General features: G+C 43.9%; 6 protein-coding genes and 2 long non-coding RNA genes across 26 annotated transcripts; 7 read left to right on the top strand and 1 right to left on the bottom strand.

The window, feature by feature from the left end:
* Positions 1 to 19,007: 19,007 nt before the first annotated feature.
* On the top strand, positions 19,008 to 28,132 carry LOC134473932 (uncharacterized). The gene is made up of 5 exons (XR_010044435.1): positions 19,008 to 19,082; positions 19,890 to 19,985; positions 23,362 to 23,505; positions 26,151 to 26,294; positions 26,939 to 28,132. It is a non-coding gene; the product is annotated as an uncharacterized LOC134473932 (long non-coding RNA).
* Positions 28,133 to 71,953: 43,821 nt separating this feature from the next.
* Positions 71,954 to 172,379, top strand: Atp2b4 (ATPase plasma membrane Ca2+ transporting 4). Of its 4 annotated transcripts, none has more exons than XM_063239934.1 (22): positions 71,954 to 72,382; positions 117,318 to 117,961; positions 136,688 to 136,885; positions 137,478 to 137,735; positions 138,232 to 138,357; positions 138,952 to 139,077; positions 140,194 to 140,229; positions 141,735 to 141,896; positions 144,466 to 144,680; positions 145,018 to 145,260; positions 145,909 to 146,150; positions 147,110 to 147,341; positions 148,244 to 148,423; positions 148,895 to 148,982; positions 149,586 to 149,692; positions 154,915 to 155,106; positions 155,545 to 155,758; positions 156,943 to 157,154; positions 158,075 to 158,182; positions 158,974 to 159,150; positions 162,441 to 162,548; positions 167,674 to 172,379. In XM_063239934.1, exons 2-22 carry the CDS (start codon positions 117,769 to 117,771, stop codon positions 167,986 to 167,988), a joined length of 3,732 nt encoding a protein of 1,243 aa, XP_063096004.1. In that variant the 5' UTR covers positions 71,954 to 72,382; positions 117,318 to 117,768; the 3' UTR covers positions 167,989 to 172,379. The 4 variants fall into 4 exon arrangements, with proteins under 4 accessions (XP_063096004.1, XP_063096003.1, XP_063096001.1 ...); XM_063239933.1 differs by having other exon boundaries at positions 71,955 to 72,382; positions 162,441 to 162,621; positions 167,674 to 167,819; XM_063239931.1 differs by lacking the exon at positions 162,441 to 162,548 and having other exon boundaries at positions 71,955 to 72,382.
* Positions 96,477 to 103,451, bottom strand: LOC111758252 (uncharacterized). Its single transcript, XR_010044476.1, has 3 exons — positions 103,220 to 103,451; positions 101,550 to 102,263; positions 96,477 to 101,441 (listed from the first exon to the last, which is right to left on the bottom strand). It is a non-coding gene; the product is annotated as an uncharacterized LOC111758252 (long non-coding RNA).
* An 8,829-nt stretch (positions 172,380 to 181,208) lies between the features above and the next one.
* Lax1 (lymphocyte transmembrane adaptor 1) lies at positions 181,209 to 196,806 on the top strand. 4 transcript variants are annotated; one of them, XM_063239935.1, is made up of 6 exons: positions 181,209 to 181,998; positions 182,335 to 182,524; positions 185,575 to 185,684; positions 186,262 to 186,372; positions 186,943 to 187,022; positions 190,324 to 192,984. In XM_063239935.1, the coding sequence occupies exons 2-6, from the start codon at positions 182,439 to 182,441 to the stop codon at positions 191,128 to 191,130; spliced, it is 1,194 nt and encodes a 397-aa protein (XP_063096005.1). In that variant the 5' UTR covers positions 181,209 to 181,998; positions 182,335 to 182,438; the 3' UTR covers positions 191,131 to 192,984. The 4 variants fall into 4 exon arrangements, 3 of the variants coding, with proteins under 3 accessions (XP_063096005.1, XP_013013274.1, XP_013013276.1); XR_010044475.1 differs by adding an exon at positions 195,892 to 196,806 and having other exon boundaries at positions 181,210 to 182,524; positions 190,324 to 192,684; XM_013157820.3 differs by having other exon boundaries at positions 181,210 to 181,998; positions 182,338 to 182,524.
* Positions 196,807 to 210,860: 14,054 nt separating this feature from the next.
* Positions 210,861 to 251,355, top strand: Zc3h11a (zinc finger CCCH-type containing 11A). 8 transcript variants are annotated; one of them, XM_063239942.1, is made up of 19 exons: positions 210,861 to 211,014; positions 216,849 to 216,902; positions 218,213 to 218,272; positions 223,753 to 223,955; positions 225,575 to 225,694; positions 229,067 to 229,190; positions 230,600 to 230,803; positions 231,125 to 231,241; positions 231,576 to 231,656; positions 232,758 to 232,868; positions 233,767 to 233,829; positions 234,989 to 235,087; positions 236,549 to 236,617; positions 242,728 to 243,231; positions 243,457 to 243,536; positions 244,898 to 245,228; positions 245,752 to 245,918; positions 246,644 to 246,711; positions 247,256 to 251,355. In XM_063239942.1, the coding sequence occupies exons 4-19, from the start codon at positions 223,902 to 223,904 to the stop codon at positions 247,512 to 247,514; spliced, it is 2,451 nt and encodes an 816-aa protein (XP_063096012.1). In that variant the 5' UTR covers positions 210,861 to 211,014; positions 216,849 to 216,902; positions 218,213 to 218,272; positions 223,753 to 223,901; the 3' UTR covers positions 247,515 to 251,355. The 8 variants fall into 8 exon arrangements, with proteins under 8 accessions (XP_063096012.1, XP_063096014.1, XP_063096016.1 ...); XM_063239944.1 differs by having other exon boundaries at positions 210,866 to 210,995; XM_063239946.1 differs by having other exon boundaries at positions 210,866 to 210,995; positions 216,849 to 216,913.
* On the top strand, positions 210,870 to 215,871 carry Zbed6 (zinc finger BED-type containing 6). Of its 2 annotated transcripts, none has more exons than XM_063239941.1 (2): positions 210,870 to 210,995; positions 211,622 to 215,871. In XM_063239941.1, the coding sequence occupies exon 2, from the start codon at positions 212,660 to 212,662 to the stop codon at positions 215,597 to 215,599; it is 2,940 nt and encodes a 979-aa protein (XP_063096011.1). In that variant the 5' UTR covers positions 210,870 to 210,995; positions 211,622 to 212,659; the 3' UTR covers positions 215,600 to 215,871. The 2 variants fall into 2 exon arrangements, with proteins under 2 accessions (XP_063096011.1, XP_003474727.1); XM_003474679.5 differs by having other exon boundaries at positions 210,880 to 211,014.
* Positions 217,363 to 217,618, top strand: LOC134473968 (uncharacterized). The gene has a single exon (XM_063239948.1). It carries the CDS (start codon positions 217,363 to 217,365, stop codon positions 217,459 to 217,461), a length of 99 nt encoding a protein of 32 aa, XP_063096018.1. The 3' UTR covers positions 217,462 to 217,618.
* Positions 251,356 to 258,269: 6,914 nt separating the features above from the next.
* On the top strand, positions 258,270 to 265,413 carry Snrpe (small nuclear ribonucleoprotein polypeptide E). Of its 5 annotated transcripts, XM_063240246.1 has the most exons (6): positions 258,270 to 258,421; positions 258,852 to 258,882; positions 259,608 to 259,672; positions 260,316 to 260,378; positions 261,292 to 261,370; positions 264,935 to 265,413. In XM_063240246.1, exons 1-6 carry the CDS (start codon positions 258,368 to 258,370, stop codon positions 264,988 to 264,990), a joined length of 348 nt encoding a protein of 115 aa, XP_063096316.1. In that variant the 5' UTR covers positions 258,270 to 258,367; the 3' UTR covers positions 264,991 to 265,413. The 5 variants fall into 5 exon arrangements, with proteins under 5 accessions (XP_063096316.1, XP_013013544.1, XP_063096317.1 ...); XM_013158090.3 differs by lacking the exon at positions 259,608 to 259,672 and having other exon boundaries at positions 258,273 to 258,421; positions 258,852 to 258,878; XM_063240247.1 differs by lacking the exon at positions 259,608 to 259,672 and having other exon boundaries at positions 258,296 to 258,421; positions 258,847 to 258,882.
* Positions 265,414 to 286,038: the final 20,625 nt, after the last annotated feature.

Genomic DNA, 286,038 nt, shown 5'->3' with positions numbered 1-286,038 from the left:
CTCCTAGACTTGATCTCTAATTGTATTCTTTTACCTATTAAAGCCTGTCTTTCCAACTTATCACAAATACTGGTCTAGTTGCCCCTATTGCTTTCTGGTTCTCTGTCACATAGAGCATTGTTTTCTCATATTTGAGAAACATGTACTGTTTTCTCATATTTGAGTCCATGTACTGTTTTTCATGTTAATTATATTTCCTATAATCTCGGTGGACCCTACCTCCTGATCTACTCTATGTGTGGTTCTTTTTTTTTTTAATTTAGTGTATCAAGGCCATCTATATTAGAGATTATAACCAACCTTCTCTGCCTCATTTCTGTTATGCTCTTTTTTTACCATCAGTCATCTGCTTGTCTTCTTCATTCTGTTTTCTGCTCCATTCATTGAGGCCTGTCTGCCACTGTTCCTGGAATCCTAGTAACTTTTCTCTCTCTCTAGAATGCCCTGCAGTATTCTTGCTAGAGTTGATTGGTGGCTGCAAATTCCCCCAGTTCCTCTTTATCTTGGAAGCATCTTGTTTCTCCATTAATTTCTAGAGACAGATTTTCAGGGTATATCAATCTGGGATGGAGTTTCAGGGTTTGGAATATTTTGCTCCAAGCTCTTCTTGACTTGATGGTTTGTGTCAAGAAGTCTGCCGTGATTCTGATGGGCCTTCCTTTATAGATGATCTGTTTCTTGTCTCTAACAGTTTTTAATATTCTGTTCTTATATTGAATTTCTGGGATCCTGATTATTATATGCCTAGGTGTGGCTCTATTTCCTAGGTGTGGCTCTATTTTGGTTGTAGATGGCTGGAGTGCTGTATGCCTCATACATCTGCATATCATTTCCTTTTCCTGTGTTTGGGAAGTTTTCCTTAATTATTTCTGTGAATAGCCTTTATAGTTCCTTTGTTTGTACCCCTGATTCTTCATTCACATTCTTTATTCTCAAGTTATAGATCCTCTTGTCTTCTAGCCTTTGTATTGTTACTGCTTGTTTCCTTGTTATTTTTTAAAAGTTTTTCCTTTCATAATCCCACATTGCAAACCTATCCTCCAGTTTGGATAATCTATCCTTAGTTTTTTTTTTTTTTTTTTTTCCTGGTACCGGGGATCGAACTCATGACTGCCTGCTTGCAAGGCAGGCACTTATGCCGCTGAGCTAAATCCCCAGCCCCTATCCTTAGTTTCTTTCAAGCAGTTTTACCATCTTTCCATAGAGTTTTTAATTTCCTGGTAATCTCTTTGAATCTGTTTCATGTATTCTATATTTTCTTTACATTCTTCATCAAATGATTCTCTCCTTTGTTTGAGTTCCTCCCTTCTTCTGTCTGTGTCTTCTAGAGGGGTGCTTAGCATCTCTTTTATTAATCTTCTTGTATCTTGTTTTATTTGGCCAAATATTTCCCTTTTGAACTCATCTATGAGGTCCTGAAGATATCTCTTTATGTCCACTGGTGCTGTGTCTGATATTGCATGTTTGCTGTCCTCATTCTCCTTTATATTTACCTGTCCTGGGTCAATGTTCTCAGGGTTTGGACCTGCAGACTTTTTGTTGTTGCTTCCTCTTTCCATCTTTTTTGTTTCTTCCAGGAGGCCCTAGTTTCTTTCTTTGTTTGTTACAATTCTTCTGAAGCACCCTGGGTAGGTGACCCTTCCCACTGCAGTATGCTAGTGAGTTGCAATCAGGGGCAGCGTATGCCGGTCCCTCCCCTCTGGGTCAATCAACATGTTGAGGCCTTCACTGAGTTAGTTGACACCACCGTAGGGAATTGATTTTGGATAACCTATTGGGTCTCAGTCAGGTAACATGACCCAAGCCAATCTCACTCCACCAATCCCATTCAGGAAGGGAACAACTGACTGAAGTCACTGCTGCCCCTTGCTCCTGCCAGTCCTTCCCAGTCCCAGAATGTTGTCTATTGGAGCCCCCTTCTCTGTGCAATGGTTTATTCCCGTCACTCACCACAGGTTGATGCAGGTTCCCTGCTAGCTCAGCTCTCTGTTCCACTTGCCAGCCCCCGACTTCAGTGTGACTGTTTCCAGTGAGTTGAAGTGGCAGGATTTTAGATGGCTCGGTAAATCATCACTGCTCAGGTTTGGGTGCTACAACGGGAGCGCTGAACCTTAGCTGTTCCAATAGTAGCACCAGGACTATATGTTTGATTGGTTCTTCTCATCTTAGTTTCTTCTTGGGATGAGAGAATTCATCTCCGTCTGTTTGGCACTCCCCATGCTGTATTATGTTGAATTCTAAGTTGACTATTATTTATTTGTCTTTTTGAGCCAGGGTCTCGCTATGCAGTTTAGGCTGGCCGTGAGCTCCCTTTGTAGGCCAGGCTAGTCTCAAACTCCTAACAATCCTCCTTTGGCTTTCTGAATGTTAGGATTGCAGGGAAGGACCACCACACCCAACTCTACTTTGGTTCCTTGAACTCCCATTTTCTCTTTTGTAACACAGCAGAGCACCCTCAGTAGGGCTGGGACTAGTGTTAAACTGATTTATATAGTTAGGTAAATGCACAAGAATAGGTCCATCTTCAATGCAAGGTGAAGCCTTTTGGGCTGGCTGTTTAGATTCCAAGATGACTTTCTTTGTACAAATCATGCTGACAATGTAAAGTCAATGATTTCTTCAAACTGGAGTAAGAATTTTAAAATTCTTAAAAAGAAATACCACTAGAAAAAGTTTTAGATGTTTATGGCATAGTGTCCAATATTTTATCATTCTCTCCCTCTGTCTTAGTTTGTTTTACTCATCACTGAGACAAAATACCTGATGCCCAAAGTTAGGGAAGGAAAGGTTTATTTCTTACAGTTCTTAGAGGTTTCAGTCCATACTCAGCTGGCTCCAAGGCAGGGTGGCGTGGTGGGCCACAGTTCATGGCAGCCACAAACTGCAAGGCTTGAACAGGTGAGAGAGATACACCTTCCTCCTGCCATTACATCATATCCTGGCTCCACCGCCAATCCAATCAGAGCACTAGACAATGAACCAATCACAAACGCATAATTGCATGAGGCTTGGGGACCACTGACATAAACCAAGCCACCCTCTCACTTAATTTCATGGCAATTTTAAGGGACTCAGCTTTACAGATATCTTCAAAGCCTCCAATCTAGTTGTACTAGTTAAGGAAACACTACTTGCTGTAACAATCAAGCCCCCAAATATATAATGGTTCAAGAACTGTAGAAGTTTCTTATGTCATGTGATACATAAAGGCCAAAACATTATTTCCTGTTGATTGGCTGTCCTCTAAACATGCCTCGGGGGGTTCAGATTCCTTCCTTTTTTGGCTCTGAAGTCTTCCCCATGTGGCTACCAAGGTATTGCTTTGGATGCTTCCCATGAAAGTGAGAGGAAAGAACAGGCAGAAAGCTAAAACACCTCAGCCTGGATGTGAGGTGCACCACTTCCACCACACTCCATTGGTGAGAAGAGGAAGCATACGCCCATCCACTGCAAAGGGCTGCGGGAAATGCAGTCCAGCTGTGTGTCCCGGAAGTAGGTGAACCAGCTTTTAGCTGTTAGCCAATCTGTGTGTCCACTTTCATAGAACAGTTCACTTTATTTTTGCATTCATGTTTCATTGATTTTTATCAGTACCAAGATTAAGAAACTCTGATTTATGTAACACATGACTACCTTACATAATTATAACAAAAAGAACATTTAAGAAACAAAAGTAGCTTGGTAAGTGTCTTAGTTACTTTTTTCTTTGTTGAGACAAAATACTCAGCACACATGACTAAGTGGAGAAGAGGTTTATTTTGGCTCATGTTTTAGACCATAGTCTGCTGGCTCCAAGGCAGGATGGCAGGGCAGAGATGATGACAGAAAACAGGTATTCATGGTAGTGGAAAAGAAATATGCTATAATCCCAGTATTTGGGAGACTGAGGCAAGAAGATTGCCATAAATTTGGAGTCAGCCTTTACTACATAATGAGACCCTGTCTTAGTTACTTTTCTCTCATTGCTGAAACCAAATACCCAAAGCATTAAGTAAGGGAGAAAAGGTTTATTTAACTCACAGTTTGTAAAGGTTTCAGTCCATAATTGCCTGGCTCTGCAGCAGGGTGGCACATGGCAGAGGGGTTCATAGCAGTGGAGACATTGAAAGTAATGAGAGAGAGAGAGAGAGAGAGAGAGAAAGAGAGAAAGAGAGATGCCGGGGATTTAGCTCAGTGGCCTAAGCACCTGCCAGGCAAGCACAAGGTTGTGAGTTCAATCCCCTGTTTAAAAAAAAAAAAAAAAACTAAAGAGAGAGAGAGAGCTTTTTGTCCTTTGTATTCTATGAAGGCTACCTGCACTAGGGCAGGTGTAGCACTCATACCCTTAATCCCAGCACTAGACTGTGAATCAATCCCAAACTGTAAATTCAGCCACCTCTGAAAGCCACCCCTCCTCCCGTGACTGCATGAGGCTTTGGGAGGACATTTAGACACAAACTGTAACAGATCCTGTCTTAAAAAGAAGAAGAAGAAGAAAAAGAAAAAGAAAAGAAACAGAGAGAGAAGGAAGGAGTGAAAGGGGGCTTATACCCTTTCCAGGCCACTGACCACACGCCCCTTCTTACCAGGCCCCAACTCTTAACACAAAACCAAGGGTAGCATCCCCAGAATCCAACCACGTTCCATAAGACAGAAACCATAACAGTAAGCACAGCAGTATTGATGAGCAAGGCAGATGTGTACAAGCATCCTAGAGTGTTCAGTTTTTAGTATTTCCTGTGCCAGGGCATCATCACTCTGAGTGTTCTACAGAGAAAACCGAACATCACTTGAGTTAATGAGTTGTTTTAGTGATGACCAACTGAGAGACTTTCTACCTCACCGAGTTGCTGAGATTATCAGTGAGATAGCCCTGTAAGTGCTTTGATTACCTTATACTGCCAGTCAATCTCAAGACTATCAACAATCGGCAGTGGCTAATTCTTGGTTGTGGGGTGATAGTCTGTGCATTGTAGGACACAGAGCAGCATCCCTGCCCTTGCTTACTGGATGCCGGCAGCAGCAAACACTTGGACAACAAAGTGTCCCTGGACGTGGCCAGATCTCTTCTGGGAGTGAATCATGCAGAGTTGTGATCTGTTGCTTTCTATGGTGCCAGGCACCTGCAGGTAACTTACATCTGGGCTCCTTGCTCCTCCGCACTCCCTGGATTCCTCCGCCTGCGCCACTCCACCATGAATGCACAAAAGCTACAACCCTTTGACCTCAAGAGTGAGAAAGTTAATATACTGACCTCATGTGGTGTTTGCCACTTTTCTAATTGTTTGTATATGAGTGCTAGAAAATAAGGTTGCCCCCTGAGACTTAAAATACTGGAACTCACGCACAGTAAATGTGGGAATAAACTGAGACATTCTCTGGAAAGTGTGACTGAAGACTTTGGAAATAATTTAGACTCCAACAATAGCAAACCAGGTTTAATTTCAGAAAGGTAAAGTCTGTTGAGTATGAATTTAATCATTTTATCCTATTAAAGGAAAACCATGTGACAAGTAGGGATGATCTAGCTTTGTTTTTGTTTTTGTTTTTGTTTGTTCCTGTAAACTACTAAAAGAAATATCTGGATTCCAGGAATAGTTGTGAAAACCCAAAATATATATGGTACCCATACATTATTTTTAATTGTACTGTGTTTTCTGATAGGATAAATTTCCAGAAATCAAAATAAAATGTAACGGACACTACACGCTGCTTTCCAAGACCTTGGTGTTCATTGTATTTCCACTTCCATCAAGGATGTATTTCCCATAAATCAGACACACAGTAGACATCATATTGTACCACTACTGTGAGAAGCTGAAAAAAATATATATATATAATAGTTAAAATAATTACAGTACTGATTCCTCTGAGTTCATTGAAGAGAAAGGTTTGTACTAGTATTGTTCATACAATTAAATGTATATATCTTATTTAAAAAACCTTTATTTTGAATCCTGACTCTGTCATCTCAAAGCTATTTATTACTTTTCCCAGGGCTGGGCCATCTCTAGCCCAGAGAAGACTCCCTTAAGGGTAGTTAAAGAAAAATAAAATTAATTGTTTTTCAGAACAAAAAAAGAGAGAGAATACATTTCCCTTAAGCCTTAAAGACACATTATTTTTCATTTTAACTTTAACTGGTGTGATGGGTACAGAATAGTAAATTGGTCTTATTTTAGTTTGCTTCTAACTCATTTGTTATAAATTACCTTTTACAGTAAGTGTTTTTCTTTTTAACTTGTAGGAACTTTTATGTATGTTGCCAATAGCAATCTATTCTCTATCTTATATGCTCCAAATATTTTCTCTAGTTTACTGCACATCTTCTGCTTTCTTCTATGATGCCTTTCTTCAAAGAGAAGTTCAACGTTTCCATAGCATCAAATCTGATCATCTTTCTTCTGTGGCCTCTAAGATTTATGACTTGGTTAACTGTTCCTGCTATAGTTTATACTGTTCCCAGGCCATTCTTATTTTTTAGTTTTAAGGCAGGGTCTCGCTGAGTCACTGTTCCCCACCCTGGGCTTAAACGTGCTGTCACCCTACCTCAGCCTCCTAGAGTGCTGGGATTACAGGCATCTACCACTCTACCTTGCTAATGTTATTTTCTTTTTTCCTCTTCTTTTCATTCCTTTTTTCTTTTATGTTCCTTTTTTCTATTTGTGTGTGTGTCTCTGTGTTTGTTTTAAGGGTATCAAACCCTAAACCCAGGAGTGCTCTATGGTCTCCAATTGCATTCTTTGTTTTTTGAGAGAAGGTCTCGCCATGTAGTTCAGACTGGTCTTGAACCCACTATGAAGCTTAGGCCGGCCTTGAACTCATAATGATCCTCCTGTCTCATCCTCCTGAGTGCTGGGATCCCAAATGTGCACCACCACACCTGGCTCTCCAGTTGTATTTTTGTACCTGCTAAGCAATCTGTTCCTATCCCTTTCCCCCCTGCCCTTCCCAGCCTCTGGTAACCACTGTTCTACTGCACTAGACCAGCTTTTTAACTTTCCCTTAGACTGTGCATATAAGTCAGAACAAGTGAGAACTCGTGGCGTTTATTTTTTGTGCCTGGCTTATTTCACTTAAAGCGACATCCTGCAGCTCATCCTTGTCAATGCAAGTAACAGAATTTCATTTGTTAAAGGCTGAACAGTGCTTTGTTACATATGTATCACAGTCTCTTCATCTTCTCATCCGCTGGTGAAGACTTGGTCTGATTCTGTATCATGGCTACTGTGACTAATGCTACTATAAACTTGGGCATGCAGGGATCTCCTCAACATATGGATTTCCTTTCCTTTGGCTGTAGGTGCAGGAACAGAATGATGGGATCCTAAAACCATACTATTTTAATTACTGAAGCTTTACGGTATATTTTGAGGTCCTCTATCATTATTCTTCTCTTTACTTCTTGCATGTTTTCTACATCAAACTTTAAAGTTAGACATTGTATTTCACACTGCAAAAGATTAATTGATACCCAGCTTCCAGGGCACAGCTGTTGACTTCTGCCTGAGCCTGGCAGCTGTAGGAAAGGTAAGATTCTTTGCCATGTATATTTGAGTGGAGCACAAAGGCATGTTCTTTTTCCAGAAATTTTGTGGGCTGCCTGTCAATTCTGTTCTAAGGAATTCTCTTGGTTATAAGAAATAACTTGTAGTTTGGAAATAATAAAATTAGTCTAGGGTGATCCCTTCAGCAAGGTCTCTGTTGCTTAGCAATGACTGAGGCTACACCCAAATTGTCGTTTTATTTTTTAGTCTATTGCAGGGGCAAAAACCCAAACTGGGCTTTCTTTCTCGTGTTTGCTTTCAGGCTTGACACCCACACTGCTCTATCTCCCTGTCCTGTACAGTGGACTGGGCCTCACTTTGTTAGCAGGGTGTGCAGGGAGAGCTGCTGGGGACACTGTCCCCACTCATCAGCTGTGCACATAATTGCACATTACTTCAAGTCACAGAAAGGGCGTGCAGAGAATTCAACTGTTGTAATTTGGCAAAATGAATTAATGCTTTCCTGATACAGCCCCGCACAGCTCAGAATACTGATACTGGCAAGGCAGAAAGGGTGTCTCACCACATAACTGCTCTGTATGCCTCCCCCTGGGGCCACCCAGATGAGGCCCTTTCTCTTTCTTGTCGCACTCAACCCAAGGCTGGAGGGAACGATCAGCACAGCCAACTTAGCTGGTGCTTCATAGCTGTACATCCCTCCAAAGTGTGGGCTCGGTGAGTCAGGTCATGTGTGGGTTCCAGAAGGCTAAAGGGTCTGCGCACTGAAGGCCACTGGTAAGCATTCCCACAAGGGGGGAATCCACTCCACATCCCACCTCAGCCTGACCCTGCATGCTACCCCAGCCTCACAGCCCATCACACATTTTCTGTCAATCCTGACTCTAAACCCTTTTCCTTACAATATTCTTTCTTGATCAGTACTGGAGATTAAACACAGAGCCCTCACACTGAGCTATATCCCCAGCTTTTCATCTTTTGAGACACGGTCTTACTAAATAGCCCACACTGGTCTCAATTTGCAGTCCTCCTGCCTCAGCCTTCCAAGCAACTAGGATTACAGGTCTGCAGCTCCACACACAGCTTCCTTACACTATTTTATGTTTTAGTGCAGCAAAACTCTCTAAATGTGGTGTTTTATAAGATGGAGTCAAAGGTCCAGGCTACCACCACTTGAGGACCAACATTTTGGAGACAAGTGTTGATAGTAAGAAATCATAGAGATAGAAGAGGCAACTCCTCCAGGGCCCAGCTTCTCAAGTTGGGAGCAGGGCAGGCTAGAAAGGATTTTTAGTGAGGAAGGAAGAGGAGACGGAGCCTGCTGTCTGCACCAGCAAACATATATGCCTTATTTCAACTTCCTGCAGCTAGTTAGGTGTGTAGTATTCTAAACATTCAGGGGAGGACCTCCTCAGATTGCCTTTTCAAGTGAGTTTGGAGTGCTGGGTCAAAGGAAGGGGACCATGAAGGGTTAGGAAAGGAATATGAAAGTAATCCTGCTGAGGAAGCCTCCAGAAGGGATGTCCTATTAGGTGACAAAAGTGATGCAAGTGTGAAGGTATGGCACAGATACACAAGGTTGTGCTAAGCTAGTCTTTGTATATTCTATCTGCAGTGGAAGCCTTTGGGGTTCACTATGGTAAAGAATCATTTGATTGCAAGAAATAGATTTCCTTTGAGCTTGTTTAGTAAAAGAGGGATTTGCTGAACGATTATGGAGGTGTTTCATAGCAGAGAAAACAGGAAAGACAATGGAGCTGAGAGGGAGGGAACTGATAGCCTCTCTGCACCTGTCTCCTGTCTGGCTTTCCAGCAGATATTCCCCAGCCCGTTTTGTCCATGCACCTGAGCAAAGTGTCCTAGACCTGATGTCACAGTAAAAGGTGGGATAAGTCTGATTGACTGCAGAGCACCGCACCACAGAGACTAAAATGTGCTCCCAGGGGACTGTGTGTCTCAGAGCCTGGCTTGTCATCAGCTGAGACACATATTGAAATGCATAGTCCAAGCTGGGCATGGTGACATACAACTGAAGGCTAAGGCAGGAAGACTATGAGCTCACCCTGGGTTACATAGCGAGTTCAAGGCCAGCCCAGACTACATAGCAAGACCCTGAGTCAGAAGAGGGAAAAGTCACCCATCCAGCTGAAGATCTCCTAAACGAGTCCCTAGAATGCCACAGGGCATTATGCCTGTCAGCAGGCTCCTTGGTCCTCGCCATGAGATACCACATGGTAATGACTGGAAACCTCCATCCTAAAACATGAAGCTTAGGCTCCTTGGAAGGAGCCACCAATGCTCAGTCTCACAGCAACTGAAGAGTGCAGTGAAAATGCAGGTGCCACTTCCCAGAAGCACATGCACAGAGGCGACGTGTCCAACTGCAGGCCTCACTGATGCCCCGAAGCTCTTCTGCAGGCCCTGACTGGGACCTGCTGCACTGGAGAATACAGACTGTGAAACGGCTTGAGGCTAGGCTGATACAAACAGCTTTGGGAAGTGGACCAGTCATGCTGTCAGCAGATGGGTCTCAGAAGGTCCCCCAAAGCGAAGATGGAGACCTCAACTATACCAACCAGGTTTGTGACTCTTGTCACAGATAACCAATTTCAGGATACATCATGGGGAGATGCAGGCAGATTTATTAGGCAGTCAGAAAGTAAGGGAAAACAGGAAAGGATTCCAGCTTAATGGCTAAAGAGACTCACTCTGGCACAAATGTTCAGACTGGCCTTCTCACAAAACAGCAAGGCCAGCCTCTGCGGGTCAGCTGAGATGGGCCGGAGGCCAGGGAATCGATAACTCGGTCCTGGCGTCATCCTTCAGGAGGAAGCTGTATGGTTTCAGGGGCCACTCGGTTCCAGGAAATAATTGTTCCTGCCAGGAGGGGTGATCTCCTCAGAGTCACCCGCAAAGCTGCTGCCTATGCTTTTCCTGGAGTCCAAAGGGACTGTGGAGGCTTGGAGCCTTCACTACAGGGGGTCTGGAACTGGACATTGTGAAAACTGATAATGGGATGTCCCCCAAAGCTCTGAACATTATTTGTTTCAGTGTTCTTATCTTAATGTCCTCAGTCTTGAATGGAATGAGACAAAGTAGGCAAATTTAGGTCTAGCAAACCTTGTAATATAGATATCCCTTAGGGGATTAACATGCTTGCATGCAGAGCTGAGCAGGAATCTGACCCAAAGTTTTAAGGTAATATGGAAGACAAAAAGCCGGATATGATGTTACATACTTGTAATCTTCGTACTCAGGATGCTGAGGAAGGAGGATGATAAATTTGAGGTCAGTGTGAGTTCATAGTGTGTTTAAGGACATCCTGGACCACATAATGAGAATTTGTCTCAAAAAGAAAAAAAAAGTGAAAGAAAGAAAAAAGAATGAAGGAAATGGAGAGATTTAAAAATTGAGTGCCCTTGGTTCCTTTCTCCCTACCTTTATTTCTTTTATCCTACGTCAATATACTTTCAGATTCTAAAGTCAGAAAAGTTTTGGTCTGATCGCAGCTCAGCCACTACTAGCTGTGTGACATCAGTCAAGTTGCTTCATCTCATTGTGACTCAGTTTCTTTATCTGTTTCATGGGAAGAATAACATCTCCTAATAGGATGTAAAGAATCTTTTTTTTTTTTTTTTTGTCTTTTTTTAAGACAGGGTCTCGATATGCAATTCAGGCTGGCCTTGAGCTCACTTTGTAGCCCAGATTGATCTCGAACTCGCAACGATTCTCCTGCCTCAGCCTCCCGAGTGCTGGGATTACAGGCATGAGCCACCACACCGGCTGGATATAAAGAATTTTAAAAGAAATAATGTATCTGAAGTCGTTGGCATAATAATCATCATGCGGTTCATAATAAAAAAGTGATATTGATTTTATTTTCAGGTCAACAAGCCAGCAAATGATCAATTTAGCCTTCCAAAGAACGAAGATTAGAAGACTCACTGAGTCACAGTGGGATCCCCATGGGAATGTGAGGGGTGACAGCCTTTCATTCACAGTGAGGCCGTAGACTCTACTGTGCCAGAAACTCCCATGCAGATGTGATGGGCACCATGGAAACAAATCCAGTGGAGACAGAAACACGATAAGAAAAAATGTAGGAAGAGTCTGAAGTCTTCAGATGGAGCCCTGGGATGCACCGGCAGGCAGGCGGCTCACTACCAAAAAACGGCTCAGCAGGCCCTCCGCCTTCCTCTTCACATTTTGCCAGAGACAATACTCCCTTCAATGTTGCAAAGCCTTAGTTTGCTTTTTGTGTTTTCCCTCTCTGTAATTGAGTGTTAGGCCATCCTTTTGTATTAGCAAATTGGCCTCTAAATTGTGAAAACGCAAACAAATTCTCCCAGTTCCAAGATTCTCCTTCAACTCCAATGGTTGACACAAGTAATTTAGACCCAAGCAAGTTCCTCGAGCAGTCAGAGGTAGGAGATCATTCTCCCACCAGCAGAGAGGGAGAACTGACTCCCTGCCCCATCTGGGACATGGGCCACCTCTCTTCAGGGACACGCGGCACTCGCTGGCCCATTTCCTTTTGACGGGCCAGCACTCCAGCTGAAAGCTGACTCCTGCTTTTCCCGCACAGGGTAAGCCTTGCCAGCAGGTTCCGGCCTCTGGTATTTCCCGGTTTTAAGCCTACAGAGCCAGGGTGATGGTGCTTGGAGAGCGCAGTGCAGGCAGGACAGGCAGTGATGACAGAGACCCCCAGTCTGGAGTTCCGTGAGCTCCACTGAGCCAGGGCCCTTCCTTCCCATCACCCAGAGCTGTACTAACCTCTTCAGAAAGACCCAGCTGGACTCACTCCGATTCCAGTCTCCTCTATCTAGAAAGAAATCAGAACACGATTCCTTTCTGGACAGAGCACAGAGGGCACCTTTTAAAACCGGTTGTTTCAGCAACCACGACTCTGATCTCCTTTCCCAAAACACATAACACAGGCACAGCCTTGCCCCTCATTCAGGTGGAAATGGGCAGGAGATGTCCCGAAGTTCAGTGAACTGGTGAGAACTGCCCTTGGCAACCCGTGCGCTTCTGTCAAGAAATGAATTAAGTTCAATGTTCATTCCACAGCTGCTCACCAAGCCCACAGAGTCATCACTAATTGATTTAAAATATAAGTGAGTGCCCACTCGATGCCAGTGGCTGGATGAGGTCCTGAGGAAGCCAAGGTGCTCACTCTTCGGGAAGAAAGGAACAGAAGGGCTCCCCTCAGCACACTGAAGTAAGGGTTACCACTTGTATTAATTTTGTTTCAATCCTTGAGAAAAAAAACTTGATAGCTCACAGGAGATAAGAAAGCATAAATAATGAAAACAGGGCAAAGGCTCAGAGGTCTCAAGAACAAGTGAGACTGGAGACTTGAATTCAGAACTGTCTCCCTTCTCCTCTCTGCTTCTGCTTATCCCTCTAATTCATTCTTCAGTAAAGATGAATCCTGCCAAGCATGGTGGTAGACACCATCATCCCAGCGCCCTAGGAGGCTGAGGCAGGAAAATGGTAAATTCAGGATCAGGCTGGGTAATTTTTTAAATTTTTTTTAAAGATAGTAAAATACAACAAAACAAGACAGAACAAAGCCAATCAAGACAATGCAGTGAAACTGGTACAGAACTTCAGAGCAGGATACTGAGCTAACAATAACAGCTACCATAGTATATCTTACTATCTTCACAATAGTTGTCCATTCAATCAGGTATAGCAAAATCAAACCGAAAACAGGACACTATAAAACCAATCAAAACAGAATCTTGAAGAGAGCAAAACAATCAGAACAAAGCAAAGCAGTGATAACAATACTGGCCTTCAAAGACAAGATAGAAGGAGATCCCCCTTATTTGCTACATTGCACACTGTCATCCTCCCAAGAGATGCTCAGACCACTAGCCCCAGCCTGGGTATTTTAACATCTTAGTGAGATTCTATTTCAAAATGAAAAATAAAAAAGGAATATAGTTCAGAGTGAAGACCCAAGGTTCAATCCCGGGTACCACAAAGAAGAAGAAAAGGAGGAGCCATGAACTCGGGGTGAGGGATAAGGAGGAGCAGATCAAAGGACAATGAGTACTTACAGGTCAAGCCCAAGGATGGGGCAACATTTTCTTCCCTAAGTAGAGTTGCCAGGTGCAGTGTAGCATATGTGGCTGTTGCATGGGACTGAATACTTAATATAATATTAATATAAGAGTAAAAAATAATTGATCTGTGTTCATCTGAAATTCAGATGTGACTAGGATCTTGAGTTTTTATTTACTAAATCTGACACTAAAGATAAGGGGAACAGGTCTGGCTCCTGGATGGCAGAATAGCTAAATTCTCCAGTTAGGTTCCTTGGGTGTAACCCCTCAGAAATTAACTAGGACTCACTTAAGTGACAACAGGATAATTAGCAGGAGGCTGCCTCCAAAGACAATATGCAGATCCTATACTGTACCTGGCAACCCTACCCAGGGAGGAAGCCCTTCTTTAGGAGGAGCGGATTGTTTATTAGACGGTTGACCCAAAGGCACCAGACATAATTCATACCAACTAATCCAATGCACTGCACTAGGGTGTTTATTCCAACAGGAAAGAGAATAATAAAGAATGGAAAGGAGGTTAGGGCAGCCATGCTGGAGAGAACAGGACTCCAGGCCACACACTTCATGCAAATGACGTACAATTTCCTACCTGTTAGCAGTAGAAAATTCAACAACATGTAATGAAGTACAAGACAGAGTGGCAGCACTTGAGGAATAACTTTGAACGTTCCATAATATTTGTTTGTTTGTTGGGTGGTACGGGAGATTAAATACAAGGCCTTTCCCCAGCTTTCCTCTTCCTTATTTTTTAAAAAAAAATTTGACACAGGGCCTGACTGAGCTGCCCAGGCTGGCCTGGATCTTGCAGTCTGACTACATCAGCCTCCCAAGATGCCCAACTTACTAATTCTATGGGTCCTACTCAGACTTCCAAGTAGTAAGAGCCCAAAGGTCAAGACACCAGTCCAAACTGCTCTCCTTTTTGTTTGGTTTTGGTTTTGGTGCTAGAGATGAAACCCAGGGCCTTGTGCACAGCAGGCAAGTGCTCTGTCCCCAAGCAGCATCCCCAGCCCACTGCCATCCATCTTGTTGCCTGAGCTACCACATCGAGATACTAGGAGAGATCCTATGGTTTGTTTTTGATCACAGGCCTAATATTTGGAAAGGACAGACACTAATTCCCATGGAATAGGCAGTAGGCATCTCCCTGAGGGGAAGCAAGATGCCGTAAATACTAAAGGCTGCAGGATGCTTGTGGAGGCACAGCGAGCAGACACCCATTCTGCTGAGGTCGCATGCTCCATCCTTGCCCTGTGGTTCTGCAGACCAGGGAAGGAATGCTGCACGACTGGAGACTCATCAAATCACTGAGCAGACCCCAGGCTGGTGGTTCTCTGTCTCGATGCCATGATATCCAGGCCAACTGCACTCAGGTATGAGGATGAAGAAGAGATGTTACCAATAATGGAACACTTGTGGACAAAACCAAATTTTAGAGAGTAAATTGGAGCAAATCCAAGACAATGTCCTCGGTAAGGTCACTCTTGCTTCCTTACGTTGCAGTTGGCATTCGTAAGTGGGAAGAAAGAAGGGGGGCTGAGCTGGTGTGTGGCTTGTTACAGAGCATCTGCTGCCATGGCCACCAGCAAGTGACCACCATGCCTGTCATGCACTGCACTGCTATACTTTTATTGTAGCCAGAGTTCACAAGGGAATAGAGTTGATACAGGACACATAATTTATAGGATTATTTTATAATACTCACCCCAAGAGTCAAATGCAAAAGAGTACAGGAGATCAGTTCATACACTAGAGACCCAAACAATCCTGCTGAGGGCCTGAATCTCACAGCAATGTCCTGCATGAGTCCAGCTGGAAGCCTAGAGCCCATGACAACGCCTCATGCAAGTCTGTATCAAGGATCTGTGATGAGAAGGCCCAAAGGTCAGTGGTAGAAGTTAGAAAATCTACGCCAATGGGATGAAGGATCTGTGACAGCAGCTGAGGGGTCTGCACTGGAGCAGGAAATGATGCTCAGTTTAAGGACAAGAATTCTCCTGAAAAGAACCCCAGCCATCCTCAGTGACAGCAAGGACATGAGCTCCTCTGATGATAACAGCTGAGCTCACATCAGGAAAACCAGCATGACAGGCTTCTCCAGGAGAATCAACAGCTCACCACCTTCCCCTCCATTCCCCCTTTTATGCTGTTGGCAACAGTCCTTAGTTGGGCCCTCTACACCCAGCACATGCTGATTCAGTTCAGCGGGGTGTTACAAAATGACCCTTAGTTAATCAACCACAATCTTTCTGAAGAATCAAATACATGTGCTGTGTCTTAACCTGAGCAGGTTGATAGATGTGGACTGTCTTCCTGTGTACATCATCATCATCTGGTATGTGGCAGAGACAATGAGGGTCTTGAGGACAGGGGCCAGAACTGGCTTTGGTTGAGGACAGTGAGGAGAAAGGACATGGATCTGGGAAGCAGGACAGCCTCCTGCTCACCAGCACTTTAGCTTGTGGTGAAGGGCAACTTCGGTGCCACCACACATGAAGCACTCAGAACAGTCCTGACATACTGAGGACCAGCTTAGTGCAGTACAGAGCAGGCAATAATTAATATCAATAAATTGGCACAAAAATAAATTGAGAGTCTGTTCTAGTCCTGCATGACTCCTGCCAAGACCCCTGGCTGGCTTGAGGACAGATTAATCTTTAAGCCAGCAGCCAGAGTTGAGATTACCAAAGAGTCTGTGAAGTTCTGGTACCTTAAAGCGAGATAACAAGGCAACCCAGGATGGCCTCCTGAAAATTCCAGCTCAGTGGTCTAGTTACCAGGTAGCCGGATTATTATTAACTGAGATCTGTTCCTGTGTGCTTCTCCAAAAATGCAATGCACCTCAATTTTTAAACCTAAACCAAGTCGGCAGCTCCCCTCTACCCCGTCACTTCCTGCAGCCCACCAGCACACCCCTCAATCGTGCTACTCACCTAATATAGGCCAAGGACATCGTTCCTAGTGGTCCTAGCCCAACTTGGGCTTTAACCATCCTGGTGTCCCTTGTAACCAAAACATATCTGTTGTCTTTTATTCTGTCGTTGTACCCATGAGTAGGAGACCAGTGGTCTCAGGCCAGGACCCTCATACTGACACACAGTGAGATCTCTGTAACTGTTGGCTGTTCTTTGTTCTATTAAGATACACATTCAGGTGTTGTACCAAAGGCCATAATAATAGTGACTTAAACGAGAGAAAGTTTTCCTCGTTTTATTTGTATTTCCTCTCAGTAATGGGCCTTGTAGAAGCAGCCCAAAATTAACTTAGACACTTTCCTAGCACCAGAGGCCCAGAATCACCCTATCTTGAACTTTTCTATCACCAACGTGTGGCTTCCATCTTGAGGCCTAGGATGATTGTTTTGGCTCCTGCCCTTACAGGAGCAGTCTAGCTAGTGAGGAGAAAAAGCTGGGTAGAGCAATAGGCCTCCCCCATGGGTACCGCCCAAAAAGGGGCACACATCCCCTCATTCTCATTGGCTGAAAAGCCCAGCTATAGTTGCATGGGAAGCTGGGAAATGTAGTCTTAAGTGAGGAGCCATGTGTCTGCCTGAGGCTGAGTTTTAGGCTGAGTTAAAGGAAAAGACCAGATGTTCATCTAGGGACCATAATCATCTCTGCCATGCTGTTGCTGTCATTTCCCTGCGTGCAAAGCCAAGAGAGCAACTTCCTGCCAGTTCTCTAAAGGTAGCCCAGAAACTCGGCACAGCCTGCAGCAACCAGAAGATCACGGACAGAACCCCAGTGGGGGAGGAATCTGCCAGCAGCCTCCGTTTCTTTTTCCTCTTCCCAGATCAGGTTTTGGTCGCTGAGATTTGACCTCTTTCTTCACAACCATCCCACACACACATACCCTCTCTGGCCCCAAGTCCAGATGACTCCTCTGCAGACTCCTTTCTTCCATTCTCCTGTATGTGTAGCTTTTAGGCCAGATCCTTGGCTCCACCAATCTCAAGAAAATCCAGGTTCTTAAAATAGCAACACAGACTGGGATGCGTGGCCACCACTCCTTAGAAAGAGACATCCTCTGCTGGGCCTGTAGTGCACACCTTTAATTCCAGCACTCAGAAGCTGCAGCAGGAGGTTTGAAAGCTCAAGCCTAACCTGGCCAATTTAGCAATTTAGCAAGACTCTGGCTTTTTGTTGTTGTTTTGTCTTTTGTGTGTGTGTGTGTGTGTGCCGGAGTTCAAACTCATGACCTTGCACTTATCAAGCAAGTGCTTGAGCCGCTGAGCTAAATCCTCAGCACCCTCTCCAACACATTTTTTTTTTTCTTTTTTGGATTTTTGAGACAGGGTCTCCCTATGCCATTCAGGGTGGTGTTGGGCTTACTTTGTAGCCCAGGCTGACCTCAAACTTGTAACAATCCTCCTGCCTCAGCCTCCCAAGTGCTGGGGTTACAGGAGTGCAATACCACACTTGGCTGAGACCCTGTTTTAATTAAAGAAAAAAAAAAACAGGATAGTGTTGCACACCTATAATCCCAGCTTTTGGGAGGCTGAGGCTGGAGGATCACTGTGAGTGCAAAGCCATTTTGGGCTACATAGTGAGTTCAAGGCCAGCCTAAGGTATATAATGAGATCCTATCTCAACACTGCCCCACCACACACCCTACCCCCATCAATCAATAAAAAAAAAAAATGAAAAACCAAAAATATCTTAGTACAAACGCTGTGGGTTCATTCCCCGGTATTCGAGAGCAAATCACCTTCAGTCCCTAACATGTGAGTGCTGGGAATCAGCCACAAGCTCCAGGAATCAGTCAGTACAGTGCAGAGCAGGGTCTCCGCTTCACAGCTACATGTCTGCTTCCTCTACAACCAGGGAACAGGAGGAACAGGAAGAGGAAGCAGTGAGCTTGGCCCCAGCATCCTCTGCAAAGCAGCAGCCCTGCCAGAACAAGGCTCTTTAAACTGGGTATAGAAGCGAACCCTGCAGTCCCAGCACTCTGGGAGGCTGAGGCCTAACAACTTAGTAGGACCTTCACTCAAAATGAAAAATTAAAAGGGTGGGGCTATAGCTCAGTGTGAAGGCCTTCCGTTCAATCCTCAGTAGTAAGAAAAGCAAAAAGTAAAGGAGGAAAAGTCATGTCCCTTTAGCCTGCTTTAGCTCATGTCACTTGCACGCATCCCTTGCATGGCTACCCGGCACCCAGGCTTTCGTGCCTCTCTCATAAAGCTCCCTGGCACTGTCAGGGCGACACCTGCTGCAGAACCTGCCTCCCACATGGCTGGCAGAGGCTAGTCAAGTCCCGGTAAGCTCTCCAGAGCCATGCCTACTTAATAGCCCTCCAAAAGAGGAACGCTAGCTAACAATCCTGTTCTGCTTTGACAAGCTGACCCTGCTTTTTCCAGTCAAGGGCAGGCTGAGGCCAAATTTTCCATCTGGGGAGAGGTGGAGGGGGGCAGCCCACAATGCCTCTCGGGTTTGAATTAGTCTGTGCCTTAAGCAAGAGCAGATGCAGCCGGGTCCCCGGGTCCCCGGGTTGGACCCAAGACAGAGCTAAGGGAGCCAGGCGGGAGGTAAGGCAGAAAGAAGAACACATCTCTTTTTAATGAGAAACAGATTGGAGAGGGGGGTAAAAATGAGAATTATAGAGGAATGAAACTCCCGCAGTGCCTCAGAGCAGCTGGACTCCTGCCCAGCACAACCTCCCACAAAGTCCTGCCTGCCACCTCCCGGGTCTCACCTCCTGCCTGCCCCAGGGTTGCATCTAGGCCTGCAACCCACCAAATCATGCAGTCCTGGGGCTCAAGGTCAGCAGCAGGGGGAGGAGGAGAGCTAGAAGCTAGAAGCCTCAGACTTAGTAACTCAGGGATGGGCCTGGGATCCCCGTCTGCAAGGGATTTACATGTATTTGCCTAAGTTATGCATCAGTGCAGACTCACTGCCTATATTTAGTTGTAATGAAATAACTTCATCCTTTTAAACACTGAGACGGGAGTATTTTGAGGTAGCCAAAGGTTACCTCTTCATGTATCATGCATGCAAAGCTGTGTGGAGGATTACACAAAAACACAAGCAATCCTACAACCACACAGAATCCGGAGAAAATTCTCGCCTTTCCCACTACTGGTGGAGCTTTCTCTCCTTGTAAAACCAGGAAATGAGACCTCTGGCCACTTTATAAGGTGAGAAAATGCCCTCTTTGTCCCCAGTAATTACATCTTAAGTCCACTATATTTGCCTTTAAGAGAAACACTGGCTTCAATATTGGAAGAAAGAAAACCAAGCGAGGAACTAAATGAGAATCAGGAATTGAATCTGAGGTGGGGGGAGAATAGCAAAGAAAAGCTGTGTCTCCTTTCTCTTTTCTGGTCCCTTCACAGAGCTTTGGTGTTGTCTACAAGCGGGGGTGGGCCCTCTGGGTGCCAGACACCACTGCTGGGTGCGAGGATCCCGACAGGAGTAGGACCTCAGAGCAGGTACATGAACTGATCCTGTCCATCAGAAAAGACAGAGCCGTGTACGGAGCTGTGGGAATTCGAGGAGCCCTTGGCCCCCAGAGTGGGGGTGGGAACTCAATGACTATTTCCAGAAGAGAGACTCAGATGTGCAGCATCTTAAAGGATGAGTAAGAGGTGGAGGAGGGAGGGGGAGGGGCCCAGGGTGCCGAGGCAGAGGGAGCCCCCAGAGCAGGCACAGAAGCTTAAGATATCAAGGTAGAGACGAGTCTGGTCATCGGGCATGGGCGGGCCAGCACGGGCCAGCAGCCCAGGAGAGCCTTGGGGGTCTGCCAAGACCTCGCCCATTATCCCAGAAGCACTTTTAAGGCAAAGGGAGGTTTGGTCAACTAAATGTGGGTGTTTCTAGCCATTTTGGGTGGGAGCTGCTGCAGACCTCTGAGCTAGGGCACTGTCGACGAAGGGGAGAGACCCAGTGAGTGGGTGGGTATGGATGGAAAGTGGAAGGGGAAGGAAAGAGAAACAGAGGGGTTCAGGCCACCCTGTCTTGATAACTGTCACAGACACCATTTGCACTCTTGGAGAGATCTGAAAGCCGGTAAGGAGAAGGTTCTGGGGAAACAGAACAAGAGCAGAATCATATATTTTTTTAATGGTCAAATAAGAGTAAGGGGACCCCTCAGGCTGAGAAGCCACCTTATTGGCAACTGGCAGCTTCATCCAGCTGCTTTTAAATTTAGGAAGCATCCTGTAGCTGCTTAAGGGTTTTAATTCAATTCAACAAACGCTTATTGAACAGTTACTCCACATAGGGAAAAGGAAACACAGAACTCTAGCAATTATTGAGTACTTCAATTGTATTAGCAGAGTGTTAAGTGCATTTCCATGTAATCTCAGTCCCAGCCCCAGGCCTGAGAGGATAAGTCATTTACCTCCAGGGGCCTGGGAGGTCAAGTAATTTATCCAAGCTTAGGTGCTAAGTAAAGGGAAGTGTCGAGATGCAAACCCAGAAATAACAGGGCTCCTTCTCAAAGACACATTATTCCTGAAATGAACCCAGGGGGTCGAAAGTGACTGATACCGCAAACTATTTTAAGACCAGAAAGGGAATGCATTGAAGCCATGAGTCAGCTGGCTCCAGGCACAGCTAGATCCAGGAGCTCCAAGGGGGCTGTCAACTCTCACACTTGCTCATAAATGCGTAAATTCATCTCTTTTCCCTTTATGTTCATCTTGGCTCATGCCAAGGCCACAGAGCTTGACTGGTTTAGAATCATATAGCCTGGGTTCAAATCCTGGCTCTACCCACTTAGGGGGAGGATTCTTGGTGAATTATTTCCCGGTATTCCTGCTTCCTTAACCATGAAATAGTTAGAGTACAACATGTCTGCTCTTCTCTCTCTCTCTCTCTCTCTCTCTCTCTCTCTCTCTCTTTCCCTATTTAGTACTGGAGAATAAACTCTTTAAAGCCTGATCTACACTCCCAGTTTCTCCTTTTCAAAATTTTATTTTGAAATGGGGATTTTGGTAAATTTCCCAGACTGGTCTCAAACTTGCAATCCTCCTGCCTCATCCTCTGAAAAGCTGAGATTACAGCTTGTGCCGCCTTGCCCAGTTCTATCTCTTCTTCTTTTGAGATAGGACTCATTCTCTCCTAGAGCAAAGAACCTCCTCCCCTGACCTAGAGAGATGACCACAAACCAGTTCAAGTTACATCATCCTCATGGCTTGCAAACTCAAATGTAAGGTCAACTCTGCCCATAGATGCAGCCAGTCTTAAAGCAGACCCTGACTCAGTTCTGGTTTTTGTTTTTGTTTCTTTTTTTTTTTTTTTTTTTTTTTTTGCCATCTCTGGTGCCAGGGGGTAGAGTTTTCTCATCCACCAGCCTTGTCTGCTATACTGTGCAACTCTGCAGAGGTGGAGACAGGGCCCCGTTGTTCACAGCCCCTCTTGGATGACAGAGAAGAAGGAGGACTCCATACAAGATGGAATGCTGTGAAGATAAAATGATGATGCTCCTATGCTAGGAGTGGGGATGAAAGGATGTGACAGAAATGAGCGAGGCACAGCCTCCTCTCCATGAAAACCATCAAAGTAGAGACAATGAAGCCTGACTCAAGGGACCAGAAGTCAGAGATCTGACTGCTAAGAGTCTGCGACTTTGAGGAAAGAAGAGGTGAATCAGTACAAGTCGAATGGGGGAGGCAGTGTTATAACTGGCCTGTGGCATGAGGGCAGGAGGAGTCCTGTGCTGACTCTTGGGGACGGGGCCCGAGCAGCACAAACATGTGTGATAGGGGAGAGGGCACCTGGTTTGACAGCATAGGATCTAAAAATAAATCTAGCAAGCAAGGTTGGAGCCAAGCAACAGCAGGCTGAGGTCAAAAATTGTTAGAGCAAGAGCCCTGAAAAGAAATAGCTTCAAGAGGATACTGAATTACCAAGATTGTGATCAAAGGGCATGCAGGGTGGCCCAGGCTGGGAGTCAGGTCTGAGGTCATGCAGTCTTGGAGTTAGGAGCATCATCATCTGGGTTGGGAAGAACCAACATCAGCAAATGGCCAGATGCCAAGGATTTTTAAAGGAGAATTTTAATCCTTGATCCTGAAATCCCTCTGAGGTTTCTACATGACTCAGGTGAACTACAGTTCATCTAAACCGGGAAAAGTTGGCTTTCTGGAAGTAACCTTATATCCATGATAAACATGAAGCCATTCGTTTATTCATTCTTGCATTTAGCATTTGTTGAGTTTTGTTGCGTCAGGCCCTAAGACACAAATGCAACTTCATCTTTGTCCTCTGGGAGCTTTCTGTCTGCCTGTTTGTATCTGATAGTCACTGTGATAATCAGCTTTCTGTTGCTATGACAAAATAGCTGAGCTAAACAAATTCTAGGGGAAAGGCATTTATTTTGATTTGTGGTTTTAGAGATCACTTTTAGGCCTATGGAAAGGCAGGACATCATAGTGGGAGCATGTGGTATAGTAAATTACCAGTCTCCTGGTACCAGGATGCAGAGAAGGAAGAGGGAGCTAGGGTTCTTCTCTCTCCTCTCAAAGCCACAACCCCTGGGGCTGGGAATTTAGCTCAGCGGCATAAGTGCCTGCCTTGCAAGCAGGTAGTCGTGAGTTCGATCCCTGGTACCAGTAAAAAGAAAAAATATTTTTTAAAAAAGCCACAACCCCAACAACCTAACTTCCTTCCACCAAACCCCACTTCCTGACGGTTCCTCTGCCTCTAACAGCAACAAGGGAACCAAGCTTTCAGCACATGACCTTTGGAGGGCACTCAGGATCCAAGATCAGTCTCACGATGCATCCTTATGCTTGGTTCCTCACTGGACTGGGCATCTCAATCAATAAACGTTCTTGGATGATTAACTGTATCTCTTCTCAGCTTCCACTTGGATTGACAGACTTTAATGAAATCATTCAACTTTAAGCCCTGCATTAAGAATAGTCCAGAAGTCGTGCTGAGGAGTGAAGAGGACGCTGAGCCCTCTTCATCAGAGCGGCAGCAGCTGCTGTTGGAAAGCACTAGGTGAGAGCTGGTTCTGGGGGCTGGGGTACAGCATTTGCCCATCATGTGGGGCCTTGGGCTCCTTTCCCAGCACCCAAAAAGAAAGAGAGAGGGAAAGAATAGCAGAGAGCTGGTGCTGTTAGATGGAGAGGGAGGAGCTTTTCCAGAATTAAGTTCATGTTAGAAAAGGGTCCAAATGACTCTGTCAGGGGTGAGGCAGGACAACTGGGTGTGGATTCTGGAAGAGGAATGACCATGCTTGCACCAGGAATTCAGCAGTAGGGACTAGAAGAGGGTTTGTGCCTGCAATAGAGGAGTGTGGAGGCTGCAGGCCAGCAGCCAGGGAAAGGAGATAGGGGAGGGGACAAGACCAAGCTGGAAGACTGTATAACAACACGCCTGGGAGGATAAAGACAGCTAGGAGTCCTTCTGCCACTGGTACACTGAGAAGTAGGACCTTCTGCAACACCCGGAAATCTGGGCTGGCCTGCGAGTGCTTTAGCCAGTAGAATATAGCAGAAGTGATGGTCAGCCAGTTCTAACCCTTCCTGTTGGAATGGTGGCTTCCTCCTGGGGCTCCTGAAGCCCTGAGTAGGTCTGTCTTCAACCCTGATCACCTCTCATCCTAACCAGCCCCTCAGCACTGAGCCTCTAGCATCTCTTGGGGCTGAGCCCAGATCCCAGCACTGATATGCTCTCCCTCTCCCACTTCCTGGCCTCCCAGAGCCACTGACCTTTGCTGCCAGGTCAGGTTTCTCCTTCCCAGACCTCTCCCAGCAATGATTTTTCCTGCATCCTGACTGAGTTCCGCCAGTCCTGGCCTTGCTCCTGGTACCCATCTGACTTCCTTGGGGGTAATCTGAATGCATAAGTCCGTATCATTCTCTAAGCACCTTCACCCCTCTTGAATAGGTATCTTCAGGTGGGCAATGCAGTCCCCTGGGTTGGTCCTGATGCTTGTGTTTGTGAGGCGACAGTGGCTCACACACCTGCTCTACATCTGCTCTCCAATCTAGATGACCGTGAATAATGCGCCCTTGAATTCCAGACATTGTCCCAGTTACACTGCAGTCCTGCAATCTGCTTTTGATCATTCTTCGTTATCCCTCCCCACCCTCCCGCAGTTCTGGCGATTGATCCCATGGGCCTCACACTGGACTGTATCTTCCTTTCTATTTTCAGACACAGTCTTGCTAAATTGCGCAGGCTGAGCTGTAATTTGCAATCCTCGTGCCTCAGCCTCCTGGAGTTTTGGAATTACAGGCACATGCCACAGGGTCCAGCTCCCTCTTTCTGCTGGGAAGATATTCTAGATCTTCCTAGGAAAGCTCTACTCCATCTCTGGGAATCTATGTCTTCGATGATGAACATTCTGGAAATAGGAAAAACCAGACTGTATCAGGGAAGACCAAAAACAGGGAAAAGTAGAGCCTCACCTAGGTGGGTGCCCGGCCTCATCTTCCCCTGTACCCTCACCTTCTCCTGAAGAAGCAGCTGACCCAGCGAGCTCTCAGATGGCATAACTCAGTCTTGATCTTCCCAAGTTCCAACCATCAACAAGAAGCCACCAAACCTTCTTACTGCACATGAAGGGAAACCAAGGTTAGGGCTTGGTGGCTTATACCTGTAATCCCAGCACTCTGGAGGCTGAGGCTGAAGGATCATTGCAAGTTTGAGACCAGCCTGGGCAACAAAGCAAGATCAAGGCCAGCCTGAACTCCATGGCAGCACCCTGTCTCAAAAAACTACATACACACACAACCTAGTTATACAGTACTCCTCAATCTCTGAACTTTCAGGTTACTTTGCTGTTTTATTTGGCTTGGTTTTGGTTTTGGAAACAGGGTCTCTCGACAGAGTCCAGGTTGGTCTTGAACTCACGATCCTTCCTCAACCTCCTGAGCGCTCAATGGCAGGTACACAGCAGCATACCTGGCTTGGATTAAGGGTACTATTTTCACCTGTCAGGAAAGGTCATGAACCATGTTTTAGAAAGTCTACAGTGAGGTTGAGGATAAATAGATCAGAGACTGTGAGCTCAGTCAAGATGCATAGGACACCGCGAATCTTGGCCTCGGGAAATTTGCATTCCAGTGGAAAAGTAGATGTCAGTTAGGTCTATTAAAAAGAGTGTGCGAAATGCCAGCTATGGATAAGATGTGCATTAGGACCTGAGAAGAATACAAGTGTGAGTAGAACATGGTCTCACATTTCACTTAGGATGCAGCAGGAAGGACAAGGCAGGGGCAAGTGAAGGGGTAACCAGCAGATAAAAGTCAGAGTTTAATGCTCCACGCATGATACAGGAAGCAAGTTCTGGGAGAGGTTGAGAGGACCTGGGATGCATCTATGCACCCTGTGGCCTGCATCCCTGTTCGAGCCACAGCCCACAGACCACAGATGTGTGCAAGAAGCTCCTCACCTCTCTGGGAGATGGAAGCAGCTAGGAATGGCTAGTACTGAGGCACATGCGTGCGATGGAGCGCCATGCTATAAAAAGCCTACATAGCAACACAAATGGGTCCTGAACAACTGCCACCGAGTGAACAAAGAAATGGTGAGAATCAGCATACACAGTTACGTGAATTAAGAATACACACTTGTGAATCATGCATCTCTGGCAATGGTCTCGTGACAAGAACACACATATATATCTCTGTCTGCAGGTGGGCAGCAGCCTGAAAGGACACATGTTTAAGGCACTGAAGTGAGTGGCTGTGATGAGGGGCAAATAGGAGCAAGTGTGGAGAAGGAAGATGAAAATCACCTAAAATAGAGCACAAGCCTGACCCAGAACAGTGACAAGCAATGTGAGTAGCTCTGCATGCCCCAGGGACAGAGCGGAAGTTAATTAAGAAAGGGAAGGGGTCTTTCCCTCTATGGAGAGGCCTGGGGCAGGGAACTCTGATGTGTAGTTAATTCCACCCCATGCTTCCTCTACAAGCCTCATTTCCAACACCTGTCACTTCCTGATTCTGGGGACAATCAGGGTCCCCCACCCCCATGGGGGTGCCCAGTAACAGTCACTGGGGCTCCCTTATGGAGCAAATCCATGCATTGCCTCAACGTGGGGGCTCCTGCTCCTCACCCTGTGGTCACCCCTCTTTTCACCTTACATCTCCAGGGTCCCTTAATCTCATCAGTAACTAAGGAGAAAAGGTGGCTGTCCAACTAGGTGCTTGCAAACACTCACCAACTGAGATGAGACAAACCTGAGTTCAAATCCAACCTCCAGCAGCTTACTGTTTGATAGTCAGCAAATACTAATCTCTCCATGCTTTATTTCTCCAATCAATAAAGCAAATAATTACCCTTACTTCACAGTGGTGTGCTAAGTATTAAATTAGATAATATACAAAGTTCATTGCTCAGAACCCAGCCCAAAATAATAGTAATTTGTAATAATAATAGTAATAACTAATAGTAATTATAATTTTTTTCTTCTTTCCTGCAGTGCTGGGCATCAAACCCAGGGCCTCGTTTACGTGAGGCAGTGCTCTACCATTGAGCTATGGCCCCAAGCCCTAGCTCTGAGAAGGATCCAGCTGGGGTCTGGATCTTACTGCCACAAAGCTACTGATCCTTGGCATGTCCCCAGCCTCTGATTCTCTCTGTCCCCCAAGCCCTGCTCCTGGCCCAGTGTTTTTGCCCATTTGGCGCTCTGCTTGGGCAGGATTGGCTCTTACCAGCAGACCCCAAGCCCTTTCCTTAGCAGTCCCACAGATGGGGTGAGAACTGCTCAACCCTCCAATTACAACATTCCCTGCCCCTCTGCCTGAATGCTATCCTCTTGTTCTAAAGAAGAAGCCCTAACCTGGGCATGGTGTGGCCCATCTGTAATCCCAGCACTCTGGAAAGCCAGAATAGGAGGATTGCAAGTTCAAGCCCAGCCTGGGCAACTTAGCAATTTAGCAAAACCCTGTCTCCAAATTAAATAAAAATAAAAGTGGCTAGAGATGTAGCTTAGTGCCAAGCCCCTAGTCCACTCCCCAGTACTCTGGGGGAAAAAAAAAAAGGCAAGGGCTGAAAGGAAGGAGGGACCCTAATCATTCAATGCTGACATCTTTTCTCTTCAAAATACCAAGAAAAGATGAACACAGAAGGGTGGGGTGTGCCGTGTAAATTCAACTTTTCCCTCCTGGGGCCCTCCTTGTGATAGGAGCACGAAAGCAATTCATCACAGTAATGGTTGCTGATTCCTCTGCATTACGGTGACTGATAGCCAGGCTGCCTGCACCTTGTCTTCCCAGCATTCACTAAAGAGTAATCCTGCAGTTTGTGGAGGGCAGGGATGGCCAAGGGCTATGAGGCAAGGAAAGAGTCACAGCTAAGCTTGTGTATGGTTGGAGGGGCAGACAGAGGTACACAGACTAACAGCTGAGACAGTTCCTAGAGAAAACACAAAGTTGCGCATTTAGGTGAACTGCTTCATCCTGGCTTGCTGAATGCCTCCGACACACCCTTTCCAAGCAAAAGGGCAGACAGGATCATTGCAGGCTGAATGCTGAACCCTGGGAAGTCACCAACCTCAAAGACAGACCCAGAGGAGGGACATGGAGTGATGGCAGACCTTGTAAAGGTCTTTTTACCCCTAACCCACTAAGCGTGGAATTAAGGGACATAGCGGGTTAAACAACATCTCCCAAAATCCATGCACAGTGGGAGCCTCAGACTATGACTTCATTTGGAAATAAGGTGGCCTTTGCAGGTATGATTAAAGATCTCAAGAAGAAATCACCCTGGATTTGGGGTAGGCTCTAAACCCAAACATCCGTGTGCCTAGAAGAAGAGAGGAGAACGTCGTGTAAAGACAAAGGAGTAGATGGGATGGGTGCATCTACAAGCCAAGGAGTGTTGGGGACAGCAGCACCTCCAGAAGCTACAGAAGAGGGGGAGGGTGATTAAAGAGATGGGGAGGGTGACTGATTCTCCCTTTGAGCTTCCAAAACCCCCAACCCTGCCAACAGCTTGATTTTTGATTTCTCCAGACCTGTGAGAGAACACATTTCCATTATTATAAACTCCACATGTGTAGTATATTGTTACAGCAGCCCCAGGAAAATCATACAAGATGGCTGGGGAGAAAGGTTCCAGAAGTATCCTGTCTCCTTGGGCCCAAAGCATCTTGATCATGTTTCCTAGCTACATGGCTGCTATAGTTTGGATCCAGAATGTGTGTGAATGTGTGCCAAGATTCCCATGTGCTCAGAGTTGGGGCTTTGGAGAGCTATTGGATGGTAGGGTGCTGTACTTAGCTATAGACTGGTCCACTGATGAGCTCGGCTCAGAGGGCCACTGGGAGGTGCTGGGTGGTGTGAGCTGGAAGGGTGCATCTCTCTCTCCATTAGATGTCAGGAAATGTAAATTTTATGCATATCTAGAATGGTGAAAACTTTAAAACATGCAACTAATACTAAAATATTTTCAACTAACAAAAACCAAGTGACATACCTTGTCCTTTTGTCTTGAGTAAGCTGAAATTTCCTCCCTTCTTTCTCTCTCTGCTTCCTGGCTCCCATGATGGGAGCAACTTTCTCTGCCAGGCACTTTTACCAGGACATTTCTGGCTTGGAGCCAGCCAACCATAGTCTGAAATGTGAACCAAATAAGCGTCTCCTCCTTTAAATTGTGGCTATCAGGTGTTTCATCCCAGTGACAAGAAAATGACTAAGACAAACTTTGATGTCTCTAGATCCTCCCAGGACAGCATCTTCAGAAAGTACAGATTTTATTATGTAGCACTCCAGCTGCAGCTCCATACCCACCCAGCACAGAAAAATCACCTCAGACTTCCCTCTGTTCCCTCAGGATCTGGGCCTCCCCAGAGTCTATCAGATGAAGCCCAGAAGTGACCCTCGCCCATAGACCCCTCTCTGCCTTGCTAGGACCCACTCTGCTCATCAGAGCCACTGACCACAGAAGCCATCCAATTTCTCTGGCAGCATAGCACCAGATTGAGAGAGAGGGGTCACACTAGTGGGGGGGAGGGCGGCTCAGCACTCAAAATAGGAACCTCAGAAGACCCCCATCATGGTGTGGCCCCATCATGACTTCTCACTTACAGAGAAGCCATCTTTGCAATCATTGTGCCCATTTTTCTCCCCAGGGTATCTGGGGAGAATCCCCTTCTTTTAAATGGAGTAAATACGCCTATGTGAGGTTTGGAAAAATATTCCAGACGAGACAAGTGAATGAAAAGAAAAGGAGACAGACAGACATCACAAACCTGAAGTCAGTCTTTCATGAACTATTCCCAGCTCCCTCTTCCCCACTCCTCTTCCCTCTTCCAGATATTTTGTCCTCATCACAAGTGGTTCAAAGCCACCTACTGCAGCATCATAGATTTATCCATCCTCTGTGCTGCCTTGTCCTCAGATTGGACCTACGACCCTCAAGATTCAGTGTCTCTGATCCCTCGATTGCCAGGAGGGGCAGGTGGCTGACAGAGGCCTCAGTTTGCTGCCTGGAACAGAGGTAACTGAGGGTGGCAGGAGATCCTGGGCAGGAAAAGTGGGTGATAGCACATTGAAAAGGAGCTTGCAGAGTGAAACTGATGAATTAGAGACAAATGGACTCTCCCTACATCCAGTCATGGCACACTGGGGAGGGTGCTGGGGAGGAAACAGTGACCATCCTTGGAATCCTTGGTTTCCTGGAAGCACAAAGCCAAAGAGATCTTGTCCAGCACACCTAGGAGGTACGAGCTGGCAGGCTGGACTGAGAAAGGAGGATTGGACTCAGGAAGCTAAGGCACCAGAAGGCTTCTTGCAAATCTTCTGTCCCATTGTCCCTCCCCAGACACTGTTTGTCAGGCTCTGCCTTCCAGTATTTGGTTTGGGAATGTGGCCACCAGAAGCATGGCTATCTCTTCCCCATCACAGCTGGACAGAGCTTGGGCCAGGCTGGAATTCCAGCCTCCCTACTCTCAACAGCACCCTGATCTTCACTTGAGCCAGCCTCTAGACTGACTGGCTGGGTGGGCTGCAGAGATAGGTGGTCCTACAGCCACTGGCTCTCTTTCCTGCCTTGAACTTGCTCCCAGAATGCACTGCTGCTCCAACAAGAAGGGGTGATTCTGAGGACCCAGCAAGGACCCTTGCTGGCTGTCTGGCTTATGCCAAGGGCTGGCAGTGTGGCCGTCGCTGAAGTGTAGTTGCAGGGCTACGCAGTTTTGGTCTGTTTGCTTCTGAAACCTGATTCTTAAGTAGAAGAATTCTAAAGACAAGGCACAGAGGGACAGGGATCAGGACTCAGTGGATCCAGAGGCCTGCACTTTGAAAACAGGCCAGGGCTGCCCCACATTGCTAGGCGTGGGTGCTCCTGGGGCCCTGGCTGTGGCTCCTAGGACAGGTGCTGTGAGCACATGCACTGGGGAGGGGACCCTGCTTGGGGAAGCAGTTTCACTAATTACTAATAAACCTCCTTTGTTCTTAATGAACAGTCTGTTTCCCGCCTCCACTCAGTTCAGTCTCCTGCTTTCTAGGAATGGAGCCCTCCCAAGGTTGGGGGTGGGGGAGGGGAGACTTGCACTCCTCCCTTCTCTGCCAGTCCTGTTTCTCTCAGGCTGAGAACCCCATTGGGCTTCGGGTTTCCCTTGAGGGAGTTCGGTGAGGTGGGGAGAAGGATAGAGTATAGGGAGGGAGGCGGATGATGGAGGAAGATAAGTCACTCTGGTGAGAAGAGAACAGGGCGCTGGAGTCCCACAGGAAGCATTTATCCTTTCCGTCATCCAGGGGCTCCTCCGTCCTTCATTGTTCCATCTCTGTGGGCCAGGACTGGCTCAACATTTTATCCTGAGCTATTCTGGGGGGAGGGGGAGGGTGTGTGCAAGACAGCTGAATGGTAAGAGTCCAACCCCTCCCTCTCTCGGGTTCCCACCTTCCCCTCCCCGCCCTGTTTTGAAGTTGCCAAGGAAACCATGCAGACTAGCTGTGTCTTCAGATCTGTTCCTGTCAACATCAGGAAAGTTTGTAAGGCCTAAGCGCTGGGAGTGCGTGTCAGAGCCCGAGTCCACTGGCAGTGAGCGGCTGCTCGGTCTTGGACTCAGAGACTCCCCGCCCCGATGCCCTCCCACGCGGCTGTATGCGTTCATGCGAGCGCACACACACCGTTCCAGCCACCCCCGCATGCCTCAGCTCCAATCTCCCAGCCCAACCAAACGCAGGAGAGAAAATGAGAAATGGGAGGGGGATCCCAGCAGAGCCACACATAAACCCTGCCTCCATGCGTTCCACACAGCCCGCAGGCTGGTGATGTGGAGGCCCAGGGGACACACTCACTCCACCATTCCCTGCCGGTGGCGTGTGGGGAACAAGAGTGCTGACAAGGCCAGCGACCCCAGAGAGGAGTCTTAGGGAACAGGAAGAGGACAGCAAGGGAGACCCACATGCTCCATTACCGAGCGGTGTGTGACCTCCAGGAGGTCACCTCAACAATGCCCTGCTCAAGACACAGCTGCTCTATGTAGGGAATTCAAGCAGAGGCTAGATGCCCGCATGGCGGGGCTCCCGTAAAGACTCCTACTGGTAAGTAGGAGCTTCCACCAAGTTGACCTGTGAAATTGTGCAGGCAGGAAGAGTCGAAGGATCTTTGCATTCAGCAGGCCCCTGAGCACACGATGCCCTAGGGGCTGAGGGCAGAGAGCCACTCTTTTTTGCATGTACAGGCATTTTCCACGCAGCTGACCCACCAAGCAGCCCAGCCACTGGGATTGACCAGTAGATGCCTGAGGACCAGCCTAAGGAAAGATGTCTGGAGTGACATGGAGGGACTGATCCAGTGGTGGGGTGTGTCCACTTAGAAGGCTAGTGGTAAGGTTTTTGGCGTGATAAAAGGTAGAATATAAAGAGAAAAATAGCCTTTATTCTAAGGACGTGGAGAGAACTCATGACTGCCGGGGCTGGCTTTCTCTGCTGGAAATGTTGGGCATGGGACATACATATGATTTCCAATTGGGGTGGCGCTTAGGGAGGCATTGCTGAAGCACGAGCAGCCGATTGGAATTCTCTTCACGGGCAAACAGGAACTGAGGAAGAAGCAGGATGGTAGGCATTCCGGCTTCCACTTCATTAGACCACCGCCGTATAATTTCTACTGAGGCAAGAACCCTTCAGCTAGTTTCAGCTCAAAGTGCAAAGTTGATGGAGAGCAGCTCCTTCAGTCAGGGACAAGGGTTGCTGGGTGGCGGGGGCTTTCCTGACACGTGGCAGAAGCATGTTATTCAGGGGCTGCTGCTGGAGCTGCCCCTTACGTCCACACCTCCTCATAGACCAGACACTTATTGCTGCTCTGGGGCCCCGGGCCAGGTGCCATTCTGGGAATGAAGGTCTACTGTCCATGCCCTTTTGTCACTGTCAGGAGTTCTGAGCCCCAAAGACCCCAGAGGACAGCATCAGATTGGATAAGGGGAGCAAAAGACAAAGTTCCCTTCCCTGTGCATGTGCAGTAGAAGGTAGGTTCCTCCCACCCCACCCCCCACCACAGGACTCATGGGCGGTGGGATTCCCTCTGAAATCAGAAGGCTGCTCAGATTCTGGAGAATCAAAGACATCATGACAAAGGTCTACCTGACTGGTCTCTTGTCTGCCTCACCAGCTGCAATTCTTGTCTGCCATGTCACCCTGTCAAACCTCCCTGCTACCCAGGCACCCCGGGAGCTTCCTCTGTGTATCCATAGCCCCCGGTATGCATTCACCTCTGCTAAGGCCTTCTTAACCTGTTAAAATTGTTTCCAGATTTAATCAGACTGTGAGTTTCTTTGGGCTTTACCGTGGGCACACGCCCTTGTGGGCCAGCTCTGCATCTTTTGTCCTAACATGGTGTTCAAGGGAGCTCAGTAAATCTGTGATGAACGACTGAGTGAGTGTGACCATCCTCTAGGCTGCTCGGGTGGCAGCAGCTCTGCTTATAACCTGTCACGTGCCCCACATGTAGGCTGAGCGGTATCCTCACTGGGGAGGGGTGCTGAGAACTAAGGGGTGACTCTGGGTTTCTGTATTTACAAGTCTTAGAAAAGCTGTTAGCTCGTGACCCTCTCCCTGAAAGGACTGTGAAGGTGCTTCTTCCAAGAGACCCTTTAAAGAGGCGGGTGTAGGGGGCATCTCACCCTGGTGGTGAGGCCTTAAGCTCTGTGCACATAGTCCTATGGGTTGAGGTGGAACCGCTCACAGTCATTAGGCTCCATTGTGAAGGTAATCACAGAGTCCTGCTGTGGACACCTGGGCCCCACTGGGCTGCAACTGCCCTGCGTCCCCTGTAGGAGAGAAGAGTGGGAGAGAAGCTTAGGAAAAGATGAGGGGGCTGTAAAATAGAAGGGAAGAAGCAGGAAAAGGTGAGACAGGAAAGAACTGGGAAAATGAAGAGAAGGAGCCAAGCCTGGGGACAGGGGCAGAGCGTGGGAAGGTGGAGCAGGGGTGGATCCCAGGAGGAGCCAAGCGCTGGATGAAAAATCCTGGTGGAGAAAGAGAATTCCTGGGTAAAGCTTGCTGCTGCCAGAGGGAGGAGGAGAAGGGCAGATAAACAGAGTGAGTGCCTGCTGCATTCACATGTGCGTGCACTGTGCGCCAACCTCACACCAGGCACGCGCAGAGGTGTCAGGAGACGAAGGTGCATGGCTGTGTATAAATGTTTCCAGGGCGTGCAGAGCAGAAAGAGATGCATGTAGAAAATAAGGAGAGAACACTGCTGGATGTGCTGATACACACATGAAACATAACACAGGAGGGTGTTCGGGAGGCAGAAAGATCACAAATTCAAGTCCAGCTTGGACAACTTTGCAATTTAGGGAGATCCTGTTCAAAAAAGCACAAAAGAGTGTGGATGTAGCTCAGCGTGAAGGCTCAGGGGTCAGTCTCCAGCAGTTATGGTTTGTATGTAGGGGTTCCCCCAGGGTCTCATATACTCATAAGTGGGGGATTTCAAGGGCTGGAACATGGTGTGGGAATGTGGATTACGAGTGTGATATTGGGGCTCAGGGTATAATGCTGGGATTAAGAGTGTGGTGCTGGGATAAGAGTGTCCCATCCAGGCTGGGGATTTAGCTCAGTGATCTAAGCACCTGAATGGCAAGCATGAGGTTGTGAATTTGATCCTGAGTACCAAAAAAAAAATGAGTGTCCCATCCTAGATATGGGTGGCATCCATCAATAGGTTTGGAATATAAAGAGAAAGAAAGTAGGCAGGCTTATTGTTCCTGGTGCTATTCTTTGTTGCTTTGCTCTCTCTGGCCCACTGTGCCACTGACCACTTCTCCTCGGTGATGCCCCTCTGCCGTGCCACCCCACCAGCACTGCGGACGGAAACCTCTACAAACCGTAAGCTGGAATAAATCTTTCTCTAACACGTGAGTGTTAAAGTGTCTTAGCAGTGAGAAAAGTAACTAAAACACCAGCCCTGAAAGCAAGAGAAAGAAGAGAATTCCCAAGAATACATATGGGGCACATCTCCTAGCCTAGAGGAGAATAAACCATGAGAAGAAAGGAACTCCAGCCAAGAAAGTGGCATGAGCAAACATATAGCGGCTGGGCCCACGTGGAATGGAGCACAAAGGCAGACAAGGACCCAAGATGCACTGGGGAGACGGGGAGCCATATGTGCCAAGCTAAGGAGCCAGTTATGATCTGAGACTGATGAGGAGTCATTGATGAGTGTGCTCAGGGCACGATGTGTAAGGTTTGCATTTTAGAATTGTCACACTGGCTGTTGTGCGAGAGGTGAATTTATGCAGAGGACGCCTGTAGTCAGGAGTCTAATTAGGAACTGATTGCCATTGTCTGAGATGGAGGACCCAGAAAGCAGACACTGGTAGCACAGGGGAGGGAGGAAGATGACATTTTGATGTACACTGAATCTAGAATATGCATAGACCACCTAGGGGCATGTGTCTAATAGGCACTTTGAGACTAAAGGGAGAAATAGCAGCTGAGGCACGGATTCGGTGTTTATCAGCAGGTGGAGTCTCAGTAAATGGAAGTGGATTCACATTTCCCAAAAGAAAATGCACACAAAACCGAGTGCAGTGGCCCAAACCCGTAATCCCAGCACTCAGGAGACTGAGGCGAGAGGATTACTGTGAGTTCCAAGCCAACCTGGGCTACATAGTGAGTTTAAGGCCAGCCTGAACTACATACAGACCCTGTCTCAAAGTACCAAAACCACCACTACCAACAACAACAACAAAAAAAGAATAAAATTAAAGTTATCCTTAAAATGTGGCATTTTTTGAGAGAAGGGCCTCTCTGTGTTGTCCAGGCCAGCACTGAATGCCTGGGTCCAAGCAATCCTTCTGCCTCAGCCTTCCAAGTAGCTAGGATTATATATGTGAGCCACCACACCAGGCAGGTTTTTGTTTTAAAATAATACAAGATCATTGCTGAGATTCACATAATTCCAAAAGCATAGAAGGTACAATGAAAATGTCCCCATTCTCACTGTCCATATCCAAATTCTATCCCTCAAGAGTACCATAACTGGGGCTGGGGATTTAGCTCAGCGGCATAAGCACCTGCCTTGCAAGTGTGCAGTCATGAGTTCGATCCCTGGTACCGATGAAAAACACACACACAAAATTTTTTTTAAAAAATACCATAACCATTTTAGTAGTTTATTTTATTGTCACAAAAAAAGAATCATGCTATACATGTTATTTGTTCTCCAACTTAAAAATACATCGCAGGCATTTTATCATGACAAAATATGCATCTCATCTTCATTTTCAACATTACACAAACCTATATAGATAACATGAAAATGCGTTGTCAGTTCCAAAATTTAAAAATTTAAAAGTGCAGAAAATAACATAGCCATTTATCTACTGTCCTTTAAAATAAATGCTAACAATTTGATAACACATTTCAGGTTCTTTTTTAAGACTCCAGTGGGCTTCTCTGATGGGCTAGGAATGAAAATACCCAGGATGAGGGGAATTTGACTAAAAGTGTAATCTTACTTCACCAGAATTCATAAAAATTCTTTAAGACGATAGCCCTAGGTTCCCTGGACCCTGTCCTCCTCTCTGATGTCCCTCACTGACTCAGCCATAGTGGTTGTGTGAATTGCAGTACTTGTTGTTGTTGTCACCAAGGACTGTACCCAGGGCCTTGTACACGCTAAGCAAGTGCTCTATCACTGACCTACTCTCCAGCCCTTTTAATTTTATTTTGAGACAGGTTTGAGTAAGGTTTACTTACTAAATTGCCCAGGCTGTCCTCAAACTTAGAATACTCTTAGCTCAGCCTCCAGAGTAGCTAGGATAACAGGCATATTGCTCGCACATCTAGCTTCCAGCACTTTTCAAACACTTTTCTGTGTTCTTTCCTCAGGCTCATCCCTCTAGTGGATTAATTCCCTACTCTACCCTGCTGCCCAACCATCCATCCAATGAGAGAACGGTCATCTTCAGGACCCAGTGCAAGAGCCCCTGGGTGCCTTTCTTGGCCAGCAGGCCATCAGATAGCTCTGGCCTCAGTGCACTTCAGGTCCTACTTTGACCTCTGTGTGTCTTTATTACAGATCTTTGCTCTTTCCTCTCCTCTGTTAACCAGCTGACCATCTGCCCCACCTCGTCCCATAAGGATAAAACCAACACCTTTGTCTTGGTCAATGGCTTGCTGTGCCCACTTAGCCAACTGTACACTGAGCCAATGACCTAACTCACCTGTGAATTCTGCAATCCTAGGATGCAGAACCAAGGGTTAGGTAGCCCCAGCCTGATTATTTTCTGGAGGTCTCCATTAACAAGGTGTCCAGGGTACTCCAGATCCCCAGGGGCCCCTCCTACAGGGACCCTGCTCTTCTCTGGGTTTCAATGGAGCTAAGCAGCCTAGGTGGCCCCGCCTCTTTCCTGCTTCTCCTGCACACCTTGCCAGCCAGATCCCCTCTCCGCCAGGTCAGCAGGGAGCACTCAGAGAAGCTCATTACTTAATGGTCAGTGGCCCAAGCTCTGTCTCCCCATCCATCCCAGAAAGGCTGTTTGGAGCCCAGCCCCAATTCCTGTAAATGGAAAGCGATTTGCACTCATTTTCAAGATGAATCATTTTGTTTTAATCGCTCGTCCTTTTGCTGGCACTGCCACTGTCACAGCTGCCTGCTCTGCCTTTTGGCCATCTGTTGGCAGGACACCCTTCCAGGCCCTATTAATTACCAAGAAGGGAAGTGTGAGGAGAAGGACCCAGAAGGACACCCACCCCGGAAGAGAAGGAAGAAGAGGGGTGGCAGTGGGCACAGGTCCCAAGTAGGCAGAGCAGTTCCTGGTTTATTGCCCTCATGGGGGGCTTTTCAGGGCAGAGACGAAGCTAATAAAGTAACTAGCTCCCTTCCCGGGCTCTGGGGGAGCTGTCCAACCTGGAGTTCCTCCTATCTGGACTGACTGATGCCCTGGAGGCCTTGAGAACAGAGGCTGATACTGAACAGGGATACTAAAGGGCTCAGATTCTTTCTTGAATTTTGGTATGAAATGGTGGTAATAAACAGAACCAGATCTACACTGGTGTTTCTTCTGGGATGATGATGCTGGAGCAGATGACAGGTACATGTCCTTCCCATCTATAAGAGGGCTGATCACATAGACTGAGGGGGACAATACAGGGCTCAGTACAGGGGGACAGTACAGTACATCAGCAAAGGGACAATTTCCAGCCCAGTCTTGGGACTCTGCCCACATAGCTGGCACGGGGACTCAAGTACCATTATGTGCCACTGCCTACTGCCAGACTCCAGGAGGTGCTCACTCCCCCACAGCACAATGGGCTGAGCCTTGCTCATGAGCCTTGCTCATGTCCTGACATGGCTGGGAAGGGCAGCAGGTAGGCTGCATGTAGGGGACTGGTCTCCCTGCCTGACTCTGGCCCCTGGTAGGATCTTCCTATCCAAGAGGTTCAGTGTGCTTCATAAACCTGACCTGATCAGGGACCATGAGGGAAGTAGGGCCGGTGGCTGAGTCTGCAGGAGGGAGGTAGAGGCCACCCTGGCCTTGCCATTTCCAGTTGTGCGAGACAGGGGAGAAGCATCTGTCTACGTTTACTTGAACCTCTGCCAAAGGTGTCAGTCTTCCTTTGAAGCCTGCCTCTTCTCTCACCTTGCTCCCTCTTTTCCTTACCAAGCACCCTGCTTCCTCCCTGTGGCTCTGCATTCTGATGCCCAGCCTCCGATGACCAGCTTTGGAGTTTGCTAAAAGAGCCCTCCCCTCGGCCCCACTCTGCTGCACTAGAGAAATGAACATGCTGGTATTTCCATGGTAGCACGGGGAGCCTGCTGGGGAGCCAGGATTCCAAGGAAGTTGTGGCAGAAAAACCAGGACCCTCCCTCACCTCTGCGCCTGGTTCCCATCCCCCCTACCAAGAACAAATACAAGGGTGAAGGGATATGGGCTTCCCGGGAAAGGATTCTGTCCAAAAAAGAATGAGATAATTACTCAACTAATACTTTCTGAGTGCCTGCTATGTGCCAGGCACTGTTCCAGGCACAACTGGATATGAAGTAAAGTTCCTGCCCTCATGAAGCTACTGTCCACTGCTCATCCCAGGTCAAAATTGGCCACAGTCTGAAGGAAACACTCTGAGCTAGAAAGAGAATGTGAGGAGACTCACCAAGTGACACTGTGGCTGCAGGTTCCCAGCACCCAGGGGAAGGAAGAAAGACACAGGCAGTGACTCCAGCACAGCTCCCTTCCCCGAGATCAGTCAACAGTGAGTATCCTCCGGTTGACTGAAAAAGATGACCAGAGAGGATGGTTAAGTCCCCTCCTCCCTGAGACTCCAGATGGCTGTGTCTTCCAACTTGGTGTCTTGTATCAGTTCTGGGAAAGGAGATCCCAATGACAGGTCCCCTTGATGCTGAGGTTCCCACCCAGGTTTGAGAATAGAAACTCATAGATAATACCTACTGACCAGGGTTCCAAAGTCCCCCATAGAGGAAAGGTAGAAGGAGAAGTTATGGGATGCAAGGAGTCAACCTCAAAGTAGCTTAGACTGCACCAGACTGGTGTGGGAAAGCTCAGGCTGAAAGCTTATTAGGCTGTTACTTGTCATGTTCGGTAAACACTAATCTTCCTTCCTTGTCACCACTGGACAATACCTCCAATTCAAATGCCTTATTAATCATTTATTACCTCACTGAGTGTAATAAGATTCATAGAAATTGAAGTTGTAGGAGTTTTGCTGTACTCTGGCTTCAGTTCAGACTGCCACGCATCTTATCCTCTGCTGGAGTGGACAGGCAACATCCACAGGAATTCTCTCTCCCCACTTAGGCTTTTATTCAGATCACCCCACCTTTTGTCCTTGGAAAACACGAATGTCTCCTGTCTTGTCTGCCATGCTTAGCTCCCTAAGTCTTGCTCGCCTCTAGCTGCAGTTGCAAAGGCCCTACTTGGCAAGCACCCAACAAAATGCTAAAGACCAGGGCTGGGGATTTAGCTCAGCAGCATAAGCACCTGCCTTGCAAGCAGGCGGTTGTGAGTTCGATCCCTGATACTGATTAAAAAAAAAAAAAAGATGCTAAAGACCTCTCCCTGTGCCTATTTTGTGTCTTGGCATCCGACCTCATCTGGCATCTGATCCTTGCCTGCCTCCTCTCTTCCCTTTATCTGCTCTTCATTTACCATTAATGGATCTCTCCCTCATGAATTCTTGGCATCCACAGACAGATGTGCTTATCTGGATGAAATCTTTATATATTGCCATGGATTTACAGAACCAACAGCGAGCTTAAACTCTGTGGACTATAATAATAGCTCCAATTCACAAGCCAGCCCAGGCTCCTGGAGGGACCTTGAATGTTAGTTAGCCCAGCTCTTTCCTGTGCAAGCAACAGTTGTTCTCGATCCCAGAGAGAGTTAGAAAAAGTGAAGCCAATGTCTGTTTTCCAAGGCAGGGGAGCATAGGTAGAAGTCAGTGAAGATGGGTACCCTTGCTTCAGAGAAGTTGGTATTTGGAAGTGTTGGGCTGGAGGTGCAGCTCAATGCTGAGCCCTTGTCTAGCATACATAAGCCCTTGGGTTCTTTCCCTAGCATGGCAAATAAACAAAACACATTTGGAAGTAGACTCACGCATCACTTCACAGTGGGGATATGTTCTGAGAAATGCGTCCTTAAGCTAGGCCTATGTCATGGGACCATCACAGAGCATATTTGCAAGACCCAGGTGGCATAGGTCAGTCACTAGACAACGCCTCTTTTGATGTGATCAAGATATAAGATGATGCTGCCCAAGTACAAAACAAACTACTTCACAGGATTTTTTAGTAGGTGTACACTCTTAAATAATGCTAAAATGTATAGTATGGTACCTGTGTAAGCCGGTGACATAATCACTTATTATCAAGTATTGTTCTGCACAAAATTGTATGAATTATGCATTTACAAGCCTGGAAGTTTATACCTGCACTGTCACAAACACATGAATAACTGTGTTATGCCATGACATCATTAGGTGATCGGAATCTTTCAGCTCTGTAATAATCTTACAGGACCACTGTCAGGGATGCAGTCTGCTGTTGGCTGAAATGTCACGATGTGGTACATAACTTTCAGGAAAACACATCCCCTTCAACTCTAGGAAACCATCCAGCACTGCCTCTGTTGGGCTGGGAAAGAAGGGAACACAGGACAAGGTATGAAAAGCAGACTCCCCTTCCAGGACTGGCTTTAGCCTGGGGCTGGCTCAGTGGCCCAGGGACACAGGCGAGGATGAGCACATCCTGCTGCCCTTTCCAGGCCTCAGGGGCTTCCTATCTGTGCCTGTTCTGCCCCTCCCCACTCTCCCTGTCTGAGCCTCCAAGTCTATGCAGCCTCCAGGCTGCATCAAAACTGAAGACCGGTGACCAGGCCTGTTAGCCCGTGGCTCAGCTGGGCCTTCTCCTTCTTTCTGCCCTGGCGAGTCCCCATCCATCTGTCCACAACAGGCCTGCCCGTGGGCGATCCTCCACCCTTCAGCCTGTGCCTCCAGCCAGGTGGCTTTGTTTCACAGCCTGCCTCTCCTCTCCATCAGAAGCCATCCACTTCCCCAGGCTCTGCTGTAGCCCATCCATAACCCCTGCTGACCCCAATCCTTCCTTCCCTGCCAGACGCTTCCTTCCCCGCCTCTTCCTATCTCTTCCCCATCTGTCCATAGCACTTGGAAAGGCCCTTCTGACTGAAGGGCAGTGGCTCGCTTCTGGGTACTGACAGCCCTTGCCTGACCGTTCTAACCACACAGCCGAAGTGAATTATTCATTAGCAGGAGCGGGACAACTCCGCAAACCACCAGCGAGGGTCTGCAGAGCTTTTCTACGTCTTTTATTGATGTACGGGGCTATTTTTCCAACTTGCTCAAATTCTTCTGACTAGCAGTGGGGTGGCCGAGGCTCAGCGATAAAGGGGCTGTGCATTTGGATCCTGACTTTGTCCCTCCCAGTGGTCTGTGTCTGGCTAAAATGCTTGATTTCCCTATTCTAATGAAGGGTGGAAAACAGGCTGTGTCTTCTGGTTTCATAGGCTTCTTCAGGAAATGAATAGATCTCCGTGGGGTGCATTGGAGGGAGCAACTGCCTGATGCTCTTACTCTGTGTTCTGTCCTCATCTTCCTGCAGGGACTCACAGCGAGGCAGGTTCCTAGTCAGGCCACAGCATGTCCAACCCCGTTAGGAAGGTGGACACAGGGAAGAGGTCAGCAGCCCTTAGGGGACTACACTGGGAAGACATCTTCTCACCTTCGAGATGTTTCCAAGCATAGAGATGGGTACGCTACGAAAACAGTCACACCCCAACACCCAGAAACAGCAGTGTGGTGACAGGTCTTCATGGAGAAGGTATGGGACAGTGACAGAGGGAAACTGCAGAGTGAGAGCCCAGTGCTGCTCCTGGGCCACCAAACCCCAGCTCTGTCTGGCTTAATTGCTAAGAACCCACAAATATCATTACTTGGGGCTACAATCTTTCTTCCCCCAAAGCACAGAGAAAGAACCCACAACCACAGCTTCAGGTCTCCAAAAACTGCTCTCTGAGGAGACTGTGTGCAAAGGATCAGGGCCACCAGGAAGGCAGAGACTTACCCCAGGCCACTCCTTCCCAAGAGAAGCAGAGCGACACACAGCTGCAGCCCAGCTTGCCGAAAATGCTGACCCATTTGGTCCCATGCCAAAGTGCTTCCAGGGTCCTAAAGGTCCCTCCTGTCCTGCCAGCCCCAGCTTGGGTCGGCACAGTGAGTGGCAGAGAGGGATGAGAGGGTAGGGAGGGCAAAGGGCAAGACTTTTAGCCACTGAGCCTCTCAGGAAAACGACAATTTCAGGAGAAAGCCAAGAAAAATTGAATATAAACAGTTCCTATCTATGATACCCAGCATGGTACTTTTTGTTTTTTCACAGGGGGCAAAGGTGTGCAGAGACAGTATCTCATTTAGTTCAAGCTGCTGCTCTTGAACTCACTATGTAGCCTACTGACTTCAAACTTACAGTAATTCTCCTGCCTCAGCCTCTCCAAGTATGGGGATTATAGGCATGTGCCACTGTGCCTGGCGAAAGGAGTTTTTAAAAAAATATACATTGCATGAGCATCTTTGAAGAAAAAAATCCTTAAATAACCACTCACCCTTCTTTCCTTCCATTCTTTCAGGCCGGGCTATCAACAGCCTAGTCAGTCAGAGTGGAGAGGGGGCTTTCTCCCCCTTTACCTGGGCCTGGAGCTTTCCGCAGCCAATTCTCAGCCTTGCAGAGCAGAGAGACAAAATCAGGCTCCCCAGCCCTGCTCAGGATAGGGCTGAAGAGGCCTCAGTCTGTTAGAGCAAGAGTGTCTGAGCATGACCACAAGGACTGTTAATAAAAACAGGACTTGGCTTGGGGATTTGTGTACACACACACACACACACACACACACACACGTGCCACATCTATGCAACTGAAAACACATCTTTTTCAGATACAAAGATACACATTCATGAAATCAGAGGCATACTTTCAGACCCTGTGTACCTCACACACCTATTTGATATCTGTGGAGTACTGGTTGCAAGATACCCACTCACACCAAAACCCCAGGACAGGCTAGAAGTGAAGCCCAGTGGGAGAGAGTTTGCCTAGTGTCACAGGCCCTGGGTCTGACCCCCAGCACTGCAGAAAAGAAATAAACAAACAACAAAACACACTTTGGGCTGGAGCTGTATCTTGTTTGTAGTGTTCCTAACTAGCAAGCATAAGGTCCTGGGCACTGGGTTTGATCACTAATTTTCACCCGGAAGTCATGATAAAAAGAAACCACTAATTTACACCCAAGGATGGCAGCATGTAACTGTAGATTCCATTATTCAGTAGGCTTTGAGTCCACACGTTTGAGACATGTTTGGGAAAAAGATCTCCATATCAAATAGATAAACCAATACATAATGAATGTTCAAGTCCCCTATATAAAATGACGTAGTGTTTCCTGCTACAAACTTTATATATATCCTTGTGTATTTTACATCATGTCTAGATTCTTCCTAATATCTACTATGATGGAAATGCTGTATAAATAGTTGTTGTAATGAATGTGCTCAGTAGTTTCAATTTTCCCCCAGATATTTTTTATCCTTAATTAACTGGATTTGAGGATTGGGTTCCCCTGTCAGCCAATCTTATTTCTTTCTGACAGCTTTGTCTTCAAGCCTGCAAGTCAGAGCTGGGTCCCTGAAGGCAACACAACCTAGGCAACTCACCTCCTGCCCACAAGAGCTTGGCACTGCTCTATAGGTGCACTCTCCTAGCACCTCTCTCTCACCCCTACTCTATACCCCTCCTCCAAGAAGTCTTCTCTGATGACATCCATTGCTCTTGAGGGCCATGGCTCCACCAGAAAATGGTTTTCCATTTCCCGCTCTTGCCTGTGCATGTAGCAGGTCTGACTCACGAGAGTGCTGCCTCCCCTATTAGACAGATTCTTCCTGATCCTTAGAATGATGTCTGTTCCCTCCCTCCAGGGGACAATCCTGTCCTCTGAGTGGACTCCAGGAAGGCAGTCCTCCCTGGGGACACAATTTTCCAGGTTCAAGACTGTTGGTTCATAAAGAGCCTCATGGAGACCAGGGGCCTTGGAAATTTGGGACCATGAAACAGGACAGGAGCCATTTGGGTTCTGAGCATTAGGAGCCCTTCCCAGAAATGATTGCCTATTTAGTAGCACAGCCCTAATGGAGAGCAGCTGCCTGTCTGATTTCAAAGGTGGGAGAAGCCTCCTGCGCATGCCCTGGAACTCTGAGGACCACATTATACTCAGGGAGAGCAGGGAGAGGTCAGCCAGGTGAGCAGTGGTCAGGAGGAAACCCTAGATGGCAGGGTCAGAACAGAGAGGAGAAGAGGGAAGGTAGGGACGGGGTGGAAGGGGTCGGGTGGAAGGTGAAGGTGATGGAACAGAAGTGGGTCTCAGTGGAAAATGGGTAATAACGAGAGAAGAGAAAGAGGAAAAGGAGAAAGATAAAAACTGACCAGTAAATAAATGAATAAAGAAGATATGACAGAATCAAAGCCCAGAATATCTAGAAACACAGACTAAGACACAGACAGATCTCCTCCTCTGTTTCCATTGGAGCTTTGGGAAATGTCCTCAGAGATGAGTGGGGAGTCCACTTGGGGGTCAGTGATTCTAGGACTGTATTACCAGTGGCATCCTATACATCAGATCGTCAGTCTCCTAACACCAGGCCTAGGACTGGCCAGTGGCATCCTATACATCAGATCGTCAGTCTCCTAACACCAGGCTGAGGATGGCACTAGTGCTAACGCCTCTTTCCACACTAGGGAACCCCAAATTAGAAAGCAGAGCAACAGCTCCCAAGTCTCTCAGCTGACGCAGGACGTGGCCAGGATTCAAATCCAGGTCTGACAGCAAACTCATCCTTTTCGATCATACTCATCCAGCTGTTCTCCAGCTGTGAAAGTCTCCAACCTGGGCTGAGCTTTTCCCAGCTTTTCAAAAGCATTAATTAAGCATCTGCCGTGTGCCCAGCACCGTCACGGAGGCCTGTGTCAGGACAGACTTTACAATAGGGGCTGAGTCAGCCACTGTCCCTCTGATAGTTGATGGCTTCATTTTGAGTGTCCAGGTGACTAGATCCTTCCAAAATGCAAATATCCATCCTGTGTTCCAAGGGTAAGAGAGCCGGGGATTTAGCTCAGTGGCATAAGTGCCAGCCTGGCAAGCGCGAGGTGGTGAGTTCGATCCCGTTTGGAAAAAAAAAATTGTAAATAAGGTATTTTGGGGGCTGGGGATTTAGCTCAGTGGCATAAGTACCTGCCTTGCAAGCGCGTGTTCGTGAGTTCAATCCCAGGAACTGATACAGCAAACAAACAAACTAGTCTCCAAGGGTAAGAGAGACTTTCAATCCTTTCTTTCCTTTTTTTTTTTTTTTCCTTAAGACAAGGTTTCACTATGCAGTTCAGGCTGCCTTGGGCTCACTTTGTAGCCCTGATTAGTCTCAAGCTTGCCATGATCCTCCTGCCTCAGCCTCCCAAGTGCTAGGATTACAGGCATACACCACAATGCGCAGTTTGTTTTTGATTTTGAGAGGGTGTCTGTGGCTGGTAAGCCAGCGTCTCTTTGTCACCTAATCTGGATTCATCAACTGGCTCCCAGAGGAGAAAGCTTCCCCATAGAAATTCTTACTCTGGTGTAAGCCTCAGCTCCTCTATGAGGTGTTTAGTTGGGACTAAACAATAGAAAGCAGAGAGTGGAAAGGTTGTCTGGCATCTCTTTCTCTTCCAAAGGCCCATTTGTCTAAAAGCAACAGAGATGGACCACTCTTCCTTCCCTGGCTGCCTATACAGTGAGGATGGGAGAGGCAGAGGCCCAGGAACCATCCAATAAGAGCCGAGCACACTGCAGAAGACCTAAAGAACAGGGCGAGGGCCAGGTCCAACACTTTCCCTCCACACCCTACCAGCTGGGGTGTCCTAGCTGAACTAGGGAAAGAACATCTCACTGTGACAGAGCAGGAGAGAGAGCAGGGCCCTGCTGAGAGCTTCAAAAAAGCCCCAGCTTACTAAAGTGCTGCCTCGGGGCTGGGGTTGGGAGACATGCAAGGTCACTAGACAAAACTGGATTACTCAGCCTTACAAAACAACAGGAAGAATAATCCAGTGTCACCATGCGACTCCTTCCTTAACTGAAGGACACCACGATGATAGCACGGAGACCCTGTTCACCCTCCGGTGTCTGCTCCTCTTCCCCGGGCTGGCCACAGTTCTGGGTTTCGGGGTGACTGTGCAGGAGTGCTCTCCACCTTAGGACCTAGTTCTCCTGTTGGCAGGCCCAGCTCCCCGCACCAGGACTGCGCTCACCTCCTGCCTCCACGCGGATGGTTGAGCAGATGATCGATGTATTTATGTGAATCCACCAGACCTGGCTCCCAGAGAGGCAGCGCACGCACAGGCAGTCGCTATCCCTGGAGAGAATGGGCTTGGAGGCAGACACAGAGCAGACGTGAAGAACCTCTCAAGTGACACCTTGTTCTCCAGAGACCCATGTAGGTCAGCCACTTCCTGCCTGCATGGCCTCTTGGTCCTGGTCCTGCTCCCCTGGTTACCCTCCCCGGTCTAGAGTTCTTGTCCCCACATGTCCCCTCAGTTCTCAGAGTCGTGTTTTCCTCTCTAGCAAAGACACAGCTTCATGCGTATGAAGTACCTTCTCTGCTATTCCACAGCTTCGGGAGAGAAGGGAACCATGGCTGACCCATCCTGGGCATTTTCACAAATGGCTCTATAAATATTTGCTGAATGACTAAGTGATCTCTTTAACATCTTCCTGAAGACTTCTCCAGGGTGGGGCTGCCCATCTTAGAGAAATCTTTCCTTGGACTCTCCCAGTAAAACCAGTACAGGGACAGCCATTCCTGCCATAAACATTGAACGAGTATAGAAAAACCCCAGAACTCAACCTCCTTCCTCACTCACTGCTCCCCTGTCTACCACTAGACCTCTTAGAGAAGAGAAGTGGCAACTACCATGCTCCCATCACATTCCTTTGAAATCCCTGGTAGACGTTGTTCTGGCATGAGGGGCCTGGTCTGAGGTTGTGTCTGCTCACTTACCGGTCTGTAGACTGTCTGTATCAAAGCTGCCCTCATCAGATCTGTGGGTGCAGCTCAGTGATACAGCGTTTGCCTAGCATAAGTGAGGTCCTGGGTTTCCTCCCCAGCGCTACACATGGCACGTGCGTGCACAAATTCTAGATGAAAAAACAAGCTACTTGCAGCTTTCCTGCACCACACGAACACAGGGTTTTTAACCGTGTGTTCAACCTTCACAGCTGGGTCTCCTGTAGTTGAGGAAACTGGGCCTTACAGAGATGGAGCAATGAATCTGGAGCTCCAGCTTTGAACTCAGCAGTTCTCCTTCCTCTTTTTCCTCCTCTTCCTCCTTTTCTCTTTCTTCTTCTCCCTCTTCTGAGCTGGGGACTGAACCCAGGGCCCTCACGTTGAGTTACATCCCCAGCCTTTCTTACTTTTTGAGACAGGGTTTCACTAGTTAGCCTTGAACTTGCCAATTCTCCCTCCTCCGCCTCAGGGTGCCGGGATTACAGGCCCGCACCACCATGGCTGAGTAGACATAGGTTTTTGGATTCTAGTTTCCCCTACTACTCTGCAGCTGCTCAGCTCCCCCAACCCTCAGATGGGGGACAAAGAGCCTCAGGGACCTGTTTCCACCTTCCAGCCGGACCTGAAGGTCTTAGAGTACAACAGGAATCTTATTGCCAGGCTGGGATGGCCCTCAATTCTGGGGAAGGATGAGGCTGTCGCTGAGGTGTCTTGCCAGTGGAAGACTTTTGGGGAGCGTAACAGTCCCGAGAGAGGCCAACTCCACCTGGGCTAGAGGGCTGCTGTTGAGCTAGGGCTCCCAGCCTGGTCGGTCCCACTCCTCAAACCCCCGCTGACTCCCAGCAACTCTGACGGCAGCACAGATCATCAACCAGCTCACACTGGCCCACAAAGGTCCCGAGGCCTTCCGGAGCCAACAAAGCTTCCATGATCTTGACCAGTGACCCTGTCCCTTCCCATGGCTTCTTCCAGGACCCACTGTGGTCACAGCAGTCACATCCAAGACCTTCTGCTAAGCACACTTGTCTATGTCACAGCTTTCTCACCGAAAGAGCCTAAAAATGAGGTAAATCACTGTTTACAGATGATTAAGTCACCTCTCCAAAGACTTGCAGCCAGCAAATGGCAACATGCAGCTCCAAAACCAGGATTTTTGAAAGCCAATCCCTTTAACCTCTTCACCACTCTGCTCCCCGTAAACTGTCATCTCCATCTTCCTACTCAGGAAAACCCCACCTTCTCTAAGCCAAGAATCTCTTTAACTGTTCTTTATGCCATGCTAAGCATCTGTCTTAGGACCTCGGCACCAAGCAACATCCTTAACCCCTGCTTCCCATCGCTCGCTGTTGGGCTCTGGAGTTACACATTCCCAGGGGAGGCACAACTGAATGAGGAAAACCCAGGTGTGGTAACCCATGTCTGTAATCCTGGCTACTTGAGAGAATCACAAATTCAAAACCAGCCTGGGCAACTTAGTGAAAATTTATCTCAAATTTTGTTTTAAAAAGGGAATTGAGGGTTAGCTCAGTGATAGAGTGCTTGCCTAGTGTGTGTGAGACCAGAGGTTTCATCCACTGTATCACAAAAAAAAAAAACAAAAACAAAACAAAAAAAAAAAAACCAGCAGAAGACAGAAAGAGAAGGAAGGGAGGAACAGAGGGAGGGAAAGGGGGAGGTGGGAGGGAAGGAAGGAGGAGGAAAAGACAGACAGAAACAGAAGAAAGGAAAGAAAGAAAAGAAAAGAAAAGGCAAAGAGCAGACTGATATCTTTTGTCCTGGCTGTGTCCCTCCCCACTGTGTGAGCTTCAGCAAGTTACATAATCTTTCTACCCCTTGGTTTCCCGCTCCCACAAAGTATTTGTCTCCTTGTACTGCAGTTCTAATGGTTCGAGTAAAGCTAGGCATGATAACACATATTTTCAGCTACTTGGGAGGATGAGGCAGAGGGATCCCAAATTAGACCAATCTGGCCAACTTGGCAAGATCCCTTCTCAGGGTAAAAAAGGGTAAATGAACCTAGGGATATAGCCCACCATTCCCTGGGCTCAATCATCAGTAATCTGTCCCATATATAATGGATATAAAGTATGTAGCACAAAGCCTGGCTCAGGGAAGGGCTGAACAAATGAAGCCATGATTATTTTTCCTGTTCTTGAGTCCCAGGAAGGAGCTGCTCCCACTGGCCAGTCCCTCTGCCCCTCCCTCGCTCTCCTCTATTGCTTCACTGTCCTGATGCCTCCTTCCACCACCTGCTCCTACCCTGCTTCTCCACGTGTGTCTCTTACCCACCAGCCAGGATGCTCCTGGAAGGCTGAACCTGTCTCCTGCATTTTTGGAACATCTTCACCACCTACCAAAAGTTCTGGCACACAGCAGTTGCCCCATAAAGGTCTGAATCGCACCAAGCTCTAGAAAATGTCCTTGTTGCTCAGCCCCCCAGACTTGTGGTGCTTTAGCAAAGAGAGACAAAAGGTCGCCTCCAGCCAGCAGGCTGAAGAAGCAGCCAGCGTCTTTCTCTTCCTCCTCGAGGTTTGGTAATCAGGAAAGGTTTTCTGACTGTGCCATATTTAAATCCCCAGCTTCTGCATACCCCATCTCCCCACAGCCACCCACACACCCAGAGCCTGGTATAAAATATTCCAATTTGCTACCCCTGGGGAGGGAGAGGGTGGAGAATATTCCCTGGCCCTTTTCCATCTCTCCCTCCCCTGTCCCCGCTTTGGACCATGCACCACCGAGGAGATCATCACTAGGGACCATTGCCCAGAGAGTGGAGGGAGGTGGGAGGAAATCATTTCGATTCCTCTCTATGAGCACAAATGCTTTTTTAATTGCTGTCAAAGGCAGCTTCTCGGGAATGCATTATTGATAGCAATGGAAATGAAAGAGAAGGAGAAAGAAAGCGGCACTCTCTCCTTTTTGGGCAGGACTGTCCTCCCTCCGCGCCACCCACCACCTTCCCCTCCTGCCTGCACTCCTCCTGGCTCCCCTTCATCCGCCATCCGCCATCCGCCCCTCGCACCTGCCTACTCCTTGCTTTCCCATTGTTCCACCTCCCCGCTTTAGCTCCCGCGTCTCTTTTCCTGTCTCCTAGCAGCCCAGTCGCACTCACTTCCGTCTCTGCTCTCCAGCCTTACCTCTTGCTTTGCTCCCCCACCTTTCTCTCATAGGTTCCCGTGAACACCTCTGTTATCCTCCGGACCTCTGTCCTCCAGTCCGACTCCTCCGACTGCCACCTCCAAACTCTCTTCACAGCTCCCCATCCTTTTCCTGCTCTGCTTCGGCAATTTTTCTTGGAGTCTAGGATCCAAGCGGGGGAGAGGTTGGGCTATCCATGAGCCATTTCCCAACTTCCCTCAGCCTGGGCTATGGACATTTCTATTTCTTCTTCCTTCCCAGGCCTTGCTTGACCCCCAGATTCCCAGCCTTTAACGCTTGGTATATGTCAGTTGGTTCCAGGACCCCACATCTGTCCTTCTGGCTCTAGATATGACCAGCATTTGCAAGTCTGAGATAAACTGTCCTCTGGGGACAGAAAAGTCCCAGGCTTTGGGCTTCTCCTTCTTTCAGCCCTGCCCCTTGGCATCCCTGGGCATCCAAATTTCTTCCTGCTAGGTCTGAGTTCGCCTCTTCCCTACACTGGGATGGTTGGGACCCTGGAGGTTCTCAGCTGGGTTTCTGATGTCTGTGCTCCCCCTCACACCCTCCTCAGCTGGCGGAGGGGAGCCAAGTGGGATTCTTCAGCTTTGTCCCCTCCAGGCAGGCTCCTAAATAAGGGTTGCTCTTTTCTTAGGGCCAGGAACTGTTTTGCTCCTGTGGAGCCTGGGTGAGGGGTGGGTGACAAGGCTCATTTATCTCCTTCTGTTCTCTCACCCGCAGCTCCTTGTTCTCTTTCCGGCCCATTTCGCCTTCCCCGAGGCTATGAGTCAAGGACCACGGGATAAGGAAGAGGAGGGGGTAGTTCTCACCTTCTGCCTCCCACCCTCTCCCTCGGCTCAGCAGCCTACCTCAAAACACCACTCACAAAATGTCCTGAGCAGCTCCGCACTGCAGCGAAACATACCAGTCCTCCTGCCTTCCCAGAGCTGTACCCACAAAGGTAGTCGCTGTGAACACTAACCTAGTTGTGTATGATGCTTGAATGCTTTGTTTTTGGGCCTGAAAGCAGTGAGTTTCCCAAACCTCTCTGGCAATCCCCACATTCCTGCTTGAGGTCCTCCCCTGGGCGGGGGCTGCAGCAGCCCCTCCTCAATACCTGGGCCCTCCACCCCTCTCATACCCCTGGCTCCTTTAGCTTTGTCTCCCTTCCGATCTCCTCCTTCCACCTGTGTTCCAAGCTGCCTGTCACTTCTCAGGCCTGGGGGAGGCCAAAAGCTTGGGGGCTCTGGGCTTCACCCTATCACTGTGCTGAGAGCAATCCTTACTTACTTATGGTGAACCCACAGCTCTGTACAGAGCATCCCGTCACCATGCGGGAAAACTCCATGCCATCCTAGACTCCGGGGCCGCAGCAGTTGCCTGGACCCCAGAATTGTCTGGGTTGGCTAATGCTGGGCTTGAACCCTTCGTGAAGATGCGGTGGTGACATGATAGTGACATCAGGAGAGTCAGCTCCCCCAGTCCAATCACAGCACAGCAAACAAACCAACACCTGGGGCCTGGCCTGGGGCTTTTTCTGTTGTAACCCATCTCAGCCAGTCCTGACTGCTCCCTCTGGCCTGTCTCTTTCCTTTTTCCTCACCCTTTCCCTGCACTCAACTCTTCTGTACCTCTCCCTTTTCCTCTCTCTCTCTCTCTCTCTCTCTCTCTCTCTCTCTGTTCTTTTTATCCGTTTGTTTTCTCTCCCTTTCCTTTATTTCTCTCTCTGGCGTCATCACTGTCTCTTTTCTTTCTCCTCTTCTCCTCCAGGATTCCTCCCACCCACAGCCAGCTCCTCCCACTCCCCCCCCCCATCCACACCACCTTCCCTCCTGCCAATATATTTAGCTCGGAGCTGGGGGTTTAGGAAGGCGCCGGCCACCGCTGGAGCTTGGCGTCTTGTCTTGAAGGGTCTGTCAGCGTTTCCTTAAGAGGCTCAGCTGCAATGAGTTTATAACTGAACTGTTTTCTTTGCTTGCCAGCACCAGGCCTGGGGCTCAATGTAGGCAGAGACAAGGCCTCCAAGTACATTGGAGAGTTCTCCCCAGGGATGGGCCAGCTCTGCAAGAAGAAAAGGAACTGCAGGTTAATTCTGAGGGTGGATCTAGGGCCTAGGTAACAGGTGACCCAGAGGGCATGGCACAGGTTAGGATCGCAGGCAACAGGGCACAGAGCCTTCCTAGCCAGATATGGAACAGACTCAGAATTCCTAATGTTATTTGAGGAACTTTGAAAGACTCCTTTCCGCAGAGTATTTTACTAATCTGCTACAGACTCTACAATGTAATTTCTACCATCCATTCCCCACCCCATCATGCTGGGCATAAAACCCAAGGCCTCACACATGCTAGACAAGTGCACTACCACTGAGCTGTGCCTCTGGTCCTGTAACTATCTGTATATGTTAAATAAGTGCATTTAATGCCAGGGGCAGTCACATGTGCCTGTTATCCTAGTACGAACTGAGTAAGAACTGAGGCAGGAGGATCATTTGAGCCCTGAAGTTCAAAGTCAATCTGGTGACTGGGCAACATAGCAAGACCCTGTCTCCAGAAAAATTTCTATATATATATATATATATATATATATATATATATATATATCCAGTATTCAAAGGACATTTTAAGATTGTCTGTAGTTTGAACATACCATTGCTTTTGTCACTCATGATTATACTTTGATAGAGAATTAGAACAATGACATAAGTTATTCAAGGATACAGAGTTTAGTGGTAGCAAAGTTTGAACTTGAACACTGGGCTTTCATCTGTAAAGGGAAGGGAGTTACCTGCTCCGAGTATGCCATCAGCCCTGGTAGCCCCCGCTGGAAGCGTCCCCTGCAAAATCCCCCACCCGCACTGGCTGCAGTTCTGGCTCTTCTTCTCAGTACTGCATTGCCTTAGGAAGGTCACCCCCTTCCCCAAGTCCCAGCGTCCCAGTACTGTTGTGAGGATTAAGGGGTATAGTGATCCAATGCTCAGTGCAAGATGCTCAGCAAGGGGTAGAGACTATCACAGTTATATTCACATAGAGGCCAGGTCCCTAAGGCATGGGTCAGGGGACAAGACTAAGGGAGGGAGGGACTCGCAGGGTCTGGATAGGTATTGGGTACCTTGTGGGCAACCCACAAGAGATGGTTTGCATATAGCAGGTACAAGGGCAGCAAGGGGAGGTATGCCTTAAACATTAGCTACTGTAAAGAATTCGGAGTGGGCCCGGACTGTGATACGTAGGTGAAGGTCTGAGGATGGCTAGAGTAGGAGACCACTATAGTCCTTAAAACCAAGATGCAGAACATAGAAGTAATCTTCCCAAGATCAGAGCTCATTCAGTCATTCGCTTCCTCATTAGATTTTAGTGAGCACCTGCCGTGTGAAGATGCTATGCTTTACACTGAATGCACTCAGTGACACAGCAAGAGCCAGAAACTGGGGCCAGGACATACAACCCCATGAGTTCAAGATCATAAGACCATCATGAAGTCTTAGGGCCAGAGTTGCAGGTTCTACTGGTGACAGGCTGGAGCTGAACCTGGGCAAGGCACAAGTGCATCTATGTCTGTGACCATCTCCAACCCTTTGGCCTTAGATTATCCTGTCCATTGTCTTGGGAGATGATCATATTGTGACATTTCTATGGAAAATGAGCAAAAATATGCAGAGTCGAGCAACCTTCAACAATTGCTGGTCTCGGCTCCTTGGGTCCTTATAGGACCCTTTACACAAAAGCCCAATTCACCACTCCATGGGGAGAAAGCTGCTTCCTTCCCTCTAGCAGGAGCAGCTTGAGACCTCCCAGGCCCAGCACTCAAGAATCCTGACTCTGCTGGGGGTCACAGCAGGACTTCAGAGACAGCAATGAAGTGGAAGGCATCCCCTTCCACCTCCCTTTCTCACTGTTTTGGGATGAAAGAAGTTACTTCCCAGCTTTTCTCTTCATGCTTTTCTCTTTCTCCTGGAGTGAGAATATTATTTATAACATGAGGTGATGTGGATGGGTTACAGGATGAGAAAAAGATAGTAACGTCAGGAGCTGCAAACAGAACAAAGGGCTGGGGAGGGTATTACTTGCATTGATGGCCAAGTCCCCTACAACTTAGCTACCCATCACCATTCACCCACCCTTACATCAATTCTTCCACCCATCATTCTCTGTCCAGTCACCCACCGCCCACCCATCCATCCGTCCACCAATCCTCTACTTTATTGGACATCTAAAGGACAAACACTGATACCTTAGGTTTTTCCTTTTTCTTCGGTTCCTTTTTCCCTCCCAAGATTCTCTGGCAAAAAGTGGGAGAGTTGTTCTTGAGCTCACCTCTCCCTCTCTCTGCAGCCAGGAAGAAGTGTGCTAACTTCCCAACAAATAAACCAATTTCCCCTCAGCTACGCCATGAGCAGCCTTGGAGGCCCCAGATCCATCCTTGCAGTGTTTGCTGTCCTCTCAGCAGCTCTGCTCCTTCTCCCCTTCACTGTTCTGCTGCTGACTTTTGCTTCCTTATTCTCATGACCTACTGTTTAGAGCTGTGATCTCAGAAACCCTTATTTTGAATGCTGTTCTATTACTCACAGTTGAATGACCTTAGCTTCAAATGTTCATAGCCTCAGTTTTTTCATCTGTCAAATGAGCATAACAGTAATACCCAGTTGCTGTGAGGATCAAATGAGATAATGGATGGGAAGCAGTTTGGTAAACTGTAAACTGCCCCACTCATGTGAAGCTTGGCATTAAATTCCCTTGTTTCTCCGACACCAAAGAGAGAAGAGCTGGAGAGAGCAACACGGCTTCAGGTCAGAGTAGGGAATGACGCATAGACCTTACCTCTGCCCTCCAGCTCTCCAGAAAGCCGTGGGAAAGAAGTCGTGAAACCTCAACCTTGGTTTCCTCATCAGAAACGGAGGCATCATTAGACTGCCTGCCTGTGCCAGCTCAGGAGAGGAGCTGCCTATAAACAGCAATTGCTCACTGTATTTCAGAGATGCTTCTGAGCTCACCGCTGTCAACTACTATTTAATTGAGTGCACGAGATGCAGTGCCTGTGGCCGGCAGATAGTTCCGAAGGCCTGAATCTGGCCCCCAGCAAGAGTAGGCAGCCTTAGCCAGCCCGGTCAAGGAGCAGCGCAAGGCCACTGCACCGTTCACATTCCCCAGCCCTACCTCTCCTGACTTGAGGAGAAATAGCAACTGGAATCATCGTTGACATAGCAACCCCACCCCACCCCACCCCCACCCCCTGCAATGCCCGGTGAGACCATGAGTGACCAGAAAGAAGGGACCCCTTGTCGTGTCCGGGTCCACTCGATGCCAAGAGCTGCTGATTTCTGTTCCCCAGTGCCCCGTACTGTTGTCCCTCCTCCCTGCTCTCCCATCCTCCCGGCCTCAAGCTGACATTGCTGCAGTGATCTCCTCACTGGTCCCTGCAGCCTGGCCTTGCTTCTCTCCCATCCATCCTACTTCCTGCTGTCAGATGACTGTCCCTAAAATACCGCATTAGCTTCTCGGTCTCCTGTTGGAGGCACCTTCAGTGACTCCCTGGTGCCTAAAGGGTGAAGCTCCAAACAGCAACTTGTGCACCAAGTTGGTCTAGCGCAAGTCCTAGCTTTGCCCTTAGTGGCCATGTTCCCACAATCTCTCCACTTTTCTCCACTGCAAAATGAGGCTAGCAGTGCCCATATTCCAGTACTGTGATTAAACTTTAACATATAGTTAAGCCACTGCACCTAGCTCAGCGAGCTTGTTCGGTGTATATCGGCACTGCCTCTCTCCTTCTCCTCTTTCCCTCTGCATTAGTTCCCTCCAGCAAGAGGCCCAGTGTGAACCGAACTGCACACTCTGGGAACTCCGGAAGGCTGAGCCCTGAGCCTAGCAACCGATATATCACATTGCTAAGGGCCAGGAGGTACTGAGCAGAAGGCAAAGGGCTTCTGGATTGGGGATCAGGCTTCTGATACATCAGGCTTAAGGCCTCCCTCAAATGAAAGGGAAGATGAAGTCTGCCCTGAGCTGACAGGGGCCCTGGGAAGGCAGAAAACTGGCTCAGCACACCATGCAATAAAAACACAGTTTCTTCATACATGAGAGAGGCTTTTTTTGTAGGTATTATGGAGCAGATTGTTTAAATGGCTTTGGTTCAGCCTCTGGAGAACCCACATTCTTTCAATGACTCTGTACAACCAAGAAAGCAAGAGTCCCTACAGAGTCCCTGCTGAGGGCCAGCAGCAAAAGGACTCAGCAGCGGTGGGTGTGGCAGGGGAACCAGCATCAGCAAAGATGACAACAACAGCAGAATGACTTCATTTACTGAGTTACCAAAACCCACAATATCTGCAAACCACAGCATCTGCCAAGAAAGCAGATGAGTCACCAGGAAAGGGGTGGGGCCTGGCAAGGTGGCTGGTGGCATGGGGTGGACAGCATGGCAGATAAGAAAAGCAAGTATTTTGACAATACACACGTTCAGATCCTGATGTAGCTTCAGCTCTCAAGAATCTCGGCTTCCTTGTTTTTAAAAGTGGGTAATTGTCGGAGGCTGATGCCACAGGCAGGGGCTGCAGCCATGATGGGGTTTGAACAGTCGGCCTTGGACATGTGAGGCAGGCACACTCCCACCGAGCCAGCTGCTAGCACCTCGGGATTTGGTGTGTTAATCTACCTAAAAGATTTTGGCAGCAGCCATGACTTATTTCATAGCCGAGGTGGCTTCTGGTTGTTTTGTTTTGTTTTTTGTTTGTTTTTGAGGGACAGAGTCTCTTCTCATTGCCTAGGCTGGGCTCAAACGCAGTCTTCAGCTTCAGTCCCTGACTAGCTGGGATCACAGGCGTACCTGGCTGACAGCCAAGTGCTTAGTTTTTCCTGAAGTTAGATAAATAAAGATTATTCTCTCTGTCTTATCTTCCACTGCCCTTGGATAATTTATTTTATTTATTTATTTTTGTACAAGGGATCAAACTTACAACCTTGAGCTTGCCAGGCAAGCACTTGTGCTGCTGAGCTAAGTTCCCAGTCCCCCTTGGCTAAATTTTGATTTTTTAGGGGGGATTAATCACCTGACACTTGGTGCTGGCCATTCTCTAGGAGGCCCAACCCACTGGTCTACAGCCTGGAAACCTTGAGGACCTATATCAACTTGCGTTCACAAGTGCAGTGGCCTGCCATCTCCTCAGTGCCTCCAGTACCCGCAGCACTTCCCTTCCAATCCACTCAGTGACAAATTACAGGCCATTCTAAACATTTTTGTGTCATTCTTGTCTTGTTTTATTATACTGTTAGCTAATTCTTCGTGGATGTAAGTTTTTACTCAATTACACCCCAGCCTTTGCAAGATTCTCCCTTCAACTGCTACAAAGAAAGGCACATACCTGATGCTTAGGCAATTTAAATTTTTGATGAATGAATACACTTAGCTCAGAGCATGGGCTAGTGAGACCAGAGTATAGGAGTCAGGCTGGAGATGGCTTCAGAGTCCAGGCCACCTGTGTCACTCCATGCCATTACTCAGGCATAAGATGAGTGGGCCTGAGTGAGTTTCCCATCACCACAGCCACAACTAAGGCACATGCCATGCACAGGAGCCCAGAGGCCTTTCCTTCCTCCACCTTCCTGCTTTCCATGATACCTGTGTGGTTCAAGATGGCTGGCAAAGGGTTTAACCAGGTGAAGACAGACCGCGCACAATGCAGATGCAGCTAAAGAGCCAAAGGCTGGTGAGACCTCAGGTGGCCAAGGAAGAGCGACCAAAAGAATCCAAGTGTCTCTGTGTCCACGTGTAGGTAGGTGGCACTGAGGAAGGCACAGCCGAGGATAATCCACAGGGCAGCCAGCAGTCCAGAGTCCATGGGGGGTGGGGACCATTGAGAGAGCGGTTCACGTGTGGAATGGTCCAGCCAAGGGAGTGTCCAGCCTTGGAGAGGTGCCTGGGGGTCTGAGCCACAGCCAAGCAAGAGTCAAGAGGCGCTGGTCCCCTGCCTGGCTGGTCAGGGCTCTCAGGAAGGACAAAGAAGCTTGGCAGACAAGGCTGTCTCTTTGTTCTTGGACCAGGACATACTTCAGCGTCTTCCTTTCAGGTATTTGCTGGTTATGCTACGCTTCCTCATGTCGAAGTTCAGAATCCCTAGATAAGAGATGAATACAGAAGAGGCAATACATACAAGTCCTGCTTCTCTTCGCGGAGATTCAAAAGCTAGAACACTCAAGATGAGTGCAGGCACTGGGGAGGGGAGGGTGGGACACACAGATGGAGCCACTGGCAAATCTATCTGCAGTGCACTATAAGCCTAGGGTCCTGTCAGGTTAATGCTCTGGGCAACATCACCCTGGTAGAGAAACCCTCTCACTGTGAGACTTATCTCTGGAGTGATATTCAGACTCAATACCAGTTCCTGCTGGACTCCAGACTCCTTTGCTCTTGTAGATGAAATCATCCCCAAATGCTTCTCTGAATGGTGGGGGCTCTTGATAGTAAACAGTGGGAATAAGACCCCCAGGTAAGCTGGGAATTTAGCTCAGTGGCATAAGCGCCTGCCTGACAAGTGCAAGGACATGAGTTTGATCCCTGGTACAAAAAAAAAAAAAAAAAAATCCCCAGTTACCTTAGATTTTTTAGCAAGTTCCTAGTCCCTCTGTCTCAGGAACTATGGGCAAGGCTGAGCAACTCTTCCAGGCTGTGCAGGCACCACAGCCAGTGAGACCAACAAGCTATTGACCAACTGATAGTTCTACAACCAATGTTAGTAGTTTAGCATCCTCAAGGGGTAAAATACAGCCACAATTCCTTTGCTTCTGGGTCCTCACATGACTTAGCTACACCATCAGGACAATATCTGTCCCCTTGTCCTGGAGATGTGCCATTCTTTAAGCTTACTCTCACTGAACTCCAATCTTCATGAAGAAGAGAAATTAAAAACAAAAAAGTTCAGGGTATGAGGAGTAGATAGGAAGATAAATTCACTTCTGTTCTCTATAGTTAGTAAGAAGAGACAGCAATTTTTATTGTTGCCTGTTTGTCTAATGAATATGGGCCTTGGATCCAATTTTCCAATTTCAGTTCACATTTTTTCCACTGCAATGAAAAGAAACCCAACTGGGGGTGGGGAAAAAAAAAAAAAAAAGAAACCCAACTGTAACAGGCTTGAGCAACATCCATGTGTGTATGAGGCCTGGCTCACAGAGAAATCACAGGATGTGCTGAAGACTGATGTCTTTCCAGCTCACAGCTGGAGCTTCCTGTATGCTGAATCCACTATTGGGCAGCCATTAGCAAGATGGCCCCAGCTACTAGGTTTAAGTCACATGCCCTGGGGCTGGGAGTCGGGCAACCGCTCCCAAATTACAAATTCTTAGGTTAGGGACCAGTGCTTGCTTGATTGCTTTCTTTCTTTCTTTCTTTCTTTCTTTCTTTCTTTCTTTCTTTCTTTCAAGAATCACTGCAGGTCCCATCTTGAAACAGCAGCATCCAATCAGCCATGACATGTTAAGGCAGGGGAAACATATGTATGTATGTATGTATGTATGTATGTATTAGTACTCAGGATTGAACTTGCGACTTCACAATTGCCAGGTAAATGCACACACCGCTGAGCTAAATTCCTGACACCTAGGTGAAGCTTTTAAACAATGGATAAGAGGAACTTTCAACAAGCACTTGACTCCTTGAGAAGAGGCATGAACTCAGTATGTTTGACCTCACTCTCAACCTGTTTTGGAAAATTGTGAGTTTAAGAAAAATTAAAAGTGCTTAGGGGAGAAACAGCCAAACAAACAAAACCTCATCTCTCCTGGACAGACAAAAAAGTAACAGCCAAGAGTGGTGGCACATACCTGTTATACCAGCACTCAGGAGACTGAGGCAGGAGGGTCACAGCGAGTTCAGAACCAGTCTGGGCTGCATAATGAGTTCAAGGCCAACCTAAACTTGGTTTCAAAAAAAAAAAAAAAAGTAGAAATTATGTTTTCATAATTCAAGAAATCTGGCAACTTAGATTGAGGTGGTTATGATGAAACTAGAAATGATTTTTGTTCTCACAGAGAGAGCTTTTGCTTAAATCATGATGGAGGTGAAAGAAATCTTCTTGGCTGTGGACTGGACTGGGACAGGAGTAAGAACCCAAAGAGAGGACTGGGAATGTCGCTCTGGAAGCTGGGGCGTACTGCAGCACAGGCCCACCCGCCGTGGACCTACCTCTCCATCCTGGGATCAGGGCATCGGCACAAGACCAGACTCAGGGTTGAGGGACTCTGTGAACTTTAAATGGCTGATTAAATGTTAAGCATAAAAGAGAACATGTGGAGGTGAGGGATAGGAATGAAGAAAGTCAGAGGTCACAAAACCACAAACCCTGGAGTCTCTGGAAGAGACCATGTGAGTGTTAGAGCCGAGAAAGGTTTGAGACTGAGTAGTGCTGCATACCAGCTGTGAAACTTTGCGTGACTCTCCTTTCACTCTCCTCATCTGTAAAATGGGGATATTGGCACCTCTTGAGTTTGTCATGGGATTCAAATACAGTAACATAACAAAAGCCTTTAGAATGAAGCATGGCACTCTCGAAGTACATGATCAATGGTGGGGTCAACATAACCCAAGACTTCCTATTTCAAAGATTTAAGAGCATTTTAATCTTCGTTCTGCTACAGGCAGCCTCAAAACCAGGCAAAGGAAGAAGAGAGTGTGTTTGTAGAAGGATCCATTAGCCCTGCTCTTTACTTCTTGGCTTGGTATCTGTGGTGTCCAAAGGAGCCAGAGATCCACAGCCCTGATCCCAAGACTGGCAGAACTCACAGTCAGCCCAAACCAAGCAGATGGCATATAACTCTTTCTTCTTTAATTTAATTTATTTATTTTTGTCTATTTGAGACAAAGTCTCTCTACATAATTTAGGCTGGCCTTGAGCTCACTTTGTAGCCCAGGCTGGTCTCAAACTCACAACGTGCTGGGACATAACTCTTTCTTAAAGACCTCCAGCTAACAGATCTGTTGGCCTGCCTGCTTTTGGAATGCTATAATATAGTTAGGATGGTCTTCCTTTTGAGGGGGTGGGGGTTGAGATAGGATTTTGCTATATACGTGAGCTCACTATGTCATCCAGGCTGGTCTCAAACGTGTGGTGATCCTTTTGCCTCAGCCTCCGGAGTGCTGGGGTTACGGGTAAGTAGCACCATGCCCAGCTAGGATGTTTTTTCTTGTAAGTAACTCAATCACTGATTCATTCTTTCATTCTTGCTTTAATAATTTTGGAAACCTCTTGTGCCAGGCACAGTGTCAGCTACTAAAAATACAAAAATGAGTAAGATGCCTTTACCCTCGAGTCTGGAGTCCAGGGGGAATGAGGAAGATGAGGAAGCCCAATAGCCAGTCATCACAGGGCAGAGTAAATGCTTTTGGCAAAGGGTGATTGTGAACACTTTGGAAGCCCTGTGGAGCATATAACCTGGTTTTGGGAGAGGGAAGTCAGGGAAGGCTTCTCAGAAGGGGTGACACTTGAACTGAGTCTTGAGGGGCAGCTGAGCAAGCAGATCTGAACCCCATTTATTTTGTAGCGATTCCTCAGCCTTTATCGTCCAAGAAGCTTTCTGTTGGACTGATTGTCACATGGAGATGATTTCATGTGGGCCATTACTGGCTGATTACCAAGCAGAAGTTACTGCCAATGCCTGTGAGTGCAGCTTGGGCAGTATGACCTCTCATGGTGAATGCAGCTCCATGGTCCTGAAGCAGGAGATCCACTATGCAGACTCCATATCAATGCAAAGAGCAGGAGCCAAGGACCTTACAGAGAGATTGAGGGAGGGGGTTGTCCACTCAGAAAGAGGGCGTCCACACAAACCTAGCAAGTCAGCTTTTCAGAACTCCCTCTTGGTCCTAAATAATGAAGTACCATCTATGTAATTTCAGGACACTGCTGCCTGGAATGTGAGGGGAAGAACCAGATCATCTTTGGGGTCCCCTCATGTTAGAGGAGACCACAGTTTTAGAATCTAGGTCAATATTTGTGATGGTTAATCTTGACTGCCAGCTTGATTAGACTGGGACACACCAAGGATATATGTAAAGCACACTTCTGGGCATGTCCATATGAAGGCATTTCCAGGGATGATTGACGTTTGGGACAGCAAACTGAAGGGAGAGGCTTGACCTGAATGTGGGCGGCACCAGGCAGCTAATAGGGTGGGGAACTGGATGGAACAGAAGGGAAAGACAGGGGCTGGAGGTTTAGCTCAGCATAAGCACCTGCCTTGCAAGCAGGCAGTCGTGAGTTCAATTCCCGGTACCGATAAAAAGGAAAAAGACAAAAAAAAAAAAAAAAAGAAGGGAAAGACAAGAAAGCTTGCCAGTACAGACTCTGTCTCTGTCTCTGCTGTCTGTCTCTCTCCTTCTCCTCCTCTCTCCTTCTCGCTCCCTTTGCTTCCTGACAACCATGAGATAAACAATTTCTTATATCATGGTGCTCCTATCTGGCCATAGGGCCTGAAACAACAGAGCCAAGTGACCATGAACGGACATCTCTGAAACCGTGAGTCCAAAATAAATCTTCCTTCTTCTAAGATTTTTTTCCTGGTATTCTGTTACTGTGATGAAATACTAACATAAAATTTTAACTTAACGACCTTGGCGTTCTTTCAGATGCCTTCCACAGACATAAATGGGATTTTCCTGCCCATACACTTTATCCCATCTCCAGCCAATAAACTCTGAAAAACCAAGAAACCAAATGAAGCAAGACAAGAGTTCCTCTAAGCAACCCACTCTCACCTCCCAGCTCTGGTGGTCAACCTTCTCTCTCACACCACTTTCACTTCCAGCAGATTAAAGTGCCCTTCAGACACAACTCTAATCTCAGAGTCTGACCCACGAAAAGGCTTAAAATGTCATGGGTGTCAGTTAGTGCTCTCTTTTCTTCTTCTAGTGGCCGCCATGTTGGAATCTGTAATAAGAACTGCGCACTCCTCTTTAAAGACCATGGCTGTCCTAACATAATGGAGGCCAAGGAGGCAGTAGAGCCTCCGCTCAGGCTCCTGCATGTGTTCAGCTACATGCAATTCTGCAGGGAGCCACGGTGTGGACTGAGCTTCTTCCTGGGAGCACTGAGTTCCTCCTTCCCCAGAGGAAGGGGACACCAAGAGTAGCAGCTGCCTGGCTGGACAGGTATTGGATCAAGGTAGGTTTTTTTTGGGAAGCAATCACCCACCCCAGCTCTCATGATCCACTGTGCTTAGAATGTTCCTGTCTTCCCCAAATTCACAGGCTGCCTGATCCGCAGTGCAACCAGCTAAAGACATGGAACCTCTGAGGAGTGACTGGTGTCCTGATAAAAGGGAGCCAGGCTGAGGGTGTAGTTCAGAGGTGGGGTGCTTGCCCTTGGTGTGCAAGGGCTTGGGCACCCCCAAAGGCAGGGTATGGGAGAACACAGCAAGAAGGTGCCATAGATGAAGTAGAGCCGGCTCTCATCAGACACCATGTCTTCTGGCCCCTTAATACTGGACTTCTCATCACTTTTTGGCCTTTTGGTTAAGATCATACGTTGTATCTGTTCTTAGCAGGCTAATGATCTTGGACTTCTCCAGTATGGTAAGAAGCAAATTTCTGCCTCTAAATTAAATAATTTGTTACATCCACTTACCTGGATGAAGACATGACCCTTCCATTCACTTTTGGGCTTGCCCTACATTAGCTGCCCACACACATCCCCCACCCCCAGAAGATTAACCAGGAAGGTGGGAAGAATAGCTATTCTGTCCCCTTCTCTTCTCCTCTTCCATCAACAGAGCCCTTGAGGCGGGCACAGGAATTTTCTCCATCCTCAGTTTCTGCCTCCTGGAAGCTGTGGAGCCAAGATGGACACACACCCATTTACAACACCTCTCTTTGCTGAGCACAGTGGCACATCCCTATAATCCTAGTGTTCTAGGAAGCTGAGGCAAAAGAGGATAATAAGTTCCAGCCCAGCCTGGGCAACTTAGCATGATCCTATCTCAAAATGAAAGGAAAATAATGTGTGAAAAAAGAACGGGAGATGGAACTTGGAATGAAGCTCTTGTGTTCATTCCCCAAGTACAAAAAAATAAAAGTCTGTCTTTCTCCTCTGGCTTGGGACTGGACACATGCCCCTCTGCCCTCCAGCCTACAGAAGAGGGAGGGCACTGCCTCTGTCAGACCCATTCAGTCTGGCCCAGCCTTAGGTCTTCCTGGCTATCTCTGAGTTTTATTTCCTGTGGAATTAACCTCCTAACACCTGCTTCTTTGGATTGCAAAAGCAAAACAAAATGATGCACATAAAGTGGTTTGCTCCTTTGTTTGACACACAGTGGGGCTGAATAAATGTGAGCTGCTTAAATAATAGGAAGGCCTCAATAGGGTGAGCCTCCCTGACACGGGAAATTGCACCCCAGTTTTTTGGGAAGAGCCTCACACCTGTGTCTCCTCCAGGTGAGAAGGAAAAGGAGGAGGCATTTCTAGGATCCGGGCTCTAGTGTCCGCTTAAGGACAAAAGAGGCTGGAATTCAGCTCCTGGACTGCACAGTGCACCCCCTCTTTCCTACCATTCCTCCTGGCAGGGGCTGCTCCCCCCAAACTCTGGTACCCCTAATCCTTTTTGCCTCTATGGATCCTGTGGCTTGAAGAACAGACCTACAGTGCAGAGAGCAAGAAAGCTCTCACCTTATGGGGGCAGGAAGAGCCTCAGGCTAGCAGTCAGAGGACTTTGGTTATATTCTTGCCATTCACCCTGTAATATTGAGCTATTTAATCAAATTTTCGGAGTCTCGGTTTTCCCAACCACAAAATGTAATGCACTCTATTCTTCCTACCATATAGGGCTACTGCAAGGGTCAGATTCAGCATCCTAGGTAAAAAGCACTTTGTTAACTGCAAAATACTGTGCAAACACCGGAGGAATTTTAAAGGCTCTGGAACAGAGGTAAGATGAGACAGGTAAGGAAGTCAGGAAGGAACCTTCCTTGGGTTTCCTTTGATCTTCATTAGAAACTTAATGAGCACTTAGGGCATTGCTGACACTCTAATTAGGATTAAAAATTTAAATATCATCACTCGTTCCCTTCCTTCCACACTCACTTCCTTAGCTCTACTGAGCACAGCCAGTAACCAAAGACTATTTTTTTCCAAAGATTATTTTTAAATGGCACTAATTTGCTGTACCTTGAAACAAATGACAGACAAATATTTTTTAGAAAAACAAATCATGAACCAAACTTGAGTTAAAACACACACACACACACACACACACACACACACACACACACACACGAAACAAAAGAATAACCTACTTAATGAATTCAAAGCAAACATAAAACCAAAGTATTGCAGCTTCCAAAATCAGTGGATCAGAATGAAATATGAACAGCAAAATATACTCCCAAGTAAATCAAACTGACTACATATTATCAAAAGTCCTCAATCAAAAAAATACTCAGGCCCTCACAGCCTATTTTAGGTATTTTCAGGTTGAATTCTGCCCTCCTTTGTTTCCCAGGATGCATCAGCTGTCTTGGAAGTACCTGTCAGTGGGCTCATAGGCCGAGGAACAGACAGTCCTTTCAGTCTGGGAGCACAGAGCCCAGCATGCAGAGTTTTCCTGAGAGAAAGGACTCCCACTTCCCAGCTCGACCTCTGAAAGAACGTGGGCCTGCAATCACAGAGTAAACTGGAACTCTCGGCAGCCCCTGCTAAACCTCACGATTGCCAGAATCAGAGCATGAAACTAGCAATACAAAAAAGAACAAGAAAGCCAACCAGCAAAACTGAGTTACAGAGTTCTCCATAAGGACAGTGACTAGGTCGTCCTCTGAGACCAGCTCAGAGCCAGCAGAGCCAGCGCCCTTGGATTTAATTCTGCACCCCACCCTCGAAGATGCAGACATACTTTCTAATAATCTCAGTAGAAGTGGTCCTCTCTAGTCCTCTCCACAGGAATCCCGGAAAATGGAAAAAATGAAATGGCTGCTTGTGAAGTGCAAATGACCACCCACTCTCCGCAAGGGGCTGCGGGAAGCCAGAGCTCCTGTGGAGCACCCAGCGGGGCTCCGAACTAGCCTGCTCTGCCTTTTCTCCTCTCTAAGAACCAGCTATCCTTGTCATGCCTGGACCCTCCCTGCTAACCACCCTACTCTTCATGAGCAGAGTCCTCCCTACTTGTCTACTTGGCTTTTTGTTTCTTTGGCTGTCGTTGTTGTTCTTGGTACCATACATGGTGGGCAAGCGCCTTAGGGCTGAGCTACCTCTCATACATAACTGTGTTGTGTGAAACTACCCAGCATTACACGGTGCCTGGATAACCCCGCCCACCCTCTCTAGGGTTCTGCTCTGCCCTGCACACTGCTGCTGGAGTGTAGGGAAGACACTGACCTGATGAGGTTGCTCAGAGCCCCGCGTAGATGAGACAGAAATCATTTCCCCAGCTTTTGCTCTGTACTCTTTCTGCCTCAGACCTCTGCTCACGTTACTATCCTGCCTCAAACCACTTCACATCTCTCTCCAAAAACAGTTTCAAGCTTATTTTTGAGGATTTTTCACATATTTCCCAAACACAATCTCTTTCCCAGAGCTTTCTAATGTGCACATAAAAAACAGTCCTTCTCTGGACTTCCCACAGAAGTATTTTCATGTTCTACCTCTTAATATAGTCAAGCACTCAATAAATAGGTTTATTTTTATTTATTTGTTTAACACTGAGGCTTGAACCCAGGGCTTTTGCACCGAGCTACATCCCAAGGCCTTTTTTTTATTTTGACACAAGGTCTTGGCTACTCACTAAGTAGTCCAAGCTGGGCTCAAACTCAAGACCCTCCTGCCTCAGCCTCCAAGAATGCTGGTACTATGTGCCAGCTGGTACTATGTGCTGTCACACCTGGCCTTTTTTTTCTTTTAGAAACTTCTAAATTTTTTTGCAGTGATGGCAGTCCAATCTAGGGCTATATGCATGTTAGTTAAGTGCTTTACCACTGAGCTGCACAATTAGCTTCAGTGAATATGTTTTTTTTTTTTTTAAAATTAACTGTAACAGCTTTTGTTATAACTAGAACACATCCTCCCACCCTTCCTATCAGAGCTTGATGTCTCTGTATACCTCAGTTGGGTAAATCAGAAAGCGTAAATAATAAATGTATAGTGAATTGAGTAATAAGACACTCAGTAACACTTATTGAATGAATAAATGCACTGAAATGAGATATCTAACTGGCAATAGCAGTTTAAATAGTTTCTATATCACTTCCTGTATTACATTTCTGTATTACTTAGTACAAGTGACCCAAACACCCAGTTTCATCTAGAGTGTGCAAGTCTGAGTCATACTAGGAAAGCCCAGGGTACAGGGTATACCAGGCACTCTGACTCAGATGCTGCCAGCCGCACTCCCCCTTCAGCTTTCTTCTCTGCCTCTCTCTGCAGGGGACCTTTATGCTTTCTAATTGGCCATATTCTTCCATATGCCAGCAAACACAGCCCCTGACACTTCCAGGGCCCCTCAACTCGCTGCATTCACTGCCAGAGCTGAGCTGTGCTCCCTCTTTGATGTTAAGCTCAAAAATCTAAGGAAAGGATGTGATTGGCTTGACATGAATCAGATGAGGGTGGGACCTCTAATGAAATGACAGTTCACCAAACAGAAAAAAAAAATGGATAGTTCCCATCTTAACAGTAAAGAGAAAGAGCATTTTAAAGAAGCCCTACTTATTTTCTGTTTTGTTTAGTCTTTAAATAAAATTTTAAAAAAAAAAAAGAAGAAGCCCTAGCCAAATATGGTGGCATATGCCTGTATCCCCAGCACTTGGGAGGCTGAGGCAGGAGGATCACAAGTTTGAGGCCAGCCTGAAATACACAGTGAATTCAAAACCAGTCTGAACTACATTGTGTAACCCTTTCTCAAAAAACAAAACAAGTCTTAGGCCTGGGCATCTGGAGGAGGCTGCCATTCTAGATAATGTGAAGCAGTAGATATTCAAATAGGGAGGTTGTTTCCAAGTTCAAAGAGCACAGTACCCAGTGTGTGTGTGTGTGGGGGGGGCCCTGAGGTGGAGCACTCCAAGGCACAGTGGGGCTGCTGTCTGCATTCTCTCCAGCTAGATGAGAACCGCCTGACTATGAATTTCCAAGAGACAGTGCCCTCCCTCTTGCCCCAGAGGGGCAACTCTGCTTTCCCACATCCAGGGGTTATTTTTATGGATAGATTTATTTTTACCCATTCTAGACCTCAAAACTGCTGCTGGAAGAAACAAGGCACAGAGGACACTAGGTTTCTGGAAAACACAGACTACCGTGGCTGGCTATAGTACCTCTGGGGGTCGCTTTGGGCCATGTCTCCCGTCCCTCTCTCCTGGCCACAGGGGCTGGGATGGGAGTGGACTCAGCAGGGGATTCTTTTTTTTTTTTTTTTTTTTTTTTTGGTCTTTTTCCTTCTTATCGGTACCAGGGATCGAACTCACGACTGCCTGCTTGCAAGGCAGGCGCTTATGCCGCAGAGCTAAACCTCCAGCCCCAACAGGGGATTCTTCAGTCTGTCCGCAACCAAGAGGGAGCACAGCTCTGAGACAAAGGGAGACTCGCAGCCACCCCAGAAATCATAATACTGCTGTGCTTCCAAAAGAATCCCAGCCAGCCAGAAGTGGGACCTCCCTTGGAGACTTTATCCAGAGCGCCACCCCTGCAGACCTGTACCCTCTTCCCCACCCTCCAGCCCAGGGAGTTTGAGGAGCAGCCCTTGCCTTTCAGATAATAGCCAGCTCCTAACACGCATTACTTCCCTATCTCGGGCCAGGCAGCCAAAACAGACTTCTCCTTTAATAGGATCACACATCTGTCTTATACTGCTATTCCTCCAAGATAAGTTCACTGAGCAGTTAGCCAATTCCTCCACACATAGCCCTGCAGACAAGTGTAAGATATACTTTATACATTTAAGGAGCCATTCAGAGACTGATTCTCATGATAAAGACGCAACTGACACTCATTTGGCATGAGAATGTCAAGTTGTTGCCATCCAGCAGAGAGCTGACAAGCCGTTAATCTAAAGCTCTGTCCAACTGTTTCCTCTCCTTTCCTTTCCCATGTCTCTCTCAACCATTGATTTGGGCTCCAAAGTTGACATTTTGGAGGATTTATCATAATTTAACAAAGCGCCATCTCCATCTCCCAATGAAATGCTGTGGGGAAGTAAGAGGGACCAGAGGAGCTGGGTGTGGGTGGCGCACACTTGTAATCACAGTACTCTGGAGGCTGAGGCAGGAGGATCCTTGTGAGTTCAAAACCAACCTGGGCTACATAGTGAGGTTAAGCCTGAACAGCAAGGTGAGACCCTATCACAAAAAAAAAAAAAAAAAAAAAAAAAAAAAAAAAGGGACCAGAGGAGTGGCAGTGGCAGGGATGGAGAGCAAATAAGCCTAAGTATCACTTTCTGTGTCTTCTAGGTACTTTGAGGGTGAGACTTCCAACTCCACAAAGAAAAGACTATATGGGAAAAATCTGTGAGTAGTTTCCATATAGGGTGACTGTAAAATCTCCCCTCATTCCTTCAACCTGCCTTCAGCTGGGCTGAGCTGGGGACAAGAGGCAGTCACACAGGCTGAGACATGAGTGTGGGAGCTTGTTTTGGACTCAGCTCTGAAGACAGACGGTTCGGTTAAGCCAATCTCCAATGCCACAAGAGGAACTCTTAGTGTAAGAGCCCAAATAGCCCAAAAGAATTTCTTTTCTTTCCTTTCTTTCTTTCTTTCTTTCTTTTTTTTTTTTTTTTTTGGTCTTTTTGAGACAAGGTCTCACTATGCAGTTCAGGCTGGCCTTGAGTTCACTTTGTAGCCCAAGCTGGTCTTGAACTTGCAATGATTTCCTTTGCCTCAGCCTCCTAAGTGCTGGGTTTATAGGTGTGTGCCACCATGCCCAGCTCAAAAGGATTTCTTTACTTTCGTCTGTTTAACTTTCCCTAGCTCAAAAATAGGACATGGATTGAATTACTGAGAAACAGTAGAGTGGGAAAATGAAGAGGAAAGAAAGCTCACAAATGACAGGAACTTGAGGAGGTTCCTGGGCTTCATTCACATTTTGTTTCTCTCCCATGCACACCCGGCTTTGCATCCGGGGCCAGAAGGCAGAAAAAAGGACATGGGAGGAGGGATTGTGGTAGGATTCTTTGACCATAAGGTCAAAGAAGCCTTTTTACAAAGCCCTGTTAGAAACATTGGGAAGTTGTGGCAATCACTTTCCTCACAACATGGTTTACAACTACAACTTGTGGGATTACGTTAGCCTGCCTTCCCTAAGTGTATAAATAGGAGTGAGTGTGTTTGCTGAGGTAGGTGTGGGAAAGTATCAGTCAATGAAGATCTGTTGTGTGTGCCAGCTGATGGTGCATGTTTGTACTTGAAAGCCATAAGGTTCTATGCAAAATCTATGGGTGGCACTGTTGCACAATGCTCTAGTGGGTGTGGAGGTGCGGGGGTGTGATTAACAGTTTATAGGCTGTGTACAATTGTGCATCCATGTCTGAATGCATACACATTAAAATGGAAAGCTGTGCCACAGTGTCATATGGGGCAGAAAAGTCCCTGGGCTTTGGAGTCAGTCTGACCTGGCCTTGAATCCTGGCTCAGTCATTCACCACAGGTGTAACCTTTGGTGAGACACTCAACCCTCAGTTTCCTCAACTATGAAATGAGGGTCACAGTGCCAACTTTTCCAGACTGCCCTGAGGATTAGAAAGGACACTGGGGATGCAAAGGTTTTCTTGATAGCCCTGGCCCCAGCAGTCATTCCATGCACTGTGGATATGCTCTGGGGATCCAGGGACAGGAGGAAGCAAAATGTGACTTGTGTTTGAAATGCAGGAGAGGAGGCTTAGGTGTACCAACCTCCAAGGTGATCAGGTCTTCCAAAAGCCTCAGGCTGAGACCCAGAGCGGGATGGGGGTGGGGTGGTGGCGCAGGGTAGTACGTGGTCCACAGACATCTTGAGTTTCTGGGTCCAGCCCTAAGAGGTTGAGAGGCCTGAAGATGCAGGAAGCCAACAGGCTGCAGGCGCTTCCTTTACTTCCGCGCAGTGCAACAACGGTTGAACACCGCCACCCACATCCACCCCCACCTCTCAGCACACGCCCCTTCTCTACTTTGTTTTCAAATGAGAGCAAGAGCGGGAGGAAACCCGAAAGTTCAGAGGATTCCTCATCTACCGTTCGCCATTCCCCCTTAAGACACACCAGGAAACAGCCGCAGCGCGGAGGAGCCAGGCCACCTTAACAGTAGAGTAATGGTCTGGCCCGGCGCCAAGCCCCACCCCCGCGCGGCCTGGCTCCTCCCCTTTTTCTCCTGCACCGCTGGGGAGAGCTGGGGAGCCCTAGCCTGGCCGGAGTTGGCTGGAGCTGTTGCCATGACAAGCATTTTCTTAAGGAAGCTCTGCTGTTGAGATCGTCCAGGGCTGGGGGTGGGGAAGGGGCGCGAACTTCCCGGGGAGCCATCCCCCTGGAGAGAGCGGGATCGGGGCCCCGGCCCAGCTCCCAGCGCCAGTTTCGGTCCGGGCACGTCGTGCTCATTGAAAGGGCCAGGAAGAGACCCGGCCCACGCCCCGCGGCGGCGGCACCGGCACCGCCGGCACCGGCGAGCTCGCCCGCCTGCAGCACTAGCCCGCGTGCCACTCCGAGGAGGCAGGGTGCTCGGCCCACCCGCCCGGTCCATGGACACCCGGAGGCGCAGTCCCGCCCGCGGAGACCCGGAGTTCTGCTAGACACACAGGTAGGCTTGCAGGGAGCGAGTCGACGCGCGGGGTGCAAACTTTGTTTCTTTTTTTCCTCTCCGTGCTTTCTAAAACTCCCCGAATTGCCCCTTCGCAGCGTTTTTCCCTGAGGCCGGGTTCGGAGGACCTCATGTATGTGTTTGTGTGTGCGCAGCTGTGTCGTATGCTATCTTTTTTTCCTATCGTCAGTCCTGAGGAGCCGCGTAATCAAACAAGTGATTGATATTCTTTTCCTTTCCTGGTTCTTGCCATTCCTGGCCCGGAGGGTGGTGCAGGGAAACGGAGGACTGTCCTTTCACACCCAAACTGAGCTATTGGAAAAAGCATTTATTCCCCCTCCCATCCGTTCCCGCCCTCCCCCCAGGCTTGGGAAAGAGATGCAGAATGGAAAACTGTTGCAGAAATATTTTCCGCGTCTGTTCCCTTTCTCGAAAGCCCGAGGAGAGAGAGAGGGAGGCAGAGAGAGAGATACCAAGTAAGAAATCTTGGACTGGAAGGAGGCTGCCGGGTCTGGGGAGGTGGGTGGGGGTCGGCTGGGAACCGTTCAGGGTGGGGATGGGAGGCACAAATTAAATTTCTCTGTCTTTGCAGAGAAACCTCAGCAGTTTCTCTCTTGCCGCTTGCAAAACATCCTCAGACTTTCTCGTCTATAATTAGCTGTGGAAAAAGCTGGGAGTTCCCTCGCACTGCTGTTGTCTGCGCGTGTGTGAGCGTCCAGAACCAACTGTGCGAGTGTCTCCGAGGGCACCGCCCCAGCCGCGCCGGTCCCTCAGGGGAGGAAGGAGAAGGGGCGAAGCTGAAAAGTTTTCAGATTCACGGCTTGAGGCTGTTGGGCCGGGGGCGGGCTCGCGCATCCTTGAGGAGGGGTCGCGGGGCGGCGTGGTGGGGAGCCGGAGATCCAGGCGGGGGTTGTCCTGCTGCCTCCCGCGCGCCCTCCCCGGCTCCCTATCACACTTGGCTCGCTCGCAGAGGCCGAGGCCGGCTGGCATCCTTCCCCAGGCGAGTCCAGCCTCCCGCTCTCCCACCTCGCCGAGGATGCCCGCCGCTCTTTTCCAGCCGGGGGCTCGGGCACTGGAGAGGCCAGCCTCTTCCTAGGAGAGGAGTGGGAGGCGCCTCCCTCTCAGGCGTTCCTGCCCGACTTACTGTAACTTGCAGACGTGATGCCGGCGCCTGCTGGCCTGCTGGAGGGAATGTCAGAGGGAGAAATCGGCGGGCACTCAGCGGCTGCTGCGAGGAGGGGAGGGAAGGACTCGCAGGGAGGGAGAACGAAATCTCATTCTGTCGCACCTCCCTCCTCCTCCTCCTCCTCCTCCTCCTCCTCCTCCTCCTCCTCCTCCTCCTCTTCTTTCGGGTGAGGTGCCTGGCTGCAGTTGCAGATCCTCCTCCCTGAGCCCCAGCCCCCACCAAGTACCCTTGCTCCTGTCTGTACCTATTAGGAGGTCCGTCCCGCAGCTCCCTGGATCACAGATCCTTCTAACTTGAAAGGATGGGGGAGACCAGGTCATTACAGACTGGGACTTGCTGTAGAGGGGGCCCCCGGGTGAGAATGGGTTGGGTGGAGAGGGGGGCAGAGGAGGCTACACTTGGGCTAGGTGGCTGGTGAACAGGGTTACCTGTGGCAGGTGACCAGGAAGATAAATCCTAGACCTGAAGCAGACAGATCTGTAGGAGTTAGGCTAATGAAGAGAAACCTGTGCCCAGCTAGTTTGCTAGTTTGGAGGAAGGGGAAGAGCTTGGCTGAAAACCTATAGAAGAGCTTAGACTTTGGGGAGAGCTTGCAAAGGTGCCTGGGAAGCAATACGAACCAGTGTTCATCTTGCAGTATGTAGTGATTGGCCTGACTGCACCCCCCCCCGCCCCCCCCGTCAGCTATATTCTGATCTGAAAGGGAATGTGACCTTTCCTAAAGTAGGTGAGGTTCCACAGACCAGAGTACCCTGGTTCTGTAGGGAGAAGGGGGAAATGCTTGTAAGAAGAATGAGGAAATGCTTTTCTTTGCTCCTTCTAGGGAGCCCTGGACACCATCTTGCAAGAGGTACAACCCTGAAATCTCACAGCTCCACCCTTTTACCTTTTATACTGTTCCCTTCTTGGGCACCCACAATCCCACCATTCCTGTAGTCAACCCTTCTGTGTCCAGGACCCTAAGGGTCCATTCTGAGGCCACTCTTCAGGGCCATGGGGAGAGGGGCACCTGTTCCAAGCCAGGAGCCCTGGACGGTGGGTGGCAGAAGAATCTGTTCCCTAAGGTACCAGCCCTATAGGGCAGGATGGATGTTGCAGCAAATTGGAGGCCCCTTCTGCTTGCCTGGGCTGTGCAGCCCCACCCACTGAGCCTCCTCCACTGCCCTGCTCCACCCTCTGTGCCCTGCCTTAGTCTGAGTACCTGGTGGAGAAAGCACTTAGCAGGCTGGAAAATCGAGGCTTCCTGCCTTGGCCTGGCGGAGCTGTAGTCTCTGTTCATTCCCTCTCCCACCTTCATATCCCTGGATCAAGGTCATACTGAAGGAGCGCAGGACTCCTGGCACCAAGCACGGAGGCCTTGGAGACACTTGGTCAGAGCATGTTGTAGAAGGACAGGGCAGTTTGGAGGAGCTGAGCTATCAACCTCACTCAGGGGGACATTTCTTAGCGTGTCACCTTTGTACAGTGGGAAACCTACTCAGATACTGCTGGGAGGGAGGGGCTGAGTCACATCTGTCAGATCACTGCAGTCTCTGATGTCAGATGAAAGTCAAAATGGGGGGGCCCAGGTAGAAGTGGAAGTAGAGCAGTTAACATTTGCCCAAAGTGTAGGTGCTAGAAAAAGTAAGGTGAGATGTGGGGTACGAAGGCAGCTGGGCAACGGTTTTGGGAACCTTACTCTCCCCACTCTGTCTTTCTGGAAAGTCCTGAGAAAAAGAGAACCAGGGTGTTCAGTGCATCTGTGCCCCAGCTGCCACCTGTTATCAACTCAGGCCTCCCTTCACCCCAAAACTATCCAAGTTAGCTGCTTCATGTAGCTACGCTCATGGACCTCTTGTCTCAGTGCTCTTGACCTTGACCTTGGACCCGGCAACTATGTTTAGGGTCAGCCTTGCTCATGCCTGGTAGAACATTCCAGTTCCAGCTAGCTTTGGAGATGGATAGGGAATCCCTGGGAAGTGGGGAAATCCCATTGGCTCCTTTCCCCCACGCTGCCTCCCAGGTGTGCTCTGCCTCCCAGGTGTGCGCTTCCAGAGGTAGGGGCCTCCCCACTCAGCTCCTGTTCCCCGTGGCTTTGCTTGAAGGGCCCAGCTTTTCTCCACTCAGTTCTCTATTTCTTTTTCAACACACGTTTTATATAAATATAAAGCATATTTTAAATTTCTACATATTTTTAAAATTGACACAAAAACACACGCAGGCACTTGTGTGTTTTGATGTATGTATAGGTTGTGCAGTGTTCAAATCAGGGTAAATATATCTGTCTCTCAAACGTATATCGTTTCTTTGAAGTGAAATCATTCAAAATCCTTTCTTCTACTTTTCTGAACTGTTCAGCCCATTACCTGTAGCAACCCTCCAGTCCCATCGCACAGTGGAATTTACTTCTCTTGTCTAATTACAGTGTAGTAACCCTCGATCCATCCTGCCTCATCCCTTCCACTCTCACCAACCTCTAGCCAGTAACCACTATTCTGCTCTCAACATCTGTGATTAACTTTCAGGTTCCATGTATGGGTGAGGTCCTGTGGTACTTGTCTTTCTGTGCCAGGCTTATCTCAATTAGCATAATAACCTCTGGTTCCTTCCCTGTGTCCCAGGTGACAGGATTTCTTTCTTGGGTCTGGCTGGCTAGTATTTCAGTGTATGTTTACACTGCATTATCTTCATGCATTCATCAATTGATGGATACTTAGGTGGTTCCTGTTCTCTCGGCTGCAATAAACGTGAAAATACACCTTAAGCTTACTGATTTTATATATATATATTTTTTTGAGATATGTAGTTCCAGCTAGCCTTGATCTCACTTTGTAGCTGGTCTCAAACTTGCAACAATCCTTCTGCCTCAGCCTCCTGAGTGCTGAGATTACAAGAGTGTGCCACCAAGTCTAGCTTCTTTGAATGTATACTCAGCAGAACTGCTGGATCGTTTTGTGTTTCTATTTGTGTGTGTGTGTGTGTGTGTGTGTGTGGTGTTGAGGATGGAACTTAGGGCCTCGTGCCTGCCAAGTAAGCACTCTACCACTGAGCTACACCCCCAGCCGTTTTTTTAAGTTTTGTTTTTTGAGGAACCTCCGCACAGCTTTCCAGGATGACTGTATCATTTCCCCTTTTCTGTGGGTCACAGGAATCCAGCAGTCTCTGGGGCTGGAGTCCAAGGCGCCCTGTGGAATGTTTTATACTCTGCTTCCTCTCCTTGCATCTCTTTGTCTCCTTTTTCCTCTTTTCCTTGTGTGAACCATTCCTGCTTGGCTGACTTATTTCCTCTACAGACGTTGACACAGAAACGAGGATCTGCTTCTGTCCCCATCTTAAGCAAGTGCTGCCTTCAGCCCAACCGAACTTGCGAACTTGCATTGTGGAGCGGAACCAGGCAGGACCTAGTTACAGCAGCCAGTGCAGAGGCTCCGTGGAGAGCGGTCTGTCTGAGCCAGGCTGGAGCGTGGAGGGGACAAAGGACAACCTGGCTTCAGAGGGTGGTATCACTCCTCTCTCCTGTCTCTCTGCCCCTCGCCACTCAGCTCTTCTGGTTTTCAGCCCCACCTTCTCTGGTGTGGCTTCCTCACCTTTCATACCCAATTCATGGAAGACCAATTAGAGTGGACTCACAGACCTCTTCCCCATTTCCCTCATGCTACCACTTAGGGTGAGGAGAGGGGTTTGGGTAGGAGTTTTTTTTTGTTTTTTTCCTCCTCTCTCTCTTAATTTACTTTTTGGGATAGGGTCTCACTATGTAGCCCAGCATGGCCTTGAATTTGGAATCCTTCTGCCTTAGCCTCCTGGATGCTAGGATTATAGCTGTATACACTGCACCCAACTTTGGGTAGTGTGTTTATAGTTAGCCAAGTTAGGGATTTGAAGCTCAGTTCAAGAAAACTCAGTCCAAGACATCTCACTGCAAGGTCTGTCTAATTTGCAAAATCAGTGCCAGGATACAATCCAAGACAGCCCACTATGCAGTGTTAACAAGCTGCATGCTCATCTACCCAGCGCTCTTAATTCTTAAAATTTATCCCAAACGTGTATTCTCACATAGGGAAAGATATATACATATATATATATCAAATGATTCTGTTTTCTTTTTGATGTTTTGAACCACTGTTTCCCTACTAGTTCCTGGCAACCTTGAATTCTTCTTAAACTTGCATACCTCATGCCTCAACTTTGCAAGTGCTGAGTTTACTTGTGAAGCCACCCTATCTGGCTCCATAGGACAACTGGTTTTTTGAGACAGGGTCTCATTGTGTAGCCTAAGCTGGTCTTGAACTCACTATGTGAGTTCAAGTGAACTCACTATGTGAACTACCCAGGCCAGCCTTAAACTCTTAGCAGTCTTCCTGCCTCAGCCTCCCAAGTGCTGGGATCAAGGCCTGTGCCACACCCCTGCCTTCCATAAGATGGTTTTTGAAGGCAGATTTGTAATAGGAAATCATTGGAGACTATCCAAATGCCCATCTTCAAGAGCCTAATTGAATGAACAATGGTACCTTGGCTAAGTGGGATACTATGCAGCCAAGAAAGTAAGCAGAAGCCCATAAACGGATATGATATGACTTCTAGGATATATAATTAAGTGAAAAGAGCAAGGTGCAGGAAATGTATGTAGTGTGCCACCTTTGGGGTAAGAAAGCGGGAGAGAGAAGAGTGTTAGCAGGCATAGATACATAAACAGGAAAGATAAGCTAGAAATCAGTTAAAATGGTTTCCCACAGCCAGGGATTTAGCTCAGTGGCATAAGTGCAAAGCCTGACAAGTGCAAAGTTGTGAGTTCGACCCTGGTACCAAAAAAGAAAAAAAAAATGGTTTTCCATAGAAAGAACAGAGTAGAGGATGATGAGAATGAGTAGCTTTTGGTTATGCTTTTTCAGACAATTTTGCTTAAAATATTTCAAAATTAAATCTCAGGCTGGGAATATAGCTCAGCGATGCAGCCCCTGCCTGGCAAACACAAGGCTCTGAGTTCAATTCCCTGTACCAAAAAGAAAAAACACCAAAAGAAAGAGAAGCCAGGGGTTGGGGATTTAGCTCAGTGTTATAAGCACCTGCCTTGCAAGTATGTGGTCATGAGTTCGATCCCCAGTACCGATAAAAAAAGAAAAAGACAAAAAATAAAGAAAAAGAAGCCAAACCTAAAGCTGACTGCAGTGACTAACTGAATAATAATTTGATGACAAAGGAAAGAATTCAAGTAATTTTTATTCATAATACTGAGTCTATATTTTTTTAATTAATTTATTTATTTTTAATTTAAACATTTTTTGCAGTGCTGGGCATTTGAACCCAGAGGCTCATGCATACTGAGCATATATTCTACCACTGGGCTACATTCCCAGTCCTTTTTTGTTTGTTGCTTGAAATGGGGTCTCTTAGGTTGTTTCAGCTAAGCTCCAACTTGATATCCTTCTGTCTCCCAGAGTGCTGGGATTAAGTGTGTACCACCAGGCCTGGTTTTCCCAGTCTGTACGCTTTGTTGTTCTTGTTGGTGTTGTTTTGAGACAGGGCCTCCCTCCCTAGGTAGTTCAGAGGAGCCTTGAACTCACTATGTAGCACAAACTGGGCCAGAACTCGTGACAATTCTCCTGCCTCAGCCTCCCAAGGGCTGGGATTATAGGCATGCACCACCACGTCCAGCCAGAGTCTATATTCTTACTGGAATATATAGTCTAAGGATTTTAGAAAATCTGCGAAGAACTTTACTTTGTAAATATGTTAGTGGTTGGAGTACTGGTGTCATAAATTGGAAGTTATGTTTTGCCTGTTGTAGGCTGAGTCAAAGCAGTAACCACATTGCAAGTTATACTTTTTGAAGTCAGGATCTTGCTATAGAAGAAGAGGAGATGGAGTAGAGGAGGGGAGGAAGCAAGCTTTAGTTCTTTGTATAATCTCTGTAGATCTGTCCACCGAAAGGATCTAGAAGCAGTACTATACCTAGTACCTGGATTTTCATTTCTAAGTACTTCTTTTCTCTAAAAGAAACCAGCGTTTCTTGGAAAAACGGCTGGTTCCACATCTGAGGCCGGCAAAGTGTGACATGGCGAAGTCTACGGCAGGTTCCCCGTCAAAGGTCACTAGGCAAATGTGGGCCACCCTGAGCATCAGCAAGGGTAGCAGCCTGTAAGCCCCACTGTGCAGGAGACTGAGGCTGGGGGATGGCAAGTTCGAGTCCAGCCTGGACAGTTTACAGAGACCCTGACTTACAGAGACCCTGTCTCCAAAGGAAAAACAGAAAGGCTGAGCGTGCGGCTTAATGTAGAGGCCCTGGGTTCAATCCCTAGTACAGAGAGACAGATAGACAGAGGTTCCATGAGTCCAGGCTGTCAGAAGGGGCCAAAGAGGAGCAGAGGGGAAAAACTTAACAGAAACACCACCTAATCAAATGCAGAAGTAGTAAGTAGTAATAGAACTGTTAAAAAATTAAAATTTTAATTGACAAATAATTCATATATGTTTATGGGATGTACTATATGATTTGATTTTTTTGTATATAATATAGAATAATTAAGTCAAGATAATTAACATTTCCATCACATATTTCTCTTTATATTTTTGTATGTGGTGCAAACATTTAAAATCTTTAGCGCTTTTAGGCTGGGAATTTAGCTTAGCGGCTCAAGCACTTGACTGGTAAGTGCAAGGTCATGAGTTTGATCCCTGGTACAAACCCAAAACAAAACAGTTTCTAAAATCTACTCTTTTCTCCGGATGTGGTGGTACATGCCTCTAACCTCAGCACTTAGGAGGCTGAGGCAGGAGGATTGCTGTGAGTTTGAGGCCAGCCTGGGTTATAAAATAAATTCAAGACTGGCCCAAACTGTGTAGTGAAATCCTGTCTCAAGAAGACTAAGAATCAATCAGTCAGTCTGCTCCCTTAGCAGACTGAAGTATGCATTACACTGTGCTCTGCAATAGGTCACAGAAATTTATTTTTTCTAACTGAAACTGCACCTCTTGTTCCATATCTCTGCATTTGTCTAACTTCCAGCAGAACCTTAAATTAACCAGTTAACAACTTCTCTGTAATATTAACTGATCCAAGCTAAGCTCATGCATGGGTGATAAGACTGTCCAGTGAAAGGCCTAGTGTGACACATGTACATCATAGACTGGCTGGCTTAAGCAACAGAAATTTATGTCTTCACAGTTCTGGAGGCTGAAAGTCCAAAATCAAGGTGCAGTGGAGCTGGTGTCTGGTGAGGGCTTTGCTCTCCAGTTTGTTTTCTCCATGTACCCTCACATGGACAGCAGAGAGAGAGGTCATTGCTCTTGTGTCCCACGAGGACACTAGTCCTGTTCAAAAGGGATTCAACACTGTAACCTCCTCATCGCCCCCCATGGAACCTATCTCCTAGTGCTCCCTACTTCCTTTGGGGACTTAGACTCCTAAGAATGTATTTTGGAAGAGAGACCAACATTTAGTCATAGCACCATGTATCAACCCATAGGTTGCTCTTTACATAGGAAAGATTTCTCTTTGCAATGGGAAGATCTAGTGCCAGCCACTTAACCAGGTACTAACCAAACAGCAGTAGTGGGAGCATCCAACCTTAGAAACTCCTTATTCCTGCTGCAGGAAGTTCAACCTCACTCTCTGGTTTTTCATGAGAAGTATTTGTTCTTCCTAAATATGAGAGAGAGAGAGAGAGAGAGAGAGAGAGAGAGAGAGAAATTTAGGATGTGAACCATCCTAAACAGTGGCAAATACTCTGCAAAAATGTCATATAAAACAAAAATTGTGTGTTGCAGGAGAAAGATGAGAGGCAGAAACCCATCTTGATTAAAAGAAACTGAAGAGGGATTCAATGCTATAGCCAAATACAGTGTAAAATCTTTAATTAGTATGTGGGGGAGAAAGATTGCAAAGACACCAGGAACATGTGGGAAAAGTTTATTTATTGTTCTTGTTGGGGGTCAGGATTGAACCCAGGTATTCTACCATTGAACTATATCCCTGCTCAGGAAAATTTGAATATAAGCATAGATAATGTGTAATTATTGTTGAGGTTTTTAGGTATGATAACAATAATGTGGTTTTATAGAGTAATAAGCAATTAGAATATACGAAAGCCCCTCCTCAGCTCATTCTATTTTTTTTTTTTTTTGGTCTTTTTCGTTTTTATCGGTACCAGGGATCGAACTCACGACTGCCTGCTTGCAAGGCAGGCGCTTATGCCACTGAGCTAAATCCCCAGCCCCAGCGCATTCTATTTTTTGAGACAGCATCTCACTAAGTGGCCCAAGCTAGCTCAAACTGGTGATCCTCCTGCCTCAGCCTCCCAGATTGGTGAGATTACAAGTGTATGCCACCATGCTTGGTTGAGAGTACTAAAAAGTCTTTAGGGGCTAACTGTATGCAAATTAGTTTCAGATGGTTCAGTCAAAGTGTGTAAGTGTGTGTATGTGTGTGTACATGCCCAAAGAGAGCAGTGAAAACAATTGGTGAATCTAAGTGAAGGATCTGTATTTGCTTATTAGACCATTTTTTCAACATTGCAGATGAAATTTTTAACATACTGAGATAGAGCAGTCAGTACCAGGAAAGACTCCAAGATTCCTGGGCTCCCCTCGCCTACCTCCCAAACCCTTGACCAGCAGGAGCATCTTTCCTTTCCCCTTGGAGCACAGGGGTGTCCATTGGGAAGCCCTCTTCCTGCCACACTGTGTGCCAAGTGGGCCCAATGGGCAGCGGCAGTGTGTGGGGAGCACGGTGGTGGGCATAACCCCAGGGCCAAGTGTTGGTTTTGAAGGACCTCCATGTCCCTTTTGATCCTCTAATTAGGTGAGGGAACCTGGCTATGTGCGCTGGCAGCCTCTTCGTGCCTGGCTAAGCATGGCTGTCCAGGTGTTCCCCTGGCTGCACTGTCAGTGACCCGAATCACAGGGCCTCCACCCCTGCCTCCCAAGCCGGCTCCTGGTTTGAGAGAGATCGGGTTTCCAGGGCAGCTCGTCCTGCTCTGTGCTCCCTGGAAAGCCTGGGGCTAGGCTTGGCCTGACTGGGGACTCAGGTAGGAGAGGGCTGTCATGGCTTGCTCAGTCCCCTCTGTCTTGCCAGGGAGTGGAAGCAGGAAATTGGAAAGGGCAGAGGAAGGCATTTGTTCTAATGGGCCTCAGCTCTGGTGATCTGGGCTCTTGCTGGACAAATGACCTGACTGAGCGGTGACCCAACCTGACCTGACTTGACTGCATCTCCCCACCATCTCCTATAATCAAGACCGACCCTACCAATTACTCCTGGTAGAAGACCCTGCTCTATGGGAGATAAAAGAGTAAAACTCTCAACGGCCAAACCAAATTCTTCTTTAAAGCCCAGTGTCTAGCATGATTCTACCAACATGACCAGAAGCAAGGAGACCAAAAAGGACCTGCTTTGACAGCCACCCTGGAGGTTGGGGAGTGGGGTCTTTTCTAGGTTCCCCATTTTTATCTGCTTGGAACTTTGCTTAGGATGTCCTTACTCAGTCCCTTCCCAAGCCACGACTCTACTGTGTCCAAGCCAGAAAGACAAACCAGAAAAACCGACTGGAGGTAGAGAAGCCCAGGTCTTCAGGGAATTTCCTGTCTTCTGGAAACATGATCCCCAAACAGTTATTCGATTGAGCCGCATGAACTTGCCTACATGCAGCCACTTTTGACTTAATTTCATATGGCTCAGGCTAAAGATAGTGAGCAATATGCACTGATTTTTAAAAATGTATACATTTTTGGGGAATCCGGCATTGCAGTCAGTGCTGTGGGCTGAGTAGTTAGGCTTCTTCTGAATTCTGGGCTAGCTTAGGAGAAACTGGGTAAAGCTGTCAGCTGCTAGGCCAGTTTGCCCTTCCCCTCAATCCAGACTTTTGACCCTGGAGGTGGACACATTGTCCAAGCCCCTGTTCACACTGCTGTGCAGAGTTTTGTCTTAGCCCACCTAGACTGGCTGGTGCAGCTCCCCATGGTGGAAAAGGAGGCACCATCTATCTATTGGAGACTAGTCCTGTGCACAGGACGCCCAGCTTCACATCTTGGCAGTTGAGGGTGGAGGTGACATTCAGAAAACAGGAAACCCTTAACCTTTCTGTCCCCTGTTGAGTGGCCAACGAGCACAGCAACTCACACTTGGAACCTTATCCAGTGTGGGAAAGTGTGACCACATCGTGTCTGGTAGCTCCTAATGCAATGGCTGGAGTCGAAGCGGTGTTTATGGGGAGGGGGAGACTAGAATTTGGCAGAGCTCAACTGGGTTATTCTTGGAGGAGCCAGTTGCCAGGCAGGATTTGAAGAAGGATAGAACTGAGAGGGTGGCAGAGGGGAGGCTGGGAGGAAGGGTGGTGCTGCTGCATCCTGGCGTGGACTCTGAGGACGTGGCTTGAAGAGTCAGGAGCTCTGGCCCGTGAGGGAGGCTGTCTGCTCCCACCCGCTGGATCGCCTCCAGCCCTGTCTGCAGCAGCACTGGTGTCGCGGACAGGATGGCATCTGGTGTCAGCAGTGGGTGGCCTGCTAACTCCCTGCTCTCCTGGCACGCGCGGACCGTTAGAATGATTTTTGATGTTTGCTCCCTGCCGCCTGTATACAGCCCTCTTCATGAGAAGTATTGGTAGGACATCTGTGAGGGTGTGAGGACCGGTGTGGCTGGCATCCAGACTTCAGGAGCTTTCTGACCTTGGACCGAGAGGTCGCTCACTAGGCTTGGGGATGAGCACAGGAGATGGACAGAGTTGGAGAAATGGTCTAATTTCCTTCTTTCACGAGTGAACACATGGAAAGCCAGCAACTTGCCCAAAGACACTGAGCCCTTGGATGGAAAGCCAGTGTTGAGGCCCAGTTCCTGCCACATCACATGTGCCACTGGGTACTCGGCCCCACCAGTACATCACTTTGTGACCCGGATTGTCACCCAGTCTCCTGGGTACCCAGTGTCTCTCCGCACATCACAGGGGGAACAGCCCTGTCTCTCTGAGGATGATACGCAGTGCTGTGAGGTCGTCATAGGCTAGGAGCACTTTGCAAGGAAGATGCTGAGAGCTGGCAAGCCCTGTGCTGTGATCGTAGAATCAAAGTCATTCGGGATTAAAAACTGCAAAGACATGGGGCTGGGGATTTAGCTCAGCAGCATAAGCACCTGCCTTGCAAGCAGGCAGTCGTGAGTTCGATCCCCGGTACCGATAAAAAAAAAAAAATTTAAAAAAAAAAACTGCAAAGACAGAAGCACTCCTGGTACCACCATCATGGCCTTTTCTGCCCAAGTCCTCTGCACACAGTGAGCCTTGAGCCTTGAGCTGGGAGCAGCAGGGTGGTTCTGAAGTCAGGGAGGGGGTAGGCAGACTTCCTCCAGCCTGGGTGACCTGGCCGTGGGCTGTCCTCTGGGTGTGGCCCTTCTGAGAGGTCAGAGGAAGTGAAGAGGGAAGTGTGGAAATGATTGCATTTCTCAGTCTTCCTTGGCGGCTGATTAAGACAGATTGGCCATCGAACTCTGATTTGAAGACTAACAGTCAACAGGGCACTGCCATTCTACTGTGACAGCCCAGGCTGATTTTACTGCCAGACAATCTGTCATTCATTTGCGTATTCATTTTACTCCTTCTTGTATTCATTCAACAAACCTAAAGTGAGTGCAGGCCCTATGCCAGCTACGATGTTAGGGTTTGGGGAGAAACAGTATCCGGGAGACAGGGAGGTACTGAGAAAGGTCCTTGACCTTTAGCTCAAGGAAGCTTTTGCTGAGTGGAGGACCTGCTGTACACAGCAAGGCCTGCCTGGGGCTGTAGTCCAGGGAATGTCCTGTTTCCCCAGAGAATGCCCTGAGTCCCTGACTTGAGGAAGGTAAATAGGCCTGGGCCATAGGCACTAACCACCAGGGCTGTCTGAGGGCTTAAGGGGACAAGAACACTGCATCCCTCAGTTGCTCAGAAAGGACCCAGATGGTGCCTGCAAAAACAAACAACAACAAAACAATTCAAGGAACCCTCAGTTTCTCCTCCAGCCCCTCTTACTTTGGGCCCTGCATCCTGCTTTCAGAGGCAGCGTGGTATGGGGGTGGGGGCTGAGTTTTGGCTGGCAGGGACTGTGCGTGTTTATTGAACCTTGCTTCTCTCATCCATCAAATTATGTACAATATCATCTTTCCTTTCTGTGCCCTGTAAACCGTGACAGATGAATGAGCCATCACAGGTAAAAGCACCACATAAATATTTTTTTTTTTTTGGTCTTGATGAGACAGGGTCTCACTATGCAGTTCAGGCTGGCCTTGAGCTCACTTTGTAGCCCAGGCTGGTCTCTAACTTGTGGACTGATCTCCTGCCTCAGCCTCCCGAGTGCTGGGATTACAGGTGTGTACCACCACATCCAACCCTCATCTCATAAATGTTAAAGACCTAGTAATACGTGAAGCGTTGTGTTTTCTGTTTTGTTTTTTTCCATTTGAACCCACGGACTTATACATGCCAGGCAAACATGTTAGCGCTGAACTACACCCCTCCCTTGAGACTGCATTTCACCAGGTTGCCCAGGCTGGCCTCAAACTTGCCATCCTCCTGCCTCAGCCTTCTGTTAGCTGTCATTTCAAAAGTGCACCACTGCACCCAGCTTATGAGAAGCTTGTTATTCTTATTCCCCCTCTGCATTCTAGTCCCTTTTCTCCACTGTGCAACCCCTGGCCCCATTCCCCATAGCACCCTTCTGTGTCTTTCCTTCTGGCCCAGATCAAAAGAAAAGGTGATGTTTGGGTATTAAATAACAATGGCAACAGTAGCCTAATAATGCAAGGCAACATTCATTACCTGTATGCTGGCGCTGAATTTGGACCCTCATTTAATGATCCCAGCCAATTACGAAGGCACTGCCAGTCATCTCCATTTTACAGGTTAATAAAGGGATTCATAAAGCAAAGGTTGAGACGCAGCCTTAGTCTAGCCCGCTTATGGGTTTCCTCTCTGTTGCTGAGTGACTGACTAGGTAGGTGACAAGAACACGTAGCAATGTGACGGCATTTATTGAACGCCAGCTGCTTTCAAATTATGTCACAACAACCACCTTCGGAGTCAGGCACAGGGTTTGTCTTAGAGATCATTTGATGGTAAGAATAGCGGCTCACTCAAAACAGCAGAAGGGAAAAGACAAGGGGCTTCCTCAGATGTCAGGGGAATATCTCAGAACCAGGGCGTGGGAGTGCAGCCCCAAGAGGGCTGTGAGCTCACCCTTCACAGGCGGGGGCCCTGTTTCCTTGTCTACATGCCCAGGACCCGCACGACAGGTTTGGCCTCCAGGTCCAACGGCCGTCCTGCTGGCTGACCAGGCAATTAACTTGCTTCAGTCCAGATGCTGCAAGGTGCACATTCCCTCTTAGACCTGATAGCTACTCCTACTCCAATTATCTGTGGCCTCCTGGAGCAGGGTGGGGCCCAATCAATCATGGCCACCCAGGCCTGTTCCTTCCAAGGGGGCCAAGAGGAGTAGATGTCTTTAGTTGGGAAATGCCTTGGCCTTAGGTGGATTCAAATTCAAGAACACCCCCAGCACATCAAACTGTCCTATGGACACCAGTTGCCCTGGTGGCCCCTAAATAAGAGAATACACAAGTTGTTCTAGAATCTATGGGTTCATGTGGCCCTGGAAAAATGATGTTAGAATTTTTAACACTGTTATGGCCAGGTATTTTATATTCAATATCTTTAATTTTTCAACACCCCCAATACAGTAACCTGCTATTGTCCTCATTTTACAGCTAAGAAAGCTAACGCTTAGTGTGGTACATGCCTGTGCAGAGGTCACCTGGGTGGTTAGGGTTTGGGCTGACACTTCATCCATGCCCACCTGATACCAGGGCCATGACCTTTCTACTATGCAGTGATGCCTCCTGAAGACCAATAATCCCAGCGTTCTTGGAGGCTGAGGCAGGAGTTTGAGCCCAGGCCGCACAACTTGGCAATTTAGGGAGATCATCTCAAAAAAAAAAATTAAATAAATAAAACAAAAGAAGGCAGCAAGGTAGAGGGATAAGTGAAATCCCAGCACTCAAAGTCACTGTGAGTTTGAGGCCAGTCTAGGCTACATAGTGAGACCCTGTCTCAAAAAGTACAAAAGACAAACCAAAGTTAAAAGAAACTCACCTAAATAAATCAATAAAATAAAAGGGTTGGAGATACAGCTCAGTGCAAAGGCCCTGGGGTGAAAAAAGGATTTTACTTTGATTCTCTTGGAATATATCTTCAACAAGGGTAAGGATTTTAATCTTCTTTCTTCACTGATATTTCAAGCTCTCAGAATATCTCTGGCACATAATAAGTGCTATAAAATTGTTGCGTGGACTCTGCATTGGTAACTTTTACACTTTGAGCTCCCCAAAGTCAGAACGCAAAGTTAATTTTCTACACCTTGAAAAATGATACCCTGAATACCCTGAGGTACTCTGTGGTTGTGCTTCTGGTCCCTAATCCCCAAAATCTATTTTATAAAAAATTTACTTTTAAGTTTCTATTAGTAAATGTCTGTGGTACCTAATGATTACATTCATCATGAGGAGCTGGTAAATGTACATAATGCATCTTAATTCTATTTACTTCCCTCCCCCACATCCCTCTCCTCCCTCCATGTCTTTGTCCTCTTCACATTTGCAAAAGACTTGCAGTTCCTACTTGTCTTTTATTTTGTTCTTTAAATTATTTATACTTTATGTTTCTCATGTAAGAGAAATCATGTGATACCTAAGTTGTATATTTGATGTATTTTTTTTTTTTAATTTTACCGGTACCAGGGATCGAACTCACGACCACAGGCATGCAAGGCAGGTGCTTATGCCACTGTGCTAAATCCCCAGCCCCTACATTTGATGTATTTTAGTAAAATTACCCAAAGTCCAGTTTTATGGGAAACATAAGGTGTCCTTCAATATGGAAAAGTCTAAAGGAAAGGGTGACCCTAGATCCCTCTGTTTCCTGTTTTGTGGATCTGACCTAGGATACTTAGCTCTGTGAGGGAAGCAGGTGCAGGAAAATTTCCCTAACCCTGGAAAATACATTTACTGGGGTCAGGAAATAGAATACTGAGGTCCTTTATTGATAGAAAAAAAAATTTTAATTTCCTCTGAATTTTCAGTCCCAAAGGTCAGTTAACCAAATCCTGAAACCCTTCCAGTGCCTTTTTCTACAGCAGTTTCCTGTGTCCTGAGTCACCCAATCAGCCTGCTCAGTCCCAGCAGGTGGGATAATAGAAAAGCACAGGTTTAGGGAAAGTCATGTGGAACTGGGTTCAGTCTTCCTGGCCAGCTGTGTGACCATGAGCAAATTAATGGGCGTTCATTAAATTTTTGTTTCCCATCTTCCTCCATCTTTCCCTGCCTTCTCTATCGATCCTGGTAGCAGCCTGCCCGCCGGCTCCTGCTAACCTTTGGACTCGGTGCATTTATAAGGTGGTCACAGCCCATTCTTTCCTAATAACTGAAAATCCTGGAGGCCCTCACCTCCCGCAAAGCACCCATAGAGGTGGCCTGGGGACACCTTCATTTCCTAGTGATGGGCTACATGTTACCTTCTTGGTGCAGACTCTAGAGCTTTGCTTGATATTTGAGCAAGAAAAGTCCTGGAAAAATAAAGCAAGTGAGTTCGTGCAGGTGCCTCACTTTGCTCCCCCTTGGGAGGAGATGCTGTTAAGAGCCAGCGCTGGGAAATCTGCTGTTGATAGAAAGAGCCCGACTGATATGATGCTCTTCTTGCTTTTATAGAAGCTGTAATGGCCCAAGGGAGCCATGAGTTTTTGGTCACACAGGTCAGCTGCAGCTACCGCTGTAATTGGCCAGACCACTTGATAAGCTGGTAGGAGAGTCCCAGGCTGGAATCTCCTGCGCTGTCCTCAGTAAACACCCACACAGATAGACTGTGTCTGGTACGAAGGGCTGCTGGCCCAAGATCATGCACAAGCTACTTTTTTGCCTTCCCTGTGCTGGAAGGGAATTGGCATTGAGCACAATCTTGCTCCTGCCTCTCATGGCTCATGAAGTACTCCAGGTTCTCTTAGGATGGAAGACATTCTTGGCTCCTCTCCTAATTTCTCAGGTATAGCACCTAACATTGGCGGACGTTTCGCAGGGAGTGGCTTTCAGGCCAGGGTGTGTTAGTTCATGTGAACAGGCTACAGCTACATGGTTTCAGGGCATAGCATGTTCACCGAGCCCACTCAGCAGCTGTGAGCTCCTTGAAACAAGGTGTGGTGTTTATTCATCTCTGTGTACCCAGTGTTGGCACAATCTTTGGCTAGCAGGATGATCTGTGAAGGATGGATGGATGGATGGATGGACGGACAGATGAATGGATACAAGGATAAACAAGAAAACAAATCTTTAGAATTGAGTCAACCACAATGAAGTTTACCCACGTTCTTCCCGTGATCACCATCCCTGACTCAGCCTCTCATCATCTCATGCCTAAATAATTTCAGAGTCTAAGGGAGAGTGGCCTGGAGGAACGAGTTCTAGACTAGACTAGGTGGCCCTGGATTTGAGCCATGTAAGTTGCTCTGTTGCCTTTGGGAGCTCCCTGAACCTTTCTGCTCTTCAATTTGTTCATGTGTAAGATGAATAGTTTGGGCTAAATGTACTTCAAGGACATTTCAACTCTAAAATTCTCAGCTGCCTCCTACCCAAACAACCCTGCAGATTAATTATAGTTGGTTACTGAAATTTAAAAGAAGATTTCAGCTAGAAATCCAAATTTCTCGCTACTTTCCCCAAACCAGAAGCCCTGACGGTATCAGCCTACCTTTTTTCCATGGCAACGGTCAGCGGGAGCTAAGTAACCGTTATCCCAGTCAGATGGGCGGGCAGTTTCTCCTGTGCCACCAGCTCCCTCCTGTTGCCTAATGTTCAGCCTGCCTTGCTCATTTTTGTTATCTACCTCATCTCTGGCCACTTATAAAACTTTAGAGGGTGGAAGAAAGGGCACCTGGGAGTAAGCTCTCTTGCCCAGCTGGCTTTGGGTGGCTGGGAGAGTCTTCCTAGGAAGTTAGTGACCAGGTATGAAAAGAAGTATTGGCTAGTGTCCTGGAGACTTTGTGGAGGCATTGGCCCTCCAGAGTTACTGAACTCTTGTTTGAGGAAGCTACTGGGTCAGCTCCTCCTCAGACCTATGTGGAGATAGGGGAGACCTCTGCAGGCCTTCTCCATAACCTCTTACAGCCACACTCCCCCATGCTGGACAGGGGGGCTCCGGCTCCATTGAGAACCTCGGCTGTGATGGTAATTCCTCCTTTTCCCGTGTCCAGCCTTGGTTATGTCTTTGGCACAAAACAGATCAGGCTGTTCTGTTGCAATGTCAACCACTTCCAGGCAGCATGGGGAGATGCAAGATCCCAGCTCTGCATGGTCAGTGACATGCACATTGTCCTGCTCACTCCTTCAGCCCCTCTTGTGCACCTGTTGCTGTAAACAGTTGCTTTTTAGGGCTCCCTGGAGTGACCTGTACCCTGCATCCTTGAAGAACCATGTCTAACATGGGGCTAATGTCTGCCCCAATATAAACCAGGCTGTGCCCTCTTAGTCCTCCTGTCAGAGCCCCGGACCCCTCTCATACCTGCGCACCCAGAGCAGCCTGCATTCCCCCAGCTACACGCTCTTCTCTCCTGAGTCCTGGTTTGTATGCTTTTCTTACCCTTGCTGCTTTGTAGTTGGGTCAGTTATTCTGTGGTCTGATGAAGCCAGTTGTGTGGGGTTTGTTTTCTTCGAATCACATCTGAGCCTGAGGGTGTGGCTTGCCTCAGTTGTGCATCAGGCACTTAGTGTTCTTGAGGTCCAGCGTTCAATTCCCCAGGATCAAAGAAAAAAAGTATATATCTTATTTCATTGGTTTGTATTTCTTATGGCCATGACTTGTCTGCTACCTTCCTTTCTAGTGTTTCTCGTGTGATGGTTGACATGTCTGAGGCCCAGTTTGCTTTATGACCATCCTATTTCTTTGAGAGACACCGAATTTTCTGGAAAGTTTTTGTTGTTTTTCTGAGTACTCTTCAATGCAAATGGTGAGTTTTTATTTATTTATTTATTAGTACTAGGAATCAAATTCACAATCTCATGCTTGCCAAGCAGGTGCTGTGTCACTGAGCTGTATCCTTGGCCCGTGAATCATGAATTTTTAGCAAAGTTGTATATTTTTTTAAGGATATTTACTCTTCCTGTGTATAAAAATAACTAACACATACAAATAACTAACATTTACTGAGCACTTATACTCTGTATCAGCCACCAAGTGAGATGCTAAAATTGCATGACCTCATTTCTGCCTCATGGCAACCCTACGAGGAAGATGTGGTTCCTGTCCTCCCTTGAAAAAAAAAGAAAGAAAGGCTTACAGAAATAAAACACTTTATCCAAGGTCTCACGACTACTAAGTGGAGGATATGGAATTCAAACTATTTCTCTCGGGTTCCAGAGTTTGAGCTCTGTGCTGCTCCTACTCAAGATCATCTTAGGAAGCTTGGGAAAAAGCAGAAAGAAAAAAAATAAAATTCATATATCCAGAGATGTACTATTAATATTTTGAATATTTTGTGCTTTTATTCCTTACATAGATGAATGTATACATTTTTGTTTCAAAGAGGAATTCTCACTGTGTCACTAGGCTGGGTATAGTCCTCTTGCTTTAGGCTCCTGAATAGTTGGGATCACAGGTGCAAACCATCATGATAGACTTGGTATGGGCATTTTTAAAAAACAGAACATTTAACTATAAAGCTACTGATTTAATCTTTTTCTACCTAACACTATATTACGAGCATTTTTCTGTATCCTAAGGAATTGGCCCCAAGTCAGCCCCTAACTCAGTTCAGTGGAATCCACTAATACAGACAAAAGATCAGTGTGCTTTTAGAAAAGAAATAGAGCAGTCAATTCCTCAAGGCTGTGCCTTGAAACTGACTGTCTGGAGCCAGCCTGGGTGGGGTGCAGGAATTTGAACCCAGATGACAGATCACAGAGGCGATCACAGATGTGACATGGCTTAGAACTCCTGGGTAGCCTTTGGGAGAGCCTCCTCCCTCTGCATGCCTGGACCCCATTCTAGGGTGGAGAAACTGAGCAGGCCAACGGGTGGGTGCGTTTGAAGTAGGGGTTAAAAATGCAAAGGCTCCGGGGCTGGGGATTTAGCTCAGCGGCATAAGCGCCTGCCTTGCAAGCAGGCAGTCGTGAGTTCGATCCCCAGTACCGATAAAAAAGAAAAAAAAAAAAGACAAAAAAAAAATGCAAAGGCTCAGCTTTATGAAAGACGTGGGACACCCTGAATCAAGCCCCCCTATAAACCGGTGAGTGGGATTACTCATTCATGGCAGAGAGGCTGGCTCTTCCTCTGGATTTGAGCTCTCACACTGGCCTCTGCTAGGGAAAACCAAGAGACTTTCCTGCCTTCATTCTTCTACATGGACAGGGATGAATGCAAGTTAAGTGCAGTAGAGATTTACTTTTATTTTTTATTTAAAATTGTCATTTGTTTTTGTGATCCAGGGACTTGAACTCAGAGCCTTTGCACTGAGCTACATCTCCAGAGCTTTTTATTTTTTTTATTCTGAGACAGATTCCCTCTTGCTAAGTCACTAAGCTTAAGACTCAAGCTTGCATTCTTCCTACCTCAGCCTCTTAGAGTCCTGAGATTATAGGCATGTGCCACTACAACTGGCTTGCCACTATATTTTTAATGAAACTTGTAAAAAAACACCTCAAAAGCTCATCCATAAAGAGCAGGGAGGGAAAGGTAGAAAAGAGTCAGGGAGATCAAGCTGCTATCACCAACCAAAAGCTGATTATCAAACCTAGGGCTGGAAGTGAAGCCAATGTCTAGTGTGTACAATGGGGACAGAGAGCTCTATGTCTTTAATAGGCCACTTGACACCTTCAGCAGTTAGGATGCTTCAGCAGTTAGAGTGGCAGCCTCTGGAAGGTTGTACCAATTGGCTACTTAAAATCAGGACTGACAAACAAGCCAAGCAGGCTAGTACATGTCTGTATCCTAGAGTACAAGTTATAGCCCAGTTGTAGCTGAGCCTTGAACCTAGTGAGATCTTGTCTCAAAATAAAATAGGATTGGGGGTGCAGGTCAGCATTAGAGATTGCTTGCCTAGTATTTGCAAGGCCCTGGGTGCGATCCCCAATACTTCAAAAGAGAAAAAGCAATAACTAAGGCCTCTGCAACAATGCACCCTTGTCCAAGGCATGTCGGTATGCATGTACGGTACAGAATGGGGGCTGGGACATGGCATCTCAGGTTCATCCACCAACTGGCACCACCTTCTGTGTGATTCCAGGAAGGTCTGGGACCGCTTTTGTCTACCCCTAATCCCTGCAGGGCTCACCTTTCACTTTTCTCCTTCCTGGGCATCTTGGAGAGGATGTGGGGGAGGGAGAGAGCCTGATCAGGAATAGGGAAAGAGAGGTTTGGGGTTTCTAGCATGAATATAGAGGGTTCTGCATTATTACATTGGTTGACTCAAAGTCTCCTGTAACAACAGGAAGAGAACCGTGTGTTGTTATGGGACAGCCCCTTTAACTGCTGAAACAACCTTTTCACTCCTTAAAATAGATCAGCTGGTGTGGACCAGGGATGTAGCTCATTGGTAGAGCACTTGGCTGGTGTGTGCAAGGTTCTGGTTTCAACCCTGAATTCTACCAAAAAATCATATATATATTCATTCCCAAAATCATACTTTACAAGATTATTACAAGAATTACATGAGAAAATGGATGTGCAAGTGCTGTGTATGCCAGAGAGCACCTACAAACACCTCAGCTAGTTATGAAGATGTAGTATGGGAAATGCCCTCTTTGTGCTCCCTACCATCCTGAGGTTCAGGCCTTTCTCCAACTCCGATATAGTTCGAACCCTCTCTTGACTAGGTGCGAACTTGCCCTGTTGGGATGGGAGATGGTCCGAGCAAGTGTGAGTGGGACACTGAAAAATGAAGGGACATTAAAATACTAAATGTCCCTTAGTTGACTTTCCACTCTTGATCCTGTTACTAGCAGCAGTATAACGCCAGCAAGTCACTTAACCCTTGAACCTCAGGTCCTAACCACACCATCTGTCTCTAACCACAAAGAACTGTCCTGTTCCTTTAGCGGGACTAGAAATCCGAAGTGAAGTGCTCTGAAAAATGTAAAGTGCTGCGAACCAGATTAGGTGTTCAGAGACTGGAAGGCTTGAAGTGCAGGAAACCTTGGACCCCTGACAGGCAGGTGACACCTTCCACCCTGGACCCAGTCTCCCCAGGGGTAGGGGAGGTGGGATGCTCTCTACATTGCCTCCCCTCTTCCCCGCTGCTGAGTGAGGGTCACTGCACACTCCCTTGGGCACACTTCCCCTGCCTGGAGGTCTTCCATCCTCACAGCCCAGTCATTCCAGTTTTTGCCCTTGACCTCTCACCGCGCATCCCTTGATTAATCACTGATTGAAAGGATGGGGCTGGGCCCTGGCTCCCTGGTTGAGTTGGTGTTGGCAGCAGGATCAGTTTTGTTTCAGAGAGGCCGACTGAGGGCGGGGCGGGCCCCCTAGCGGTGCCAGGTACCTCCCCACGGTTCTGTCTGCAAGGCAAGAGTCTTGGGGTCCAGAGCTGGCCGCGGGGGTCACCGATTCCCCCGCGAAGAGCGATCCCTGCTGCAGGTTGAAGCCAGCCTGAGTCAGTTTGGCCTCTTGGTTGAGGCTTAGGCAGTGGCTTTTCCTGCTGATCCCAGACATGGGGCGGGCTGGGTAGGGAATGCCCAGCCAGGGGGTGGACTGGATGGATAGGGTGGGAGGAGCCGCACAGAGCCTCCGCCCCGCAGACCCTGCCGCAGACCCCGCCTCCGTCAACTCCTGCCTGGGTGGAACTGATCTCCTTTTAGGGCCCAGGAAGTTTGCGGAGAGGGATTTGGGTTTGGTCCCGGGCGGTTTTATTGTGGATCTTAGAGATGCGCTTAGACTGGGGCTGGCTGGCGGCTGTCCAGAGCCCAGTCTCCTTCCATTGTTAAGCGCGGTGACTGCTGCAGCCCTCCCTACGCAAAGCCCCAGCCCCGCCGGCTCCTCTCTGCCTTGCTGCTGTGCTTTCCCCTTGTGACTCAGGGTCCTAGACGGGGGACTGCGACCAGCGCCTCTGTCCTGCTGCTTTATTGCCACCCCAGGTCGGAATTCCCAAATTCATTAATTCCTGGTTGTTTCTTAGTAAGCTGAGCTGTTCAGATGCAGCATACAGCTCCGACTGAGGTGTTTTGGGTCTTTGCGCTGGGCTACATCCCTAACCCATCTTATTTCTACTTTGTATTTCAAGAGAAATTCTCCCAAAGTTGTTAAGTCACCCTGAGTGGGCTTGAACCTGAGACCCTGAGTCAGCCTCTCTGAGTGCTGGTTGTTGAAGGACAATTTTAGGCCATAAAATTGTCAACAAAACTTCACGTCCAGAAGAGAGTCTTGCTACCTTTGGAGTGTGTAAGTTAAAAAAAGGGGGTTGCAGGTGGAAACTCGTTTTTCTTCTCTCTCTCTCTCTCTCTCTCTCTCTCTCTCTCCTTCTCTGGCCTACTTCTATCCCTTTTGCTTCATTTCTCAGATGCACAAAATTGGATACATCTAAAGTCAAGGTTCATAATATTTTGCTCACTAGCTTGTGCCTTTTTGATTCTTTTTATTATGGCTTATTAATGTATTTGAACTACTGGAACCCACAACCCAAGCCAAAACCAGACTGTTATCATTAACTTTTGTCCTTCTAAGTGCCCTTCCTGACTCTCTGCCTCGTCACCCATCACAACCACTATCTGAGGTTTTTGGGCATCAGTTTGTTGATAAACATGTCTAAAGAAATACATTATTTAATTTTATTTTCCTTTAAAAATGTTCTATGTACACCCTTGTCGGACTTGCTTGTTTCATTTGGTACAGTACTAAGATTCATCCTTGTTGAGTATAACTACAGTTCATCCGTTTTCACCGCTATATAAAATTCTACTGGCCAAGCAGCAGCCTTTTCAGCATAAAGAACAGTGCTGTCTCACAAATTCCTGCGTGTGTCATAGGTTGCATGTGTGTGAGTTACTCATGGGTGCAGCTCTTGGAGTGGAATTGCTCAGTCTTGGTGTGTGAGTATTCAACTGTACAGCACAATGACACATTGTGTCCATAGTCTGTGGTAGGCTTTACTCCTACTAGTCATGTATAAGAGATGCTATTGATCCACATCTCTTCTTAAAGTTTCTGATTTGCATTTTCTAATTAGCAATGAAATCGAGCAACAGAAATGACACTTCCACTCAGACTTAACAGAAATTGTAGGTATTCGCATTTTCAGAAACAGAAAATAAAAGATACATGCAATATGTTAAAACAAATAAGAGGATATTTGAAAGAAAATGGCAAAAACTCAGCTGACCAGGCAGACAGGGCAAAGAACCAAAGAGGACTTCTAGCTGGGGATTTAGCTCAATGGCATGGGCGCTTGCCTGCAGGTGCAAGGTCATAAGTTTGATCCTAGGTAGCTCATGCCTATAAGTACTCTGGGAGGTAAAGGCAGCAGGATCAGCAGGATCCTTGTGCGTTCAAGACCAACTTGGGCTACAAAGTGAGCTCAAGGCCAACCTTAACTGCATAGAGAGACCCTGTCTCCAAAAAAAAAAAAAAAAAAAATGAAGAATGGAATAGAGAAAATTGACATGTATTTATATATTTATTTTTGGTGACAAGATCTCACTATGTAGTTCAGAATATAGGTCTTGAACTCACTACGTAGTTCAGAATGTAGGTCTTGAATTTACTGTGTAGTCCGGGTTGGCCTCAAACTCATGGCAATCCTCCTGCCGTAGCTGTAACCTTTCAAATGCCAAGATTACAGGCATGCACCAGCACCCGCAACTTGACATATAATAATGATATAATTCCCACTTTGCAGGGAAAGTACTAAGGGTTAATGGCCAAAGCTAACTCCCCCAGCCCTTTGAAAATTGACACATGGCTAGATTCCATAGTATATTGGAGCTAATGATAAAAATTATTAAATTACAAGGTATTTCTGACAAAATATGTATTAGATGAAAGAGATAAAAATAAAATACATGGGAGAGGCATAGAGAAAGGAGCCAAAGTTGACAAAGTTTTCTATAAATGCCCAGCCAGAGAGTAAGTATTTTAGGCTCTGTGGCCACATGGTCTCTTTTGGAACTGCACAGCCCTGCCATTTCAGTTGAAAGCTACCACAGACTGTATGTAAATGAATGGGCGTGGTTATGTGCAATGAAACGTTCCATACAGACACAGGCAGCAGATCAGATTGGGCCCACATGTCACAATTTGCAGACCTCCAGAATTGAGTAAAAAGATCCCCTACACACGTTTAATGAGTGCTCTCTAGAAGGAGATAATGGAGAAAGTAGGAGCATGAAATATTTGCAGAAGTGATGTTGAGGAGTTATTGAAATATAAGCGTCAAATGCATGAGACTTAATTTGCCTTATGTATAAACTTGATTACATTGTAATGCACCTGCAAAACACCAAGGTTAAATAAGTTTAGGGTAAATCCAAAAGGCAGAGAATGAGTGAGTTAGGGGCTAGAGGTATAGCACAATGATATTGCGGTTGGAGTGGTTCTGTCCCCATCCCTAGCAGGAAAGAGAGAGGAGAGAGCAAACACTTAGGGCTGGATCTCCAGCACCACATATATGTACACATGCGAAACCAGAAAGCAAGACGAGGTGTTACACACCAGTTATCCCCACACTATGGGGTGCTGAGGCAGAAGGATCCTGGGTTGGAGCCCAGCCTAGGCAACTCAGATCCTATCTCAGAATGAGAAACAAAGGGCTGCTGATATAGCTCAGGCACAGTGCCTGCCTAGCAAGCACAAGATTCTGAGTTCGATTCCTGGTACCAAACCAACAAGGCAGGTAGTGAATTAAATGGGCATAAATATAAATTCTAGTCTAAGGATTTGGAAATTGGAGCTCTGAAAGAACTTGATAAAAAGAAGCACATATAAAGCCCACCTCTTTTACTTAGGAACTTTTTGACTGTGAGCATAGAATATGCCCTCTCAGTTTTCTTTAATGTAGACATAAGCCAGACAATGTTTGACACAGAATAAGCTCATCAAATTCTAGGTGATCCCTAATGGGGACATGTTGTTGGTAGGGGATTTCTCCAAAGTCACCCAGTGTGAAGGCCTAGATATTTAAGATTCAAGCTTCTCTCTCTCCTCTACCAAATGCTATACTAATCTTTACCTTCTGACTGGTGAGAAGATCCTAGTGGCTCTCTACCCAACAGGTGTAAAAGGCTGATTGACAGCATTCAGTGCCTATGTTTCCTAGAAAATAAGACCTAACGGAAAATGAGGCCTAGACGGTTGTTACCATGGGGACGGCCATGCAAATTAAACCTCACTGTTCTTTTGCTCCATGGCTACTCTATAATGGACACAGGTAAGGCAAAGACAGGCTGATTGGGGCTGGCAATTTTTATCTCTAGTTTTCAAGGCTGATTATTTTCAGGGTTATTTCACAGTTGCTATATCTGGTTGTTTACTAGATGGTAGCATTGTGTGTTTCTACCTAGATTATTTGTGAAATGTGTATTATTGTTGTTCCCATTCTATCAATACCAGAACTGAGAATCCGGAGACATTGACTTTCCCAAGGCCAAGCAGGAAGTCATGATCCATCTGTATTTGGGTCTAGCTTCATTCACTGAGCCAGTGTGCTGGACCACTGCAGTGTACTTTAAGAGGTGGCTGGTCCCTGAGAAAGAGCCCTGATGGCTGGCCGAGGTGGTGCATGCCTGTAATCCCAGCTTTCTGGGAGGCTGAGGTTAAGAGGATCCCAGGTTCAAGTCCAACCTAAGAAACTTAGTGACTTAGTAAGACCCTCTCAAAGTAAAAATGAGCTACAGTGTAGCTCAGTGCAAAGGCCCTCCTTCAATCCCTAGTAGAACAGCAACAGGGGAAGAAGCCTAATGTTTACAAAGCAGCTCACAGGCTCTATCACGGGAAGCAGGTGGCCTTTCACTCTCATGACCATGACGGGCTGGTCTGGTGACAGTGCAGCTGGGGTGCCACAGACCTGAACTCAGTTCTTGGGTCTGCTTCACCACCTTCCTCACCTATCTGTATCAGCACTGCTTTTGTATTTGCTTAAATATACAAAACATGCCGTGCATAATGGCACACACACATGTAATCAGTTACTTGAGAGTCTGAGGCAGGTGGATTGAAATTTCAAGGCCAGCTAGGCAACTTAGCAAGATATAAAGTACTGAGGATGTAGCTCAGTGGTAGAGCACCTCTGGGTTCAATATCAGTACAGCCCCCTCAAAAAAAAAAAAAGCCCATTAAACAATTTTTAGGTATACAATTAGTTCATACCGTGTGCAACCATCACCCCCATACCCTCAGAACTTTCATTCACCCAGACTCTGCCCTTGTTGTAGTGTAACCCCCACTCCTCTGTCCACCCTCTGGTAACCTCCACTCTCTTCCTATCTCAGTGAATTTGCCTATTCTAGGAACTTCAGGTAGGTGCAATACATGGTGTTTGACCTTTTATGTTTGGTTTATGTCGCTTAGCAGGATGTTTTCAAGGCTTTTCTATGTCATAGCATGTGTTGGACTTTCCTTCCATGAATAATTCCATGAGATGGATCTACAGGGCTCTTGGCTTATCTGTTCCTCTGCCAGTGACGTCTCTTTCTCTTTCGTTCTTTTTTTTGGGTGGGGAGTACTGAGGTTTGAACTTAGGCCTTCACACTGGGTTACAGTCTCAGCTGTTTATGTTTGTTTGTTTGGTCGTCTTGAGAAAGTGTCTCACTAAGTTACTGAGTTACCCAGTCTGGGCTCAAGCTTGCAGTCCTCCTGCTTCAGCCTCCCATTTATGCATCACTCTGAAAGGTTTTCCTTTCTTTAATCAGGCTCTTTAGAGCCTGTATGCATAATCCCAATGCATACAAAGAGAAAACCTAGTTCCTAAAGTGAGGTGCTGAAGGTCCTCTCCCCATGGTAAGTGGAGAACATAGAGAATCTGTTTATAAACTCTGCTCAGAGGCCTCTTCTGGGCTTCACTTTGCAGAGTTCCCTTCTCAACAGGAACTCAATGTGCATGACCTTACCTGCACCCACAGGCACTGGCTGGAGAAAAGGGGTGGTCCTGGGTCACAACCTGGCCTATGCCCACTTGTCCTGGGAAAGAACTACACACACACACACACACACACACACACACACACACACACACACACACCAGGGGTCTTGTTTCCCAGAGTCTAGGAAATGGCAGCTTCTCTCCCTCCAGCTCCTCTCATGTTTTGGGGGTTTCCTTGATTTTCATTTTTTACATTTTCTCCCATTAGCAATCTTAGTCATTCTGACTCCCCTGCTTGGCTTCAGAGCCCTTCTGTCTTTCTCTATGGACTGTCCTATAATCACAGGCCTTCATGGGTGTGTCCTGTCATCTTTATTTAGACTTCTCTGGACTGGGAGTTCCCTCTCCCTTTCTCTGACTCTTCCTCTGGCCTCTCCCTTTTGCACCCATTCCGTGTACCAGAAGCTGCACAGCTTCTGTCTCTAGACCACAGTCTGCACCCTCAAGGTGTCCACAGCTACTGAGGATGACACATACAGGCATCACACGTACACTTAGCATGTCTCACATTCACCTCTGGGAGGAAGGAGGAGAAATCTATTTTAATCCTCTGAGCTCATCAGGACTGGAATCCCCCAGCTCCAGTGCCCTGCTCAGGCCTAAAATGATCTGACTCTCATGGAGGGTACTTTTCTGTTTTCTGATGAATTGTTTGTCTTCACTTCCTTTAGAGGACTTCAGAGCTTGTAGTATATCTTAGCTGCTTCTGGTCTTTCTGTGGTTGCACAGCCTTAGCTGGGTGAGTCACATTATCTTTAAGATCTCATGTTATAAAATCTGTGGACGGAATAATATCATCAGTCCTGTCTATCTTAAGATTATAACAAAGATCAAATGTCATAGTGCTTTGAAAATGGGAAGCATTACCCCAATATGAATTCTTACCTCAGTTTCTGACATCACTCGATGAGGAACTGCAGGCAGATCGATTTCCCAGATAATAGCTGGAAAAGTCAGAGATTCTGGTGGAGTCTATGAAAAGGAAAAAGCAGTGTCTTCCTGGTCCACAGAGCCAGGATGGACCTGGACTGGGAAAGACAGGAACAAGGTAGCCAGAGACAATGGGAGACTCCAGCAACAAGCCAAGGCCTTTGGTGAGGATGACCAAGTAGGAAAGGAAGAGGAAGAACAGATTGGGAAGGGCTGTGAGAAGCAAGTGCTTACCCAGGAGAGTAGGCCTGGCATCTTTTTTATCTGAGACAGGGTCTCGCTATGCAGTTCAGGCTGGCCTTGAGCTCTCTTTGTAGCCCAGACTGGTCTCAAACTTGCAACGATCCTCCTGCCTCAGCCTTCTGAGTGCTGGCACTCCAGGTGTGCACCACCATGCCTGGCTCAGATCTGTCATCTCTAGGCCTGCTTCTGGTACATTCCTAATTAAACTGGATTCACTTCTGGTTTTTTGTCAGTCCTTAAGGTCTTGTGGCCCAAGGAAATGTGCCAGATTGACAGCATCTTTAATAAAGATTTTAGAAAGATGAATATAGCTCAGGGTAGCCTGGTTCTTGAGCAAAAGACAGTGTGGACTTTGTCTCTGAAGGAGCTCTTTACCTGGTGTCTAGGTGCAGTCACACGCAAAACACAGTTGTGCAGGTAGCAGCTCTAGAAAGACACAAGTGAGTTCCCGTTTGTTCAGCCCATGCTGTAGGTGAGCTTTCTCCTGCTTGATGGCCATAAGCCTGCCTGCAGTGTAGACCCCAGGGGCATGGTTACATTTGACACCTAATTCGGGTTTTTGCCTCGTTTGCCCCTTTCTCCATCCTGCTTTCTGATATCAACTGTTTGCCCCGTGCCTAGCACAATGTATAGCTCATAGTTGCTTAAATAGGAAACCAAGGGGTTTGTATCAGATTGACCCTGCAGTCCCCCTGCAAAGCTGTGATTCTGAAGTTTTGATTTGTTTGATGTGGTTGGTGGGGAAAGCAGGGGGACTTGCTCCTTGAAGAGGCCAGGGACTTTGTTTAATTACTTGTAATGAATTGTGATTAAGTCTCCTGGCCTTGGTCAGCTGAGCCTGGGTCCCCTCTGCTTTGAGAAAGTGGCAGAGTGTAAGGGTACTCCATCTCAATCCTAACCCTAAACAGCTCTGTCTCCTTGTCACCTCTCCAGTGGAAGCCAAGCTTGGCGCAGGCTCAAGGGAGAGCATGGTGGAGAAAATTCCTAGGCCAGGTGGCCACATTCAGCTGACAGCTCCTGCTGGGAGGACATGTTAGCATTTTGGTGCTTTACATGGTCCTGCCCAGCTGGCTCCTTTGGAACGAAAGTCGAAAAAGTCCTGAGCAACCAGGGGCTTAGGGAAGCGGTGTACTGATGCCTGTGCAGGGGTCAGCAGTAGGACAGACCTCCATCCCGAGGGACAGTGCCTCCACACATCTCTTCTGGGGATACTGACCTCATCTGCCTGGTGGAGGCTAGACCTCAAGCTTTGGAGGCCCTTGGCTTTACCAAAGTGCCCCTCGGTTTTGGCTCTGGTATCCCCTGCCTCTAGGTTTGGCTGGTGGGCTGTGGTACAGATGAGAGGCACTCCTTTTCCTGTTAGCTTCCTAGGTGACTCTTACCTCCAAATCAGGCTGTATGCTCTGGAAACAGGCTTTCTTCTAGTCCCTCAGGAAGCGTGGGAGTTGTCCAGGCTGCCTGGGTTCTCTCGCTGCTTCTGTAACCTTCTCATTTTGCCATATCCCTCTGCTTTCCTGGATCTAGAAGCCAGTCTCTAGGAAGAAAAAGGCAGCATTCCTCTGCCCTTCTTTAGACCAAACTTCTGTTTGTCCTTTTGGGAACCATGGTAACCTGTTGTAGCATGTTGGAAGCTTGGAAGTCAGTGTATCAAAGCCTGCAAGTTCTCCAGCGCTTTCCCCCTGGTCCTGGGGATTGAACTCCAGGTCTTACACTTAGCTACATCAGCAGCACCCCGGCCCACACACACACTTTTGTGTGTGCTAAATAAACTTGTGACTGGCCTTAAACTTGTACTCCTGCCTCGGCCTCCCATGGGATTCCAGGCATGTCGGGCCACATTTGGATATAGCACTTTTTTTCTCCAAAAGGAAACAGGGCCACTGATTTTTCAGATCTGTTTTTTCTCCCTTTGTAGAAAGTTTCAAAAAGTATCCCAGCCTCTAAGCAACCCTTTCCCAAATAGGTTAGCAGAGGGGGTGCGCTGTAGAGTCTAGAGTAGGTGTGGACAGGACCTGTGGGAATGGACTAACAGGGCCGAGGGACTCCAGTGTGTCTATACTTGTTCTTTCTCCTGGTGCTGGAGGTGGCAATCCTTTAGCTAACACCAGCTTTTTTTCTTGTTCTTCTCCTTGACATGTTTGTGTTTCTTGCTCTGGTGCTACCTTTTAAAGGCCCAATCTGGGAACCCAGGGAGCAGCGATGATTAACTGCAGGAGCTCAGTGGAAGAATTCCACAGCCTTAGACGGCAAAGTTTCCATAGCCTCGCCGTCCGCCCGGGGTGCCCCCCATGAAGGAGAGTCCTCTGTCTTGGCTGCTGTGAAGGAGTGCGGGGCGAGAGCTGGCCAGCGTGTCCTCGGCTTCTCTTTGGATCCCGCTGCTCCCAGAGAGGGCTCAGTGCCCGAGACCCTGGAGGAAGAGCAGCCCTTCTCCCCTGCTGAAGAGGGCTGTTCCCTGGTGGTGGAGACCTTGCTAATTCGGAACAGCTGGCCAGGGTGTGTGAGGCTGGAGAAATGGGAAAGCTCTTTCTGGCTGGCTTGTGCAGGGTTAGACATTAGGCAAATAGTGTGAGATGCACCCAAAACTTGACTCTGCCCTGTTAGGATGCCTGTTACTATTGCTCCTCTGGTTTCTCTGCAAATCCCTGCACAGTGGTGGGAGAGATATGAGGCAGCTTGTCACAGGGAGTTTGAGTGCATCCCCTGTATACATGTTCCCTATATAGGTCCTGTGGGCTCAGAGTGGAGCAGAGCAGGGACAGTTAAGCCACCTCAGAGCTTGTGGTTGCAAAGGACCAGCTCATCGTCTTCAGGGTTTGGATTTTTAGCTTCCGTGGGAGCATGGAAAAGTCTGATTATAGCTCGGCTGCCTGTTCTGTTTAGTCTCCTGGCATCTTCCCCGTTTAGGCCAGGCCCCTATCTCTGTTAGATTGGGCACTTGGCTTTTGTTTTTAATTCATAGGAATGTTTTTGTAGCCTTCCGATTCTCTCATCTCTGTTAGGGGTCCTCATTTCCGCATCCTTCGTGATAGCAGTTGGTTTTAAGCATAGTTAGATGCAGCATAAATATTTGATTTAGCCAGGCAAACTCCAGATGGGCTTGGGAGAATGCAGAGTGGTCATACATAGTGTGTCTGGACCATCATCCATGACTCCAGGGACAGATCATCCCTGTGCTGGTGCCAGCGGAAGGCCCTACAAGTGCCTCCCTTCCTTCTGGCACTATTTTCCTCCCCCCTTCCACTTCGTGAATCAACGCAGAATCATACAGGGCTGCTTGAATTCAGAAATCGTCCAGGTAAGGAGAATGAAACACCATCTCGTTAGGTTGACTCTGGGACTGTGGAAAGAGAATGAGACGAGACTGAGATTTTGAAATGGGCAAATTTTGTGTGGGGAGGGGTCACACCTAGATAGGAAGGAATTAAGCCAGAGGCTTGGGAATGAGCTTGAGAGTAGAAAACCAGGAGGTGGGAAGAGTAGTAGTAGGTGTTTTTCCCATGATTCTTTACAATTCAGTGTTAATTTACTCCCTACAGATGTCCCCACCGCTGCAGCTACCCCCCAGTCCTCCTCCAGGCTTTTCCTTGGAGGTATTGTAGTGCTGTTCGGAATGCTGTGTGTGGGAGTTAGATGGAGTGGGTTACATTTCCTTCATTGCTCCCTGGAGGGTAGATAATCCCAACAGTGATGGCTCAGCCCCCACCCCGCACACCAACAACTCTGTTCTGGAGAATAAGGCAGAAGAAAGATTGCAGGCTGGTCACCAGGGCCTAAGGACAGAGGAGACAGGGCAAGTGCTGAAGGGGTGCTTGGACCTTGCAATAGCTCATTCTCTCTGGAGAGTGGTTCCCTCTCGGACTTCCCTACTCTTCTGTCTGTTGGAAATGAAAACGTATTCAAGCAGAAAGGATGATTCATTCATTAATTCCACATGGTGAGCCAGGCCCCAGGCTGAGGCTGGGTTCTAGAGGCGATACAGTCTTTCTGCTCACTTGAAAGAAAAATACACAATTCCTCTGCTTTCTCTCTCCTGAGAGACTTCCATCTACAGTGACCAGCTGAGGCTGAGTCACCTCTTTGCCTGCCCTTTGTCTCTTCCAACAATGGGCCCTGTGTCCATCACCGTGGATCGGAGCCCTTTGAACAGACGTTCTTTATAGCTCAGGAGTTTTGGAAGCTTATGGTACCTTAGGATTCTGAGACAGGTCTACATCTTTGTCTTTTTACCTGTTCTCAGGTAGAGGCCTCTCAGCTGGAGTTAATGCCCCTAGGCCCTAGGAGAGTCACTCTAGTTATCTGGAACATGGTTGGGAGTGGGTGCCCCACTACCAGCTTGCCCCCCTCTGTCCAGGACAATACCCCTTCCTCCTCTGGATCCTTCCTTCACCTCCTCCTCTTTCCTGTTTTACCCTCCAGAAACTGGAGAAGCTGATGACAGTGGGTTTGACAGGCTTAGAAATTCTGCCTGCTGTGCTCTTTTGACCTTAAGGTGCTGCCAACACTGATATCTGTCCCAAGTTCTGATTTTTCCAACAAGACTTTTGTCAGCTAACTGGCACTGTCAGTCGGACTTTGACCTCTCCTAGAGCAGCAAAAGGATGCTTTCCTCCTGAGGTCATCACCACCCTTTCCCTCTCCTGCCCTCTCGTCACTGTGGGGCTTGATTCTGTATCCCTTCTGAGCCATGGTGGTATCTGGGAGGCATTCGTTTATCTTATGAGATGGAAGCAATTGGAGTAATCTCTAGAAATTTGTTCTTTTTAACACTGTCCTAACCTTATTTTTTATCTGATTAATATGCCCATCAGCCGTGGGAGGTCTTTTTCCTCCTAATAAGTATATACTCAAAAAGGAGCTAAAGTGAGGTGTGGAAAAGAGGGCTGATCCAATCCTACAGCATCTGTTTTATTCCAACCAGCTGTTCCTGGAAGGTGACTCTCATAGATGCCATTAAGTGATTAGCATCTTATAGCATATTTATCAGAGTTAGTACACACTTGGAGCTTAGCTCTGCATGTGTTTACATATCAGCTAGTGACTTGCCCCGCTTGAGCTCCCTATGACCTATGGCCCATTTATTTTTCTTGTCGGTTATTTTGTTTTTTGGTGGAAGAGTAGACAAGGCAGAGGGCCGTAGTGGCCCCATCCAGGTCACCGTGGAGATAGAAGGGCCTAAGGAGGAATCAACCTCGCTTTTGATCATCCTGCACCTGAGGATGAACTTTGAATGCCCACTCTAGAGGTGCCCACCATCCTTACTGTGACCTTAAATACATTTTTCTCTCTTTTTTTTTTTTTTGTCTTTTTCTTTTTTATCGGTACCGGGGATCGAACTCACGACTGTCTGCTTGCAAGGCAGGCGCTTTTGCCGCTGAGCTAAATCCCCAGCCCCCATAAATAATTTCTGCTTTTTTTTTTTTTGTCTTTTTTCCTTTTATCGGTACCAGGGATCGAACTCACGACCGCCTCCTTGCAAGGTAGGCACTTATGCCGCTGAGCTAAATCCCCAGCCCCAATACATTTTTAAATGTAAGAAGATGCCTTCATCCCAGGGCTCCCCAAGGAATAGGAATTAGATGGAAGTTCTCTGGGCAAGCTGAAGGTCTGCGTCTCTTCAGAGGCATCTTACTAACTTGTCCAAGCCTCCAGCTGGGTGTGACCAGGCTCGGGGTCAAGTGGCCCACAGAACAGGTGGGAACTTTGAGGCTCTCTTTCCAGGACTCCGGATGGGAGGATCTTTGCTGTCTTCATTCTGAGTGCAGTCTGTGGGGGCACAGGGGACGTTAAGAAATGCTGGAGGAAGAAAACAAAGGGGAATTGTCTCAGTCCTCAGAACAGTAACAAGGTGACAAGAAGCTGGAACTTGGCCTTTCTCCTCAGTGAGCTGGGGTAAGCACCCACCTCAGCCCAGGTGATGGGCACCTCGGTGGCCGGAAGCCACACTTGCCTTTCTCAGCAAGTCCCCACTCTGGTCTTCCCCTTTCTGGCTCAGGTGGTTGGTGCTCTATTTTCTACCTGTAGACTTAGCTTCTGAGAAAGTCGCGGTGGCTCCCCGCTCCCAACCCTGACCTTTGTTTTTTTTAAAGCTGTTTTAGGGGGATGGGAAAGGAAACTTTAAAAGTAAAATAATAAAAAACAGACCACTCTGCTATTACAGGCACATAAATAGCTTCACCATAGCCGAACTGCACACTCACTTTGCCATAGCAACTGAAAACGAGTGTTTATAACAGCCTGTCAGCCGGCCTGGAAAACAGCTGCTGGGAACCCGTGGGCAGGCTCCCCTGCAGGTGTCCCCCCAGCGGTGGCCTGGCCCTTCTGCTGGGGCTGTGGGGGATGGCAGGGAAAAGGCAGCTGGGTCCAGGTGTGTGTGTGTGTGTGTGTGTGTGTGTGTGTGTGTGTGTGTGTACGCACGCGTGTGCATGTGGGGGGGGGAGCTATAGGCAATGATGAGTTTCTTTGCTTCCTGCCCCACCTGCTGCTTGTCCCTGACCACCCCTCATCTCCCCTGGCAACATGCAAAACAGGAGTGGGAGGGGCTTAGCTGAACTTGAAAGGACTGGCAGCCATCAGCCTCAGGAGGGAGCTGGCTTTCAGTTTCTGAATAAACCTGGGCTTCTGTGGCATCACCTCAAGTCCTTTTCTTCTAGGACTGAAAAGTGACCGGCTTGCTTGGGAGTTCACCGGTCTTTCTGCAAGGGGCCACACTGAGGCAAGGGAAGCAGAGAGGAGCCTCCCCAGAGGCTGGAGGAGGAAGAGGAGAACTACTCAGAGAGAAAAGACAAGTCCTTTGGTGTGGAGCGGGGTGGGGGATTGGTCAGACTGGAGTGTGGGCTGTGGAGGAGTTAGAGGTTCACCTGAGGTTGATGACTCAAAGTGTGATCTGCACAGTCCTCAAAAGGTGGCCCCTGGACCAGCCTCATCCATCAGTTTGTTAAAGAACTTATTAGCAATGTACATTCGTAGGCCCACCGTAATCTGAATCCAGGAGGCCAGCAGTAGGTTTTCACCAGCGTCCAGAGTCTGAGAACCGCTGTTCTAAAGCATTGAATGCAAAGGGCACATGGCCTGTCCAGTCTGCACAGCCCTGGTCTGACGTGGTGGCTCCAGTCTTTGCCACATGTCATGAAGAAAAGTGAAACAGGGACAGAAAGATGACAAGTGATTAGGGAGTATCTCTGACTACGTTTGTTTTTTTAGTTTTTATTATTTTATTGTATTGTATTTTGCAGTACTGGGAAGTGACTCCAGGACCTTTGCACCGAACTGCATGCCCAGCGCTTTTTATATTTTTTATTTTGAGGGAAGACATCACTAAATTGCTAAACAGCTTAGGCTAGATTTAAACTTGTGATCCTCCTACCTCAGCATCCCAGTGTGCTGGGGCTATAGACATGGGCCACCATGCCTGACTTTCTCTTTCTTAATAAACCCCATCTTTTCAGCATGGATCCCTTGCTCTTTTGCTGAGTTACAGGAATTAACTGGGCTGAAAGATGGCTGGACTAGGTAAAGGGAAAATGGGGGACCCTCTGTTCTCTGTGCAGGTGATATTGTCATGGATAGAGAGTGGGGAATGGGAGTGTTGGCCAGGTGTAATGGACACCATGATACCTGGAAAGGGTCTAGGCACACAGGAATGTCACCTTGCTTCCTGTTCTGCTGCACCCCAGGACATCGAGCCCCTCAGTCAGAGCCAGGCAGCTTTCCCCTCACCCAGTGGGTCCACCAGAACCCAACCCAGTGGGTCTACCAGAACCCAAGGCCTGGGGTCAACCAGCTCCTGACTTCTATGGGCGAGAGAGATTGACCCTCCTCTCTCTCTCTTCAAGAGCATGACATGATTCTGCCGAGATTTATTTCTAAAAATAACCCCAGATCCAATCCAGCTGCTAAAAAACTCCTTTGTTCCCTTGGAACCAAAATGAGGAATAACCACAGCAGCCCCAATAAAGGCAGTCTGTGTCACTGAAGAGAGTACCCACACAGCACTCTTAGATATCCCTGCCCACGGCCCACGTCCTGGCTGTGGCCTCGTAGCTCTCTGTCCCAGTTCTGGTGAGCAGCAGGCCCACTGGTGAACCCTTACCCTGGGCACTTCTCATGGTCAGGTGGGAGGTGTGGGGAGGTTGCCAGCCCTTCACTGAACAATAGACCTTCCAGATAGCACCATCACAGCCCACTAACACCCACTCCTGCCCTCCTTACCAACAGAAGGTTATTCTTGCTTTTCATTCTCTTTATTATTTTGATCTCAAATTTGCTGTGAACAGCCCTCCATTGACACATACAGCACAGAAGGATACGGAGATGGCCTGGGCCAGTGTCACCTAGGTGATCTGGAAACCTTCCACGTGGTTCTGGACCCCAAAGACTTCCTTTTCCATCTTGATAATATTGATGCTCTACTAAGACAGAGCAAGGGCATAGGGTTGCTCTGTTAGGACCATCCCTACTTTCTCCCACACACTGGTTCCCCACCCATGCCAGGGAGCTGCCTGTCTCCATCAGCTTCCCAGGGCCTCTGAGGCAGGCCAGATGACCAGGAGCCGGCTGTCAACCACGGGGCTACTCTTGATATCACTGTCTGAAGAAAGTTTGTCCTATCATGGCACCTAACTTCTTCCTGTCTGCTGGAGGCCTCTGGCCAGAACAGTTACATTTTGCCAGCATGGTCTCAGCATACCCTGAACAATGCAGCCATGCCAAGGCTAAGAAGTCTTAGTATCACACTGTTTTTCAGTTTTGTGTTTTTGGACCTCAGGTATGGAGGGACCTCAAGTACAGTTATCCAGTGGATTTATTGGTCCATGTGAGGCCCCTCTTTGCCCACTCTTTCCCCATATCCTATTTCTATTCTCTCGTCTGCCCACAGCATCATTCTAATGTGCTATCTTTTTGTTTAAGTACATTCCTTAAATACTATGGGCTCACGTGTTATATGTTCCCTTGGATGTGTGTTTTTAATTTTCGTAAAAGCTGTGAAATCATCTTTTTTCTTCTGCCAGGAACTGTCTTTTTAAAATGGCCAAGATTTCTGGGTGTTGCTAATCTGCATTGATAACTGTTGGATAACAATCAGGTTATCTAGCTGATATATTTTGTCTGTCATTGGGTGAGTGGATCCATAAATAGTGCTACAGTGAGCATCCTTGCACACTGTCCCCTTTAGATTCTGTATGACGATGTCTTTGGGAGATGCACTCTGAAGTAGATGCTGAGGTCCAGGATATGTGTAAACTTTTAAGCCTCAAAAGGGATGAATTACGGAACCCTGTGACCCTGGGGTCAAAGGTTGTACATTATCTCCAGAGAGTGGCTCTGATTCTAGCCCTGCATTTGTGCTGCCCAGTTGAAGTAAACACTTTCAGGATAGCAAATTTGAGAAAGGGGAGAGGGAGTGAGGGAGCCTTGGGCATCGTGCCTCCTAACTAGGAAGCAGCATTTTCCTTCAGGAAGGAAGCCCTACCTGCCCCCAAAAGGCTCACTGCTAAGGTTACAGCTTGGCACTGGGTCCTGGCGCAGGCCCCAGAGAGTCATTCTGTGCCCAGTGCCCCAGCCCTTGCTTGGCTTCCTGGTGTGGGTGTGTCTATTGGATGAAGATGGCACGCAGTGTCACCCACCACCTGAACTTGTGCCAGCACGCCTGACCTTCTTCCCATGCCTGTGGAGGAGGGTGTGCGCTCATGTCAGTTCTGCAAAGCAGCAGGTGTCGAAGCAGTCATCAGGGCAGGGCAGGCACAGGCAGAGAAGGTGGAACCCAGGGCCACGGTGGTAATGGCCACAAGAGCTGAGTGACAGGAGGTGGCCAGGGTGGGCTGGAATCTTAGTGGTAGAAATCAGGGGCCTGCAGGGCAACCTCCATGGAGGTTTAATACCTACGGGAAGACAAGCCGGGCTGGGATGTTTCAAGTAGGCAGCCTGCCATGGCCAGGCCCTTGCCAGCCTTCTTGACAGGGCACAGCCCTTTGGGAAGCATAAGAGTGCCCGAGAGGAGAAGATGTAAGGGACTCCAGGTGCTGCACAGGCATTAGCCCCAGCGGGGCTCTGCTCCTCCCAGGCCTCCAGGGCTCATAGGCCACGAGCATGAGCTGATGACGATGTGTGCGGAGGAAGCCCGTAGCCCCACCTTGGCTTTCGGCAGGTGGGGATTCAAACTGTGCAGGTCCAGAGCCTGGTGCATTCCGCTCAGGTTGGCAGCAAGGCTGGTGGTGGCAGGAGAGAGGGGAAGAAGATCAGGAATAGTATGTATCCCTATACTTGCCAGGAAGTCAAAAGAGGTCGTTTCACTATCTCAGCCTTTTAGAGATCAAGAAGGAAGAATTGATAGGCTCTTGTAGATCTTTTTTTTTTGGTCTTTTTTCATTTTTATTGGTACCGGGGATCAAACTCACGACTGTCTGCTTGCAAGGCAGGCGCTTATGCTGCTGAGCTAAATCCCCAGCTCCTCTTGTAGATCTTTTAATCTAAGATTAGGAAGTAAGTCCATAGCCTTCTTTCCATTTTCTTACATCATTTTTCTTTCTTTTGTGCTGGGAGGGATTGAACACAGGGGCACTCTACCACTGAGCTATATCCCAGCGCCTCTTTATTTATATTTTAAGACAAGGACTGCTAATTTTGCCAGGCTTTGAATCTGAGATAGCTTAGCACTGATTTTATACTTGAAGCAGTGATTTTGGATTTAGACTAGGACGTAGAATTTGGCTCTCTGAATTGGTGTGTCTATAGTATAAAGTGAAGAATGTCCTTTTTTTCCCCATTTTTATTTTTTATTAGTACATGTTTGTGCTACATAATGTTTACATTCCTTATAAGGAATTGGTCCTTTTTATAGGGTTGTTGGTGAGGCTTCAGACACAGTATGTTAATAATGAAAATAGCTACGCGTACCAACCATGCTATGCACTATATGATATTTATATGCTAAGCACTATATAATATTTATGTTAGTGTTATATACCTGTTCAGTTGCTGATCTTCACCTAAATTGCCTAATGCAGCACCTGACCCTTTGTAAGTGCTCAAGAAATATTCCTTCTCTCCCTTCCCACCTCTTCCAGCCTGGTGCTGAATCAGGGCACTAGCACCTCCCTTGGGAAGAGATTCTGGGTTAAAGAAAAGACAACCAGTGTTGTTCCTGTGGCCGCTTTCAAACTTCACTTCAGTGCATCATGTGTATGTATGTGTGGCTGGGGGGAACTGCTGTCCTCCTCCACGGGCTCCTCTTCTTCACCCCTCATGTCCGGTCTAGCAGTGCCGCTGCCTCCCATGTGTCCCCTGAGCAGAGAGGGTCTCAGTCCAGTGAGAAGGGCAGGGCAGGGCAGGACACAGAAGCCTGTGCCACCAAGCACCCGCTCCTGCAGCTGGAGGCCAGTGTGGCTGGGGCCACTTACTGTCCGGGGGGTCTGTCTGTGGGGCTGTGCCAGCCGGAAGACCAAGTGCATTCCTCCTCCCCCTTTCCATGCCTGCTGTCTCCTGGGCCTCCCCAGATTGCTGCCAGTGGTTTGGTGGCTTAGGGGAAAAGCAGCTCCTTATTTTGTGAGCTTGCTGGTGAGCCTGCTGCAGGTTGGCTTACTGGGCTGCATGGGGTCTGCACTTGTCAGGTGTGCATGGAAGCAGAATGGGGCTTGGTTTGGCCCTGTTGCCTGGGTGTGGGTTAATCTATTACCAAAGAGAAAGAGGAAAAGGCATCCCTGCTCTCCAAGAAGAAGAGATATTCTCTGTATCCTAGAGATGTTTACATTTTGAAGGCCTGTGTTTATCAGTCAGAAAAGGAAGGAGCCATGTGTAACAAAAACTCCCTTGCAGAAACTGCACCTAGTGAGACCTAAGTATAATTTGCCACTCAAGGTGGCTGAGGCAGGAGGATCAAAAGTTTGAGGCCAGCCTGGCACTTAGTAAGATCTTACCTCAAAAACAAAATAAAATAAAATAAAGCACTAATCCAAAGCCCTGACGCGCCAGGGCTCAGATCATTCTATCTCTTTCGCCCTCACTGTCTTAGCTGGTCATAGCTCCCCTACCTACAATAGATAATAAAAGTATTTCGCATGTCTTATAGAATACATGTTCACAAGACTTCAGGACAAAAACAAATAAAAGGACTTGATGATCGTGTAGAGTGACATGATTTCTTGCTCCAAGAGGAAGGAAGCCAGTTTGGCCTTGTACCCTGTTGTTCCCTGGGTTGGCAAAATAGCAGAAGTGGGAACTGAAAGCATACCTTACCCAGAATTCCCTGAGCATGACTAGTCCTGACCTGACAGAGGTAGCACCTCGCAGGCCACAGTAGTGTGACCACTTGCAAAGGTCAGAGACCAGGCAAGTTGCAAAGAGCTCATATCCTAGAGAGCTTAGCCGTATTAGCACTCTGATATACCTGCTAATGACTTCTGTTGTGACCTTACCTTGAACCTAGCTCCCACTACACCTTGCCCTTTGACTATGCTGTGACTGGGTGTTTGTATCTGTAGATCAGCCTGAAATAGACAGACCTCTTATTTTTTTCCACATGTTCTCTTTAGTCCCATGTGTTCTAACCTTGTGGATCATTATCCATCAATTGCGTAGGTGAGTGAAAGAATCTCTCCCCTCTGGGACCCAGAGGAGAGGTTCAAAGCAAGAAATTTGGAAAAAGACTGTCAGTTCTTACTTTCCAGAAGCTCAGGAAATACCACATAAGCCGATAATTACTACCAATGGTCATAACCTAGCTAATGACAAGGATTTTTTTTTTTTTGTAGCATTAAGAATTGAACCCAGAGCCTCTGTGCTGAGCTACATTCCCAGTCCTTTAATTATCATTGTTTTTTATTTTGAGACAGGATATTATTAAGCTTCTGAGTTACTCAGACCAAGCTCAAGCTTATGATCCTCCTACCTCAGAGTGCTGGGATTACAAGCTGTACACCACCATGCCCAGCATAATCGTTATGGTTAAGGAAGCTACCTGAGCATTTCCCAATTTTTTTGAGGAGTCAGAGGAACTCTGGCAAGGAAAGATGGGAAGGATGCAAGGATCTTACTGCCCTTCTGCTTAGAGGATTAGATAACAGAACTTTATTCAGATCAAATTCAGCTTTCTCCTATCACTTGAGTGCCCTATGTCAGATGCTGTGAACCTTTCCAAGATTTTGAAGCACTGTTTTTAAATCTATAATCCCACTCCCTTAGTACCAATTTAGGATGGTGTGAAAAGAATTGGCTGATTCTCCTCCCCATGAGAGGTGAGAGGACCCGGTCTTAAGAAAGCTAAGTGATTTACCCAAAGAATGAGGGAGAAGGTGGTATGTGTGTCTGGTTCTGGGTCTGTTACTAGTCACTCAACAACGACAACAAATATTAACCAAACGCCCACCATGTGTAGGTTCTCTTCTTGGCACTGGGAAAAAGGAGTGAATGAGACAGCAAACATCCCTGTCTTCATGCTGCAAACATTGTAGTGAGCTGGGCAAAAAAGACAAAAATCTACTCCCAGCTTCACTCCTTGTCAGCGTTGCCCCAATATCCATTCCAGAGGAGTCTTGAAAGGCTAAGGATTCTAATTAAGGGTCAAGATGATATCTCACTGCCATGGCCTCTCCTATTCCTTCCAGACTTGGAGGAAAAGCTCCAATGGAGAGATAATCCTTGCAACAGTAGTCCTCCTGATCCACAAGGACACACTGTATCTGCATAGTACAGAGCCCTGTAGAAACTGTATTTCCCTAAACATACATACCTGTGATAAAATTTAAGTTATATACTAAGATGATAAGGGATTAACAACAATAATAAAATAGAATGATTATAGCAATGTGCTGCAATAGAAGTTATGTAAATGTGACCTCTCTCTCCCAAAATGTTTTATTGTCCTCTTGTCACTCTTCTTTCCATGGGATTGTGAGTGAAGAGGGATGACTGTACCAACATTCCTATGCCAATCTAAATGGAGTTTGACCCAATGCCTCAGGTTCTTTTCATACCTTGTTCTCCAGGGATATTTGAAAACAAAAACAGATACAACCTCTTTGCTTAATTCTTTGTTAAGTCAGGGAAGTGCTAAACATCTATGATGGAGCGGTGGCAGGGGAATCTTGGGAGATGAAAGGGTATAACAACTTCCATCCCCAAACGATCAATCTAATCAGGGAACAGGATTGATTGAAATTAACAGACTTTGCCCACATGGGATTTTGATGAAATTAATTGATAAAAGAATCAAGGCCTTATCTGTGATTTCCTTTGCCTCTTCATTCACCTTCTAGAAGCAAGGATGTCATCTGCTAATTAAACAGTCTTACCTGAGGTCCTCTCCAGGCCCTAGTAACTGAGCTCAAGTCTAGTCAATGGGGGCTGTTGAGCCAGGACTAGGCTCTACATATTGCAGTGCTGTGCTCAAGAGGAGCCCCTTCACTTTAGGATGGCTTAGGAGCCTCTTCACAATAACTGAGGAAATGGCTCTCATATGATGTGCAGCCAACCCCTGTCGGAAGCAGAGTCAGACTTTGTCCACCTCCAGCCCTCCGTATTTTCACACACGTCTTCCCCCACACCTGTGGGAGTAGTGACACTTGTTTTGCTGAGGGGGAAGTGTTCGCCTCCTCTGATAAAGCCGCTGTGCTGAAGTGAAACTCTGGTGTCCCTTGTGTGTAGACTGGCTTGTCTCTCCTAAAGACTTGCAGGGCCCCCACTCTAGCTGTCTTATCAGTCCCACATTGGGAAATGCTCACACTCCGAGGCTTCAGAGTCACTATCTTTCTGCCTCAGAGGTTCTTCTGCCCCCTTCATAAAAAATGCTTCCACAGTGTTTGGTAAATTGCGGAGCATTTTACTCTGTCTTTCCTCTCAAAACCTCCTGGGGTTGGAGGTGTGCCTCAAGACTAAAATGTGTCCCCTGACTGGTTGACAACTGCCACAGGCAGCTGAATCTCCATATAGCTCAAGGCTAAGTATTTAGGAGAGGAAGGATTTGGGCATCTCCTATCACAGTGTCTTCCTGGTTTGTAAATGTCTGCAGTGGAAGTGGGGACACAGGTGGAGCGAGGGTGGCAGATAGGCAGGCCACCCTCCAGACCACTTGGATCTTGACTCCTTTTTCTGCCTCTTTTCTCCTCTTACCGGTATAGTCAGACTAAAGAATCCTCTGAGGGGCCCTCAAATACTCAAGAGAACAGTAGAACTGGTAGAGGTCAGAACCTTTTATTTCCAAGTTCCTGAAGTTGTGGGGTTTGTGTGGTTTGGTTTGGAAGAAGTGAGACCAGAAGGCTGGGATGTACCTGAAATAACTTCTCTGTACTGTAATATACAGGCTCCTTAGGCCCCCTGAGGGGAAGGGGCCTCTCATGAGTCAGTTCGCTCAGCTCAGACCTCAACTATTGGTTAAACTTAGACATCAACTGTCACCTAAATGCTTGTGCTAAAATGGGGGTACCTTTTATCTTCGCAGTTCCAGATCTTCATGGCCACTTTGTTTATTTTTGTCTGTCTTCATTCCAGAGATCCAGTTGTCATCAGTATCCAGGGAGCCCTCCTTTTCCTCGTCCTGCTGATCTACCACCACAGTTGCTGGCTGTCACTAACATCGCCTCCATGTAACAAGCACATCCTCTTTACACCTCCATCTGGACAAGTCAATGTAAGCTAGGAACCTACCTGTCCTGGACAACCATTTCCGTCACCACCCAGGGGACACCAGTCACCGTGACACGAAGTCCGTCTTCTATTTGGCTCCCCCATCTTCTTCCTGTTCTCACTGACAGGCTTTGTACAGAAGAAAAGCTCAAGGCTTGGGTTGCTACCTTTAGGAGATATTATTACTCTGTTTTCTGACTGGGCCCTCACAGAAGCAAGAAGCAGGAAAAGGCGGGGACAAGAAGGCAAGAGACATTGGGCATTTGAGGGGAGACTCCTCATATTCTCTGGTTGAGGGGCTGGGATCACAGATACAATGACGAACCCATCAGGACATTCCTTTCCCGCCAACTCGATGGCTGAGAGCCATGAAAGTGACTTTGGTTTTACGTTAATGGAGTTGAGGAAACTCATGGAACTTCGTGCAGCTGATGGAGTGACTCACATCAATGTCCACTATGGCGGGGTACAGAATATCTGCAGTATACTGAAAACCTCCCCTGTGGAAGGTAAAGCCCATTTCAGGGTGGAGAAATTTGAGAAAGCCAGCTAACATTTCAAAATATTTTTTCTGTCTTCTAGGGAAGGTACTTTTCTGTAGAGCAAACTGATAGATTTTTATCTGATGAGGAAAGTATGAATCTAAAAGCACTGTAAGGAGGTGAGGCCACAGAGTCATTTCTCTCACAAAGCTGATGCTTATGGACAATGGTATTCTTTGAAGATCAGTGTTCCCTCCTTTTCTGTATCAGTATACAGAGGGGACGGTATTTATCTCATAAATGCTTGTGTGTAAATGCTTTTATCAGAAAATAATCAGCAAGCCCTCAATACTCTATCAGTCTTTGGTTACAAAAGAGTTAAACATGCAATTCTTCCTCACACTGAGGAATACAATGGAGAATGGAGTCTTCCAAAAAGTCTTCCATCAACCCATTTGACTACTGTATTGCATATGGCTATATATATAATAATAAACAGAAATGAGGTAGTGACACTTATAAGACATATAGACATATCCACCAGATTACTGATTGTTTTCTGTAAGGCAGTTATGTAGAGATAATTTTTTCAACCTTGACCCATACACTTTTTTATTGGTGTATATTTGTAGTTCATAATAATTACAATCATCTTGGAGAACTGGTACATGTACATATGACATTGTCATCATTTTTCTTCCCGAATACACTTTAAAAAAATAGTTCTTCTTAATCTATATTTAAAAAAGAATAAGAAAAATCTCAGTTCATGCATGCCTGGCTCAGCTCACATGCCCAGAGCTTTATGTTATGAAATTTGTCCTCATTAACATAGAGAACAAAAGGAAACTTGCTTTCTCATTCAGACCTTGCTATAGCATCTTTGTGGCAAATTATTTTTTAACTCTGTACACCAGGCTGTCTGTGCTTGAGAAGCAAGAAGGGGAGGAAAGATCTCATTCTCAGATGCCTTTAGCACCTTACGGTCTCCTAGTTCGGAGCCTTCCTCAGAGACCATCTCATACTTCTTACCAATTCTAAGAGACTTTGACCCCTAGCCAGTGCTATATTATAAGCTATGACATGGAGTCTAGACATGTGTGTTGGGGATCAAACCCAAGGTCTCTTCACACATGCTAGGCAAGTACTCTCTACAAACCTGTACCCCACCCTAAATCTAAACTCTTTATCATAAAAAAGTGGGAGATTTTGCATAGATAATGTGCATATTGTCCATATCTTGTTTTTGCAACTCAAGGGGGTTTCGCTATGTCTTATCTTTTCTTCTATAATTCAGTTTCCTATTTCACAGGCTGTGAGTGCAAGTATCAGCTGTGCTGAGTACTACCTGAATAACACTGAACAGTTTACTCAGCCTCACAGAGTCCATGTCTTTGGAAAATAATGTTATAATACCTAGCCCATAATGTTACTGGGGTTAAATAATATAATGTATATCCAAACTTAAAATAGGTGTTTGATAAATTAGTTGTCTCCAGTTAAAACAGAGCCCATGTATCTGGAAGTATTTACCATATGGGTGCCTATGGAGGGCAGTGTGTTATCCCTTGTGGTGAGGTCCCCACAGCTACCATTTCCTCTGCTCACACCATGAGCACAAAAAGAGACCTGGTTAAGATGGCAGTGTTTAATTGCTCCCATGCGACTTAGTCTCTGTCTTCCAGCTAGTATCTAGTAACTGCCTTTAGGTATTGGCTAGTTTTTGTTGTTGTTGTTGTTGGTTTTTGGTGGGGGAAGGTACTAGGAATCGAACTCAGGACCTTACGCTTACCAGGCAGGCACTGTGCCTCTGAGCTTCACTGACTAGTTTTTACCAGCTAAATTCCTCCTTGTTTTTTTTTTTTTGGCTTTTTGAGACAAGATTTCAGGCTAGTCTTGAACTCACTTTGTAGCCCAAGCTGGCCTTGAATTCATGGTGATCTTCCTGCCTCAGCATCCTGAATGCTGGCATTATAGGTGTGCACTACCACACTCAGCTAAATATCTTTCATTATTTGCTCACTTTTGTATCAGTATTGACCTTAAAGAGGTTTTAGTGAGATTGTGCAGTGCTTTACAAATACCTAGAATTTTTAGGTAAGATTTTTCTTTTTCCCTTCTTTCACTGTTTCACTTTGTCTTACAAAGTGGCACTCAGATGTTCCACTAAACTGGAACCTTCACTGCTAAGAAGACTATTAAGTCATGCCTCCAATTTTCCAATTTTCTTAATCCTTTCCTATAGTTGTATTCATGATTCTCAGAGAGCTTTCATCTCAAAGGCCACAATGTATTCTACTTTTCTTTCAGCATTGGATAGTAAATGTTATAGTCAGTGTTTTGGATTCCTTCCCAGTCTCAGTTTCAGTACCATAGTTAAAAGCCATCACTTTTGGTGGCAGATAACTCTCCTATTCTAGACCACGGCTCCTACCGCTGGCACAACTGCTCACTGATATTTTCCTTAGGTCACAAATCTGTATCCTTGTTTGTTTTCCTCTAAGATTTACCATAAGGTTCATCCTGGAACTGGAAAGGCAAGATGTCCAAAAACAACCTTTCCATTAGTAATTTTTTATTTTTGGTACTGGGGACTGAACTTATGACTTTGTGCTTGCCAAGCAGGCATTTGTGCCAGTGAGCTATATTCCCGGTCCTTTCCATGAGTAATTTTTTTTTTATACTGGGGATCGAACTCACGACCTCGCACTTGCCAGGCAAGCACTTAAGCTGCTAAGCTAAATCCCCAGCTCTCTCCATTAGTAATTTTAGCCCCTAATTCCAACAGTGACTCCTCATGTGTAAAAAGGAAGAAAGAGATGGGGGAGAGGAGACTCAGAACAGCTAAGATGCAGGGAACCTCTACAAGAGCATCAAGTTATGCAGAGCTGTTTATTTGGGCAGGCATAGGAAACAGTATCAACCTCTAGGTGCTCCCTTGAGCTAATGCTATAAAAGACCAGCCTGCTGGTGGAAGACCACACTCAAGGAGCCTGACAGCCTAACATAATTCTGTTGTCTGTAGGAGGCCCCAGCAGGCTAAAAATAGAAATAAAGATATTTATCTGATGGTTGAATTCTTTTGGTTGGAAACCAAGGTAAAGTAAGATTGGGGAGACTGGGTTGGAATCATATGCCCATCTATTGAGAAGGCTGAGGCAGGAGGGTCACTGAGCTCAGACGTTCAACTGCTTATGCAAAATAGTGAGACTGTCTTTTTAAAAAGATTGGAGAGATTGGTTCATCACAGAGTATGACCCTTTTCCTTTGTATTCTGTAGATGATGGCATACTTGGCATAGATTAGCAGACTTAAGTCATAACCACTAAGGAACCTTATGAACTCAGAATCTTTAACATTTCTGGCATTAACATGGTTTTATTAGCCTGTATTCACACAACTGTAAATGCAAGTGGGCTTAATTCTTAATATTCTTTCTCTAGGCTAAAGAGTTTGAATTACTTGCCTGATCTCTTCCTTCCAGGTAGAAGGTGATGATATCGTTTATATTTTCTTGTTCACAGTCTGTTAATGCTCTGTTGGCTGTTTTGCTAAAATAGCAACACAGAGACTCTCAGAGGCACAGAAAATTTTAAGTTTGTGTTGCATCTTGCTGCCTGGTAGAATGTGCGATTGTGACCTGATGCTCATACTAACACTATGTCCCCCAGGTGAGCACTTTCTAGTTGGAGCAGGAGAAGTTACCCCTATGGACAAGACATGATTAGAGACTCAAGAAGGCTTAGAAATGCTCGGCTGCCTTAGTGTTCAGCAGCATCCAGAAACAAAGCCACGAGTGTGAGCTCTAAAGGGGACGGGATTTAGGGAAACAAGCAGGCGTGCAGGAGGTGTGTAAGAGGGGACACACTGGAATTTACGTGATGAAAGATTTCCACCTTGATGACTGTGTCTAAACAAGTTAAGATGCTGGGCTGAGGCCCTAGCTCAGAGGAAGTAATGCTGCCTGGATTGGAGAAATCTAGTTTCCAGTGAGATCCTTTTCCTTTGCTTGCTACTTTTCTCACTGTAATGTTTCATCTTCCTTCTTTTATTGTCTCTTCTTCTTTCCTGTCCCATTGCCAACCTAGCCAATCTCTCCAGTCCTCAAGCATCAGAAAAATTCAGCCAACTGAGGTCAGAAGACAGCCCCGTATCTTCTGAGTGGTCCCCGAGGGTCCTATGGCCTTTAGTGAGTCCAGGAGGATCACTGCACCTTGAAGGGGCAAAGAAAAAGGTGTTCTCTTTGGGCTCAGATCCTTCTGCATTTTTTTCTAGATGAGAGATTTTTTTGGTGTAGGTAGAAGGTTGTGAATATTCTTTCTCCCCATAGAACGTTTTCCTCATTGGGCCCCCGCTACTCTGCCCTAAAAGGAGAAATTTATATTTTCTGAAAAAGACTTAGGCCAGCAGTTAGGGGGAAGTTCTGGGCCAGGACCAAAAAGGATAAAGAAGGGGAGCCTGGAATCAACAGTAAATCATTAACTTCAGAGCTTCCTTCAAAAGGCTAAAAATAATTTCTGTTGAATTTAAATCGAGAAGGATTTTGGTAGGATTTTCAGGTTCCCTGTGTACCATTTTGCATTGTTTCTCCTCTGCAGAGTTGTGCTGTGGCCAAGGAACAAACGAGGGCCTCTGCTTCCCTTTCACTAACGCATAGTAGCCATTTAATGCCCACTCAGTGCCAGGGACACAACGGTGTGACAGGCACAGTCCCTCTTTCCGTAGCGCTTCTAGGCTAAAAGATGTTGCATTCATGTGAAAGTAATTCCCAAAATAATGCTGGGGAAAAACAAGTGTGACCGGAGCACTCAGCATAGGCCTGCAAGCTGAAGATACTGGAGGGAGGGAGAGGGGGCTTAGAAACTGGGAAGAAAGCTCGCATCATGTAAGGATTGCCTAGGAATGCTTTAGCATGGCCGGTTCTGTGGTCATTGTGCCAGTTCCTGAGTGTTCCTGACTTACAATGCAAGCATATTGTCTTCCATAGTTATGGTCACTGGGTTTAGGGAGCTGACACTTTTGGGGTGGTTGAGAGAAGGGGAAAAAATCTGTTTCAGACAGAGTACCTGAAGTATAATTTTGGTTCATTAATCTGAGGGTTTTTAATTTTTGTTTGTTTGTTTTTGAGGTATGAGGATTGAAGCCAAGGCTTTCACACTGAGCTACATTCCCAGCACTATAAAAAAGAATTTTTACTTTTTTTTTTTTTTTTTTTTTTTTTTTTTATTTAAGAGGAAAAAGAGAAAAACACAAAACAAACCAAAGCGGCGTAAGGGTACACGCAATACAGAACTACAAAACAAAACAAAACAAAACGAAACAAAAAACCATAACAGTAAGAAATTACCTGCTAGTAGATTACACACTATTTTCTTGAAAATAGTTCCTCAAATCACAGTATCAAAGAACACAAGGTGGACATTCAAACAGGGAGACTGCAAACAGCTGTGTTCAATGTTCCAAAAACATTGATAAAGTCAGCTATTTAACACCCCCCAAACACACTTGCTGTTATATCCGTTAGAGCTCTTTTTCTTTTTCTTTTTTTTTTTTCCCTCTCTTTTTTACAACAAAATTTACACATCTTGGATTTTATTACTCCTTAGTGCTTATTACTTTCTTTGGGGGGGGGAGAATACAGTCAAATATGGCAAAACAAAGCTGTCAGTCAATACCAAGGATAGACATAGCACATGGTGTAGAACAGAGTACAAGTTTATCAACAATGGTTATCAACGTTGTCCCTTGTTTCCTTAAAAAGAATTGTCTATCTTATTAGATATTATAAAGTTGGACAAAACAGTAGAGAACAAGACCAATAAAACTTAGGCATTGTAAACATTACAGGACTTCCAAAGAAGACAATAGTCAAACCAGAATGGGTATCTTAGTGAATCTTATTGTCTTCAAAGTAGTTGCCTATGTCTTCAAACTTGATACTATCATATAGAATGGAACAGAGTCTAATCAGTCAAAACAAGATCGTGGGAGTACTACAGGACTTCAAAACAAGTTAATAGGAAATCGAAAAGAGTTACTATTTATATATCCTAATTTTTTTGAATTTTTTCTTTAATTAAGACAAACATAAGAAATGACTAAATAATTTTTTTTTGAAACAATAAGGGGGAGATTGAGATAAAACAGGACATAACAATATAACAATAGAGGTCACAGCATGATTGTTTCAATAACCTAGTACTTCACCACTATATAACCTGACTTAATAGTAGTTACCATAGTGTCTTTTTCCTTGAAATATTTGGGTAAAACTTCATATACTCTAGCTTCAAATATTTTCATATCAAGAAGCCCAGAATAAAGCCTTTCTAATTAATGAGTGAAAACTTTATAAGGCTTCAAGGCCACCTAATGGGGAATCATGATTACCACATATTTTTATATATTTGAATCATTACTTACATTAGGGAAACTATTCGGTATTCACACATGCGAGATTGATTTATTTCACTTATGAGTATGGTCTCAAGCTGCGCCCATTTATTGATAAATATCTCAATGTGATCCTTCTTTATAGCTGAATAATACTCCATTGTATAGAAATACCACAACTTTTTTATCCATTCCTCAGTTGATGGGCACTTGGGTTGTTTCCAAGATCTGGCGATTACAAATTGTGCTGCTATAAACATAGGTGCACATATATCACTGTGGTATGATGCTTTCAGTTCTTCTGGGAATATGCCTAGAAGTGGAATAGCTGGAATAAATGGGATTTCCAGTCCCAACTTTTTGAGAAATCTCCAGACAGATCTCCACAAAGGCTGTACCAGTCTACACTCCCACCAGCAGTGCAGGAGAGTTCCTTTTTCCCCACAGCCTCTCCAGCATTTGTTGTCGGTTTTCTTGATCCTGGCCATTCTTTCAGGAGTGAGATGGTATCTCAGTGTGGTTTTAATTTGCATTTCTCTAATGACCAATGACGATGAGCATTTTTTCATGTATTTATTTGCCATTTGCATTTCTTCATCTGAGAATTGCATATTCATCTCAGATGCCCATTTTTGGATTGGATCTTTGAATTTCGGAGGTCTGAGTTTCTTTAATTCTTTATATGTTTTAGACAAGAGGCCCTTGTCTGAGAGAGAGTTCATTAAAATCTTTTCCCAGTTTGTGGGTTTTCTTTTCACTATGCTGGAGATTTCTTTTGACATGCAGAAACTTTTTAATAAGAAGTGGTCTCAGTTATTGATTCTGGGAAGTATTTCCCGTGTGGTTTGAGTCCTGTTCATGAATTCTCTACCTACTCCTATGTCTCCAAGGTTTCTACCTATTTTGTCTTCCAATAGATTTAGTGTTTCTGTTTTAATATTCAGATCCTTGACCCATTTAGATTTTAATTTAGTACATGGTGATAGACATGGGTCCAGCCTTAGTTTTCGGCAAATGGAGAGCCAGTTTTTCCAGCACCATTTATTAAAGAGACTGTCGTTCTTCCAGTGAACCTGCTTGGCTCCTTTATCAAAAATAAGGTGGTTGAGTGTGTTCGTAGTTGTGGTTGTATCTTCTAATCTATTCCACTGATCTTCAGCTCTGTTTTGATTCCAATACCATGTTGATTTTACTACTGTTGCTTTGTAGTATAACTTCAATTCAGGGATTGTGATGCCTCCTGTTTTGTCTTTGCTGCTTAGAATTGCCTTTGCGATTCTAGGTCTCTTCTGGTTCCAGATGAAATTTAGGAGTGATTTCTCTAGATCTATAAGGTATGTTGATGGTATTTCTATTGGGATTGCATTGAATCTGTATAACAGTTTTGGGAGAATGGCCATTTTCACAATGTTTGTTCTTCCTATCCATGAGCAAGGGATGTCTTTCCATTTTCTGAGATCATCTTCAATTTCCTTTTTCAGTGTAATATAATTTTCACTGTATAAGTCTTTCACTTCTTTCGTAAGAGTAATTCCTAAATATTTCATTTTTTTGCTTGCTAATATGAATAGTCCAGTTTCTCTTATTTCCCTCTCTGTAATTTTGTTGTTCGTGTATAGGAATGCTATTGATTTCTGAGTATTGATTTTGTATCCAGCCACATTACTGAATTTATTTATTGTATCTAAGAGTATTTCAATGGAGTTTAGGGGGTCTTCTATGTAGAGTATCATGTCATCTGCAAACAATGATAATTTAACTTCTTCTTTTCCTATCTTTACCCCTTTTATTTCTCTTTCTTGCCTAATTGCTCTGGCTAGTACTTCCAGTACTATATTAAATAGGAGTAGTGATAAAGGACATCCTTGTCTTGTACCCGATTTTAAAGTAAAGGCTTTCAATTTTTGGCCATTTAGTATGATGCTGGCTGTTGGTTTGTCATAAATGGCCTTTATTATATTGAGGTAAAGACCATTTATTCCAATTTTCTGTAAAGTTCTTATCATGAATAAGTGTTGGACCTTATCGAAGGCTTTTTCTGCATCTATAGAGATGATCATGTGATTCTTATTTTTGGCTTTATTGATATGGTGGATTACATTTATTGATTTGCGTATGTTGAACCATCCTTGCATTCCTGGGATGAATCCCACCTGGTCATGGTGTATAATCTTCTTGATGATTTGCTGGATCCTATTTGCCAATATTTTATTGAGGATTTTTGCATCTGTGTTCATTAGGGAGATCGGTCTATAGTTCTCTTTTATAGTTGGGTCTTTCTCAGGTTTTGGTACTAGAGTAATATTTGCTTCCAGGAATGACTTAGGAAGGATTGTTTCCCTTTCAATTTCATTGAATAGTTTGAGGAGTGTCGGCATTAGGTCTTCTTTATATTTCTTGTAGAATTCTGCAGTGAATCCATCTGGGCCTGGGCTCTTCTTGGTGGGCAAGGACCCAATTACATTCTCAATTTCATTAGCAGAGATTGGGTTATTCAACAGTTTTATATCCTCTTGATCTAGCTTTGGTACTTCATATGCTTCTAAGAATCTGTCTATTTCTTCTGTGTTATCAAACTTTTGAGAGTAGAGGTTTTCGAAATAGGTATTGATGATCCTCTGTATTTCTATTGGGTCTGTAGTGATTTCTCCTTTTTCATTTCTTATTGCATGAATTTGAGCTTTTTCTTTCCTTTTTTAAATAAGGTTGGCTAGGGGCTTATCGATTTTATTTATTCTTTCAAAGAACCAACTCTTTGATTCGTTGATTCTTTGGATTGTTTTCTTAGTCTCTATTGCATTGATTTCTGCTCTGATTTTTATAATTTCCTCTCTTCTTTTGGCTTTGGGCTTGACTTGCTCTTCTTTTTCTAGCTGTTTGAGGTGTAGCATCAAGTTATTTATTTGTATTCGTTCTGTTTTCCTGATGTGGGAACTCAGTGCAATAAATTTTCCTCTCAGAACGGCTTTCATTGCATCCCACAGATTCCGGTAAGTTGTATCTGCATTTTCATTTTCTTTTAGGTATTGTTTAATTTCTTCTTTAATTTCTTCTGTGACCCACTGATTACTCAAGAGTGTGTTATTTAGTTTCCATGTGTTTGCGGAATTTTTGCAGTATCCTTTGTCATTAATTTCTAATTTCAGAGCGCTATGATCCGATAATATGCAAGGGATGATTTCAACTCTTTTGCATTTGCTTAAATATGTTCTGTGAGCTAATATATGGTCTATTTTAGAAAATGATCCATGTACTGCTGAGAAGAATGTGTATTCTGATGTTGTTGGGTGGAACATTCTGTATATGTCTATCAAACCCATTTGTTCACAGGTGTGATTCAGTTCTGTTATTTCTTTGCTCATTTTCTGTCTGGTTGATCTGTCCCTTGGTGTCAGTGGTGTATTAAGGTCTCCTGTTACAATTGTGTTACTGATAATTTGAGTTTTCATTTCTGTTAATAATTGTTTTATATAACTGGGTGCTCTGGAGTTTGGTGCGTATATATTTAAGATAGTTATCTCTTCCTCTTGGAGTTTTCCCCTTACGAGTATGTAGTGACCTTCTTTGTCCTTTATGGTCATTGTTGGTTTAAAGTTCACATTGTCTGCAAACAGAATGGCTACTCCTGCCTTTTTTTGGATTCCTGCTGCATGAAGAATTGTTTTCCATCCTTTGACTTTCAGTCTGTGAGTATCTTTCTGGGTTAGATGGGTTTCCTGTAAACAGCATATGGTTGGATTTTGTTTCTTGATCCATTCTGCTAGTCTGTTTCTTTTGATTGGTGCATTGAGACCATTTACATTAATGGTTATTACTGTTAAATGCTGGTTAATTGTAGGAATGTTATCTCTCTGCTGTTGCATCTTTATCTTTCGGTTCTGTTTAATTATTTGCTTTGCTTAGTGGTTTTTTCCTTTGTGTATCTAAACTGTCTTTCAATATTTTTTGCAGGGTTGGTTTGGTGTTCATGAAGTTCTTCAGCTGTTCTTTGTCATGGAAGTATCGTATTGCACCATCTATTTTGAATGATAGTTTTGCAGGATATATCAGTCTTGGTTGGAAATCATTTTGCTTTAGGATCTGGAATACTTCACTCCATGCTCTTCTTGACTTTATCGTTTGTGCTGAGAAGTCTGCTGTGATTCTGATAGGTTTTCCTTTATAAGTGATGTGTCTTTTCTCTCTGACAGCTTTTAATAATCTATTCTTGTGTTGGATTTCTGGGATGGTGACTATTATATGTCTGGGTGTAGTTTTATTTTGGTTATGACTGTTTGGAGTTCTATATGCTTCACTGATCCTGATGTCAGTTTCTGATCTCATGCTTGGGAAATTTTCAGCTATTACTTCTCTAAATATCCTCCTGACATCCTTCATGTTGTCTCCCTCTCTTTCATTAATCCCTATCATTCTTATGTTATTCTTCTTTGCATCGTCTTGCAGTTGTTGAATTGTTGTTTCCTGGTTCCTTGTTATTTTCAAAAGATCTTTCCTTTCCTGTTCACTAGCTGCATTCCTGTCTTCAAGGTCTGAAATTCTATCTTCACTTTCATTAAGGCGGTTTTTACAACTTTCAGTGGAGTTTTTTATTTCCTGTATATCTCTGTGCATCTGCATTATGTATTCTGTTTGTTTCTTATATTGCTCATCTAGGGATTCTATCTTTTTGTTTAGTTCCTCCAATTTTTTATCTGTGTTTTCTTTAGATATATTTAGAATCTCTTTCATTTCTTTTATCATTTCTTCTTTTATCTGGGAGATTATTTCGAGTTTGAATTTCTTTAAAGCTTCCTGGAGTTGCTTGTCAATTTCAGTGGCTATTGTGTCCGATATATGAGGTGGATGGGATATATTTTCTTCTATATACATCGCTCCTAGGGTTTCTTGAGATGGGCTGGAGGTTTGAGGTTGTAATTTGGTCTTTCGTTTTGTCATTTTCCTATATTTCTGTGTTTCAAGTGTTATTTGAAAGCTTCCTCAGGATCTGTTGAAAATCCCCTTCTATGTTTGGAGCTACTGGGACTCTGGCGCCGCGCTACTCCAAGCCATTAGGCCTACAGAACCAGTGGCCCTCCTCTGCCAGCTCAGAACTCCGCAGTTCCAGACAAGCTGGGCCTCAGGGACACTGTGCGCCCACCTGCCCCTTGGAAGCTCCACAGTTCTTCAATCGCAGCCGGGTTAGGGTACTCACCACAGGCCGCAGTGCTTCAGGAACCTGTGGACCCTCCCTGGTTGCAGAGATATCCACAGTCCTCCAGACACGCAGAGAGGCCGGTGAGGGCACCCCAGATCTGCCCAGCTCCTCCTCTGCAGACCTATGGCCAGGCGCGGCAGCTAAACAGGCTGGGCTAGGCTGGTAGTGTGGGCCAGCCCACCTATCGGGAGCTCAGCAGGTCTCCAAATGAAGCCGGGAATGGGGAGGCTGATGTGGAAGCCTCAAACCCACCTCTCTCCTTCACTGCACCTGGAAGCCTCTACTTTTCATTTTAAGATAGGGTCTCACTAAGTTGCTGAGATTGGGCTTGAACTTGGGATCCTCCTGTCAGCCTTCCAGAGTGGTGAGATTGCAGATGTCTGTGCCCACACCTGGGGTAATTTTAGGATTTAAATGAACATCTCCTGTCACTTCTAAGATCTCTGGGGTATAATCCATGTCTTGAGGTCACCATGACTTGTTCTGTGAAAAATTGTCCGTGTTGGCACTATCCAGGACATAATAGGGACTGAGCTCTTCCTCAACCTGAAAAAATAGTTTTTTTAATGGTACTAGAGATAGAACCCAGAGCTTTAAGATTGCTAGGCAGATGCTCTACCATAACCTACAACTGCAACCCTGAAATTTCTAGTAGCATTGTCAGTCTAAAAAAAAAAATTGAATATATACCCCAATACATGTTCACCTGAAACATTTCTGTTCCTGTTACTATCTCTGACATTAATAGCCTTAATAATTTATATAGTAAGTTATACAAGCATATAATTGGATAAAGTGATGCAGAAAGTCCCTACACTCCAACAGATATAGATAGAGACAGACAGACACACACATACACACAGACACTCGGAGACCACTGCTTTAGGGAATGGCAGTAATGGGGGAAGTGGAGGACTAGGAGCAGGTGTGAGAAGATGGCTTCTTTGATTTTCTTCTCTCTCTCTAAAGGTCCTAGTCTGTTCTGCTATATCAATTTTTTTTTAAAAATGTTGATTTATTGAAAAATAACTATACTTCCACTTCATAGTAACAAATGAAAACAAAACACATCAGTTACAAGAGTATTAAAATATAAAATAGTGGTCTCACTGCAAAATTTACAAGATGTAGGAAGTACCAGCTTTGAGGAGCTCATCACTTGGGGGTTTCATGCGTAATTCTATCTACTTCTCTTCCTTTGGGCCTTCTGCCCCACAGCTGCCATCTCAAACTTTGCTTCACCTCTCCTAAGGATGCCCCATCTCTTCACAGTGGCCCATCTGGCTGTGGCTGCAGAGATTGGCATCGTACAGTACACTCTTGCTGCTTCAGAGAAGAAAGAATTCTGTGGATGAGGGAAGGAGTGAGACGAACAGCCCAGCTCCCACAACTCAGAAGGGGTGCACAGCGATGTTCAGCAACAGTGGCAAGGACAGTAGCACCATCCAAAAAATTCTTAGTAGATAGTGAAAGGGTTAGAAAGGCTTTTATAAAACTTGGGAGAAGCTGCATTATCCAGCCTACTGGTAGATGAATGGGAATGACAGAAGAAGGGAGGAGCCCCCACTCTGTCCCTCTTCCCAGATTGCTCCCTGTCTGGTTTGAGTTCCCTCCCCAGGCCAACCTAAGGCTCTGGGGATTCTTCACTGCCCAGCCCTTGCCCAGAGCTGGGCTTCTTTCTGGGTTGGCTGGCATCCTACTGCCTGGCAGAGAGGGCATCAAGATCTTGAGGAGAGTGTATCTGATCTTTCCCTCCCCATGGCTCTTCATGTGTATTCTTTGGATAGCTCAGCAGCAGCTCTTACATGTTTTCTGTTTTTCAATATGAGTTTGTTTTGTCTGTCTGTCTGTCTGTCTGCGATGCTAGGGATCAAACCCAGGGCCTTTCACATGCTAAGTATGTACTCTACCACTCAGCCCTGGCTTGACTTTTAACCTTTTTCTTGTTGCCTCCCATTGAGCCATGGACTGGGATGGGGAGAAAATGGCTTTTCCTCCTTGGCTGAGGCAGATCTTGCATCTACTCTTAAAAGTGGAGCGTTCGCCCTTTTTATTTAGCTCCCAAGGTGTGAGCCCTGGGACTGTGACATCACATGGGAGGAGGCACGTGCACGCAGTAGGGAGAAGGGCAGAGGAGAGGACTGGAAAGGATGCTCCAAGGAGCTCTCTTCTCTGTCAGAGCTGGACTTTTTTAAAAAGGCCTAGAATAGGAGAGTGGTAAAAGGAGGCGTGCCAGGCAGAGGCCTGCCTTGGCTGTACTGACCCACCTGAAGAAAGCAGGAAGCAGTGTTGTCTAGTCTGGCATCTTCTTCCTGTAAGCCCGAGGACTTGCTGTAGCCTTGATTTACCTTCTCGGACAGACTGAGAGTGTAGCCGTTGGAGGGTACATAGCAAAGCCATGGGTGATGAGCCGGAAAGGCTGACTCAGGGAAAGCAGTCTGCACCCTTGAGGGGTAGCATGTGGTTAGCAGCAGGAGCTGGCTTCACCCAGACCCTGTCAGCTACACCTTTTCTGTAGTACCCTAACCTAAGGTCTTAAGATAGGGCTTGAAAGGTTGTTTGTTTGTTTGCTTGCTTGTTTGTTTTTGCGATGCCACTAATCGAACCCAGGTCTCAGGCATGCTAGGCAGGTGCCCCACCATAAATTCCATGTACCCCAACACATGCACATGACGTTGTCTCATGTACCAAGAGCACTGCCTACAGATCAACTACAAGAATCTTCACCTGTGTACGTTGTGTGGGAGCACTGTGCTGGCTCCTTCCGTACAGTATCATAACTCCGTCAGACAGCTGGGAAGTCCCTCATGAAGTGTCATCTACACCGCACTGGTTCTGATAAAAGGTGCCTCTGCTTCTGCAGGCCTTGATGTCTGAGCTAGGTTAGCCCAGGCCCTTTCCTGCTGGAGCCAGGCCATTGAGGGCTGGACTCTTGTTTCTCCTCCAGGGCTCTGGGTCCTGCACAAGCTCACAGTAGACACAAATGTTCCACTGCTGCTGACTCTGCCCTGCCTAGGCTGGGCAGGGGCTGTGCAACTCCCAGGCTGGGGTGGGGGCGATGACTTCACCTAACATTCTCTTTGTCCTTCCCAGCTCATATGCTCAGTCTGACTGTTAGGGCCAGGAGCACTTGTGGGTTGGGTGGGGCTTTCTCACTCATGTTCTTGGGAACAGGGTTTCCTCTCATTTTCCTGATGAATTTCTTGGGGAAACCCTCTTCCTGTGTTTCCAGCGTTCTCCCCTTGCCAAGTCTTTCTTCCCCACTCCAGGAGGCTGTGTGAATATTTGACAAGCCACAGAGATCAGGGCCCAAAACATTTTTCTGGGCTGGATGAGTATTTGTGTGAAATTAAGGCTGCTGAGATCAGGGACTGAAAGCTTCTCTGGGACTGAAAGAATTGGAATGGAAAGTCCAAAATTGGGATTGGCTGGGCTCCCAGCCCCACATGGCTTTCCTGTGCAGCGCCACATGTCAGAGAGGATTCCCAAGGCTACTCTTGTGAAGAACCCCAACCTGCCCTGCCCTGCAAGGAACACTGGGAACTGGCACAGGGCGTGACTTCTTAAGGTAGCTCTTGCACATGCCCAGGGTGACTTAAGGTAGGGCAGATAGATAAGTAGAAAATGGCACGAAAAAGTAAATTTGTGATTTTGACGATATCTGGGCAAGAGCAGTCCTGACCTTTTATGGCTCCTATTATGTGTCTTGCTTCATTCGCTTGTGTCCCAGGAGACTCACTGAGCAGAATTCAGACCTCAGAGGAAGGGATGACACCAACCCTGAGGACAAAACAAAGTTAGCTGTTCACCCTCACTGGAGGCCATAGGAGTAGTGCTGGCTTACTCAGCTGCACAGCGGAAAGCAGCTTGCGAGCCCACCCCATGGTGCAGTAAGCAGGGTCAGCCTAGGAAACAAAAACTTCTATGCTAAACTCTGGCAAGTCCCAGAGAACTGGGACCAGTTGGTCACCCTTGAATGAAGCCTCAGCTCAGTGTAGTTGCTTCCATACTGCAGTCCTCTATGGGTGCCACTCACCAGCTCAAAGCATCTCATGTCCTCCCCAGGCCTTAGTTTTGCTTATATGTGAAATGGGGTTAATAGTAGCTGCCTCCTAGGGTTTTGGCTGTTTGAATGGAAAGCATGAATGCACCTCACTGGTGAAGTGTCAGGCACATGGTGATTATTTAAATGTTGGCAGTCTTACTTATTATTATTCATTCATTTAGTTCATTCAGCAAACTTGTATGTGCACATTGTTCCAGGCACCACTATAGGTCTGAAGAACAGAGACAAACCTTGTGGAGGGGGAGGGACAAAGAGTGTGATGAATCTTACTGCATGTTAGGTGAGAAGCTGCACTGGGAGGCAGCTGAGCAGGGTGAGAGCGATGGAGAGTGCTGTGCAGAGAAGTTGCCCTTTTAAATGTAAGGCTAGGCCCTCCTGAGGAGTGCACAGTGGCATTGAGATCCTGAGGAATGAGGGAGTGAGCCCGAGGCCACCATGAGGGATCTGAGCAAAGGCAGTGGCCTGTGCACAGCACTGAAGCAGAAGCGCATCCCTGTCCAGTGTGTAGGGAGAACAGGAGGAACAAGAGGAAATGGGAGCCAGTGGGCACCAGGCACTCACGCAGGGTCTTTTAGGCCACTTTATGGTCCTGGACCCAGTTTCACTTCAAGTTAAAGTCACAGAGGTTGTGTACATAGACTCTTTACAGACACTTTTTTGTTTTTGTTTTTGTTTTTGGTGAGAAGGGTTACTAGACCACTAGGGAGTCCTTTATTATTTAACTGATGTCCATTAACGCTCATGATGGTGTACTAACCACTTTTAAAGGCAGGAGGGCATCTCTTCCAACTACATTGCGAGCCTTGCTTCTATATAAAACATCCTAGCAAGTTACCAGAACTTCTGCTTCACCCAAGCAAACCTGGCCCTAATCCCACGCTGCGATGGCCCTGCCATCTTCTGTCTCTAGGAAAAGAAAGAACAGTAAAGCCCTGCCCCTGACTGCTCTGCCCCTGCCTGCCTGGGGACCCAGCACTGTGCCAAGAACACCCCTTTCCCAGGCCCTTGCTTTCCCTTCCTACAGGGAACCCAAATGCCGAGTGAACCACACAGAGGGCGTCAGGGCATTCAGGGAGGCAGTTCAACCTGCCTCTGGTACCTTGGCAGAGCGCGATCCCTCGCAGAGTTCAGCTGTGAGACCAGGCTGAGGTCCTTGTGCCCTGGGTGGAAGAGACCCTGGATGGCAACATTAGCACATGTTCCTAACCAACTTCCTGTCTCTCTCCTAATGATAGCAAGTGAAAGTGCCCCCACTTTGCCTGACCCGCTAAGTTCCTCTCCAGGCAGGCTCCTGAATACCTCCCTCATTCTAGAGCAGATACCATGAGACTGTAACTTATAGGCATCCCCTTTAAGTACATGAGTATCTAAGTAACATGCTACTTCTGAGGGGTTTCTTTGATGGGAATAGATGCCACGCCTGCCTGAGTGTCTTCCTAGGTCTCACCTGGTTCCCTCCTGTGGCCACCAAAGGTCCCATGGCTGGGTACTGTGCAGCAGAAACGGAGATGTTTGCCCTCACACCTTGCCCATGCCTTCCCTACCCATGGGGAGTGTGTGGACCGGGGGTGAAGGAGTCTCCTGGAGTCGCCGCCTCTATTTGACCTTGCAGCTCCTCCCAGTCATCTCCTGTACACGCAGCTCAGTGGAGTACCCCTTCCCAGCTGCTGAGTTTTTCCAAGACAGAAGTGCCCATGCCGCCTGTGGGGAAGGTATCAGACAGGCAGCCAGAAGTTTGCAGAAACTAGACTAGTTTGCCACCCTGTGTAAACAGTTTGATGAGTCCCAACGGTCTTTAACTGCCATGTTAGGATTCTCTCTCACTTTAATGAGTGTCCTTCTGGGGGCCAAGAAAGGGGCCTGAATGCTCAGGGAGGCATTAAGAATAGTTCTGCCTATCTTACTTACCTTTGAGAATGTACCTAGAATGTGTGTGGCATTGTGTGGTCATGTGTGTGCGGGTGTAGTATAAGTATGAGGTGCTTTTTGTGAGTGCAGTATGTGTCTGAAATGCAAATTGTGTGGGGTATGCCATGCATGTGTCTATGTGGGGGTGTGTTTGTATTGTTCATGTGGTATATGATATGTATGTGTCTATGTGGTGCATGATTTTTGTGTAATATGTATGTGGTGTGTGATGTGAGTGTGGTATGTCTCTATAAGCTGTGTCATGTGTGGTAAGTTTGTTTTCATGTGGTGTGGGGGGCGTGTATGGATGCAAGTATACAAGCACACAAACATGTTAGTGGGGAGGAGGCTGACAACCAAGAACTGTGTGGTATCTGGAAACTGAGTGACCTTCCCTTCCTTACCCTCTTTGTATCAACCTGAGTGGTAGCATTTCTCTTACTACCTATTTAATACCTACTTGACAGAGTAGTAGTACCACATAGTAGAGACATATGTACTTAAAGGGGATGCCCGTAAGTGACAGTCGCAAAGCCTCTGCTCCAGTGATCTACAGCTTCTAGAACTTGGAATCCTGACACATGAATGAGCTGTGCTCTATATGACCTTGAACAGGTCATTTTTTTTTCCTGGCCTTTATATATGAGCCAGAGGATTCACACTACGATGTATTCCAATCTACAGTAGACTTGGTATGTTAATATAAGAAAAAAAGTTCTGTATGCAACCCAAGAAACTTTTTTTTTTTTTTGAGATGGGAATCTTAAGTTGCTTGTGCTGTTCTTGAACTTGCAGTTCTTCTACCTCAGCTTCCCAAGTAGCTGGGAGTACAGGCATGCACCGCCATACCAAGTTCCCAAGGAGCATTTCAGCATTTATGTTCTTAGAGCTGGAGCCTGCAGCACACTCTGAGCAGCAGGTGAAACCGTATGCCTGCATTGGCTTATCTTGGCTACTAAGAGAACCCGGTGGCACCTATGCTAGGGCCACTTTGTCACACTTTGCCCATTGGTAAACCAAAAGCTGAGGAAAATCAGCATGGTTTTCCAGCCTAACTGATTTTCACAGTTGAGCAGGTCAGGAAACAAGGGGTCTTTTCAAATATGACTATTTTTTTAAGAGGCTTTTAACTGCTTCCTGTTTTCATCCCCCTTTTATTCTCATCCATTCAACACTCCTCTCTCCTTTTCAGGTCTTTCTGGGAACCCTGCTGACCTAGAGAAACGTAGACTCAAGTTTGGACGGAACTTCATACCCCCCAAAAAGTCCAAGACCTTCTTAGGATTAGTGTGGGAAGCCCTTCAAGATGTCACGCTCATCATCCTGGAGATCGCAGCCATCATCTCCCTCGTCCTGTCCTTCTATCGCCCCCCTGGTGGAAATAATGAAAGTGAGTGTTTGAATAGGTCTGCACAGCTCTGATCTGGGTTCTTCCCATTATTAACAAAGCTACTCTGCCTCGGTGGTTGACAGATAAGGACATAAATCTTCTTCCTTTCACCAGTGAGCTTTCTAAAAGAAACCAGCCTAGCAGCCAGTAAGCCAGCCGTTCATCTCACCTCCACTCCAGTTTCTTCCCCTACTCCCAGCAGATACCCACCTTCACTTACCAATGGGCTGGCATTAGGAAACCAGCAGTAAGAGCCTGACCATGCTGGGAATCATAAGTTTTTTACATATGACATGTATTGACATATTTCATACAGTTCAGTCATTTGCTTCTTTTAGGTTAATATAAATCAGCAGTATCAATAAAATTTTTTAAACGCACCAAAAAATATAGATAGATAAAATAATGGTGAGACCAGACTCAATACTGTTTTCTGATTTCCTTGGAGGGTAGCTCCTCTATCTAAGGGTTTTACTTTCTATTTTTCTCTTTCTCTGACTTCCCACCCTGTGGAAGCTGGGGGAGCACTGCCCTCCTTTCTTAATGTCATCAAGAGGCTCTTGGGGACTGTTTCTTTCCTTTCCCTGGATAGTATGTGGTGAAGCCGCAAGTACTCCAGAAGACGAAAATGAGGCCGAAGCTGGCTGGATCGAGGGGGCAGCCATCCTGTTCTCGGTGATCATAGTGGTATTGGTGACTGCCTTCAATGACTGGAGCAAAGAGAAACAGTTCCGGGGACTGCAGAGCCGTATTGAGCAGGAACAGAAGTTCTCCATCATCCGGAATGGTCAGCTCATCCAGCTCCCTGTGGCTGAGATCGTGGTGGGGGACATCGCCCAGGTCAAATACGGTAAGAGCCCTGTGTTTCTCCTGCCTCTGCCCACGGCCTCCCCAAGCACATGTGAGGATAGGGCCTTTGTCAAGAGGAGGTTGGGGACTGCTGAAAATCCAAAGAGATATGCCCTCGAGTTAGCATTTAAGGAGATTGTAGAAAGGAATTTTGAGGACAGTAATAGAAATTCTCCAACAGGCTGTCAGACTTACACATTATGTGTGTTGGAATTAAAAGTATATAATATTCAGGCTGTAGGAAGGTGATTGGGATCAATGATAGTTTGAATATATAATGCCTGAAGGAATTTTTTGATGGTTCAAAAGTTAGAACACAGGATCTTGTACATGCTAGGTACATCCCAGTCCAGGAGTTTTTAAAGGCTCTCCAGGTCCTGCCCTACAGAGAAGACCCAGGGAGCATCCCTGAAATGAGAGGCAGAGTGGGAGGCCCATCCACTCCCTGCCAGGCTCTGACCTGCTGTCCTGCACTGTCTGCCACCCCTCTGCGCTAGGTGACCTGCTGCCTGCAGATGGAATCCTGATCCAGGGAAACGACCTGAAGATTGATGAGAGCTCTCTGACAGGGGAGTCAGACCATGTCAGGAAGTCCCTGGACCAAGACCCCATGTTGCTCTCAGGTACAGCCCCCGCTACTACCCAGACAGCTAGGCCAGGAGCCCCAGACCTGCTTTCTGTTCTAGCTCTGTTCTGTCTCCTTCCCATGGGTTCAACTGAGGCAGTAGCATACAGAGATGTTGAGTACAGAGAATATCAGGCACCCTGAAAGAGATTTTTATGAAACAAGTGCTTTTAAGGTTGGAAAGGGCTCAGCTGTTGGGGGTTGGAGGGATGAAGGGAGGGCTTAGCCTAAAGCACTTATATTTCCCTTCCCTTCCAACCTTCAGTTTGGTCTGTTTTAAATGGATCCAGCACTTTACCTTTTCTTAACTCTCTGACAAGTGTGTCATTATCCATGGGCCAGGTTTTTTTTTTTTTTAATGCCTGGAGACAGGGTCTCATTATGCGGTTCAGGCTGCCTTCAACTCGTTATGTAGTCCAGGCTGGTCTTAAACTCACAGTGATCCTCCTGGCTCAGCCTCCCTGAGTGCTGGGATTGCAGGCATGAGCCACCATACCTGGCTAGGCATTACTTTTAAAATTTCTGTTTGACAGCCAATCATGGTAGGTATCAGAGAACAGCACTCCTTCCCATCCTCTCCTTTCCTGTGTAGGGACTCATGTGATGGAAGGTTCTGGCCGGATGGTGGTGACTGCTGTGGGGGTCAACTCCCAGACAGGAATCATCTTTACTCTCTTGGGGGCCAATGAGGATGATGAGGACGAAAAGAAGAAGAAAGGTAATAAGTGCTTGGGCATTTGGAATGAGCTCCTCTGTCTTTTCCTCCCCTTGGACAAACGAGAAGCAGTGTAGCAGATCTGGATGGGTAGCCTGGTTGGAAACCTCTGTTGGAATAAAGAAGGCAGATATCCAAACTCCTTGCCAAGATAGAGATGTAAACCTTGGCTGTTCAGGGAGCTCTGATGAAAACCAGGTCCTGGCTCAAGGCTCCCAAGTTGCTTTTGGGCCTAGATTCCTGTGTCGTTGGTGGGTTGTAGAGAGTTGAGGCAAACCCTGCTCACAGAGAGCCGGTAGGTTCGGCACCAAGTACCCTCTGCATACGCTGCCTCCCTCCTGCTTTTCTCATCAAGGTCAGGGGCGTTAAGTGAACTGTTGGAGTTAAGGGCAAACTGATCAGAAGGATGAAATGGATTCCGGCTGGAACTCTGGGCTCTTGGCAGAAGAGAGACACAGCTAGAAGAGTGGGGAGAGAGGTCATGTCCATCCCGAAGTTAGTCCAGTCTTTGCCATTCCCTTGCTCCTGAAGAACGGATATTAGGAGAAAGAGAAAAAGATTCTCTAACCAGATTATACCTCTCCCTAGCATTCCTTCTTCCCTTGGTGGGAGACACAAACGTCTACCACTTGGCCAGAGGATAATCTTGAGCTATCTAGTGGAGAGCAATGTACAGAAGGAAACAGAACATTCTCTCCAGACTGGACCATCATTTCCACAGCCACCTGCTGGAGGCTTGCCCAGTGCTGTTGAATTGACCGGAGACACCTTTCAGGTCCTTTGCCACTAAATAGGAAGCACTCCCACTTCTCCATTCCTGACCCCACCCTATTTCCCAAGAGCACCCTCCCTCCCAGCGGCACAAGAAAACCGCTCAGGTGTCAGCTTGCACACTTATCTGTGTAAGCACTCTGCTAGTGCCCCAGGGATTCATTAGAGCTTCCAGGAAGAGTAAGAGCAAAGATGTGAGCTTCCTTTATATTATTTATTGCCTTTCCCTGCAACCCACCTCCTCCTCTATAGCCCTTCTGGGCTCAGAGCAGACTCACAATTGCATATTCCATCTCTTAATAGTCACTCTGAGTCTCCACCCCACTTTTTTCTTTCTTCTTCAAACAGGTAAAAAACAAGGAGTCCCTGAAAATCGCAACAAAGGTAACCCCCCACACTCATTTGCCATCTCTACCTGCCCACACTCAAACCAGACCTTTCCAGGCCATTTGCCTTCTCTTTCTCTGCTTCATCGACTGTTATCTGCTGCTGTGGCCCAGATGGCTCATTTTGAGGAAGGTGCAGAGATCTGGGGTGGGGTCAGAGGCCTGGTCCCAGGCTATACGGGACAGCAGCGCCCTCTGCTGTTGGCTCTAGAACCTCACGTCGAGTTTCTCTCCAATGCCGGGGTTGTTGATCTGCTTTTCTCAGAGCAGTAAGCCTCTTCCTGATTTTCAGCACCTATTGTCATCAGTTTCTGGGTTGGGAAATTTCCAGGTGGAGGGGGTTGGGGTGGACAGTCCCTGCACCCTCCTCTTGCCAGCTTCTCATCAGTGTCCTCTTCTAGTCTGGATTCCTTCTCTGCTAGTCTTCTTGGGGTGCTTGGGGAGAGTCCTTTGTCTCTACCTCTCTCCCCACCTCTCTTTGTTCTTTCCACAGTCTGTCTTGTTGCTCGCGATCTGCTGTGTGTCTCTCTCTCTGGGTGACTGTGTCTGCATCCCGTCTCTGTCTTGTTTGTGAGTCTGACAGCAGAGACAGTATCTCAGGAAGAGCTTCTGAAGCAAAGGACTGAGCTTTGGGGCTCAGAGGCTTTTGGGGACCAGTGAGAATTGCTCTTGTGTGGCAGCACTTAGGCATTTTTTCCTTTTGTAACCCATGTTAATAGTAGTCTTTAGAAATACGTCCTGTTGGAGTACCAGGACTAGACCAAAATGATCCTTTAATTTTAACTGTCTTTAAATCTTCTTTGAAAAGCAAAGTAGATTTATATGTCTGTCTTTATCCCTGCTTTCTTTTATTCTGAGGGTCCCCACCTTCTTCCTCGCCTCCAAAGACTTAATCCTAGGTCCCACTCTGTATCTCCTGATCTTTTCAGACGGGGAGATTTCCTTCTCTAGTCCCTCACTTTGTAAAACAAGTAGCTAGAAAATACCTTAGGTACCAGGGTCTGTTTCTTGCCTGACAGTCCAGAGAGAGAGAGAAAGAGAGAGAGGTGAACCCTTTAACAGACAGCTAGGACCTGTATGCCCTGGAAACCTCTGCTAGTGGTTCCCTTCAGCCCCTTTCTGCAGTAAACATTCACTATTTAAGTGCTGAATTCCAGGAAGGATGGTTGCTGGTAATAGTCCTTAGTGGTATGATTAATCCACTAGCTGAAATAAACCTAGCCTAGGGCTCTAAGGTGGTGCCAGGAAGCTGCCACTGAAGAGGAAATCCAGACCCTAAAAGCACTCCCATTTCTTTATCAGTCAGTGGACTGTTGTTCCAAAGGCCCAGTAGAGGGTTGAAGGCAGGTTGTGCGTCTGGCGTGCTATAGAAGTGATCAGAACTGATGTCAGGGACCTAAGATGTATTCCAGGAAGAAGAGAAGGGTTTTTGATTTCCATCTACCTGTCCCTCGGGACCAACACCTTGCCTGCTTACTTTTTGCATTTGTGTGTACATTGTAGCAAAGACCCAGGATGGAGTGGCCTTGGAAATCCAGCCACTCAATAGCCAGGAGGGGACTGACAATGAAGAAAAGGAAAAGAAGATCACCAAGGTGCCCAAAAAGGAGAAGTCGGTGCTGCAGGGCAAGCTGACACGCTTGGCCGTTCAGATTGGGAAAGCCGGTGAGTTGGGGCAAGCCAGCTGCCTGTCACTCTGCATCAGAGTAGGTGCTCACAGCACCAACCGAGTCTGGCAGAAGGAAACTGAGGCTTCTGTTGCCAGTACAGTCTAACTGGCTGTGTTGCTGTTTGCCACCATTTGGCTGCTCTCTCAGCTTTTCTAGAGAGGAATGTTTTCCTACATGTAAGGGCTCCTGGCTCCCACTGTCTCCTTCATCTAAACAAATGGGAAGTAAAGAGTGCATATCACAGCAGGGGAGTCATGTTAACGGGAGGGAAGCCTTTAAGAGCTTTCATCTTTCTCTTATTTGGGCTTGTAAATTGCTTAAGTACATAGAAAGCCAGTTTTATGGAGGCAGTTCCCTTGTGTGGTGGTAGCACATGGCCAGCACAGAGCAATGAAGACAGTAAAGACTGGAGTGAAGAGGCAAGCTGTGGTCACAGAGGCTGTCCAGAGAAAGGCCACCGACCGCATCCCTGCCCTATGTTAGCAAGTTGCTTCCCCATCACCTATCTCTATGGTCTCCTCTCCCCTACCACACTTTTCAGTGGTGGAGGCTGGGTTGAAAGGAGGCCCCCTTGGTGCCCATGTTCCTCAAGATATGATCTGGAGGGCCAGGAATTTAGCTCAGCAGCATAAGCACCTGCCTGGCAAGTGCAAGGTTGTTGAGTTCGATCCCCAGTGCCGAAAGAAAAAAAAAAAGGTTATGATATGGAGTCCAGTGCATGTTTCCAAGCCAGTCTTCTGTTTGCCACAGTTATAACTAGTACATCTCTGTATGTACAGTTCATCTTGGGTTCTTGTTAAAGTGTAGATCCAACTCGGTGTGTTCTGCAGCAGGGCCTGAGATTCTGCATTTCTAGTAACTGCCCTAATGGCACTGCTGCTGATCCACTAAGCACACATCAGACAGGAAGGATCTCTGCTGCTCACCACAGCAGCCAACACCCACAAGCAGCTGTATCCACTTAAATTACATAGTTAGAAATCTAACTCCTCCACTCACTTCGAATGACCAGTACCTACATGTGGCCAGTGGCTGTCACTGAAGAGTGCACATAAAGAACACTTGAAGCATGGAAGGCATGCCCAGCTACTCTTGACTGCCTTGGAGTCTCTCACATATAAATTCAGTATGGAGAAGATGAATTGCAAGTTCAGAAACAAGTGACAGCACCTGACATACAGGTTTCACACACTGAACAAACTTGAAGTGCTACAGGTGTCCTCATCCTTGCCTTTTCCTTGGGAGCACAAGGCACAGGAAGGTTGGCCCTGAGTCTGTTGTTTCATTTTCATGTCAAGCCAGGCCAGGACCTGGCTGAGGTGAATGGAGTGCCTTCTCCTACCTGGAGAGTGAGCCCCTCCCTGTTTTATACCGCAGGTGCCTTTCTTCCTCAACGCCCTAGTCCTGGTCCTGATCAAGTAGAGTACAGGCACATACATATACCTTCATTGATATCATCAGCCCTCACTTATTTTAAGACCCCCGAATCATTGAGCCTTAGGAAAAACCAAGTTTCAAGCAGAGCTTTCCCCAGCTACTTTGCCTCCAAAAGCAACAGGAGTATCTGGGACATTCAGGCTTCTGCCACTAGGGTAGCAAGTTGGTTTTTTGATCTTGAACAGATTCTTCCGTTTACCTCAATGAGTGTGATGCCTAGCTATCTCAGTTGGTTTGGTACTTTCTTGATTTTAGCAGTAAAAGTTTTATACCACAGACAGTTGTTCACTGTTAGGCAAACCATCTCCAAACAAAAATTAAAAGAGGACCAAGAGTATACTTCCGTGGAGAGCACTCTTCTGGCATGAGTTTCTGCCTGAATTTGATGCCCCTCTACCACCACCAAAAAATAGAAGAAAGAATGAGACTAGTAACCTGCCTCATGGGATCACTATGAAGAGATCATGAAGGATTGGGCATATAAATTTTTGCACTTTAGGGTGGGTGCACTCTTCCTCAGAAGGTCTGTCTTGTCAGTATGCTAGCTTATAAGATACGCTCGCATCATTGGGGCAACTCTGTAACCAAGTGGTGACGGGTCCAACATTCAGGAGAAGTCAAACTTGGCAAAATACTAGTCAATGAAAAATGTAGTTGTCTCATTATGAGTTGTGGAATACAATCACAAAATGCTGTTTCAGAGGGATTATTCTCTTAATTGTAAGTGACAAACTTGGACTAGGAAACCGGACCACATGTGCTTGATTAGTCCAAGGTCATGAGTTAAGCAGGTGCAGTCCTAAGAGCAGAGCCTAGATCTTTGGGCCCACGGTCTTTAGAACTGGTGTCTTTTGGGGTGGGGGATTTGGGAGTTCTGGGGCTCAAACTCACAACCTTGTGCCAACCAGGCAAGCTCTTAAGCCACTGAGCTAAATTCCTGGCCCCTTGACTTTTCTTTTTCACCATAGTGTATAAGCTACAGAACATGAATAGATTTTAGTCTGACTTCTTCAAGATAGTGGTTTTAAGAATTAGTAGAAAGATTACAATTTTTACTAATCCAGCTCTGGTTAGAGCCCTTGGAGTGCCCTCAAGCCTAGGTTAATGTGACTTGTTTCCCTGAACAGGTCTGATCATGTCAGCCATCACAGTTGTCATCCTGATTCTGTACTTCGTGATTGACAACTTTGTGATACAAGGCAGGCCGTGGCTACCTGAGTGTACTGCCGTCTACATCCAGTACTTCGTCAAGTTCTTCATCATTGGCGTGACTGTATTGGTGGTGGCTGTGCCGGAGGGGCTGCCACTGGCTGTCACCATCTCCTTGGCCTACTCTGTGAAGGTGAGACTGCAGCAATGTTGTTGCTTCCTTTGGAGTAGAGATGGGAGGGAGGGCACAGGAAGCCTTCGGTGGAAGGATAAACATGTCATCCCCTGTAAACTTGGGATGGGCCATCCCAAGTGTGGAAATCGCTGACACTGGAGAGACCACCTCCACTGGCTATGTCAGTGTTTAAATAAGCCAGTAGAATCTTACAAGATTTACAGAAAACAGTCTTGCATTTTTGTGTAGGACCGTAAAATAAAATGTGGAGAGATGCTGACTGGAACGCAGCCTGAAACCTATCTGGGTGAGACCAGGAGGTCTTCTCTCAGGTCTTTTCTGTTTGCCTTTGTAGAAAATGATGAAAGACAATAACCTGGTACGGCACCTGGATGCTTGTGAGACCATGGGCAATGCCACTGCCATTTGCTCTGACAAGACAGGCACGTTGACCATGAACCGCATGACAGTAGTACAAGCTTACATCGGGGGCACCCACTACCGTCAAATCCCAAGCCCCGATATCTTGCCACCCAAGGTCCTGGACCTTATTGTCAATGGCATTTCCATCAACTGTGCTTATACGTCTAAGATTTTGGTGAGCTCTCCCTCTGTCTAGGCATTTGGAATGGGCGGCTGGAGGGGAACACTAATTTTGCCTGAGACAAATCCCTTACTGTTTCTTCTGCTCGAATTGCCATCCTGTACCCCTTCTTACTCCTGGTTGAACTTGTTCAGGTGGAGGCTAGGAGTAAATTTGGAGGGTTGGGACTGAGGGGCTCCAGAATCTGAGAGCCTTAGATTACCCTGGAAAGACAGTGACTCTGAAAAGAAACCTCATGCTTATGGCAGACTTGAACTTATCAGGACAAAAGTTACTCACTTTGCACAAATGAAAGCATTAGAATAAGGATGAGAGGGCCGCATGATCACACCACAAACTGTAAAACCCCCACGGTGGGGGCGGCCCTGGGATCAAATCACAACTGACCACTGTCTACTATTCTTGAAATGAGAACTGCAAATGCTGTCCTTATGAGCTCGGGTTATATTTGTGATTTTTAATTTTAATTTTCAAAACTTTATTTATTTACTTTTCTGGCGCCATGATTGAAGCCAGGGCCTCGTGCACAGTAGACAAGAGCTCTACACTAAGCCACAGCTCTAGCCCTACCTAAGATTTTTGTAGGGGAGTCCTTAGTGTCCTCGGTGGTTTCTCTACTCCTGTGTTTATCTTCCCCTTCAGCCTCCAGAGAAGGAGGGAGGTCTGCCACGGCAGGTGGGCAACAAAACCGAATGTGCTCTGCTGGGCTTTGTCACCAACCTGAAGCACGATTACCAGGCCGTGCGTAATGAGGTGCCTGAGGAGAAGCTCTACAAGGTGTACACCTTCAATTCGGTGCGCAAGTCCATGAGCACAGTCATCTGCAAGCCCAGTGGCGGCTTCCGCATGTTCAGCAAAGGCGCCTCAGAGATCATCTTGCGCAAGTGAGTGCCCTGCCCTCATGTACTTCTTCCCCAGGACCCTTCTCTCCGGGAAGTCTGGGTGACATGCTCCATGATGAACGGGTTTGGGTGATTAGGGAACCTTTCAGCCAAGTGGTGACATCTAGCTAACACCTGAACTTTATACAAGCCAAGCATTGATTTCAAGTACTTTAAGTAGCCCCTTTTATTTAATTCTCATAACTCTGTGAAGTGGGTGCTGTTATTCGGTCTTATGGATGAGAAAACAGGAAAGTTATGTAATTTGCTCAAGAAGGTACAACTAACAGATACAGCCATGATGCAGACCTGGACAATCTAAACTCATTTATCTGAAAACAAAGATAATCATACTCAGAATAAACCCCACTCACTGTGGTTAAGTGATCAGTGTACATAAGCTACCTTGCACATAGAAGTATTGGCAACATCAGCAACAAGTTTCCTTTTCTTTCCCATTGTCAATGCTGATTATAGGTAAGTTACATAACTTCATAAGTGGTTGGACTACCGATGGGTGAGTTATTAACATTGGACTCAACTTGGTATAGGGTCTGCAGAGCTTAATGAAGCAGTGGCCCAACCTTGTTTCAACTGCCTTCTTTTAATCAGCATGTTCTCAGTTAGTACACTCTGTGTGCAGTTATAGACTGAAAAAGTCTCTACTTTTAGAAAGGTCCAAAGAGCAAGTGATCCACAAGTGATTCAGCATTGTATTCTCGTGTGAGTAAGAAGAGTGACAGTCACTGGGATAGTCACACTCCCTGCCCACCTGGACTTAATCCATAGGCCAGCCTACCTGGGAAAGAAGAACTCGGCTGAATAATGGATAAAGGAGATACTTGGTCAAGCAATAAGGTCTTTGGGGGTAATGCAGAGTTAGTTGTCAGAAAGTTGCTAAGGATTTAGAAACAGACTGAGCAGGAAAGGAGGCTCTGCTTTCTGACTGTGAATGTCTCCAGGTGTAATCGAATCCTCGACAAGACGGGGGAAGCATTGCCATTCAAGAGTAAGGACCGAGATGACATGGTGCGTACTGTCATCGACCCCATGGCCTGTGAAGGACTCCGGACTATCTGCATAGCTTACCGGGATTTCGATGACACAGAGCCCGCCTGGGACAACGAGAACGAGATCCTCACAGAATTGACCTGTATCGCGGTGGTGGGCATTGAAGACCCCGTGCGTCCAGAGGTGAGGCTTTAGCTTGCAGAAAGGGCAAAAACATATAAGTGATGGTCTGCAGTGTCCACTGGTCTAAGCAGCAGCCCAGTGTGATCTAAGGAGCCACCAGGGTCACAGGATGGGGGTGCAAGTTCCTTGTCATCTACTTGTGACCCCAGGCAAGTACCCTGGTGTGCCCACTTGACAGGCAGTGGCGTTCCTGCATGAGTGGTAAGAAATGATGGTTTTATTGGACTTAATATTTGGTCAAGAGGCAAGAATAACCAACTTGGTCTTTAGCCACCTTGTTTCAACCACTGTATTCTTTGCAGGGAGCCTGTGTACTGAATGCTCTCCTAGACACAGGGAATTGAGAATATCTCTGCTCTAGAGAGGCTCAGACAGTCAGCCTATTAGCTATCAAGGCCAAGACTGGCAAAAATGACCTGCCTTTGGAAAACCATGGAGAGCTGATATGGTTGGAGGCTGGGCCAGAAAGGCAGAGAGCGGTTAGATTTTCAGGGCATGAAAGCAGTGGCCAATCTCCAAATGCTCTGCTGAGGAATCTGGACCATGAAAGACAGCACAAGTGTTTGCATATGGCTCCTAAAGCCCATTTCCCCTTAGTTCCTGGAATAACAGTGAATCTCAGATGTGACCCTTGTGGGATGAACAGAAGCAAGGTGACAATGAATGCTTAAAAATGACTGGTATAGGGCCTGGGGATTTAGCTCAGCGGCATAAGTACCTGCCTTGCAAGCAGGCAGTCGTGAGTTCGATCCCCGGTACCAATAAAAAGGAAAAAGACCAAAAAAAAAAAAAAAAAAAAAAATGACTGGTGTAGCCCAGGCCCCATGGCACAGTGAAGAGAAAGCAGAAAAGGAGCAGCTCACCAGGTATCACCATCTTTTTTTCTTCTCCCCTCTCCAAAGGTTCCGGACGCTATTGCCAAGTGCAAACGAGCTGGCATTACTGTCAGAATGGTGACAGGTGACAACATCAACACAGCCCGGGCCATTGCCACCAAATGTGGCATTGTGACGCCTACAGATGACTTCTTGTGCTTAGAAGGCAAAGAATTCAACAGACTCATCCGCAATGAGAAAGGCGAGGTGTGTCCTGAATGGGAGAAACCAGTGTCTCATTAGATGGGGAAAGGGCTGGTTCTAGCGTGGAGCATCTGGGGCCTGTGCGGGAAGGTGGGTGGATTCGAAACTGAAATCTGCTCCTCATGAGACATTCCTACCGAAGCAGCTCAGATGGTAAAATGGGGAGTTGTCTGTCTTCTCACTATCTTCATTCACAAGTCATCTTTGGAAACAGTGTCACTAACTTTTCATGTCATTCTGCTTTTTTCAGTCATTAGATCTCCCTATCTCATCCCTTCCATGTCACTGCCCTATGGCTAAGAGTAGTTTGTAAGAGAAAGTAGTCTGAAGGGAACAGACCAAAGCTTCCTGGTCTGCATAGGAAAATCAAACCTGCTGAGCATGGTAACCCTGCCTGTAATCCCAGCCCCTGGGAGGCTGAGGCATAAGTGATCTTCCTTCACGGCTGATCCAGATGCTGTTTGGTGTTGGCAGGTAGAGCAAGAAAAGCTGGACAAGATCTGGCCTAAGCTCCGGGTGCTGGCGCGGTCTTCCCCCACTGACAAGCACACACTGGTGAAAGGTGAGGTCGGCTCCTGAGTGAGGGCCTGCAAAAGATGAAGACAGGCTGGGATGGGGACAGTAACCGTATCGGCCAGAGCAGTTCTTCCATCCCGCATAGGGGGTTCTAGGAGTGCTCCTGGGCTAAGGGGGAAAATATTCCCTTTAGTAAACCTGTGGGCCCTTAGTGAGTAGGACATATAATAAAGCTGGGTTTTAAAAACATTATATAGCTCACAGTGGTACTGTGAATTAGTCACCATGGGTAAATCTATCTTGTCTTGTCAGAAAGGAAGTTGGAAGCCAGAAAGACAAGTAACTTACTCAAATCCACCCCACTGGCAGGTAGAGCTGGTGCAGGGGAACCCAGGGCTTTGCTTTCAAGTCCATCGAGTACTTTCCCCGTTACCTTAGCCACTGTGTGAGGACTTCCATTCCTAGCCAAGGCGCTGCTCATGGAACAGGTACTGCCCTTGGGTGGCAGCTGGAGAGCATTAGCATGGAAAAGAAGATAACAGAGTAGTAGAAACTGGGGTGGGGAAGGATGCAAAACACCTTTCGTGGGGCGCAGAGTGCTGGCAAATGACCTGAGGCAGCACACACATGCTCACTCTTTCTTCCTCAGGCATCATTGACAGCACTGTTGGAGAGCAGCAGCAGGTGGTGGCTGTCACTGGAGATGGCACCAACGACGGGCCTGCCCTGAAGAAAGCAGATGTCGGTTTTGCCATGGTAAGTGCCTTTGTGGGAAACCAGGACAGTTTCTAATGGACTGCTGCTTCCAGGGCCTTCACCTCCCACAGAGAGCTGCTTTCTCAAACTCTATCTCTCCTACCTTCCTGGCCACAAATACTATGTATAGCAGGGGACCCATTGGATGTGACAATAGATGAGAGGCGGGAAAGCCATCAGCTACCTTACCCAGCCAAGCAAGACCAATTTAAACTTGATCGTGAGTGCAGTGTTGGGGTTTTTTTTTTGCCCAGGCAAATTATAGAAAACTCATCTTCCATATGAAACACATGCTATGGGGCAAGCATTGCTTGGTGCTGTACTGTGCTTTTCATTTGTGAGGCCAGGAACATCGGAATCTCTTTGGAAAGGTCATTTAAAAACATATATTCTAAATTTGAAATATCTTGAGTCAGTGGAGTACAGGATGGGTATGAAAACATTTGATTTTTTGTTGTTGTTGTTAGCAAGCATAATAGCTCATTCTGATGCTCAGGGAAGTTTAAAGTCCTCCAGACTGCAAAGTACTTCCTCAAGCTGAAGCTGTTGTGATCATAAGCCTCTCAGGAAAACTGAGCTATTGGTGCTTTTGTTTTGTTTTGTTTGGTTTTGTAACAGTGCTGGGGATCAACCAGGATGCTTCCTGGATGTGAGGTGATTCTCTAAGTGTAAACTCCACCCCATCCCTGATTTTAAGCAGTGGAAGGAAAACCAAGAAGTATTTTTAGAGGGAACATGTTTTAAAAACAAAGTTTTAACTCTAAGAAACTATAAGAGTATGCAGAAGTAGGGAGAATCCTATCTAATGAATCCCCAGGAGCCCGTCATTCAGCTGCAGCAATTAGTGTCACTCAGCCAGTGTTGGTTCCCTGACACATTACACTATGCCAGCTTCCCCATCCCCATCCCCAGCTGAATTCTTCTAAAGCAAAGCCAAGACATTGTGCCATTTCATTCATAAAAATTTCAATGCATTTCTCTAAATAATGTATATTAATAGAATGTGCCTAAAAGAATAATACCATTTTCACATAACAGAATTCATGATTCTTTACTATTATTAAATATCTATGAGTGTTCACAGTTCCCTGACTCTGTGTGTGTGTGTGTGTGTGTGTGTGTGTGTGTGTGTGTGTGTGTGTGTGTGTGTGTTTTCGAGACTGTCTTGCAATACAGGTCAGGCTGGCCTTGGGCTCTCTTCGTAGCCCAGGCTACTCTCAGACTCATGATGATTCTCTTGCCTCAGCCTACCAATTGCTGGGATTACAGGAGTGCACCATCACATGCAGATACCTTAACTGACTTGTGAATGTTGCTTTAGAGTCTGTTTGTCCAAATCAGGATCCAAATAAGATCTATACATTGCAATTGTTCAATATATCTCTTAAGTCTCTTTATCTATAGCGGTGGCTCTTGAAATGTGCTCTTCCTTACAGCTGAACCAGTGATATGTGGGAGCCCATAGAAAAGCAGGTTTTCAGGCCCTACCCTGATTCAGTTCTACTGAATCAGAAAGCCCAGCCACCAGTTTTCTTTTCTTTTTTTTTTTTTTTTTTTTTTTTTGTGGTACCGGGAATCGAACTCACAACCTCATGCTTGCCAGGCAGGCACTAATGCCACTGAGCTAAATCCCCAGCCCAGCCACCAGTTTTAACAAGGCCTCTCAATGATTCTGATACATCCTAACGTTTGAGAACCACTGATCGTATCTCATCCCTGTGTCAGGAGTCCCAAAGACACGCTTATATTTATAGATTCACCAAGACTCACAGAACTCAGCATATAGCTGTACTCAGACTAAGCTTCATTACACAGGTGTAAAAACAACTGTGTGTTTGGATCACAGTGAGGAAAGACATTGGTGGAATCTAGATGACCTGTAGTCATCATTAAGTTTTCCCTCCCGTGAGGAGTCACATGGAGTCTGTTCTTCCCACTGACAAAAGCAGCAATATTTTTATGATGTTTCTGCCCAACGCAGCCAATCACATGTCTATCACCTATGGTTTTATTAAGACTGACACCTTCTCTCAGAAGGAATGTAGGTGTTTGGTATAAACCAGATTGTGTAAGGGATGAGGATTTAGCTCAGTGGCATAGCTGTCTGCCTTGCAAGTGCATGGTTGTAAGTTCAATCCCCGGTACTGATTTAAAAAAAAAAGTATCCAGATTGTGGGGGCTCCACTGGGACCCAGTCAGGGACCCTTATCAGTTCATTATTGACCAGGGACATTCTGAGAACCATGTCCCCAAATGCTAGCTAAGTGTCAGCCTTATAAACAGGCCTGCTACAGTAAGTAATCCTTTCTTATACATGCCAGTTCTGTTTTGGATTGATTGATTGATTGATTGATTGATGGATTGATTGATGGATTGGCTTTTTGGAGACAGGGTATCACTATGTACTTCAAGCTGTCCTTGAACTCACAAAGAACTCACAAAGGTTAGCCTCAAGGAGTTCCACCTGCCTCAACCTTCCTAGTCCTGAGATGTGTACTACTTAGGTGTATACACACCTAGCTTGATTTTATTTATTAACTTTTATACCAAAGTAACTCTCTGTTATTTCGGTACTATAAGAATCAATTCCCAGATGGAAGGCAGGTTTAATGCTTCTTTCTCTTTATCAGTTTTCCCATTAATGGGTTGATTTTTTTTTTTTTTTTTTTTTTAGGATCCTCCAAAAATAACCAGCAAGTTGTTTTATTTATTTTTTAAAGTTTCATTAAAAATACTCATACTGAGGCATATTTGATGTATTTCAATCCCGTGCTTTTACCATTTTGATGTTTACGTTGATCCATCATTGGCCAGGGAATGCCTCTTGAGCATTATGAGTCCTTTTGACACCACTCTGGTGCCTTTCCTTTCCATCTTGGTCTTTCGCCAATGTCCCAGAGACATTGTGCATGTTTCTTACCTGGGTTCTGAAATCTCCCATTCTCCAAGGAGCCTTGCCGCACTTAGGAGAAATGGTTTTAGAGAACACAGGCAGAGCACAAGGGGGCTTTGTTGCTGAGTACGTCATTGCTTCTAGGCCTTTTCTATGGACAAAGCTAAGAAATAGGTTTTTACATCTCAATTTCATTCTGCATTGTTTTAGAGATAAAATGCCTTGTGAATTCAGACCACTATTTCACAAATTTAGAATTACAAATTTAACATACTAATTCCTAAATTCTTAATTTCTAACTTTCTAATTTTATTTAACTTCCCTGATTTTTAAAAGAGTACTTGTTGAAAGTTCTTGTTGCCTTGTTTTTTTCTTTGTTGCTTGATTTCTTTTTCAACAAAGTCTTGCTATGTAGACTAGGCTGGCCTTGATCTCTCTATGTAGCCTAGGCTGACCTCGAACTCTCAGTTATCCTCCTGCCTCAGCCTCCTGAGCACTGGGGTTACAGATGCGCACTACCACGTCTGGCCTAACTTCCCTGATTTTATATTGTAGCTATTAAGCTAGAAATATTAATTCCTAATGCACATAATTATTATTTGCTTTATTTAAAATATATGTGATGGTTTTTAAATAATAACTGTTAGTAATATAATTACTAAAAAATTACTATTCCTTTATGTATATGTGAACTTTTACATACTATGAACCTTTTTTACTTTTCTTTCATCTTGCTTTTTTGTTTTGTTTTGTTTTTTGAGACAAGGTCTTACTATATAACTCAGGCTGGCTTTGAACACACTACACAGCCTAGGCTGGCCTCAAACTCATGGTGATCCTCCTGCCTCAGCCTCCTGAGTGCTGAGATTACAGGTGTGAGCTGCCACACCTGGCCTACCTTGCTTTTTTCAATTAACAATAAAATTTGGAGATTACTCCTAGTAGTAAGCAGATGCAGATAATCTTCCTTTCTTTGCACAGTATAGTGTGTGGATATACTACAGAACTGATTGTTTTGGTACCAGCGATCAGACTCATGACTTCATACTTGCGAGGCAGATCCTTGAGTTGCTGAGCTAAATCCCAGCCCTAATGAACTGATGATATTAAGGAAACTGAGTGGCATAGTCTTATCTACCAGATACTCAGTTGTTGCAATCTAGATAGGAAAACACTGCCACCCCAGATAAAGAAAAATAATCTATCAGTAAACAGCAGAGTGAAGAAGAGCTCTGTGGGTTACAGGAGTTGCATCGTGTGTGATGGCTACAGGGCTGGGGGCATGAGGAGCGCTTTGCAAAGCAGTGAGAGTTAATTAAATGAGACCTTAACCTAAACAGATTTTTGTTTTGTTTCATTTTGGGTGCTGGGATTGAGTCCAGGGCCTCATGTATACTAGGCTAGCACTCTACTACTGAGCTGTGGCCTTTGTTTTTTGGGTTGGTTGGTTGGTTGGTTGGTTGGTTGGTTGGTTTTGTTTTCTTTTTCTCTTCTTTCCGACAGGATCTCACTAAGTTGTCCAGGCTTGCCTCCACTAGGCAGTCCTCTTTCCGCAGCCTCCTTAGTGCTGGGATCACAGACATGCACCACCAGAGTTAGGGTTGAAATGGATAAAGAAAGAGGATGTTTTGGACTTAGGGAAATGATGTTTGGATGGGGGTGGGAGTCTATACTCTAAATGTGAATAATTCAAAGGGTTGTGACGAAGCACTAGGTTTTGAGAAGAAAGAAAACATAAGAGGAGGTTGAGAAATAAATCAGAGTCCAAGTGTGAAAGCGTGGTCTACCAGACTGAAAAGCTGACACTTGCAAAGGCTGGCTTTCAACCACTGCCGTAGGTCTTTGGTAGCCTTTGGTGGCCCCTGGGGACAGAAGCACAGTCTGAGCTGTGCTGCCAGGCTCTCAGAGCAAAATGTCAGGCTCCTTAAAGGTGTGGGTGCCACACGAACTTTAGTCAGATACTGGCAGTAGCAGAAGAAATTGAAGAATTTAGAGATGGATCAGAAGGAGCGGGCTTGTTCGTCGTCGTTTATTTAATTCATTTCTGGAGTCATGGGAGTAGAAAGGAGAGGAGAAAGGGCTGTCTGCCGAAGTTCCTGTCAGGGCACAGGAGTCAGCAATGGCTTCAGGCCCCAGCCCATCTCTGTTACAGGGACAGTGACGCACACGGTTTTTGTTTTTTTCCCTTCATTTTCTTTTGTGTGTCTAGTGTGCCCTCTAGTGTCTACACCTGGTTCTGAGGCTTCTCAGAGTTCTGGAAATGGAGCCTGGCCTCAGAGAAGCCTGCTCTCCCCAGCTCCTCACTGCCTTCCTTCCCATCTTGCCCCAGGGTATCGCAGGCACAGATGTAGCCAAGGAAGCATCAGATATCATCCTCACAGATGACAACTTCACCAGCATCGTGAAGGCAGTGATGTGGGGACGAAATGTCTATGACAGCATCTCCAAGTTCCTGCAGTTCCAGCTCACTGTCAACGTGGTGGCCGTGATCGTGGCCTTCACCGGAGCCTGCATCACTCAGGTGAAGGGCCTGAGGTGGGCTGAGTTGGGAGGGGTGAGGCAGTGGCCATGGAACATGGCAGAGGGAGCAGGATGAGGGTTTCCCCGGTGGTGTAAGGGCAGGCAGTAGCTCGACTAGTCTGTTGTGTCTCTATTTATTTGAAATGACAATAATTTACCTACAGTTCATTTATAGCACTTTCTGTCAGCTACTATGATGTACCCTTAAGAACATTATCTCTGTTCTTCAAAAGCAAGCTTGGGGGAAGGTGTTGTCTCCCATTCTGTAGGTGAGGACCTCAAGGCTTAAAGCTGTTAAATAATGTTCTCATGGTCATTCAGCTACTAAGTGACCAGATTCAGAGTCTAGGTGAATAGTGAGAGAAAGGTCATTTCAAGGGCAGGCAGGGCCGGTGAATGCAGTGGGGTAACTTAAAGGACAAGTTCTTCTTCTCACCAGGACTCCCCGCTGAAAGCTGTGCAGATGCTGTGGGTTAATCTGATCATGGACACTTTTGCTTCACTGGCCCTAGCCACAGAACCCCCCACAGAGTCTCTGTTAAAGCGTCGTCCTTATGGCCGGAACAAGCCTCTGATCTCACGAACTATGATGAAGAACATCCTGGGCCACGCAGTCTATCAGCTCACTGTCATCTTCTTCCTCGTCTTTGCTGGTGAGCCAGTGATGGGACTGCTAGCTAGAGACAGGGACCGAGAGTGGCCTGAGGAAAGAAGATGTAGCAGTAGTGACATACCTTTTAGAGACCAAGTGCCCAAACTGCTACCCAAACCCATTTATCTATTGTAAAATGCTAGCACTCTAATTAAAGCTGATTGCTTAGCTGCCAGGGCGATGCTGGGGCCGTTTGGCTCATGTACTGACAGAGAGGACTCTGCATCCCCGCTGCAGTACCCATGATGCCATAGGTTCGCCACCACTGAGATAAGAGTATGGGAGCAGAAGGAGCACAGAAAGGGCCCTCCAGCAGCCTCACCTGTGAGGATTCCCTGGGTATTCCCACCACCTAGCTACAGTGCACTGGAATTACCACTATGCTTCCCCATGAAAGCGGATATCCACAGTGCAAACCAAGAGACAGGGTCGGATAATTTGAGACCAAGGCTGACATTTAAAAGAATGGATTAAACCAAGTGTGGTAGCACACATTTGCAACCCCAGCTAGTCAAGGAGCTGAGGCAGTTTCAGCCTGGGCAACTTGGTGAGACCTTGTTTCAAAGTTTTAAAAAAGCTAGGGATGTATAGGTCAGCGCTCCCAAGGTTCAGTCCCGGGTACTGCAAAATAAATAAATAAAGGGCTAGGGGTTTCGCTCAGCAGTATAAGCACCTCCCTGGCAAGCATGAGGTCGTGAGTTTGATCCCTGGTACCAAAAATAAAAAAGAATAAATAAATTTAATAACAGAATAACTCAGAATGTAACTAATCAGAATGGATCTTCTCAATATGGTTTTCAGTGTTTTGTTTGTTCCATTTTATTATTTGTTTTATTCGGTGTTCTGTTCTGGTGGTTTTATTCTGTTCCGTTTGTTTGATTATATTATGTCGGGTCTGGGCAGCTATTTTGAAGATAACAAGAGGCATTATGGTAGCCATTGTTGGTTTCCCATCATCTTGTGTTGAAGTTCTATATCACTCACTGTTTTGTTTTGACCGGCTTTGTTCAGTTTTATTTTGTATAGTTTTAATCTCTTTAAAATAAAATTAAAAAAAAAAAAAAAAAGAATGGAGGATCTTCTAAGGGCCCCCAGGCACTGGTGTGGCCACGCCAACATGTGCTGACTGAGCCCAAACCCCGCTGAGCCACGGGTACCCTGCAATGCTTGCCCTTTTCCAACCAGGTGAGCAATTCTTTGATATCGATAGTGGGAGGAAGGCACCGCTGCACTCACCGCCCAGCCAGCACTACACCATCGTCTTCAACACCTTCGTGCTGATGCAGCTCTTTAATGAAATCAACTCCCGGAAGATCCATGGAGAAAGGAATGTCTTTTCAGGCGTCTACCACAACCTCATCTTCTGCTCGGTGGTCTTGGGCACATTCATCAGCCAGGTGAGGCTCGCTGGAGCTGAGGCCCAGGGAAGGTGAAGGCTGGAACCTAGGAGCCAAAATTCTCTTAAGTCCGGAAGAAAAGGAGTAAAGGTGTCATGGGGATCGAGGCTGGGGGTTGACACTTCAGAGATGCCAGTTGGCTTCCGTCTGTACTTTATTTAAGAAGCAGGGCCCAGAATATCAGTAGCTCCCGTGTCGGGCAGCACATGGGTTGCAAATAAGATAAGGCCTGGAGTATTCTTTCAGGATTGCCTAAATACACAGAAATTTCACAGAGTAACCAAGAAAGGGTCACTCTCTTCTAAACCCCTTCTATGCTTCCTGCTGGCACACGTGGAATGTGCGTGTCACGTAGTAAAGGCTCCATTCCCTTCTTTTCTAAGGAGGCTTGTGTAGAAAGCAGCACCATTAACAGAACGAGAAGTGTTAGACAGTGCATGTGTAGTTAATACCAAACCTGACTTGAGCTTCTGCTGTGGGGAGGGAGGTCAAGGAAGCGGCTCCCCTGGTGCCTTTCTTGTCCTAGTCAGAGGTAGAGCTACACTAAATCTAGAAGGGACACAAGAGCAGAATCCCATCCTTCCACAGGGTACCTCCCTCACTGCCCCTCACCCTCGGGTTCTCCTTCCCATTGCTTTGCCTTCTCTTTGTCACTCACTGGCTTTGGTCACAAGAAGCACAACCTGCTTCCACTCTGCCAGGTCTCACAGTAGTCAGTCATAGCAGTTGTAGAAACTGTGGGGCCCTAAAGACTCCATGTGTATCCCTCCTTACCCTCTATGCTATCTCCTTTCCTATTCTCCAGCGAGCAAACCAGGACTCACACCACAAGGAGCCCTAGGCAGGGCCATGACAGTCCTTTAGTGACCCTGGCTGGAGAGGGTCCCTGAGGCTGAGCTGCCCCTTTTTCTCTGTTCTAGGTTATCATTGTGGAATTTGGGGGTAAACCCTTCAGTTGCACCAAGCTCAGCCTGTCCCAGTGGCTGTGGTGTCTCTTCATCGGGGTTGGAGAGCTCCTGTGGGGCCAGGTGAGTGCTGTACCCTCCCCCGTCTTCATACAGCATGCAGACCTCCCGTCTGCTACCGGAGCTGCAGCGCACAACTGTGCAGACCCTTGACTCTTTGCTTCCTCCTTCTTCTCCCCTCCTCCTACCCAAGTGTTCAAGTTCACTCTATCTTGTAGGATCCCAAGGTGGAGTGGTGGCAACCCACTACTTCACAGGTTTCAGGTCTCTTCTTGAACCATGCCTGGACTTCTCTGGGACACCAGCAGAACTTTTCAATGGAGTTTTATTTGGAAAGGGGCAGGGGGTTAGTTAAAAGTAGAAGAGCTTACAGGCCAGGTAGGGTGGCACATACCTATAATCCCAGCACTTGGGAGGCTGAGGCAGGAGGAGTACCATGAGTCTGAGGCCTGCCTCGGCTACATAATGAGGTCAAGACCAACCTAAATGACTTCTCCTGCTTTGTTTCCTCCAGGTCCTAGTCTTTGTCCCTATTGGGTATGTGCCATGTATTCTAGTCCTCTTTCTTTTAAAGACATAAAGTGAAATGGAAAGAAAGACCTCAGACAGAAAGAGGACTTAGAGAACTAGGAAGGTGACTGATAGGTTACTAGAATATAAACGCTCTTTTGTATGTCCATAAATACAGAAAAGATTCCTAAAAGCGTGACACCTGGTGGGCACTTGGTGCCTACTTGCCCGAACAGATTGGTGCTGCTCCTCACTACTCTCCTGGCAGAACACGGTGATAGGGAAGAATGGCCTTCCTGGGGCAGTCCTGGGTGGATGACTGACAGTCTTCTGCCTGTCCTCAGATCATCTCTGCAATACCTACTCAGTCTCTGAAGTTCCTGAAGGAGGCTGGGCATGGCACTGCCAAAGAGGAGATCACCAAGGATGCTGAGGGGCTGGACGAGATTGACCACGCTGAGATGGAGCTGCGCCGAGGCCAAATCCTCTGGTTCCGGGGCCTGAACCGTATCCAGACTCAGGTACTGTGCTGGTGGCTTGTCCTCACTTTGGGAAAAGGAACCTTGTCTCCAAAAGTGATGGGGGGGGCAGCAGCAGATTTTGGCAGCCACCACCTCTCTCATGCCTAGAGCTCACTCCCAAAGGGCAGCTGTTGCTACCTAGCTTTAGGACCAACAAGGCAGCAGTGTCAGTGTGGCCTTCTCTGAAAGAGAAGCCATAGTACCAAGACTATGTCCTATTTTTAGCAGTTCTTCAGCGATGGACTGGTTGAGGAGCCCACTCTGCCAGCCTCTGGGGCCTGGAAAGCTCCATGCAGAGGGTTGTTTGTATATGCTATCCCTAGCCCAAGGATGAGGAGTGTGCAGCCCCTCCCTGTCTTCCAAAAGGAAGAAGGAACACAAAATCCCTTAATCAGCATCTTCAGCAGTCACTTAATATGACACCCTCTCGCTGCTGTTTCAGTAATCAGTATTACCTGGAGGGATCTCAGTGAAAGAAATTCACTCTCTTCTACCTTTTGACTTGAAATGGAAGGCCATGGGGAGAATTTGATGACTTGAGTGTGTATAAACAATGGTCTCTGAGTATCTTTTGCAGGATTCAGACTGCTTCCCAGAAAGGAAGAAGCTATCATTTCTTCAAACCCTTTCCCTCTTACAATTTCTGAAACGGGATAGAAGCTTCTCTGGCTGCTCTCAAATCCCTCCGCCTATAGCTCTATAGTAACGTTTTGTTTTTGTTTTTGTTTCGATTTCTGCACCTCAGTGGTAGCTGCCTCTGAGTAAACAGCCAGTCCAGGCGTTGACAGTTCTCTTCCCCTGCTCCCACCCCACACACCTTTATTGTTTCATTCCCAAGATTTTCCACCTCAAGACACCATCAATCCCGAGGTCTCCAGGATGCTCTCCAGAACACAGGCCTGATTTTTGCCAGGTCTGTTTTTTTGCCAGTTGGCTGGAGATCCCAAAATTGGGTCATTCTCAAAAGCTGGCCTTGAAAGGATGTAGAAGATTCCCCAGCCAGTCAGTCCACTGCCTTCATGCATATAGAAGACAGGTGGGATTAATACTCTGAAGTGCATCCCTGATAGGAACTCATCTCCCATGGGGGAGACATTAGATGAAAAGAAATGTGGGGAAGAAGAGCTAGGTAAGGGAAGCTTGGACTCCTCCCTCTCTTTTGAGCCTCTCCTGCCAGGAAGGGAGACTGCAACAGGACCTACACAAGCTGCCTAGGGGTGCCAGGGTTCTCAGAGTCTCCCCATCCCTCCCTCCAGGGTGCTGAGTTTACTGGGTGTCCATAGAACCTGGTGCCTTGGGCCTGGTGCCTGCTTTTTCAAAATAACTTTTTTACTTTTCTCCCCCTTCAGGATCACCTGCCTCCTTTTCTACTATGTGATTTTTTTCCTCATTGCAGTGCCTCCTCACTCCTTGCCAGTCTTCTCTCCTGGGGGGCCAAGAGTTATGGGGCTTCCTTCCCCTCCACTGCCTCTTTCTGTTCCCTCAACTATGCTCCTGTCTGTCTGGCATCACTGCCTACAGAGCTTTAGGAGTGTTACCTTTACTTGCTGGAGCAGGAGGCAGTCAGCCAGAATGGCATTAAGGCCCAGACCTGCACACCAAAGGCAGCCCAAGGTTAACATTCCCACAATGAGCAGATCTGTGCCAGATGGTTTGCACCTGGCGCTGAGCAGGTGAGACAGTGTGAGGCACCTTAGTATGTCCTGGATATCTGAAGCCCACTCCAGCATCCACTCCTGATCCTCAACAGGGTTAAAGTCTCCTACAACCTGATTTTTGATCCTTCTGGCCACATTTGGGGTGAGAGGAGTTGCCAAGCTATTACCTAGTCGTGGTTGGGATTTTCCCTTTCCCTGATTCTAAACTGTTCTGCCTATCCCTTTACTTTTTAGCTTTGTGGGAGCTAAAAGTACTAGAGAGCAGAAACTTGGGGAATGTCAGGGCTAGAATCTTGGGGAGGTAAACCTAGAATGTAATTTCCTTGCAGAAGTCATATTTTACAGCCTTAATAGGCATTGAAGAAAGATTTCTACAGCCCCTTCTGCACACAGCTGGCACTCTTCCGAGAACAAGCCCTTTCCTCCTGCAGGTTCCACTCCTCAGTCCTCTGGAACTGAAAACTGTAGCGTGTGAGGAAGGGGAAATGTCCTAGCTCAAACTCTGATATGAATTCAGAGATTAACCCTGACACATTTTGTGGCTTCTCAGGAAGCTTTATGAATAGGAGACGCTCAGAGTCACAGAGCACGCGCTGACCCATCTTCTGGAGATGAAGTCAAGGAAATGGGGTCAGCACCTTTCCTAGTCCTGGAAGCTGACCCTTGGAACTAGGCATGTGGCTTTTCCCAAGAGGAGACCACCAGATCTATGAATGATAAAGGAATCCCTTTTGATCTGTTTCTTGTTACTTAGGGTTTCAGGACAGGGACAGTGGATTTGATGGAGGTCCCAGATTGAGGCCATTGCTGGGCAATGAATAGCACTAATCACCTCTGTCTCTGAGGAGCAGCACACTGAAAACCAAGGACCGTGTGGACAGCCTAGAGCTGCTGTGCTCAGGACCACTCACTAACCAACCAACCCCATCACACACTCCTCAGTCCAGCTGCTGAGTTACTGTTAAGTGTTCCGCCCGACATTTCTGGATCTTCAGTACACTAATGCAGCTCAGTGGCATCCTCTCCAGTGAGCCTTGGTCACTGGACTCCTGAGTGCATTTCAGCCAGGGGCAGGGTATGTTGGGGAAGATTCTGTAAAGATGAGCCAATCAATTCACAGTCCAGGGTCCTTTCCACCAAGGCCAACTGCTATATTCCTTTTAAATGGAAATCTGCAAAAAAAAAAAAGTAGTTGGTGTATTTGTTTTAGAAGTTCCCAAGCCTCGACATTCAGAAATAGGTACTTTGCCTTCAACATCTCAAATTGCATGCCTCATTTTTAAGAGTACAGGTCAAAACCATGAATAAGCTGCCAGTCTCTCCCCAGCTGTTAGCCCTTGGATACCTGCATACCTAAAGGGTCCACCAGAAGCCAAAGGGGAAAAGAACACTGGATGGTGGCTGGGTGCTAAGACTGCCCTGCAAACTGTTCCTTAAATGAATTGTGATACTCAGTTAACATTCCCTCCTACCATTCCCACTGCTTTGTTTGAGGGAATACCTCTCTTGCTTTCTCCCCGCATTTTCCCAGCTGCTTCTGTCCCTCTCCCCAGTCCTCTGTAGCCCTGCCGTCCTCCTCATTCCCCTCTCTGACTATGGAGCAAAGCTGTCTCACTCTCTGATTCTTTGCAGATTGAAGTAATTAATACATTCCAGACGGGAGCCTCTTTTAAGGGAGTCCTAAAGCGGCAGAACATGGGTCAACACCTTGATGTAAAACTCGTTCCTAGCTCATCCTATGTAGCAGTTGCACCAGTCAAATCTTCCCCCACCACTTCTGTGGCTGCTGCTGTTTCATCTCCTACTGTGGGCAGTGAGTGATAGTCTATTATGATGCATGATTTGCTACAATGACCACAAGAGAGCACGTGGCATCCACTTTAACCAACGTAGTTATCTGTTCCTTTTGCTTTTTCTCTTTGACACTTTGACTTAAGAAAAGACAAAAATCCTACTCTAAGACCAGGCTGTGCATCCTTTTTATTACATTACTTTTTTAATGTTGGAAAGCTATTTCTTGATTGTCCTTCTGCACTGCTTGTTGTTTCCTTTTCTTGTGGTTTTTGTTGTTGTTGTTTGTTTTGCTTTGCCCTTTTTTTTACTTTGCCTGAATATATCATTGTTGTTCTTTCCTCTCCTGCTCCTTTGAATCTGAACTGTACCAACTAAGCTTAGAGGTGAGATTATACCAAACTAAACCTCAGAAAGTCTCCTTACTGGGGTGAGTTTAATATCTCCTCAGGAAAAGTAGGAAGGGAGCTACTGTGCCCTTGCATTCTTTCCCAGGACCCTGGTCCTATGAGAGCCGATATTAAACATGGTCATTAATAATAGTCATTGTGACCGTCACTGCATTACTAGCTAGCAGCATAAGCATAAAAGCTATAGCTAGCTGTGAAGAAAGGAGATACTCAGTTCAAGTGTAGAAGCTGAGAGTCATCATCTCATTTTTCAAAGACTTTAAAATCTGGCATAAGAATCAGTCACATACAAGAAGGAAAACTGTATGAAAGGTTCAAAAAATTTTTTTTCATTTACTAAAATTTTATTGGAAGTGGGGTATAGCGACACATGCCTGTAATCCTTGTACTACTAGGAGGCCGAGCCAAGAGGATTGCTGTGAATTCAAGGCCAGCCTGGGCTACAAAGTGAGTTCAAGGCCAACCTGAACTACATAGTCAGACCCTGTCTTGACAAACCAAAAATAAATAAATAAAACTTTCTAGGAGTTTCTGGAGAGCAGCCCCTGTTTCAGCTTCTCCTCTGCTCTAGTCTGTGTTACCAATCTCAAGCATCTTTTCGATTGGTATGCCATCACCTACCAAGGGAAGAGCTAGTGTTCTCTTTGGTAAATTGCAGGACTTTTGCTAATGCCTTCCTATTCCTGGTCATTTTACCTTTCCCAAATGGGAAGCAGAGAGGACAGAGGAAGCAGCCTTCTGGCAAGGAAGGAGTTCCTTTGTATTAAGCATATTGTGAGCTTCAAAACCTGAGTGTTCAGTTTGTCACTTCCTCGCCCACTCCCAACCCCACCCCTACCCATGGGACACAGGGTGAAGAAAGACCAATTGTATCACCTGTGGTTCACATGACTGTGAGCTGCCTTGGTCTTAGGGTTTTTTGTTTATTTATTTATTTTTTCTCTTTTTGGCCAACTGTCAGTATTCTGGCATGGATATAGGGGTACAGGGGTGGATAGAGATACCTACTGTGTCTTTAGACCCAAAGGCAGGCAAGAAAGCACTAAATATGTCTTACCTACAAATATCCAAACCCTTCTTGCTCTAAACCCTCATGGTCTTCTCTTAAATCCTGTGTCTTCTCCTCTTGCCATCCGAGTCTAATTAGCTTCTATCCTTTTTAATGATCTCTCTGGTGGGAAGAGTTAGTGTCACATGCCTCAGTGATTTGACAGTGATAGGAGACTAAGGAAGAAGAAGACTCCAGTGAGCTTTTGCAGAGGTAGGGCATACCCAGAGCCTCCAAAGGTGAGATGATCAGAGAGACAAACCACACCTGCTCTTTCTCCAGCTATATCTTCTCCCTGGAAGTTATAGCCATGTATTTTGAATCCCATTCCAGACCTCCAAATCAGTTCAGCTTTATTGTGTAGCTCTCTAAGGTTTCTCTAGAAACCACCTAACCCTTCTCCTCTGGCTTCTAAAAAGGGAGCAGAATTCTAGCTGAGACAATGGAGTCTTTATCTGAACTCAGAAGCTCCACAAAGTAGCCTTTACACTCAGATCTAATCTAAGAATCAGCCCAGTTGGGGCTCCTGAGTCATGAGAGTTGCTCTTCAATCAGCCTCAAAAGAGACATTTCCCAGAGGCTCTGAGAAATGATGTCCAGGGAGATAAGGACTGGGTGGCTAACAGAGGAGTGTGCAAGACTTTCCTCACACCCACTTCACTGGCCCTACCTTGTCCCCCTAAGGTGTTCTGATACAAAGCACCTTATTCCAGCAAGGGAGATGCCAGCCCTGCGTGGGCTGGTGGCGATGTACCGTGAGATTGCTCACCATCCTGTGTCCTCTGAACCCATACTGAGTGAAGCATTCCGTCACGGCCCCGTGCTCCCTACTCCTTTGCTCACCCACCGGACAGATGATGCTCCCTGGCTCTCTGACTCTTCTCTTGAGCTTCCCTTACAGGTGGCTGCTTTCCCCTTGGACTCCAGAGTTTCTGCAGGCTAGCTGAATGACTATTACTTGTTCCCCCAAGGAAAGTTTCCTTCTCTTTCCACCTAACCCTTTGCAACTCACTCATCTCCCTCATTTGTCTACCTATAATGGTGCTACTGGGTACCCCAGCAGGTGAGAGGAAAAGCCAGCGAATGGCCTTAGGCCCTCACTCTCATCCTAATTTTTCAAAGCCTGTTTTTTATAATGGATTCCATATATATATCAATGAAGTATTCAATTGCTTTTAGAAAATAGAAGCCAGATGTTTAAAAATCAGTGATATAAAGATGAACTGATGGTAGAAAAGATATCTGCCTTTAAAAAAATAAGAAGATACCTACTTTCCTATGGGACTCATTAGAAATTTTAAGATTTGAAGAGCAGGCATAACAACTGGGCTGCTGTCATTCCTACAGAGTGAGGCGGCTTTAGACCTATGCCTTGGCCAGTGGTAACTGTAGTGGCGCCAAAGGAGAAGGTTCTGTTGATTTTGGGCTTACTTAATCCAAGTTGCCTTGCTCTAATATTTGATATAGAGAGTCCGAGCCCGCTCTGAAGATCAAATAGAGCCTCCACTCCACCTAATCGAACCTATGTCTGGAGCAGAAACAATGTGATGGTAAAATTCACAGTTACATGGTCAGCAAGAATCAAAAAAGAATGAAAGAGCTGGCGCTCGCCTACTGTTCACTTGGCGAGTATGCACCCAGGTACCTGGATTCTTTTTAGCTGAGGTATTGAGTGGCAAGAAGTCTTCTGCTGTAAGCTCTGTGCGTCCTCAGTCCTGGGTGGGCTGTGAAGAAGTGAGGGAAGATGAGGTAAGCCTGGCCTGCAGAGGCCCAGGCTACCCAGGCAGGTGGACCCACAGGACTGATGGAGAGGCTGCCTCACGTAGTGTTCTTGAAGGTTTCACACAACGATAGGAAGTACTGAGATAGGAACTCCAGCTCACTCGTCTGTTTGTGTGGTCTGCTGGCTCTACATCCTGTCCTCTCTCTGAGTACAATTTTTGCTTGAAGAGCAGAGGAATGAAAAATGTACCATGCTGCAGCAGTAATCTGGCCTGCATAGCTTCCTCCCCACCTGATGATTTCTTCTGCATTGCTCTCATTTCTTTCCTATGGAAAGAATTTTTGGACAAGTCTAGGATTGACTACCTCTCCAAAACTAAAGCTGTCCTATGGTAACTTACCTTCCACTGGCCTCCATCTCTAGTATCTCTGAGATCCTGCTCTCTCTTCCATTCCGATTCTGACCCATACTTCAGAGAGACCCATGGGTCAGAAAAGCAGAACTACCAGAGGAGCCAGTGCCTATGGAGAAACAGAAGCTGTTCACAGGGATCAACTATTGTCAGCTGTTTTTTTTTTTTTCTGTTGACTTTGAATTGACTGAATCCTTTCCTTTATTGTGTAATAGAACAGACTGACATAGAGCCCTGTGTTTCCTTTTGCACAGTAAAACTGCCAATTGTTTTTCCTTCCTTCCACCCTCTTCCTCTGCCCCCTTGTAAAGGCTGCTTGTAGTCTGCTTCCTGGATTAGGTTTCTTCCTGGCCCAGCTGATTCCCTCTCCATATATAATCACACTCCTCTTTCCACTTTGGAAACAGCTGGAGAGGAGCACGATTGGGCACCATTGTCATGGATCAGTCACGGTTGGGAACTGAGTTGTGACAGCCAAGTTTTCTTAGCAAGAAAGGCAAAGGCATCTTCTGACACCTGCATTTCACCTACATCTTCCAGGGGAGAGAAAGGAGGATTCCAGGGAGGGACCACAGTGGAGGTTATGGGATGTAAATTATATGCATGTCTTCTGACTAGGTGGGCAAATTACTAAATCAGAGTTTGAATTTCCTGCATGCCTCTGAATGAAGACTGGTTTGTCTGCTGGCTGCACAGTGTCCACAGTCACTCGTCACCTGATGTGTATTATGTGCAGATTGATATCTGTTGGCTTTTTGAGGGCTTTAAACAGATAACTACACTTCTGTGTGTAATTTTTCCACTCCACATTCACGAATGGCTCAACACAGAAATCCATGTGTGAATCATCTCTTAAGTTTTGCTATTAATTTGCACCTAGTTCCAATATCTTTGCCCTCTATCCAAAAGAGCTAATGAGTATTTTGTTTTGTGTTTTATTTTAAGAGTGGTTTGTTTGGAAGTGCTAACTTTGTTCTGGGTTTTCTTTTTTTAAAATACAACCTTTAAAAATCCTTGTTTGCCATCACTGCTTTACATTTGAACCATGTAATGTTTCTTTCCTCTCTCTCTCTCTCCCTTTCTCTTTCTCTCTCTCTTTCAAGGTTTAACCCTAGAGTTATGGTTGAACCCAAGACCTCAGCACTGAACTATATCCCGAAGCGTTTTGTTTTGTTTTATTTTATTTTGTTTTGTTTCGTTTTGTTTTGGAGACCGGGTCCACTGAGCCACTGAATTGCCCAGGCTGGGCTCAAACTCACAATCCTCCTACCTTAACCTCCCATGAGCCATTGTGCCCTGCTTAGCCATGTGATGTTTGCAGTGTCCTATGATCTTTTTTTATTTATTTGGTTTTGGTTCTTGAATGGCCACGTTTTGTAGCTTAAATTTTGTTTCATTCCTCAAACCATTAGTTCCTTGTGCTGCTGCTCAATTCTCACCTCCTTATTTTCTTATCCTTCTTTTTCCTTCCCCTGGTATAGATCAAAGTGGTCAAAGCGTTCCATAGCTCCCTCCATGAAAGCATTCAGAAACCCGCGAGCCAACACTCCATCCACAACTTCATGACCCACCCTGAATTCACCATAGAGGAGGAGTCGCCACGAACACCGCTGTTGGATGAGCAAAAGGAAGAAGATCTTGAAAACGTTTCTAAGACTTGGGCTAGGGTACTCCCATTGGATGATGAGGTCACTGCACAAGCTAACACAAACAACAATGCAGTAGATGGCACTCAAGAACAGATCGTTGCCTCCCATTTGGACAGCCCTCTACAAAACCTGGAGACGTCAGTTTGAACTTTCATTCTCTGACTCCCACCCCTGTTGTCCCTAATTTCTTTCTCATCTGTCCCATCTATGAGGTGATGACGGGACTTTCATTGTCATGTCAACTGCTCCCAAGTGTGAGAGACCCCTCCCATACACACATCTGACTATGAAGAAGCAGGAGCACAGACCTACAAGGATTTCAGCCTAAACTTGAGTTTGTAGCAGGACCAGTCAAACACAGGCAGGTAACTGTAGAGTCTATTCCTTGGGGGCATCAGTTGTCATTTGTAAAGGAATGTAGCCGGTCCTCCAAGCATCACCCAACCCAAATTCTCCCCAGTGTTCAGACATGCCATCGTCTCCTGACTTCTGCATTTTATCCTCTGAGTCTCTGCCATTTGCAAACTGGGACTTTAGAGAAAGATGAATGTCCACAGATGAAATCTGTTGATGTAAGGATAGAATGTATAAATCAGCCAGTGGAATGATGGTTTTAAAAATAGTTTCTACCACTTTGAAAACCTATCCCTGAAGGCCTCTAGTTTTTTCTGTCCCTAGTGTTCTTTGGTCTTTTGTAACCCTTGTTCTATCCCTTTACTTTTGTAAACATTGTGATAATTGGGAGAATGGAAAGGACATAAATTGATTCAAATTTGACCATTCTCCTTTAAGGCCTCAGTGGAACCCTTGACTTGGTTCTAGAGGTAAATGGATTTCTCTGTTAAGAGTCCTTTTGAAGCCATTAATAGCTGATAAGAATGTTTTCCTGTTGTCAAGTTAGCATCTCCTTCCAAACTGCCATCTTGTCAGGTGTATGTGGTCCTGAAGTGCCAAAGAGATGCCAGAGAGATCAGTCTTAACCATAAAGCTTACACATGTAGAATACAGGTGAATGCAGCTTTCACTATGGGCCTGAGCATCTTTCTGTTCCAGAAGAATGCATTTGGTATGGCCCTGCCTACTAGCTGGTCCTGGAGTTTGAGGACCAGAAGCTAGCAGGCCTGAGATAAGACAGACCATCAACTCAGACTTGTGAGGTCCTCCTTGGGATGACTGCTGCTTTCAAAGCCATCTCCAGGGCTTTTCCAGGATAAGACCTGATTGTCAAGGGAATGAGTGTTGAGAAGCCAAAGAGCCACTCTGGCATGGTTTAAGGAAACCTCCTTGCAGGCACTAGAAACCTTGAGTGTAGGTGCCTGAGTGCCAGCTTTGACCTTCTCTTCAGTTTCCTAATTCTACTCTTTGCCAGATCTACAGTTTTTTCTGACTCAGAATGTTCCAATCTTTCAGGAACATTCTGGATTTGTACATAGACATCCAAAAGGGAAGCTCCCGTGGCCTTGTACTGACTTAAGGAGCAAAACACCCAACCTGGAGGGGCCCTTGTTTCCTCTTTCTCTCCTCTCTCCCTCTCACACATCCCCGCTGAGCACTCTCTTGGCAGTGTGCTCCAGCTGCTGACCAGGACAGCCCTATGCCATCTTTCCCTTCTTGCCCTCCATCCACTGGCCACTCAGGAGTTGGGGACTTAGCTGAGACTTCCTGGGGCAAGATGGAGCCACCTTTGCAGGAGCTCCATTTTATCCCTTCCAATACTGACCGAAGCTCTCTGTGCAGGTGGAGCTAAGCAATGTCCCCAATTCCCACCTCCCATTAGATCAATGAAGCCCAGCCCCCTCTTGCAGAGTATCAGGAGTCAGGAGGAGGCATTAAGGCTCTTAGGAACTGCCACATTTCCATTTGGGAGAGGAAGGTGACCTGAACCTACCCCCCAGCCTTTTCTTCCAGATCCCTCTCCCTCGTCCCTTGCACCTGAGCTGTCCTAGGTAAGAAGAATAAAGAAACAATACCCCTACACATCCTCATTATATGTAATCTGTCATTATAGGAAAACAACTCTGATTTTGGTTTTGTGAGGGTTACATGTTTCAACAGTCTTTTCTCTGTCTTAAATACCCATTGGGAAAAAAACCAGCTCACCCAAGGAGTTAAGTGTTCACACACATATTATTAAGTACATTGAAAGATTTAATTCTGTCAAGTCTTTTATTACCTCACATCATTTAAAGAAGCAAATCAATACCAAGCCTTGGAGGCCATTTTACCATTCCTGCCCCCAAAAGACTCGTGGTGCCTGACAGGTTCCTCCTGAGGTCTCGTGTCTACTTTTTTAAAGTCAGTGGTTTGTGTGTGTGTGTGTGTGTGTGTGTGTGTGTGTGTGTGTGTGTGTGTGTGTTTGTGTGTTCTAGTTTCCAGAGAGAAAATATAGAAATATTATGCAAAAAAATATACTTTTCTTTAGATCAGAAATGGATAATTTTTGAGTCAGCCATATGTATTTTCTTTAAAGGATTTAAAATAAAGTAAGTGCCGTCATGTAACCCTGTGGAAGGAGCGCCTAACCAGCCGACTGACATGACAGGTGACTTAGTATATTTGTAATTGGTTTAAAAACCAGTACACTGTACTTCCTTTCTCCAAACAGCCATCTTTATACTTAGGGAAAAAATTTGTTGGGTTCTAGACTTTTTTAATATAAATTGTGTTGATATGGTATTAAGTTGAAATGTTTATGTGCATATGTTTTTATATATAAGTTTTTTCTATTCAGTTTCAGTGATCCAACTGGCAGTGAGAAAATATGGCATAAGTTACTAATGCTTTCCCCAAAATGGTGCTTTGGATTTGAAAAGGTCTGATGGGGAGAAGGAGAAAATGTTACCCTGGATTTCTGTCTTGATAACCCTAGGAAAATGAACAGTAAACTGTGGCCAGTAAGGACCCCATCCAGCAAAAAGGGACGCAGCTGTCAGGAAATGAATGTGTGCCCTGCCCCGGGCCCTGCAGAGATGGACTGCCAGGCTCTTCTGTAGCTAGTGGTTAGGACCAGGGGCCTTCTGTTGGATTTGTGTTTCTTGAGAAATTAGCTACCAGAGTGGTACCAAAGACAATCTCTCCTGGTCTGCAAGGATACTCTGATTTATAGTTTGCCTGTTTTTATGGTTCTCTCACTCCAATGAGTTTTTGTGCAAGGATCTGAGTTGTGATTCCTTCCTCCCCTAGAAAGGTTTCATTCAATATATCGGATGAGAGACAGAACAGCGAGGTGAAAAATCAGTAGCTGGTTCTAGCCCTGGGTAACGGTGTCAGAGCCATGTCTTTCTTGTAAGCATCCTCTGTCTTCTGAAATGATTCTCCCATCCCTAAAAATATTAAGAGAGAGGCTATCTAGAATTCCATCCATTTGTGGATTCTTTAGGGTTTGGGTTTTTTCTTCCGTTTGAGCTTTAGTGGGAAGAGTTTGCACAGATAAGTCTGAGTCTCACTGCCGAAATCCTAGAGAGGTGTGGGAAACTCAAATGCGCCAGAAAACCTCTTAAAGTAGCTCTCGTTTTTTTCGTCCTTACCTTCCTTGCCTTACGATTGAAGCCACCCACGGTACCACCCCAGTCTGCACACATGCCCCCTTTCATAACTAGGGACCACCCCACAGCACTAGTGGGGTAGGTACTGACAAATGCCTGCTGTTCTTAAGCCATTCCAGCCTCTTCCTCAGAATAGACCAGACTTGCTTATTTTAGCTCAGTGCCAGAATTTTTGCCTTCCCAACTGCAGTTAGACTTGCTGTGTCCTTTCTGCATTTCTTTTTATGTTTTTAAATTTTTCCCTGGTACTGGGATTAAACCCAAGACCTTCACACTGAGCTACATCCTCGACCCTTTAAAATTTTTTTTATCTTTCAGACAAAGGTCTTGCTAAATTACCCAAGCTGGGTGCAAACTTGCAATCTTTCTGCCTCAGCCTCCCAGGCATGCACTACCACACTTGGCTCCCTTTCCTCCTGATCAGGAAAGATGGAGGGAGATGAGCTTCCCATGACTGACTTGGCCTTTGGCTCATGTGTTCTCCCCATGTGTATATATGCCATATGTGAATATGCCATATACATGTTCCAACAAATCTATCTACGTTTTTGCAAATCAGCACGCAGATAGGATTTTGAGTTTCTTCTTTTCAATCACTAGTATAACAAGCACTGGTATTTTTGTACAAAAAAGAAAATCAAACAAAAGATTGACTATTGTGGTCTGCATGACAAACAAATGGTGGTATCAAAGCAATGTGTCTCCTCGTGTGTGCGGCCATCATTTGCAGTCCTGCTTAGCAGCACACTGATCTGTATTTGCATTTTATATTATTTAAGCTCTGTGTGCAATGTTTGCATGTATTTATATGGTTCTTAGGGGAAAATGCTATGAACTGGCAAATCTGAAAGTCAAATGTGTTGTTCCACTGGGACAAGAAGAGAAGAGGAATTTCAAGAGGAATAATTTTTTTGGAACCGATAAAGCTTTTTGCTGATGAGCAGAAACCAATACTGCCATGCACTGAGAATAAAAACCTATGCCCACTTGTAACTCTGCTGTCCTCAATGTGTCTCCACATTTGCTTACGGCCGATTGCATTAAAGAGAATGCTGCCATAGCCATCCTGTCAGAGTAGGCACGGGACCAGCCTGTTCCCACAGCCTGACACCCCTGGCTGCCCTGGCTGCCAGTCTTGTGCCCTTACAGTGTAGTACAAGCTGTGTGCACTTTGCCCACTAAGGTGAGTGTGGTAGAGATCTGCCTCTCCACCCCGTCTTTTTAGAAATTTACTTACATTTGTATTAGTTGCTTTTCTGCTGAAAATTCACCTCCGACTTCCCCCTTCTCCTAAAACTTTTTATTTACTTATTTTTTGGTTCTGGGAATCAAACTCAGGACCTTGTACTTGCTAAGCAGGCACTTTGCTGCTGAGCTATATCCCCAGCCCTCCCACAACTTTTTGAAAGGTGGTTTTATTCATTGAACCTCTAACTTTGACTCAAGTTTCACGTCAGAACAGATTCTAACAAGTTATTTACATTCTGAGATTTCATATCTCAGATGACTTCTTCTGACAGCTCTCACCCAGATGCACAACCAAGTTTCCTGCTTTCTTTAAAAAGGACTGTCTGCTCCCATAGGTTCCCTTAGGACAAGTGTAATGCTAATGAACACCCCAAACTCCCAGCTGTCTCCATAGGCTGGTTCCTCCCGTAGAGCCAGCCTTGGTTGGAGAACATTCCTGCAGCCAGAAAGATGATTCCTTTTCTTGTCAAAGGCAAAGATACATCATGGGTTTAAGATGGAGGCTGGGAACCGATTCACTGACTGATTAAAATAAATTTAAGTTTTCTTTAAAAGTGGCCAGAACTTTTTTTTTTTTGATAACAGGGATCATAAATATTGACAATAGATCTAAAGTTTAATTTTTCCATTGTAATACTCTTACTAGAAACCTCAGCATGGTGGTGCATGCCTGTAATGCCTGTAAGCACTTGGGAGCTGAGGCAAGAGGATCATAATGATACTAAGACAGCTTGGGCTACAGAGTGAGACTCCATCTCTAAAAACATACAAGCAAATAAAAGCACCCTTATTAATAAGGATGCAACAACACCTACACCCAGACAGTCCTTTCTAAAACTTGGCCTTGTATTTACCCTCTTACTCTCCCATCTTGTCTTTGTTAAGCCCTTGATTTATGTCTCTGCTGTATTGACACAGCATCCACAATTCAACCTCATCCTGGAATGCAGTAAGAGAAATGGAAAAAAGACCTCAAAAATGTCAGCCTGACAATCCTTTGTCCCAGGTGACTGTGTGAGAATATGTTCTTTTCTTCTCACCCTCAGTTCTAGAAAATAATTGCTTGGCCTTCTGTCTTAGCAGTGGTTTGTAAGATCATCTTTCTTGGCCACCATATCCCCTCCTGGAGACACTGACTTGGTGCAGAGTGCTCCACTAAACCTGCCTGGTTCCCTCCCAAGCACACTCCTGACTTGTGGCAGACTCATTGGGTGCCAGCAAGATGGTTACCAGCACCTCATTTGGATCTATTATGGCAAGGGAACTCCTTAGTAAGTAAAAATGCAAACACGGTACTATCACTGTGTGACATCATTACCATCCATTGCCTCCAGCATGAACCTAAGCCAGGAAAGGTAGGAGTAAGAACCTGCTGGATCTGTACATCTTGAAAAGTGGTGGTTTCCAGGCCCAGTACCCTGACATGAAGCCAGTCATCAATGACTTTTCACTTCTGTAAGCTTTTCTGAATTAATGCTTCCCTGTCTTTTTTTTTTTTTTTTTTGTCTTTCTCCTTTTTATTGGCACCAGGGATCGAACTCACGACTGCCTGCTTGCAAGGCAGGCGCTTATGCCGCTGAGCTAAATCTCCAGCCCCTTTTTGTTTTTTTTGTTTTGTTTTGTTTTTTATCGGTACCGGGGATCGAATTCATGACCGCCTTATGCTTCCCTGTTTTTAAAAGACAAACGTGAGAACACTTTGGAATGGCTTCCTGCAGCCATAAACAGAAGAGGGAGTCAAAACCACATCACCACTTGACACTTGCTCGGAGGGAGAGCTTACATGGGCCATATACTTGAAAAGTCAAATTGCAGCTAGAAATTTAACTTCGGCTCATGAAATCTAAGAAGGCAAATATCTGAACTGAGTGACCAGTTCAGTGTCATCACAGGAATGTACCTGTCCCCACTCCAAGACCAACCCAGACCCTGTGTCCAAACTTGCACTTAGTATCCAGTGTCCCCATAACAGAGGACACATTGACTGTCTGCTGGTGCTTGCCTTTTCTACTGAGTTTGTTTTGTTTTGTTCTGTTTTTTGGTGCCAGAGATTGAACTCACAACCTTACGCTTACCAGGGCAGGTGCTTACACTGCTAAGCTAAACCCCCAGGCCCTACTTGCTTTTTCTAAACAGCTCATTTGGTTAAGTTGCTGTGCTAGGTCCAGAAATCCTGCATTGGAAGACTTTGACTTGTGTTTTAAAATCCCAGGTCTTCGGGGCTGGGGATTTAGCTCAGCTGCATAAGCACCTACCTTACAAGCAGGCAGTCGTGAGTTCGATCCCCGGTACTGATAAAAAGGAAAAAGACAAAAAAAAAAAAAAAAATCCCAGATCTTCACACATGCTTGGCAAGTGCTTTACCACTGAACTCTCCCTAGCTCTTTAGGCCTATTTTTAGTAAGCACTTACAAAATTTATTTGAAAGAAGTAAGGCTGAAGAGAGAAGGGCAAGAAACCATAACTGCCTTCAAGCACTACGGAGAAGGAGAACACAGTGAGGCTGCATTCCTCCAAGACGGAGGTGAGAATCCCCGAGTGCTCCTTGGCAAAGCTCAGAGCAGAGCTGCTGCTGAACAGGTAGGAAAGGAAAGGAGTTTCCCCGCTTCTGCGTGCCCTCTGGTAAAGCAGTCGAAACAGCACGGAGAGATAAGTGCGGTTTTGATGTGTGGCAGTGGGAAGAGGACACATGCGCCCTACTCCTAGCCCAGCTTCTTCCCTGGCTTGGTCTCCCCTCTACAAGACCATCAGACTGAATGAATGATTTTCAAGTTATACTTGGAAGATCAGGAAGAGGCTCCTCAGAGTTGATTCAGGGCCTAGTGTGTTCAACAAAAATAGCACTTCTTAATCGTTTTGGTTTCCGTGCCAACTATAATTTTTTTGTTGTTTGGTTTTGGTTTTATGAGACAGGGTCTCACTGTGTAACCCAGGCTGACCCTGAACTCTCATTGATCCTCCTGCCTCAATGGCCCTTGAGTACTAAGATTACACGCATGTATCACTATGCCAGCAGCTATAACTTTTAAAAGTGACTTTAAAACACTGAATTTAGCCAGGTGTGGTGGTGCGCATCTGTAATTCCAGCACTCAGGAGGCTGAAGCAGGAGAATTGTTGCAAGTTTGAGACCAGCCTGGACTACAAAAGTGAGCTGAAGTGAGACTGTCTCAAAAAGACAAAAAAATTAATTAACTAACTAACTTAAAAATACTAAACTTGCTTCTCTCTAAAGTTTCCCGCCAGCCCTAAAATGTTATGATTCACATTTTAAAAAATTGAAAAATAAAGCCAGGCATGGTGGCACATGCCTGTAATCCCAGCACTGGGAGACTGAGGCGGGAGGATTACCGAGAGTCCTAGGCCAGTCTAAACTACAGAGTGAGACTATCTCAAGATAAAAAACAAAACAACTGAAATAATCCAAATTAGGTGACAGTGTAACAAGTTGTGTGTTAGTTTATACAAGTAAAACCTAATTTGGATCCAGCTTGATATCTTCCACTTTTATTATCAGTATTTACGCAAATAAAATATATAAAAAGCAGTCATTGTTTCGCCTGTCAAGGCTACTGTGCAGCTGATTCTGCAGTGGGATGAAAATCTGCTTGGAATTTTGTTTTGGAAAGAGCAGTAGTTTGGAAACCTATCGATCTGGCTCAATGGAATGGCCTAACCTTAGGGAGAACTAAAATGTGTCATCTGAGGTCAGGTGGAGAGAGCCTGACTGTGGAGTCAGAAGGCCGCTGTAGCAATCCTGATCCTTGCTATGAGTTTGCTGTGTGGCCCTCAGGGTCCTTCCAACTCTGACCCTGCCCCCTTGTTCTACTGACTGATCGCTGGCTTCTCCCTTGCTGCCTTTTCTCCCCTGGAATAATCACGTTTGGCAAACACAGCCACATACCTCACAGCGTGCAGAGAGGCTTCTCTTTAGGCTGAGTCACTTGTATCTGCAAAAAAAGACACTTTGGACCACACCCTTAAAGCTCAAGAAGTGTTTCTTTTCTAAAACCCAGCACTGACCTAGCTCACACCCACCTGAGCTCTGAAAGGCGCCCCTTAATCATCGGGAATCCTCTCCTTGGTGCCAGGCCCGCATTTGGCCAACAGGCACTGTGTCCATCTTCTGGGCACAGTTGTCTGCACTGAAAGCTAACAAAACAAAGTCCTTGACCTCTGCGTTCACTCTTGTGGCAAAGAAACAAACGAAGCAGGTACATAGGATGCCAGCTGGGGAAAAGGATCAGAGAGCAGAGAGAGGGAAAGGGCACAAGGGTAAAGTGCGGAAGCAGGAGTCATGATTTGAGGACACAGAAAGAAGTCGGGAATTGGAACTGAGAGTTGGAATTGATTGGCTTACTTAGAAAGCAAAGTAATTAAGTTCAGAAACTAGGCTAGTATACATTTGGATTCCGTGAAAGGGACCTTATCGACGGTTTTAACAGAGGGTTGCAATGATCAGTCTTACAGTTCAACAGTCAAGCGGCCTAGAGTCAGGGGAAATGGAAAGACAACGCAGTTTTAGCACGCATACCTCGTGTGATCCTAACCTACAAAATGTGGGCTCAGGCAGGTCCAAGCTCCACTGTCAGGCTCTCTTATGACACACAAAATAGGAAAAAAAAAATTAAATAAATAAAAACTTGTTTAAAAAAAATTAAGGGAAGACATTGCTTGTCACTCCAGCCTGGTCAGAGCACTGTGGTCAAAGTGACACCTTGGTTAGTGGATGAAGTAGTCTGCTTATACCTGCAGGTCACAGAGTTAACCACTTGGTCCTTATCTGTCCTCTCCCTCCTTGTCACATAACCTTCACCCGTCAGTCCCCAAGCAGGGTATTTACCCACCTCATCTCCACCAAGACACAGTGTGACACCACCTGCTTGCTGGTGTGACGGCCACCCCAATCCATGTGTCACGTGGAGGAGGGATACAGGCGCCCTCTCAGTTCTGGGGCCAAGGAAGTCTTGGAGCAGCTAGCAACCTGGGGCCCTCTGGGAATGCCCCATGGCTCTCAGCAGGGTCGGGCTCAAAGAACCCTGGGAGGTCACCAAGCCCACCAAAGAGGCAAGGGCTGCTCTGCCCTGGGGGCTGCAGACTTAAGGAGAGAATGTTTTCACCTGTCCTTGACACCTACCTCCCCCATTAGGGCTGAGTCTAAGTGGGGAAGAGAAACTCCCTAGTCTGCTCACATTCCTTCCTCTCTTCTGGGCATTCCGCAGTCTTCTCCAGGCCCTTAGGTGGCGCTGACGCCGGAAGCAAAGAGGGTAGTGACCTGAAATCCTCCAGCTGTCACAGGGCTTGAACTCAAAACAAAGGTGTTTGCTGCCTTTGTTTTTGTTTCAGTCTTGTCTTTGGGACCATGGAGGCCTCTTGATAAATCCAGTGAAGCTGGGAAGTGGGGTGTGGCTTTTCTTCTGGAAGGCTCCCTATCATGCCAGCCTCACCCCCAACCTTCAAAAATAAAGCCTGGCCGGGTTTTCTTTCACATGGGGCAATTTTGTCAAATTTTTTTGGCCCAGAGTTACAAGAGCTGCTGTTGATACCTCTGCAGGGCAAAGGAGACCAAACACTGAAGCTCGGCTGCCCCTCCTAGGAAGCTGCATTATTCTTGGGCTGCTGAGTACACAGCACGAAAAAAGACCTGCTGTGGATTTATTCCGAGTCTTTCCGCCAGCCACACGTGGAGGTCTCAGACTTGAGGCTGCAGCAAGCATCTAGTCCTCAGAGGGCCAGGCAACTCCAGCCACTGCCCTGGCTGCCAGGGATGTAGAGGTAAAAGCCAGCCTCAGACCCCAAGAGTTTCATTGTCTGTTTGGGGAGATAGACTCTGAACCCCAGAATTCCAGCAACGTGGAGGACAGAAAAGAGGAACGTTCACAAAAGAAGCAGCCTTGGCCACATTGTTTTTTAATAACAAAATTTGCATAGAAAATGACAATCTTTGTAATAATTTACACAGTAACTGAAGAACTGTGTGGTGGCACACTTCTGTCATCCCACTTGCTTGGGAAGCCAAAGTGGGAGAATTACAAATTCAGGACCAACCTGAGCAACACAGTAAGGCCTCAGAAGAAAAAGAAATTCCAAGAAAAGTGTCACAAAACACTTTAAGACTCACAATCCAGGAAAGACCAGCATAAAATGACACAGTGTAACTTTATTGGAATTTATACAAGAGAAAAACAAGCCACTAATAAAGTAAAGGAATCTGTGCAAAAGTCCAGAGTACAAAGTAACAATGAGCCAGGTGTACTTGGAACACAGAGTACCTGCGAGGGAGTGGCCAGCAGAGTGACCACTGCCGGGAAAGGGCTGTGTCTATTTTACATGAAAAGCCCAGGCCTAGGGTTGGCACTGGGAGATGCCTGTAAGTACAGTGTGTACTAAAGAAGTGAGACACAGGCATGGCAGGCAGAGGCAGCATGGAGGTGAGGAGAGAAAGGCCCCGCGGGCGGCCCACTAAGTACATGTTAATGAGATTTCTGTCATAATGATAATAGAGCAGTCTCTATTTAATGAGCTCTCAGACACTCCAAGACTTAAATTGTGCATTTTGCACTATTAGTCCAATTAATTTTCATGATAGCATTGCACAAGAATTCTTATTGTCATTTTATATCCAAGGAGACAACTGCAAAGAAATAGCCAACCTAGGTACAGTGGCACAGGACAATACATAAGTACAAATGGCACAAAACTATAGTCTGGAGAACACAGAATTTATCTATACAATAGAAACTGGGGGTATATACCCATTATCCCAGCACTCGAGACTCTGAGACAGGGGGTACCATACCCATTATCCCAGCACTCGAGACTCTGAGACAGGGTGATCCCTGTGAATTCAAGGCCAGCCTGAACTACATAATGAGATTCTCTCTCTCAAAAAAATTAAACCTGCCTGAGTCCACATTTTGTAGGTTAGGCTCACACAAGGTATGTGTGCTACTGAATTAAAGGTGCTAGCAGCAGCTAGGTACAGTGGTACACACTTGTAAACCCAGCTTTGTGGCTGAGGCAGAAAGATTGTAAGTTACATAGCAAGACTTCGTCTCAAAAAACAGACAAACAAAAGATGAATACCCCAGATCTACCAGGTGGTAAGTGAGAATGTAGACCCCAGAAGATGCTGTTAGCACATTTCTGTCTTTCCAAAGAGGACTTTGGAAAAAGTCTTTGGTACCAGCAGCAATGCTGCAATAGCACGTCCCATATTCCCATCAGAGAACTTTGCTTACCTTGTAAGCTATTTTGGTCTACTAAAGTTACCTTGGTCTACTGAAACCAGTCTTACTACTTTGTAATCATACATCACCAGTAAACCCTAAAATCATTAAAAATGGTTAAAAATGAGCACTCACAGGATCAGATTTAAAACATACATTCTTTCCCAGGATGAATAGTTTCCTTCTACTGTTCTGACGACTTATCCTGGGACCTTATTTTATTTTAATGAATCTTTTGGGCTGGGTTCTGTGCCATGGGGAGTGAAGAGAAGGGAGTAAGCTAGAGGGACCTAGAAACCTGGGGCATTGCCTGCAGCCTGAGCAGGGGACCCCCTGAGGAAGTGGTTTCCATCAGGTGTGGGGCAGGAGTGAAAGGGATGACTGATCTGACTGCAACAGGCTGATATGATCACGCAGGGGGAAGTGGTTTAGGGGAAAGAATGTTTTTTTAAGTAGCAGTCAGGATTCTGAGGTTTGGCTCTCTCTACCTGCCTTGGCACCATTTGCCAAGTTCCTGGCTCATACATTGTCCTTTACCCTTCCAGTGGCTTAGAACACTGGCCCCAGCCACCAGTCACCCATGCCATGGGTCTTGAGACATATCCTGGTTCTTGCTCAGACCTAATCCAAAAGATGCATGGACAGAAACCCAGGTTACAGCCCCCAAACCAGCTGCTCCAAAGCCATGTCTCTTTCTGCCAGGACAGGGTCCTAGAACAGAGGGCAATGAAGGCCTGGGATGGCAGAGCTCCAAGAGAGCTGGCCAGGGCCATTCTGTAGCCCTCTAGGGCCCAGTGAGAGCCTGGATGATGCAGCTCAGAACTGTGGCTTGGGGAAGTTGAGGATGTTGGGTATGTACCGCTAAGAGATCTGAAAGAGACTGGTGACAAGGGCACCAATGTCCCTGTCATTCACTTGAGATTAGTGAGATCAGAGAGCATCCTCACAACAGTTTCCTTAAAGCAGTACTAAGTTTTGAACCCAGGACCTTCACATTGAGCTACATCCTCAGCCTCCCATCCCCTATCCCCTTTTTAAAATTTTTTTATTTTTATTTTTGAATTTTGAGACAAGGTCTCAGTAAGTCACTAAATTGCCCAGTCTGGACTTGAAATTACAATCTTCCTGCCCCAGCTTTCCAGAATGCTGGGATTATAGTTATGTGCTGCCACGCCCAGCCTCATGACAGTCTTAGAAGCCTTTTCATGTTAGACTCCCAAAATGTCGTGTTTCTAAGGATGAATAGGGGCAAAATGGAGGAGAGTTTGAAACAAACTTTGAACAATCTTCAGAGCTCAGGACATTTTGTGTAGAGCCTGGGGAGAACCACCTGGTGGTGACTCCACCATGGCACACTACTTGGGTCTGCAGAAGAGCCCTGGCAGCAGAACAGAGCTGCAGCTGGGAGCCCAGAGGAGCAGGGGGAAGAAAGGATCCCCAAGGCTCTGCTAACTGGCCTCAGCTCTGTTTGTAGGCAGTTTCCAGAACATTAGTTCTCAGGGTGTGAGCCCTAGACCATTTCTACCATAGCACCTGGAAAGGGTAGATTTTTTTTTCCCCTCAACCATGGCAGTCAGGAAACAGAAACTAGAAAGTGCAGACTTAAAAAGCCTGTCCCCTCTGAGTGTTCTGCCACTGAATCAGATACAGGAGCTCCTTAGAGCTGCTCAAAGCATTCCGACCCTAGACACTTACAAATCTCTCTGCAGGGCTCAGAAACCCAAGGGCGGGCAGTGCCGACCCCTCTCCCTGCCCCATTTTGCTCGCCATGCACCACAGCCCACCTGGCAAGGCCAGGAGCAGCAGGCCAAAGATAGGTTTTCTTCGATCTATCAAGAGCCGCGCAGCACTTCCTGTGCCCCATGCTTCATTAGCACATTGGTGGTGTTGCTTCCTGCCACTGACTCGCTGTTTCCATTCTGCCAAGGCGGTTTGCTGTTTTCGCTCTGCCTCCGAGGTTGGAGAAAGATGAGTTTCTCATAGAGCCTCTCCCGGGCCTGTTGGCAGTTTGTCCTTCCGTGCCAGTTGTGTTTCCAGCGGAAGACGGAGACGGAAAGCTGTCCAGGAGCCACCTCGCGCTGGAAGCCTGGCACCTGATAGTGTTTGCCTCCCACAGCAGGCCTTGGGGCCACCCCAGGTAGGACCAGACCTGTGGTTTTTGTGTGCTGAGTAAAACTCAGCCTGGCATGGCAAATTCAAGGTAAAGAGTCTGTTGAGGGGAAGAAGATTCTAGAATAAAAGAGGAACCAAGCTTTAGAAATGAAGAAATGAAAACCAAAGACTTTGTTTTTGTGAGGGACTTTGGTGAATGAAGATTCTAGGAAGAAGAAATTTTGAGAATAAAAAGGTGTGCTAGGGAGTGTTTGCCACCGTGCTGATTAGGAGGTCTTCCGTCATTCTTGTATGAGTCACTAGAAATTAAAAATATAGGTGCGTGTTTGGAAACTGCGATCCAATTTGCCTTTTCTCCGAGGAGCCAGCAACATAGGAAGAGTGGCAGACACTCTGCATGGCGGTCATGATTGACATCAGAAGCAGAGCCTAAAGCCAGAGAGGACTGCAGCGGTCCCCCGGAGGATGGCCGTCACCCCAGCCCCTTCAGACCTTGCAAGGAGGACATCGGACACCAGCACTCGGATGGTGACTTTCAGCAGCCTGGAAGAGTGAGTGACTTGGGTGGTGAGCTCCCCTCCCCCCTGGTTAGACACTTAAGCCCATCGAGTCCAGAGTGTCCAGCCCAGCAGAGCTGCTGCCCTCACAGCCAGCCATGGGGTCCTGAGGAAAGAGCGGCTGTGGGAGGGAGAACTGCTGGCTGGTTTCTCTCCTCTGAGCCCAGATTTCTGTCCCCAAACCTTCCTCTCAGGATAGAAACAAAAGGCCCGATTTCCCAGTGTGTTTTAGATCCTAAAATCTTGCCACAAGTGGAAAATGTAATCGTAGTTATAATAAAATGTCTCTTTAGAACATAAAATCTCACCAAACCACTTGTAGATGCAAATTCAATGCAAATGGTTTCAAATCTCATACAAACAAAAGAGATCCATCAGGGGTGGAAATTTTAGGGACATAGGTATATATTTCAGGACCATGTTAAAAAGAAAAATCATTTATAATAAAATCTTAAATTATTATCATTTGGGGAATTAAACGTTATCACCAGAGCAACCATATGTTATTTGCAGGTAAATGTGGGCATTGATGAGGAGGAATAAATTCGTAAAAGCTGTCAGAAACATGAAGCACCCTAAAACTATTTTTTTCCCTAAAACTAATTTTTAAAATTTTATTTTCCACTTGACAAAACTTGAATATATTCATTGTGTACAGCATTGCTTTGAAATATGTATATATGGTGGAATTGCTAACTTGAACTAAGCAATTTACCCAGTTTCTCACCTACTATGGTGTATGTGTTGTGTATGTGTGTGATAATGCTTGAAATCTACACTAAACAGTGGTCGGGAGGACCATACCTTGTTTTCAACAAAACCATGTTGCGTAATAGAGCTTTGGAATTTGTTCCGTCTGTCTGGCTGAAATTCTGCATTCTTTGATAAGTATCTCTGCACCCTCACCCCCGCATCCCCTGGTAACCACCATTTTGCTCTCTACTTACATGAGTTTAACTTTTTTAGATTCTATGTCTAAGTGAAGTCACGCAGCATCTGTGTTTCTGTGCCTGGTTTACTTCAGTTAGCATAATGTCCTTTGAGTCCCCTCAGCTGTTGTGAATTGACAACAGTATTGATTGTGTAGGTTTTTTGGGGAGGGGGGTTGTTTTTGTGTTTTGTTTTTGGTTTTTGGTTTTTGATACTAGGCTTGCCAGGCAAGCACTTGTGCCTCTGAGCTATATTCCTGACCCTCTATTGTGTACATATAGTACATGTGTACTGCATTTTCTTTTTTCTTTCATTGACTGATGCCATTGTGATTATGGGCATATAGACATCTCCCAAAAGACGTGGGAGTGGTCTCCTTTATTTTGGATATATAACCAGTAGTGAGACTGCGGGAGCTTATGATAGTTCTAATTTTAATTTTTTGAAGACTTTCTGTACTGTTTTCCATAGCTGCTCTAGTGCCCTCAAAATGATGTCCCTGGTCATTCTTTTATTACGATTAGTAGTGGCAGTGGTGGTAGTAGCAGTAGAAGTATATCACCTATTCACTTATTTAATTAGTCTTCACTAAGCTCCTACCAAGTTCCAGGCACTGTTTAAGGCACTAGGTGAACAAGATAGCCAAGCCCAAGAGATCCTGAAGGTTATGATCAGAGGAGTGTCAGATGACAAGCAAATAAATACAGGAAGGTATAATATGGTATCAATCAGGTAGAGTTCTTTGAAGAAAAAAATAGAACAGCATTAAGGGAACCGTGGCCAGGGCAGTCCTACCTGAGGAAGTGACATTTCGGAAGAGATCTGAATGGGATGAGGGAATGAGCCAGCGAACAGCTGCCCGAGGAGTGGTCCAGGGGGGAGAGGCAGATCTGAGAAAAACTGTGCTGCATCCGGGTGTGGAAGGGCAAGGCACGCTGCCAGTCATGTCCATGGGAAAGTGGTGGGGAAGGGGTCAGGAGCTAGCGGAGGTCAGGTCCTGTGGTGCCATAAAATCCTCTCAGGGTGAGGACCACAAACTTTGAGGTGTGACACTATGGAGGTGACAAGCACAGGAGGGACGAGATCTGACTGGGTGCTCTCAGCGATCGCTGTCACAGTGTAAAGATGGTGTGTTGGGGGTGGGGAGAGCGTAAAGGCCAAGAGAGCCATTAGGAAGATCCATGGCCGTGTCCATGTGGAAACCACACTGGTGGCAGTGGAGGAACAAGTGGTGACTGGGATAGGGTAGATGCCCATGCCCAGGGTAAGGCAGACAAAATGTGCTGGGACATGAAGGAAGGCAGTCAAGAACCATACGGAGATTTTCAACTATGCCACTGAACAGCAAGATGCAGGAGAAGAAGAGTACGTCTGGGGAGGGAGTACCGGAGCTCGATTTGGTTTGAGATGTCTGTCAGGCAAGCTGGTGGAACTGTCCCGTAGCAAGCTGAGTAAATAACCCCAGAGCTCAGGAGGACAAAAGGCTTCCCTGATAGGTGTCCTGTTTTCAGCTGCCAGCTCCTGCCATTATCTTCCACTAGCCACTTCCTGTTGGAGTAGGTATAGCCCCTTGGGGTTGTGGTCATCTGGGTACTGTTCAACACCCAAGCAAAGCGAGAGTAAGGCCAGCCCGGCCAAGGAATTGCCAGATAGCACAGAACTCAGATTGGTTAAATTCCACATAGCAGTTGGGTGTTGCTAGGACACTGGCTACACAAGTTAGGGTTACTCCAGTTCATACAAATTGGCCTTTGTCACGGAACCACTCCCTGGGAATTGGGTAATCTTCTCCTCTAAGCAAACCCGGAGGCCCCAGAGTGGGGAACTGGGGAAAGCAGAGCAGATGGTTTTGACTTGACTGGGACTGGGAGGATGGTGTGGGAAGGAGGGAAGAGCGTGACCTTGAGGTCGTACCTGGCCTAGACTCACGTTTGAGCTTTGTGCCTCCTACCTGTATCGTCTTGGACATGTTACTTGTTGTTTCTGGGTTCCTTAACTACCAAGTTAGGTAGGATTGTTGCAAAGCTCCATGCCCTAAAGGAAATGTCTTCCTCAACCTCCATCCCTACTGTCCTATGGCCCGCTAGGACAACAGAACTTGGTTTTTCTTCTAGGGGTAAAGACCAGAGCAGCGGCATCCTTTCTGGGTTTGCAGGACTCCTTGCCCTCCTCCTGATCATCACAGCTTTCTGCATCCTGTGGAACTGGAACAAAAGGAAGAAGCGTGAGTCTCTTGTTTGCACCAAGTTGAAACATACTAGCATTGCAAGCCATAGCTTGGCATTGATACCCAGTTTGTTTTCCAGCCATTACTTTTTTTTTTTTTTTGGTGGAATGGGAGACTGACTGCAGGACCTTCTCATTGAACTACATCCTCAACTATTTTATTTTTGACTTTGAGGCTTTGAGGTGGGATCTCACTAAGTCACTAAATTGCCCAGCCTGTCCTCAAAGTTGTGATTCTCCTGTTTTAACTCTAAGAGTGCTGGATTATGGGGGTGCACCATCAGTAATAAGTTACCGCATTGGGGAGTCATCACATCATTTGACACGCTGGTCTTGAGCTGTGGCCCTAGGACTTTCTGGTTCCCCTACATCCAGTTACTTCTTTTGCTTTTGTCTACCTAGTGTCCTATTCCTTCTAGCTCACAGTGAAATTCTTCTAGCTCAAGTCTAAAAATACATTTTTTATTTACCTGGGAGGGTGGGGAATACTTCCAGGAACCATCTTGTCTCCATGCATCCCCACATTCTGTGCACCTGACCCCTCCATGACTCCCATCTCTCCTATCACCTTGCAGGACAAGTTCCTTACCTCCGAGTGACTGGCATGCCCTCATTGACCCTGCCTCAACCCAGACAACGGGCCAAAAATATTTACGACTTCTTGCCTCGCCGACAAGAAGAGCTAGGTATGTTTCTATTACTCTGTGGAGCCCTGATGTTCTGAACTTCTGCTTCCAGAATGCACCTGTCACTACTTGGAAGCAATTCTCTCTATGCTTCCAGACAGTTCTGCACTGGAACTGTTCTGAGCACTGGAATTGGAATGGAATGGAATGGAATGGAATGGAATGGAATGGAATGGAATGGAGTGGAATTTTGGAATGGCTGTGGGCTGCATCTCCGGGGGGCAGGGCCCTCTCAGAAGGCAGTGAAAAATCAGCTGGACTCTGGCCTTTGGTTTTCTTAGTGCTGAGGAAGCAGAAGAGAGCAAGTGCTCAGACACTGAAATCACCTGTGAGGAGACCATGGTGCTGGCATTCTTGGGAGAGGATGGGGGGGCGGGGAGTCCCTCTTTGGGAGCCTCCAAGGAGGCATCCACAGCGGCCCACAGCATATCCTCCCAGTAGCTCTGACCCTCTCATCACAGAGCATCAGGGCCCAGGCTAGACATGCCACATTCAGCCACTATGTGGGACCGTTTGGGCAGAAGTCTTGAGAAGACTGCCCATCTTGAGAACTCATCTCTGTCATTTCAGGGAGGCATCCGTCAAGAGGTATCCGCATTTTCAGTGCTGAGAGCCTCATCTCCAGGACCTCTGACAGCCCTGAGCATGTGGTAAGGAGGCCCAGGGATGTAGATCAGGGCTAGCACTTGCCTGGCACACACAAGGCTCTGGATTCCATCTCCAGAAACACACAAAAAAGACAAGAGTTACATGAAAGGACAAGGCCCCTGAGCCAAGGACAGGTGTCTGGCAGGAGCACTGAGGAAATGAGGCCTGGGTCTCAGATCTGCTTTCACCACAGACCGCACTTTGCTTTGGCCCTGCCCTGTAGCCCTATTAATAAATCGGGACAACTAATCTCATGATCTGCCGACTGCACATGACAAAAATTAAGAGAGGCAGGAGCCAGTGCTCAAGGTTTTAAGAAAGGTACCTGTGGCCAGATGTGGAGGTACCCAATTGCAGTCCCAGCACTCTGCAGACTGAGGCAAGAGGGTCACAGATTGAGCCCAGCTGGGGCAACTTAGTCATTTAGCAAGAACCTGCCTCAAAATACAAAAATTTAAAAGACTGGGAATGTAGCTCAGTGTAAGAATCCTCGGTTCAATCTCCAGTATTAGAATACCCCCCTAAAGTCACATGTATTCAAGTACCTAATGTCAGACCTGAAATTGATTATTTTACAAAGACATTATAATGTGTTTATCTAAATGAATGCCGTTCCCTTCAAAATAGTCACCCCAGGAGGATACAAAACTATCCCACCAATGCTGTTTATATTCAAAATACTTAAAAACCTGCTGTAGGAGTTCTAGGCCTGTGTTAAATTGCTTCTATTATGTTCAGTAGCAGAAATCTCAGTGAGTCATTGAACACTGAAGCTGATGCAGAAAGTGATCACATGAGGATGTCTTGGTTCATTCTGAGTAAATTATAACGTACGGAAACATATGGCTTCCCATTCTGGAAGCTGGGAAACCTCAGATCAACAGGCTGTGTCTGTTGAGGGCCTCCTTGGTGTATCATAACTTGGAGAGAGAGAGAGAGAGAGAGAGAGAGAGAGAGAGAGAGAGAGAGAGAGAGAGACTCATTCTTTTCTGAGGAACCCACTCTTGTGCTTATTTCAGCAGCACATATGCTGAATTCGGGGGCCCACTCCTCCCATTTCTTAAGGGTCCCCCCTCTCAACACTGCTGCACTGGGTACTAAGGTTCCGGCACATGTACGTTGGTTGGGAGGTGCATTCAAACCATAGCAGCGGTAACCATGAAGGTTACACGAGGAGCGTCACAGCTGATAACCCTGATTCTGGGTGTTTCATGATTTGAAGGCCACTATCCCAATGATCGGTACAGAGACAGTGGACAGACTTGGGAGATCAGGGCGCTGACTTTCTTAAATACACAGCTGATCTGCTTAACCTTCAGCCCCCTGATTTTGTGGCCTTCTGAGGAAGAGCCTGGGGATATTCGGCTCCTCATTACCCAGGGGCGCAGGCTCGGCAGCTACACCACCACCCAGCAGTACTGCTGCCTCCTCCTTCTCCCACTTGGTGGCTTCTGCTCTCGCCTGTCACCTCTTCTGGGCACAAGTCTGAGTGCCTGAGAAACGGCAGAGAAGAGGAAACGCCACTGCCAAAGCCAGTGCCAAGACTTGAGTGGTCCCTTGGCAGGGAGCGGGGTGGGGGGCATTTAGAGCTTAAACTGCAGACTGCCTGGTTTGGACTCCATAGTGCTTGAAGAACATTTTTAAATCAGTTCCAGTGTTTAAAACTTGAAGACATTTCACCTTGAAAGTCCAGGTGTTCAGGTTTTCTTAAAATGTCAGAAGTTCTGGAAACCATCGTCCTTAGGTGGCAAGAACTAGCCGCGTCTGCTTAGCAGCTGTTCCTCTTATGAGAGTGAGTACTTTCCAGTGTTCTGGTGCTGTGGCTGTGTTGTTTTCCCCTCTCCTTGGGATCTAACCCAGAGAGTGCTGAATTATACCCTCAGTCTTTTTTTAATTTAGAGACAGTGTTTCTCTAAACTCCCCAGGCTGTCCTTGAATTTGTGATCCTTCAGCTTCAGCTTCCTGAGTAGCTGGGATTACAAGTGTACACCACCAGGATCAGTTAGTTTTTAGGGTCTTCGAAGTGCCAGGAGCCCACTTTATAGCTAGTAATCCATTTAACCCTCATGCAAACCTTATAAGGAAGATATTATGACTGTGATCACTTTATAAAATAGGAAATGAAGGCACAGAGGGATCGGAAAAGAGCTCAGGCTCACTTGATATCAAGTGGAGAGGCTGGGGTTTGCAGCCTGGTCTGCAGCAAAGCCTGTGCCTTCAGTCAACCCTGTGTGGCCTTGCAGTGTCCTCCAGGGAAGCAGGCTTTCTCCGCTGTGTGAGACTCCCACACTGCCCACTTCACTCCACACTGCACCCCCACACAGCTGCAGTTCGTCATCACATTTATCTACTCTATCTTACAGCAGATTTAATATTTCTGTTTTAATATTAAGATATTTGATCCATTCTGATTTTAGCTTAGTACATGGTGAAAGATATGGGTCCAGTTTTAATCTTTGGCATGTGGAAAGCCAGTTTTTCCAATACCATTTATTAAAGAGGCAATCTTCCTTCCAGTGAATGTGTTTGGCACCTTTGTCAAAGATCAGATAGCTTAGTGTGTCTGAAGTTGTTTCTGCATCTTCTAATCTATTCCATACATCTCCAGGTCTGGTTTTTTTTGTTTTGTTTTTGCCAGTACCATGCTGTTTTTATCACAGTAGCTTTATAGTATAATTTCAAGTAAGAGATTGTGATGTCCCTGTCTTGCCTTTGTTGCCCAGTACTGCCTTTGCTATTCTCTCTTCTAATTCCAGATGAATTTTAGGATTTTCTCTAATTCTGTAAGATTTGCTATTGGAATTTTGATTGGGATTGCATTGAATCTGTGTAACAGTTTTGGAGGTATGGCCATTTTCAGTATATTAGTTCTTCCTACCCAACAGCACAAGATATCCCTCTATTTTCTAATATCTTTTTCAATCTCCTTTTTCAGAGTACTACAGTTTTCAATGTAGAGATATTTTACATCCGTTTTAAGATTGATTCTTAGGTATTTCATTTTTTGGATGCTTTTGTAAAAGGTATCATTTCCCTGATTTCACTCTCAGTGAATTTGTTCTTGGTGTCCAGGAAGGCTATTGATATTTGAGTGTCAACTTTGTGATGCACGATTGCTTCCATTAAACCCTGCCCACTTCCCTTCTATCTGCCTGGCATCCAGAACCCTGCAGTTTGTGATCTCAGAGCTGTGGAGCTTTTCTCCTGGGGAGGGACTGAGGGACAGAGAGCAGGGCGGTGCTCAGAACAGAGGCTTTGGCCACATCTGGGCTCCAATCTTACTATGTTCTCTTCTCCTCACAGTCCTCTCAAGCAGAGAACATCCTCCAGAGACACCGCGTCTACATCCACACTGCGGGCTATGCGGTGGGTGTCTATGACAATGCCACTGTGCCCCAGACGTGTGGGAACCTCCCTCCCTCAGCATGCTACATCAATGTCACAGCTTCCAGGGATGGCTCGAGCGTATCCTCAGAGGAGTTAAATGATTATGTCAATGTGCCCACAGAAGAAGAGACTGCGGAAATGTTAACTTCTACAAGCAGCCCAGCTGAAAATGTCTTTGTCCTTCCACATGTCCAAGAGCTGGAGTTTAATGAAGAAGGACATGAGAGCTGTGGTAACACCAATGATGGCACCAGTGTTGGGTCTCCAGAAACTGAGGTCAACGATCCAGTCAGTGATGGGGAAGGTTCTTCTCAGACCTCCCATGACTATGTCAACATGACAGGTTTGGATCTTGGAGATGTTCAGGAGAAGGAGCCCCAGGTGGATTTTCAGAGCTACAGAGATTATGTAAATGTCCCAGCAGCAGCTCCCAATGGAAGCACGCAGCAGGTTGAGGAAGAAGAAATGTCTTCAACCACAGACTGTGGAGAGGGTGGGACAGATGGTCCAGAGACCCGCATCCAACCTGTCACAAGGAGATCCCTGTCTTCAGGGTGTTATGTGGCCCTTTGGCCATGCATACAGAGTGGGAACAGTCAGATGACACATGGAGAAGAGATGTCAGATGAAGACTCGGACGACTATGAGAATGTGCTGATTGTTGAGTCAGAAGGCAGGGACTGGGAGCAGGGGCCTGGTTCTCAGCTCCTTCCTGACCAGTGAGCACCTAGGGACCCAGCTGGACCACCTCAGGGAGTTGCCCACCCTGCTGGTCCTTAGCCGGTGCAGTCTAGTGAAGATGCCCAAGCACTCTATTTCAGTGGATTCAGTTGGTCAAGCCAACCAGGGCAGAGAGGAAGTGGGGAGATAACAGGCTGCATAAAAGTAAAGGTTTGGGAAAGCAGTTCCAAAGATGGGTTGTCTCTCACACTGCCCTCAGAATTTTTTGCTGAAACTGCTGGAATGGACTGTTGAGAAATAAAAAGCAAGATAGTGCTTAGTGCATAGTGGAAGCAGAGGCTAAAATAATTACCTTCACTAATGGACACTGCTCCAAAGCACGAGTGTAGATTATTTTGTGATCCAGGCAAAGGAAGGAAGAAGTAGGGTAGGATTGGACAATTTCCATTTTACAAAAGCTGTGGGCAAGGACATGTGTGTCCTACCTCTCTACGCTAAGAGTACTTGGAAGCTCTTGGTTTCTAAATGCTATGCTCCAGTCAAAGTAGCCAGAGCTGCTTGGAAAAGGTCTAGGGGCTGAGACAGGGAATATAGGATGAGCTTGTACATCAGGCAGGAAAGGAGAGGGGAAGAAGAGAAGAGAGAGAAGGTGACGGAGAGAGAGAGAGAGGGCAAGACAGAGAGACAGAGAGCAACCGAAAGAGCTCCCAAAGACAAAGCTAGAACAAGGTTAAATAAATAAAATAGATGAGTTCCAAATATGTACAGAAAGAATGAGGGAAACACAAAATCACCATGAGATACCACAGAACAAGTGCTGCAGCCAAATCCGCTCATGAACACTAAAATTAGTGAAACTTTAAGAAGAAGAAAAATGGCTGAGGATTTAGCTCAGCGGCATAAGCGCCTGCCTTGTAAGAAGGCAGTCGTGAGTTCGATCCCTGGTACCGATAAAAAGGAAAAATGCAAAAAATAAAAAATTAAAGAAGAAGAAGAAAAACATTGCCTAGCTTCCAAGAATCTTGAAAATATTTATTCATTACTGTGGTGATTTTAACACATATCCACAAAGTATTTGACATTTCCCTTGAAGTTTGATTCCCCTCCCCTTCAGTGCTGGCTAAATTTAGTGACACTTTCTAATGAATAGAATACTGAAGGAGGAAAACAGGGCTTTACAGGGGAGAAATGTGGCCTTAACCAAGGGACTGAAATCAACTTATCAGAGCAAGTCACATTGTGATCATGTGGCCCCTGATAGGATGATGAATAGCACCCCAAAACTCATCACCCAGCCTTATCATCAGAAAAATCCAAATTATATAACATGGTACAAAAAACCTGATCAGATCTATTTAAAGTGTCAGGGTCAAGAAAGAGGTGAAAGACTGAGAAACTAAGGCGTCACGATGACTAACACATAATGACGGCTCGGGCTGGATCCTGGAACGGCTACGACAAAGAAGGACCTTACTGGGAAAACTGCTGAGCTAAAAGACGTCCGTATTTTAGCTAGGAGTACTGTACGAGTGTTAAGTCCTTCACTTTTATAACTGGTCCATGGGTATGGAAGACGTCAGCATAGAGGAGAGTTCGGTAAGGGTATCCAGGAACTCGCTCTTAATTATTCTTGTAGCTTTCATAAATCTAAAAGTATTTCAGGATAAAAAAAATAACTTTAAAATATGGATAAAGGTGAAGGGGGAGACATGTGGGTTCATCCCATTTAAATAAAGGGGGGGAAATGTCTTTGTTCCCTCCACAAATGGATTCGACATAAATTATGTTTGTGTAGTTGTCCCAAGTATTGCGAGCTTTCTGCTTTGTTTTGTTAACATATATGCCCAACCTCTCCTTCTGCATTGCCTGCTGGAAAATATACTGATGTACTCTGTATTCACCTTGGCTCCTAGCATCAAGGTCAACATAAAGGCAGATTATTATTATTATTCTGTTCTAAGAATTGAACTCGCAACCTCGTGCCTGCCAGGCAGGTGCTGTGCTGCTGAGCTAGAGCCCCAGAGAAGGCAGATTACTGACAACTGATGATTAGTAAGGTGGTTCAGTGATCTTGCTTTCTCTCTTTCTGTTTTTTGGTAGCACTGGGTATTGAACTTAGGGTCTTTGCACTGTGACATATTTCTAGCCCTTGTTTAATTTTTATTTTTGAGATGAGGTCTTGCTAAATTGCCCATCCTGGGCTCAAACCTGACACCAAATATTTGGGGGTTTGTTTCCATACGAGCCAGTTCTCCTGCCTCAGCACCCCCAAGGGGCTGGATTACAGCTCACTTGGTGCTGTCACTTGGTGGCATAAAATATTGAGTGAGGTTCCTTCTGCTGTGGGATTCTAACTATAAAATACCTCACATGCTGAATTCAAAATTCACACTCTTCACCAGTGGACAATGAAAAGCCAGCCTCTCAGGCCTTACTTCCTGGCAGTGCATCAGAAGGCTGAGAGGTGACTGAGCCTGGTCACAAAGAGGAAGGTCTCCTTCTTCACTGTCTCCATCCCTAAGGTGGTCACCATCACCCTCCGCCCAAGAAGAGGGGAAGGGACAGTGCTGCCAGGATCAGGAGAGGCTGCTGTGAGCCAGCTGCTCCCGCCCCGTGGAATGTGGCAGGGGTAGTACATGTGAGCAGGGCACAGACCCTGGGGTTGGCGGTCTCACTGGCGCCGCTTCTGCATGGTGCCACAGCCGGAGGTCCCGTATGACTTGGGATACACAGACCACGCGAGGTGGCACTGCAAGTACCTGGGTGGGACAACAGATTGTTACAGAAATCTGATGACTATTGTGGCTACAGTTCTTCAGGGAAACCAGATTCTTTCTCTGTGATCAAAGAAAACAAATATTGCAGTCAAGCACGATAGAACATCTTATAATCCCCGCTGTACTGGAGGCTTATTGTCAACCTTGGCATCTTAGTGAGGCACTGTCTTGAAATAAAAATAAAAGTAAAAATGACTGGAGATGTAGTTCAGTGGTAGTGTGCCCCTGGGTTCAAACCCCAGTACTGAAAAAATAATAATAATAAATGAGTTTTGGTGGAAGCCTGAGGTAGATTTTTGGTGGAAGGCCTGTTATGGTTGATACATTGTGTCAACTTGAGAAGTTTGGAAGTTTAAGAGAATCAGCATGGAGCCAGGATTCTTACTTTGTAAATATCCTCATTCTGTGCAAGAGGAGGGCACAGAGGTGGTGTGAGTGCTACACCTTGTGGGGGAGGCGTTTGGCCTGCTTACAATCTAAGGGAGGAGAAGAGGCTTGTTCTCCCCAGTACCTTTTTTGCTCTGGCTGCTTTTGCTGGCTGCTGCCTTGAAGTACTGCCCCAGTGCCATGCCACCCTGTCGTGGAGCCAGCTGATTATGGACTGAAACCTCCACAAACAGCAAAATAAACCTTTCCTTCCTTCATTTTGGGTGTCAGGTGTTTTGTCCCAGCAATAAGAGAAAAGTAACCAAAACAGAGCCTGAGGCCAGCTGTAAGGCCAAAGGACATTTTGAGCTACAGAAGGAGTTTAAGCCAGCCTACCTCAAACAATCAAGCAAACAAACAAATAATCAAAAATGTTGGGTTTTGTCCCCCATTCCTGGCAGAAGTATGGGTGGCAACCTGAGACTTTTGATGGGTTTGAAGTGGGGGCACATCTGAGAGACATTGTAGGGGCCACACAAACTCCAGAATTGAATTCAAATGTAGAACATCCAAGTAGTGTTGGGCGAATTGGAGAACTGGCTGGTGTGGAAACAAAACTCCAAATATTTGGTGTCAAAAACCTTATGAGTAAAACCACACCACTACCCCACAAGTGGCTGGCATCTTAGAATGCACGGATAGCACCGTGCAGCTCAGTTCCAGTGGCCAGTTAGGGTCAGCCAGAGCAGCAACAAATGCAGAGATGACAAAACTGCTGATCACAAGGAGCACTTCCTCTCAGGCATGAAAATGAAGGGTATGTGGGTCAAAATATTAAATCTCGCTGTGAGAGAACTCTCAGAGCTAAGACGCAATGAAAAAACGGGCTCTCAATTAGATCTTCAAGCCAGGCACAGTGATAGACAGCTGTAACCTGGGAGCAAAAGCCAGAGGGTCCCAAGTTCCAGCTCAGCCTGGGCAACTTAGCAACGTACTAAGACTGTTTCTTAACAAATAAATAAACAAAAGAATACAAGTAAATAACTCAGTGTCAAGGGCTTGGATTCATACACAGTAGTAGGAGGAAGAAAAAGATTAGATTTTAACAAAGTTCTCAGGAACTATCTATCAACCAAAAAAAAGTACAACCTGTGAGGTGGGAGTAGGTCCTGGAAAAATTAAGCCAGCTCATGTTTATGCCCCAATAAACTGGACAGCTCAATAAGCCAGTTACACTCAAATACGGTCTCCCAAATTAAGAATATTAATAAACAGTTGATTGTCTCATATTAGGTGAGTAACCTCCCTATTTAGTTCTTATTCTGAGAACTTTTACAGCTAAACCAATGGAAAGCTTTTTATTAACTTTTCATTTTTCTTTCCTTTTATAGTTTTGTTTTCTTGCATTTGTTTCCAGGAAATTTTGAGCAGTTTTCTTGTCTCATATGTTTGCTAATGTTATCTATGAGGAAATTCTTTCAAGATTAGAAGCTGACAGAAAAGTAGATATAAAGATAGCAAGTCTGTTGCTGACTCCTTAATTAAAAATCACGAATTAATATTGAAACCTGTATTTACTGATTGTGTCCTTGTTCAGAATATTGTTTAACATACCACAGAAAGATTTGCTAAGTTCTCCACCCTTCCTTCCTTCCTTCAGGAAGACCCCATCCTGCAGTTGTGAGCAGAAGACAAGCCGTGCTCCTTTTAGATATCTCGCTTCCTGATCGCTCCTTGCTTTCATAGAATTTATCGTCATTTCTGGTTCTTCTGTGGACCAACAGCCAGCGAAAACTTGCAAACGTTTCCAGAAACACTAAATCAGAGGGCCAGTGGCCTGTTCCCCCCAAGCTGGAGTTAAATGGAAGGCACCTGAGGCTCTTCACATGACAGCCATCAGAGCCAGCCTCACAGACAAGCGACCTGTGCAGGGACATGAACCTAGGTAGAGCCGTCAGTATCTTTAAATTCTTTTTTTTAAAGGTCTCACTAAGTTGCTTAATTGCTCAAGCTGGACTTAAACTTCTTCTCCTCCTGCCCGAGCCTCCCAGAGTTCTGGGATTACAGGTGGGCTCCACCATGTCTGACCTGAAATCCTTAGCTTTGAAAGAAATTCTTCTCTTTGAACTTGTGTCTTATAAGTGAAATCTATTGAGATGATGGAGACACCATGCACACAATGTGCATGTCCAGCACTCCTGTCCCCCTCTATACATAAAATGTTTGTAGTGCCCCATGCTTGGAGGTCTCTGGGGGCCCCATGGTGGCAGTTAATCCTAATTGTTTGCTTGAACTGAATAAGAGACTTCTGGAGAGATGCCCATGGATTAATCTACTGGTGTTTATAGCAGAAAGTGCTGTAGGGAGGCGGAGTTTATTGAAGAAGGTGAATCACAGCAGTGTGCCTTTGCAAGACTTATCTCTTGCTGATGTTTTTCTCTTGGGCTCTGCTTCCTGTCTTCCATGAAGAGAGCATCTTTCTATGACCTTCTACTTTGATTTTTCTGCCATGGAGTCGCTGACCATGGACTAGACCTCTGAAACCACAAGCCAAATAAATCTCTCTTCCTTGAAATTGTGAATGTCAGGCACTTCGCCCAAGCAATGAGAAAACTGACCAATATGCTCATGATCTGTAGAAATTCACCAAGGCTCAGAGTGACAATAAGGTAAGCATGCTATATCTACAGCTGAGTAACCCCAACTGTTCCCAGAGGCCACACTTACAACTCAAACCAGAACTTGCTTTCAACACAGAAAGAAAACAATGGTATCTCAAGAAACACAAATGACTAGAGAAACCTATCACGCTCTTTTCCTGTTTTCCTTCCCTGTGCCAGCTGGTCACTTGTGTGAACCAGCACTGGGGAAAGCATTTAAAGTTCACTCTCCTCATGACACTTTGGCCATATGCAGGGAGGTCTGACTGCTGAGGTAAACAACTCTTGATGAATCCTTCTTGTAGGACTGACAGATGCTCAAAAGTCTTAAACCCAATCTATGTCCTATCTGTCATCATACTTCCCCAAGCACTACGGGATACGTTTTCACAAATATCTCATTCCACAGACAAACACTTCTGTGGATGTTAATGTGGAAAGAAATAGAATCCAAAGTCTATCAAAGAGGTTTCTATGTCTACACCATATTGTCATCAAGTTTATTTTTTTAAATTTTATTTTGAAAGTATACACCAGAACAAGACAGAATAAAGCCAATTAAGATCATACAGTGAAATTGGTACAGAACTTCACGGCAGGTTACCGGGATAACAGTAATAGGTATCACAGTATATTTTGTTATCTTTATAATAGTTGTTCTTTCAATCACGTATATAAAATTGAGATGAAATATAGAACACTATAGAACTTATCAAAACAGAATATTGAATAGAGCAGTACCATTAATCAGAAAAGAGCATAACAGTAATAAAAATATTTGCCTTCAAAGAGATGGTAGAAGGAAGCCCCCTTACTTGCTATGGTCAACCTCCCAGGAGACGCTCAGATTTCTGGTTCCCATTTGCTAATGGGCGGGGGGGGGGGAGAGCAGGGGAAGTGGGATATTTGACTCTAGGCTGTGCATCAGTAGGTTCACTATTGCTTAGCAGGGAGGCAGGCTGGTTGTTTGGTTTCACAGCCTCCTAAGTTCCAACATGGTATGGATTTCAGGAGCTGCTGCTGGTTCTCCCCCCTGGAGGGACCGGCAGTCTGCTTGCTTTGCTTCCCAGGGTCCTAAGTTCCAACATGGTGTGGATCTCAGGAGACACTGCTGGTTCTCCCCCTAGAAGAGCTGCAGTCTGCCACACTGCCACCGATTACCAGGGAGGGGAGGTGCTTGCTTGGCTTCCCAGCGTCCTAAGTTCCAACATGGCGGGGATCTCAGGAGCTGCTTCTGGTTCTCCCCCTGGAAGGGCCGCTGTCTGGTCATCAAGTTTCATATTTAGTAAAATAAGTGCTTCTTTGCCTCTCACACATGACTGGTGCCCTTACAACAAATATGACATAGAGACACAAACCAGACTGAAAAGATACTTAGCTTTTACCATTCAGCAAATTTTTATTTATTTATTTATTTTTATTTTTTTGGTGCCAGGGATTGAACTCATGATCTCGTGCTCGCCATGCAAGGCACTTACAACACTGAGCTAAATCCCGGGCCCCTCATTCAGCAAATATTTAGAGTCCCTATTCTGGACTCTGGTACTATATAAGATATGATCAAAATATATGGTGAATGCTATATGAGCATCTTCCTTTATAAATGTCTGATCACGAGGTGTGACTACCACAGATGTTGCTACCACATGGCATCCACTGGAAAGGCAGCTCACAGAAACCATCCACCTTGTTCACTGGATCTGGCACCATGTAACCTTTAGCATTTCACAAGTCAAAAGGAGCATAAAAGGTGAATGTTTTGAACTGACTCAGGGCATTACCACAACCATAACAGCATAACTAATGACACAAAAGAAAACTTCCAGAACTGCTTCAGAAAGTGGCAGGAATGATGAGATAAGTGTGTTCAAAGTGAGGAGAGCATTTTGAGGAGGATTAATGGCGATGTGTCTTTTACTATAATAAGTTTTAAAAAATGATTTAAACTGCATTTTTTCAGTCACATCATGACTATGAATGAGCCAGAAAATAACTGTTGTGAGGAGCATATGATTCATTGAGGAGGCAGACGATTAACAAGAAGTAGAATAATTACAAATTGTGATAAGTGCTCGGCGCTATGAAGAAAACAGACTCATGAGGTTGAATAATTGGAAAAGAAAGAGCTCTCTGAGTGAGATAAGGCCTGAAGGCTGGAAAGAACTTTGATAGGTTAACCACTAAGGAGGAACATTCCAGAAGGAATCACAAGTTCAAAGACTCAGAGGCAGGAAAGAGTTTCATTGTGTTTGAGGAGCAGAAAGGAGAACAAATTGACCAATGCCGCTACTGTTGCTGCTGCTGCTGCATGACCAGTGATGGGAAAGAAAAATAGAGACAGGTACCAGATCGATGAGTATTCTGCAAGCCACAGAAGACATCTGGGTTAGAAATCTAGCTGCAGCAGGAAACCACTTCATGGTTTTAACCAAGAGAGTGATATGATCTGGTCCCTGAGCAAAAGGAAGCGGGGAAGCTAGTTAGGAGAAGTTAACAGCCATCCAGGAGACATTTGATAGTGGCTTGGACTAGAGTAGAGGCTGTGGATTGGAGAGAACTGGGTGGAACTGAGGTGTGTTTTGAAGAGAGAACTGACAAGCTTTAGAGAATCAGGGGTGACTTCTGAGTTGGGGAAGTGGCAAGTAGATAAGTAGCTGGTAGGCCATTTGCTGGGATGAGGGAGACAGGGGTACAGAGGTGTGGGGTGAGGATGAAGACATCTGCTTTCGACACATTAAGTGAGAGATGCAATTAGTGAGATGTCAGGTAGGTAATTAGATCAAAATGATGGGTTTTAAGGGAGCGGTTAGTCAGGGGAAATAGTGTATAAAGCCATGGTATTAAAAGAGTTCCCTTAGGGTCAGAATAGAGGGAATATGGTGACAGAGATCTCAGTCTGGGGCTCTGATAACTGGAAGATGGAACGAAGAGTCAGCAAAAGAGACTGAATGCCTGAAACTGGGGGAGTAAGACCATGGTAGGCTGTAACCAAAGAAGCCAGGAAAAGACTGTTTCCAAGGACAAGTGGTCATCCGTGGCCAACAACACTAAAACACTAAGTAAGAAAGGGCAAGGACTTGTTCTGTGGGCTTGTCAGCATATATATGACATGGCGACTTCATTTTCTCCATCAGTAAGATAGGTTGCTCTGATGATTATAGATTATAGACCACTGATACCAAAGATATCAATGGTTTGAGTGCAAATCATTTCATTTTTGCAGTTTCATTCTATCACTCGTTCTCAAACTTTATTATTTATTAGACTCTCTTGGAAGGATTGTTGAACTCCAGTTTTCAAAATCTAGGGATGTAGCTCAGTGGTAGAGCACTTGCTTAGCATGTGATTGGCCACAGGCATGAGCCCTAGCACCACCAAAACAAAAACCGAATTCAATAGATCTGAAGTTGGCTCTGAGAATTTGCACTTCTAATAAATTTCCAAGTATTCGTGAGCCCCTACTTGTTGCACTATGAGAAGTTATGATCTTTTCTGGGGGTTATCTTCTTCACTTGCTCTTGAGAATCCCCATGGCAACAGTGAGTCTACAAATACTCCTGATTACTGCTTGCTATTCCAGGCTCCTGAGCTTTACCCTGCAAAACTTAGTCCCCAGCAGCTCTTTGGAGACGACACTCAAACCAAGTTACTTATGCCTTCTGGCTTGTTCCCCAGCCTTGGGCGCCAGCACCTGCCAGCACTGCTAATAATGGAAACACATATCCACTGCTCAGGAGAGCTGAAAACCTGTTACAGCAGTAGTGTCAAGCTTTTGGCTCAAATTCCTGAAGTCCTGAGGGATAAAACTAGTTGACTGACACCTAAACGTCTCTTTTTGTTTGGTTTGGTTTGATTTTCCTAAAGGTCTTCATGTGGGGTTCTGTATGTTTCTCCAGAAATGAAAGGAAATGCACTCCATCTACAGTAAACCCAGTCAGGCCGTCCCACACAGCAAAGACCACTTGTCTGGCATCCAAGTGACACAAACCATTCATTTCATCCATACAGACTCCTCCCTCTTTCTGCCTTCATGCTCAGGACATATCGCGTATACTATTAAATGGGTTCCCCTTTAATGAGCCTCGAATTGAGTCTCATTCAATGGCCCTAGAATCATTTACTCTTGGAGATATGTCCCTTTTGAGAACATGATTATCTTGTCCTAAATGAAACTTTGGCTGAAACTTCCCAGTTCATCAGATGTGTTTATATAGCCTTCAATTTTCATGGCATCAGAGTTTCTGTTCCTTGTCTTGTGGAATGCGCCAATTTCTGCATAAATCTGTGGTTCACAAAGATACAAGGGATTCCACCAAAATCCGCCAACTAGCCCCAAAAGCAAATAGATGCAGTGGCAAAGGCGCACTCTTAAACTCTTTAAGCAGGAGCCCAAGTTCTATCCAGCCAAAATCTCTTGCTAATCCTATAAAAACATGTAGCACACTCATGATATAGTTGTTCAATAGATGATAGTTATTGCCTATTTCTGCCCCCAGAAACCCACCCTTCTTCCCTTATGGCTTTTTCTACCCACTCCAGGGCCAGAGACCTAATCTGAGCCCTGATTTCTTCATACACAAATTACTCTCAAGGACTACCAGATGCCCAGTGATATTTACCAGAGGCCATTGTTTTGGACCCAGCTCCTACAGGTTGTAGGCCCCAGTGAACCACACCAGACTGGAACTGAAAGTCATTTGTGCTGAGTGTTACATAATCAGGTTGAATTTAGAAACAGGCTGTTTTTCAAAAAGACAGCTACCAACTTTCAGATTGACAGCCCAGTCCAGCTGAGATGGCATGATAAGGAAATCCCTTCTCTTTAAACCTCAAAGAAAAGTAACTTTGAAATGACCAATCTGTTTCCTTTTCCATGACTGCTGTTTTCAGCCTTTTGATATATAAAGCCCATCTCTTTGCTCGGCAGCTCATGAGCTTCTTTCTGTTTCATAGTTGTGATGCTACATGTTTCATGAATTGCTAATAAACATCAGCAACATCCTTAAACTCAGTCTGCTAAAGTTTTATTGTTGACACTAATTTCTCACCCTCAGACATCTTTCTCCAGTCTACTTTGTCATGTCATTATCCTGTACAAGAAACAGCGGTTTTCTGTTTTTAATCACTCAAACTCCTTTCTAAGAAATTCCTCAAAACCTATACACTCAAGCTGAGCATTGATTCCTCACCCCCATTCACTCAAAAACATTGCACGCATTCAGGAACTGGGGCTACGAAGATAACCAAGACATTAGTTGCTTAAGTTTCTGTAAATGGGAAGGGGAAGGGGGGTTAAAGGGAGACCAGCAGAGTGGGGAAAAAAATGAATCAAAGCTATCACGTACAGGTACACATTCTCTATGATGAATGTGATTTTTATGTGTAATTAAAATGTACCAATAAAATCTGACTGGGAGACAAAAGAAGACACTTTTGCTGATCTCCCTGAGTTCACAGTATGTAGAGAGAAAATCAAATGAGCAGCCAGGCAATTCTTAAACCATTTAACAAGCACAGGCTGTTGCATCCTGCGGTAAAGAGCCAGTAGGTTAATTGAGGACAGAGAAAGGAGTTCTAACAGCAGAAACTACACATGCAAAGACCTGGGGCTTTGCAAAAGTAGGACACATTGAGGGAAATGCAGGTCACTCAAAGCGGTGAAGTAAAAAACTAGAGTGGAGAGGAGTGGTAAGATTTTAGGATGAATAGATCAATAAAAGTTACATGTAGATATAATCTGAACCAGCACACAACAGTATACAATAAAAAGTATACAAATAAAAGTTTCTACCTCTGACATCCAACTCTATATCCCTCTATTAACTACTGTTAATAGATTTCTCTAAAAGTGTTTCTACACATAAGTAAATGTGTGGGGAAAGTATTTATACTATATTTGTATTTTAGAAAAAGAAGTTCTGTGGCAGATTAAAAGAGCAATTTGGCTGTAGGTATAGCTCAGCAGCACAAATGCCTGCCTGAAAAGTGCAAGGTCGTGAATTCAATCCCCAGTACCAAAAAAAAAAAAAAAAAAAGAGCAAGTAAAGAAAGGGAAAGAGACAAAATCAATGAAGAGACCAGCAGTAATGTGGAAAACAGGCGGCAAGTGATAGGGGACAATGAATATGAAGAAGAAAAATATAGATGTGAGAAAGATTTGGGAGTAGAGTCAATAAGATAGCATCACTATTTGGATGAAGTTTTTGACAACACCCAGCTTTCTGGCCTCGTAACTGTGTGGATGGAGGGTGACATCCTTCATTGGTGCAGAGATGGCAGGAAGAGGGTGAGATGCGGGGATAAGGCGATGATTTCAGCTTCGGCATGCTGAATTTGCAATGCGTCCGTGGTGTCCCGCTGAAGAATTCTATAGGCAACTAAACAGAGATCTGGGTCAGAGACAAGATCTGAGTCACCATGTATCATTAATTCATAGGGGAAACCGTGGGGCTGAATGAGACAGCTGACGGAAAGAACATAGAATCTTGGGCAACATCAGTGATTCAGCAAGGAACAGGCAAAGAACTCGCCAACAAACTACAGAGCAGGCAAGTAGAGAGCATGAAAGGAAACCAAAATGGAATTTGTCCTTTAACAACAAAAGGAAAGGGAATTTTTAAAAAACAGAGAAAATAGTCAGAGTTCAAATGATAGCAATGTTTGGAGTCCTGGGTTGGAAATCTTGCTTTGCCATTTTCCAGTGATGAAATATTGGACAAATCGTTAGAACTTCACAAGCATTCATAAAAGGGGGTTAACAACGGTACGTGTCTTACAGCAGAAGCATGAGGGTTACACTGAGTCATATGGGTAGAGCCATTATTCTGGTGTGTGGTACATCACAGAATATCAATAAACACGGACTAAAAATAATGGGAAAAGTAAACATTGGAAAGTATTTATTCAAGGTGAATGGCCCTACCAGAGTAATTTCAGAGATGCCAGAAGTTACTGGAGTCCTAGGCCAGAGGCCCAACTCAAAGAGTCCCAACAAATCAGACCCAGCCACCAGTCCCAAAAACCAGAGGGGAAAATAGTAGTGAAAATCACAAAAGGAACTTCAGTTCCTGAAGAGGCAATGGGTCCACATCTTTAGTTCTGTTTCCAGGGAACTGACATGAGCTCCCGGATTATACAGACCAGGGTGACGCAGGGATGGACAGTGAAGCAGTCTAGGTCGGACTGCGGTCATTATCTCAGGATCAGTCAGGCAGAGTCCTGTCCACTGGGAGGAGGAAGTTGCTGCTGCTGGGAAGGTAGCTCTGATTTACTTTGAGATATTATCCATCAGACCTGCTGTTCCTGGAATCCCAGCAGACTCAGAGCAGGACACAGATGCAAGCTGGGTGTGAAGGCGCTAGGTATTTTATCCTGTTTTAAATGATCCACGGGAAATTTGCAGGGCCTTGTGAAGATTCTGCATTTTTAGCAAAAAAAAAAAAAAAGTCTCTAAACTGGCATGCACAATTGTATTCCCAGCACTCTGGGAGGCTGAGGCAGGAAGATCACATGTTCAAGCTCAGCCTGTAACTTAGCAACCTGTCTCAAAAATAAAAAAAAAGAACTAGGCATGTACTTTGGTATGAGGCCCTGCCCCTGTACTGAAAAAAGAAAAAGAAGATGAAGAAGCAGCATTAAATCTTTGTTACAAGGACACAAATGCAGATGAAATAGATTTAAAAGTATGTGAGAGGCCAAAATAAGCCACAGAATTTAGCAAGAAAAAATGTTATGTGCCAGAGCAATGTAAGAAATTGGACTCAATTCTCCTCTACCACACATTTTTCTTCTTTTTCTTTTTCTTTTTTGAAGTACTGGGGATTGAATTGGAAGAGCACTGAGTTACATCTCTAGTCATTTTTATTTTTAGTTTTTTGGGGTTTGTTTTTTTTTTTTTGTCTTTTTCCTTTTTATCAGTACCGGGGATCGAACTCACTTACGCGGCTGAGCTAAATCTCCAGCCCTATTTTTAGTTTTTAAATTCTGATACAGAGTCCCTCTAAGTTGCCAGGCTGGCCTCCTGCCTCAGTCTCTGAGCAGCTGGGATTACAGTCCTGCACCACCACACCTGACCTTCCACCCCTTTTAATGGATAAAGTCATGTATGTTACTCAGCCGTAGGAAATAACTAGAGAGGGGACACATTAAAGATAAGGGGCAGAAGGGATAGAAAATGAGACCAAAGCACTCTTAGCCGCTTTTACTGACACTTCTTCAGCCGCTCCTGTCTAACCTCACCACGAGCTCAATCGTGCTCAAGCACAGCTTTGCAAATGTCATACCCTCTACATTTTTGTTTGTGCTCCAAAGACTTCAAGAAACTCCCACTGCCAATGAAATATAATCCGAACATCTTTCCATCATTCAAGGTCCTCCACAACCTAACTCCAACTAACCTTTAAACACTCTCCCTCCTATCACCTACGGAGCCTCTACCCGAATTTCTCATGGCCTCTTCGCTGGGTTCTTTCTCACATAAATCTCTCTCACTCTCTTTCCTGGCCTCTATCCTCTGTCCTAATTTAAGGTCAAATTTCAAGTCTTATTCTCTCCAGAAAGTAATTCCTGAAACATTACAGTTTTCAACAGCCACCTGGTATTTTTTAACTTGTCCACAACTAAGGCAGCCCATAAAGTGATTTCGTTTTGTTCTATTTGAATCAGTCAGCAGTGTGCTTGCTTCAGTGGCTCGAATACTACAACTGAATTAGTCACCAGCCAAGTTTACAAATCAGAAATTTTCATGACAAATCTGACTTTCTGGCTTTTTTTTTTTTTAATCAGAAAGCACGCCAGTGCCACACCTGCTCCCTGCACCCTCCTGACAAGAACAGGCTGGAATGAAGTGGTGACAAGTGCTTTCTCAAGCTGTGTGCATACCCTGCTCGATGCCTGGCTCCTCTGTGTGTGTAAGACTTGAGTTTGTGACTCCAGGTCTAAACTACGAGTTGGCGCTTGGTTACCCTGCCTGGTAGCTATTATCTTTACATTTATCTTGTCTTGAGAAAAACTCTAAGGTTTTTTCTTCCTCTTCCTTCTCCTTCTCTTCCTCCTCCTCCTCCTCTTGTTCTTTTTCTTCTTCTTGAGACAGAGTCTCTATGCTGTTCAGGCTGGCCTTGGAATCGCTATATACTCCAGGCTAGCCTCAATCTCACAGCAATCCTCCTGCCTCAGCCTCCCGAGTGCTAGGATTATAGGCATTGGAAACTCTAAGTTTCATATGGGCAGGGAACACATATTATGCCTATCTTCTCAGTATGCCTAGCACAGTAATCTAAATAAAAGGTGGATAATCAGAATGACAACCAAGTCTGTTCTTTTTCTTAACTAAACAATCATCCAACAAAACCATAGTTATCACACTCAAAAACTAAATACTAAGGAAAAAAAACTAGCTGGGCATAGTGGCACATGCCTGTCATCCTAGCACTTGGGAGGCTGAGGCAGGAGGATCACTGAGAGTTCAAGGCCAGCCTGTGCTGCATCACAAAAACATCAGAAAGGTAAACAAATTATATTTTTCCTAGTATAAATACAACAGCACAAGGACACCTTGGGAGTAAAGAGGAAAAGGCCATCCCAGGAAGGCTGATTTTAATATGAGCCAAAGTCTCGTAGCTGTAGCAAGAAGCCGAACATTTTATCAATTATGGTTAGCAGGTTACTGTGGCTCCTAAGCCCTCTCACTGAAAGGGTATTTTGGCTACTATTTCCCCTCTTATGTCTGATAATCCAGAGCCAAAGGACAATAAAAAGAGGCAGAATGATGAAGTGGGACAGACACAAGGTTAGGGAAGTGCAGTTACCTCCTCCCTAATGTGGCAAGCATAGGCAGAGGGCTTTTCCCAGCCACGGAGACCATGAAATTGGCTGGCACTTCAGGGTGAGGGATAGTTTAGGGTTGGGCCCTACTACCCAAAGAGAGGAGGATCTACCACCAACAATGAAGCTTGACTTTTGAGGCTCTGACTTGCAAAGGTTTTGGGCTACACCTTAGCAATGGGGTTGTCATATTAGCAATTAGAAGCAGTATTGTTCAAAAGAACTGTTTCTCAGATGTGCTCCCCAATATCTTCTCATCAGGCACGCTGGGATGTGGTTAGCAGGAAGCTGAGTAGGGATACAAATATATTGGATTATTTTTGTGTGGTTGGCAATCACTTTCATTAAAGTTATTGCTAAACACAGAGTTGTAGAAAGGGCTTTCAAGAATACTTCTGTTTAGGGCATGGTGGTGCATGCTTATAATTCCAGCACTTGGGAGATGAGGCAGGAGGATCATTGTGAGTTCAAGACCAGCCTAGGATACAAAGTGAGCTCAAGGCCAACATGAACTACATAGTTAAACTGTCTCCAAAAGACAAAAAAAGAGGACGGGTTACAGCTTAGTGGCACAGTGCCTGCCTGGAAAGTGCAAGGTCTTGAGCTCAATTCCAGGTGTAAAAACAAAAACAAAAACAAAAACCACCTCTGCCACCCACTCTACATTATGACCCAACATTGCAGGTCAAGAAGTCATAACTTTAACAGAACCTGTCCCACAACACGAGGCATGAAAAGAGAGATGGGACAAAGGGGATGATTCTCCACACAGGTAAAATGTCAGGTGGAAGATTCAGTTATGACTAACACTTGGTAGTGCTGGTAGCAAGCCTCCCGGATAAACCCCAGTGACTACTGCCTCTTGTCACCCCTGTTTGTCCCTCCCACATCGCCTTAGTGTTGATTCGGTGATCGATTTCATAAGAAGAGCAATGCCACGTCCTCCCCAAGCCCCGGCCCCGGCCACTGTCCTGTACACGCTCTGTCTCTCTCTCATCTCTTGCTCCGGAGGAGCTCTCTGCTTATCTCCTGAGCAGCACCCTGGAGAGGCCCATGCAAGCCAAGGCCTCCCATTGATGGCTGCGTGAGTTGGCCTAGAAATGGATCTTCCAGCCCCATCTAGCCTCCAGCTGATTGCGCCTCTGGCCAAAAAACTGATCACAAACTTGTGACAGATTCTGAGTCAGAGGTCATTCAGCTACACTCCTCCCGAATTCATGACCGACAGAAATAGAGAGGTAATAATGTTTGTTGTTTGAAGTTGCTCAATTTTGTAATTTGGTAAATAGCAACAGATAACTCATTCACTTAGTAAAATTGATAGTTCTCTTCAGGTGGAGGATATATGACTAATTTAAAACATTTTAGGAAACTTGATAGAAATTTTCCCACCTTGACAATAACCTTATAATTTGCATGACATTTGTAACACATTATAAAAGTAGAAAAAAATCTTTGCTTTTTTCTTTGCAGTACTGGGGATTGAACCCAGGGCCTCCCATATGTTAGGTAAGCACTCTATTTCTGTGAGCTATGCCCCCAAACCTTGAAAGAAACTTTTTTAAAAGTATCATTGATAAAATTATTTTTTTATTAGCCAGGCATGATGGTGCATGCCTGTAATCCCAGCACTCAGGAAGCTGAGCTAGTAGGCTTGCCAGCCATGAGTTTGAAGCCAGGCCAGACTAATAGCAAGATCCTGTCTCAAAAAACCATAAAAAAGTTTTTCTTTTCTTTTTTTATTAGATGCCAGAGGAAAGACTGATTGATCTTTTTACTCTTTGTACAGACAATATTAAAACTTACCATCAGGCCAAGGATGTATTTCAGTGGCACAGTGCCTGCCTGGCAAGAGTGAGGCCCTGAGTTTGATTCCAGGTACAAAAAACAAAACAAAACAAAAAAAACCCTAAAACTTATTGTCATAGGAAATGATCAAAAACTACACAGACACATATATAGAAAAAGATATTATACCCATATATGGTGGTGCATGCCTATAGTTTCAGCTACTCAAGAGGATGAGGCAGGAGGATCACAAATTCAAAGTCAGCCTGGGCAACTTCGTGAGACTTTATTTAAAAAAAATATATATATATATATATATTATATATATATATTTATATAGTTGGAACTATAGGTCAGTACTTCTGCCCAGTATCATGACACATAGAGATTACAGTGGCATGTCAGTTTATTCATAAAAATTTTTTCTTTGATTTTATAATTATGTACAGATGCAATAGAAAAATAATGTATTTTTTTAAATTTAGATTTATTACAGTAAAAGAAACATTGTTATTAAGCCTTCTCAAAATATTTCCCCTCGGCCTTTTTTTTTTTTTTTGTCTTTTTTGAGACAGAGTCTCACTATGCACTTCAGGCTGGTCTCAAGCTCACTTTGTAGCCCAGACTGGTCTCAAATTCCCAAGGGTCCTCCGACCTCAGCCTCCCGAGTGCTGGGGTTACAGGTGTGAGCCACTACACCCGGCTCTCCTCCCCTTCCTTTGAAAAGACCTATCCCATTGTTCCTACCACTTTCTGAAGCAGTTCTGGTAATCCTCTTTCCTGAGTGTCTTTAGTTGCAGTACTGTGGCTGCCTAGCTATCGTCCTGAACTGATTTAAAATACTTATCTTGGGCTGGGGATTTAGCTTAGCAGCGCAGCACCTGTCTGGCAAGAGCAAGGCCCTAAGTTTGATTCCTGGTACCAAAAAACAAACAAATCTATCTTTTGACTTTGGGCAAGAACCAGAAGTTATGCATTGCCACATCCCATGAATAAGATGGATGAAAACACACTATATTTGGAGTGGTCAAGTTACAGTGCCAGTTTAAATTTAGAAATTTATTACAGTAAAAGACACATTACTTTGTAGTATAACTTCCAGTTGGGGACTGTGACATCCCCTGCCTTGCCTTTGTTGCCCAGAATTGCTTTGGCTACTCTAGGTCTCTTCTGATGCCAAAGACATTTTAGTACTGTTTTCTCTAGCTCGTGAGGTAAGCTACTGATAGGTTTCAGACTGCATTTAATCTAACAGTTTTGGAAGTATGGCTATGTTTTCTGTTGGCTGCAGTATTATCACTGAACCAAATTTTCAGAGAAAGGGTCCAGCGTGATGGTGCACATCCTGTTGCGGAAATTCCAAGAAACTTGAAGAGATCAGAAGGGATTTTTCAGGAGGACTTTAATGATGCACAGTCCCAGTCACTAGAAATACTTAAAACTAGTCTGGGCCCTGACCCAAGGAGAGAAGTGCCCTTTGACACCAAGCAAGGAGAGCTACAGAAACAAAACAAAGGCAATCACCCCTGCAGGTGAAAGATTACGCACACATCCTGTGCCTCTCGGGATGTTAGGACGCTGTGAAGTTTGTTTATAACCCCATTTATTAGTTTTATCAGTTTCAGTACTCAGTATTGCCCCTCTAAGGGAGAAGAGAACTACCTTAAGTGACTCCATAATCAGTGAGAAAAGCACAGGACCTGGTGAGAAGCAAATTCCGCATTCCTGAGGAAGGAAGAGGTTGCTGGAAGAGTTGCTTGCTTGAGCTGGTAAGATTTTACATAGGGAAAGTTAAGGTTTCTCTCCGGAGTTCTGCTTTCATCCCAGCTGTTGGGAGGCTGAGGTGGGAAGATCTCCAAGAATCAAAGCCAGCCTGGGCTGCATAAAGTTCAAGGTTAATCTGAACTACAAATCGAGAAGACCCTGTCTCAAAAACAAAACAAGACCTAAAATAAATGAATAAACTAAACAAACAAACAAAAAAACCCGTGAAAATCCTTCAACATTGCAAGGTAAAAATACACTTTATTTCTAAATTAAATTTATACATGATTTATACAAAAATGTTTGGTAAACTGAACGCTTACTGCTTGTTAGACAGTTCTGGCAGTTTTCTCGCTATATGGCTTGATTTGAAAATAAAAATGAAACTTTATCAAAGACGTGCGAAGAGCAACAGAATTTAAAGAAAAGGCAATCCTTGCCAAGGAAGGGAACCAATCGCCAAGGCCCTCGCCGCCCACGTGGCCCTGCGACGCATAGAAACCATTTTAAGCATCCCCTCGTAGAGAAAACTACATCTCCCAGAATTCCCATCCTCCGAGCCGTGCTGGCACTATTACTGGCCGGGTTTTAGAACCGAGCCTGTAGCCGGGCGCCATCTTTGACGCTGGCAGGATTAGATTTTGCTGCTGTGAGGACGGCGGACGGCAACGGCTAAGAAAAAAGAAAGACGTGGCAACAGGAGGGAGTTGGAAATAGTGTCATCGGTTCGGTAAAGTTTCTGTTCTCTGGTAACTAGACCCGTTTTTTGATTGCCGGGTGGTTTGGGGGCAGGGAGGCGGGGGAGAGGGCGAGGGGAGTGGCAGCGGCCTTCCCTCGCCCCCGGGTGGTGGCCTATCCCGGAAAGTCAGAGTGGGGGTCTTTGAATCCTGCGGTAACGGCCCGGCGCCTCCCGGCCGCGGCCCGCGCGGGGTTGAGCTGGGAGCCCGACTCCCGCTCACTTTTCCCATATACCCCACCCCCACCCGCTGCGCCCAACCCCCAAGGCGCCTGCTCTTTCCCAACCGGGCTTCCCCTCCCCCACTTCCGGTGCTCGGGAAACGGGGAGCTGGAGGGCTCCGGCAAATCAACTGATCTTCCACCGGGGGAGGCAGGTGACACTAGATGCTCTCTGCGCGGCAACAGTTTCTCTAGTTTCCCGGACCCTCGTTACCTGAGTCGCAGGAGCCGAGTTTACCTGTTCATTGCCCTGTGGAGTCCTCCCACCTGAGAGGTTTTCGCAAACTGCACATAGGAAGCCACTGACCATACTCTGCTGTCCCACGCCCATTCCCCATCCCACCCTCGCCCCCGTCTTCGGAGTCAAGAGCTACAGGGACACTTCCGTTCTCCTTGTAGGATTGGTGAGCCCGTAACGAAGAACACCCCCTAAACTCCCATAATCGGTGCGGATTCCTATGGGGAAGGTCCATATTGTTGACATCTTCCAGGCCTTGGTTCTGGACCTTGAGAAGGAGGCTGTGGAACTAGTAATAGCGATGCTTTGTAGAGTAAATACGTGTAGGTATGAAAGAGAGGGGAGGGATCAATGCGAAAGAAGTGGAAGTGGTTTAAAGTTCTTACTTCAGTTTTTGCTGTTCATATAGAGGTCAACTTGTGAGTAATTTACAGGCATAAAGCTGCAGTATAAAAATGTTAATTTTTAATAGAAACGGTATATTGAAAATGTTGCATGTTTCCTTGTTTTAAAATTTTATTCCCAAAGAAATTGTTTCAACCGCTTACGTTTTTTAAAAAGTGCTATTAGAATTGAAAGGGCTCAACTAGAATTTAATGACCAGTATGTGGAGTCTGATTTAGCTTTCCAGAATTGACTAAAATTTTGGGTTGTACTGCCAAGTCAGTGATGAATGTTGAATGGTGCACTATGTTTTTGTTTAAATGAAATTTCCTGAAAATAATTTTCAGAAGTAAGAGAAAACCGATGTTGCTATCACGGGGCATCATAAAAATACATATTTTAAGAACCGAAGGCATTTCAAGCAGATGCAATCCTTGATGAAGCAGAAAGAACATGAATGTGAGGTTTGAAAGCTCTGACTTCAGCTGCTACTAACCAGCTCAATTCTATGACTGTGGGGAAGTGGGCCTCAGTTCTTTTTTCAGTAACATGAGGATGCTGGACTGTTCGAATTTAGAATGTAGAAAATTGGAAATGATTTTAAAACCCCCTAACAAAGAGTTTGGGAATCTTGTGCACTGCTGTCATTTCTCTTCCAAAAATAATCTGGCTTCCAAGTTGTTGGTCCAAAGGGAATTTGACTCTCCATAGAAATTGGAAAAAAGGTAATACAAATAGAAAGTAACAGCTGTATTTCTGCTTGAGTAATAAACCCATTAAAAGATTCTGGTACGAATTTTGGAGCCATAAGGAGAATGAGTGTATGTACTTTAAGTGTACCAGTTTCCTCACTCTCTCCTGACAGAAGATGCAGTACTTTTAGTGGTGCTGGAATTCTGGGATGCGTTTCCATTAATTCTAATTCAGATGAAGAGGATGTGGTAGAGGGAAAGATGGTGGCCGGAGTAGATAAAGAGGCAAAATTGCCTGCTAAAAAGAAAAGAAAGAAGGCCTTGCGGATTAAGGGGAAAAGGCGCCGAAAAAAGTTGATTCTTGCCAAAAAATTTAATAAGGATTTGGGATCTGGGAGGCCTGTTGTAGATGCTCCTGCTTTGTTAACCCCTAGTGCCCCTGAGCAAGATGAAGAAGATCTTTTTGGCAGCAATATAGAAAAACAGATCTATCTACCTAGTACCAGAGCCAAGACCTCCATCGTGTGGCACTTCTTTCATGTTGACCCCCAGTACACATGGCGGGCCATTTGTAATCTTTGTGAAAAAAGTGTCAGTAGGGGTAAACCAGGCAGCCATCTTGGTACATCTACTCTTCAGAGACATCTGCAAGCAAGGCATTCACCTCACTGGACCAGGGCCAACAAGTTTGGAGTTACTAGTGGGGAGGAGGACTTTACTTTGGATGTATCTTTATCTCCCCCTTCTCCTGGAAGCAATGGAAGCTTTGAATATATTCCTACTGATTCCTTGGATGATAACAGAATGGCTAAAAAACGCCATAAATCAGCGTCTGATGCTCTAAGGGCAGAAAGAGGGAGATTTCTCATCAAAAGTAACATTGTCAAGCATGCCTTAATACCTGGAACCAGGGCCAAGACATCTGCAGTTTGGAATTTTTTTTACACTGATCCTCAACATATCTCAAGAGCTGTGTGTAATATATGTAAAAGAAGTGTGAGCCGGGGTCGACCAGGTTCCCATTTAGGAACTTCGACACTTCAACGACACCTGCAGGCCACACATCCCATCCATTGGGCTGTTGCCAACAAAGACAGTGGTGCCACTGGAAATGGATTAGAAGAGACTGAGACTGAGAATAGTGATCTCTTAAATGATACTTTACATGGAGAGAAGTCTGCAGGCAGCCAAGATTTAACAGCCGAGGACCTTAGTGACTCTGATTCAGATGAATCTCCTGTGTTAGAGGTTGAAAATAGATCTGAAAGTCCCGTTCCTGTTGTAGAGCAAGATAATCAGATGCATGCACAAGAGAGAGAAACAGCGATTTGTGAAAACTCAACCTCTAATCAAATAAGTCAGGCAATTATTCAAATGATTGTAGAGGACATGCATCCCTACAACTACTTTTCAACCCCAGCTTTTCAGAGATTCCTGCAGATTGTGGCTCCTGACTATAGATTGCCATCAGAGACTTACTTTTTCACTAAGGCTGTACCTCAATTATATGATTGTGTCAGAGAAAAAATTTTCTTAACTTTAGAGAATGTTCAAAGCCAAAAGATCCACTTGACTGTTGACATATGGACCCATGACCCATCTACTGACTATTTCATCGTGACTGTACACTGGGTATCTTTGGAAACTGCATCTTCTCCCAGTAATGGCAGGATCCCTGATTTTAGAAAGTGGGCAGTGCTTTGTGTTACAGGTTTGGCCAAAGACTGTTTGATAACCAACATTTTGCAAGAATTAAATGACCAAATTGGTCTGTGGCTTTCTCCTAATTTTCTTATCCCTAGTTTCATTGTTTCTGATAATTCATCTAATGTGGTACATGCAATCAAAGATGGTGGTTTTACCCATGTGCCGTGTTTCCTGCATTGTTTAAATATCGTCATTCAGGGCTTTTTCTGTGAGCACAAAAGCATTGAGAATATGTTAGTGGCTGCTAGGAAAACCTGTCACCATTTTAGTCACTCAGTCAAGGCCCGTCAGATACTACAAGAGTTCCAAAATGACCACCAGCTTCCATGGAAGAATTTGAAGCAGGATGAAACAGGTCATTGGGTTTCTACTTTTTATATGTTACAGTGGCTCTTGGAGCATTGCTACTCAGTTCACCATAGCCTTGGTAGAGCCAGTGGCGTTGTACTTACCTCCCTTCAGTGGACTCTAATGACGTATGTTTGTGATATTCTTAAGCCATTTGAGGAGGTCACCCAGAAAGTAAGTGTAAAGACAACAGGATTGAATCAGGTGCTACCCCTAATCCATCATCTACTTCTTTCCCTTCAGAAAATCAGAGAAGATTTTCAAGTCAGAGGTATTACTCAAGCTCTCAATCTGGTGGACAGTTTATCTCTGAAACTTGAAACTGATACCCTACTAAGTGCCATGCTCAAATCTAAACCCTGTATCTTGGCTACTTTGTTAGATCCATGCTTTAAAAACAGCTTGGAAGACTTTTTTCCTCAAGGTGCTGATTTAGAAACTTATAAACAGATGCTTGCAGAAGAGGTTTGCAATTATATGGAATCTTCACCAGAGGCCTGCCAAACTGCAGCTACAGAAGCCTCTGGTTCCTTAGTTACAGTAGGAGCCGAATCGTTTACCTCATCTATAAAAGAAGGAACCTCCAATTCAAGTTCCATGGATAGCTCAGCTTCTCACAGTGTTGCTATTGGAAGCAAAAGCTTCATGTTCCCTTCTGCAATAGCAGTAGTGGATGAGTACTTCAAAGAGAAATACTCAGAATTCTCAGGAGGTAATGATCCTTTGGTTTACTGGCAGAGAAAGGTGAGCATATGGCCAGCTCTGACCCAAGTTGCCCTTCAATATCTAAGTTGCCCCATGTGTAGTTGGCAATCTGAATGTATCTTTACTACAAATAGCCACTTTCATCCAAAACAAATCATGAACCTGGACTTTGACAATATAGAACAATTGATGTTTCTGAAAATGAACTTGAAAAATGTTAGCTATGATTATTCTACATTGGTTCTGAGCTGGGATCCTGCCACTAAGGTTGTTCAAAGCAGTGAAAAAGAAGTATTATCTTAACTTCTTTTTCTACTCTCTCTTTAAAATGGGCAACTTTTTGCTAAGTTACTATATCCTTATTGCTGTAGTCATGTGTAATCATACCTATTCTTTAAAAAGACTGGGTTTGTGTGATACCTATCTGTAGTCCCAGCTGTTTGGGAGGATGAAACAGGAGAATTGCTTGAGCCCACAAGTTTGAGATTATTGTGGTCAATATAGTGGTACTTTGTATCCCAAAACAAAAATACACACACACACACACACACACACACACACACACACACGGAAAATCTGAAAACACAAGAACTGAAAATTCATCAGAGGCAGTTGATAAAAGGAAGGTTTACTTTAGTAAGTTCATAATTGTAAATCAGTGTCACACTTGAAAATTTTGAAATCAATTGAGAAAAGATATTTTTAGTTAAAAAAAAATATAGTGCAGCATTGAAAGGCTTTAGGCCATTTTTGGCTGGTAGACTGAACCAGTAATTGATGCTAGAATTTCTCCCAATGTGGGAACTTTGGTAACTCTGAATCCTTCAAACTGAGGGAAAAAAGACTAATCTGCTATTCCTTCCTTCTCTTCATGTTTGTTTCTTTAAAAACCCTGATACCTGTCTACAACTTCGCAAAAAGAAAACCCACAAAATTGTTTTACATTTGGAAATTTCTGTTTGTCTCCTCATACTGGTCAGCTTTACAATTCAGATTACTATGTGTGATAGAATTAGCTTTTATAATCAGGTTTGGTTCTTTATAAAAGTGTAGTATTAGAAAACAATTAGGAAAAATCTTGTAGTCTTTGAATTGCCCTTTTAAACCTTTGTGATATAAAGAAACAAAAACTTAAGATGCTTTGCATGACTTATGGTTAATATGATAGTTTGCAAAATTGAAAATGATTTAGTGGGAACTGAATCACAAATCCTATATGAGCATTCTTTTACAAGCCCAGTGTGCATTTCCCAAAGAATATTTTTCTAATTTTAAAAATATACTTAGTGACCCATAGTATTGTATTCTGAACTATGAAGTTATGACCACTTTATATTTAACTAAAAATAAGCAGTCAGTATTTTCATGTGATAGGAATTATTGGTGAAAAAAGTGAGTAGATCTCAATGATTCTTAAGATACCTTTCCACTCTGAACGTATGTTTCTTTGAATAGGAGGCCAGAAAATGATGACTTTTAGTAAACAGCTATTTAAAAGTTTCAGATTGAATAACTAATGTAAGATCCCAATTTTTCCTTTTTTTCATTTTAGATTTGGGGATATTCCCTGCCCAAAAAATTCCTGGAAAATTGACTAGTATTAAGTGTGAGTAAAAGGTGTCCACTTTTTTTAAGTTTTCATTTTAGTTTTGTCTTCGATAGTATTTGGGAAGATTTAGCCTAGAAATTATGTAGTATTTATTATGTGAGACTCAAATTTGCTTTATTACTGGGCTGGTTTAAAAAATTTAGAATATTTGTTTCTGTGTATCGAAATTTTTTTTTCTTTTTTCTTTTTTAAAATTCTTAAATGGTAAATGTACCATTGTGAAATGAAATTTCAGTTCCAAAAGTTTACCCTTTTATTAACTGGGGTACATGGATAATTACAGTCTGTAGCTGTCCCATAAGGAGTAAAGAATTTGGGTGTAGGCTGTGTAAGCAAGCCTTTGCAGGGCCAGTGTTAATGCTGTGCTAGTGATGCTGTTGGTATAAAAGAAGAAAAAACAAAAACCAAAAAATAAAACTTCCTTCAAAGCTTTCTGTTTTTATAGTACCAGTTCAGAATGGCTATAATGCTGCTCTGCCTTCTACAGCTTGCTGCACCACTCTGTAGTTACTCTGTAACTATACGTTTCTATCTTTTTTGGTTAAACACTCCATGATGATGATGCTATACATATATCCATATTGTACACATTGTTACATGTGTAAGGGATTTCCCTTCACACTATTTTGTGGGCTTGGCAAATTGTAATGTAACATCCACTTCACAGTTCTCTGGTATAAGACTAAGTTCACTATTTTAGTAATGAACCCAAATTTAAAGACTTTTATGGTATATTTTAAAAGGGGAAACTTACCAGATGTTTTATTTCTACACATGTGTATGTGTGTGTGCGCGTGCGTGTGTATAAGCCAGTTACTGTGTATGTATATTATATACATAAAACACTTTATATTTTTGCATACAAGTATGCTTTTATTAAACACATAATAAAGATGGGGGAAGGTTTCTGTTTTTTTCTTAATAGGTGAAGAAATCTTGAAGACCAGAAATTGGATCTTATTGAATTTTATTTTTTGGCCTTTTTTCTTTTTCTTTTTAAATTGTTCGACTATGGAAGATGGATTTTTTTTTTTTTTAAATGATTCTCTGAATCTCAAGTTCATCTTTAAATGAACTTTTTTGGTTTTTGTTTTTGAGGAGATAACTAATGCTAGCTGTCTCCAGTCTGACAAAGGTTATTCAAATGGACTTAATCTTCCCATAGTTGGGAGATGTTTTAAAGATGTTTTAAAAACACATCCTGTGTTTCATTTGTGGCTGAGAGGTTTCCTTGGCAATGTGAGGAAGAAAATTCTTTCTGCCTCATTATTATTAATTCATGGATTGAGTGTTGGTTCGACCTACAGGCGTAATAGATTGGAACTCAGTGAAGACACAGATGTTCCTGTTGAGAACCACCAGCTAATGTAAGTACATAAAGGGACCTTTTCTCATTAAAGGAGTAAACTTTTTGTAATTTAAGGCATAATTTTCCTGTACTTTCTTGTAATAGTTTACTAGTTTTTAGTTTTTGGATGGAAACATCATTATTTCTTTATTTCTTTCTTTGGGTAACCATGTACAAAGTAAAAATAAAACAACCAAGCTGAAATCCTCTGGATAATTCTATGTCCTTAGAGAATAGTGCTGTTTATAGTTTGTCACAACATGGTTCTTTGTCTATACACCTCTTTTCCTAATCTTTTAAATGACTGTGTACTGTTTTATTATATGATTATGCCAGGATCAAATGAATCACTGACAAGTAGACATTTTGAGTTTTGCCACTTGAATTTGTAGATTTTTTAATACTGCTCCCTAAAAAGGTCATAACATTTTACAGAGCAATTGATGGGTCTTCTTGATTTGCAGAAGCTCTCAACGTGTCCCTTTTAGTAAAGATACTAATCTTAGGCCACGTACTGGTGTATCTTTTTTGTTTTTATACTTTTATTATTATGGTTTTTAATTTTGCTGTCATAGAAAAAATATTTTATTCAGAGTTTATGAATACCATTTTTATTATATGGCTTGCTTTTTGCATAGCAGAATTAATGAATTGAGAATCTTGGTATGTGCTCTAATTAGTGAGCTAGCACTGCTTTGCAATCTCTGCTTTTATTCTCTTGGAACTTTTACAAGGAAGCAGAATTTTAATAGCTGAGTATTTTTGTTAATTTTAAATGCTACCCTTTTTCTTATAAATCATATTAATAGTCCTCTTGAATTTTGTTGAACTGTATACTTCTCCATTTGCCAGTAGTACATTTAAACAATTGTTGTACTTACAATCCATAATATCTGAATAATTTTTTTCCTGGCATGGAGCAAAATTACTGACTTTGTGTATCTTATATTTTAAATCAGTATTTTTTTTGTCTTAGATTTGCCGATTGCCAACAAATAATTTCAGGTTTTTTTGGTGTCATCCTTACTTTTGTTAATGCTTTTGTTTTGTTTTGTTTTTTTGTTACTGTATTTACTAGAGTGTGGGACTCTATGGAGGGACAGTTCAAACTGAGAGGTCCTTCATTTGTTTGAAGTGAGGTGACCAGTAGTGTTGTACTGTGCTTCAGTACTTAAGAGTTTCTGTTGCTTAGGAAGTTCCTTATGATTTACTGAGTTTTTCTTTTCTTTTGGTGGTGCTGGGAGTTGAACCAGGGTCTTTGTGAGCGCTAGGCAACCGTTCTAACTGAACTACATTCCCACCCCACACACTCTTTTCTTTTTTTTTTTTTTTTTGGTATGTCTTGGCAAGGCATCCAGGCTAGCTTTGAAACTTATGCTTTAAAAAAAGAAGGAAAGAAACTTGTGCTTTTCCTGAACTAGCAATCCTTCTGAGTAACTGAGATTATAGATGTGCAACATTTCTCCTGGCCCTTTTTTAAAAATCAAGAGTGGATGTTGCATTTTAACTTGTTTTTTTATTCTTGGGCTTATACTTTTTTTTTTAAAAGTACTATTTTTAACCCCTTTTTTCTTTTTGAAATCTTGCTTAGATAACATGATTTTTTAACAAGCTTTATTAATATAATGAGTTTCTTAATGTTAAAACCATTCTTAGTCCTGAAATAAACATGTGTGATCATATAATATTACTTTTAATATACATCTTATATAATTAGCTAATGTATTGTTTGGGATTTCAAGTCTAAAATCTTCCAGGTCCTGAGCTGTCTGAAATACAGCTTGAAAGGCTAAATCTAAGGTCATAATCTCCTTTAAATTTTGCCTTTTGGTATTTGGAGTTTCATATGAGAATAATAATGATGCTGAGTCTTTCCTTTATTGGTCTGATTTTTCCCACATAATCATATGATTGTGTCTATACATTGGAATTCAGAAATCTTACTGTATCTATATTTATGTGTACTAGGGATATACATATAAGTTCTATCTGGCATTTGATGAGCCTTTTTAAAGATTCAAATTCATTCAGTGTAGAGAAATTTTTTGGTACTGTTTTTCTTCATTTCATCCCTTTTCAGAATTTCTATTGACTAGAAATTTTATTTCTGGGTATTATTTCCACGTTATATACATTTTCTCTCATTTTGCCATACATCTTTTTGTATTTTTTTGGTTTGTGTACTGGGGGTTTCCTCCCAATTTTCTCTTATAATCCAGTTGTGTTTTTCATTTATTTTATTATGATGTTTGTTCCTTTTGTTAAATCCTTTATTAAGGGAAGAGGCTAGAAATTTGGATTTTTTTACAGTTCAAGGTTTCTTTTCTTTCCACTTACTTTCATAGTAATGTATTCATTTGTATCATTGCTATATCCTTGGACATTTGTTGAAAGCATGCTACGTTAAAAGATTTTTCCTTGTTTTCTATGATAACTTGGGTAATTTGAAAGAGGGGTAGTTATTCATTTTGATTACCTACTTTGAAACAGTTACTTTTTTTTTTTTTGTCTTTTTGAGACAGGGTCTGCTATGTAGTTCAGGCTGGCCTTGAGCTCACTTTGTAGCCCAGGCTGTTCCCGAGTATTGGGATTACAGGCATGAGCCACTATGCCTGGCCAGTTACTTACTTTTGAAAGATAGCCAAGTTTTTCTTGGTATCCAGATATTTTTGTTTTTTCCTTTGAAAACTTAAGAAATTTTTCAGTACACATTTTGATTTTGAGTTTTTGCTTACAATAGTATTAATGTCTCCCTCAAGTTTAATTTTCTGGTTGGTTGTTTGTGTGTTTTGGTGAAACGGAGAGTTGGAGTCAGGGCTTTGTGATGCTAGGAAATGATCTACCACTGAGCTACATCCCTAGCCATTGTTTTTTGATTTTTAGACAATCTTTCTTGATTGGTTGCCCATGCTGGCCTTGAACATGGGATTTTTCTGCCTCCATTTTCTAAGTAGCTGGGATTACAGACATGCATCACTGCACCCAACAGCTATTTTTTATTTTTGTTTTCTAGTGAAAATTACGGAAGCCCATAATATAAAACAGATGTACAAAGATCTTTTTCTGCTAAAACATTCTAAAGAGACACCTTATTTAGGATTCCGTGTCCCACATGTGGCTTAACTTTGAGGGAGCTTTGCAGAGTTAATTTACATATACTTGCCCCAAAATTCTAATTCATGCTTTTTAAAAAATTTATTTTTTGTTATACATAATATATTCATCATAAAGAATTGGTACATATGCATCTTGATCCTTTTTACTTTGTACTATTTTGTTGCCGTATCATAGCTGTCGTTTTATTGTTTGATTAGTCTGCTGTTTTCCTAAAACTAGTAGTAGTAGTTAATTATATTTTTTGAGGTACTAGTTTCAGAAATGAGTTTGAGCCTGTAAGCCCTTTTTCTCCCTTGTAAAAACTTTTTGCTATTAAACTTTATCACTCTGCTCAGCTTAATATTTTTCCTCTTATATATGTCTCATTATAGTTATTTAAATGTCCTATAAAAATTTGACTCCATTTCCAGCAGTTTTTAAAAATACTTGTTTTGCAGTACTATACCCAGGGCCTTTGCACTGAGCTGCATCAGCAGCCCCTTTTAAGTTTATTTTTAGACAAGGTCTCACTAAATTGCCCGGGCTTCCTGCCTCAGTCTCCTGAGCTTTTGAAATTGTGTGTGCCAGCACACCCTCCTGAGGCAGTTTTTAATTATCTTTTGAGCCTATGTTATAATGAATGCCTATGATCTTGCCTTTTAACATATTACTTTAAGCAGCAAAGGAAAACCAAGCTGTTCTTGCACCTTTTGCTTAGAAATCTCTCAGGTAAATATTCATGTTGTTTGCTTACAAGTTCACTCTTCCACCCAACAGTTAAAGCACCACTAAGTTCCCTGTGAATTTATAACAAGAGTAATTTTTTCTCAAGATTCCAGTAACATTTTTGACAGATTGCCCCAGAAGCACCTTAAGTTCTAATATGTCTAGCAGCAGTATCTTGTAGGGTCTTTCTGCCAAGCACTTTGAATTCTTCTAGCCTCCCCTCATGCAATACTTTGTCCATACTTTTTTTGTTGTTTCATACTTTTAGTTCTATCGTTTGGGTTTTGTGTTTTTATAGCAACATTCACTTTTGGCTACCAAACTTTATATGGCTAAGTACTGTCATATAGATATATCAAAGCTTTTTTTTTTTTTTTGTCATTTTCCTGTTTATCCGTACCGAAGAGCGAACTCACGACTGCCCGCTTGCAAGGCAGGCCCTTAAGCCGCTGAGCTAAATCCCCAGCCCCTGTTTTGTTTTCTTTTTTTTTTTTTTTTTTTTGTCTTTTTTCCTTTTTTATCAGTCCAGGGATTGAACTCACGACTGCGTGCTTGCAAGGCAGGCGCTTATGCCGTTGAGCTAAATCCCCAGCCCCTATCAAAGCTTTTAGTTTTTGGACATTTAAGTTTCTGGTTGTTATTTCCTTATTAGAAGTAAGACAGTGGTGAGTGTTCTTATGCATTATTATGTCATATATTTGTTGAATATTTTTTCTTCAGGACATTGGAGGAACTGGACTCATATATAAATTTTAAGATTTTGATACTTGGTTAGTTGCAGACTGTTTTAATCTAGATTGTTAACTTGAAAGGATTTAGCAGTCTGAGGTAGATATGCTTGAATATAGTTTGATGTCAAGTGGTAGGTCAGTGTTTATGAAGCCTGGTCTGCTGGTGTATGAGCTTGTAGAAGCTGCTTCCATAGTCTCTTATGTGCTCTTACTATGTTGTGCTTTTGTAGAGGTTTTTTTTGAGTAGTACAGGGGCCTGGGTATGGCAGAAGCTAGGGAGTACACTGTTTTGTTCTACACTGTCTTATGGTAATTGCCCTGAAGATTTTCTAGCCACCTTCAGTATCTACTATGGTAGCTTTACAGATGTTTTCAAAGGTAGTTTTATAAGTTAGTCTAGCCAAATAAGATTTTTCTGCCTAGTTACAATTACATACTAGGCAGAAACAACACAAATGTTTATGAAGATATTTGAACATTATCATTCAGATAAAAAGGCCTACTTTGGCAGAAATGTAGATTTACCAAGTATTTTGTATAAAATTATCCATGTCCTGTTAATCTAAAATGTAAATCATGTGTTTGTTTAACGGTGCTTATTTAAATTGTATGCTGAAACAGTTTATCAGGGGCTGGGGATTTAGCTCAGTGACATAAACACCTGCCTTGCAAGCAGGCGGTCATGAGTTCAATCCTGGGTACCAGTAAAAAGAAAAAAAAAAAAAGAAACAGTTTATCAAACACTGAAGAGAATACCAAAAAGGGGGGCTATAGCTGACTTAAACAAAAATTTATGTTGTAGGTAAGAATGTACAGTCAGTGTTTATGAGGATGTGTATGGGCAAGATAATTAAAAATGAGTTTTGACAGTGTGATGTTATTAGCCTGATTGAAAATTGGAAGAATTTACCTGAAATACTGTAAATGTATCCTCTCCTCATTTTAGGATTACATTTTAAAGACGATTTCTGTGTTTGACTTGTCATTTGGAAGACTGGAAGATTAAGCCCATTTCAAGAGGACTTGGAACTGGTCCTCACCTTGAGGAAGCAGTGGCTTATTTCAGAAGGCCGCCTAGCCACAAAGTCACTCAGCATGTCTAATCAAGGAGAAGACTGCTATTTTTTTTTCTATTCTACATGTACCAAAGTAAGAATCTACGTTTCCAAATCAGGTCGTTCTATAGTTCCTTTTTTTCCTATAGTTTCTTTAATAAAACTGGCAGAATTTTCTTTACGTCTGTAATTATTTTATGTTTTATTTTAGCTGCTTATTATTTGCTGTCAGGTTTTTTTGTAAATAACAACATATTTAGAATTCATTGTTCTTTTTTTCTTTTGGTGTTTCTGAGATAGGGTCTTGCTATGTAGTTCAGACTTGTGTATGCAGCCCAGGCTGGCCTTGAACTTGCAGCAGTGCAGGGCGTGATGGCACATAACTGTAATCCCAGGGCCCTGAAGATACCCTGTATCAAAAAGACAAAAAGAGCCAAAGAACCAAAAAAAAAAAAAGGAAAAGAAAACTCTCACCAGTTCTGGCGCAGCCTCCTGAGTTTTGGGATTACGTGTGTGTACCACCATCCCTGGCCCCTCTCCATTTTATATGTAACTTAATTTCCTCATTTTCTACAAAAAATGAAAAGCTAGGTATAGTGGTGCACCCACCACAACATGCCTGTAAGCTTGAACCCACCCTATACAACTTGGCAACTCAAAAAGTGCTTGTCTCACACTATAAAATTTCAAGTGGCTAGGACTGTTCAGTGCAGAGACCCTGGGTTCGAGTCCCACTGACACCAAAAGAAAAGGCCCATGGCACATAGTCATCAGTTAATGTTCTCTCACCTGTAATTAATCCAGTCAGAGTACTTTGGAATTGAGAACACTTTGACTTACAGTTTACTGACTACAATTTTGTATACTTTTTATTAAATGAGTGCCTGAGTTATATTATAATTCTCAAAACTATACACTGGTTAAATCTAACCTCTGTTCTCAGACTGGCTGCTGCAAAGAATACAGAGCTCTTTAGCATTTCTGCTTTGTCTTTGTCAACATTTCTTGTTTTTCTGCTTGATTTTCTGCAGTTCCATTTAGGTATATTAGCTATATTCTGTTGCTACAACTAAATTTGTTATAGTAATTTTTTATGTGTCATTAATGGTATGTTTAAAATTGTAATTTTTACTTGGGTGTGGTGTGGCATGCCTATAATCCAGCACTTAGGAAGTTGAGGCAACAGAACTGCTGTGAATTCACGTCCAGCCTCGGCCACATAGTGAGTTTGAGGCCAGCCTGCATTACAAAGTAAGACCCTGTCTCAAAAAAATAATCAGTTTTAGGATTGGGGGGTTTAGCTCAATTGTAGAGAACTTACATAAATTTTCAGCAGTTCTCTAATTTATCTGTCTTACATACAGCAGTATTACACATTAATTATACTTAAATGTTTATTACTTTTTTTCTTATTTTCTGTCCAAAGCCTAGACTTACACAGAGTAGGATATAGGTTATAGGGGGCTTGGGATTTAGTTCAGCGGCATAAGTGCCTGCCTTGCAAGCACGCAGTCGTGAGTTTGATCCCTGGTATCAATTTAGAAAAAAAAAAGAAGTAGGTTATAGGGAATTATAAATTTGTTACCCTCAGGTTATTCTTGTTGTCTCTTGTCTTACTAATTGGTGTTTCTTTAGATTCCAGTAAATTATGAACAGTTTACATAGAATGTATTTCAGCACCACATTTTTTCCCCATGTTCTGTTTTCTAACAGGGTGACAGCTGCCCATTCCGTCACTGTGAAGCTGCACTAGGAAATGAAACTGTTTGCACGTTATGGCAAGAAGGACGCTGTTATCGACAAGTGTGCAGGTTTCGCCACATGGAGATTGATGTAAGTTTTCAGTTCCACCAGTAAATATTTTTTTGCTGGAGCAGGAAAAAAAAAAACCCTTTTTTTTTTTGTGTTTAATTTTTCAGTACTGGAGATTGAACCTATACCCTATGACATGCTAATATAGTGCTCCACCACTGAGATACCTTACTACCAGTCTTGCTAAATTAACCCAGGCTGGCCTGAAACTTATCTCAGGCTCCTGAGGAGCTGGGATTTCAGGTATGCACCCCCAGGCCCATCTAACAACAAGAACAACAACATTATTTTTTTAAAAATTTTATTTAAAGAAAGAATAAACAAAACAGAAAATGGGTAGAAATAATACATATGTTCAGAGAAAAAATAAACAGTAAGAAATCACTAGTTAATGTTTACATACCGTCCTTTTACAAATCGTTAAGAACAACATAATTTTTAAAGGGGAAACTAATTTATTGATATGGAAAGATCAGGATATATTGTCAAGCAGCAAGTTTAAGTGTAAGACAAAGTATGTAAATTAGGAGAGAAAATAATTTACATTTGTTTTTTGTATGTGTGGGGTTTGTTTTGTTTTGTTTGATACCAGGGATCGAACTCTTGACCTCTCATTTGCCAGGCAGGCACTTATGTCGCTGAGCTAAATCCCCAGCCCTGCATGTGTATTTTTTAAATCTGGAAATATAAAGGAGAACCTTATTAGTGACAATAGGAAAGGGATGAAAAGGACCTCTTAACTTTTTTGTAGTTTATTTTCATTATTTATGGTATGGGTTCCATATTTGCCAGTTTGCCTGTTTGCTAAGGCAATACTTAATTTGTAACTCCCAAGTCATTATTTGAGAAGTATGTCATATGAAGGACATGATCATAGTACAAAATATTTGGCTCACCAGACATGTTTATTTCCAATTCAGGTGATAACAGCTCTCTGCCTTCTTCTTTCAGGTCTCATACTGGTAATCAGTTATTCTTTTCATAGGCTGTTTGGTACCATGGTGTTTTCTTGTTTTGTGTTTTTTTTTTGTTGGTCATTCTGTTGTTTGTTTATTTTGTGTTTTTTTTGTTTTTGTTTTTGTTTTTGTTTTTTTTGGTACCGGGGCTCGAACTCACGATTGTGCACTTGTAAGGCAGGCGCTTATGCCACTGAGCTAAATCCCCATCCCATATTTTGCTTTTTTGAGAGAGAGTCTCGCTATGTAGGCTGGTCTTAAACTTATAGCAGCCCTCCTGCCTCAGCCTCCTGAGTGCTGTGATTTACAGGAGTGTGCCACTGCATCTGGCTTTCTGCTATTTAAAATGGTCCCAAAACATGCCCAAGTGCAATTTATTTTTTGTAAATAAAAAAAATTTGGTATATGCTTTTCAGAGAAAGTATGAATGCTAGATTTTGTTCAGGTATGAATTAAATGCTATTGGTCATGAAATTTCATGTTAACAAGCAGTATAAATAAGGTGACTTTTAAGCAAACACCTGAAACAACTATTGATTAGTCAGTGCAGATGTGAACAGAGGTCACAGAAGTTTAATCCTATTTTTCTCTTAGGAGCAGTGGTTCAGTATATACTAATTTAGTGTTCCCAGTAACTTGAGAATATACATAGCTACCATGAATAATTAATGAAAATCAATTGTGTATCTTTGGAGGGTATACTGTATTACTATAACAATCCAAATAATTGTATAAAAGAAATGTCACTACAGAGGATATCTTCTAAATAAATGTGCAGAATTGTATGGAATATTGTGGGTATGCATTTACGATTTTAAAAACCAAAAAGATTCCAGGCATTACACACTTGTAATCCCAGAATTCTGGGAGGCTGGGGGCTGGGGATTTAGCTCAGCGGCATAAGCACCTGCCTTGCAAGCAGGTGGTCGTGAGTTCAATCCCCGGTACCGGTAAAAAGATTAAAAAAAAAAAAAGTAGAATTCTGGGAGGCTGAGGCAAGGGGATTTAAGTTCAAGCTCAACCTGGGTAACCCAATGACTGTTGAAATTTAAAAGGGGCTACAGACATAGTTTGGTGTAAAGGCCCTGTGCCAATGCTGCCAAAAAAGTGTATGTGTGTGGGAGGTTTCTATGCCAAAATAAATGATTGTTTTGAGGTAGTACTGTAATCATCACTTATTTCTTTTTTGCAAATCATCTTCATTATTCATAAAATATTCTTTAGCTAGAAAAAAAATCAAGCTGTGCATAGTGACATGCTGGTATATATTTTTATTGTTGTTTGTTTTGTTTTTTGAGACAGAATCTTACGTAGTTCAGAATGGGCTTGAACTCACTAGGTAGCCCAGGCTGGCCTCCCAACTCTTGGCAATCCTCTTGGCTCCAGTTCTAGGATTGTAGGCATGTGCCACAATGTCCAGTTTGGTTTATATTTGAAATCACAGCACTCCTGGAGTCTGAGGCAGGAGGATTGAGAATTCAAGGCAAGAGACTATGTCTCAAAGAAGGGTGAAGGGGATAAACTGATAAAATCCAAAAAATGCATTCAATAAACCAAATATGTATCACATGGCTTGTAGGTAGAAAATACTGTTACAGAAAACACTTGATATTTGCAGATTGCTTCCAGACGGCTGGGCATGATGATTCACTCATGTAATTCTAGCACTTTGGAGGCTGCAGTAAGAGGATGGCTGTGAGTTAGAAATTAGAAAGCCCATCCCCATACTGGGAATGTTTGGGGACTCACACGCTAAACAACTGCTCTACCATTGAGTTACATCTCTAGCCTTCCCTCTTTTTTAAAGTTTAATATAGGGTCTCATTACAGATGTTTCCCAGGCTGGTATCAAATTTGCAGACTTCCTGCCATAAGCTCCTGAGTAGCTGAGATTACACAGGTGTTGTTAAGGAAGGTGAGCCTGAAGGCATTAAATTGTCCATGATCACATAGCTAATAAGTAGAATAATGGAGATGGAAATCCCCTTAGTTTTGGTTCCATAATCCTTTTTTGTTTCTTTTGTTTTGTTTGAGCAGGGTCTTGCTATGTGGTGCAAACTGGCCTTGAATTTAGTCTAGGCTGGCCTTAAACTCACAAGGATTCTTTTTTCTGTCTCAATCTGTAAAGTGCTAGGATTACAGGCATATGTCTTCTATACCTGGCTAATGAATTCATAACTGGTATCCTGCTTCTCTAAAAGTAGATATTTAAGGTTTTAGGATGAGGCCAAGGAGGAAAGAATAGCAGATAAACTATCCCTCTCCTCCTTTTACCTCTCCACCATGCTTAAACTGTTGTCCCCTTCAGCAGCCTCACTTATGGCTAGTATTCATGTCACATTTTGAACTTGTTGTGAACTTTGTTCAGGAAAATTACGGAGTCAATACAGGTCTTATTTCATTTTTTAACTGAAAATAGTGTTTTATTCTTTTACAGAAAAAACGCAGTGAAATTCCATGTTACTGGGAAAATCAGCCAATGGGATGTCAAAAACTAAACTGTGCTTTCCATCATAACAGAGGACGCTATGTTGATGGCCTGTTCCTACCTCCAAGTAAAAGTGAGATCTGTTCTTAATTTTGAAAGAATAGTTCCTGTTAAGTAGATTGTGCACACTGTACAAAATACTTCATATACATTGCGTTCTTTCAGTCCACTGACTGAGCAGTCTTATTTCCATTTTGCAGATGGGTAAGCTGAACTTTATTAAGGTTAAATGATTAGTACAGAACCAAAACTTTTCTTGGCATACCAGATTAGACTTGCAATTTTCTTATCAAAACAATAAGGTTTTCAAATGAAATTTGATTTTCTAGACCAGTGGTGGTGAACCTATGGCATGCGTGCTGCAGTGGGCTTCAAAAGGTTTTGAAAGCTTCAAAAGGTTCCCCATCACTGCTGTAGACCGTGGTTTGGCAGATCTAGTCCTCTGCTTGTTCTGTAAAGATTTACTGGAATGCAGCCTTGTCCATTCATTCACTTATGTCTTGTGACTAGTTTTCTGCTACTGAGAGCATATAGAAAAGACAGAGACCACATGGCACACAAGACCTAATGTATAGACTCTCTAGCTCTGCATAGAAAATATTTGCTAACCCTATAGGATGTCACCTAAAATAACATAAAAACTGATATTTGTTTTCAGAGTCGTCTTTAATGTAATTTTCTTAGTGGCATTATTGGCCATTAAAAGGCCTATCTGGGCTAAGCGTGGTTGCATATATCTGTAGTCCTGCACATGGGAGGCTGAGACAGGAGGATTGCCTATCGTGTTAAGGCTATCCTGAACTGTATAACAAAATCTTATTTTTTTCATCTTTTTTTTTTTGTCTTTGAGACAGAGTTTCACCATGCAGGTTAGAATGGCCTCAAACTTGTAGCAGTCATGCTTCAGCTTCTACTGTGCTTTTTGGCTTTTTCAGACAAGATCTTGCTATATAATTGAGGCTGGTCTTGAACTCAAACCAATCTCCTGCCTCAGCCTCCAAAGTGCTAGGATTACAGCTGTGTGCCACCACACCCAGCCTTCTCCACTTAGGAGATTTCACAAAGTTGCCCTGACAGGCCTCAAACTTGTGATCCCCTGGCTTAGCCTCTCAAGAAGCTGAGATTATAGGTGTACACCACCACAACTGACTTATTTTCTGTCTCTTAAAGACTATTTCTTTGCTGATTGAAAAATGTCTACAGTTTCAATTTTAAAATAAAATGTGTAGAACTTAGAAACCTAATATACATCTAGCATTTTGTTTATTCTGTTTTCAGTGCCACTGTGTTTCCATACAGCGAAGAGTTACTGGCTAAAAGCACATTTTTAATTCCATGGGAGTTTTAAAACTGAAAATTAGGTAAAAAGATATAAATGCTTATAGGGAAAAATGTGCCAAACTCATCATAAAAAACCAGAGATTTTTGTTGACTTGGTATTGCACATCCTCTGTTAATTTGTGACTGATTTTGTATGTTTAGCTGTTTTGCCCACTGTGCTTGAGTCACAAGAAGAAGAAGTAAAGGCTGGTCAGCTTACGGCTCAGCAGAATAAATTGTCTGTCCAGTCGAACCCCTCCCCTCAGCTGCGGAGTGTTATGAAAGTAGAAAGTTCTGAAAATGTTCCTAGCCCCACACATCCACCAGTTGTAATCAATGCTGCAGATGATGATGAAGATGATGATGGTAAGTTTCAGCTTCGCTTTGCTCTTCTCTTTTCTTTTCTTTCTGTACTGAGGCTGGAATTCAGGACCTCTTGCATGCTAGTCAGGTTCTCTACCGCTATTTTGAGGAAGTTCTATTTTGCTAAGGTTTCCTTCAAACTTGTGATACTCCTGCCTTAGCCCCCCACTGAAATAGCTGGGAGTGCAGGTGTGTGACCCCCACACCTAGCTAGTTTTTTATTTAGCACAAGAAAACAGGGTCATGTAGTGAATTGGACAGAATCAATATTAAAGCTTTAGGCTGGTTTTTAATTACAAATTTGTCTTAAATGTTGATATACAGACCAGTTTTCTGAGGAGGGCGATGAAACCAAAACACCTACTCTACAACCAACTCCTGAAGTCCATAATGGATTACGAGTGGCTCCTGCACGGAAACCCGGAGTCAGTTTAAAGCAAGGTAAGAAGAGATTGTATGACTGTTAAATCTTTTTTTTTCCTGGTATTGGGAATTGAACTCACAGCCTCCTGTGTGCCAGGCAGGCACTGCTGCTGCTGAGCTAAATCCTCAACCGCAAATAAATCTTAAAATACCACTGAGTGTGTCCACACTATTTTAACTGTCTTTGAAGTTTAATTCAGAGTCACTGTCCTCCTCTCTCTCTGTGACACACATGTACTTACATGTATATTTTCTTATTCATTGAAAAATACTTGAATGCCTGCTGTGAACAGATAAGAAGCAAAAGTGAAAAAAGGTCTAGTGTCTCATGGTTTCCATTTGGGTTTCTCAGGTGAAAGTTTAAATTTTGGAATAAAAACTCTTGAGGAAATAAAATCAAAGAAAATGAAGGAAAAATCCAAGAAGCAAGGTGGTAAGTCATCACAGGTTTTGGCAGGGAGTTTTGGTTATGTGTTACAAGAGAAGAATAAGGACACTTGTGGAAATAAATGAGCAAGTAAATTTTGATTTCTCTTAGTTGAAGTAAAACACGGCCTTCACTGTGTTGCAGTCCTTATTAGCCTTTCATGACTAGACACTTACAATAACCTAAAAGGAACTGTCTTGAGAAGTAAGAAAAGTACCATTATGAATGATATGAGGAGAGCAAAGACTTCACTTTGTAGTAGATAAATTGTTCTAAAAAAATTGCTAGAATTAGCTGGGCGTGGTAACATATGCCTAAAATACCAGCACTCAGGAGACTGAGGCAAGAGGATTGACAGTTTCAAGGCCATCCTGGCTTCAAAGTAAGTTCACAGCCATCCTGAATAATATAGCAAGATTCTATCTCAAACAACCAAAAAAAGGTTCCTAGGATTTTCTTCTAGAGCCTCTGTCAACCTCTGGTTGATTTGTATTTTCACTCTAAAAATTAAAAGGTGTGAAATATATTTGGAGAGAAACAAATAGTTGATTCTGAGAACTCTTAAAGCTTGCTGTGTTAAAACTTTGGAGTTAAGATTTTTGTAGATGATTAAATTTAGACAGAAAATTTTGAATTGACACACCTGGTGGCCAGTATACTTCTGAGGCTAAGTCTAGAATGAATAACATTGGCCTTTTTTTGTTTTGTTTTGTTTTTTGTTTTTAAAGTACGGGAAATTGAACATCAGGCCTTTTTACTGAGATACATTCCCAACCCCCTAATTTTTATTCTGAGGCAAGATCTCACTAAATGACCAGGCAGGGCTTAAACTTAAGATCCTCCTCTCTCAGCCTTCCAGAGTCCTGGGACTGGGAATACATTGTGCGTTGCTGTGCCTGGCTCAGTTTTATGTTTTGTTTTCAGGCCGTACCCAAAGCTCCCCCAGCCATTACACCATTTCATTGTAGACAGATATGTATAGAAAGGTTGATTGGCTTATAGTGATTGAACAATCTATATTGGACTTAGGCTGTAGAATCAAAGTTTTTTACCTTGTGACAGCTTTATTTTTCACAAATTGTGGTGTTTTTGATTTGTCTTACTCAGAAGGTTCTTCAAGTGTTTCCAGTCTGCTGCTCCAACCTCAGCCCATTCCTGGTCCTGAAAAAGAAAATGTTCGGACTGTAGTGAGGACAGTAACTCTGTCAAACAAACAAGGTAAGTCATAGGTAGATCCTAGAGTGGTAGGGCTTCTACTTTTGTATAATTAGAAATGTGATTTTTTTTTTTTTAAACTTCTGATGACTTTCCAGGAAGAATAAGTAGTGTGTTGAATATAAAGATGTAAAAAGGCCAGGTAGCACACCAATACTGTCAACTAAGACCAGGAAGATCACAAGTTCAAGCCCAACTCAGACAAATTAGTGAGACCCTGTCTTACAATTTTAACAAAGGCTTAGCGGGTGCATAGGCCTTGCAGTAATGTAGCAGGGTGGTTAAAAAACAGAGAAGTTACAGTTGACCCAAGTATTTTAAATATTGATATTCTTATTCAAGCAGCCTTCACTGTTACATAGAAATTTTCATGTTTACTGTTCACCTGTATGCATTCTCCAAATTACTGACTTCTCATTGTGGGTAATACAATGAACCCTTTGTGTTAAAGACAAATGTAATTCTAGCTTTAAAATCTAGTAAGAAATAGGACATAAATTTTAGTATACAGATACATTTAAATGTTTAGGCCATTTAACAAAGGGTCAGCAGGAAGAGCTGTCCCTTCTGGAGTGATGAAGTTATATATAGCTTAGCAAAATACATAAGAAAAGTACAACTTGGGCTTTATAACCAATTGTTAGGAACATAATCTGTCTTCTGCTTGGCTGCTGTTAATAATTAATACTGTGCTATTGCTTTTATTTGGACTGTGCATTTGTTGAAATATTGAGGTTTTCTTTTTCTTTTAAATGTGATAATCTTTCTTAAGATTGAGACCTGATTTTCAAGACACTTCCTGGGCACTGAAGCTAGTGGCAGAACATAGTTCGTATTATTAGTAACTACAAATACAAAAAACTTGGCTATTGCTAGAGAAATTCTGTTTTTACCCTTTCAGGAGAAGAACCTTTGGTTAGACTTAGTCTTACTGAGAGACTAGGGAAACGAAAACTTTCAGAAGGTAAGATAAACATTTGTGTGTTTCTTTCATTTTCTGCTTGTTTCTACATTGGCATGGTATCGTCAAATCCCATCCGTATTGGTTTGCAGTTCCCCTGGATATTTGACTGAAAGTACTTCCAAAATTTCCTCATGTTTTTCATGTGGGTATTGTACCTTTTATCAAAATTACAGAAATTTACAGCACTGTGATTATGATCATGACTAATAAACTGGAGTCAGGACACTGGCTTCAGGTTTTAAGTCTTATCAGTAGCTAGTTCATGACTTGATAAGGTAGATAATCTTTCAGAGCCTTAGGTTCCTTGTTTTGGTTTTTGTTTTTTGAGCCAGGATCTCTCTCTCTAGTTTAGACTGGCCTTGAATTCTTGGCAAGGCTCCTGCATCAGCCTCCCAAGTGCTGGCATTATGGATGTGTACCATCACACCCAGTTGACTTTTTTTTTTTTCCTGGTTCTTTGAGACAGGGTCTCACTGTTTAGTTCTGATTGGCCTTGAACGCACTGTATATCCCAGATTGACCTCGAATTTGTGGCAATCCACCTGCCTCAGCCTCCTGAATGCTGGGATAACAGCTTGTACCAACAAGCCTGGCTGTTGAAACCTTAGGTTTCTTACTTGGAATTGAAGAGAAAGACTCTCTGGCTTTCAGATTTTTGAGTCATAGGAAAACTTAAAACTTTGTAATGTAGCATTTAGCCAGTTAAGATTTTTTGCAAATATTTTTTACAAACATTTTTTATGAATTTAAACTTTCATTGGTAGTTTTAGTTGGTTATTTGGTAGATAGTCATTTGTACATCCTCATTCTGCGATATTTTTACTACTTTTATAACATTGAGTTCCTAAGGAAACTGGTTCACAAATACACCATGTAAATGCAGAACACATACAGAATTAAAACGTAGAGAATTATTCTCCATCGTCCATTTTTCCTTATATTTCTCTTTTTAAAAGTTTCATATTAGTATATGTTTGTAATACATACCATAGTTATTGGGCTTCTGTTATATATACATATCACATCTTGAGCATTTTACTTCCCTTACCCTCCGATTTCCCTATCCAGCTCTCTTGTTTCTTAGCATCTTTCTTTCTTCTAGGTATTTCTTGGGCTTGCTAAACATTAAAATCTTAAACCAAATTCCCCACATTTGTAGGTGGTGACAGTGATCCTCCATTAAAACGGAGTCTGGCTCAGAGGCTGGGGAAAAAAATTGAAGCTCCAGAAATGAATACTGACAAAACATCAAAGAAAGGTAGGTACCATTTTCTGGTACACTGTATGTCTCTCTGATTGTTAACAAGTGTGTTTCGTCATTCTGTTGTTCAGACTAACTAGGTTATTTTTTGATGTCTGTGACTCATTCAAAACATATTTGTGTGCTTTGGTGGATTCTGGGTTAGACACCATTGAGTAAAATAAATGGCATCATACCCTTTAGGAATTTGTAGTATAATGGCAGGAATACTTACAGGAATACTGTGATAAGTTGTGTGACAGAAAAAACACAGTAGGATGGGAACATATAGGAAGGGTACTTAGTGTCATCTGTCAGGGAAAGGTTGTATTGTTAAAGTTTGGACCTGAAGAGGAAATAATCCCTGCAGAGTGCCACAGCTGAGAAAATATGATGTGCTTGAGAAACTGAGTGTAGCTAAACCATAGAATTGGGGTGAAAGGCTATAGTGACTGAGGAGGAGAAACTGGATCGTTAGAGGGTTTTTTGGTTTTGGTTTTTCTTTTTGGTCTTTCTGTGACAGAGTCTCATAGAAGTTCAGGCTGGCCTTGAGCTCACTTTGTAGCCCAGCCTGGTCTCAAACTCACAATAATCTTCCTGCCTCGGTCTCCCAAATGCTGGGATCAGTTGTGCACCACTGTGCCCGGATTCATTAGAGAATTTTTAAAACCATTTTAAGAGAGTTTGGGCTTATCCTAGGAAAAGGTTCTAAAAAGGCATCAAGGGATCAGATTTGCAATTCACAAGAATTACTCTGCCCAGCAGTGCAGAGAAAGAGGAGGAAGCAAAGTTCTAGTGGGGTTAGCAAGCTGTTAATCCAGGAAAAGAGAGAGAGTGGCATAGATTTAGTGTTACACAAATTGATCTAGAATGATTTGGGAGTTGGGAACTTTATATATATATATAAAAATCAAGGATTCAGTTTTGTTTCCCTCATATGCCTTAATACTAATTACACTGGTAAACTACCGAAGAATAAGTCATTTTCTTGTGTTCAAATTTTTCGTGAGGATAAATAATTTCTTTGTACATGTTCTTCTCATCCAAGAGCCTTGATCAGTAGATGTTCCCATCTGGGGACTTTTTATATGCTCAGAGTAATTAGAGAAGTTATCTTTTTTTGGCAGATTCCCTTTTGCTTTCATATCTGTAATGCCAAAGAGTCTCATAACTGATGAACATGTTTCAAATAGATTTAGGGGAAGAAAACCTTTTGATGCCACAAAATTTTAGAGTGTTGCACAATAACAATTATTTCCTTGAATTATTAATTGAGTAGTTTTTGCTTTTCAGATACAAAAGTGTGTCCCCACCCCTAACTTCTCACAGTGCTCTGGGGAATTTGTAATTCATGTGAATCTCCTTTCAGGAGAATAAAAATATAGACCTTGAGATAAAAAAAAAAAAATTAAGAACTCTGAAAAAAATAACCTATAAAGTCTCTGTTCAAGTTTTAGATTTTTTTTTTCTTTTTTATAGTTCAAGTTTCCAAGTCTCTGAAGGAGCGATTAGGCGTGTCAGCTGTGCCAAATAGTGAGGAGGCAACAGGTACTTGAAATTGTAAAATTGTTCTGATACTTTCATCCTTCATAATGTTTCTTTGCTAATTACTTACTGATTTGAATCTCTTTGTTGTATATAAAAATGCCAAAATGATTGTTCATCATTATGTTAATAGTGAGATAGCCAACAAAATGACATTAGATAAAAATTACTATAGTTACTTTCTAAAATAGTTCTCATCATAAAAAGACATATCCCTGGGGCTGGGGATTTAGCTCAGTGGCATAAGCGCCTGCCTTGCAAGCAGGCAGTCGCAAGTTCGATCCCCGGTACCGATAAAAAGGAAAAAGACATGTCCTGATGTGCCAGTGATGCAGCTCAGTGTCCAGCATGCACAAAGCTGTGGGTTATTTGTCCAGGATTATAAAAAGATCAGGATCGGAACAGTAATCCTACAGATGAGCCACTCCGTTGGTGGTTTCTCTTGCTGTGCAAAAGCTTTTCAAAAGGATGAGATATCAGTTGATTCTTTGTAATTTCTGTTGCAGGTAGGGTCTGCCTACACCAGTGTCTTTTTTTTTTTCTTTCTTTCTTTTTTTTTTTTTTCGTTTTTATCGGTACCAGGGATCGAACTCACGACTGCCTGCTTGCAAGGCAGGTGCTTATGCCGCTGAGCTAAATCCCCAGCTCTTATGTATGTGGTTTTTTTGGCTTTTTTTGTCTATACACCAGTGTCTTTTGCTTACTCTTCTAGCAGATTTAATGTTTCTGTTTTAATATTAAGATCTTCCATCCCTTCTGATTTTAGCTTAGTGTGTGGTGAAAGATACAAGTCCAATTTTAATCTTCGGCATGTGTAGAGCCAATTTTTTCAGCACCATTTATTAAAGAGGCTGTCTTCCAGTATGCATGTATTCCGCACCTTTATTAAAGATAAGGTAGTTTAATGTATCTGCAGTTGTTTCTGCTTCTTCTAATCTATTCCATTGATTTTTGGGTTGTTTTTTTTTTTTTTTTTTTTTTTTTGCCAGTACCACACTTTTTATCACAGTAGTTTTATAATTTTAAGTCAGGGATTGTGCCCCCTATCTTGTCCTTGTTGCCCAGGATCGCCTTTGCTATTCTAGGTCTCTTGTGGTTCCAGTGAATTTTAGGATTGTTTTCTCTAATTCTGTGAGGTAAGCTATTGGAATTTTGATTGATTGCATTGAATCTGTATAACAGTTTTAGAAATAGGCCATTTTCACTATATTGGTTCTTCCTACCCAAGTGCACAGGATATTTTCTAATATCCTCTTCAATCTGCTTTTTCAGAATACTGTAGTTTTCAATATAGAGGTCTTTTGCATACTTTTTTTAGATTGATTCCTAGGTATTTCATTTTTTTATATGCTATTGTGAAAGATGTTGTTTCCTTGATTTCTGTCTCGGTGAGTTTTGTTTTTTTTTTTTTGTGACCAGGAAGGCTACTGATTTTGGAGAGTTGACTTCAGCTATGCTATTGAATTTGCTTATTAAATCTAGTAGTCTTTTGGTGGAATTTTTGTGGTGGAATTTTTGGGGTCTTCTATGTAAAGTATCATGTCATCTGCAAATAGTGATGATTTAACTTCTTCGTTTTCTGTCTTTATTCCTTTTATTTCCAGGACTATGTTGAATAAGGGATGGAGACTGGATATCCTTGATTTTAGAGAGATAGTTTTCAGATTTTGTGCATTTAGAATGATGTTGACTGTTGGTTTGCCATAGATAGCTTTTTATCAGATTGAGATAAAGACCATCTATTCTAATTGTCTGTAGGGTTTTTATCATGAATGGGTGCTGGACTTTGCAGTAAGCTTTTTCTGCATCTATTGAGATGATCATATGATTTTTGTCCTTGGCTCTATTAATATGGTGTATTACATTTATGGATTTATGTATATTGAACCATCCCTGCATCTCTGAGATGAATCCCACTTGATCATGGTGTATAATCTTCTTGACAATTTGCTGCCTTCTGTTTGCCAGTATCTTATTAAGGATTTTTGCATCTACATTCATTAGGCCTGTAATTCTCTGTCTTAGTTCTTAGCTTTGATGTCAGGGTAGTGCTTGCTTCCAGTAATGAGTTTGGGAAGTAGTGGTGTTAGGTTCTTCTCTAAATTTCTTGTAGAATTCAGCAGTGAATCTGTCAGGGGTTAGGCTTTTCTTTGTTGATAGGTTTTTAATTACATCTTCAATTTCACTTATTGATGCTTAGTTTAGTACTTTTATATCTTCTTGATTCAGCTTTAATAATTTATATGTGTCTAGGAATCTGTCCATGTCATCTGTATTTTCCATCTTATTAGACTACAAGTTTCAAAGTAGGTATAGACTTCTGGATTTCTTCAGGGTCTGTTGTGATTTCCCCCTTTTCATTCCTAATTGCATGGATTTGAGTCTTTCCTTTTTTTGATAAGGTTAGATAAGAGTTTGTCAATTTTAATCTTTCAGAGAACCAACTCTTCAATTCATTGAGTCTTTATTGTTTTTTTAGTTTCCAGTGCATTAATGTCTGCTCTGATTTTTATAATTTACTCCCTCATATGAGCTTTTAGTTTAGCCTGCTCTTTTTCTAGAGGTTTGAGGTTCACTAAGTTGTTTATATGTGCTTTCTCTGTTTTCCAAATGTGGGTGTTTACTGCTAAAAATTCCCCTCTTAAGATTGCTTTCATTGTGTCCCATAAATTGTAGTATGTTGTGTTGTCGTTATCATTGTTTGAGACTGTCCTTGAACTCACTTTGTAGTCTAGGCTGGCCTCAAACACACAGCAGTGGTCCTGCCTCAGCCTCCCAAGTGTTGGGATTAGAGCATGCAACATCACACCTGACTGGATATTTGTATTCTTTTGAAGATAGCCTTAATAGTCTCCAGAAATGTTTAGGATTTTCTCTGTACTTCACCTGGTGTGCTGAAGCTTTGCAGTATTGGATCTAAGGTCAAATCTTATTGGTTCATTCTGGAGTATTCAGTGGGGCCCTTTGAATCTAAGAACTTGTCATTAGTTCTAGACCATATTCCTCTAATTTCTTTTGAGCCTGTCCTCTCCAGTTTTCTGTTTCCTTCTTTTTTTTTTTTTTTTTTTTTTTTTTTTTTTTTGTCTTTTTCATTTTTACCGGTACCAGGGATCGAACTCACGACTGCCTGCTTGCAAGGCAGGCGCTTATGCCACTGAGCTAAATCCTCAGCCCCCCTCTCTCTTCTGTTTCCTTCTTATAAAATTCTTATAAGTAAGTGTTGAAACTTTGGTACATAGTAAAGTATAGATCAGAAATTGACACAGAATGTTCTGTAAAGGGCCAAGTAATAAATATTTAAGGCTGTGGGCTAGAATGGTGTGGCTTAGTGGTATAGTACTTGCCTAGCACTACAGGGCCTAGGTTCATCCCCAATACCACAAGAAACAGAAAGTATTTTAAACTTTGTGGTTTGGTCTTTGTCCTAACCACTCAGCTCTGTCATTATAGTGTGAAAGCAGCTACAGGCACTGTGTAAATGAGTGTCTGGCAAAACTTACTTCCAAAATTAGGCAGTGGTCAAATTTGGCTAGTTTGCCCATTCTATTTTAAACAGCTGATTTTGCACCAGTCTTTTAGTTAGTCTTTCAAATGAGTTTATTTAGCGCTTACATTTTTCAGGAACTTATTTTGTTCCATGATTTGTCCTTTTTTCAAGCCTGGTTTCAGGCCACTGTGGAGTTTCTAATTTGAATCTAATTAAATTTGTTATTGTTTTGATTGGGATTGGGCTTTTTTGTTGGTTTGCTTTGGTGTGGTGGGGTGAGGTGAGGTAAGGTTTAGTTCTAGGGCTCAGGCCCAGGGCTTCATGTGTGTGCTAGGCAAACTCAGCATACCCCCAGCTCCCAAATCCGTTGTTAAAATTCGTATGTGTGTTTTATTTTTAATGCTTTTCTACAGTTGGAAATATTTGGCCTAGGTTTTCTCCGTGGTTCTAAAGGCCTTTTTGAAGTAAGTCACTTTCCCAACTGGGACACTTGGTTTACGTCTGCCCAGTTGAAGAAGGTGCATCAAAAGACCACTTGTTATGGCTTATAGGAAGGAAGGTTGGGGCCCATTACAGTTGCTGTAATAATAAAGACTGAGAGGACCTAATATTTTTCCTTTTCTTGCTTTGCTTTTTACTGATTCTCCCCCACCCCGAGCCACCCTAGATGTTTTGATTTGTACTTGCCAAAGCCTAAAATTTCCATGTATTACTTTTTTCCCAGCCCTAATATCTTCATAATGTGCTTTTTTTTGGGTAAATGCTCTTTTTCTTGCATGACTGGCTCAGCTGTTCTACAGGCAGCTGTTGAATTTATAGTATTTTTGTGTGTGCACTCATGTGTATGAGTGCATGTGTGTTGTGTGCTGAGGAGCAGTCCCTAGAGCCTTGTGCATGTTAGGCAAACACTCTTAGCTACATCTTTAGTCCTTAAATTTCTATCCTAACACTTATCTTAGAGCCCACTGTTGCTTTTGAAACTGGCTAGCCCATAGTGGACTGTTTAATTTTGTTAGGAAGAGCAAATCTCAGACCTGCTATTCTTCTTCCATATTTGTATAAAGTCAAGCATCTGCTTTCTCCCCCACCTTTTCTTGAGGTACTGGAGCTTGAATCCAGGGCCTTTGCACTGAGCTTTTTTAAAAATTTTTGAGACTTGGGTCTAGCTAAGCTGGGCTAGAATTTGTGCACTTTCTGTTTCAGCCTCCGAAAGTGCTGGCATTTAAACATGTGCCATCATCTAACTTTGTCTGAGAAATTCTTTTAATATTTGTGCTTCAGGGGCATCATACTTTCTCAGGATTAGTATGGACATTATTTTAAATATGTTCTGTATCATTTTGATGAAATTTTTGTAGAAAGCCTTGTTACCATTCATGTCCCACCCAGAGGTGGTACTTTTGAGAACAGTTCACCATCTTGAAATGGACAAATTTACAATTTTTTTTTTTTTTTACGTCTAAGGAGATGTTTCAGTAACCCTTTTGTAAAAAATACCGTACTAATATGTTGCAGAGAACCAAATATAGTCATGGTTTTCATGAAGTATGTGTTTGGAGGTGCAGGCAGTTAAATACTGTGTGATCAAAGAAACTAGATTAGATGATGGCAGAATCTAAACTGAACTCAATTAAACCATCCAGGCAGCAAGAAAAATGAGATGGTAGGGAATATTCCAAATAGAGGAGATAGTAGACTCATAAGATTCAGAAAATGATAACACACATTGTAATTTTAATCTCATTAAAAGTCATTATTCATTAATTACCATATTTAAGTGTAAGTCTCCAAATTACTATGATTAATTTTTGGTGCTGGGGATAGGACATGGTGGCATTCTGTATCTGAGCTACATTTCCCATTTCCCTACCCCTGCCCTTTTTCTGAAACAGTCTTGCTAAGTTGCCTTGTTTACTTGTACTTTTTGCTGTTATTTTTTTGCTTTTTGAGATAGGGTCTCATTATGTATTTCAAACTAGTCTTGAACTCACTATGTGTAGTCTAGGCTAGCCTCAAACTATTCTCCTGCCTCAGCCTCTTGAAAGTGCTGGGTTTGCAGGTGTGCGCTACCGTGCCCAGCACTATCTTGTACTTTTGTATATTTTAAATGGTAATCATGGTCATAAGAAGATTCAGAATGAGACTCTTAAGTGTGAAAAGCTTATCTTAATCCAGAAAAGTTTGGTGTTAACCAGTATAATGTGAAAGTTCTGAGGAACATCCATGAATCATTCCTAATTACAGTATTTGTTATAGCAAAAATCCATTTAGTATATATCAATTTTGGCACATATCACAAATTGTAGAACAAAATACTGACAAGTACTAAGATATGACTGTATTTTGATTCGTGAGGTTTATGATGATACAGTTCACCAACTCATAAGAATAAGATTGTGAATAATAATACAGCCCAATGGTTTTTGCCCTTCATAGTTTTTGTGCAGGGCTACTACCTGCTTGAAATACACAGTAATCTAAAATTGATAGTGAAACTAATGTGATACTTTTGATCATTTTAATTTTATTTGCCTAAGTTGATAACCTGTGTATTGTACTGTATTTATCCACTGGTAGAGGTCATAAGTCATTAAACTCCAAGTCTGACTTTTTTCCCTCAAAACAGAGAGAGTTAATAAAGTTGGTGAGATCCACGTGAAGACATTAGAAGAAATTCTTCTTGAAAGAGCTAGTCAAAAACGTGGAGAATTGCAAACTAAATTCAAGACAGAAGGATCTTCAAAACCTGATGATTCTACATTGGAAACAAAAAGCTCCTCCACTGTCCGAATCAAAACCTTCTCTGAGGTCCTGGCTGAAAAAAAACATCGACAACAGGAGACAGAGAAACAAAAAAGCAAAAAGGATACAACTTGCATCAAGCTAAAGACTGATAGTGAAGTTAAAAAAATGGTGATTTTGCCACCTGTCGCTGTGAGCAAAGGACAATCAGAGGAGCCTGCAGGTAGAACAAAGTCTATGCAGGAGGTGCACATTAAGACACTGGAGGAAATTAAACTGGAGAAGGCACTGAGGATACAGCAGAGCTTTGAGAGCAGCACAGGTTCCCAGCCCCACCCCGAGGCCACCCTGGGTACAAGGCGGCTGCTGCGAGTCACCAAAAGAACAGGTATGTGGTCCTGCTTCTCCAAATAATAGCTCAAAAAATAGTGTGCCATGCAGTCTTCATAGTTCTTTGAGAACCTTGCCTAGATTTTGCAATCGCTGGATTCAAAGAAGCTATTTGTTTAAAGTAATACTGTGTAGACCTTTGATGTTTCAATATATGTTTTGAGACTTTATAATTTTCTGTAAGTTACCACCTAGTGATAACTAGTGATGCCTTTTAATATAGGTGTGAAAGAAGAGAAAAGACTTCAGGAAGGAAATGAAGTGGCTTCTCAGAGCAGTGCTACTAGGACAGAGGCCAGTGAGGTGAGTTGGTTTAAAGTCGTGTAGTCTGGCTTGGTAGCACATACCTATAATCCCCCAGGACTCAAGAGACTGAGGCAGGAGGGTTGCTGTGAGTTTGAGGCCAGTCTGTGCTGTGTAGTGAACTAAAGCCCAGCCTGAATCACAAAGCAAAACCCTGTCTCCAAAAAAAAAAAAAAAAAAAAAAAAAAGATTTTGTAGCTTTGTGCATGGAAAACAGCCTAGCTGAATGGTCAAATGCAGCTTTTACTTTTAGCTGATGGTAAATATCTGTTAAACATGTTACTGATGTATTATTTAAAGTCCCTTATAATTTCCTGTAGCTCTCTGTATGTCGTTGTTTGCTTGGACTTTATAAAGTTTTTTTGTTTTTTTGGTACTGGGGATCAAACTCACAATCTTGCACTTGCCAGGCAGGTGCTAGCTATATCACTGAGCTAAATTCCCAGCTCCTATAAAGCTTTTTTCAAATTTGCCATATTTTTTAAACAGGTTCTTTTTCTTCTGCTTCTGAATCATGCTATGCATTGTGCAAAACCTAATGACTCAGCCTCCCAAGAGCTGAGATTCTAGACATGTGCCACCATGCCTGGCTAAACTTTTCTTTTTTAAAATAACAAGCCAATGCAGATTGCACATGTCTATAGTCCCAGTTACTTGGGATGCTGAAGAAAGATCATTATGAAAACTCAGGAGTTCAGGGTCAATCTGGGCAACATAACAAGGCACAATATAAAAAAAAGAAAAGTGAAAGTAGTCATGGTCACACTGGTGATCCCAGCACTCTGGAGACTGAGACAGGATTGCAAGTTTGAGGCCCGGTCGTGCAGCCTGTTCTAACTTTACTGTATGATTCTAAATGTTTGCTTTTCCTGACCACATATTTTATTATGTGAAAATAGTCTTTTTGGACATTAAGGTTTTATTTTACACATTTATAAAAAGAAATCTGTGCATAGGTTTTTGAGTAATTAGTAGTATTGGTGTTAGACTTTTTTTTTTTTCTGAGATAAGGTTTCACTCTTTTTATTCAGGCTGGCCTTGAACTCTCAGTAGTTCTCTTGCCTCAGCCTCCCTAGTGCTAAGATTACAGGCATGTGTCACTATGCCTGGTAGTATTTGACTTCTGGTCATATCATCTAACCTGAAAAAATCTGAATTTTTTGTTCTATCTGTCTTCGTTTTTAACATTGCATTTTTTCATTTTTAGCATTTATTCTCTGTGTAATATCAAGAGGCTTTTCTCTCAGGTTCTAGATCATATAACACTCTGTTTAACTTCATTGTTGGTCCGGTACTTTGTAAATCGTCATAGGTTTTTAGAAGTATTAATTTTAATTTTGTCATTTTATATTTGCCAAAAGGCTTCCGATGAGACTGTAGGAGTTGATACTACAACATCTCCAATCAAGAGATGTGAGACTATGAGGGAGAATCATACTCAGAAACAGCAAGAGAAGGGAGCCTCACAAAAGGAAAAGTCTGTCTTGACACCCCTGTGGGGAGATGCAGCCTCTTGCAATACCCATGTGGTGGAGAAGCCTCTGCTCACTGCTGTGCCCGGTGTCACATTACACCTCAGCAAGCGGCTTCCTACAAAGTCATGCCAGAAGATAGAGGTAGAACCCTCAGGGATTGGGGACTCAATACTGAATGTGAAATGTGCAACACAGTCTTTGGAAAAAAGGGGTAAAGGTGAGTGTTTTTTAATAGTGTATCTTGCTTTAGGATATCAAAATTATAGTACTAGGTTTCTGGAACTCCCTTGGGACAGTTGAGTTGGATTTTGTGTATCTTGTGTCCTGATCACAGATACATAGTAATATTTGATACTAATATACAAAGATAAAACTAGATGAATTCCTTTCTCAGAATTTAATTACTGTTTAGTATGTATGCTGCCAAAGACAGCACTTAATTGATGTTTGTTTAAATTGCTATTTCAATAGCTTTGTCAAAAACTTTTCTGTGGTGTATCTTTCCTCTGATTTTGAAGAAGAAAGATACCAGGGAATTGAATAGTGACCAATTCAAGAACTAGTGAAAAGGATTGAGTGTGTATTACATCTCAGGTTCTGGATCACGTGTGGATAATTGAGTCTGGAGTTTTATTTTTTGTTATCTCAAGTACAATAGAAATTTTGGTATTTTATTGAGTTATTCTTCATATAAAAGGTGCTAATATAGCTGTTAATCAGATATTTTCTGTTCCTTGTAGCTAAACCCAAAGTAAATGTGAAGCCATCTGTTGTTAAAGTTGTTTCATCTCCCAAATTGGCCCAAAAACGCAAGGCTGCAGAGGTGCATCCTGCTGTTGTTGCAGCAGTGAAGCCACTCAGCTCCAGCACTGTCCTGCAGGAAATCCCAGCCAAAAAAGCAGCTGTGGTAAGCAGCACATGCACTGGAGGGTGCTTTGTTCCAGTGCTATAGGAAAGATTGACTCTCCTTGGCTCTTTGTGTGTAGCACTTCCTGCATTTCCTGTGCATTTCAAATGTTTAGTTTGTTACTACTGTATTTCACATTTACACTTAGACATTTGTGAGGTGTTGGGACAGGATTTTTTGAAAGCTAATTTTTGGGTGGCAAGATATTTTGCTTACTTGTATACTTAGCCTGTGGATTATTAATTCTTGGATTCCTCATTGTGAAGAATGATAGCTGCCAGGATTGGTAGCACATACCTATAATCCCACCTTGCAGGAGTATCCTGGACTATGCAGTCAGACCCTGTCTGCAGAAAACAAAGCCAGGCATGGTAGTGCACACTTAGAATCTCAGCACACAGGAGGCTGAGACAGGAGGATTGTTGAGAGTTCAAGACCAGCCTGGGATACAAAGTGAGCTCAAGGCCAGCCTGAACTGCATAGTTTGACTGTCTCAAAAAGACAAAAACAAAACAAAACAAACCACCACAATAAAAAACAATAGTCAGCTGGTTGGGGTTGCTTACCTTGCATATATAAGCCCTGCGGTTCAAGTCCCAGTCCCCTAAGGAGGTGTGATGGGGGGGTGGGTAGAGAGCCATGATTCTGAAAAGATAGCAAAAGAAAATGGATAACCTCTAATTAACACCTGACTCTTATGAATTATCTTATTCTTCATTGTGTAGGCTGTTGTCCCACTGACCTCTGAGGACGAATCAGTCACTGTGCCTGAGACAGAAACACCTAGAGACAGGTAATGCATTGTAATTTTTCTTTTCTTTTTTCTTTTTTTAGGAAGACTATGTCCACCCAAGCATCAAGATTAGCCATAGTAGATAATTTTCCTAACTCAAGCTGTATGCTACTATATTGTTTATGTTTTCTAGAGAGTAACACTTAAAAGTTTAGCCACATTTACATAACTCTGTTGAATTTCAAATTAATTGTTAAGAAAACAGAAAATTCAGTATTACTCTTCTTTGGTGCCATTGTTTATCTTTTGTCTACATTATCTAAAAGATGTTTTTGGGTTGGGGGATAGCTCAGCAGCGCAGCGCTTGCCTGGCAAGCACAAGGTTGTGAGTTCAATCCTCGGTACAAAAAAAAAGTCATTAAGTACCTGGGTAAATTATACCCTTAAATTGTAAACATACTTGCTCTCAAATCAGTAAAGCAATTTTGTCTTATATATGTGCTCAGAAACAACTTTAGTTAACTCCTTGTGTCCCTGAGATGAGTTCAAGCTAACCATTGAAAAGAGGGAGGCTTAATTCTGATCACCTTTTTATTTCTTACAGTTTTGTGCTGCCTCCTGCCCAGTCCTCTTCAGACCCCATACCCCCAGAAGTATCTGGGCCTTCCTCATCCCAGATGGCCACAAAAACTCGCCGACTCAGCTCTGCCTCAACAGGAAAGCCCCCCCTCTCTGTGGAGGATGATTTTGAGAAGCTAATATGGGAGATTTCAGGAGGCAAATTAGAAGCTGAGATTGACCTGGATCCTGGGAAAGATGAAGACGATCTTCTGCTTGAACTCTCAGAAATGATTGATAGCTGAAGGCGGCAGTGAGAACACTTAAAAAAAAAAAAATCACCAAAAAAAGACTTGTTTCTGTATTCTAACATGTACCTGAGATGATTATTTCTTTATTCTTGAATTTGCCCCAAATCAGAAGTATACCTCTGCATTACTGTTTGTGTTCTGGATTCCTCGGGGTTAGATTTTTCAAGTCCCTTGCTAAGCATTTTATGTTATTGTTAAGTATCTTTGAGAAAAAAGTTCTGTAATACCCTTCTCTCCACACACACACACACACACAAAAAAAAAAAGACTGAGAGGGAGCTCTGAGTTGAAAGGGTGTAAAAGAACTTAGTGATTCCTTGAGGTGTTTGTCATGTTTAACTGTTTTCCTCTTTGTTGTATTCTTTCTTTTACGTATTGTCTTAATGTACTTAATATTATCTATGTTTGAAATGGATAAAGACAGCTGCTACCATTGTGGACCAAATTCCATACTACCACTAAACTGAGACCCCATTCAGTCTGTGTCAACGTACATGTCTTTTTAATGGTATTTGGAGATTTCAACTAAGCTTTAAAGAGACCTGAGTAGCTCAAGAGAAAAAATATGGACATAATTCTTTGGACCTGATTTTGATGCTTAAGCTGCTCTGTATGCCTCTGAAGAGCAATAGCTAATTTATTATTACTGTAATTTTAAAAAAGGCTTTAAAGTGCCTCAGGGGTCCCCTAAACCTGATTTTCTACTTCCGGGAGTCCCTAGTTTAGAGGAATTATTTTTTAATATGAAAGTTGTCCCTTCTCCCTTCAGCCTCCATTGGCATTGAATTGTCACAGGGACATAAAGTGGTCAGTTTTTAAATTTCTAACTTTCAACAAGCTCCTCTTGTCCAGTGTTTATTTGGTGCCCTTAACCAACTGAACAGGAAAAAAAAATAACTCATTAAAGCTGCAATTATTTCTCTAAGGACTGTAGCAGTACATTGAATTGTACTGTAGCTGGGATTTTGAGATGCTCTGGGGGTGTATTGTATACCTTCCAGTTTTCTTCACTAATCTGAGTTTTTCTTTAATTCATGTTGGTCTCCTTCATATCACCTCAAGGTTTAGACTTGTGAAGGAACAAGTACGATGGGGATAATAGTCTTGAAGGGAGACACTGTCCATAATCAGGAAGAGGAAAGAAGGACTTGTCCATTTTGATATTTCGCAGTAGGTGGCTAGTTTTGTTTCTCATAAAGAAATTGAACCACCTGTCATGTTGGCTCCTAAGGAACTGCTGTTGTAAGTGGCTCATCAAGAGTTGAACTTCATGTAGCCTTGTTGGGAATATGAAAAGGAAGAAAGCCACAGGACTGCCCATTCAGTCTTGGGAAGATCTGGATGATTCTGCACAAGTAAAAATAACTTGAAATTTATGTACAGACACACCTCTACCAATCCATCTTCAGCTGACTGAATGTTGTATTATACCCCTTTTCCAAAGCGGGTGGAATGTTCTGGTTTCACCACAGGTTTTATAAACTCATTGCATATTTGGAATCATCTTAAGGATTCCAGATACCTTTTGTATATAACTGTTATTCTTTTGCTTTTTTAAAAATAATTTGTTTCATATTTAAAACCCTTGTATTAGTGATTCATGTTCAGCATTATTTGAAATCATCTGCCATGACAGAAAGGAAATACTTACTTGTGTTTCAAATAAAACTGGTATAGGAAAGTCTTGACGTGGTAAATTAAGTAGTTTTATACTTGGCCCAGACCCACCTTGGTTAGCAGCCAAACCGTCACTGGCCTTTCAAGTAAACCCTGTTTCTGTTTGGGTTTAGAAGACTTCCAAGGACAAATTCAAAATTAATCACAACTGTGTACAGTTGTAGCTATATAACTTTAAATTTTAAAAATGCATGTTGACGGATATGCAGATTGTTTCCAAAATTTAGGTATTATGAATTGTGCTGCTATAAACAAGGAATGCATGTATCTCTGTAAGATGTGCTTATATCTTGTGAAGATACCCAGAAGAGTTACACCAGAGTCAAAAGGATCTCTGGTTTTAGTTTTTTGGAGGAGTCTCCAGAGTCATCATGTGTTCTTTTTCCAGTCAACTTTGCAGCATGGTCCCCCTTTCCCTACAATCCACCTGCAATTTTTGAGTTCTTGATGATAGCATGCTTACTGGAATCAGCTCAAACATAAGTGGGCTTTGATTTGGACAAAGATACTGAACATACTTTTTTTCTGCATTCTGTAGCCTTTAATGGTTCGAGAAGTATCTATTCTTTTTGAGTTTTGAAACTTGAACTTTTATTTTGGGGGTGTCTAATGGTTTTGAGATGTTTATATGTTCTAGATGTTAATTCTCTGTCCACAGAATAGCTGACAAAGATTTTCTCACTCTGGAGGTTCTCTATCCAACCTATTTGTTGTTTCCTGTAGAAACCTTAATTTTACATAATCTCGTGTGTTGATTCTTTGTAGTATTGCTTGTGCGACTATTTAAAAAGTCCTTGCCCATACCCGTGTCTTCAAGAGCTTTACTTTTTTTGTTTTCCAGCAGATTCAGCGTTTCTAGTTTAATATCTAGTTCTCTATTTCTTTGGACTTGGTTTTCGTAGTGTGTGTGAGATACAAGTCTGGATTTCATCATGCTTTGGAATCCCCAGTTTTCCCAGCACTGTTGTTGAAGAGAGTGTCCTTCTCCATGTTCTTTGTCTCTTCGTCCAAGTGTCCAAAAGTATTGGGTGGTTTCTTCACTCACTGTGATCAATACGTATGTTTTTGTGCCAGTACCATGATGTATGTATCACGGTAGGTTTTTGGCATAACTTTACATCTGAAAAATCATTCCTCCTGTTTTGCTGTTATGCCCAGGAGTTCTTTGGTGTATTTTGATTTCATATGAATGTAGGAGTGTGCATTATGGTTCTGTAAAGAACACAAAGTAGTTTGATGAGAATTGCATTAAACTTATCTACTATTTATTGGAAAATGGACATTTTGACAGTATTGGTTGACTGTGCCTATCCAGTAATGGGAAGTGTCTATTTTCTATTAACTTTAACCTCTTTCTGTTTTCTTTTTTTACTATTACCATTTTTGTTATAGGGCATGTTTACTTTCTTTGCTAAATTTATTCTTAGGCATTTGATTTTTTTCACACATTAATCGGATTGTTTACTGGTTTCTTTTTTTAGTGGGTTCATGCATAGAACAATATTGATCTTGTACCTTGAATTGATTGCCATGATTTTGTTTTCTGTGGTCTGGTATGTGGTGTGGTTCCGATATTTTCCATTTTTTGTTAGATTGTTAGTTGTTGATATTTAGAATTATTTCTGTATTTTGAGTACAAATTTGTTTTCTAATTGTTTTAGAGGAATAACCCAGTATTTGGCTTGTTCTATTGATGCTAAAACAGGTCATTCAGAGAGTACAAATTGTACATTTTTTACCGTTATCAAAATTAATATAGTGATATACCTAAATAATTGCTGTATAACAATTGACATATACATAATATATCAATTATATTGATATATAGTAGATACATAATATATATATATATATATATACACATACAATTGGTATATAGAGATATTCCTCATTTAATAACTTACTTGTTTAACAAGTGTTTGGACTTATGATTGAGGCACACTGTTTGGATTTACAACCGTAAAACCTGTCTTTTTTTGTGCAGTTCTGTGCAGCTTGTTTATAGAACCTCAGTGTCCTTTTTTGTACAGTATACCTTGTTTGTACAGTACTGTACTATCTGATGATTGTACTATATGGTACAGTACTGTAGTTTTTTGTTATATATTACAGTGCTGCATGTAAAAGTTATGCAAATAAAAGCAAAGTCATCAAGTTAGAGTTGCCTTTGACCATTTTTTGTTCTGAATATTGTAATTATATATTATGTACAATTTCTAATGTCTTGGCCAATTCATTTAAAGACTTAATCACAGAAGTTGGTCATTGACTAAGGAATACCAGTAATACATAGTATATCAGTTTTATATAATTGATACATAATTCATATATGGTTGATGTATCAAGATCATTGATACTTTTGTGAATTACTTGATAATGAATTTGGCATTTGTGTTTCCATTAATTAATGTTCAGATTCATGTTTGCATTTGTGTTTGTATTTAAGTCCAGAATTATGTTCAGGTTTGTTAGGTTTCATTCAATTCTGGATTTGTATTCAGATTTGTATATAGGTTGTGTTTGTATTTGGGTCATGTGAGGTATAGGGTTCATGTTTATGTGTTTGGGTTTGTTAGAGTCAGCTATGTGTTCGGATTCAGATTCAGGTTTATGTTTGGATTTGTATTCTGGTTAGATAGAGTTCATATTCACATATGTGTTTAGATTCCTGTTCACTAGGATTATGGTTTGGATTTATGTTTGGGGTTAGGTTTGGTGTTGAGAGTTTAGTTTCAAGTGTCTATTCAAGAGTCGGATTCTCATTCAAGGTTCCAGTCTGTATGGGTTCACGTTTGAATTTGTGTGTGGGATACTGTTTAAGTGTGAGTTCAAGTTAGACTTAGGGTTTGGATGAGGGTTATAGTAGGGTCAGGATTAGTGTAGAAGATAGGGTTAGGATTAGAGTCTGCGTGAGGGCACAGGTAAAGGTTAGGGTGTGGGTTAGAGTATGGGCTAGGGTTTGGTTTTGAGACTTATTTAGTTTCTAACACTGAAACTTAGTCCTCATTGTGACTGAAGTGATACCATTAATTTTTTTAAAAAGAGGAAGTGATTAAAAGTGATCTTATATTCATTCAGTGAATTTGAAATTTCAATCAAACAGTGGAAATAAAAAGTGGAATTCAGGCTGGCAAGCGCAAGGTCATGAGTTTGATCCCCGGTACCAAAAAAAAGTTGAATTGAGAGTACAGATATTTTCAATACGTATAGCTATTGTTCAGATTTTTTTTTTTTTTTTTGGTCTTTTTCATCGGTACCAGGGATCAAATTCGTGACCGCACACTTGGAAGGCAGACGCTTATGCCGCTGAGCTAAATCCCCAGCCCCTATGTATAGCTATTGGTAATGAGAGTACATACAAAGTTGTTAGTGACCAAAGTGTACAAGGCCAGGCTCAGTCCCCAGCATGGGTTGAAGGGAGGGCGTTCCCAAGAAGTCCAGTCAACCTTTCACAAAAAGCAGAACTACATCATTGTGACAGCAGGTTTCAATTTTATAAGAAACAGGCCCAAGTGTTGCTGTTTGGCCATATCCATAAATACCAAGAGTTTTATAGTCCATATATTTATCTCGAGATAAAGACCCAGAGTTCTGACTTGAATCCTAAATGCCAGTGGATCATCTCCCATATGCCAAACTGTATATTTTCATCTCAAGGTTTGGAGCCAGCATAGATGGGACTGAAGTAATTATAGTAACACCAAGCTTGACATATACTGATCAAGAAATTTCTAAAATTGTGCCTTGGGCTGGAGATTTAGCTCAGCAGCATAAGCGCCTGCCTTGCAAGCACACGGGTGGTGAGTTCAATCCCCAGTATCAATAAAAATAAATAATACATTTGTTCCTTTACCAAGCATGATGGTACACACCTGTAATCCCAGCACTGTAGGAAGCTGAAGCAGGAAGATCATGAGTTCTAATCCAGCCTAAATGATTTAGTAAGATCCTTCTCAAAATTTTAAAAAGAACTGGGGACTTAGCTCTGTGGGAAGAGGAAGTTTCCCCTCATTTTGCCAGAAAAAAGATTCCACAAGTATTAAAAACATTCGGGGGCTGGGGATTTAGCTCAGCGGCATAAGCGCCTGCCTTACAAGCAGGCAGTTGTGAGTTCAATCCCTGGTACCGATAAAAAGGAAAAAAGACCAAAAAAAAAAAAAAAGTATTAAAAATATTCGATGGCTTTGAATTTAGCAGTTTAACAATAAAAGATGCATGGTCCTCAGTTGTAACTGCTTAATAGGTAACATTTATTAATCTTTTGGAGTTTTTTTTTTTTTTTTTTTTTTTTGAGACAGGATCTCATGCTTGGCAGTTGTAAACTAACATTTGTTGAGTACTTTTTTAGTTCATATACCCATTTTGACATTAAGCCCTGCACTCATTGAAAGAACAATCGGGAGTTGTTCCCAATCCCAATATTGGATATTATAATCTAGATACTATAGTTCCTTTTAGTATTGTAATCCAATTACTGTGGTTCCCTTTTTCATATTCCTCACAATTTGAGAAGTTTTATATTTGTAATCCCATTGAAACATTCTTGGAATCCCAGTGAGTTAGTTCCAGCCTACTACCTCCACTGCAGCTTATGGCAAGAATAAAGACACTAAGATATGTTCAAAGTTACAGGCAGCCAAGAGATCCTGAGTCTGGTCCAGGTGAGGATACATGGAACAAAAATCCAAAGCCTCACCCAAATTTATTGTCTCTCAAAGAAGGGAGCTGGCTCAAGAATGAGTGACAGTCAGTAAGGTGGGAATTACCTGAGTAATGTGAGCTGAGCTAGCCCTGTGATGAGCAAGGCACCTTTGCAATATGCAGGGAGAAGGGTTAGGCAGAAAGACCAACCTGCATAACTCAGTTGGGCTAGCATATGAATGAATTTAGCAGGCTGTTGCTTCACTTTCTGATATGTAAACTTTTGTGCCCTGGGAAATCATGGCCTCTTATTTTGAGGCTCCAACCCAGCTGATATTTCTGGAGCTATGTAGCTCTGCTATCTCGCTGTGCTTAATCACTTACAAGGAACACAATGCAAGCTACGTTTAAGGATGATATGTCAGTACCTCAGTTGGCCTTACTTGTACTGCTTAAAGCCAATTGAAGATAAAAGGAAATAGCATAGCCACCTCTGTATATATCAGTACAGGGAACTAGGGCTCGCTTTAACTAAAGCTGAAGTAGTTGTTCTGCATTCAAGGAGAGGTGTCCAGATTGTGTCCTACAGAGCATAGTGGTGCACACATGTAATTCCAGCACTCAGGAGACTAAGGCAGGAAGAACACCACGATTGAAGGCCAGCTTGGGCTATATAATGGGTTCAAGGCCAGCCTGGCCCACATAGTGAGACCATGTTTCATAAAACACAAATGAAATTAAAAAATCATTGCTTTATTCCCCCATAGTTTCAAGGATATTGTGTTCAGATTTGACTATACATATATTTTTAAGTACCATCGGGTTTGATTATTTGAGAGGCTTGGGGGGGGCTGTTGTTTTTTGAGTAACAGGGAACTCACAACTTTGCACTTACCAGGCAGACACTGTGCAGCTGAGTTATATTCTCAACCCTATTTGAGCTTTTTAAAGAGTTTTAAAACAAAACAAAACAAAACCCCCTTGATTTTAGACAACTGAGGATGATGACATATGCCTATAATCCTAGCTGCTCAGAAGGCTGAAACAGGAGAATCTCAAGTTCAAGACCAGACTGGGCAATTTAGCAAGTCCCTATCTGAAAAAAAGCTGGAGATTTGGCTCACTGGTCTCTATCATGCATGAGACTCAGTTCAGTCCTTCGTATCACAAAAAATAAAAAGGCCTGATCTTCGGAAGCAGCACAAATCTTTTGAAAGTTCCCACAACTCAGACATTTGAATGTGTTAACAATTATCTTTAACAATTTAATAGATGGGGCTGAGGATTTAGCTCAGCGGCATAAGCACCTGCCTTGCAAGCAGGCAGTCATGAGTTCAATCCCCGGTACCAATAAAAATGAAAAACACACACACACACACAAAAAAAAAATTTAATAGGTATAATTATTAAGTACTGTCATGGTTTATGTCAGTGGCTCCCAGGCCTCATGCATTTACATTATACATCTGTGATTGGTTCACTGTATAGTGCTTACATTGATAGTGTCAGTGCTATCCCCACATAGGGGTGGAGCCAGGATGTGATATAATGGCAGGAAGAAGGCAGGCCTTGGTCTCTTGCTGGTTTCTGCCTTGCTGTTTATAGCTGCCATAAACTGTGGCCCTGCCATGCCACCCTGCCTTAGAGCCAACTAAGTATAAATTAAAACCCCCAAAACCTATAAAAAAAAAACCTTTCCTTTCCCACCTTTGAGGATCAGATATTTTGTCTCAGCGACAAATAAAAAATAACTAAGACAAGTAGCATGCATCATACTTAAAACTTTATCCGTTTTTCCTAATATACAACAAAGAGGGCAAAACAAGCCATGATTTTTTTTTTTTTTTTTTGAGACAGTGTCTTTCTATAGACAGTTCAGGCTGGCCGTGAGCTCATTTTGTAGCCCACGCTAGACTCAAACTTGCCATGATCCTCCTGTCTCAGTCTCTCAAGTGCTCAATTACAGGTGTGCACCACTACACCTGACAATCAGCCATAATTCTTAAGAACAGGAATCCAGGACGTAATTTTATATTTAAAAAACATTTAAGACTCAGAAGACATACCCCATGAGCCTATTACTAGTATGGCTTAGTTAGATTTAACAGCTAAGATGTTGAAGAGGCTGTGGCAATAAGCCAAGAACAGTGAATTAAAGGTTAGTCTTGCCCCGTGCTTCAGATTTGTCCTCAGGAACAGAGCAGCAGTTTAGAGATATGACTGTGAGAAAGCAGAGCCAAGATAGAATCTAGCTGAAAAACAGTGTTAAAAAAAAAAAAACTATTTGTTGAATTATGTGAGTGAGGGAATCAGATGGATTAAAAACATTCAAAAGGGGGCGAGGGATTTAGCTTGGTGTATGCAACTTCCTGGAAAGCACAGGTTATGAGTTCAATCCCTGGTACCAAAACAAATAAATAAATAAATTCAAATGGAACAAAGAACAAAATTTCAAGGAAAGAGAAAAGTAAATCGGAAGGACTCCTTACCTGAGGTCACTTGCTTTGGTTAGAAGCTCAAGGAGGATTAATCAAGATTTCAGAAGCTATGAGACTCTTTAAGTGGTGACACAGTACTGTGATTCCAGTGCTCTAGGAGGCTGAGGCAGGAGGGTGAGCCCAGTCTGGACAATTTAACAATTTGGCATGACCCTGTCACAAAATTGAAAAGCTAGGCATATATCGCAGTATGAAGGCAGTGAGTTCAATTCCAAAACTTCAAAAAATTTTTTCATTAATTGCCACACTGTTTTGGACTCTTACCCCCTGGGGCTCAGATTAGAGCATGCAGAACTCAGCCACCATTAAGCCTATGGGTCACTAAAGATAGATCAGGATAAGCCAAATCTCTGCTCTTGAAGAACTAAGGGAATCATTTTAAAAGTAACAGGAGTGAACTGAGTGTGAGTAGTAAATCAACTACGCCAAAGACAAAATCAGTCTGCAACTGTCAAGGACCAGAGTGGTAAGTTTGCTTTAACGTGATCTTTAACCACCCCTCAGTCGTCCTCCAAGCCCCTGCTTCGTTTCATTCTTGCTCAGGGGGCTACTAAAACTGATTTCTTAAAAAGATCTAAAATAGAAACATGACCTGGAGGTAGTGGCAAATGCTTGTAAGCCAGCGTTATGGCTGTACCTCACTGCCTCCCACAAAGCCTCGTGGGGTCATAAGTGGGGAGTATTGAAGGCGGCTGTGTGATGCTGGATTAAGGATGCCCCACCCTGGGCAGCTGGGATGGAATATGAGAAAGAAGCTGCATGCTACTTCTGCTGCTGTTGCCTGCTGCTCACTGCCTTCTGCCTGTCCTGCCCTGCGATAGACTGTTTTTCCTTTGCAAAGCCTTGGAGCTAGTCGATTATGGACTAAAACCTCCACAAACTGTGAGTAAACTTTTCCTCCCTTAACTTGTGGGTGTTGGGTATTTTGTCTCAGCAATGAGAAAAGTGGCCAAGACACCTAGCTACTCAGAAGGCTGAGGCAAGAGGATTGCAAATTTGAAGCCAGTTTGGGCAATCACCCAAATTTAGCAAGACCCTGTCTCAAAAAGGACTGGGAATGTAGCTCAGTGGTACAATGTCTGCTTTTCATATGTGAAGCCCTGAATTTGATCCCCAATTCTGAGGAAAAAAAATAATAATCTGAGTCACTCTGCTTCATTAAATTTTCCAGGAATTAGAAAACTGTATCAGCCCCAGGTATGCTGGGATAAATTCTAGGTGGATCAAAACTTTTAATATAAAAAGCAAAATTCTTTTGTTTGGTTGGCTTTTGAGACAGGATTTCACTACATAGTTCAGACTGGCCTTGAACTTACCATGTAAGCCAGGCTGGCTCGGATATGAGTTGATCCTCTTGCCTCAGCCTCCCAAGTGTTGAGAAGACCGGTGTGTGCACCACAGCAAGCTAAATATACTTTAAACTGATATTTTCAGTTTACCATGGCTTTCTCAGGTCTAAAATCCCATGTAGTCCTAAGAGAACCTATACACTATTATTTCAGTTTATTTTCAATCCCATGAGGAAGTTTATTTTTAGATTTTATTTATTTATATATTGATTGATTGGCGGTTCTGGGGACTGAACCTAATGCCTTCCCACTGAGATAAGTCCCCTACCCTTTTTATTTTTTATTTTGAAACTGAATCTCAGTCAGAAACCGCCCAGGCTGGACCTAAATCTGTGATCCTCCTGTCTCAGCCTCCCATAGTTTGGCAAGCAAAAAAATAAAAGCCCATGGAGACGGGAAAGCCCAGGCATCGGTCTACCGCTTCAAGCCCGTCCTCGGCACCTCCTCCATCTCCCTCCAGGTGGCGCTAAGCTCAGGTCCCAAAGCACAGTTGCCTCAATTTGGCCTCCTCCGGAGGCCGTCGAGCATAGGAGCGATGCGCCTCTATGGGTAGAGAGGCCTTTCTCAGGAGCCGCCCCGGTTGCCTCTCGGCAGCCATGCGTTTCCGCTCTCGGTTTGCCCGCTCCGGAAGTTGCCGTTAGAGCTAGCGTGGTGGGTGCTGTGGTCCTTGTCGGGTTCCGCCATGGCGTACAGGGGCCAGGGCCAGAAAGTGCAGAAGGTGATGGTGCAGCCCATCGTATCCTGCGCGAACGTCAGACCGGGAGTCGGGGGCCGGGAGGCTGGGACGAACGCGCGGGCCCGAGGGCACGGCGTGCGGGCCCGAGGGCGGGGAGAGCGCGGCCGCGGAGGGAGCCGCTGGCACGGGGCTGAGGCGGGGCCTGCGGAGCGGCGGGCAGAGGCCGGGGGTGGGCGCTGAGCGGAACCCGGAGTTGGCGAGCGCTGTACGGGCGGAAGGAGGCTCGGGGTCTGGGAGGGTTAAGATGCGAGAGGGGTCCTTCGAGGGAGTCTTGGCCGTTCCCCGGGGCGAGGCGCTTCTCAGCCTGCCGCGTGTAGCTTCCCGACTTCGCTGTCAGAACAAAGATGAGGGGGCGAGTTGGGGTCAACCCTCGGATTCGGGGAGCAGACGCTGCTGTGGTTTTTTTTTTTCCTTAATTCCAGTGGTGCAGAACCTCATCTTCAGATACTTGCAGAATGTACGTAAGTCGCGTGTGAATTGGTTTGTAATCACTACTTAAGCAAAAGTTGAATGTATTTGTTCATCTGTATCAACTTTCTTGATCATGATGTTCTAGAGTTTTAAAATAGATGAAATTCCCGAGGTTGGAGGGATGATTGAAAGGAAGGGTCAGAAGAGATCTTCGGTAAATAAGGTGATACATGTCTGTGCCAATTTAAAGTGTATGCTTCATTACTTTCAGAGATCAAAAGTACTCCACAGTGTTTATTGGCAGATGCAACAGTGGCATTTGGGCATTGATACTTTTCATTGATTTGGCAGAACTGGGATGGAAGCCAGGACCCTATGGGTGCTAGGCAAGCTCTCCAGCCAAGCTCCATTCCCAGTTTTGAAATTCGTACTTTTGTCGAGTAAGGCCATTGGAAACTGTTCAACATCTGTACTCTAGGAAAGAATAACCCAGTCACCTTAAATCAGGTCATAATGGGCTGTTTAGTATTTGTTGGAAAACCTAAGTAAAGGAATCACACACACACACACACACACACACACACACACACACACACAAAAGAAAGAAAGAAAGAAAAAATAGATTTAGCGGCCTTAGTGGCAGCTGCTGTTCTTGGGAAGATTTTAGCAACCAAAATTAAAATTTAGATTTAGATTATGTAGCAATAGAATTGAAAAATAAATTGATTTTAAACCACTGTAGTGTTTTGTTCCTAAACTGGGTCTCATTGTGCAGTTCGGGGTGGCCTTGAACTCAATAGAAATCCTCCTGCATCGGTCTCCCAAATGCTGGGATTACAGGTATGCATCGCCATGCCCGGCAAGCATTGTAATTTAATCCTCAGAATTGAGGAACCCTTCCCTGATTGTTATGTGTGAGACATGGAAAACTGAGAACCTAGAAATGTTACTCTTGTGGGCCTCTATTTTGTTGTAACAGATAAGAAGAAAAACCCTAGTCAGGGGGGAGTTACTGCTTTGTGCTTGCACCATTAGCAGTTTTCAAGGTTAAGTGTATTGAGCCTGGTCTTGGTAAGAAAGGTGGAGCATGGCGACACATGCCTGTAGTCCCAGTTCTCTGGGAGGCTGAGGACGAAGATTAAAGCCAGCCTGAGCAGTTTAGCCAGAGCTAAATAAATATTAAATTAAATATTAAATATTTACCTCAAAATATTTTTAAAAAATGAAGGAGAAAAATACAATTACATCTCAAAGTTACAGGAAAAATTAATAGCTTGGGCAGTCTCGGTGTAGCATTTATTAAAAGGAAATGTTTCTTGGCAGGTTACCAGTCTTGGTTATCAGTTCTTAGATGTGGACTCATTGGTTGAAATTGTTAGCTTATATTCATTGGAATGTTTCAAGTTTCATTTCTTTATTGTTTAATCAAGTGACTAGAGCTTCTTAACTTTTGTAAATACAGCTATTTTTATTATTATTTCAGAGATCCCGGATTCAGGTGTGGCTATACGAGCAAGTGAATATGCGGATAGAGGGCTGTATTATTGTGAGTATCCAGACTTTTTCACAAAGAGGTTTGTTAACAGATTCTATAGAGCAGTATACAAAAGATCTAGCCCCAGGAAAGCTTTTTGGGGCATAGTAGTTAGCCTCTTGTAGGTGTTAAGGGTTAGATAATTCAGAAAACAGGGAAATAAGGTCAGTGCTTTAGCCAAGTTGCACAGGCACCTGCCTGGCAAGCACAAGGTCATGACTTCTATCCCTGGCACCAAAAAAAAAAAAAAAAAGGAAATTAAATTTATAACAATTTAAACAGTACAAGTATTGAAGGGAGGGGACAAAAGAGGGGTGGGGATTAATGCATAGTTTATATTAGTGATAACCTGAATAGAGCTGGTGGGGTTAATCTTCTGGGGTAGGAAGGTACGCTAAGCAGTGGTCCTGTTTGTGTTTGGTGATGATGAGTGTTAAATCCAGAGCTGCATGCATGTTGAGCATCTGCCCTACCATTGAGCTACATTCCCTACCTCAGTAATGTTTTAAGGAAAAATAAAATATCGTTGGAAGTATTATGTTAGGACACCGGTATTCTGTGTAGAGATCAGTGATTCTATTAATCTCCCTTTCTTTGATTACCAGTTGGCAAACAGGCATAGTAGTTTGTGGAGAAAAATAGGGAGAGCATTGGCTTATTGCTACGAATATACATATGTAAAATACTGTACGTTGGGTACTTTATAAAAGGGAAGGTGACTTGCCGGCATAGCTAATGGATACTAAGTTCAAATGATTGAAGAATAATTTGGGCTACATTCTGATCTTCTTGGTTATTTTCTTATTTAAAAAGAGGTTTCAGGTGTTTCAGTTGGAAGATTACCAGAAGAATGGATACATAATCTTTTAGAATGATCTGGTTATGATTTACTTGAAAATGACTGTCAGTTGTCTCTCTTCTCTAGGGTTTTGATGAGTACATGAACCTTGTTTTAGATGATGCAGAAGAAATTCATTCTAAAACCAAGTCAAGAAAACAACTGGGTGAGAAATATAGTTGATTTTACGGGATTCTGAAAGTGTTTAATTCACTCACAGTATGAAATGAGTTGCAACTCAGTTCATACTTAAATTTAGTTTTGGGCTGGGTTATAGCTGGCCTGCCTGGCAAACACAGGGTCATGAGTTCAATTCCCAGTACAAAAAAAATAAAATTAAATTTAAAAAGATAAAAGATAAGGTTCCTTTGCATCTGAGAAGTTACTTTTGGAAGAAGAAAACACTTGAAGTTTTTCTCTGCCACTTAATTCCTTCCCCACCCTTTCTGCTTCTGTCTCTATTCAGTTTTAACCCAGGTCATGAAAGATGAATGGTGTTAAATATAATGGTCATTATTATTGTTCGTTGTATTTTAACAGAAATTGGCACTGTTGACTGCTCCCTTGTTTCCTTGGCTCGGTGGCATACTACTGTAGTATCTTGATACATGAACTTTATTTTATTTATTGATTTATTTATTTTTATTGGTACCGGGGATTGAACTCACTTGCAAGGCAGGCACTTATGCCTCTGAGCTAAATCCCCAGCCCAAACTTATGGTCACAATCCAAATTGTATAAGAACCAAATCAAATTTCAGCGATAGGGGCTGAGGATTTAGCTCAGTGTTGGCCTGCATTTGTAAGCACAAGGTCATAAGTTCTATCCCCAGTACCAAAACAACAACAACAACAAATTCAGTGATAGGTTTGATGTTGACCTTACAGGAAAACTTGATTTGGTTCTCATCCAGCTGGGTTTGTGATCAGACTTGTGAAAAGAGTTAAGTTTATATTAAGGTACCTTTGTACTCAGGGTTTCATTTTTCATCTCCTGTTCTTTTCAGATTTTTGTATATTCATTTTTTTTGAGGCCCAGTCATTAACTTAAGAGTTGCTTGAGGCTTGGTTCTATTCTTTCTTTCCTGGCACTCGAGAACAGCTTTGGATATCTTCTATATGTTGACAACCAAACTTGTTTGTGTAGCTCAAATCTCTGAGCCTCTGTAGCATCCCTCCATGAAGGTCTCGAAGGCCCTTCAAACGCAGCATGTCAGAAATCAAACTCAATTTCTTTGTACACACTGTTTACAACTGTTCAGTGTTCTCTGCAATTGGATGGCTGCAGTTTGCCTTCATTGACGTCTCTGCAACTACTTCAACCCTCTCTGGGTTCTCCAAAGTTTATAGTCATCTTTTTTTTTTTTTTAAATGGTACCAGGGATGGAACTCATGATCAAGTGCTTGCCAGACAGGCGCTTATGCTGCTGAACTAAATACCCGGCTTACAGTCATCTTAAAATGTCTGTCTGACCTTGTCATCCCTTTGCTTGCAATGCTTCACTGACTTTGTCGCTCTTATGATAAAACTCTTTCACAAAGTCCTTTATGATCTGCGCTTATCTCCCCCTGCTCATTTTGTATCATACTCTTGACTCATTTTCTGAGCTTTATCCACTCTTGTCTTTTCTCACTTCTTTTTTTTTTTTTTTGTTATTGTTTTTTTTTTTTTTTATCGGTACCGGGGATCGAACTCACGACTGCCTGCTTGCAAGGCAGGCGCTTATGCCGCTGAGCTATATCCCCAGCCTTTCTCTACTTCTTTGAATCTGCAGTTTTCACACCATCAGTTTATGTATATGTTGCTCCCTATGTCTTTAGAACTCACATCACAGCTGACTGTGATGCCACATACCTGTAATCCTAGTAGCTCCTTAGTTGGTAAGAAAACCGTGGCTGGACGGAAATATTTACCCATCTCTTATCAGGAATGATTTTTTTCTAAAGAGTGTTTTCTCATGGTTTCTAAGCGACACAGGTTTAATTTCATTTAATTTTATAAATGGACTTTGGCAAGCAGAAGTATTACTTGTGCAGTATTTTGCGTTTTACCCTATGTGAAATAAACTGCATTTGAAGTTTGACACACACACACAATAGCTGCTTGAGAGACCAAGAGAGAAGGATTGTGAATTTGAGGGGAAGGGCTTATTTCTGTATTGCTTAGAGTGGGAGAGAACAACATGTGATCTCAGACTTGGTTGTGAAACATTCACAAGTGGAATTATTTTATTAATGCCTTACCCATAAATATCCCGAAAGTGTATAATCATGTTTATGTGTTTGTTTTGTTTACTTGGGATTGAGTGAACCTCAGGGCCTGCATAGTATTCCCTACCATTTTTGTTATTTTGAGACAAGATCTCACAGAGTCATTAAGCTGCCCAGGCTAGACTGGGATTTTTCAGTCTTCCTGTCTCAGCCTTCCAGAAAGCTAGAGTTACAGGTATGTGTGGAGCACCACACATATGTGTGGATCAGGGATGTGTGTGTGTGTGTGTGTGTGTGTGTGTGTATACTTAACTTAGTTTCTGGAATGTAGTAGAAACTTAACACGTGAATACCATGCCCCCTACTGAGGATTAAACCCAGGGGTTTATGAATGGTAGGCAGGTGCTATAATCCTAAACTATATCCCCAGCTGTTTCTTCTGAATTTTAAAGCAGGACTGCTGAGTTGCCCAGGTTGGCCTCATACTTTTGATACTCCTGCGTCAGCCTTCTGAATAGCAGGGATTACATGGATCACTCTCCTTGGTTGAATATTTTATTTGATTTTTTTTTTTTTTTTTAAAGCCAGTCAAATTTAGCAGTGGGGGAGTGGCATATCAACTTTAGTGACACTAATGTTAATAAGTTCGGATAACCCACTGCCATCGGATCAGCCAAATATTTTATTTTTTTAATCAAGTTAACAAGGGGGCTTTAGGATTCATGATTTCATCGAGAGACATTTAATCATTTTTGCTAAGATCGTATTTGATTTTTATTTAGACAGTGTCTTTCTTTGTTACTCAGTATGTACTCACCAGTATTTTTATCAAAGGTGGGTTTTAGGTGACTTCTTTTTCCCAGACCCAGAGGGGTCTCTTGAACCTATGCTAGATATATGGGAAATAGATTGAGAAGTGATTGATGTATTTCTGTTTAGGCTTAAGTATTTGCCAGCTGTTGATTCCCAGGGTAATATACATTTTGGGTGAAAGACTAATAATATCTGTAAAAGTCTGGGAAATTAAAATAGTTTAATTTTGCATTTGATCAGCCACTCATCAGTTAACACCAGGGTTTTCAAAATATTTGCAGAGGTTTATGAGAAAAGTATTCTCAAGTTTAGGAAATGTTGGATAAAATTTAAATTTTTTTTACTGCAAGGTGGAGTCCTTAGTACATTGAGCATGCTAAGAATGGGTTTGTAACCTGTTGCCTTTTCCATACAAGACATATAGCTTATTTCCAAATTTTTATGAAGTCAGTATTAGGAAATGTTGTGATAGGCATAATCAGTTGTCTTAATCTATAGAAATTATTTCTCATAAAGTAGTATCTACCTGCACTAGGTTATTGTTGAAAAGGTGCGTATGTGCTAATGGAACTGGAAAGCCATAATATATGGCATTTGAAAATGTTCACATGACTTCACAAAAGAAAATATTGATGAACTGGAACAAAATTCTGAGGTATATACATTTGAGTTGGAATATTGATAATTTTTTTTTTTAATCTTTGCAGGTCGGATCATGCTGAAAGGAGATAATATTACTCTGCTGCAGAGTGTCTCCAACTAGAAATGAGCAGTGAATTAAGACAGCAGTGAGAAGCAATGGCAGGCAATTAAGATAAATGTCCATTACAGTGTGTACCCATATAAAAAAGGCAGCTGATTAAGTGGTTTGCCTGGGGAGAAATGTAAAATGTTTGTTCATATTGTTTTGTCTACCCTTATGTTTTTACTGGGGGCAATAAATGTAGGGTTGTTTTTATTAAAAAATGATATTGTTTCTTTCTGTTCAGTGTTAAAAACCTGCTACCTGCTACTTATTGGCACTATTAGTATTGATATTTTAAAGTTTCTGAAGTTAGCAATTGCCCTGGGCTTTTGCTTTTCTCAGGATATAAAGTAGAAAGCAGGAACTCTTGACTGGTAAGCTTCCAGGATTGGGTGGCAAGAAAAGGCAGGCTTCACAAAAATAAAGCTATCCTGCTAATTAGTATATGTCTTCATTAATTCTGACTCTTGAAACTGGGGTTATAACTTAGTGATAGAGCATTTGTCTAACATGGATGCAATCCTAGATTTAGTCCCAACACAGAAGAAAAAATTCTGATTCTGAGTGCTGGAACACTAGAGTTTCTAACTAAAATAGGTTGAGAACATTTTAAGAGCTCCATTATTTGTTTAGTATTCTTACTGAGACACTGTATTTTATTATTAAGCTCAGAGTGTAATGAGAATAGACATGTCTTTAAAGTATATTAAAAGTAAACTGTATTAAGATTTAATAGGATCACTTGTGAAATTGGAAAAGACCACAAGCAGAGCTGGAAAATTGTTAGACTATTACAGTCTTGGAGAAGCATCTGTCTCTTATTCCATTTATTTTTTTCCCCCAATGCTAAGGATCTACCATTAACTATACATTCAGCCCAAATGCTTTATGTGTTTGTGTGTTTGCTGGGGATTAACCCCAGGGAGTGTTGAACCGCATCCTTAGCCTTTTAAGAATCTTTTATTTCTTCATTTTGTACTTGAGGGAGGGTCTCACTAATTTGACAAGACTGGTTTTAAAATTGGGACCCTCTTGTCTCAGCCTCTAAATAGCTGAATTTCTTGTGTTTACTACCTATGCTGCTCAGTCTCATGTCTAAGGATTTGGAAGAATCTAAAACCTTAAAAAGATTGTGGTGATTATATGTTACCTGATACTTTTTAAATTTTTTCTTTTAAAACAGGGTTTCCCTGTACAGTTTGGGCTGGCCTTGGACTCACTTTGTAGTGAGACTGCCTCAGCCTCCCGAGTGCTAGGATTACAGGCGTGAGTCACCATACCCAGCCATATTACTTGATTGTTACACATCTCCAGGAGTTCAGGGTGGAAGAATTCTATTAATTTTTTAGTATCTGTTATCTAGGCACAAAATTGTGTAAAATACAGTGAAATAGGGTAATTGGATAAATTTAATACCATGTCCTGAGTGCTATTTAAATTGGATCTTAAAAGGTGAATAAAGATTATCTTTTTACTTTTAATTTTTGTATGGTGTTATGGTGGATCTTGGACTTTACATCTTATTAAATAAGACAAGTGCTCTACCATTGAACTCTACTCTTCAGCCTCAAGTCCTGTCTCAGATTCTTCTGAAGACAGTGTTAAGGATGGGTGAGGAAGGACCAAGAAGTCCGGCTTCTTTTTTCTATGCCTACAGGGGACATAAAGATTTTTCATAGCTGAATGAAAGAAATCCTTTCTGTGATGGAGGAGATTTGTAGATGAGTGTAGAAGTCAATTAAAAGTAGGATTTTGCAGTCTGGGTATGGTTCTCACTTCTGAGTTTATGCCATTTGGTTATGTTATGAATCGGGTTGCTTTAGCTTTTACTATTTTTGAGTTTGAAATTTATTAAACTAACTACAAGATGCAAAAAAATACTGGGCAGTAGAGGGAGTTGCTGCTCCGAAAGTGCTTCAGCCCTGCTGGTGAAAAGAGAAGAATTTTGAGCGCAGGGCAGAGACTTCCCTGCAGCTTTCTCAGCAGCAGAATAGATGGGAAGAAGGATAAAAGCTGGAGCAGTCTAATCCCTAGGAAAACCTGCTGGCTGCTTTTCCATTTCTCTGAGTGGCCTTTCTGACCCAGCTGCTCTGTAAGCAGTGCTGTGCCTGCTGTGGCTTATTCTGAATGGATCAAGACATGGAAAGTTCTATTTTTGACAGAGCAAATGATAGTGAGAAATAAGGTACAGTTAACTCTTACAATTGAGCTCCACATTTAGAAATCTCTGCTTGCTTTTCTGTTCTCCTGGAACCTGTGGTGTTTGCTTTTTAAATTGTACTTTTCCACAATCTGTAGATCTTTCTTCCAACCAGAATTTTTATTGCAGGAGGTGTTGCCCTCTACTTCATTAAGATTACTAAAACATGCTACTGGGAAGCTGTTCTTGTGGCATACCTTGGTATGTGAACAGTGATTTTTCTAGAATGGCTCCTGGTATCCAAGGGGGTCTTGCTAACCACCCATTGATTCTCTTGTAACATTCTTGAAGAGAATGGTGGGAGGCAGTGAGGATCTGAAAGAAAAGTAACTCCTATCATGGGCCCAATGTTCTATTAGTAGCAGGCTGGGAGAAGAAAAATTTTTAAATCTTAGAAATTTGCGTTTTAGGGCACCAGTTTGTCATAGTTGTCAGTTCCAGGATTAGGAGGAGGGTCTCTGTCCAATTTGCATTAAGCTATTAGGGGCCATGAAGTGTGAAGGGCAGTTATGAAGCAAGCCTAATAGCATCTAATGTTACCTAGATGTATAGAGACATTCCTTAAAACTAATTCCATATGCAGTCATAACCACATACACGTTTTGAAGAAGTGCTTGATAAAACTTTTTAAGGCAGCATAAGAACCTAACGGTTTTTTGTTGTTGCTGTTGTTTTTGTCTTTTTAAGACAGCTCACTATGCAGTTCAGGCTGGCTTTGGGCTCACTTTGTAGCCCAGGCTGGTCTCCAATTTGCAAAGGATCCTCCTGCCTCAGCCTCCAAAATGTACACCATGCCCAACAGAACCTAAATCTTTTGACACAGTTGAATCTACAAATTACAATAGAATTTTTTTAAATTACGTTTCAAAATACTAGCCTAGTATATGTTCATCAAAATGTAAACAATGTAGGACATAAAGTAGAAAGCAAAAGTCCCTCCTTTTTGACCTGTAGTCTCCATATATAACTTGTTTTAAATCTTTTTTAAAATTTTATTTAAAGACAAAAAGGGTAGAAATAATACATACTTTAAAAAAAAATAAACTAAGAAATCACTAGTTGATGATTATATATTGTCCTCTTACAAATAGTTGTTCAAGACACAAAACTGAAACATACAAAGTAGGGATTCAAACAGCAACATTGCGAACAGTTCAGCTATCCAACGAAAACTTAGTAATATGGTTATCAATCCTATACACTTCAACATACATGCAGTTATCCATATCTTCATTTATTTTGAGATTAAACCAAAGCAGGCTAAAATCACTCGGAACATAATAGTATTGCTGGATTTCACATGACACTATGGGATAAGCACTGTGTACTGTAGTATCTTTTTCTTCAAAGAATTTGTTCATTTTATCGTGTTAAAACATCAGTTCTCGTAAACTGTTTATAGATTCTACGCATGCATAAGTCTTAACATGTATTTCTATCCTTTCTATATTAGAAGTAGAAACAAAGCAAGGCAAAACATATTCCTATAAACACATGAAATGGTTACTGTGTTATCCCATTATCTTCAACAGAATTGTCTATATCGTCAGACGTAGTATAATTGAATATAGCAGTAGATAACAATATTAATAAAAGTAAAACTTTGTAGATAGTGTAAAACTTCAAAAACAGGTAGTAATCAGACGAAATGGGTATCGTAGTGAATCTTGTCATCTTCAATGTAGTTGCCTATACCCTCAGACTGGATACTGTCAATCATAACAGTTTTGAGTAAAATTTGTCAATAGCAAACAGCGATCAAACAAACCAGGTTTAACTAAGATCAGTCATGATAAAACAGTTTAAGTTATACAGGAATCCAGGTTAAGTTAATAGGAAATTAAAGATGATTACTATATCCTGTTATTTTTGGGATAGCTGTCTGTTTCCTCAGATCTAGTGCAAGTAGACAAACTGGGACAGAATAAAATCGAAGCAGAGCGATGCAAGTAATGTGGGTTTTAAATCCTGATACACCATTAACAGTATCCTCTGCTGTCTTTTTTAAGATTATTCCTCCCCTTTCACTCCCCCAGGATGCACTGTGCATTTTTGGGTCTCACCAACACCCTCAGTTTTTAGATTGGGGGAGTTGGGGGCAACACGCTGTTTACCTAAGTGGTTCTGAACTTTCTCCCTCCTAGACTTGATCTCTAGTTGTATTCCTTTACCTATGAAAGCCTATCTTTCCAGCCTATCTATAAATACTGGTCCAGTTGCCCCTATTACTTTCTGGTTCTCTGTCACTATAGAGCATTGTTTTCTAACGTTTGATTTTCGGTCTATAAACCTTTTTCAGGTTACTTCTATTTCCTATAAACAGCATCTCGTTGGACCCTACCTCGTGATCTGCTCTGCCTGTGTTTCTTGTTTTTATTCTTATTCTTTGTGTGTGTGTGTGTGTGTGTGTGTGTGTGTGTGTGTGTGTGTATCAAGGCCATATATACTAGAGATTATTGCCAACCTCTGCCTCATTTCTGTTGTGCTCTTTTTCTGCCATTAGTTGTCTGCTTTTCTTCTTCATTCCACTTTCTGCTCCATTCATTGAGGCCTCTCTGCCACTGTTCCTGGAATCCTGGTACTTCTTTTTTCTCTCTAGAATGTCCTTCAGTCTTCTCTGTAGAGTTGGATTGGTGGTCGTGAATTCCCCTAGTTCCTCTTTCTCTTGGAAGCATCTTGTTTCTCCATTAATTTCTAGAGACAGTTTTTCAGGGTACATCAGTCTGGGCTGGAGGTTATTTTCTTTCAGGGCTTGGAATGCTTCACTCTAAGCTCTTCTTGATTTGATGGTCTGTGTCAAGAAGTCTGCCGTGATGTTGATGAGTTTTCCTTTGCAGGCGATCTGTTTCTTTTCTCTGATGGCTTTTAATATTCTGTTCCTATATTGAATTTTCTGGGATCTTGATTATTATATGCCTGGATGTAGTTCTGTTTTGGTTGTAGGTGGCTGGAGTTCTTTATGCCTCATACATCTGAATATCATTTCCTTTTCCTATGCTTGGGAAGTTTTCCTTAATTATTTCTGTGAATAGCCTTTGTAGTTCCTTTGTTTGTACCCCTGATTCTTCATTTCACGTTCTTAAGTTATAGATCCTCTTGTCATCTTCTAGCCTTTGTATTGTTACTGCCTGTTTCCTTGTTATTTTTAAAACATTTTCCCTTTCATAATCCCACATTGCAAACCTATCTTCCAGTTTGGATAATCTATCCTTAGTTATCTTTCAAGCAGTTTTGCTAGCTTTCAATGGAGTTTTTTATTTCCTGGTAATCTCTTAGAAGTTGCTTCATGTATTCTATGTTTTCTTTATATTCTTCATCGAACATTTCTCTCCTTTTTTGTGTTCTTCCATTTTTCCATCTGTGTCTTCTTGAGAGGGGCTTAGCATTTCTTTTATTAATCTACTTATATCTTGCTTTACTTGGTTAAATATTTCACTTTTGAACTCGTCTATGAGGTCCTGAATGTATTTCTTTATGTCCCCTGATGCTGTGTCTGATATTACATGTTTGCTGTCCTCAATCTCTTTTGTATTTACCTCTCCTGGATCAATGTTCTCAGAGTTGGGGGCTGAGGACTTTTTCTTGCTGATTCCTTTTCTCATGTTTTTGATTTCTTCCATACAGGTGTATAGAGGAGTTCCCAGTCTCTTTTCTTACTGGTTATGGTTCTTCTGAAGTATGCTAACTAGGTAATCCTGCCCACTCTAGTGTGTTTTTGAGGTGCAAACAGGTGACATATGCTGGCTCCTCCCCTCCAGGTCAGTCAACTTGCTGAGACCTTCACCGTGTTATTGTGTGTCACGCCTAGGGAATTGGTTTGGGACAACTTATTGGGTCATAGCGAGGGGCGTGACCCAGGCCAAGCCTACCCCACCAATCTCATCTGGGAAGGGAACAACTAACTGAAGTCACTGCTGTTTCTTGTTCTTGCCAGTCCTGCCCAGTTCCAAAATGTCATCCCGTTGGTGTCCCTTTCCTGTGGAAAGGTGTTATTCCCCACACTGTAGGTCAACGCAGGTCCCTTGCCAACTCTGGTCTCTGTTGGGTTTGCTGACCTCTGACTTCAGTACGACTGTGGTTCTAGTGAGTCGAAGCAGCAGGAATTCAGGTGGGCAAGAGCACGGGATCTTAGCTGCCAAAATAGTAGCCCCGGGACTGCATATGTGACTGGTTCTTTTTGCTTTAGTTTCTTCCTGGGTGGAGAGATCTCCCTCTGTCTGGGACTCCCCATGATGTGTTATTTCAGCATCTGAGTTGTCTGCCTCAGGGAGCCTCTGTATTCTGTTGTTATCTATCTGCCATCTTTACTGGAAGGCCCCCTTTTTTAATCTTTTAAAACACTGTATCATGGGGTTCAGGCTGGCTTTGAACTCACTTTGTAGCCCTGGCTGGCCCTGAATTTGCAGTTGTCTCCTGCCTGAGCCTTGTAAATGCTGGGATTATAGGTATGTTCCACCACAGCTGGCCCATACGGAACAACTTTTTAAATAATTATTTTTTAATTTTAATTAAAGAATTTCATAGTATAGTATTTACAGTTAGCCATTTTTAAGTGTACAGTTCTTTTACCTCTTAAAGGACTGAAACTCCATACTTTTAAAGAACTGTACACCCCATTCCACTTTCTGTCTCTATGATTTTAAATACTTATAAGTACTGAATATAAATAAACTCATGCAGTATTTTTACTTTTGTTTTTTGTTTTTGAGAACTGATATTTCACTTTTTTATTTTTTTTTAACTATGATTTTTTTGTTTGTTTGTTTGTTTTGTATCATGGATCAAACTCATGATTCCCAGCTTGCAAGGCAGGCGCTTATGCCACTGAGCTAAATCCCCAGCCCCCTAAACTGTGATTATTTAAACCCAGGATCTTATGCCTGCTATGTAAGTGCTCTCTACTGAGGTACACCCACCCTTCCTATGCAGGGGTTTGAATCCAAGGCATTCCCAATGAGCTACATCTTCAGCTCTTTAGTTTTTATTTTGAGGTAAATCACCCAGGCTGGGTTTGAACTTGCCATCTGCTTGCCTTAGCCTCTCACAACCCTGGGATTACGAACGTGTACTACGGTGTGCAGCCCCCATTCATTTTAAGACTGCACGGTATTTTCCTGTATGCATATTCCATTCTTTATCTGTTCATCCGTCTTTAGGCAATGAGTTGCTTCTGCCTTTTAGCTAATAGGAGTGAAGCTGCTGTCAACATGGGTGTACAAATGCCTCTGTGATCCTACTTTGACTTTTTTACTGTATGCTAAGAAGTAGGATTGCAGAGTCATTTTAAGTTTTTGTAGAACCATCATACTGCTTTTACAGCACCTCCCCTTCATGTTCTCACCAGTAAGTAGTGCATTAAAGATTCTAATTTTTCCACATCTTTGCCAACATGTTTCTAGATTTTTTGATAGCAGCCTCCTAAAGGGTATTAGGTAGTTTGATTTACATTTTGTCATTAGTAAAGTTGAGCATCTTTTCATATGTTTATTGGTTATTTGTATGTTGTTGGAGAAGTGGCTATTCAAATGCTTTGCCCATTTTTAAACAAGTTATCTAGTTTTTCTTGGTAAGTATAATTATTTATATATTTTGATTTTTTGAGACAGGGTCTCACTAATGCAGTTCAGGCTGGACTTGAGCTCATTTTGTAGCCCAGACTGGTCTCGAACTCTCACTGATCCTCCTGCCTCAATCTCCTGTATATTCTGAATATTAACCCCTATTAGAGATGAATGGTTTGCAGATATTTTCTGCATTCTGTAGGCACCCTTGGCACTTTGGTATGTGGAAGTTTTAAATTTTGATATCCATTTTATCTATTTTTACTTTTGGTGAAATAGATCCTTTAACTTTTTTCTTTATTATAAATTCATAATTTTAAATTGTATATATTTATAGAGTACAAAGTAGTAATATAATTTGCAAGTATATGAATTAAATCAAGCACATTAACATTCTGATCTCAGATTTTTATAGTGAAAACATTTGAAGTTTTCTTTTAAACTTAGGGCTGGACTACTTTGGCCTCACTAGGCATGTTTAAATCACATGCAAGTTTATTTTATTTGCAGTGTTGAAGATGCAACCCAAAGCCTTTCATGTTGTAGGAAGCACTCCACCACTGAGCTGTCCCCTCAGCCTGTGAAATTTACTCACAGGAAATTTTTAAATTTTTTTAAATTTTATTTAAGGAGAAAAAGAAAAAAAAAAACCAGAAAAAGGGTACAAGTTATACAGAATTTCAGAAAAAATAAACAGTAGGGAATCACTGATTAATAGATTACATAGTTATCTTACAAATAGTTGTTCAAGTTACAAAATTAAAGCATATATAGTGGACTTTCAGACAGTGAGACTGCAAACAGTTCTGTTCAATGATCCAAAAAAACTCAGTAATATAGTTATCTATCGTATACACTTAAAATATACATGCAGTTATATCCTTTAGAGCACTTTCTTTTCCTCTCTTTTGTACAATGACAATTATATATTTTGGGTTTTATTATTCCCACAGTTCTTATTACTTTTTTTTTTGAAGACAGTAAAACCAAATGTGCCATAATAGAACAGAGTCAGTCAAATCAAAAGGATGGACATAATAGATAATGTAAAAACAAAATACAAGGTGATCAATAATGGTTACCATACTGCCTCTTGCTATTTTAAGAAGAATTGCCTATATCATCAGTTATAATAAAATTGAACAAAATAGTAAAGAATAAAACCAAAACACTGGAGACATTACAGGACCTCAAAAGAAGATAATAGTCAACCATAATGGGCGTCATAATGAATCTTATTGTCTCCACAGTTGTTGCCTATACTTTTGAACTTGGTACTATCATGCAAAGCAGAATAGGGGAAAATCAGTCAAAACAAGATGGTGAGAGCAATACAGGGTTTCAAATCAAGTTATTAGGAAATCAAAGTGGGTTACTATAATATATCCTGCAATTTTTTATTTATTCTTCTCTTAATTAAAAAGATAAAAATAAAAAAGTAAATAATTTTAAAAAGGAGATTGAGATAAAAGAGGGCATAACAACAAAACAGCATAACCATTTAAGCAAAATAATGTTTCACCACAAGATAGCCTGACATAAAAGCGGTTACTGTAGTGTCTTTCCTTGAAATACACGAAATTTGAAATATATAGTACACTTTTGTTGTTTTTTTTGTTTTTTGTCTTTTTCCTTTTTATCGGTACCTGGGATCGAACTCACGACTGCCTGCTTGCAAGGCAGGCACTTAGGCCTCTGAGCTAAATCTCCAGCCCCCACTTTTGTTGTTAACTGTACTCATAGCACTATATCGTAGACCTCAAAGTACCCATCCTTCCTGAGATTTATAAACTTTGACCGTCATCTCACCATTCTTCCCACCCGCTGGCCTCTCTAACCATCATTCTACTGTGTATCCTGGTTTGGCTGTTGTGGATGCCATGTGTGGGGTAAAATATATGTAATACTTGTCTTTTTGTGCATGATTAATGTCACTTAGTATAATATTCTCCCATTCTGTTCATTTTTTTTTTTTTAAGAGGAAAAAGAGAAAAACACAAAACAAACCAAAGCGGCGTAAGGGTACATGCAATACAGAACTACAAAAAAACCAAACCAAAACAAAACAAAACAAAAAACCATAACAGTAAGAAATCACCTGCTAGTAGATTACACACTATCTTCTTGAATATAGTTCCTCAAATCACAGTATCAAAGAACACAAGGTGGACATTCAAACAGGGAGTCCGCAAACAGCTGTGTTCAATGTTCCAAAAACATTGATATAGTCAGCTTCCCATTCTGTTCATGTTGCTGAAATTACGCTGTTTTTAAAGACTAAGATTCCATTGTGTATATATTATATATTTTCTTTATTCATCTATTGATACTGTAACATGGCTGTTGTAAGTAGTGCTATAGTGAACATGAGAATTAGGTAAATACCTAGAAATGGAATTGCTAGATCATGTGGAATTCTGTTGTTAGGATTTTGAGGCGTCTCCATACAGTTTTGCATAAATGCTACACTAATTTACATTCTTACCAGTAGTGTACAAGGATTCCCTTGTGTCCATGTGCTTATCAACATTTATTTTCTTTCTCTTTCTTTTTTTTTTTTTTTTTTTTTGATAATAGCCATTCTGGTAGGTATGACATGATACCTCTTTGTGGTTTTAATTTTCCTAATCATTAGCAGTGTCTAGCATTTTAAAAATAAATACATATGCTGGCTATTTGTGTGTCTTTTTTTCAGAAATATTCAAATTCCTTTCCTTTTTTTACCCCCATGTTCTTTTTCTTTGGTACCAGGGATCTATCCCTGGCCTGCTATGTTCTTTTGAGACTTGTCTCATTGTGTAATTCAGGTTGGCTTCAGACTTACCAGGTAGCCCAGGCTAGGTTCAAACTTGGAACCCTTCAGATCCTTGGGATTCTTGAGTGCTAGAGTTAATAGATCTCTGCCACCATAACCAGCTCATTGTCCATTTTTAAAATTTTTTATTTTATAAAATTTTTTTAATTTTATTAAGTTGTCTTAATTCCTTGTATATTTTGGATTTTTTACTTCTTACTCAGATGTATGACTTACAATATTTTGTCCTACTCTGAAGGTTATTTCTGTACTCCATTTTTTCCTTTGCTGTACAGAAGCTTTGTAGCTTTGACTAAACCTATTTTTATTTTTTGCTTTTGTCATCTGTGCTACCATTGTCTGTATTTTGTAGTTAAGTCCAAAAGATTTCACTTATACTAGTGTTACGCAGGTTCTTCCCTATGCTTTTTTTTTTTTTTTTTTTTTTTTGCCAATGTTAGTGTTTGTGGCTTTACATTTGTTTTTAATCCATTTGAGCCCATTTTTGTATGTGGTGTGAGGTAAGGTTCCATTTTTATTCGTTTGCACGTGGATGTTGTTTTCCCAATCTCACTTATTGAAGAGACTATTCATATCCAATTGTGTATCCTTATCACCTTGTCAAAAATACCTGGGTTCATTTGTGAGCTGTTCTGTTCTAGTTTTTGGCCACTGCCATGCTGTGGTAATTGTAGTTTTGTAGGGCAGTATGAAATCAGGTAGTGTGATGCTAATAGCTTTGTTCTTTTTGCTCATGATTGTTTGACCATTTGAAGGTTTTTGTGGTTCTACGTGAATGTTAAGATTGTTTTCACTGTATCTGAAAACTGACATTACAGTTTTGATAGAGATTGTATTGAATCAGTAGATTGTTTTCCTTTGTGTGGACATTTAAACTATTAAATTTTCTAAAACACAGGATATCTTTTTCATTTATTTGTGTTTTCAGTTTAACCTTGGTTAAATTTATTCCTAATATATCCTGTAGTTATTTATAATAGATTACATATCGACTTCTCTTTAGTTTTCTTTGTTTAGAAATGCTGTTGATACTTATGTGTTGATTTTTGTGTTCTGTAACTTTTCTGTACTCACTTATTCATTCTAATAGTTTTTGGGTTTAATTTTTTGGCATTTGTTTGTAAGAGATCATCTTGAGAGCAAACAGAAAATTTTACTTCCTTTTCTATTTGGATGTCTTTTTTTCTCTTGCCTCATTGCTCTGATAACGTTCAATGTGATGTTGGGCAAAATCAGAGAGTGACCATTTTTGTCTGATTCTGAGTCTTAGAGGAGGGAAAAGATTTTCATTTTTCACCTTTTTTTTTGTTTGTTTGTTTGTTTTTGTGGTACCAGGGATTGAACTCAGGACCTCATGCTTGTTAGGCTGGTGCTTATGCCTCTGAACTAAATCCCGAGCCCCATACCGTTAATTTCACATAAGCATTGTTTATTCTCTTGTAGTACATTCCTTCTCTACCTAATTTGGTGAAACTTTTATCATGAAACGATGTTGAATTTTTATTTTTCTGCATCTAATGAGATGATCATTTGGTTCTTGTCCTACATTCTGTTAATGTAATGTTGTCACAATTATTTCTTTACATGTAATGAAGCATACTTAGATGCTAGGGATAAATCCTATGTGATCTTAATAGGTGATCCTTTTAATGTGTTGAATTTGGTCTACTTCTGTTTTGTTGAGGATTTCTGCATCTATGTTCATCAAGGACATTTGCCTGCATTTTTTCTTTCATCATCCTTTCTTTGGGTTCCATGTCAGAGTAATGCTAGCCTTGTAGAAACAGATTAGAAATATTCCCTCCTTTTTGATTTTTTTGAAAGAGTTTGAGAATAATTGGTATTCTTTAAATGTTTTGTTCTTCCATAATGAAATTGTAAGGTCCTGAGCTAACGCTTCACAGGTTTATTTTTTTGGTGGCCTTACTTCTGGGATCTAGGTCCTCACATATGCTAACCCAGTTCTACAACTGAGCTATCCTCCAAGGCCCTTTCTTTGACTTTTTGTAGTTTGATTATAATGTGTCATGGTAAACTTTTCTTTTGGGTTGAATTTGACTGGAGGATTCAGTGCTGCTTACACCTGGATGGTGGCATCTGTCCTCAAGTTAGGGAAGTTTTGATTCTGGTCATTTTTCCTCTTTGAATAATCATTTGTTATTCAAACATTTAGTTTCTTGGTGGTATCCTATAATTTGCAGGCTTTTTTCTGTCTTTTTTATTCTTTTATATTTTTACTTCTTTGTTGGGTAATTTCGGTTGTTCTGTCTTCCAGCTCACTGATTCTTCATTTAATTGAGTCTGCCATTGAAGCTTTCGAGTTTTTCAGCTCATTGATTACATTTATCTCTAGGATTTCTGTTTGGTTCTTTTTAGTGTTTCTGTTTCTTTTACAAACTTCTTACTTGGCTCATATTTTGTTTTCCAGATTTAATTTAATTTTATATCTGTATGTTCTTGTGTCGTTCACTGAGCTTTTAAGAGAATTATTCTAAATTTTCTGTCATTTCATGGATTCTTATTTCTCTAAGATAGGGCTTTATTTCTTTTGAAGGTGTCATGATCCCATATTTTTTGTTTTATGGGTTTTTTTTGTGTGTATTTTTTTTTTCTCTTACATTACTGTTCACACATCAGAGGAAGCAATCTCCTTCTCCTTTGCCAGGGATAGACCTTTCTTATTCAGCCTGTGAGTTCTCTAATTGGCTAGGCCGCTGCCCTTGTGTTGATTGATACTTGGTAAAGCCGCTATTTGGGCTGCAACTGTGCTTTGTGACCTCTGACTGGGCTCTTGCATCAGGCACAGCTGTTGGCTGGGTACTGCGCTGACTTAGTTAGGCTAGTGCCAGAAGGTAATCCCCGCCTGGGCAGCTCTGCTGTGTGGGAGCTGCAGTTGGACAGGGCTGTTGGGAATGGATAGATCCAGGTACTGTGTTCTTAGAAATGCTCTGTTTGAGAATTCTCTCTCTCAGGGTGGGCTGTGCAGTAGTATTTTGGTTAAGTTGAATGAGTCTATCCCCTGTGCTTCTCCAGAATGCACAGAGGCATGAATCTCTCTCACCCTCATGGATGTGGATGTTGTGTGGGCTTTTGGGCTGAGGAGAGCTACTGCTTGTCTTCCTGGGGTGAAGCAGGTCCAGCCCTGAATCTAGGCATGGCAGCTGGACTTCTGGGAATGCAAGCTAAGTTGAACATGTCACTGTGCTTCTGAAGGCAACCAGCTCAGCCTTGGGGCTAGAGCTATGAAGTTAACTAATATCTCTGATTGAGCACCATAGCTGCCAGGAACACAAGGGTACTGCCAAGATCATGTTCTGGTCACTGTGACATTTGCATCCTTTCTTTTTTCTACTTGACCATGACAGTCTAGCTGTGCTGTTACCCCAGTGTTTCCTGTGATGCAGTCTAGAACAGCCTACCTAGGAAGCATCTTAGAATGTTACGGATGCTATATGACTGTCACGTTTTTTTCCCTTCTTTAAAAACCAGAGACCTAGGGAAACCCTCTGTGTCTGGTGTTGTCCATATTTGGGGACAGGAGATGGATAGGAGTGGTGTGGTTGAAATGAGATCATTCTTATACTTTTGACTACATTTTCACTCAGTTCTGCAGATTGCATGGGTGTCCACATTCATAATAATGTTTTCAAAAAGATGTTTTAATCTGTAAAGACTTTCATGTGTGGGGGAGGGTTAAGAACCTGAGACTTCTGTCCAGCCACCTTGCTGACCTCACTCTCCTCCTTTTACTTTTCTGTGTACACATACTCTGTGGTTTGCATCTTATCAATAAAGTGTGGGCATGTTTCTGTGCTAAACAGCTGTGATACACGCTATTATATGGGCTTTCAATTTAAGTAATCTTTCCCTTATTGCCAAATAGGTTAGGATCTCTTTCTCTCTCTCTCTCTCTCTCTCTCTCTCTCTCTCTCTCTCTCTCTCTCTCTCTCTCTCTCGCCAGTGCAGGCTGCCAGGATGACTTCAAACTCAGTGGTGATGCTCCTGCCTCAGTTTCTAAAGTGTTGGGATAAAGATATGTGTCACCACACCTGGCCTCTTTAATTTTTTAAATTTTATTTTTTGTATTTTAAGGTCTTTTCAATTTGTTATTATTAACAGTGTTGTAGGTGGCATGATGTAATCCTAATTACTCAGGCGACTTAAGCAGGAGGATTCTTTGAACCCAAGAATTTAAAGCCTGGATGGGCAACATAGCAAAGCCCTATCTACCATTAAAAGGTAGTGGATAGGAGTAGTTCAGTGGTAAGAAAAACCCTGAGTTTGATCCCATAATGCACATTTTTGCACTTATTTCTATTTTGTTTTGCTCTTTTAAAAATTTTTAGACCTGTTTTTTTGTTTTATTTATGTTTATGTGAAATGAAGTCTTAAAAGTAAAATTGCTTTATCAAATTGCTAACATCCAGAACTGAAACATGGAAAACATCTGTTCTTTAATGACTTTATTGAACCAATGAATTAACTTTGCCCAACAACCAAATTTATTACATGAGGAAATACACTTTTGTATTTCTTATGCCAGTTTTTGTTGCATTTTTAATTTTTTTATTCTTTTTGAAACAGTGTCTTGCTATGTAGTTCAGGCTAGTCTCAAACTCATGGCAATCCTCCAACCTCAGCCCCACAAGTACTGAGACTATAGGCCTGCACCACCATGCCTGGCTTGGCTGCATTTTTTATTACTTACTAAAGCATTGTAACTCACAATGTCAGTACTTATTTTCAGTACCTCTTGACTTCTAGAAGAGGAAGAGATGTTCAATTAGGAATTGCTAAATTTTTTTTTTTTCTTTTTTGTTTTTATCGGTACCAGGGATCGAACTCACGACTGCCTGCTTCCAAGGCAGGCGCTTATGCCGCTGAGCTAAACCTCCAGCCCCCGAGGAATTGCTAAATATTTGAGAAAGGTGACAGTTGAAGTGATAATCTTGGGCTATACAGGCGATTACAAATGAAAAAGGAATGGATCCCATTTATTCAGTAAAACAGAAAACATTACTGTCCTAGTTAGAAAATAATTCCTGGGAAAGATGATCTAGAGTCTTCATTTCATGTCTAGAAACTGCTTCTCTGGAGTATGAAATTTATCCCTGGGGCCACCCTATGGGTCAGAGTTGTTTTGCTGTTTGAGGAAAATTACAGATTGGAGCTGGGGAAGATAAACAAATAACCTTGGTGCTATACTCAAAGATTTCAAGGAAAGAGATACTATGGTAACTACTTTTATGTCAGGATATCTTGTAGTGAAACACTATTTTGCTTAAATGGTTATGCTTTGACCTGCGCTGGTTTGTTGTTATGCCCTCTTTTATCTCAATCTCCTTTTTGTTTTAATTATTTACCTTTTTATTTTTATCTTTTTAATTAAGGGAAAAATAAAAAAAGCAGGATACATTATAGTAACCCACTTTGATTTCCTATTAACTTGATTTGAAACCCGGTATAGCCCTCACCATCTTGCTTTGACTGATTTTCCTGTATTCTGCTTTGCTTGATAGTACCAAGTTCGAAAGTAGAGGCAAAACTGTGAAGACAATAAGATTCATTATGACGCCCATCCCGGTTGACTAATATCTTCTTTTAAAGTCCTGTAATTTCTCCAATGTTTTGGTTTTATTTTTTACTGTTTTGTTCAGTTTTATTATAACTGATGATATAGGCAATTCTTTTTAAGATAGCAAGAGGCAGTATGGTAACCATTGTTGATCACCTAGTATTTTGTTTTTACATTATCTATTAAGCCCATCCTTTTGATTTGACTGACTCTGTTCTGTTATGGCACATTTGGTTTTACTGTCTTCAAAAAAAGTAATAAGAACTGTGGGAGTAATAAAGCCCAAAATGTGTAATTATCATTGTACAAAAGAGAGGAAAAGAAAGTGCTCTAAAGAATATAACTGCATGTATATTTAAGTGTATAAGATAGATACCATATTACTGAGTTTTGTTGGATCATTGAACAGAACTGTTTGCAGTCTCAATGTTTGAAAGTCCACTTTATATGCTTTAATTTTGTAACTTGAACAACTATTTCTAAGATAACAATATGTAATCTATTAACTAGTGATTTCCTACTGTTTATGTTTTCTGAAATTCTGTATAACTTGTACCCTTTTTCTATTCTTTTTTCTTTTTCTCCTTAAAAAAAAAAAAGACAATGGATAATGTGGAAAGAATTAGTGGGAATGAGGAAGGTGTTGTTTTTTCCATAAAAGCAGCTTTCTTTAAATCCTATGACTGATAACTCAGTTTGAGAGAGTAGTAGTTTTCACCACTGTTGGCTCTCTTGCTCTTTTCTCTTCTCTTTTTCCTCTTTCTTTCCTTCCTTTCTTTTTCCTTTTCTTTCTCTTTCTTTTTTCTCTTTTTCTTTCTTTCCTGAGACAAGGTCTTACTATGTAATCCAGGCTGACTTTCAACTCACTTTGTAGCCCAGGTTGGCTTTGAACTCAAGGCAGTTCTCTCAGCCTCCCAAGTGCTGGTATTACAGGCATGCGCCATCACGCCCCACTGATACTGGCTTTTACTGAGCATTACTATATGGTAGGCACCGTACAGAGTGTAAAATTTTAGTCTCTGTCTTTGGAGGTTGGGAATACAGTACTGGGAAGAGGAAAGATGACATTAGGGGTGTAGTATGCCTTATGAGATTTATTCCTTCCTAAGTATTTCTCCTCCTCTTTCTCCTTCAGTTCTATGTTTTAGTCCTTGATAAGGTATATGTTATAGTTTAGATCAGAAATGTCCCAGGTTCTCATGTGTGGGAGATAATTGGATTCTGGAGGCACTATACTTAGCAGTAGGTTCATCTGTTGATGAGTTCCGTAGCTGAATGTGTTAGTAGTAGAATGTGTCTGTCACAGGGTTGTGGCCTGGAAAGTTGTACTCTTTCCCTCTTTCCTGGTTGCACACATTAAATAGCTTTCCTTCACCGTGTCCTTTACCATAGCATTTCTGCCTTGGAGCCTGCTGACCTTCAACTGAATCCTCTGAAACTGTGAGCCAAAATAAAACTCGTTCTTTAAGTTGTGTCAAGTAGTGTGTGTCAGAGATGAGAAGATGATGCAGCAAATTACATTAATTGATTTTCATGTTGAATTAATTTTGTATTTCTGGGATAAACACATTTTGGTGCTGGCTGTCATGTATTTATTGCTAAGTACATTTTGCTTATTGTTGGAGGGCTTTTGTGTCTATGTTCATGAAAGATGTTAATCTGTGATTTCCTGATAATGTTTTAGTCTGTCTTTATTATCGGGGTAATAGTCTTATAAAAAGTGTTTCTTCATCTTCTAGTTTCTGGGAGAAATTATATGGAATTGATAACATTCTTGGCATATTTCCCATTTCAGCCTAGAGTTTTTTGATAGAATGTTTATATGAGTTTTTTCACCTAAATTGGGAAATCTTTATTATCTGACTATAGGAATTTATAAGCTTGCTCATTAGGGAACTGTACTATACAAAAGCACAGAGAAAATAATGCAGGGTAGTATATAAATATATAAGAATAAGTGGCATGCCCGGTGTTTAGCACAGCAGCATAGCTTGGCAAACACAAAGTCATGAGTTCAATTTCTGGTACAAAAAAAAAAAGAATAAGTGGCCTAAGACAGGTGTGGTGATGCATGCCTATAATCCCAGCCCTTGGGTGGCTGAAGCAGGAAGATCACTGCAAGTTTGATGCTAGCTTCAAATACATAACGAGAACCTTGTCTCAAAAAAACAAGTGTCATAAAAATGCAGACTGTGATCTAGAGAATACAGTAAAAATGACATTTATCTATCATAAAAAATAGAGTTGTTAATAACCAGGTGCAGTGGTATAGGTCTATAACCCCAGCTATTTGGGAGGCTCAGATGAAGATTCCAGCTTCAAGGCTAGCCTGGCCTACAGTTAAACCCTGTCTCAGTAATAAAAAGGATAAAGGTGTGGCTCAGTGGGAGAGTGCCCCTAGCTTCCATCCCCAGGGCCTACAGAGACAGAGAAGTGGTGTTACCCTGATTGTCAGTGTCTTCTGTGATCTAGTTTATACCTACGCTTGACTGTTACCTTCCAGGACACCCTGTAAGAATATTTTTATATTCCAAACAAGGAATTTACTCCCTGAGTTCACTAGACTCCTGTCTTGTTTCTATGGTGGAACATTTAAATGATAAATTCAGTTATTTTAATAGGCATGGGACTATTCAGACTATCTACTTCTATTTGAATGAGCTTGGGGAGTTATATCTTTTTAAGGAGCTTGTCAATTCTACCTAAGCTATTACATTTATTGGAATGATATATTCATCTCTCTCTCTCTGTCTTTTTTTTTTTGAGATGAGGATCTTCATACGTTGTTTAGTCTGGCCTTGAACTCAAAATTTTTCCTCAGCCTCCTGAGTACCTAGAATTACAGGTATACACCACTGCTTGGCTTTTCCCATTTTGTAATGCATGAGGATCAGTAGAAGTATTGAATCTTTCATTAATATGAGTAATCTGTGTCTTCTTTACTTTTTCATGATCAATCTGATCATGAATTTGTCTTTTTTTAATCTGATCATGAATTTGTCTTTTTTTAATCTCAAAGAACTACCTTTTAATTTTTTATAATGTACTATTTTAATTTGAAATTTCACTTATTTCTCTTTATTATTTCCTCCTATTTACTTTAATTTCATCTTTTTCTATAGTTTGTTTGTGCCCCCCCATGCCCTGCACCACCCTGAAGTACTGAGCACAGCATCGAACCCAGGGTCATCGCGCTGCCACCACCCCTCCTTTTCTTTTTTCCCTTCTATATTTTCTTTCTTTTTACTGCTTTTTCTTTTTTGTTTTCCTTCTTTCCATTTTTTTTTTCTTTTTGAGGTGTGGGGCTTAGGCTGCAGGGCTTGTTTTGTGTTTTGAGACAGGTGCTTGCTATGTATGTCAGGGGGGCCTCAAACTAATGGCAATTCTCCTACCTCAGCCTCCCAAGTGCTGGGATCATGGTATGTACCACCACTCCCAGATCTAATTTTTTTTTTTTTTCCTTTTTACCGGTACCGGGGATCGAACTCACGACTGCCTGCTTGCAAGGCAGGCGCTTATGCCGCTGAGCTAAATCCCCAGCCCCCCCAGATCTAATTTTTATATAGTTCCTTTGTATTGTAGGAGTTGTTTAGAAATGTGTTAAGATATTTGAAAATTGTCTAGCTGTTTTTCTGTTACTGATTTCTGCAGTACTCAGAAATATGTTTTGTATGATTTTAATTACTTTAAACTTACGAGGTTTGTTTTACACCCCATAGTGTGATCTATTTTTATGAAAATTCTACATGGTCTTGATGATGTTCTGCTGTTGTTGGGAAATAATCCTATAAATATCAGTAGGTCACACTGGATAGCATAATTCAGCTCCCCTACATCTTTACTAGTTTTCCATTCGTTTATTCTCTCTCAGAGAAGGAAGTGGGCTTACAATAGATAATATATAGTTTGTGTCCAGTCTAACAATCTTTGCCTTTTAATTGAGGGTGTTTAGATTATATATCACTATTATAGCTATTGATGTGTTTGGTTTAAATCAGTATCTAGTAGAGACAATTTTTCATAAGTGTCTTGCATTTCTGTATAACCTGTAAGCAAGGCACTGATTGTTTTGTTTCAGACTGTCTTTTTCAGAATGTTTATTTGGCATACAACCTCAGAAGACAGAAATACTATCTCCTTCCAGAAAAGTGGACAGCATGTGTACCACCAATGTATAAACTGGTGTCCAAACTCAGAGGTTTCTCCTATATCACGACCACTGTGTCAGTGTCCTATAGCCTTCATTGCCTTGTGTGGGAATTGGGATTTGAGGAACTGATACAGAATCACTGAGACTCTGGAGCACTGGGAAATGGATGGCACAGAGTGGGTACACAGATCCCTCTCTCTGCATACAAGCCAGGTTGCCCCAGTGATGCCATGTTCTCCTAGGGCCATGCTTAGCTCAGAAAGGAGTTCAGCACCAGGCGGTGACTTCATGACCTTTGGTCTCCAAAAGATTTGCCAGCCCTGCTCTATGATGTCGGTAATAAACTGCCTCCTGTGATCCAAAGGTCGTGATTCTACTGGTATTCACGAAACTCTGGTTGGCCAGCTTGTTAACTTGCAAATACGAAAAAGTTGAGAAACTTCACAGTTCTTTTTCTTCTTCTTCTTTTTTTCTTTTTTTAACTTAAGTTCTTGAGTCCATCATATTTGGTTTTTTGTTTCATCTTTTCCTAATTTTTTTGCCTTCGTTTGGATTTTTATGATTCTATTTTATTGCAGTTAATTGGCTTCTTAGTTACACTCCGTTTCTTTTTTTTTTTTTTTCTTCTTTTTGGTACTGGGGATCGAACCCAGGACCTTGTGCTTGCCAGGCTGGCATTTGTGCCACTGAGCTATATCCCCAGCCCTACATTCCATTTCTTAAAAAGACTTAATGCAGTTCCCGATGGAGTATACTTTGCATTTT

The sequence above is a fragment of the Cavia porcellus genome, unplaced genomic scaffold (assembly GCF_034190915.1).
Source record: "Cavia porcellus strain 051 isolate PalLab524CR breed Dunkin Hartley unplaced genomic scaffold, mCavPor4.1 scaffold_29, whole genome shotgun sequence".
Taxonomy (NCBI): domain Eukaryota; kingdom Metazoa; phylum Chordata; class Mammalia; order Rodentia; family Caviidae; genus Cavia; species Cavia porcellus.
This window is presented reverse-complemented; position numbering and strand designations above follow the sequence as displayed.

Excerpts from the sequence above, each read along its gene's own strand:
- Atp2b4 (XM_063239934.1), top strand. The coding sequence starts at position 117,769 with ATGACGAACCCATCAGGACATTCCTTTCCCGCCAACTCGATGGCTGAG. Across the intron at positions 141,897-144,465 it reads CGTTCAGATTGGGAAAGCCG|GTCTGATCATGTCAGCCATC; the intron begins GTGAGTTGGGGC and ends TTCCCTGAACAG. Across the intron at positions 149,693-154,914 it reads CAGATGTCGGTTTTGCCATG|GGTATCGCAGGCACAGATGT; the intron begins GTAAGTGCCTTT and ends ATCTTGCCCCAG.
- Lax1 (XM_063239935.1), top strand. The coding sequence starts at position 182,439 with ATGGCCGTCACCCCAGCCCCTTCAGACCTTGCAAGGAGGACATCGGAC. Across the intron at positions 182,525-185,574 it reads ACTTTCAGCAGCCTGGAAGA|GGGTAAAGACCAGAGCAGCG; the intron begins GTGAGTGACTTG and ends TTTTTCTTCTAG. Across the intron at positions 187,023-190,323 it reads CTGACAGCCCTGAGCATGTG|TCCTCTCAAGCAGAGAACAT; the intron begins GTAAGGAGGCCC and ends TTCTCCTCACAG.
- Zbed6 (XM_063239941.1), top strand. The coding sequence starts at position 212,660 with ATGAGTGTATGTACTTTAAGTGTACCAGTTTCCTCACTCTCTCCTGAC.
- LOC134473968 (XM_063239948.1), top strand. The coding sequence starts at position 217,363 with ATGGCTATAATGCTGCTCTGCCTTCTACAGCTTGCTGCACCACTCTGT.
- Zc3h11a (XM_063239942.1), top strand. The coding sequence starts at position 223,902 with ATGTCTAATCAAGGAGAAGACTGCTATTTTTTTTTCTATTCTACATGT. Across the intron at positions 225,695-229,066 it reads TTCGCCACATGGAGATTGAT|AAAAAACGCAGTGAAATTCC; the intron begins GTAAGTTTTCAG and ends ATTCTTTTACAG. Across the intron at positions 243,232-243,456 it reads GCGAGTCACCAAAAGAACAG|GTGTGAAAGAAGAGAAAAGA; the intron begins GTATGTGGTCCT and ends CTTTTAATATAG.
- Snrpe (XM_063240246.1), top strand. The coding sequence starts at position 258,368 with ATGGCGTACAGGGGCCAGGGCCAGAAAGTGCAGAAGGTGATGGTGCAG. Across the intron at positions 258,883-259,607 it reads CAGATACTTGCAGAATGTAC|TTCGGGGTGGCCTTGAACTC; the intron begins GTAAGTCGCGTG and ends CTCATTGTGCAG. Across the intron at positions 261,371-264,934 it reads CAAGTCAAGAAAACAACTGG|GTCGGATCATGCTGAAAGGA; the intron begins GTGAGAAATATA and ends TAATCTTTGCAG.